Source organism: Choloepus didactylus, chromosome 3 (genome assembly GCF_015220235.1).
Source record: "Choloepus didactylus isolate mChoDid1 chromosome 3, mChoDid1.pri, whole genome shotgun sequence".
NCBI lineage: Eukaryota > Metazoa > Chordata > Mammalia > Pilosa > Megalonychidae > Choloepus > Choloepus didactylus.
In genome coordinates this window covers 81,759,174-82,047,531 of record NC_051309.1, presented here as the reverse complement: position 1 = coordinate 82,047,531, position 288,358 = coordinate 81,759,174, and the positions used below count along the sequence as shown (strand labels likewise).

Here is a 288,358-nt window from a genome sequence, read left to right as displayed (position 1 = left end):
GTAATCTGCTCACTTAAATTTACAAAGCCCTACCGGAACCTGAAGCAATAAGCTAAAGGGCAGCCAGACCTAGATGGGCCTAGTCATTTTCTTTTCTGTTTATTTAGCATAGATGCCTCTTGCTAAAGCCTGGGCACACCAAATATGGGAAGCCCATGCTGCTGTCCATTTAACAGGCCTGCCACCTCTCCACACTTCACCTGAGACAGCCAGTGTGGCTTGCTCCCTCTTTGTAGCTGGACCGGATTAGCAGAACTGCGCAGAGTACCCTTCCAAGAACACAGTTAGGAAGGGGGCACACAGGGGCAGCCCCTGCTCCCCTGCTCCCCTGCTCCCCTGCTAGGTGGGCAAGCCAGGAACCCCAGTCTCAAACTCCCGGTCTATGCGCTCAGAGCAATCACCCCTCAAAACTGGGCTATGCCTTCTTTGTACCCTGGTGTTCTGCCTGGTGATAGGCTGATGACACTTAGTTTAGGGTAGGTGAGTTCAGGCTTCAGGTGGCAAAATACAGTATGTGAGCCTATGAGCCATTTCTTTAACTGAGCTGGCTTCCCTCAGCCTGGGATGCCCGTTGTCTTCCTTCCCTTATCGTGCCCTGCTCTGTTTCATTTTGTTCTCAATTTTCAGTTCCTTTGGAATAGAAATGCGATTCCCATTTCTCCTGTGTGACTTCTAGCACAGTGATGACTTTTTTCTGCCCTCTTCCTGGCTTTTCTTACATGACCTTTGGAATTTCATGGCTCACTGCCAGAAACCCTCCTTCTTCCCAGCATCTGTTTAAACAAGGTGCTTCCAGTGGCACTGCCCTTTGCCTTTCTAATCTTTTTGGTATCTGGCTCCAAGTTCCAAAGGGGATTTTTACTGCCTGCCAGGTCAGTGACAGGGCCTTGGGGCTAGAAGAAGCCTTCATAATAAATTTTATTTCTTTATGGAGTCGCCAAAATTTTAAAAATTGTCACTTGGGAAGAATTTCAAGGCTTCTCTGTACATATTGAGAAAAAACACAGTCCTTAGCACAGCATTCGAAGCCCTCTGCTCTGTGGCCAGCCTGCCTTTCCAACTTTTCCTTCCACCACAGATCCTCAACTCCAACCTCTGCTCACACTTCTTCTAGTACATTTGCCTCCTGGACCTTACTTAAGTGTTACCTCCTCCTGGATCACCTTCTCATACCCCCTTTCCTATTTCTGCAAAAGTCCTAGCCATCTTCTCAGCCTCAATGACCATTCTAAGCTTTCCTAGCTCCTTCCCAACCAGACTTAATCTCTCCCCCAACCCCTATACTCCCATTATGCTATTAATGTATTTTCTCAATTCTAAAAGGCAAATTTTAGAAAACATTTTAACATCTCTGAAATAAGGATGCATGTTTCAGATAGATGACATGCATAGTTTAATTAACAGCAATTTTTCTTTCTTGTAATACTTAAAATAATGATGCGTCTTCCAATTGATGACATCAAATTTGGTGAAACGCTATGTTTATTTCTCCATATTACCTTTTATCACAATCTGCTTTGTAGCCAAGTTGTTTGTTTATGTGTCTATCTTGTCTCTTAGACTGTAGGCTCCAGAAGGATAGGAGTTATGTCTCATTTATTTTTGTATCCTTTAAAGGACTTAGCATAGTATTTGACTCTTAGGAACTCTTTAGTAAACATGAAGAAGGAGCTATGATTAAGTTTGGGGACATAGTTTCCAATGATAACATGGAAGAACAGGAGAAAGATGCAAAATCTTCATGTACTGTTACACACACAGTTGATGATCATGCAGTGTGTTTATGATTGGTAAGTTTTGGGTGATTAATATAATTAATCAACTAAACTTTTATGGAGTACCTACTTGTGCCAGGCCTTGTGTTCTAAGCAGAGGATGTTACTGAGATGCTCAAAATATAGTCCTTCTCCTCAAGGAGCTCATATTTTGGAAAGGTGCTCAGACATTGATATAAGTGATTATACAGTAAGGAGAATAGATAAGTGTGATGTAGGAGCTACCAAATCTATAGGGGAGAAAGTTGAAAGAAGCTACAGGATGATCAGCCTGTAAAGCCCTTGTTCTTAATATCTACATATCAACTACATATAGCTCACACTACTTGCCTTTTTTTTTTTAGGAAAAAAAATACAGCTTTATTTTTATTAATCTCGAAATTTAAATTTAACATAGGCAACAATCTATGGTAGTATTAGCATATGTGACTTTGTCAGTAACAGAATTCAGAAATATTTTCATATAACATTAAGCTGTCAAAAAATCTTTCTTGAAATACTGTTAGTGCTCATCTGTCTTGAAATTAGATCTTGTTATTTAATAGATAATAATAGACAATAAATAAAATCACACATTTGTTTAGTAATTCTTTATTTCAATATAATTGATTTCCTTTGTAGTTTTGTATATGCACTTAAAATTATCTTGAGGATGGTTTCATATGCTTAATCAGAGTGCCAATGGAGTTCATGCCTAACAAAGGCTAACAAGCTTTGCTCTAATTACTCTTTCTTAATTTCTCAGTGTTAGGCATTTTAGATCTTCTCTACTACATAGGAGAGGATTTAGTTACTTATACCATTCTATTCTCTCTCTTTCTCCCATCCTTTGATATAGTTACATTATTTCTCTATTGGTTATCTTTTTTTAAAAATATGTTTTATTTTGAAATGATTTCAAACTTCCAGGATAGAGGCAAAAATAATACAAACCCTATACAGAGAACCCCAACAGATCTCCCCACCGATATACAAACCCAACAATTTTAATATTTTGCATCATTTGCCATATCAGTCTATCTATTGATCATCTATCTACCTATCTACCTATCTATTCATCCATCCATCATCTATTTTCTGAACATTTGAGAGCAGGTTGCATACATCATACTTCTTGAACCCAATGCTTTCATGTACATTTCTTACAAACAAGGATATCATTCATGTAATCACCTTAAGTATAGTTACCAAGTTCAAGAAATTTAAAGTTGATATAACACTGACATTCTATATTCCAATATTTTCTTATGTCCTAATAATAGCCTTTTGAGCCTTTTCTCCTCCATTCTTAGATCCCATCTAATATTATGTATTGCATTTAATTGTCATTATCTCTTTATATTCTCATTATTTTTTTCCAATTGTGGAAACATATATACAACATAAATCTTCCTAGCCCATCCCCTCCCAAGCATATCATTGAGTGGGATTAATCTCATTCACAATGTTATGGTACCTTCACTACCATCATCACTAGAACTTGCCCTGTTTCCCTGAAATTTGCACTGATTTTGTTTTAACTCCCCATTGCTCCTTCCCCTGACCCCTGGTTAATCTATACTCTACTTTCTGTCTCTATGAGTTTCACATTCTCTGATATTTTCTTTGTGGTTATCATGGGGCTTAAATTTAACATCCTAAATCTATTATAATCTCATGTGCTTTGAAACCAATGTAACAACTTCAATAGCAAAAATAAACTATGTTCCTATACCCCTTTATGTAGTTCTTGTCACAAATTACATATTTATACCTTAGGAGTCCAAATCCATTGATTTATCATTACATTTTATGCATTTGCCTTTTAGGTACTGTCAGAAGTAAAAAGTAGGGTGTGATGGTTTGAAGCTGTATGTACCCCAGAAAAACATGTTCTTAAATCTAATCCACGGCTGTGGGCATAAACCCATCATAAGCAGGACCTTTTGATGAGGCTACTTCAGTTAAGGTGTGACCTGTCTCATTCAGGATGGTCTTAATCCTATTACTGGAGTCCTTTATAAACAGAATGAATACAGAGAGAAGGAGAGAGAGAAAGCCATAGAAGCAAGAAACTTATCAACAAAACCCGGAAGAGAAGGGAGAGACCAGCAGATGCCGACATGTGCCTTGCCATGTGGCAGAGGAGCTTGTGGCAGATGGTTTCCTGGAAGTTGCACAAAACCCTTTAACTGATACTCATTGACTAGCACAAAATCATGGTGACACCTAGCCACGAAGGAGCTGGGAAATGTGTTCTTTATTCTAGATAGTCACAAGCCCAGATAAAGACCACAGCTCAATCCCTGAGAAGGAAGGGAAGATGAATCTAGAGGAGGCATCTAGCAGTCTCTGTCACATGGGTGTATGGTCCCATACCTGTCCCTGAGGGTTAGGGTGGGTGTAGATCAGAGAGGGTCCCTGTCTGTGCCCCAACACCCTCCCACCAGCTCTGTCATGTTACAGACTCGTGGGTAGTGTTGTCCTGGGACTTAGTGCTCTCCCTTCCCAAAAGAATTTTCATCAAGGCTTTGTCTCCTCCCCTTGAAAGCTCTCCCACCCTCACCCAAGGATCTCCCCGGAATGCAGATGGGATGTTTTATCACTTTAGTTCATACCTTGCCAATTTTTCTGGATTTGAAACTAGGCTCAGGCACTTGCAAAACATGTGACCTTGGGAAAGTCGTTGGATATCTTTTTACCTCAGTTTTCATACCTCTGGAATCTGAATAATCTATAATAATAATAATACATAATGATAGCAATCAGGCTAGGCACAAATAGATGCTTTAAAAGTGTTAATATTCTTTTCCAAGCAGATGAGCTGTGTGAAAGGGCCCCCCAGCACAATAGGTACTTCCTTCAGATATTCCAGAATGAACCCATACTCTAAGTCTAATCTTATCCAATTCCAATTTTATTAATAATGCTAGCATTTTATAATGACACTGCATACTATGTGTCAGGCACTATTCTAAGTATTTTCATGTACCAACTCATTTAATCCTCACTATAATCCTATGAGCTAAATACCATTACTATCCCATTATCATTACTTTACAGAGAAGTTAAGAATTGTGCCTGTGGTGTAAAAACTAGGAAGTGATATAGCTAGGTCTGACTCCAAGTAGTCTGGCTCCAGAGCCTGTGAGTTTAACCTCTGAACAATAATGTCCTCTTTTGGATCATTACATCACTCTTTAATCAGTTTATGATCCTAATCAATGCTTTATAAATTTAACCTTTGGAGGGCCCCAAACCTCTCCTACCCTCTGCATCCTTTATCTTAACTTTCAGTCTCTTACAAAATTCTTTATATGGGCAGGAGGGTAATGATTTGTATCAAGACAGGCTTTGTCTCTTGAAGAGTTCACAGTCCAGCTGGGAAGACGAGAAGTTCAGGGACAATTAGAGTGCAGAAAGGAAGTGCTGAGGTGCAGCAGAGAGAGGCACGTGACCAGGGCAACTTTTGCCTTCTCATCTCTTGGGTCATTGATTCAACCTTTGGCCATCTCCTCAGCATTCCCTTCTTTTGGCCATTGGCACTGGTCTGTGTGGGATCTAAGGGCTCAGGATAAGTTGGGGAGAATAGTTTATTGCTGCTGAGAGCTGTAGAAATCCTGGAGGTGCTGTGGGGTTGCTGGGGCCTAGGCTGAGGCAGAATCTTATCAGTTGGGAGTTCAGGCCTTTATGGTTATTAGCAATCCAGCTGAGCAAAGATGGTGACCTGAACTAGGTGGGGGCAAGAAGAGGGGGAAAGCTTAGGATGCAGACTTGCTAGAATTTAGTGACCAGCGGGAAGAGCATACACTCTTAGTGCAAGGAGCACCCAAGGAGAACACCCAGGTTTCTGGTTTGGGCAACTGATTGGATGAGAGTGCTACTCCTGAGATGGGGGATACAGAAGGGAGAATGCATTCATTAGGGAAAATGATGAGTTCTATTTTGGACATGCTGAGTTTAAGGTACTTGCAATATATCCAAGCATCCAGCTACCCTAAAGGAAATAACAGATTTAATTTTATATAAAGCAGAATCTGAAGGATCCACTAGGAGAACAGATTGAGTTGGTAAAAGTATTGCTTAGAAAAATTCCAAAGAGAATACAGGACCAGATGTGCAGCTTGTATAATTCTGGTATCTTCCTGTGCAAGTCTGATTTCTGATTTATGTTTATTTTCAGCAAGTAATCCACACTTAGTATGCTTCTCTTGGTTTTTATTAGCAAAATTGGTTAGGATCCAAAACCAGTTATGTGGTCTTCCTGGTTGAAATTGAAGCCATCATTTCCAGTGCTTGAAAGGAAAGAAGACCCTTTAGCGCTTTGGGATTCTAAAATGCAGTCCCCTAATTTTATGTTGTCAGGAATGGGTTTTTTTTTTTTTATTATTTCAACTTGCGTTCAAATGGATTTTCATAGGGGGGATATTTCCATTATTTAATTTGCTTCTTTTTAAGATTATGTATGTTTACCTCCCAGTTTAAATCTATTATCACTACAACTGTAGTCTTCCAACAGATTACTTTTGGGGATGCTGAATTGACTTTACCCTTTCCAGCCTTTCCCCTCCTCACAGCCCTCTTGCTAGGGGATATAGCCACATAATAATCAAGCTCATCCCTTAGATGTTTTTCCATCTGCTTAAACGTTTGACTGTCTCTTTTCACATTCTAGCTTAGTTTTTCTTCCTCTTTTGAGGTCCAGTAGAGAAAACACTGAAGAGTTAGGACATTTGAATTTTGTGCACGGCCCCACTGCTTATCAGCTTGAGTGACAACAACAATCTTGTTTCTGTGCTCTATGTTGAAATGTACAAACTACTTTTGCATTCGTTAACTTATTATCACCTCCTGGGCCTCAATTTCTTATCTGTAAAATGGGATAAACATATCTACTCATCTTTCATAATTCACACACTAGTAAAGAACATGACTGATTAGAGAGACATGATAGCTATTGGGAAGCTACTGAATCTGATTAAAAAGAAATACTTAGATTTTGTGTTTCTGAAGCTCCTCAAGGCTACTCAATTTTTCTCTCCCTTCAAATGTTACTTGCCAACTCCTATTACAAAGCTCTGCTTACATAAATTAATTATAATAAAGTTACCATTTATCAGGCACTTAGTGTAAGTAATAATTACATACAGAACCCCTTTTAGTTCTCAACTTTGGAAGGAGGTTCAAATATACCCATTTTACAGTTGAGGAACTAGAGTCACAGAGAGGTTACAATAACCAACTCTAAATCACACAGCAAGTAAGTGTCAGGGACAGGATTGGAAACCAAGTTTTATTTGAATTTAGGGTCCCTGACCTCAATCACTACACTTTACCCACTCACTCTTCCACTCTTCAAGGCAGCTTCTTTCTTCCCTCCTCCTCTTTTCCTTCCCTATCCCTTTCTTTAGAGTATCTTCACCCCCAAGTCTTGAAAATGTCTATCTTGCAAACCTCAAATTAAATCAAAGAAATCTGATTGGATGATCTCCACAGGCTTGGGGCAAGTCATTCGTGCAGGGAGGGGAGGTGGAAGTTGAAGGGGCCCCCGGAAGGGATGGGGAGTTGAAGGCGGGGGGCAACTGGTAGAAGGAAAACACATTTGACTATGTTTGCTGTACCCATCATAGTTCCCCAGATAGGAACTGGCAGATCAGTGGAGCAAGTCTTCTGAAGAATAAAGGTTCTCAGCTCTGCCTTTCAGCTTTCCCACTCCCTGGATTCCTCTCTTTTGGCAGTGATGTTTTGCACTCGAAATCTTGTCTGACTTGGGGGTTGGCAGGAAGAGGGAGGGAGAGGGGCCCAACCGGAAAAGGAGGGGGAAAGGGGGGAGAGGAGGAGTATTAAGAGAAGAAAAGCAGCTGGAACTCATCTCCTGGGGACAGGCCAAGAAGGAGGCCCAGGTCCTGGGAAATCTGCTTGCCTCCTATTGTGCACCCCCCTCTCCCAGCTTCCTTTACAGTCTTTGTGGTTCCAAAGGCTTAGACCTCTTGGGGCAGCTCCCAACAGCAGGAGTGGCAGATGTTCTGGCATAGATGGAGGTCCCCACTGAGAGAGAAGACGTGCTTCCAAGCTGCAAGGAGCCAGTTGCCAAAACTTAAGCGTTGTCCTTCCAAGTGTTGACATTGCAAATTAGAAAAAAATTCCCTGGGTGTGCATGACTCCAGTCAACAGGGCAGAGCTGGAGAGCAGTTTGGCCAGTGAATGTGTGCATACTTAGTGATAGAAGAATAACCAAAGTAACTCGATTTAATAAGAGAAGGAAAATCAAAATACTTCAGTATTTCTGCAAGACTCTGATCTCCGGAGGCAGCTTGCAAGAAAACAGGGAAGGGAAGGGAACCAGGAAGTGAGTTTGATTGAATGAATGTAGGGGAGAGGGAGAAAATCCTCTGTGGAGGATCTTAAAGTCATTCCAGGCTTGTTTTAAATTTAGAGAAAATTAGGTCATTCTGGAATCATCCTTGCACCATGCATGAGGTCAGAAGAAACTATTTCAGAAAATAGATCACATTTTTGTGTTATTCTCCTGCTTAAAACCATCGAGATCTTCCACTGGAATAAGAATAAAACCCAAACTTTCTGCTGTGGCCTGCAGACCAGACCTTGGTGACAGTTCCCTGCCTACTGTCCCCATCTCATCTCCCACCCAATAGGCTCCAGCCAAGCTGGACTTCATGTTCCTTGAGCCCAAACTCAGGGCTTTTGCACCTATTGTTCCCTTTGTCCAGGAATATGGTGTTCCTGGCCTCAGCTTAGGGCAGTACTTTTCAAACTACAGGTAATGGCCTATTAGTGGATGGTGAAATTAATTTAGTTGAATATGACCAGATTTTTTAAAATATTAATTTAAATGCAGTATTAGAATGCATTATATATAGTAAAGATAGGTATTTTATGAAACATGTATTTGTGCATGGGTATGTGTGTGTATTCTGGATTGTGATATAAAATAAATTTCTTACTAGTGGATTTCAGTCCATAAACTTTGACTCTGGCTTAGGAGTTTGTGATACATAATTGAAGTGTTCTTTTCCTCCTAATGTGGAGCCTCTTTTGATTTACAAGTAGTTTTATGATCTCTTCGTACAGGCACCATTACAAATGTTCAATGCAAGTGAATAGAGCCTGGCCTCAAAAATAATTAACCACCTGTGCCAGTTTGAATACACTGTGTCCCCCAAACATCATTATCTTTGATGTAACCTTGCGTGGGCAGACGTTATCAGTGTTGATTAGGTTGCAATTCTTTGAGTGTTTCTGTGGAGATGCGCCCCACCCAGCTGTGGGTGATGACTCTGATTGGATAATTTCCATAGAGGTGTTGCTCCGCCCATTTTGGGTGGGTTTAAGTTGAGTCACTGGAGCCATATAAATGAGCCGGCAAACAAAAGGAACTCAGTGCAGCTGTGAGTGACATTTTGAAGAGGAGCCAAGAGGGACACTTTGAAAAAAGCACAGGAGCTGCAGATGAGAGACAGTTTGAAGATGGCTGTTGAAAGCAGACTCATGCTTCGGAGAAGCTAAGAGAGGACAAATACCCCAAGTGCAACTAAGAGTGACGTTTTTGAGGAACTGCTGCCTAGAGAGGACTATCCTGGGAGAAAGCCATTTTGAAACCAGAACTTTGGAGCAGATGCCAGCCATGGGCCTTCCCAGCTAACAGAGGTTTTCTGGACATCATTGACCATCCTCCAGTGAAGGTACCCAATTGTTGATGTGTTACTTGGACACTTTACGGTCTTAAGACTGTAATTGTGTAACCAAATAAACCCCCTTTTATAACAGCCAATCCATCTCTGGTGTTTTGCATTCCAGCAGCATTAGCAAACTAGAACACTGCCTTTACAAAATTTGATGCATCATGTAGGGGAAAAATAGGAGTATGGTAGTTTGCAAAAATGGCTGCAAATTCTTCCTTTCCCTACTTTCTTGCCCTTGCAGTGTGATTTTTCAGTTCCTCCCATTGTGAGATGGACTCTATTTCTCCATCTATTGAATCTGGCCTGGCCTTGTGACTTGTTTTGACTAATGGAAGAAGTCATGAATGTGACAAACCAGAGACTTGAGAAGTGCTTGCACATTGGGGCTTGCCCTCTCTTGCTGTTGGGAACCCTGCAACCACCACCCATCCTGGGGTAAGCTACTGGATAATGAATGACACAGCCCAGTTACCCCATTGCTCCAGGTGACTGCCAGCACCAAGTACCAGACATGTAAGTGAGGATCTCCCAGACCAACCTTCCCTGACTGACCCACCTGCTGATTACAGACACAAGGGCAAGCCCAGCTGAGATCAGCCAGGTCTGGCCCAGATCGGAAGAACCAGCCATTCAATCTACAGACTTATGAGCAATAATACATGGTAGTTGTTTGTAGCCACTAATTTTTTTGGGTGGTTAGTTATTGTTTTGGTTTGCTAAAACTAATGAAATGCAATATACCAGAAATGGATTGGCTTTTAACAATGGGGATTTATTAGCTTACAAATTTACAGTCTAAAGCTGTGAAAGTGTCCAAATTAAGGCATCAATAGGATAATACCTTCTCTGAAGACTGGTTGCCAGTGAGCTTGGGTTCCTCTGTCAGATAGCAAGGCACATGGTGATGTCTGTTGGTCCTTCTCTCCTGGGTTTCATTGCTTCAGCTTCTGGCTTCTCCATCAGTGGCTTTTTCTCTAAACTTCTCTGGGTGTTTCTCTCTATTTTATCTCTTAGCTTCTGCATGTGTTTTATCCTCTTATAAAGGACTCCAGCATGAGGATTAAGACCCACCTTGAATGGGCTGGGTCACATCTCAATTGAAACAACCTAATCAAAAGGTCCCACCCGCAATAGGTCTGCATCCACAGGAATGGATTAAAAGAACATGGCCTTTTCTGGTGTACACAACAGCTTCAAACTACCACAGTTAAGCAGCAAAAACTAATCAATACAAGATGGAGAATGGGAATAGAAGAAGAGTTAGATGGAAATGGAAGTTAAAATAAAATTGTAGATTGTGACATCTTCATCCCTTCTCCCTAGGCTGGATTCCTGGGCCTCTAGGGCAGCAGGTAAGTTCCTACCTCTTGGGATTATATTTCAGGGCCCAGTTCAGTTCCTGACTCATAGAAGGTTATCCATAAATATTTGTTGAATAAATTACTGTCTTGGAAATAATCTCTGCCGAGTGAATTATGAGGTAAGGATTGGAAATTGATTAGCAGCTCACAGTCTCCACAAGGTGTGCCTTTGCTATATAAATAGGAGAATGGTTGCATATGGGATCCAGGATTAACAGCCTTTCCACAGACATTGCTATTTAGCTGACCCAACAGCCTGTCCCAAGCTCCTTCTCCCTTGCCATGTTTTACTACAGAGGCTGGAAAAGCTAAATATGCCCCTGCAGCTAGAGATGGCCATGTGTCATGGCCCAAGAGGGGTTTTGTATCCAAAGGACTAAAGAAAGTATCGGACACATTCTGAGACATGAGCTTTTATTATGGGGCTTACCCACAATGTGGGGAAGTTGAGTCATGTTGCCCTGAAATCAGGAGCTTCTCTGAACGCACTCAGGAGCTGCTCTGAATGGTGGCCAGTTCAGAGCACAACGTAGAAATAGTCTGCACTTTATGGGGCTGAATAAGCTGGTTATACGTGCTCCACATTCCAATGTGTATGAGAGCATAAGGCAGGGAGCTGGGTCGTGCAACGTAGGGAGGGGTTGATTGTAATCAACAGGGAGGAGGGGAGGATTTATAGAGATAACAGTATCTCAGGGAGTCTCAGGGAGAAGGTAGTTTTGGGTATAGATTACAGTTAGCATCTGATATTACAAGAAGAATAGGTCAAACCTTAACTGTCCTAGGTCAAGCAAACTGCTGTGTGCAGTCTTCAAGACACTTGGGGGACCAGGGGCTCCCACACCATGTGACACAGATCTGGGCAATGAGATAAACGTGAAGTTGCTAGAAGGTTGATAGAAAAGTTTTTGCTTTTCTAATAAAAGAAGCTCTCGTTGGCATTGCCTATACTTCTCCTTTTCTTCCTGCTTTAAATGCAGATGCAGTGTATCTGCATTAGCCATCTTTTGACAACGAGGGAAAGTTCAAGAAAATCACAGAGACCCTGGCTCTGATAATTTGGAGTTCTGCAGCGTGTTTGTGTTACATTTGATGATGTTCCAAGGGCTCAAGTCAGCTCAGAGTCAGTATGGCAGAGGAGATGAATACAAGGAAGCAGAATTCATTGGCAACATTAATATAACAATCTACCACTCCCTTCCTCAAGACACTTTATTTCCGTCTGTTGGAAAATTGTTGTAGTATACTTATTTTATTAGAACAAGACACTTGACTGTCATCTCTTTGGAAATTATGGTATTAATAATTAATAATTATCATATTAATAATTATAATATACAAATTTATTATACCTAAAATGTGAATGATACCTCCTTAGAAATGGCATCCTTGTGCAGTATACAACCTGCACAACCATACGTAGTGGCCCTAGTAAGTCTTATCAGCCCATTTAAAAAAAAATTTTTTTTTTAATTTGAAATAATTTCAAATTTATAGAACAGTTGCAAAAATAATATAAACCACATACAGAGAACTCCAGCATACCCACCACACTCCCTCAGATACCCAGATCCAACAATTTTAGCATTTTGCCGTATTTGCGTATCAGTCTATCAATCAACCATCCATCTATCTTTCTATACATTGATCTTCTGAACATTTGAGAGCAGGTTGTATACTTCATACTCCTTGAACACATAATACTTCCATTTAAATTTCCTGTGAATGAGGATATTCACTTATATATTCACCTTATGTGCGGTTATCCAGTTCAAGAAATTTAATATTGAAATAAAGTTGATATTCTATATTTCAATATTTTCTTACGTCCCAGTAATGTCCTGTTGAGCCTTTTCTCCTCTATTCTTAGATCCCATCTAGTGTCACATGTTGCAGTTAATTGTCATTATCTCTTCATATTCTTTATTTCTTTTTTTTTTAATTTGGAAACATATATACTACATAAATCTTCTTCCTAGCCCATCCCCTCCAAAGCATACCACTCAGTGGGATTAATCTCATTCACAATGTTGTGGTACCCTCACATCCATCCATTACTAGAACTTTCTATTCACCCCAAATAGAAACCCTATCCCTATATCCACCCCTGGTAACCTGTACTCTGTGAGTTTGCATATTTTCTGATATATTCTTTGTGGCAACCAGAGGGCTTAAATTTAATATCTTAACTCTATAACAATCTCATTTGCTTTGATAGCAACTTAACTTCAGTGGTTTCTAATGCTTCTCCTATGCCCAGGCCTTTGCTTCTATTTCCTTGTATGTTTTGTTGTCTTTTGTTGAAACCTGTACATTTTGATATTGTAGTGTGCTATCACTGGAATTTAGTTTCTGAGGTGTCTGTTCCTTAGGATTGTATCCAGCTACTGTTATGACAAAGCAGAAGGACAAGGAGGAGGACGAGAAGGAGAAAAAGAAAACATTTTCCCAGTCATTGCAGACTGTGAGAGTTTTCTTTCAGAGCTTATCCATATAATTACTTTACAGAATAGCTCCAGCCAAAGCATAGGGATCTCCCTAGTCCTCTCTGCTAATGCATCTTGTCTTGGGCATGCAGGTAGTCCCTAGGAATTCTCTCATTTATGTGGATAGGAATTTCCCTCTTCCCTAGGAAACAGTTTCCTCATGGTCCTGGGCACTGCACTGTGTGTGTTGCAGGCAAGGGACAGGCAACTTGATGGCTCTCCCGCAGTGTTCTGAAGATCTCTGTGTGCTGCCTTCTATATGCAGGGCAAGTTCTGGGACACTGATGCCCTCAGGCCAACACCAGACAGATTGGACCAGACACATATGCTCCCAGTATATGCATGAAGGTTTACTCTGTTTCCTCTGGAACAGGGCCCAGGGATCCACACTGGGAGCTCTGGCTGGCTCTGCACCAAGCTGTGAGGGGATTAAGGAGGGGCCAGCCAGGAGGCAGGAGATTCTACCACTTTTAAGTAGCCTGTTTCTTGATTTGACACTCTCACTGTTACTGAAGTCCTTTATTTTATTTTAGATATGAAACAGAAGAAATTTACTTTAAGGATGTTACATGTGTATAAAAGAAAGACAATACATATGATTGTTTCTTTACAGTTACATATATATGTATATGTATAATTATATAGTCAAATAAGAATGAAAATTTAAAAATGATGAACCAGTTAAGAAACCTTGTTTCTCTTGCTGACTAAGCTCAGAGATAGTGCAAAGACTACCCTTGCTATGAAGAAAGGACCCTGGGGTGAGGAATCCTTTCCCATCAGGTTTTGCTGGTCTCTGACATGTGTGGAGGAGTGCTCAATGGCCCTTACTGCAGTCCTTTAAGTGTTTTCTGGAGCTTTGAAAAAGATGCTTCTGCCAGTCGTGCTGGTTGTTCAAAGCTTCTGTGGGGGGACAGAGCCCTGAAGCTTCTCACTCTGCTACCTTAACTGGGGTAGAGTCTTAGCCCATTTTGATTATGTGTAGAAGGTTCAAGATTCATGTTTCTTTGGTGTGCAACACCACCTGATACTTGACAGTTTATAAATACTTGCTCCTGTCTTCCTCCAAATTCCATTTAGCTACTACAGAGTTGCTAGGGTTAACTTCCCAGGCAAAATAACAATTGCAACCAATATATTTTGAGTCCTTCCAATGTTCCAGGTACTATTAAATATCTCATTTAATCCCTACAATAACCTGAGGGGGCAAGTATCTTTATTAGATGAGGAAACAGATTTAGATACATTGTATAACCTGGCCAAAATAACAGCTAGTACAAGGCAGAGCTGAGACTGACACTGTTTAACTCCAAAGAAAATTTTTGGCCGCCTCTTAGCGGTGTTTCTTGCAGAGAGATCTCTGGACCACCTGCATAAAAAAATCACCTAAAAAACTTGTAAAAATGCTGATTCCTGAGCCCCACCCCAGACTTACTGCTCCAGAGGATAAAGTGTGAATTTCTTAACTTGGCTTATAAAGTTCCTAATTTGGCCCTTGCCTTTCTATCTAGCTTCATCTTGGATTGCTCCTCCCAACCCTCCTTATTCTCCCCCACCCCAGCCTCTTCCCCTCTACACAAATACACATACTAATGACACACACAGAAAAACTCAACATATTTGAATATGTTGGATGTTTATCTTGGAACCGGAACTCACACAATTCCTTCTTGGAATAACTCCACCTCCTCCAACTTGCCCGGTCTAGTGAAATTCCTTTTATCCTTCAAGGCTCAGCTTAAATAAACCAGCTTCTCTGAGAAAACTTTCATTTTGCTCCCTGCCCCCATTAGACGCTGCTGCTTCTGTTCTTGGAACTTCAAGTTTTGCCACTCCCAACTTACCAATATGTCTGTAATTATTTTTTTCACATCTCACTTGCTATGACCACAGTGGGACATTTAGTAGGTCTTAATATTTTTCAATAAAGTCAAATTCTTCAAAATAGTGATAATATTTTTAATATAAGTGATCATAATTTATTAATGGCCTATGTCATGTCTCAGATGGTACTAAAAATGCTAACAAACCTCAAACACACACAGCAAAACAAAATTTTTTAAAACAACAGGAAATAGGAAGGGGTCAAAGGTTATTTTCTTAACTTATCCCAGGAAATTCAGAATCTTTTATTCTTAATTCTGGTATTTAGAGAAAATAAAGATTCAAGAATGTTTTGCTTGTTTTTATTTTCTTTTTATTACAGAAAATTCAAACATACACAAAAGCAGAAAGACACTAGCACAGTGACTACTTATCAACATTCTGTTTTTTCAAATGATGTTTGTTCTAAAAATAACATTTATTAGTTAAAAAACAGCTGAAAAGCAATTAAGATTTTTTTTTTCCCTGCAAAAAGCTTTATTGGTTACACTTGGTTCACGCTTGTTAGAGGGATGCAAGGTGGCTGGTTAAAAAGATGCCACCTGGCTAGAGGGAGGAGTCGAGACGGAAATCTGGACGCCAGGGCAGGGCCCCGGGCTCCGCCCCCCACAAAGTCCTCTGGGCTCACAAGGCTTCTAGTTCTGCTTGAGGGTGACTTTCCAAGAGATACTCGCCCAGCCCAGACTGCAGGTCTGCCAGCCTGTGGAGGATGGTCAGGTGGTCGCCCATCGTCCCGAGGAGTTTCAATTCCTCATGGAGACAGAACCCAGGGCATGTAGATGCAAGCCTGCTTCAGGCTCTTCTCCAGAACTGTGGCGGCTCCCATGGCGTCCAGGGTTTTACCCCACTCATCTTGGTTTCTGCACATCCTGGAAGAGACGCTGGGAGCCCTCACCCTTCTCCTTTGCCAACTCTCGGAAGAAGTGGTCCACGCCCTCAGGGCCACATCGTCGTGGCCGGAATAGAAGCTCATAGAGAGGTAGGTGCAGGAGGCCAGCAGGTGCAGGTTGGCCAGGCAGTTGACAGAGGCCTCTGCTTTGGTGAAATAATTCTCACTGATCTGAGAGCTCATGGTTGGTGGACAATGAGGAGCTAACCACAAAATACATGTTAGCTCGTCCTGGTCATTGCAACTGGAGAGGCAGTTGAGGGGTGGGAGAGGCTGAAGTGATGGGGGGATAGTCCCCTGGTCTGTTCTATTCAAACGCGGTTGAAGTGAGACCAGTTTCCTGGACCGCTGGGGCGGGGGCGGGGGTGGGGGTTGGGGCAGAGCGCTGGGGCTAATTTTAATTTTAAAACACCATTGTGTGTTGAAAAATCAGCCATGGTTTTAAAAGAATGACAGGAACAACGGCCATCAGTGGACACCTAAAGGCAGGGATGGCTAACAGCTCTCAAGGATGAGTGCCCTGCTGGGGAGGCAGTAAAGGGGAGTCTCAGGTGATTTGGGCAGAGCAGGGAGGCTGACAGGAGGAGGAGTCAACTACTTCTGGACTTCTGCGCCCAAATTCCTTGGCAGCTGGTTGAAAGCAGGATAAGAAGTGTGATGTGTGGTTTAGGCAGTTCCTCAAAGGGGAAGTGAATGTCAGGTTTTGACTGGGGCCCCACGTTCAGAATCAGCCTCATATTTGGACTTTAGATGATGTCTTCAGTGAATAGTCTAATTGTATCATTTTGCAAGTGTGATGGACTAATTTGTCTAAATATTCAAATATTTTACATTTTTTGTGACTTTTTTGGTGTTTATGGTTTTTTGTTTTTTTTTTAAAAAGGTAGTCTTAGAGCTGTAGCAAATTAAAGTGGCTTCTGAAAGACTCAGGTAGAGGTTAGAGGATGAAAAAGAAAAAAAAAATGCTTCAGTTTTGTCCAAAGCTGTCTTCACTTGAGGCTCCTGCTTGAAGCTAATGGAAATAGTGCCAAGATTAGAATTGGGTTCAGCAGTGGCAAATAAAGGATAAAAGTCTTGAGAAGTCATTAGGTTAGATGGCAGCAGAAATTTGGTTGGCGAGGCAATAATGGAAGCAAGTAAGAAAAATAAGAGGATAGATGGGACGGACATCCTGAGAATGACATGTGAAAAAGGGAGAAGCACCACTCTCTTGGGGTTCACAAAAGGAAATTTGGATTAGATTTTATTTAACACAATATTTTTTTCTTCTTTTTTAGAAAGGAAGAAACCAAAGCACAAAAAGTTAGAATCTCAATAATTAAAAAAGAAAAAAAACTGGAAAGCAAATCCCAGGATGCCTGCCCTTAAGGGAAAAAAACAAAAACCCCGAGCACCCCCACTTCCGGGGCAGCAGCTTTAACAGAGCCTTCTCATATTGAGCTGAAGGAGGGCTTTCCCACCATCTGGGGCCACCCAGCTTCACTGAAGAGGAAAAACCCTGAGAGGAATTCAGGATTTCCTACCAGGCTTACATCCGCCCCTGAGGGGATAGCAGCCCCTTGGCAAAGGAAGGAATAAGAATTGCTGACCAGGTCCACCCTCCCTCCCTAGGACCAGGCAGGGAGGGCATTGCCATTCCTCCCGGATGGGGAGAGCTGGTGGTGTCCTGGAGAAAGGGCAGCCTTTGTGAAAGTGCAGTTTCAGCTGGATGCTTGGGATGACTGCTCCCATGGCCTTTCTGGGTTCTCCTCCAGGAAGGGGAAGGAGAGCATAATGAGAGGGCCATGAGGACTTGCTTCACCAGACAAGAAAGGTCTGTTAACCCATGGCTGCTGGGTGGAGAAAGAGAACCGGGAGAGCAGCCAATAGAAAAGGCCCCTGGTGACTGGATAATCAGCTCATCCTTCCAGCAGGTTAAATGACAGGCAGCTGCATTGCCCAAGAAGCAGCTCACACAGCTGAAGGTTTGAGAGCTAAAGAATACGCAATCATGATGATTTCGTCTGTGTGTGATTCATTGTGGAGGGTGTGCGGGAGACATCGAGAAGATAGCCTGAGAAAGAGATGCCTTTTTTCTTTTCTAGTAGCAAAGTGTCTAGAACATGAGCAATGACAATAAGTCAGGAATGTGTTACTCAGAAATCTAAAAATAGAGTGGTTTTGTCATAGATATAATATTTAATAACATCTCAAAACTATTTTTGACTTGCACTGCCAAATTACTTTGATTTTTAAATTGTGCTGGACTCTTTGTAATGTATAAACACAAGCTCTTTGGTGTTTCCCCCAGTACAGGGGGAAAACAGAATGTTGGGTTTTTGCAGTCTAACAAGCTTATGTGATTGGTTAGGTCTTTTTGATGGTTTACTTATAAAGGGAAGCCACGTGGAAACGTGGATAAGTCATGGAATTCCAAGATTTTAATAAATACCAAATACAAGAGAAAACTAAACTCAACTTTTTTGGGATAAATGATATTCTTTGCCAACTGTCCATTAAAGCATTTTGATTCCAAGGCAGGCAAGAAGGAAGAAAACATTTTTAGTGTGCCTTTAGTAATTAATGCATCTCTCCTTCCCACATTCACAGCCTCTTTCTTATTTAAGACTCTATTTTTATCTTTGTTCTCCTATAGCATCTTTCAACATCCCTCAACTTACAGATGGGTAATGAGGCATGGAAAAGCTGAGGCTTCCAAATTGAACCCTGGTTCCCAAGTAGACTTTTCTTTAGACCTCACTACTTCTAGTGCAGGCTTAATTCTCCCTACACCTTAAAGGCCATTTCCTCTCCCATCTGTGGGCATTTGTAGGCACAGAGCCTATCACAGGAGTGGGAAAAGGAGCAGAAGTGCCATTTGTTTCTGGTCTCCTATTCATCAAGGGCCTCATTATCCCCAAATGAACCTGTTCACGTAGTCATTACATTGTGTGTGCCTGGAAGTACTGACTTATTAGTCGCTACTTAGTCTTATGTTGTTTCCCTTATATGTGGTGAATTGCTTCTCTCGATGCTTTCAGAATTTTCCCCTTCTCTTCAGCATTTGATAATCTAATTGGTATATGTCTCAGAGTAGGTTTATTTGGATTTATTCTATTTGGAGTTCACTGGGTATCTTTAATTTGCATATTTATGTCATTTAGAAGGGTTGGGGAATTTTCCCCAACCAAGTCTTCAAACACTCTTCCTAGCCCTTTACCTTTCACTTCTATGTATATATGTTATATTCTACAATACAAATATGATTAATATATATATATATGTGTATATATATATATATATACATATATATATATGCACCACGATTAAACATTTGTGCAACTGTTTTGGCCTGTCTTCATTTTTAGATACATTCGGCACTTCCAAATGAAGTGGCCCAGGCCCTTTCTGCCTCCTGAGAAGGCTTGAGTGCACTGTTATCAAACTCAGGCAGGTGGAGAGGAATCTTTCTCTCATAAAGGTACTCCTTGATGAATTGGTGGGAAGTTCTCTGCACGAAGTGGTCCCCTCAAGAAGCAGTCAAGGGGGAAGACGGCAGAATCTCTCTTGCAGGGCACCTTTGGTCTTCAGGAAGAATATTTATTTCTGGTTTCACACCTTTCTCTTCAGCTTTCAGTGGAGTTTGTGGGTCCTGTGTGGAGGTGGGGCTGCTCCTGCAACCCGTGAAGTAGTACACTTTCTTTCCCTCTGGGAGGGGCTGAGGACAATGCTCCATCTTGACAGCTCTGAGCATCCCAGGGGTGTTGGGTTTCCTGACTCTCCACTCCTCAAAAAAGTGACATTTGGCTGATGCTTTTTTTTTTTTTAACTTTTTATTATGGCAACATATATATAACTCAAAATTTCCCATTTTAACCACCGTCACGTGTACAATTCAGTGGTATTAATCACGCTAATGATATTGTGATGCCATAACCAACAACCATTACCCCAATTTTTCCATCATCTCAAACAGAAACTGCACCCATTAAGCAATAATGCCCTGTTCCCCTACCTCCCATTTTTGCCCCCAGGAACCTTGGTAACCTGTAATCTATTCTCTGTCTCTATAAATTTATTTATACTAGGTATTTCATAAAAGCAAGATCATACACTATTTTTCTCTTTGTGACAGGCCTATTGCACTCAACAAGATGACAGATGCTTATTTTTAAAAGGAAAAGTAATTTAAAACGAATGTTTCCCTTTTGAGACAATGCACCCTGGGGAGCTGCCAAACCCGGTGGAAGAATCACAGCTTGAGGAGTTTAAAGGGAGTCAGCATTAACAGCCGAGACCACTCGGGCCTGAAATTTTATGTAAATGTTGGCAATAGAGGGGAAATAAGGGCAAATTGATTAAAAAAAAAAAAAAAAGTTTCGAGATCTAGATTGGGGTTTTCTCTTACTTGAGGGTAAACCTAGAGGAGAGGGGAAAAGATCAAGGCCAGAGCAGATGATTGGTTGCTGAGTGTGGGAGGTGGGCCTGGGGAGGAGACAGGAGTCAGCCTCTGTCCTGGCTGTCAGGTCCAGCCACCCCCTCTTAACCTGTTGGTGCTGCCAACACCATCCTCCAACCTGTCATCAACAACAACACAGGCACCCGGGGCCTGCCAATCGCCAGGCACAGTACTTGGGGCTAGGAATACAAAGAGAAGGAACATAGTTGGTTTCTTTGCCCAGAAACTTATAGACCTGTAAGGAGGTGGGCATTGTAAAGGGATTTACAAAACAGTGCAGTGTGTGCTCATTTGGGGTATTTACAAAGGGCAGTGAGAGCCCAGGGGAATTTACCTTAAAGTTGTTATGATTATTTATTTGCTGTGTATTTTTTTTTGGGGGGGGGAGGCTGTAAGCACCTTGGAGAACAGGGGCTGTTCCAGTTTGCTAAGCTGCCAAAACGCAATATACCAGAAATGGATTGGCTTTTGTAAAGCGGATATATTAGGTTGCAAATTTACAGTTCTAAGGCCATGAAAATGTCCAAATTAAGGCATCAACAGGTAGATACCTTCTCTGAGGAAAGGCAGATGGCATCTGGGGTTCCTCTGTCACATGGGAAGGCACATGGCAATGTCTGCTAGTCCTCTTTCACCTAGAATAGTCCCTAGGAGATAGTAACAAGAAATGCTATCGCATCACCCTACGAGATATTATCCCCATTTTACAGATGATCAATCTAGGGCATATGACAATTAAGTAACTCATGTAAAGTCACATAAGTAAGTGGAGGAGAGGCAGTCTGGCTACAGAACCTGTTTTAAATCATAGTACTGTAAATAGGTAAGCAATATATTTTGAAATGAGACAGACATTGACTTACCAGAGGGAGTCTAAAGCCTTTGGACATTGAAAAGCATTTGGCTCGGGACTTGAAGAATGACTAGGAGCCCCAGGAGGATTTTTGGGGAGTAGTGGGAGGGGGTGAGGAAGAATCTTTGCTTTTATTTTTACATTTATGCTTTTAAGGCACTTGCAAGAAAAGCATCATAAAAGTCTTGCTCACTTTTTGTATTTACTACAGTTCAACAGGATTTTGGGTCAATGGCCTGACTGTCTAAATTCTGGAGCAGGAGTCATGGGCACTTTTGCTCATGGCACAGTGAGCAAGTAAACAAAGTTCTAATAGTTTTGCACAAAATAATATTCAGTGTGAAAGTGAAAAGGTGGGGCCATACAGAGGTGAGCAAATGTGAAGAAAGAGTGAAGTTTATTTTTGCAGGCCTTTCTAATCTGCTTTCTTCTCATCTAGACCTGCACTCAGAAAAAGAACTGTGACTCATTCACACTAAGCAAATTATTAGCAAATGGCTAATAATGGCTCATATCTTCAACAGGCATTTAATGAGACTTCCCTGAAGGGCTTGGTTCCTGAATGGGTAAAAGGGGTGGGGTGGGTGGGGTGGCATAGATAATTAAAAAAAAAAAAATACGACAAATCTTTGCCATTAAAGAGTTCTAGTCACTAGAGGAGATAAATCATATATACAAATAACTGGATCCTAAATCTGGGATAATTATTTCAAATCATGCTGTCAGGTCTTTTTCCTCTCTCTGTGTGTTCTTTTCCTTCTCCCACCTAAGTAGGTGGCCAGCTCTTGGCTCAATGCCTCAGCAAGGGGTGTGGCTGAGTGGGGAAACCAGAAGGAGGCTGCAACCCTTTTAGGCTTTTATGTCAAAAAGTCAAAACTCAGGAAAAGAAAATTCCCTGGGACAGACAACCCCTCTTAGAAGAGCAGAGGAGAAGAATAGTGATTCCTGACCCTCCTTCCATCCTTCCCTCCTTCCCACTGATTAGAAAGAGATTCTGGAAACAGAAACAGAGGGGCCCTGCTTGGCCTGCTGGTTTATGTCAAGAAGCAGTAAGTGCATGATTAGAGATGACTGTGGGTGGTTTAGGCTAGGGTGGCCACAGGATTTATTGATCAAATCAGATACATTTGACAGTGAAAGAGGAGCTATTGATAATTACACTGGGACAATAGCATAAACCAGGACTTTCCCAGGCAAACTTGGATGTATAGCAGATGGGAACAGAGGAATCTCACAAAAAAGTCTAATTCCCTTAACAGGGAGCAGAATATTAAGCCACTGAATTGAAGGGACCAGCAAAGAGGAATGTTGGATAGGTATCCTCGTGGTAACTTGGGTAACAATTAATTGAAGGCCCCGGGCACCTCCTCCCCCTGACTGTCCCTCCCCCTCCCTCCCAGGCTTTAGCACTGCCTGAGCCCCCTGGAACCCTGGCACAAGCTCAGGGTTGGTGCTGGGGGAGGGGAGTGGGCCTGGGAACATCAAGGCAGAGTGAATATTACTCATCTACTCATGAAAGGTGGAAAGGTGAAAAAGAGAGAAGGAACAACTGGATGGTAATAAACTATAAGCCTGAAAGAACAAGAACAGGGATCATGTCTGTTCAACACTTCATAGCGAAGGTATTTCAAAGTAAAACTCAATAACTATTTGCTAATGAACGGATGAGTGAATGAGTGAATCGGTGGCCCTGGAAGCATGGTGGTGCTAATGCTAGAAATAGAGACAGGGAGTGAAATGGGTTCAGGAGGGAAGTTTGTTTTGGTTTAGAAAATATTGGCTTTGAGGTGGCAGTGGTATAATTGGAGGTAAGTATATGAGAATCTGATGGACAGGCGCAAGTGGAGATTTAAGATAGAGGTCGGCACGGGGTTTGGGAGCCATGTGAATGTTAGTGGCGATTGCCTTGGAAGGAATGCAATTACTTAAGGAGAGAACAGAATAACACTGAAAGCAAAAAAAGAAGCCAAAGGAGGCAGTAAAGAATTATCCAACTATCTGAATTTCAACAAGGTTTAAGGTTTAAGTTGAAGGAATGACTCTCAAAGGATGTAATCTAACTCACAGGGAGGATGTGATTTCGGGGAATGAGCCAGCTCCACCACAAAGTAAGCATTTCCCATTGAGTCAGGTTGTTAGTTTCCCCCAAACTACTTTTTTCTTCTTCCATTTAGTAATAGAGCCCCTATCCCCAACTGAACTTTTTTCCTAACAGTTATTTTGAAAATGTTGAAACATATAATAAAAATAAGAGAATTTTACAGAGAAAACACATATATCTACCAATAATATTGTACCATTCTTGTTTTATCACTAATCTATCCATCTCTCTGTCCATTTTAACTTTTAATAAATTTAAAATAAAATTAAAGGCAACCATAAATATTTCAGCATGCCTGTCATTACAGAGTTCAATATTTAAGATTTTTTTCTTTTGATATAAAATTTAAATACATTAAATGCACAAATCCTAAGGGTATATGTACTAAATTTCCCTCCATCATTTAATTACAAAAGTTTTCCAAATACAGAGCAAAGTTAAAATAATTTTTATGATCCCCTTTATACACATCACTTAGATTTTACCATTAATATTTTGTTATACTTGCTTTATCATAACCTGCTATTGCTCCGTTCCTCTGTCTACCCATTAATCCACCTAATTTTTGAAGCATTAAAAATAGTTTCTTAGAAGTAAATTTTAATTAGTAACATTTCTTACCAAGACGCTTTATGGCTTACAAGTAATGCTGATGCAGAAAGGGTATGTTAACTTTCTTAAATTAAGTAACACTTACTTTGTTTATATGCTTCAGTATATTGTGGGGTAACTTGGGGCAGACCCTTTTCATGAGTCTAGGACCTGTGCTCTGGTACGTGTTGCAATCGTGCTGTTCTCCTGTATCAAGGATCAGTGAAAGTGTTTATCTTTTTTATGTAGTTTGTATTGACTGGATTTTATAACTAAGAAAACAGAAAGAGTGTTGCATTTTGATCTGAAATTTCTGTATGGTGAAGTAATTGTTTTATGTATTGGAAGTTCATTTAAAACTTGAAATATTTTCTAGAAGGGAACCAAACAGCATGAACCATCTTTAAGCTGTCTGATTAACCTAATAAAACAAATTCAATGGGAAGGCAAAAAAAATTCTTTCTGTCAGATACTTACTCATGCATGTCATTAACCAGACATAGATATTTGTTTAGTTTTCTTTCTTTTGATATAAATGTCATAAATAGAAAATGCGCAAAGCTTGAGAGTACATTTGCTGAAGTTTTATGAAATGCATATGTCTGTGTAACCCAAACCCCTATCAAGATATAGAACATCACCAGCACCCAGGAAGTTTCCTCGTGCTCCTCCCTGGTCAGTCCACACCCTCACGTACTCTAGAGGCAACCAGCATTCTGATTTTTTTTCCACCATAGATTTGATTTTTCGTTTCTAGAACAGATAGAATGATACAGTTTGTACTCTTTTAAGAAAGTCTTCTTTCACCCAGCATAATATTTTTGAGATTCACTCTTTGTTGCTTGTCTCTGTCCTTCAACTTTTATTAGTGTTCCATTGTGTGAATATATTAATTTATTCTCCTATTGATGGATACTGGGATGTTTTTAGTTTGGGGGGTATTAGTGGTAAAGCTGCTAGGAAGATTCTTATACAAGTTTTTTGTGTGTGTGTGCGTGTATGTTTTCATTTCTCATGGGTAAATGCTTAGGATTGGAATTACTGGATCATAGGATGGGTATATGTCTAGTTTCATAAAAAAAGGCCAGATATTTTTCCCAGAGTGGTTGTATACTCCCATCAACAATGTGTTAGAGTTCTGGTTGCTCCATATCCTTGCTGGCTTTTGGAATTGTCAGTCTTTTCTGTTTTAGCCATTCTAGTGTATGTGTAGTGGCATCTCATTATGATTTTAATTTGCATTTCCCTAATATTTATGATATTGAGCACTTTTTCATGTAATGATTGCCATCTGTACACCTTCTTTTGTGAAGTATTTGTTCAAATCTTTTGCCCACTTTATTTGTTTGATCATGGGCATTTATCATATTATTCCAGTTCATCATTACAATTATAAAAATTGAACACCTTAAGTATACCCTAAATGTGCTCAAGGAGCATTTGTTCAGCTGAAGAGACAATGCATGGAGTGGTTAAATGTATAATCAAATGCATAATGTGATTCAAACATTAAACAACTCAAGAAACAGTAGATGACTGTATCCAGTTGCCATCAAGTTAAAGTAGACTTTAAGGGCAATATGCATAAGTTCATAGGAGAGAGAGATCACAATTGCCAAAAGTCATTGTATCCTTCATTCATTGACACAAATACTTTAATTCAAAAGGAGGGAAATGTGGGAATTATTCAAATTTCTAATATATTTACTATGTTCTAGGCTTTTTACTACTATGCTTTTTAATACTTGATCTCATTTCCTTCTCACAATGACTGTATCAACTCAGTGCAATTATGGCCATTTTAGAGTTGAGGAAATGGAAGCAGGATTTAGATATTTACCTATAGAGAAAGGACTCAAAGCAAGTGGAGGAGCTGGACTTCAAATACAGGTCTGTCTCAAAGCCCTGCCCTTTATACTATACCTCGCTATTACCTGAAAATGTTTGCTGAGCCATAGGAGGAGTTACCAAACATGTTCTCTTTTTTTTTTCTATGTTGATACAACACTTTAATCTACTGTCCATGTTGCAATTTTGCCAGTTGATCTAATAATAACTTTTATAGCATTTCCCCTTCCAGTACAGGATCCAATCTAAGGTCAGATATTGCATTTAATTGTCATATCCTGGCCTTATGATAATGACATTTTTAAAGAATACAGTTCCCACCCCACCCCCTGCCTTTTTTGTTATTTTATACCTTGCATTAGTGTGGTACATTTGTTATAAATGATGATAGCACATTTTAATAATTGTACTATTAAATATAGTACAAAGTTCACCTTGGGGTTCACTGTGTTGTACTTGTCCCATGAATTTTTTTAAAAATTTATTCTAGTAACATATATACAATCTAAAATTTACCCTTTTCCACATTTAAATATATAAGTCAGTGCTGTTAATTATGTTCACACTGTTGTTCTACCTTCACCACCATCCATTACTAAAACTTTTCCATCATCCTAAAGGGAAACTCTGTATAATTTAAGTATTAACTCCCTATTCAGTACCCCACCCCTGTCCTCTGTATTCTAGATTCTGCTCTGAGTTTGTTTATTCTAATAACTTCATACCAGTGAGGTCATACAATATTTGTCCTTTTTGTCTGGCTTATTTCACTTAACATGATGCCTTCAAGGTTCCTCCGTGTTTTTGCTTATATCAGAATTTCATTCCTTTTTACTGCTGAAAAATATTCCATTGTGGATATATGCCACATCTTGTTTATTCATTCATCTGTTGATGGACACTTGGGTTGCTTCCATGTTTTGGCAATTTAAAATAATGCTGCTATGAACATCATTGTGCAAATATCTGTTCAAGCCCCTGCTTTCAATTCTTCTGGGTAAGTATCTAGAAGTGGGATTGCTGGGTCGTATGGTAATTCTATACTTAACTTTCTGAGGAATCGCCAAACTGTTTTCCAACAGTGGTTGCACCATTTTACATTCCCACCAACAGTGAATGTTTCTATTTCTCCATATCCTTTCCAACACTTGTATTTTTCTGTTGTTTTTTTTAATAGTAGCTATTCAAGTGGATTTGAAATGATAGCTCATTGTGGCTTTAATTTGCACTTCTCTAATGGTTAATGATGTTGAGCATTTCTTCATATGCTTTTTGACCACCTGAATATCTTCTTTGGAGAAATGTCTATTTAAGTCTTTTGGCCATATATATTTTTTAAACAGTTCTTAATTGTGAAATATAACATATATACAGACAGTGATTGCTTTCAAAGTACAATTTAACAAGTAGTTAGCACATTTCAAAGAATGTTATGGATCACAGTTCCACAATTTCAGTTATTTCAGTTATTGTGAAATATAATGTATATATAGAAAAGTGATAACTTTCAAAGTATGATTTAACGAGTAGTTACAGAGCAATTTTCAAAGAATGTTATGGGTTACAGTTCTACCGTTTCAGTTAATTTCTTCTAGCTGTTCTAATACCCTAGAGCCTAAAAAAATTACACGATTCAGTTTTCATAATCTTTTGTTAAATCCTATCTTGTCTGTTGCTACTTCTCCCTCTTGTTTGATCCCTGTCTCCATCTTCAGGGATATCTGAGCAGTGACTACCTGAACTTGTTCATATTGAAAAGGAGTGTTGACATTTTGGGGAAGGGGGATGCAGCTGGTTGATGTTCTTGAAGAGGCTGTTGCCTCTGGGTTTTGGGACTTATCTGGTATAGGAAAACTCTGGAAGATTTAAGTTTCTGAGAAATAAACTTAGTGAGTTGAACTTTTATAGAGGTTCTGATAGGGGACCTGGGTATTCTTCAGGACTTTTGAGACTATTGTTCATTAGGGCCTGGCATACTATGGCCATTTGGAATATCTATCTGAAGCTTACATAAGAGTAACTTCCAGGATAGCCTCTCATTGAAATATCTTATCCATTGAAACCTAATTTTGTTACCTTTCTTTCCCCCTTTTGGTCAAAAAGGCACTCTCAGTCCCTTGATGCCAGGGTCAGGTTCATTCCTGGGAGTTGTGTCCCATGTCGCCAAGGAGACTCACTCCCCTGGCAGTCATGTCCCACTTAGGGAGGAGGGTAAACAATTTAATTGCACAGTTGGGCTTAGAGAGAGAGAGGCCACATCTGAGCAACAAAAGAGGTTCTCTGGAAGTGTCTCTTAGGCATAATTATAGTAGGCTTAGCCTCCTCTTTACAGCCCTAAGTTTCACAAGAGCAAGCCTCAAGATTGAGGGCCTGTCTTATTAAGTAGGGGGTTCCTAATTTCACATAGCATATATTCTGTCCAAGACAAACAATCAATGTCTCACACCATCTTTGCTTAGTGGTACAATCATCATCACTCTCAATTTTAAACAATTGTCATAACCCAAAACACCCTAAAGCTCTTATCACCTGCTAATTATTTATTCCTCATATTAGTGTGGTACTAGTGATGTATTCCTATTAAACACAGTTCATAGTATGCAAAAGATAGTTTTTCCATATACCACTCTGTTGTTAACGCTTTGTACCAAGGTCATACCTTAGAAGTAGGTCATGTAAGCACTTATTTATATTTGTAGTGCTAATCTGTGGGATACATGACTTTAAACAACCCCCTTCAATCATGTTCACCTTCAATACACCACTGATACTTAACAATTCCATTAATAAACCATCATCACCCCTGTCCATTCCCATACCCTTAAGTTCAACCTTATTAACAAGTCTGTACATATTAAGTAATCATTCCCCCTTCTCTAGCTTCTGCCTATCTCTAGGTCCCCTATATTCTACATTTTAAGGCACTAATTTAGCATTACTCAGGGAGTTCATATTAGTGATAACATATAATATCTCTCCTTTTGTGTCTGACTTTTTCACTCAGCATTATGTCCTCAAGGCTCATCAATGTTGTCACATTTCAGACCTCATTCCTTCTTACTGCTGCATTGTATTCTATGTATATACCACATTTTGTTTATCCACCCATCTATTGAAGGACACTTGGATTATTTCCATCTTTGGCAATTGTGAATAATGCCACTGTGAACATTGGTGTACAAATGTCTGTTCAAGTCACTGCTTTCAGATCGTCTAGGAATATACTGAATAGTGGAATTGCCAGATTGTAGGGAAACTCTATATCTAGTTTTCTGAGGAACCACCAAACTGTCTTCCACAGTATCTGTACCATTATATATTCCCACCAGCAGTGGATAAGACTTCCAATTTCTCCACATCCTCTCCAGCAATTGTAGCTTCCTATTTGTTTAATGGCAGCCATTCTTACTGGTATGAGATGATATCTCATTGGGGTTTTGATTTCTATTTCCCTAATAGCTAGTGAAGGGGAACATTTTTTCATGTGTTTTTCGACCATTTGTATTTCCCCTTCAGAAAAATGTCTTTTCATATCTTTTGCCCATTTTATAATTGGGCTGTTTGTACTATTGTCCTTGAGTTTTAGGATTTCTTTATATATGCTGACTCTCAGTCTCTTATCAGATACATGGTTTCTAAATTTCTTTCTCCCATTGAGTTGGCTTCCTCTTCACCTTTTTGACAAAGTCCTTTGAGGCACAGAAGCCTCTGATTTTGATAAGTTTCCTTTTATCTATTTTGTCTTTCATTGCTTGTGCTTTGGGTTTAAGGTCCAAGAAGCTACCTCCTATTACTGGGTCTTGAAAATGTTCTTCTGTATTATCTTCTGGGAGTTTTATGGTTCTGGTTCTTATATTTAGGTCTTTGATCCACTTTGAGTTAATTTTTGTATAGAGTATGAGGTAGGGGTCCTCTTTCTTTCTTTTGGATATGGATATCCAGTTCTCCCAGCCCCATTTGTTGAAGAGATTATTCTGTCCCAGTTCAGTGGATTTGGGGGCCTTATCAAAAATCAGTTGACCATAGATCTGAGTGGTCTGTTTCCAAACTCTTTTTGATTTGACATCATTGATCAGTATGTCTGTCTTTGTGCTAGTGCCATGCTGTTGTGACCACTATGGCTTTATAGTAGGCTTTAAAGTCAGGAAGTATAAATCCTCCCACTGTATTCTTCTTTGTTAGAATATTTTTGGCATTCTGAGGCCCCTTTCCCTTTCAAATAAATTTGGTAACTAACATTTCCAAGTCTGCAAAGTGGGTTGTTGGAATTTTTATTGGAATTTCATTGAAACTGTGGATCAGTTTGGGTAGAATTGACAGCTTTACAGTGTTTACCCTTCCTATCCATGAACATGGAATATATTTCCACCTATTTAGGTCCTCTTTGATTTCTTTTAGTAAAATTTTGTAATTTTCAGTATAGAGGTCTTATACATCCTTGGTTAAGTTTATTCCTAGATACTTGGTACTTTTAATTGCTATTGTGAATGGAATTTGTTTTTCTTCATTTTCTTTTCATTTAGGTCATGACTGGTGTATAGGAACATTACTGACTTTTGTGGATTAACCTTATATCCTACCATGCCACACTGCTGAATTTAGTTGTTACCTCAAGTAGCTTCACCATCAATTTCTCAGTATTTTCCAAATATAGGATCATATCATCTGCAAATAATGACAGTTTTACTTCTTTCTCTCCAATTTAGATGCCTTTTGTTTCTTTTTCTTGCCTAATTGCTCTGGCTAGAACTTCTGGCACAATGTTGAATAATAGTGGTGACAGTGGGCATCCTTGTCTCATTCCCAATCTTAGGGGGAAGGTTTTAGTCTCTCACCATTAAGTTCTATGCTGGCTGTGGGTTTTTAATATATGCCCTTTATCATACTGAGGAAGTTTCCAAACAATTCCTACCTTTTGAAGTGTTTTCATCAAAAAAGGATGTTGAATTTTGTCAGATGCTTTTTCAGCATCTATTGAGATGGTCATTTGATTTTTTTTTCCCTTTCAATTTGTTAATGTGTGTATTACATTGATTTTCTTATGTTTAACTATGCTTGCATACCTGGAATGAACTCAACTTGGTTGTGGTGTATAATTCTTTTAATGTGCCTTTGGATTCAATTTTTAAGTATTTTGTTTGAGAATTTTTGCATCTATAATCATTAGGGAGATTGGTCTATAGTTTTCCTTTCTTGTAGTATCTTTTTCTGGTTTTCATATTAGAGTGATGTTTCTTTCATACAATTAGCTAAGTAGTGTTCCTTTCTCTTCAATTTTTTGAAAGAGTTTAAGCAGGAATGGTGTCATTTCTTTTTGGAATGTTTGGTGAAATTTCCCTGTGAACCTGTCTGGCAGTGGGCTTTTCTTTTTAGAAAGATTTTTAATGACTGATTAAAAATTACTTGTGATTATTTTTTTGAGGTCTTCTATTTCTTCTCCATTCGAAGTTGTTCATGTGTTTCCAGGAAATTGTCCATTTCCTCTAAGTTGTCTAGTTTGTTAGCATACAGTTATTCATAGTATCCTCTTATAATTTTTTTTTAATTTCTTCAGGATCCATAGTAATGACCCCCCCTCTCATTTCTGATTTTGTTTATTTGGATCTTCTCTTTTTTTTTACTTTGTCAGTCTAGCTAAGGGCTTGTCCAACTTGTTGATCTTTCCAAAGAACCAACTTTTGGTTTTGTTTTATTCTATTTTTTTGTTGTTGTTGTTCTCCAGATCATTTATTTCTGCTTTATTCTTTGTTTAATCTTTGTTATTTCATTTCTTATGCTTGCTTTAGTGTTAGTTTGCTGTTCATTCTCTAGCTTATTCAGTTGTTCATTTAGGTTTTTGCTTTTAGCTCTTTCTTCCTTTTTAATGTATGCATTTAGAGCTATAAATTTCCCTCTCAGCACCACCTTTGCTTCATCCTATGGGTTTTGATATGTCATTTTCATTCATCTCTAGATATTTACTGATTTCTCTAGCAATTTCTTCTTTGACCCACTGATTTTTCAGGAGTGTGTTGCTTAACCTCCATATATTTGTGAAAGTTCTGGTTCTTTGGTGGTTCTTGATTTCCAACTGAATTCTATTGTGGTCAGAGAATGTGATTTGAATAATTTCAAACTGTTTAAATTTGGTGAGACTGTTTTGTACCCTAGCATATGATCTATCCTGGAGAATGTTCCATGAGCACCAGAGAAGAATGTATATCCTGGTAATTTGGGATGCAATGATCTATATATGTCTGTTATCACCTTGTTTAGGTTCTCAGTTTCCTTATTGGTTCTCTGACTAGTTGTTCTATCCATGGAAGAGGGTGGTGCATTGAAGTCTCCCATTATTATTGTAGAAACATCTATCACTTCCTTCAGTTTTGCCAGTGTTTTTCTCATGTACTTTGGAGCTTCTTGATTGTATGCATAGACATTTATGGTTGTTATTTCTTCTTGGTGCATTGTTCCTTTTATTAATATATGGTGGCCTTCTTTGTCTCTTTTGACATCTTTTCATTTAAAGTCTATTTTGTCTGATATTAGTATAGCTACCCCTGCTTTATTTTGACTGTAATTTGCATGGAATATTTTTTCCATCCTTTCACTTTCAGTCTCTTTGTGCTACTGGTTCTAAGATGAGTCTCTTGTAAACAGCATATTGATGGATCATACTTTTAAATCCATTCTCCCAATCTGCATCTCTTAATTGGGGAGTTTAATCCATTCACATTGAGAGTTATTGCTGTGAAGACAATTCTTCAACCAACTATATTATCCTTTGGCTTTTATTTGTCAGATCTATTTTCCCCCCTCCTTTTTTGTTCAAGTTACCCTAATCCTCTTCAGTTCTGTACCCTTCTCCAGAACTCTCTCTCCTTTTTTTTTTCCAGCTCACAGAACTTCCTTTAGTATTTCTTACAGGGCAGGTCTCTTCTTAAATTCTCTCAGCATTTGTTTGTGAAAATTTAAAACTTGCCCTTACTTTTGAAGGAGAAGTTTGCTGGATAAAGAATTCTTGGCTGGCAATTTTTCTCTTTCAGGATCTTAAATATGTCATACCACAGCCTTCTCACCATTACAGTGCCCATTGAATAGTCAGTACTTAGTCTTATGTGGTTTCCCTTGTATGTGGTGAATTGCTTCTCTCTTGCTGGTTTCAGGACTTTCTCCTTCTCTTCAGCATTTGCCAATCTCATTAGTATGTCTGTGAATGTATCTCTTTGGATTTATTCTGTTTAGAGTTTGTTGGGCTTCTTTGATTTGCATATTTATGTCCTTTATAAGGGTTGGGAAGTTTTCCTGAACTATTTCCTCAAATACTCTTCCTAGCGCTTTACTCTTCTTTTCTCCTTCTGGGACACAAATGATTATTATATTTGTGTGCTTACTGTTGTCCATCATTTCCCTGAGACCCGTCTCAAATTTCTCAATTTTTTTCTCCATTTGTTCTTTTATGCATTTGCATTTGATTGCTTTGTCTTCTAGTTCACTTATTCTTTCTTCTGCATCCTCAAATCTGCTGTTGTGTTTCTAGTATATTTTTTTAAATTCAGTTTTATTGAGATATATTCACATACCATACAGTCATCTATGGTGTACAATCAACTGTTCACAGAACCATCATATAGTTATGCATTCATCACCCCAATCTATTTTTGAACATTTTCCTTACACCAGAAAGAATCAGAGTAAGAATAAAAAAAATAAAAGTAAAAAAGAACACCCAAATAATCCCCCCATCCCACCCTATTTTTTGTTTAGTTTTTGTCCCCATTTTTCTACTCATCCATCCATACACTATATAAAGAGAGTGCAATCCACAAGGTTTTCACAATCACACTGTCACCCCTTGTAAGCTACATTGTTATACAATCATCTTCAAGAGTCAAGGCTACTGGGTTAGAGTTTGATAGTTTCAGGTGTTTACTTCTAGCTATTCTAAAACATTAAAGCCTAAAAAGTGTTATCTATATAGTAGGTAAGAATGTCCATCAGAGTGACCTCTTGACTCCATTTGAAATCTCTCAGCCACTGAAGCTTTGTTTCATTTCATTTCTCATCCCCCTTTTGGTCAAGAAGATGTTCTCAATCCCATGATGCCAGGTCCAGATTCATCCCCAGTAGTCTTATCCTGTGTTGCCAGTGAGATTTACCCTCCCCACTTAGGGGGGAGGGCAGTGAGATCACCTGTAGAGGTGGCTTAGCTAGAGAGAGTGAGCCACATCTGAATGACAAGGAGGCAGTCAAGGGAAGACGCTTAGGCACAATTATAAGCAGGTTTAGCCTCTCCTTTGCAGTAACAAGCCTCATAAGGGCAAGCCCCAAGACAGAGGGCTCAGCACACCAAGCTGTCAGTCCTCAATGTGTGTGAGAACATCAGCAACAATCCAGGTGAGGAAGTTGAACACTTCTGCATTTTCCCCCAGCTCTTCAGGGGGGCCCTGCATATATATTTTTATTCTCCACCCAAATTACTTTGGGATGTGTTGCTATTTCCCTCTAAGCTATACAAACCTTCCATATCTCACTTTCTATTCAAAGTTCCATATAATTGTGGTGTTTGAACAAGCTGACTGTAGAAGTAATATTATTCAGAAAATATAGATCTGTACCAAATAAACATCTCTTCCTTTGGTCTCACATGGAAATTGAAGTTTTAACGCACAGTCAGTTTCAACCTTTACCCTTTGGACTGATTTGCCCTGGTCTTAACCAGATCTGCTTCATTCATATCTCTAATTAAAGTCTAGGCTCTTTTTCAGAATTTTTTTTAACAGTTGCTGTATGCATTAATACTCATATTCATATCTTCCAAGCTCTAGCTCTGAGTTGCAGGTGTCACACATATACCCAGTATTCCAGAGACCAATCAGCTTATATACAAAGGGATCAGCATCTCAGAGTTTGGAGCTACCCATTACAATTCAGGAATAGATTTGACTGCTGTGCTGGTTTGGATGTATTATCTCCACCCAATCTTGTGTGGGCAGGAAACTTATTGGTGTTGATTGGGTTGGAGACTTTTGATTGCATGTTTCCTTGGGGATGTGATCACTCAATTGATGGTGAGATCTTTCATTGGATAGTTTCCATAGAGGTGTGGCCCCACCCATTCAGCATGGGCCTTGATTAGTTTATCGGAGCACTATATAAGCTCAGACAGAAGGATCAAGCTTGCTACAGTCAAGAGGGACACTTTGAAGAATGCACAGGAGCTGAGAGAGGAATTGCAGTTTACAGAGACATTTTGGAGATGACCTTTGAAAGCAGACTTTTGTTCCAGAGAAGCTAAGAGGACAAATGCCCCAAGAGCAACTGAGAGTTGCGAGGATTTTATTGAGGATTTTTACATCTATAGTCATTAAAGAGATTGGTCTATAATTTTCTTTTTTGGTAGTATCTTTGTCTGATTTTGGTATTAGGGTGATGTTGACTTCATAGAATGAGTTAGGTAGCTTTCCCTCCTCTTAAATTTTTTTGAAGAGTTTGAGCAGGATTGGTATTAATTTTTTTTTATTTTGAAATAAATTCAAACTTACAGGAACAGTTGCAAAAACAATACAAACCCCATACACAGAACTCCAGCATACCTCAACCCTTCTCCCCTGATACCCTGATCCACCAACTTTAACATCCTGTCACACAACCATTTCTTTCTTTCCTTCCCTCCCTCCCTATCATCCATCATCTATTCCTCTGTCTTCTGAACATATGAGAGCAAGCTGCACACATCCTTGAACAAACAATATAATTCACATATACATTTCCCATGAACAAGAACATTCTTTTATGCAATCCCATTAAGCACAGCTAAGAAGTTCAAGAAATTCAACATTGATACAAAGCTTACATTCTATACTTCCTTTTTTTTTTTTTTTCTTATGTCCCATCTGTGCCTTTGAGCCTCTTCTCCTCCATCCTCAGATCCCATCCAGGTTCATCCTTGGCATTTAATTGTCATCTATGTAGACTGTCTTTTTTTTTTTTTTCCAATTGTGGAAACATATATATATAGCCTAAATCTTCCCATTCCACCCCCTCCCTAGCATTCCATTAGTGGGATTAATCATATTTAGAATGTTGCAATGCTGTCACCTTCCCACCATCCATTACTAGAAATTTCCCTTCACCCCAAACACTCTACACTCATTTCTTAACTCCCCATTGCCCCTTCCCCCATTTCTCGTAACCCATACTCTACTTTTCATCTCTGATGCTTTCTTTGTGTTTACCATGGGTCTTAAATTTAACCTCTTAAATCAATAACAATCTTGTTTTCTTTGGTACCAACTTAACTTCAATAGGACACATAAACTATGTTCCTATATTCCTCCATTCCCCCACCTTTATGTAGTTCTTGTCAAAAATTACCTATTTTACATTGGGTCCAAAACCACTGATTTATCATTACAGTTTATGTATTTTAGATCCTGTAGGAAGTAAATAGTGGAGTTACAAATCAAAAATACAGTAGTATTGGTATTTATATTTACCATGTGATCTTTAGTGGTACCCTTTATTTCTTCATGTAGTTTCAGTCAATTGTTTAGTGTCCCTTCCTTTCAGCCTGCTCAGCTCCCTTTAGCATTTCTTATAGGGCTGCTCTACTGGTGATGAAGTCCCTCAGCTTTTGATTATCCAGGAATGTTTTCATCTCCTCCTCATTTTTATCCTCCAGATGTTTGTGAATTCCCCAAGTCTCTGATGGTTATTGACTTCTATTTGTATTCCATTGTGGTCATAGAATGTGCTTTGAACAAATTAATTTTTTTTTAATTTATTGAGGCTTGTTTTTTGTCCCAGCATACGGTCCATTCTGGAGGAAGATCTGTGACCACTAGAGAAGAATGTGTGTCCAGTGACCTGAGATGTAATGTTCTATATATGTCTGTTAAATTTCGCTATATCTCTCTCTCCTTTCTTTGTTTCTCTGTCAGTAGGGCACCCTTTAGTATCTGAAGTAGGGCAGGTCTTTTATTGGCAAAATCTCTCAGCATTTGTTTGTCTGTGAAAAATTTAAGCTCTCCCTCAAATTTGCAGGAGAGCTTTGCTGGATAAAGTATTCTTGGTTGGAAATTTTTCTCTCTCAGAATTTTAAGTAGGTCATGCCACTGCCTTCTCACCTCCATGGTGGCCACTGAGTAGTCACAACTTAGTCTTATGTTGTTTCCTTTGTATGTGGTGAATTGCTTTTGTCTTACTGCTTTCAGAACTTGCTCCTTTTCTTCAGTGTTTGACAGTCTGATCAGAATATGTCTTGGAGTGGGTTTATTTGGATTTATTCTATTTGGAGTTTGCTGGCATTTATGCTTTGTGTATTTATAATGTGTAGAAGGTTTGAGAAGTTTTCCCCAACAATTTCTTTGAATACTCTTTCTAGACCTTTACCCTTCTCTTCCCCTTCTGGGACACCAATGAGTCTTAAATTTGGATGTTTCATTTTATCTATCATATCCCTGAGATCCATTTCGAATTTGTTTATTTTCCCCCTTCTTTCTTTTGTTCTTTCATTTTCCTTTCTGTGGTCCTTGAGGACGCTGAGTCATTGTTCAACTTCCTCTAATCTTGTATTATGAGCATCCAGAGTCTTTTTAATTTGGCCAACAGTTTCTTTTATTTCCATAAGATCTTCTATTTTTTTATTTACTCTGGCAATTTCTTCTTTATGCTCTTCTAAGGTCTTATTTATATCCTTTATATCCTGTGCCATGCTCTCACTGTTTGTCTTTAGTTCTTTGATTAATTGCACCAAGTACTGTGTCTCTTCTGATCTTTTGATTTGGGTGTTTGGATTTGGGTTCTCCATATCATCTGGTTTTATCATATGCTGTAAAATTTTCTGTTGTTTTTGGCCTCTTGGCATTTGCTTTACTTGATAGGGTTCTTTCAGGTAATAAAAAAATACCAATCTCTAATTTGTCAGACTACAGCTTGGTGGCATACACTTTCTCTAACTAACCAGCAGATGGCGTCCACGAGTCAGCTATTCCCAAGTCAGTTCTCCCCAACTTGGTCTTTGTGGTGTGTGGGGATCTGATTTTTGTGGGGTTTAATTGGTGCACTAAGTTTGGGTGTGTTGTTGGTGCTGTCCACCCTGAATGTGGAGTGTGTGTCTGGGTGTTTAGGGAAGCAGGGCAGCTTTAATAATCAAACCTCCCAGGTGTTCCCAGAGATTTAAGGCTGTTGCAAGAGTCTAAGCCTTCATTTCAGTCTTGCCACAGATGGTCTCTGCTGCTGACCCACAAGTCCTTGGTATGGTGTAGGGTCCCTGTGATTTCTGAGAGGGTCCCCCTTCTCAGCCATGCTTTTCCAGGACCTCTGCTGAGGGAAGGTTATGCCATGTCACAAATGTGCACCAACCCTCCAGGGAAGCCCTGGACCACCAGGCCATGCAGGGGCGTTCCCAGCCTGATGTCAATATGGTTGAATGGGGTGTGTTAATTTCCTCCTTTTCACCCAGCTCCACCTTCCCAGCTCTGGAACAATTAGCTGTGGGTGCACTAAAGGCCACTGTCCATGGCCAATATTGTGGTGTGTGCACGGTGCTGCAGGAAACACTCCCCGTCACCCTGCGTTTCTTGGCGCAGCTCTGGGCTGTGGGTCCAGCCCCAGGCAGCAGAGTCCACAGCCCACCAGGGAGCTGGCTGCAGGGGGCATGGTTTCTTTCTCCTTTTGGCTCCCCTCTGCTCCCCTGGCCCTGAGACAATCAGCAGCAGGTGTGGAAGGTCTGTCCTCCATGCCAGACACTGAGGCATTGGTACAACCCGCTCCTGCCATGCTTCATTGTGTGGTTCTCCCCGTTATATCCGCAGCTGCTCCTGGGTTTTGTTTTTGTTTTTTTGTTTTTTTGTTTTTTTTTTTTAACTAGTCCATCTCCAGACACCAACCCACAGTTTCCCCACACTGCTGCATGGCCGCTGGACTTTCAGCTGGCTTACTCACTTGTTTCAGAATGCAGACTCCTGGTTTCACAAATGCATGGTCCCTGTGGATTTAGCTGACCTTGTCTGGCTTGAACTGGTGTTCTGGGTCACTTTCTGGTTTTTATCTAGTATTTTTCATGGAGATGTTTCTTTGCCCTGTCTCACTTAGCCACCATCTTAGTTCCTCTGCTAATTCTTTCTTGAATGCTTGTAGAACTCACATGTGAAGCCATCTGGCCCTTGGCTTTTCTTTCTTGGAAGATTTTTGATCACTGACCCAATCTCTTTACTTGTGATTGGTTTATCAAGGTCTTCTGTTTCTTCTCAGGTCAGTGTTGGTTGTTTATGCTTTCCTAGGAAGTTGTCCATTTTCTGTAGGTTTTCTAGTTTATTAGCATATAGTTGCTCATAGTATCTTTTCATTATCTCCTTTATTTCTGCAGGGTCAGTAGGTGTGTTTCCTTTCCCATTTCTGATTGCATTTATGTGCATCTGCGCCCTCTCCCTCTCCCTCTCCCTCTCCCTCTCTCTATCCCTATCCCTATCTCTATCTCTATCTCTATCTCATTAACCTAGCTAGGGGTCCATCAATTTTGTCAGTTTTCTCAAAGAACCAGCTTCTGGTTTTGTTGATTCTCTCTATTGTTTTTTTGTTCTAAGTTTTATTTATTTCTGCTCTAATCTTTATTATTTCTTTCCCTCTTTTTGCTTTGGGGTTAGTTTGCTGTTCTTTCTCTAGTTCCTCCAGGTGGACACTTAATTCCTCAATTTTTGCTCTCTCTTGTCTTTTAATATAGGTGTTTGGGGCAATAAATTTCCCTCTCAGCACCGCCTTTGCTGCATCCCATAAGTTTTGATATGTTATGTTTTCATTGTCATTTGCCTCAAGGTATTTACTAATTTCTTGTAATTTCTTCCTTTACCCACTAGTTTTCTAAGAGTGTGTTGTTTAGTTTCCATATATTTGTGAATTTTACAATCTTCTGCCTGTTATTTGTTTCCAACTTCATTCCAGTATGATCTGATTCATAATATCAATATTTTTAAATTTGTTGAGACTTGCTTTGTGACCCAGCGTGTGGTCTATCCTAGAGAATGTACCATGAGCACTTAAGAAAAACATGTATCCTGTTGTTGTGTGGTGTAGTGTTCTATAAATGTCTAAGTCTAGTTCATTTATCATACAATTCAACATCTCTGTTTCCTTATTGATCCTCCCTAGTATATATACATATATATATATTTTTACAACCAGTCTGTGGTATATTTTTAATTTGATCTACAGTATCTTTTATTTCCAGAAGATCTTCTGTTTTTTGTTTACTCTTTCAAATTCTTCTTTATGCTCTTCTAGAGTCTTCTTGATGTTCTTTATGTCTTTAGCCATCCCACTGAACTTGTTTTGGAGATTTGTATGTACTTCTTTGATTAATTGCTCCAAGATCTGTCTCATCAAGCTTTTAATTTGGTCATTTGGCTTGTCCATATCTTCTTGGATCTTCATATGCTTTGTGATTTTCTGTTGACTTTGGGGCATTTGCTAATCTTGATAATTTATTTTGAGAAATGCAGGATTGTTTGGACATTTATGTAAAACTTAGCAGAACCACAGCTTGCTAGAGTGCACTTTCCCTGTCTTTCCAGCAGATGGCACTCTTGAGCCACCTCTTCCCTCAAGCCCACTTTTTCCTGTGCAGTTCAGCAGAGAGTCTGCTTAAGGGCACAGGGATCTCATGATTCCCCCTGCATCACAGGGCCTTGGGTCCCTCCCTTCCCAGCCCCTAGCCAGTTCAAAAGTTTCCCACCTCAGTCAGCCCCCAAGTTCCCTGCCCACCATGAGCCTCTGGGGTGCAGTAGGGGCTCCTTATGCTTCCATGTGGCACCCTCACTTATCCCCACCTCTCACCCATGTACACTTCAGGCTTCCATGGAGGCAGAGTAAATGCACTAAGTTTTCTGTGTGTGGTCCAAACAGGTATGCTTGTTCCCAGGTTCCCTCACTGGAGCTCCTGGCCATGGGGCTGAGAAGGGTTATTACCCCAGCTAATTGGTGAGATCGGTGTGCAGAAGTGGAGAGCTCCCCTCTCCCCTGCTTCACCAGCCAGTTCAAAGCTGCCAGCCCCAGTGGTAGTCCCAGTTGAATAAACTCACCACATCCTGTCAGATGTAATTTCTCTGCTCTTTCAACCAAGTCCCCACTATGTGTGGTGGAAGTCCTTCTCTGGCTGCTTGTACCCTGGAACCACTGTCCCAGTAATTTTCTGCCATTTCTCTCATTATTCCATGGGGGAGAAGTTTGCTCTGCCTCTCCTGTTCTGCTATCTTCCTGGAAGTCTCCCCACCTCCTGAAAAATTGAATGCCAAATCTTGAGATTCAGGTTTCCTTTGTGGGGTACATCCTGAGTGCACTTGTTTTTCTTGCAGTTTCTCTTTACTTTTCAGTGTCCTCTGAAAAGTCAGTGTCTTCAGGTAGTTTGCTAGCAGACTTTTTGTATTCAGGTAGTATGCTAGCAGAAAGATTCCAAAAGAGCAGGAGAAGAAGTCCCATCACAGTTGGTCTCCTGGGGTGGTCAAAACTGCTTGGGTCAGGGTCAGTGGATGGTAGCTCTGTTCACCCAACTTCATGTAGGAGAAGAGAAACCAATCTACACTGTTTGACTGTGTTTTTTATCCACCTTGGGAAGAGGAAGCCCTGCCATCTTGGCCATATTTAAATTTTTTTTTTTTTTTTTGCCATTTTGTTGTTGAATTCAAGGATTTTTTTAATATATTCTGGATATTAAACCCTTATCAGATATGTGGTTTCCAAGTATTTTCTCCCATTGCATAGGTTGTTGTTTTATTTTCATGATAAAGTCCTTTGTGCAAAAGTTTTTTTCATTTTAATAAGGACCAATTTATCTATTTTTTCTTTTGTTGCTTGCAATTTGGGTGTAAAGTCTAAGGGACCTCAAGGTCCTCAAGATGCTTCCCTGTTTTCTTCTAGGAATTTTAAAGTTCTGGCTCTTATATTTAGGTCTTTGGTCTATTTTGCGTTGATTTTTATATATGGTGTGACATAGAGGTCCATTTTCATTCTCTTGCTTATGGAGATCCTGTTTTCCCATCACCACTTGTTGAAAAGACTATCCTTTCCCAATTGTGTGGTCTTTGCCCCCTTGTCAAAAATCAGTTGGCCATATTAAATTGTACTTTGATAATCATGACCTTTTTGTATGTATGTTATGTTTTACAATAAGGAAATAACTGAAATTGTGGAACAGTAACCCATAACATTCTTTGAAATTTGCTCTCTAACTACTTGCTAAATTATACTTTAAAATTTATCACTGTTGTGTATATATGTTAAATTTCACAATAAAATGTATTTTAAAAAATAAAACCAATAAAAAAAAAGGGACATAAAAATCCTCTTCACCAAGAGCAGGCATGGACACAGCCAATCACTGATAGCAGCTTTTGATTAGTGACTCGATTGCTGGGTGCCCAGCTGTGAGGGTGGCCATTGTCTCAACTTGCTCCAGAAAAAAGTCACAGAGGAGGACACTTAGAAGTTTGCTTCCTCAGGGCTGCAGGGGGCAGTTAGTTGAAGGGCTATGTTTTCTGGGGATGCCAAGAAAGCTGAGTTTTGGGAAGCCATGGAAGAAGTTCTTGGTGCCCTTCCTGATCCCTCCCCAGGATACTTTGGAGTGGTCCATGCCCTCTTTGTGGGCCCCTGGCACTGTTTCAGCTGGGAAAGATTGATCTGGGAAAGTCCTCTCTGGCATACCCCTCCTCCCAAAATTTGTCTTCTAGGCCAAAGCAGCTTGAGACAATGAAAGGAGTGTAAAAAAACTATACAGGCATACAGTCTGGGGAAGAGGCTTCCAGATTCAGACACCCAGGAGAGGGAGGTCTGTCTCCTGGGAAACAGAAGGGACAACCAAATTCCTGAAAACAAGGGAACCTCAAAACAACTAGCAAGCGAAAGCCCAGGACAAGACATATACTCAGAAAGATAGGGAAAACCCTGCACACTGCATTTGCCTTGGGCAGAGCTTCCTGATAGGAGGCCTGAAGAACAAGAAAATTTGTTTTATCACCAGTTCTTGTAACAAAATCAAGAACAGACAATTCAGGGAATAAACCCCAGAGGTAACATTTTGAAATATTAAAATGTACAGTGTGCAATAAAAGACTACAAGATGAAAAGGAAGAGGATAAGCACTCAGAAAATACTAATGGTGAAGACTAGGATGTGGACATACTAAAGTCTTTAATAAAATGATCTTAAAAATGATCAAGGAAATTAAGGAAAACACAGAAAGAACTAAAGGAAACAATGAATGAGCAATATGAGATCTTAGTAAAGAGACAGAAATTTTAAAAAGGTACCAAACAGAACTACTGGAGTTTTAGAACATAGTAGCTGAAATTAAAAATTCTCAGGAGGATTTCAAGAGCAGATTGGAGTTGGCAGAAAAAAGAATCAGTGAACTCAAAGACAAGACACTTGAAATAAGTGAGGCTGAGTAACAGAAAGAAAAAAAGTTTAAAAAACAAAAATAGCCTAAGATACCTTTGGGACACCATCAAGTGTACCAATATAAACATTATGGGAGTCCCAGAAGGAGAAAAAAGAGATAAAAGGACTGAAGAAATATTTTTTAAAATAGTGACAAGAAACTTCCCAAAACTTAACAAATATGTGAATATGCACATCCAAGAATCCCAGGGAATAACAAAGAGGATAAACATGAAAATACACCCAGTGATATATTGATTACACTATCAAATGCAAAGGACAAGGAGAGAGTTCTGAAATTTTCAAGAGAAATGCAATATGTAAAAGGGAGTCCCAATTAGTCTAATATCTGATTTCTCATGGAGGCAAGAAGGAAGGCATTGAGTTGAAATATTTCAAGTGCTAAAAGAAAACAACTGCCAACCAAAAATTTTATATGTGGCAAAAATTTCTTTCAAAAATGAGGGAGAGATTAAGCCATTCTTGGATAAACAAAAGCTGAGGGAGTTCATCAGCACTTAGACACACCCTACAAGCAATGATCTAATTAAGACCCACCCTGAATGGGCAGGGGTCACATCTCCATGGAAATAATCCAATAAAAAGACCCCACCCACATTGGTTCTGCCCCACAATATTGGATTAAAAGAACATGGCTTTTCTGGGGTCCATAACAGATTCAAACCAGCACAATGTTCTATCCATTCTTGAAAGTGGTGTAAAGTCTCCTACCATTAATGTAGAACAGTCTATTTCTCCTTTCCAAGCTGTCAGTATTTGTTCCATATATTTTGGGGCTCTATGATAAGGTGCAGATATATTTATAATTGTTATGTGCTCTCGTTGAATTGACCCTGTTATCAGTATACGGTGACCCTCTTTGTCCCTCATAACAGCTTTTGACTTAATGTATGTGCTGGTTTGAAACTGTTATGTACCCCAGAGAAGCCATGCTCTTTTAAACCAATTTTGTGGGTACAGACTTATTGTGGGTGTGATCTTTTGATTAGGTTCTTTCTACGGAGATGTGACCCTACCCTTTCAAGTGGGTCTTAATTAGTTTACTGGAGTCCTTAAGGGAGCTCAGGCAGAGAGAGAGTTCAGAACTGACACAGACCCAGATGCTTGGAGATGCAGACAGAAAGACATTTGGAGATGCTAAACCAAGAGATGAAGACCAGAGTTTGCCCTAGAGAAGGTAAATGAGAACCCACAGATGCCTTAAAAAGAAGCTGAGAGAGACAGTTTGGAGAGAAGCTAAGATACATAATCCAGAGTTTGCCCCTGGGAGAAGCAAGCAAGGACCCACAGGAGCTGAAACAGAAGCCCAGAGACATTTTGGAGAAAGCCACTGAAACCAGAAGCTAAACCCAGGAGAGAAAGTTCAGCAGAGCCGGCCATGTGCCTTCCCATGTGACAGAGGAACCCCAGATGTCATCGGCCTTTCCTCAGAGAAGGTTGATGCCTCTTGATGCCTTAATGGGGACAGTTTCATGGCCTTAGAACTGTAACTTTGTGGACTAATAAACCCTCATTGTAAAATCCTTTTCTGGTATATTGTATTTCCAGCAGATTTAGCAAACCAGAACAAAGTCTGTTTATCTGATATTAGAATAGCTACCCCATAACTCTTTTGGTCACTAGATGTATGGTATATTTTTTCCATACTTTTACTTTCAACTTACTTGTGTCTTTGAATTTAAGATGAGTCTCTTGTAAAGAGTATATAGTCAGGTCATGCTTTTTCACCATTCTGCCAATCTCTGCCTTTTGACTGGAGAGTTTAATCCATTTACTTTTTTTAATGCAATTTGATCGAGATTTATTCACATACCATATAATCCATCCAAAGTATGCAATCAAGGGCTCATAGTATCATCATATAGTTGTGCATTCACTGCTACAATCAATTTTAGAATATTTTCATTACTCCAAAATAAAGAAAAAACATCCAAACATCCCATACTCCTTACCTTCGCCTATTATTTACATAACTTTTGTCTTTATTTTATTACTCATCTGCCCATACACTGGATAAAGAGAGTGTCAGTCATAAGGCTTTCACAATCACATGGTCACATGATAAAAGCTATATTATACACACACACACACACATACAAAGTCATCATCAAGAATCAAGTCTACTGGATTACAGTTCAACAGATTCAGGTATTTCCTTCTAGCTATTCTAATACACTGGAAACTAAAAGGAATATCTATATAATGCAAAAGAATAACCTCCAGAAAAAATTCTCAACTCTATTAGAAATCTTGTAGCCATTGAAACTGTATTTTGTTTTTTTTTTTTCTTTTCCCCTTTTTGGTCAAGAAGGCATTCTCAATCCATGATGCCAGGGCTGGGCTCATCCCTGGGAGTCATGGCCCACATTGCCAGGGAGACTTACAACCCCAGGAATTATGTCCCACATGGGGGAAAGGTAGTGAGTTTATTTGGAGAGTTGGCTGAGAGAGGCCACATCTGAACAACAAAAGAGGTTCTCCAGTGGTGAATCTTAGGCATAATTATAAGTAGGCTTTGATTCTCCTCTGAAGAGAGCAAGCCCCAAGATTGAGGACTTGACTTATTAAATTTGCTTGTGAGAATATCAGGAATTCTCCAGCTGGTGAAGTTTAATAGTTCCACATTTTCCCCCAGTCATTCAAAGGGACTGTGCTTGTTTGAATCTATTATGTACCCCAGGAAAGCTATGTTCTTTTAATCCAATCTTGTGGGTGCAGACCTGTTGTGCATGGGATCTTTTGATTAGGTTGTTTCCTTGGAGATGTGGCCACCTCAGTTGTGGGTGGGACCTTTTGGTTAGATTATTTCCATGGTAATGTAATCCTGCCCTTTCAAGGTGGGTCTTAATTAGTTTAAAGAGTCCTTAAGAGATCTGACTCAGACCCAGATGCTTGGAGAAGCAGAAAGAGACAGTTTGCAGAGAAGCTAAGATATGTAATCCAGCATTTGTCCCTTGGAAAAGCTGACAGAGACACTTGGAGAGAAAATGTCCAGAGACATTTTGGAGACAGCCTTTGAAACCAGAACTAGAAGAGAAGCTAAGGGATGAAATCTAGATTTTGACCTGGAAAAGTTAAGAGCAGACCCCTAGATGCCTAGAGAGAAATGCCCTAGGAGAAACAAGCAAGGATGCACAGGAGCTGAGAGAGAGAAGCTAAGACAGAAGCTGAGACACATTTTTTAATAAAGCAATGGAAACCAGAAGCTAACCCAGGGCAGAGGCCCCATAGACTCCAGCCATGTGCCTTTCCATGTGACACAGGAACCCTAGATGCCACTGACCCTTCTTCAGAGAAGGTATTATCTTGTTGATGCCTTAACTGGGGCATTTTCATGGCCTTAGAACTGTAAGCTTGTAAACTAATAAACCCCCATTGTAAAAGCCAGTCCATTTCTGGTATTTTGCATTTTGGCAGCCTTAGCAAACTGGAACATGGACTTTGCAAATACTTTTTTTATTTTCTGCCCAAAATACTCTGGGATGTATTAAAGAATTATATTAACCTATACAGAATAACAAGATCTCATTCCCTATTCTAGGTTCCATGTAATTATGTTGTTTAAATAAACTGACCATATAGGTTAAATTAGATAGTGGGCTACATAGAATATAAATTTGGTACCAAATAAACATCTCTTAAATAACAGTTAAAACTCAGGAAGAGAGGTGACTGCTGTAAGAACTTAGAACCTAGGAATCTTTACAGTAAGCCTTGTTGAACATTCTGTACTCCTGTATCATTGATTGCTCAAGCTCAGCCCACATTCTATCCCCTGATAACCTATGCTCTCTGTTCTGGTTTGCTGATGCTGCCATTTTGCAAAACACCAGAAATGGATTGGCTTTTATAGAGGGGGTTTATTTGGCCGTAAATAAATATGGTCTTAAGGTCATGAAATGTCCAAGGTAAGGCATCATTAATTGGGTACCTTCACTGAAGGATGGCCATTGGCATCCGGAAAACCTCTGTTATCTGGGAAGGCACATGGCTGGCATCTGCTTGCTCCCAAGTTGCATTTCAAAATGGTGTTCTCCAAAATATCACTGTTGGGGCATTTTGCCCTCTTTTAGATTCAGCTCCTCTTCAAAATGTCACTCTCAGTTGCTCTGAGGTCCTTCTGTCTGTGAACTCCTTTATATGACTGCAGTGATCCAATTAACACCCACCCTGAATGGGTGGGGTAACACCTCCATGGAAATTATCCAATCAAATGTTTCACTCACAGTTGATTGAGTCACACCTCCATGGAAACAATCCAAGGATTCCAATCTAATCAACACTAATACGTCTACCCCAAAAGATTGCATCAAATATAATGGTGTTTTGGCGGACATAATACATCCACACTGGCACACTCTCAAATTCAGTACTCAGCATTTGCTCATTATAATTAGTTTATATTAGTGAAGCATTGCAGTATTTGTCCTTTTATTTCTGGCTTATTTCACTCAACATAATGTCCTCCATGTTCATTCTCCTAGTTGCATGCTCATGATTTCATTCTTTTTGCAGCTGCTTAATATTCCAATGAATGTATACACCAGAGTTCACCCTTCCATTCACCCATCGATCTACACTTGGGCCACCTCCATCTATTGCAAATCGTAAATATTGTCACCATAAACACCAGTGTGCAAATGCCTACTCTTATCCCTGCTTTCAGCTTTTCCAAGTATATACCAAATAATAGAGTTGCAGGATCATATAGCAACCCTATATTTAGCCTCCTGTAGAACCACCACACTGCCCTCCAGAGGGGCTACATCATTCTCCTTCCCTACTGTTCTAGTTTGCTAATGCTGCGGAATACCAAACACCAAAATGGCTTGGCTTTTATAAAAAGGGGGTTTATTTGGCTACACAGTTACAGTCTTAAGGCCATAAAGTGTCCAAGGTAACAATCAGTAATCGGGTACCTTCACTGGAGGATGGCCAATGGCGTCCGGAAAACCTCTGTTAGCTGGGAAGGCACGTGGCTGGCGTCTGCTCCAAAGTTCTGGTTTCAAAATGGCTTTCTCCCAGGACATTCCTCTCTAGCAAGCTTGCTCCTCTTCAAAATGTCACTCATAGCTGCACTGAGTTCCTTCTCTTTGAGTCAGCACATTTATATGGCTCCACTGATCAAGGCCCACCCTGAATGGGTGGGGCCACGCCTCCATGGAAATATCCCATCAGTTATCATCTACAGTTGGGAGTGGCGCATCTCCATGCAAACAACCTAATCCAAACATTCCAACTTAATCCCCACTATTATGTCTGCCCCACAAGTTTGCATCAAAGAATATGGCTTTTTCTGGGGGACATAATACATTCAAACCAGCACACCTACCAACAGTGAAGAGATATTATCTCTCTCCACACCTTCTCCAGCACTTGTATCTTTCTGTTTATTTTTTAAATGGTTTTATTCACACGCCATACAATACATCCTAAGTGAACAATCAGTAGCACCAGGTATAATCAAATAGTTATGCATTGACCACCACAATCTATATGAGAGATGAGAACATTTCCATTTCTTCTGCAAAGAAAGAAGAGTTAAAAAATAAAAGAATGAAGAGTTAAAAAAAATTAAAGGGAGGAACGACAACAGCAACAAGTATCCCATATCCCTCCCTTATATCCCTCTCTATTGACATTTAGCTTTGGTATGTTGCCTTTGTTACAATTAAAGGAAGAATATTACAGTGTTACTGTTAACTATGGACCCTAGTTTGCATTGATTGTATTTTTTCCCATATATTGTCCCATTTTCAACATGTTTCAATGCTGACATTCACTTGCTCTCCCTCGTGTAAAAACTTTCTTATATTTTTACATTTAATCACCATCATTGTCCATTTCAGGTTTCGCTAAGTAATACAGTCCCACTTTTTATCCTCTGTCTTTCCTTCTGGTGTCATACATTCCCCTAGCCACCTTCTTTCAACCATACTCACACTCGGCTATATTCATTATACTTACAATATTGTGCTACCATCAGATAGTATTGTGCTATCCATTTCTGGATCTTTACAATCAATCCTGTTGAACATTCTGTATTGCTTCAGCATCAAATGCCCAATCTCTACTCTCTTTCTACCTCCTGATAACCTGTGTTCTTAACTTGAATTCTCAGAGTTTGCCCATTATGGTTAGTTCATATTAGTGAGACCACACAGTTTTTGTTCTTTTGTTTCTGGCTAATTTTGTTCAACATAATATCCTCAAAGTTCATCCATGTTGTTGGATGTGTCATGACTTTATTCTGTCTTACATCTGTGTAATATTCCATCATATACATATGCCACAGTTGGTTTATCCACTAATCCTTTAATGGACATTTGGACTGTTTCCATCTCTTGACAATCGTGAATAATGCTGCTATAAACATCGGTGTACAAATATCCATTCTTGTCCTTGCCTTCAGCTCCTAGTAATGGGATTGCTGGATCATATGGCAATTCTATATTTAGCTTCCTGAGGAACCACCAAACTGCCTTACAGAGCAATCGCACCATTGTATATTCCTACCACTTCTTTTTCCATATCCTTTCCAATACTTGTAGTTTTCTGTTTTTTTTTTTTTTTTTTCCTCCAAATGGCCATTTTAGTAGGTGTTTCCATTGTCATTTGCCTCAAGATAGTTACTGATTTCTCTTGTAATTTCTTCCTTTACCCTCTGGTTGCTTAAGAGTGTATTGTTTAGCCTCCATATATTTGTGAATTTTCTGGCCTTCTGCCTATTATTTGATTTCCAACTTCATTCAGTTATGGTCTGAGAAAGTGTTTTGTATAATTTCAGTCTTTTAAAACTTATTGAGACTTGCCTTGTGACCCTACATGTGATATGTCTTGGAGAATGATCCATGAGCACTTCAGAAAAATGTGTATCCTGCTATTTGGGGGTATAATGTTCTATAAATGTCTGGTCATAGGAGTCCCCCAAACAATTGTTCCAGACAGTTCCTTGCTATTTACTAGCTGCCCTAGAGGATGAACAAAATTCCACACTTCCCTATGCCACCATCTTGCCCCACCTCCCATTTACATTTAAAGTAACTAATGACAATGCAGGACTTTCTTCTGCCATTTTGCTATTTTGTCTTTGTAAATCTTGTATCTTCTTTGTCCATCAATTCTTCTATTAGTACCTAATTTCATATTCATTCGATTTTTTGCTTTGTACCATGTTGAGTCCCTTCTTATTTATTCCTGGATATATTTTTCATTTATTTCTTTGTAGTTACTTTGGGATAAAATTTAACATACTAAATATAAAGCAGTTATATTTGATTAGATACCAACTTGACTTCAGTAGCCTACACATACTGTTTCTATACTTATTCATCCCCCCACCTTTTTTGTACTTATTACCACTTGTATCTTTGTAACTGTATATCTGAACCCATACATTTTTCACTACTCTTTATGCATTTGAATTTTAGCACCTTTAAAAAGTAAAAAGAGGAGTTACCTACCAAAATTATATATAGTAATGGCATTCATAATTACCCACATCATTTCCTTTACTGGAGGTCTTTAGTTGTTTGTGTCACTTTGAACCATGTCTAGTGTTCTTTCCTTTCAGTCTGAGGAACTCTTTTTAGTATTGCTTGTGACTAACTCTCTGTTTTTGTTTATCTGGAAATATCTTAGTCTTTCCCTCAATTTTGAAAGAAATTCTCACTGGATATACAATTCTTGGTTGGCAATTGTTTTCTCTCAGTAGTTTAATTATTTCATCCCACTGCCTTCTTGCCTCCCTGGTTTCTGGTGAGAAGTTGGAACTTTACTTGGTACTCCCCTGTACCTAACTGGGTGCTGTTCTCTTGCAGCTTTCAAAACTCTCTCCTTGTCCTTTGCATTTAACATTCTGACAGTTTGTGGTGGGGCATGTTTCTCCTCAATTTTATCTTGTTTAGTGTTCTCTGGGATTCTTGACTGTGCATACGCATGTCTTTTGCTAAGTTTCAGAAGTTTTGCGTCTTTATTTCTTTGAATACTCCTTTCGACTCCTTCTCTCTTTCTTCTCCTTCTGGGGTTCCCATAATGCATATATTGGTATGCTTAGTAGTGTCCCAGTGGTATCTTAGGTATTTTTCCTTTTTATGATTCTTTTATCTTTCTGCTCCTCAGCATGACTCTTTTCAGTTGCCTTGTCTTTGAGTTCACTGATTCTTTCTTCTCCCAGCACCATTCTGTTGAAACCCTCCCAGGAGTTTTTCATTTCAGTTATTGTGGTCTTTAACTCCTGCACTTCTGTTTGGTTCCATTTTAAAAATTTCTATCTCTTTATTGAGATTCTCTTGTGCATTCATTGTTTCCTGGCATCCTTTGTTTTTTTCTATATATTTTTCAGCTCCTTGAGCAAATAGATCATTTTTTTAAAATGTCTTTGGTATGTCCACTCTCTGGTCTTCTTGATTTATATTTTCTGGATTTTTATCCTCTTCATTTGGATTGACCATTATTTTCATTTCCTAGGCTGCTTAAAGCAAATATCATGAAATGGATTGGCTTAAACAATGGGAACTTACTAGCTTATAGTTTGAGTCTGAGAAAATGTCCCAAATCAAGGCATCATCAGGCCAATGCTTTCTTCGTATTTAATTCATAGGAATGGATTAAATCCAAGAACTTGTTTTTTTGGGTTACACACAACTGAAAACCACCACAATCCACCCTCTGGACCCTGAAAAGACATGTTCTTTCTACATCCAAAATATATTCATTCCATGATGACATTTCAAAAGCCTTAAGTTATTTCAGTAACAAAGCTAAGTTCAAAGTGTCATCAAAATCATTTATAGGTGTGGTCTGTCCTGGGGCACAATTCCCCTCATCTGTGGACCTGTGACCCCCAGAGAACAAGTTCCCTGCTTCCAATATTCAGCCCAAAGCAAATGCAAAGTACTGGGTCCTCCTTGTCTTTTCTTGCCCTGCATCTTCTCCTGGGCTTATGCTAGGTAGTGGTTTTAGGAGTTCCCTGTTTACAGGAGTTTGAATGATCCCCCCTCTTCCTCCACCCACTTCACATGAAATTGAACTTCTCCCTCTCCTGGAGTGTTCCTCTGCAGGATTTGAAGTGGATAAGCCTTGGCCCCAGGCCACCAATTGCATTTTTTCTTACTCTGATTTCACTGTCTCAAGCTGCTTTTGCCTGGAGGGCAAATTCTGGGAGGGGTAGCATGCTGGAGAAGTTTTCCTTGTTTCTCTCTCAGCTGAAACAAGGCCAGGGGCCCACAAAGGGAGCCCTAGCTAGTTCAAAATTGCAGGATCTTCCAAAGCTGTGCTTTCTTGTCTCAGCACCTGCCTAGCAAATGGGGCCCTTCAACTGTCCTCTGCTGTTCTGATTAAGCAAATTGTCTTTTAAGTGTCCTCCATTGCCTTTATTTGGGGTGAGTTGGACCAATGCCTGTCCTTAGAGCTGGGTCCCAGTGATCTGAGGTAAATAATCACAAGCAGTGATCAGTGTTCTGATCATATAACCCCAGATCTTGGGGAACTGGGTTTTTATGTCCTGCACTGGCACCAGCAAGTTAAACCAGTACTTCATTGCTGCCTCCTGTGAGGTTGGGGAATGTGTGATGACTGCTGTTGCATGAAGAGTGAAATTCAGTGGTATTTACTGCAATTTACCAGCTTCTTCCTCCTTCCTCCTCCTCCTCTTCAGAGGTTCTGATGGACTGGAGTTTCAAAATAGTTGATTCAGATAGTTCCTGCCTGTTTAATAGTTGTTCTGATGGAGGCCCTGATTCCTGGAGCTTCCTATGCTGCCATCTTCCCCTAATCCTCTGTGCTCATTTTAAAAATTGCATATTTGTCTTTTTTTTAAAATGTTGTATGTGTTTTTTGTATATTCAGGATACCAGCTGTTTGTCAGATACATGATTTATGAATATTTTCTCCCAATCTGTGGCTTACCTGTTGTCATGGCCCAAGAGGGTTTTTGTAGCCAAAGGACTAAAGAAAGCACCAGACACATTCTGAGACATGAGCTTTTATTATAGAGCTTATCTACAGTGGGGGGGGGGGGGGGTTGAGTCATGTTGCCCTGAAATCAGGAGCTGCTCTGAATGGCGGTGTGTTCAGAGCACAACATGGGAATAGTCTGCACTTTGGGGGGGCTGAATAAACTAGTTATAAGGGCTGGACATTCCAATGGGTATGAGGGCATAAGGCAGGGAGTGGGGGTCATGCAATGTAGGGAGGGGTTGATTGTAATCAACAGGGAGGAGGGGAGGATTATAGATTATCTTGTAGATAACAGTATCTCAGGGAGTCTCAGGGAGGAGGTAGTTTCAGGTATAGATTACATTTAGCACCTGATATTACAAGAATAGGTCAAACCTTAACTGACCTAGGTCACGCAAGCTTCTGTGTGCAATCTTCAAGGCCCTTGGTGAATGCACTGTGCCTGGGGTTCCCACGCCTGTACATTGTCTTAATGATATCTTTTGCTGAGCAATTTTGCATTTTGATGAAATATCATTTGTTTATTGCTTTCTGTGACTGGTTTTAGAAAATGTTGCCTACCCCCAAGTCACAAATATATTCTCTTATGAGTTCCTCTAAACGCTTTATTATTTTAGCTTTTATGTTTAAAGCTATGATTCATTTAAAATTAATTTTTGTGTATAGTTTTAAGAAGGAGTCAAGGTTCACTTTTTTCCCACATGGATATTGTTGGAAAGAACACTGTATCTAAAAGAGAATAAATGCTCACATGATTGTGGAGGAGAAAAGAATTTATTCACAATCTTGCAAGAACAGCCACACAACCAAAATGTGGCAGGCACACCAAACAATAGAACACAGCAATATTTATTCCCTAAGCCTAACACACAGGTCCCTCCCCTGTTTCTCCATTGGTTGGGTAACTCCAGAGGTTATAGCCTATCTGAGAGAGCTAACTAGCCTGCCTTTGGGATTTTAAATTGTACAGCCTATCCTAGAGAGCTAACTAGTTTAAATTTCCTGCTGAGAGTTCCCACCTTTGATTATAGCTCACATTCCTTTACATTCCAGTGACCCCGGTTATTGCTTGTTTTCACCCATATAAGGAGTTGGCACCAACTCTAGGCTTACTTCAGGGGCCCTTTCCTTCCCTTTAACCATGGAGCCAGTTTGAGCCAGTCTTGTCTAGTTTCCATTTTCCCTATTCCACATTACCTTTATGTGAAAGCTAAACTTAACCCTTTCTTACAGATATCCAGTTATTACAGCACCATTTGTTGAAAGATTGCTCCCTGTATTTAATTGCTTTGGAATCTTTTTTAACATCAACCAACCATATAAATGGGGGCTATTACTTAGCTCTCTTCTCTTCCATAGATCTATTTGTTGATCTTTTTGCCAAAACCACACTTTCTTGATTAATCTAGCTTTATAAGTCTTGATTTCAGTTTTCCAACCCAGCTTAGCCCTAAAACTGAAGAACACACCAGGCACAGAAGTGGACATGGCTTTTTGGGACTTATAGGAGTTGATGGTCTAATGGTTGTGGCCAGCCATGGGAAGTGAACCATGCAAATAAAAAAAGAGAGGAGTGCCAAGGGGGCAGCTTGTAAGGGTTTCTGACAGTGGAGTTTCTCGCAAGATTTGGTTACAACAAAGTCTTGCACTATTTGGTTACTGAAAATGATTAGGGGAGGGAGGTTTTAATGCCCCCCCCCCCGGGGGGACAGGACCTGTTGTCTGGTTACATAGGCGGTTGCATGGATCTCATAATGGAGGAGGGGCATGGCCCTGGGTCCCCCCAGTCAGATAATGTAAGTACTCCAAATTTATTATTTTTCAAAATGCTTTAGATATCTTAAGTTCTTTAAATTTCCATTAATTTATAGAACAAAGCTTGTCAATTTCAACAAAAATGTCCCCTGGGGTTATGACTGGACTGCACTGAAGCTATGTTCAGTTGGGGGAGAATTGACATCTCTATTATTTAGTCATATTTAATTTCTCCTAACAGTGGTTTATACCTTTCAGTACAGAGTTCTTTCATGTCCTTGGTTAAATTTATTCCTAAATATTTTATGTTTTTACACAATTAAAAATTAAATTTATAAAACAATTTTCAATTGTTTGCTGCTAGTATATAAAAACATAATTGTTTTTATATGTTTACCTTATATCCTGAAAGCCCCCTAAATTCACTTATTAGTTCCAAAGCTTTTTGTAGATTGCTTAAGATTTGGGTAGAGAGGGTAAACAATTATGTTAAATGCATATACAGATAGATTTATTTCTTCCTTTGCAAAATTTCGCCTTTTATTTCTTTTTCTGCCTTATGTCAATGGCTAGGATCTCTCACACAATGTAAAATAGAGGTGATTAGAGTGTGTATCCTTGCCTTGATACTAATCTTAGAGGGAGAACATTCAATATTTGTCACTAAGTCTGTTAGCTGTAGTTTTTTTAAGTACATGTTCTTTATCAGTTTGTGGAACTTCCCTTTGATTTTTTATTTTTAATCATAGATGGGTGTTGTTTTTTTTTAATGCTTTTCCTGTGTCTGTTGAAATGACCAAGTGTTTTCTTCTTCATTCTCTTATTATGGCTTATTATGGTATATTACATTGATTGATTGTTGAATGGTAAACCAGCCTTAATTTCTGAGATAAATCGTACTTGACCACAATGTAATATCCTTTTTTTTTTAGAATAACAAATATTTTACTAAAACATAAGAGTATAAGATTTACAGAAGTTTCCAGGCAAGCCACACAACATGGTCACAAGCCTTTTTTTGCTTCTTTTTTTTTTTTTTTTTTGCTTTGCTTTTCTTGATTTTTTTTTTTTTTGTTTTTTTTTCTGAAGGGAGGAGTCTACACTTGACAGCAAAGTAATAATATTATAGTGAGGGCTGTGATGTTTTTGATGTTCCCATCAAACAATCAAGTTTGTCCATCTAAAGCATCTAAATAAAGTCAGACTTGTCTAGAGGTTATATTCTAAAGAACAACTGGCTAGCTGATTTTATCCAATGCATTTAATTAGATCACCATAAAAGGGGGGAAAGGCTCATAAGATTTAAATAATACTACCTCCCTTCTCAAAAATAAAAATAAAATAAAAACACCCACAACACTCTAGCTAACCCTGACAACCACCTTAATTCACAGTACTTTACATTTAAACTATGATGGGGGAAATGAATAAGAGCAGAAAAGGGGCCACTGCTTTTAAATGTTTTGTAACAAGCCAGATGATATTTCTAGCCTCTGCTCATGCTTTACAACAGTGAATCAGGACAAGACATAGATTTGCTAATGTGCATTTTATCACCAAAGGACTAAAGCTGTCTGGGCTTTTCTTCTGTAATGTTTCTAAGACTGTGCCCATTAAATGAAAACAAAAAAGGAAGAAGTCTTGGCAGAATAGGAGAAGTGATGCACACATAACCATCAGATCGATTTAAATGTTACTTATGGCATATAGCCTGGTTCATGCTCTAGCGGTTTCTATGGCTTGGCCTTCGTTGGTTGTCCACTGCTCAGGTACACCAGTTGCTAATGGATCATCTGGATTGGGAGCACTTATCAAAGCCTGGATTGATAGCAGCACTGTGCTGATCTGCCATGCTGGGGACCACTTTCAGAATATTGAAACATACTCTTCCCAACTTGTCTACATTAGGATGATAAGTTTTGGTCATGAAACATACTTTAGGGGCTGCCATTGTTCTGGAAGGAATAGTTCATGTTAAAAGTTCCTCCCTCAAAGGTGGAATCTTGGGGGCCAGCAATGGCCACATGAAAATAATGGGCATTGCTCGCATCTGATTCTGCTTTAAGAGTGGGAACTGGTTCTGCCAGCAAAAGTTGGGATTCCTTGATAATCCTGTGAGGTACCCAGCCATCCTGTTAGGTCCTGAATTTGCCTCTGGTCTCATTTCTGGCTTCGCTCGCCTCATGCCATGAAGTAGCCTTTTCATACATTGCTGGACTTGATTTGTTATGATTTGTTAACAACCTTTGTGTTTATATTCATGAGGGATATTCTGTATTTTCTTTTTTAAAAAACGTTATTGTCAGGTTTTGATATTAGGGTTATCCTGGCCTCATAAAATGAGTTGAGAAGTGGTTTTTCTCTCCTTAATTTTCCTAAAAAATTTGTAAAAGGTTGGTGTTATTCCTTCCTTAAGGGTTGGATAAAGTTCACCAGTGAAACCATCTGGGCCTAGAGTTTTCTTGAAGGGATGTTTTAGATAACAAATTCAATTTCTTAAATAGATAAAGAACTACTCTCATTATCTTTTTCATCTTGTATCTCTTTGGGTAAGTTGCATTTTTCAAGTAATTTTCCATTTCATCTGAGCTGTTGAATTTTTTTCGTCAAAAAGTTGTCCATAATATTCTCTTACTATCTTAATATCTATGGTATCTGTAGATCCTTCCTAGTTCTTCCTGATATTGTAATTTGTATTCTCACTTTTTTTTTTCCTGGAGCAGATTAATGAGAGATTTGTCAATTTTGTTGTCTTTTGTCTTTGTTAATTTTCTCAATTGTTTGTCTGTTTTCTATTTTGTTGATTTCTGCTCTTGCCTTTATAGCTCCTCCTTTCTCCTTATTTTTGATTTAGGTTGCTCTTCTTTAGCTTTTTAAGGTGGAATTTAGGTATTGATTTTTAGACCAATTTTTCTTTTATAATGTAAGCACTTAAATCTATAAATTTTCCTCTGTGTACTTCTTTAGCTATATGTTATGTTTCATTGTCATTCAGTTCAAAATATTTTCTAATTTTCCTTATGATTCCTTATTTGAAAGCAATATAAGTGTTTTTAAATTTCTGAATATTTTGAGTTTTCTTAAGTATCTTACTGTTATTAATTCTGACTTATTTTCATTGTCATAGAACATAACATGTATGGCTATAATCCTTTTAATTTTATTGTAACTTGTTTTATGACCATGCATTCAGTGTATCTGAGTCTATATACCAGGTGTAATTGAAAGAATTACATTCTTCAGATATTATGTGTAAAGTTCAGTGAACGTTACTCAGATAAACATGGTTGATAGTTTGTTATTCAAATCATCTTTTTTTTTGGCAACTCAAAGATTTGTCAATGAATAATTATATACCTTATGTATACAAGATATTCTGCTGGGTAGTGGGGATCAGACATAATCTACTTATAGTTCTTGTTATCATGGAGTCAATCTGTTTTTATTGTGATTTTTTTAATCTAGTTTTTCTGTCAGTTGATGAGAGAAATTAAAATTGTGGATTTGTGTTGTTCTCCCTTTAATTCTGTCAATATTTGCTCTATGTATTATGAAGCTGTTTTAACAGGTGCATACACATTTATGATTATTATGTCTTTCTGGTGAATTGACACTTTTCATTATGAAATGGCCCTTTTTATCTATGGTGATGCTATTAATCTTGAAATCTATTTTAGCTGATATTAACACAACCACTCCAGTCTACTGAGGATTATGGTTTGCATGGTATATTTTATTTCATCAAATTACTTTAAACCTATAGGTCTCTTTATATATTTTTAAGTGTGTCTTAGAAAACAAATATCTGGGTATTGCTTTATCTAATCAATCCAGTTTGCTTCTGTCTTTAAATTTGAGTGTATAGGTCATTAAAATGCAATGTAATTAATGAAAAGGTTGGGTTTAAGGCTACCATTTTATTATTTGTCTTCTGTTTGTCTCCTCTGTTTTTCATTTTACTGTTCTTCCTTTCCTGCGTTCTTTTGGATTGTTTATTTTAAAAAATTCCACTTTAACTTATTAATTGGCTTTTTAGGTTTAAGTTTTTGGATTTTTAATTGATAGTCTAGAAAATACAAGTTTAGGTACCTGATGCTCTGTACTTTATTAAAACCCTTATTCTTTCTGTTCTTCACATTGGATAATTTCTATTGATCTATTTTCAGGTTCATTGACTCTTTCCTTAATTGTCTGTATTTTGCTTTTAAATTCATTCAGTATACTTTCATTTCAGATTTTTTCAGTTTTATAATTTTCATTTATTTCTTTTTTATTGTTTTGATTTATTTGCTGAGATTTCCTATCTTCTCATTCATTATGAGCTTTCATTATAAGCATTTCCCTTTACCTCCTTGAGAATTGTTATAACAGCTGATTTAAAATCTTTGTGTGCTAATTCCAACCTCTGAGTCATCTCAGGGTTGGTCTTTGTTGATTGTCTTCTTTCTTTAGATTGGGTCACTGTTCCAGTTTGCTAAAGCTGCCAGGAAGCAAAATACCAGAAATGGATTGGCTTTTATAATGGGGATTAGGTTACAAATTTACAGTTCTAAGGCCATAAAAGTGTCCAAACTAAGGCATCACCAATAGGATACCTTCACTGAAGAAAGGCTGATGGTGTCCGGAACACCTCTGTCAGCTGGGAAGGCACGTGGCTGTCTTCTGCTGGTCATTTGTTCCCAGGTTGTATTGCTTTCAGCTTCTTATTCCAGTGGTTTACTGCTTAAGCATCTGTGGGTTCTCACTTAGTTTCTCTGGGGCAACCTCGGGGCTTAATCTCTTAGCTTAGCATCTCCAAACATTTGGGTCTGTGTTGACTCTGAGCTCTCCTAAGGACTCCAATAAACTAATTAAGACCAACCTTGAATGGGCAAGGTCACATCTCCATAGAAAAATATAATCAAAAGTTCCTATCCTCAATTGGGTGGGTCACATCTACATGGAAACAACATAATCAAAAGATCTCACCCACAATAAGTCTGCACCCACAAGATTGGATTAAAATAGCATGGCTTCTCTGGGGTACATAATAGGTTCAAACCAGCAGTCACATATTCCTGTTTTTCCCTATGCCAAGTTATTTTGGACTGCAACCTAGATGATGTGAATTTTATATCCTGGAAACTCTGTATTCTGTTACATATTTCTCTGAAGAGTGTTAATATTTTTTATTCTAATAGGCAATTAATATGGCTAGAATCAAACTTCAACTTCTGTCTTTTGGGTGGTAGCTCCAGTTTCAGTTGTTATTTCAGATTGGCTCCTCGCAGTCTGCCCTACACAAGCATGGCTCAGGGCTCAGCCAGAGATCTGGGTAGAGTTAAAACACAGAGTTTGGGGCTCTCTCCTCTGGCTCTCTCTTTCCCTTGTGCCTTACTATTCAGCAACTGTCGTTTTTTTCTGAATTTCTGTCCATTGTCCTCTGCCAGAAAACCCGTGCGTTCTTAAATCAGATTTCTAGCTGGCCTGCAAGTTGCTGACTGCAGCCTGTCTTTAGGATACAGCTTTAAAAATGGGAAACATATCATGCTTAGTCCCTTCTTCAAAATTTTGACTACCTTTCAAACTATGCCTACTTTTGTTCACTCTCCACAGGCTTCAGGTAGAGCTACCTTTTGCATTTTGTTTGGAGCTTATAATTGTTAACTGCAAAAGTCTTGGTCTGTTGGGATATTACTTCACCATATGTGAAGTGGAACTCCCCAGAGAATTTTAACTGAACACACAGTCATCTACCTAGAGTTGACATTTTTCAGGTATATCCAGCCATGTGTCTAAGTTCTTGCCAATGGAAGTGCTAGAGGAAGTGATGCATGTATCCTGGGGACTCATCCTAAAAAGGAATTTGCTTGCTTTCTGCTGTTTCTCTCTTGTGGTCTTTGACCATATATAGACACCAAAATCTTAGGGGAAGGCAGAGTGAACCCCATCTCCTGAAACAGAGCCGCCTATCTACCCCAGAATGCCCACCTACCTCTTGACTTATGTGGAAGACAAACAGCTAACATGTTTCAGCCAATGTATTTTTTTTCCATCTATTTGTGACTGCAGCTTACACTACACTGTAAATATGACAAAAATCTCTGGGAGTTTCTAGACCCAGGATCTCCAACATTTGGATGAAGGATGAAAACCAGTTACATAGTTATTTAATCAACGTCATATAACTAGTTTGCTCCATTCACGCTTCCTCTCACTTTTTTTTTTTTTTTTTTTCGCTCCTTCCCAGCATTCAAAGTCATTTTAGTAACACGGCAGGAGCTGGGGTTAGTTTTTGTAGTCGTGGCTTGCAGGTCGGCCTCTGGCGTGCTGGAACTTCCGGGCCTTGGAGTAGGGTTTGCTATGGCTGTGCAAGTTTCCCGGGCCTTGCCGAAATGCCTGTACACCTCCCGGTCCTTGCGGGGACCAGGGAGCCGGACAGGGCCATAGCCCTTGGGGGCGTCCAGGACCAGCTGGTCGGAGGTGAGGATCTTTTCGCAGGCCTGGCGGATGCGGCTGCTCACAAGCAGGCATCTTCTGAGTCCGCACGTCATCAGTTATGGTCCCCACAACCACGGTGGTTTTGTCTTCCGGGTCAGGGAAGCTTCATCTTCCGGACTATCCGGGAAAGGGGCAGGGGCCGCCGTTTGGTGTGACTCATGAACAGCCTCCAGGGCACAACTTTGTTGGAGGTAGAGTTGGCTTGTCTGTCCAAAAACCTGTACAGCTTGACCAACAGTCTCAGGAAGATGCTGTGACTCTTATTCCTTGCGCCGAACCTTTTGGAGCTTGTGGTGGCAGATGTTGACTCCCATCCTGTTGCCACCTGTTTGGCCAGTCCCGGCCCTCCCACTATTTTTTAAATTGCGGTATAGTTAATAATCAATGTAATTCACGGATCTTAAATGTTCAGTTTAATGAATTTTGACAGTTCCATTCACCCTTGTAAGCACCACCCAAAACAGGATATAGAATATTTTCATCATCCCAGAAAGTTCCCTTTTGAACCATTTCAGTAACCCCAGGCAACGTCTTTCTGATTTCATGGCAGATTAGTTTTGCCTCTTCTAGAACTTCGTATAAATGGAATCATACAGTATGCATGCTTTCCTGTGTGGCTTCTGTTAAGTGGCATAATGTTTCTAAAATTCATCTATATTGTTCCATGTATCAATAGTTCATGCTGCTTTATCTAATAATAGTATTCTATTGTCTTAATATGCTAAATTTGATTTATTGGTTTACCTATTGATGGACATTTGAATGTTTTCAGGTTTTTTTACTTGTTTGTTTTTTGCTATTCAAACTTGTGTATCTTTGTACAAATCTTTTTGTTCATGAAGTTACTAGATCATAGGGTAAAAATATGTTTAATTTGATAAAAAACTGCAAAACAGTTCTCCACAGTGGCTTACACTCTCTCTAGCAATGCATACAAATTCCATTTGTTCCACATATTTACCAACACGTGATTTTAGTCATTCTAGTGTGTAATAGAATCTCATTGGGGTTTAAATTTGCATTCCCCAACAATCTAATGATGTTGATCACTTTTTCATGTGCTTATTGGCTATTTACATATCTTCCTTTGTGAAATATCTATTGAATTATTTTTGCCAGCTTTTAAAATAGGGTTACTTGTCTCTGTTGTCAATTTGGATTTACATGTAATGTATAGATACATTTGTATTTATGCCTGGTAGAAGATAGAAGTCCTTTGTTAAATACCTGCCACTGATCTGATCAATTTTCTCTGAAGAACTGCAGTTCTACTTTTGTTGGCAGGCCTATCACATTTCTTTTCAATTAGGCATGCCAATGAACATGTTAATTATCCAGAGTAATGATGAACATGGACATATCCTGCTGTACCTCCCCACATATGCTATTTTTTCCCTGAACTATGGAGGCACATTATTTAACATTATCATGAGTTGATTTCCTCTGCATATTATTTCTAGTTGGTTTTTAACTGATATTTGCAAGAAGGCTTATACAATTTAATTTTAGACTGTTACAAACTCTTCAAAATTTATTATGCAAAAACAAGAAGTCTTCTATAAGATTTGTAGAAAAGGACATGGCATGGATTTTTAAAAGAAGCAAAAAAAAAAGTGGAAGAAAAGGATCTGAGGATTTACATTCTTAATGTGAGAATATATGTCTATTTAGGATTTTGAATTTAGATTAAAGCAATTGTTCTTTGATTAGGGCAAAGTTTCCTTAGATTTTAAAATAATAACATCAAAACATATCCATTGATACATTATTAAACCAAGGGTTGATACATTAAACAGGTTTGAACTTCTTTTTCTTAGGTCCATTTTCTGTCTATCTACTTGCACAGAACCCCAGTTCTGGAGGAGGTATTAGTCTGTCTTCTAGCCTTTTAGTAGCTCTGCTTTCACACCACCCACTGCCAGCTAGATATGTATTCTATTTCTTTTTCTTTTAATCTTCAGGAAGGAAGATAGTCTTTTTAGATTCTCATTCCAATATTTCTGAGCTCCTGTTCATCAACACAATTCCTAGTATTGCAAAACAAAGCTAATTCTTAAATTCTTATATTCTGTATTAATTAGAGAAGGGGAAAAACTCTCCTTCATTCCTATACATATTTAAACAATATTGAATATTGTTGAAATTTTTTTTTAGCTTGAATGAAGTGGAATTCTTAATATTTTTTCCAAATAAAAAAAATTTCTTTCCCACTTTATCCCTTCTGAGTCACCCAAAAAAGAAAATGTGTAATTGGAATCATTTTGGGAAGGAAAGAACAAGAAGATAACAGCTATAGAGGTTGAGATAGAGACAAAGAAACACACACACAGAAACATGGAAGTATACACATGGAGACACACCAAGAAACACACAGGGAGTCACATACAGAACTATAAAGAGGCAGAGATAGGCAGAGATGTAGAAATTGACATACAAATAGGCACTTTCTCCTTCAAGAGATATAAATTGTTGTCCATTTGATACACAGGTTTTTCTTTATCGTCAGGGAAATGGTTCTTACAGAATTAACAACTACAAAATTCTACATTATACCAGAAGATAATGCTAGGGTAATAATTTAGAAGAATAAACCTGTGCCAGCTATAGGGTTATTGCCTTTTGGCTTCAAATTCACCCTTTCATTAAATGCCCTGCAATAGTGGACATAATCTCTTTAAGCATCTCCCCTTTACAGTGAGCACAATGTTAAACTTCCTCAGTAGAGGGCGCTGGAGGGACAGGAGGAAAGGACTCTTGCTGTTCTGGCTGCAGCTTGGTGTATGAGTGGAGTGGGGGTGAGGGCATAGATGGAGTTCTGCCCTAACTACTGCCCAGAACACACCATGCCTTTGCAACCTTGCAGCCTCAGCCTGGTGATAACATTCTCTCAGCCCTCTGGACATGGAAACCGGAGCCCCATTCCCACTGGCATTGGTGCCCTGAGGGCCTTCTGCCCACATCAGCTTCCAGACTCTCTTGCAGACCAGGTTTGGCTCACCTACGGCCAGAAGGGTTCCCACTAACTTCTTCAGTCCCCAATTACCTGTACTCAACTATGCCTTTGGTTGCTGATTGCTGCACCCCACCCTACTCTGGAGGGTTGCTTCCTGCTTGTCAGGTGACTGTAGACCACCTCTGGCCTGGGCAAACCATCAGACTTTTCTGCTCTCAGTGTCTGAACCACATCTTCTCCATGGAGGTCTATACTCCAGCATCAGGGAGGAGGCTCCTTTCCAAGTTTGTCCTTCTTTGGGTACTCTCCCTTAGCTTTAGAGCATCATTAAGAATGTCCTTATATCTTATAGTATCTTATTTAGTAATTCTTTATATTAAACATCCTCTATTTAACCCATAGTGTGCTTTCTATCTCCTCATTGGACCCAGACTGATACAAAATCCCTAAGAAACTGGCAAACAAAGCAAGAAATAAATTATAAATGATTATCTCAAGGGGCTATAATCTCAGGGTCTAACAAGCAGGAATTTGTAAATTGCAATTAAAAGGTTGTCCGAAATGATGAAAATTTGACAAATGTCCTCAGTGAGACACACTGTAGCAATTGTGCGCTGTCCAAGGGGGGAGGGATTGCCCCTAAGCATCTAATCACAATGGAACAAGATTTTCAATTTAAGCAAAAAGAAATTTCCAGGAGAAATCTAGGGTGTATTTAGTCCCTGGTTTCTCATGGTTCAGAAGAATGCCATTTTGCTAAGATCAGATAAAAGAATGTCAGAAGAGGAAGTATGTTTTTCTTGTGGGATTTTGAGAATAAAAATATGTAAAGTACAATGGCAACATAGCTGGTCTGAAGGACTAGTGCAAAATCTGCTGGGTGGGGGAGGGTAACAGGAAAGGTCTTGTGCTCCATGTGTATGCACTGTTCATCCCTTGCTTCTCTATACCCACTAAGACAGTTTTTACGTTTAACAATACAGGCTAGGCAGCTGGAGTGAAAAGGGGAGTCAGGAATCAGTATCCTAGTCCTAGTCCCATTACTGTGCTAGCTTGGCCAAGTCATCTCCTCTCCCTCAGCCTCAGTATCCTCATTTGCAAAATGTGGTATTAGGTGTGGTATTAGGTTAGACTTTGAGCTCTAAGGTATCTATTTTAAAAGAATTTATGCTTCTAAGAAACATACTCCAGTTGTGCAGGTGTTCTAAGGATGTGTGCAATGTAGATGCCATAATGACCTAATGACCTCATGGTATTATTTGCAACTTCTTTGGAGAAAAATCGACTTTGGAGCATATGTAGTTAGCAAAAAATGTTTTTTTCTAAAAAAATTGTCAGTTAACTCAGAGATACAATACAAAGAAACAGATGTTAACATGAGAATCAACTTGAGGATTTTGCTGAGAAGAATTTGGCAGGCTGGGTGGAGAATAGAACCATAATTCCCCTAAACAGAGCACCATCATCATCTGATGGAGGAGGTGTGTTACTCTCGGGTGTGTCAGAGGGGGAACAGTTATTGCAAAATGAGTACTGTGGGGCAAATGTGACAGGGAAGGGCACTAACATGGTTGAGCACATAGCAAGTGATGAACATCCTTTTACATTATGTCACAACTAAACACAACAGTATAATGGTACGGTATGTATTCTCATTGTACAAATGAAACAACTGAAACTTGAAGAGATTGGTATGTTTCCTGAGTCATGTGGTGGGGTGGAGCTATGATTTCACTCTAGTCTAAGAGCAGTTCTTGAGTTCTTTTTACTGTCTGACCTACTTCCAGGAAAGCAAACCGAAACCAAAGGCATGGTGCCGAAGAAAACATGGGTGGATTCCATTTGAGACCTGTTCTTTTAAAATAAGTACCTTAGAGTGCAAAGTCTAACCCAATACCCACATTTTGCAGATGAGGACACTGAGGCCCAGGGAAAGGAGATGACTTGGCCAAGTTCACATTGTAATGGGACTAGGGCTAGGATACCGATTCCTGACTCCCCTTTTCACTTCAGCTGTCTAGTCTGTATTGTTAAATGTAAAATTTTTTAGTGGGTGTGGAGAAGCAAGGAATGAACAATGCAGTACACATGGAGCACAAGATCTTTCCTGTTTTCATTTCAGAAATGAAAATGGATAGATCCAATTCCTGTATTCCCTTTAATACCCTGAATTTAAGTTGCAGCTAAGATTATACCTTTCTAATTTTTATGTTTTTGAAGATAGATCAGCAGAAGTGTGTTGCGGGATGCCTTCCAACCAGGACTGTCAGTGGCCCAAGTCTGTTTTTTAGTGGGCAGATCTGTCAGAGGAAGCAAAATAAGAATAACTGGGATAGCTAGGGCCCTTTTAGAATTTCCTTTGAAAACCTTCTGGGTCAAAATTTATTAAACTAAATTATTTTGAGTTGCCGAGTAGGGTAAGTCATTAATTTCTATTATGACCCCACCTTTTCTGATGAGCATGTCTCCAGTGAGCTTCTCTGAAAGGCAAGAAGTCAAAAAAAAAAAAAAAAAAAAAATTGTAGCTTTAAGAACAAGTCCTTCTTTTCTGGTGGGATTGAATCTGATGGTGTAGAAAGCAATAACAGTACTGACGCTTTAGCAAGAAATGCAGCTGCCTTCACTTTTAGAATGAAGTAGGAATAAATGAGTCAGTTTCTTCATTTGCAACTCTCTTGTCTAATCTTGATTTTAGAGAGTTGAAAAGTGGGTGACAGCTTCTTTCACTTCTCAGAGGAAATCAACGTACTTGTTTCATTAGCTAGACTGCTAAATCCAAGTCTCATATATCATATAACTTGGGATTTGTGATGAAGGAAGAGAAATGTGAATAAGGTCCATGCTGGAAAGGTCAGTTGTGATTAATTGCAAATACATTGGCAGAACTTCAAGTTACTAGCATTAAGTGATAAGCTGATTCCTTTTCAGTAAATAGATTTAGTGCAATTGAGCCCGAATAAGTGGTTAGCTTGTTTAAATTTAAAACAGGTCTAAGGGAAGAGTGAACGGGGAAAAATAGCCATGTCACAACCTTGGAAACTATAAAAAAGTAGTGGGGAGAATATTAACTGATAATAGTGCAGCTAATGACAGTAAACATGTCAGGGCCTTGAACTTCTAAGATTGTTGTATAAATTCATGCTAGTCTTGTTATTGTGAATGAACAATAAAGACTGTACAAATGAGTGTCAGTGTTCTCAAATCTTAAAGTGCATCAGAATAACCTGGAGAATTTGTTAAAAATGCCAATTGCTGGTCCACAACCAGGTAGGCCCAGGAATTGGCATTTTTAACAAGCATTCCAAGAAATTCTGATGCAGATGGTCTCTAACACACTTTGAGAAACCATTAGTAGTGTCTGAAAGAGCTCCCATAAGGAGAGTAAGTTTTTATCTCCTTGGCATTTTTACAATGGCCAGAACAGTTCTGTGTACACAGTAAGGACTTGATGAATGCCTTGGAGGCAGATCTCATGAATAAGAAAAAATAGGAAAAAGTGTCCCTTTCTGAAATTAAAATAGCCTTTTATCATTTTATCCCATGTTTCAACCAAAAGAGTTAAGGAAGCATTAAAACTTTGGTCATAATAATCTATTTCTGGGTAGAATGACTACATATTTATATGCCTTGCCACCTTATACCTCACTGGAGATAAGGAAGTTATTTCTAGCTGAAGGTCTTCCTTTTTCTTTTCAGTACTAGGTTAGACTCGTGTTGTTTTAAGAAAGAGAAAAAAATTTCCAACTTAACAGAATACAGCCAGCAATATCATGGAAAATTAAAGATATAAATTTGGAACCATATAAAAATAGTCAACATTTTCCTAAATATGCAGAAAAAAATCTTAAGAGATGGTTGAATAAAATACAAACTTAAAGGTAGAGCTCAAAGAATACTAAGAACAAACTGTGATCAAACTTTTAAACTCAGAAGTCATCTTAGACCCAATATTAACCGAATGATAGGAAAACTGGGATGTCCTAGGCTGGTTTCTTCTTGATAACCACTGCTCCCAAAGGCCCTCATTTGAGCCCCCACTCCTCGCCTAAACAACCGATTCTTGACCAAAACTTGCTAATCTTCAAATTTAGAAACAAATTCTAAAATGTTCCCCTGGAGCAGAGGAGAAAATGTTTGGTTTTGAGTTCTTTTAGAAAAACATAGGCACTTTCACTATGAGATCCTCCTCGCATTCCTTGGGGGGGGGGGGGGGGTAGGTGGAAGCAGCCACAAAAAAAAAAACAAAACAAAAAGCTGGGTCAACCAACATGTAGCAACATGCCCAGGACCTTCTCAAGTGATCCAGGAAGTGGAGGCCTAATTTGTCATGGGACATTGCCCTTTTCAGGAACTTCATGGGTTTGCTCAGTACCAGCATTTGGGTTATTGCAAAACTATCTTACCTGCCTTCTGATATTAAGTGTGTCTCTGAAATGACCACATCCCCAGGGACAATTATTGACTGAACAATCATTCTCAGTGGTATCACATGTGTTCCAAAAATCCTAAACAACAGCATGCTCAATCACAACTGCTGTTCTCGTGATCTCAGGTGAGGGTATTGGTGGGAGGAAGAAAGATGGCTTTCTAGCTTTTGTTCCTACATTAATTTTTTTTATTTTAATAGTGAGAGAAGAATGCAAAATGGGTAAGGGATTAAATACATAGGCTTCTTTTCTAGTTAAAGGCATTTAAAAGTAAACTTTGAAAACTGGGTTAGTGATTTCTTCTCTTCAAGGCACAGATATCACATCTGCCTAAGAATTAGATTTCAAAGTTGCACCTGGCATCTCACTCATTTTGCATAATAATAGAACAACACTTCAGTCCAACAAGAGAATGGACACAACTCTAGGAGCATCATAAGTTTACAGTGCTTGTGGCATTCCAAGAAGCATCACCAGTTACTCTACTGTTAACAGTCACCTACTTTTTACATGTATAAATTTGAAAAGTTACTGAAGAAGATTGAACGTGCAAAATGTTCCCCAGTGAAACCTTTACAAAGAATAATTTTGAAGAGTGTTGGGAACTGGGGGCCCCATAATTCCTCTGAGGTACTTCACTAAGAACAGCTGTAAGCATTTGCTGGTTGGCTTCAACTTGGTCTAACTGCAAAAACGCACTTGATTATCAGCAAGACAAGCAGTTAATTACTAATTGGACTTGATTTCAGGCTCCTATGTTGGTCTAAATTTGGTGAAATTTCAGTTAGAAGCACTATTTTTCTTCACTCCCAAATCACTGTGCTCCACGGCTATCACAGGCTCCACCAATTCCCTGGGAGCTAGGATCTCCAAGGGTCAATCAAAGCTTTTGAAAACATTGGGAAACCACGGTGCTGTATTATTTGTATCAATGGAATCACAGTAATATTACCTTCCAAGAACAAAGCAACAGCTTTGGTTGATTGCTCACAAGAAATTACTGGGTAGTCTGTTGGCTCTAAGTTAATTAAAATTTGCCTGTACCTGGGACCAGAGACCAAAACTACAGTTCTGAAGTTCTTAAGGAGAACATAAAGTCTCAATTAAAATGTACTAAGGAAAAAAACGGCGATGGGTACCCTTGCCATTTTTCCTCTACAAACTTTACCTTCCTAATTTTCTACAACTGGCTGCTGTAACACTTGCAAGTCCAAATTGACAGAAGTGGCCATCAGCCATGCTGATCAAGCACAAGTGAAAAAGGTGAAGCACAGTCTGGGATGTACCACTTGCTCAAAGTATTAGGCTACTGCCATCTCTAATGGCTGTCAACATAGGCTGGCCACTGATCCATGGTCTCCTTGTCATCTTTCCATCCCCCCACCCCCACCCCCTGCAAAGAACAATCATTTATTTTGTTCTTGTATTCCTGTTTGTTCTAATAGGTTTACAGTTTTGGCTATGGAACACCCATGAATATATTATTACTGAAATATGATAGTGCAAAATCAATGTTTTCAGATGTTAGGAAGGAGTTTCTCGTGTGTTTTTTAATAAGCATCATCAAAACAGCCTGATAACATCACTCGAAATCATAGGTGTTTAGCCCAAATCATACAGGAGGGCAGAATGAGTTCCATTCTGAATTGGCTTGAATTCTGGCCTTCCTCTTGCCATATGGTTTGAGAGTTGCCACCCTTGCTAATAAAATTTAGCTTTATCTCCCCACCCCTGTGATAATGACATGAAGCACTAAGAAATGATGAGATATTGCATATAGTCTTCTTCCCAGGGAAGGTGTGTATATTTCTATTTGATATGGGAGTAAAATGGTGAGAATTGTCAGCAGTGGAAACTGGGACTCTCCCTATTCTCAGTTTAACACATATAAGGGTAGAATGTTGTGCCGGTTTGTATATTTATGTCCCCCAGAAAAAGCCATATTCTTTAATGTATTCTTGTGGGGGCAGATGTATTAGTGTGGATTGGGTTGGAACCTATTGGTTCAGTGTCCATGGAGATGTGACCCACCCAACTGTAGGTGATAACTCTGATTGGATAATTTCCATGGAGGTGTGGTCCCATCCATTCGGCATGGGCCTTGTTTAGTTTACTGGAGCACTAATTAAGCTCAGACAGAAGGAGCTCAGAGCAGCTGGACCTGAGACAGACATTTTGAAGATGGCCGTTGGAAGCTGATGCAGACATTTTGGAGAACTCTGTTTTGAAGCAACCTAGGAGCAAGCAGACGCCAGCCATGTGCCTTCCCAGCTAACAGAGGTTTTCTGGATGCCAATGGCCTTTTTCCAGTGAAGGTACCCTTTGTTGATGGACACTTTATGGCCTTAAGACTGTAACTTCATAACCAAATAAACCAACTGTTATAAAAGCCAGTCCATTTCTGGTGTTTTGCATTCCAGCAGCAATTAGCAAACTAGAACAAATGTCTTCTCATTTTTGTACAAATAAAACAGACAAATCAAGAATGTAGGGAAAAAAAAGAGTTTCACACTCAATGTGACTATCTTTGGAATTCTTCATTTCATTAAGGTTTTCACAAAATATAAAGCCCAAACATAACTGTCTACGTCCATCACAAAATAGAATCAGGTAAGTGGTTAGCACACAAACAAAATGATCATTTTCATTTTTAAAAATATAAATAACAATGTTCAAGGTTTTACAATTTCTTTCTCTCAGTGTGGATGTCTCTTTAAGGGTTTATGCTGCAGACCCTTCATTGATGAGTACTTGTAACCTGCCATCAGCACACTTTGCCTACAAGAAAGGAAGGCCACTGTGGAGACATTCCTGAAGGTGACACACACTGATTTATGTTGCCTCAGATTGTTAAACTAAATGACCAAACACCCTCCAACCAGTTCTCACAGTTTCATTAATTTTTTTTCTACTACAAGGTAATAGAAAGGGCCAAGTTTCCAGCAGCATTCAAGTTCTCAAAAGATCAATCATGAAGGATGAGAAGGGAAAAAAACAGGCCTTTTTACTGGATAAAATTTCTTTCCTTTTATCCAGAAAAACCCCAATAACCCATACAGTTTACATGGTGTTTGTATTGAAACATTTTTCAGATTAAATAGTGTTGAAAGAAAAGGTGATCTTTCGGTTGGATATTTTAGAAGAGGTTAAAGTGGAGAGGCTAATGTTGGAAAACCACTACTGAAAGTACATCTCCCACCAGGAGTCATTTCTCTTGTAAGGTCTGGGGGCAAAGCCAGGGACCCTGCCTTGGGAATGAAATCTGGGGGAAGACTCTCCAGCAGACATTTGACCTGTTCCTGGCCCAGTTTGATCTTGTCATCCAGCTTTCGCTGCTCAATGAGGAGTGTTGACTTCATTTTCACAAAATGCTGGTAATCCTGGAGTTGCTCCTCTGAAAGGTAATTGGCCAGGATGTCCAACACCACCCGTTCCCGTCGATCAAGGTTCTCCTTGAGTTCCCGGGCGTCCTCGTGCTGCCCAGCCAGGATCTTCTTCTTCTCATTGAGAGAGCTCTGCCAAGACAAAACAAGCGCATCAGCCAGGGGCAGGGGAAAAGAAGAAAAGAGCCAAACTGCTTGCAAGGAAACTTCTACAGCAGCATCTGGGAACTTTTCAGAAGTGCAAATCTCAGGCCCTCCCCCACCTACTGAATCAAAAACTCTGGAGGTGGGGCCCAGAGAACTTTGTTTTACGAAGCTCTCCAGGTGCTTCATTTGCACACTCAAGTTTTGAGAACCTCTGCTCTAATCCATAAAAACAATGGAAACCTCATATTTCCCATTTCTAAAGAAATCAGTTTCCATTTTTCCAAGTCTCTTTTCAGGCCCCTGACTCCAACATGAGAGAAATTCTATCTAAACATGATGGCAATTTCACATTCTCTCAGTTTCTTAGATAAATCCAAATGGTAAAGTAGCATATATCATCTTTAGAGCTAGTTTACTTTATAAAAATCTTTAATATGGTTTTCTATCCAACATGCTGACATATAATAAATATCATTTAAAATTTTTAAAAAATTACACCTAGCCATTCAGAACTTACAGGCCAAAACAATTCAGAAACCAATCAAGAAATAAGATTATTTAAATATACCTCAATACAAACTGCGCTCCTGTCATATAATCAAAGGCTCATGTATCTGTCCTAAATCTCCCTAAACGTAAGCCTGATCTTATATAATGCATCGGAGAAACGGTGCAAAGTTACAGGTTTATCTTATAAATGTTTCCATCTTTGGAGGCTTCCTTCTTCTAATCAGGAAAACACAACTAAAAAAAAAAACAAAAAACACTAGGGAATGAAGATCAATAAAGGCACTTTTCAAAATAATGTAAAGATATAGGTTAAAAACAAAAGAGTGCCTCTTTCTTCATCTTTAAAAAATTATGAAGTATTTCAAACGTCAGAAATACATAGATTGGTATAGTACCTGGTTACCCATCAACTATGACAAATTTCAATATGAACAGTTTTTCATATTTGCTTCAGATTAAAAAAAAGAAAGGGAGACTCAGTTGAGGAGTTTATATAAGGCTTCAGTTCCAAACTCTGTACCTCTCCCTCTCCACTGGTAATTTTTACTCTGAATTTAACATTTATTGAGCCACTTATTCTTCATTTCCTCATTTCTATTTATACTTTGTTTCTTAACAAAGACCAATCATAATAAAAACTAATATTGACATAGCACTTTGCAGGTGAAAAAGCACTTGTTTGTATTTAAGAATGTATGTGTGGATTTAAGTGTTGAATTTAATTCAGTTCTGGAAAAACTAATCTTTCCCTAACTAGAAATTACTCCAGTATTCCTTGGATATCTGCAACATCCAACCAAGTAGCCAAACCAGGAAACTTGGAATTACCTTCCATTCAACCCTGCCCTCATCTAACAAGCCAACAAGCTCTGTTAAATCAAACTCCTTATATTTCAAATTAATTACCTATCCTCTATCTCCATGACTATTGCCTAAATTAACAACCTAAACCCTTTTTGTCTGGACTATTACAGTAAGTCTCCTAACTGCTATCCTAGCATCATTCTCACCCTTTCCCAGGCTGATTATGTCAGGCCTCTACTTGAAATTAGTTCCTGGCACTTCCCTGCCTTTGGCTAAAGTCCAAAGTCTAGATATATAAGGTCTCTGGCTAAAGTCCAAAGTCACGAATATGCTATATAAGGTCTTTATGACTTTTTGTGTTGGATACTCTGTTTGCCCCTCCAGATCGGCACTCCACTTTTCTCTGCCCCATAGTATGTTACAATTGCTTCTTACATCTTGGTCTTCCCCATTATCTTGTGAGTTCCTTGAGGGCGAGGCCTATGTTTTAGTCAGTGTTGCATCCCCAGCACAAAGTACCTTATATCTGACAGCTTCTCATTAGTTGTTTGTTGAATGGAAGGAAGGAGGAAAGGAAAACACTTTTGAGGTAGGTATTATTAGACAGTTTCTAGATGAAGAAGCCAAGGCTCAGAAAACTTAAATACTTGCTGGGAGTGGAGTTGCAGAGTTCCTGGATACAAGCCACATTTCTAAATGCTTACAATCTAGACTTTTTCTAATCCTTTTAAAAATCTATTTGAAAAGCATCTTTCTTTTTAATATGTTATATTAGGAGAAATAACTGAGAACTCCATGGCAGCACTGAAAAGGATATGGGTAGCTGTAGCTAGGGAAAGGAGCCAGAGAGCAAAGGACCCTCTTGATGGCTGTAGCACTTACCACCTTAGCATATGTATAAAATAGTTATATCCACCATTTATTATAATTCCTTTGATAAATAAGTTCCATGAGGGCAGGGATCTGTTTGCTTTGTTCATGGATGTATCCCAAATGCCTAGGCTAGTAAGTTGCACATAGTAGACACCCAGTATATATTTACTGTACAAAATAAGGAGATGAAGAGTGTTTTGTAACTATGGAATTAAGTTCAAGATAGTGATTAAAGCTTGGGGCCTGCAGTGGAACTCTGGTCTGTTGTGAGGACTCAACGAGACTGCATATAAAGTACTTAAGCACATGGTGCCAGATAGTAAGAAAAATTTAACCTGGCCCAAAGAGAGGTCTGGCCTTTGCCTTTGGCTTCTGGCAGGTACTCTCTAAGCCCATAGAATGTCATGCCTGGTAAGAGTGCCTTTGTTTAGGGTAGGGGCTGGTCATGTAGTATCAGCTTGGCCTCCACAAGGGTTGGAGACGGAGATTAGGACTGGGCAGTTGGCTGTGTCTCCATGATGGGGCCCTTATAGAAACTCAGGGAACCCAGGCTCAGGTAAGTTTCCCTGGTTGGCAATACTCCGTACTTGCTATCACATATTGAAAGTAACGCTGTCCTGACTCCACAGGGAGAGGACAACAGGAGCTCCACATTTGGTACTTTCTTGGACTCTGCCCTTTGAGCTTTGTCCCACGGCTGGTTTTAATCTGTATCTGTATCTTTTCCCTGTAATAACAATAACTGGGTGTGTAACACCTTCCAGTGAGTTCTAGCAAATTACTGAACCTCTCTAAACTTGCAGAAGTGATGGTGTTCTTGTGGCCTGTGCTCCCTCTAACTTTTACACTGACACAGAGGAAGTGCTTGGTGAATTTTATGCATAATTTTCACCGCATTTGTTACCTGTGTTCTTCCTTCCAGTTAAAGGGTGCAGTGGAGACAGCCTCCCTGTGTCTGACTGAGTGCCTGTGGTCCTCTCACATGCAGCGACTCTGGAGCCTTGAGCTCATGCTCCTGACCCACTGCCTCATCTTCCCCAACAGTTTCTCTCTCTCTCTCTTTTAAAATGCCAATACCCATTGTGCTTTCTTTTTCTCTCTCCTGGGATGGAAAGGAAGGAAAAGGGATGGGAAGGAATTCTGCCACCTGTGTCTTCACTTTCCCAAGTATTCTCTAAACCTGAAGGGTCAGAATTACATCTTGGCATGGAAGAGGCCTCTCTGTTTCCTAGTTGTATTCTCACCCTGTCCCCAAAGAGATCGTAATCTTTTTGAGAGAACAGATTGTGTCCAACTACACCTCTTTGTGCATATGGGTTTGGAAGGAAAACCTTTTGAGTTGAATTGCTACGCCACCTACCCTTTCTTCATTACTGGCATCTTCACCAAGGCCGCTAAGGACATTCTCAACACGGGCCAGGCGCCCCGAGAGGGAGAGCAGCAGGTTAACCACCTTGTCCAAATCTCCTATGAACATCTTGTACTTGTCAAACTCATTTGGCTTGCAGAGCTCTCTGATCAAAGCCTCCACCTCTTCTCCCAAGGCATTATTGAGTTTGATGTCCATCAGCAAACTCCCCTTTGCTTCCTGGAGCATCTCAAGCTTGTGTGTGAGACTTCCAATGAGCTCAGCCTGTAACAACAGAGGAGACACTCAGTCATCATTAGCCAGCAGCTGTTGCCAATGTAAGGCTTCACTTCTCCCAACCACATCCTGCCTTTTCTTTGAGGCTCAGCTGGAGGCCCCCAACTCCAAATGGCCTAAACCCCCCAACATCAGGTCACAGAATTCTTTTCACTGAATGTATACAGCTGCCTTTCTCTGAACCTATTTAATCCTCACAGCCCAACACTTGACTACACATTGCCTTGTAATGTTTTCCAACTGTGCCATGCTGTGTACGTTTCTGCCTTCCCAACTGGTTTATTATTAAACATTCAGTTTTTAAAGTCCTTTCAAAATATGATCTCATATGATTCTTGTGGGTAAGTGGGCAGATAGGGTAAATAATTATCTTGTTTTACAAATAGAGGTGCCAAGACTCAGAAGAATCGAGGGACTTGCCCAAGGTCAAAGAGCTAAGTTGAACATTAATCACAGCTACCATTTGTAAGGCAGCCAGATGCTGTGCAAGAAACTACATGGATTATTTCATTTACTCTTCCTGACAATCTGGTGGTAGGTACTATTTTATCCACATAAAATAGTTGAGGAAACTGAGACTTAGTGAGGTGAAACTTGGAAAAAGAAAGGTCACAATTTCTAGCCTAGTATATCATCATTTTAAAAGAAGGAAAATAAATGGGAAAAATATACAAACTTTTTTTTTTTTTTTTTTTTTTTTACAGAATTGAAGGTTACTGATGACTTTTTATATTATTTCTTCAACATCCACATCAGAAAGGGTCCATTAACAAAAGCACAATGATAGAGGGAAATATTTTTCCCCCATAATCTTCCCATCCTAAAGCTGGACCATCAGAGCTATTTCAATGTTAATGAGGTTCATGATGTCCTTGAAATGTCCAGGCTCTGGCTTTAATGCTGACAGCTTGTTGTCTTCTCATCCCTCCTAATCCCAGAGGCTGCAGGGTGGCTACAAAAATTCCCATCTGCTGCATCCTATCATCATGGGTTATAATCGTTGACTTTCCTCAAACAGTTTAGTTAATACAAAGTCAATGCAAAAGACAGTTTTATTAGTGGGGAAAAACATGTGTTGTATAAGCACATTACTCTTCAACTAATGAGTCTGAACCCCAAAAAATACAGGTGGGAGAAAATATTGTTTAATATTAAATTTTTCTTATCTTCTCCAGGAAAACCCCACCATTTTCCAGAAAGCAATTCTGGCTGGCAGCTATGGTATTTGGCTGCAAGATAACATGCTAGCTACCTCCAGCAAAATGCTCAGCAGAGTATGATGATCTTTTATTGGAATATCAGTTAATATGAAGAGACTAGCAAGGAAACTGGAATGGCAAGCAGAAGGAAAAATAAACACTGCATGCTGTTACATCTCCCAGCATTCTTCCTGGACAGGGCTAAAAGAAGTCAAATGTCATTATCCCTGTTTTTCAGGAGGATGAGAGAGACTGATATGAAATCAGCCTAGGAGTTTTTAACCTTGTAGGGCATTTCCTAGGCTTGCCACTCCAAATGGTAGTGGTTGATACCAAATCCAAATCTGGTACAGGATATTCCAAATCCAAGGAGGTATTTAACTGAGCAACAACATTCTTATCATGCCAACCTCAGGAAAAGGCTTTCTGTTTATTCAAATGTTTGGGATCCATTTCAAACTCTTGTCTTCTGAAGTACAATTTCTAGAAAATGCGTTTTAAAAACTAATAGTGAAAGAAACGAAGGTAACGGCTTCATGTTTTTCATTTTTCCTATAAATATGACTTCTTTTGAAACTAATATTGTTGGTAGTAATTTCTGAAAGAACTCAAAAGCATTTTATTAATTTAATTAATATCATTAAAAAAATCCTCAGAGGCTGGTATTTTAAGGGACAGGTGTGATGATTCTCAATTTGCAAATCAGGAAGCAAAACCCAGTAAGGATGAGTAGTTTGTATGCCATCATAAGTGACGTGAGGGAGAACTCATCCTTCTGATTGCTGCCTGAAATGCGGTTCACCAACTTTCTCAGTCTCCTAAGCAGGTGATAGTCCTAAAAGGGCAGCCACGAAATCAGGGGTCAGTATCTTATGGCCGGCCCGTAATCTTCGGGATTCTTGGCTTTTCCATTACATGGCAATGCACATGGTGGTGTCTTTTCCTTTCTCCTCTGGCTTCCATTGACTTCCAGCTTCTGGCTGCTCCAGTGGCTTCCTTCTTCTATGTCCAATTTCCCTTGCATATGGACTTTAGCCATACTGGATTGAGGTCTGCCTTCATTCAGTTTGGCCATACCTTAACTAAATAAAATTGTCAAAGGTTCTATTTACGAATGGGTTCACACCCACAGGACTGGGGGTTGGGAGACCTGACATGCTTTTTGCGGGTGACATGATTCATTCTTCAACAACAGGTCAAAAGAATTTGACACAGCTGAATAGTCTCTCTCAGTAGTTTTGCCTCTCCTGTTTGGTTTTAAAAGACCTTAGCGCTGGAAAGAGCATCTGTCCCAGGAACCTGACGTGTACTCCAGACTTCCTGATATAACGAAGAACAAAATGAGATGAAAATTGTCTAGGAGTGATAACTGGGAAGCTTCTGTAGGAAGAACCAATACACTTTTTGTGGCATTTTGATTTCTGAAAGTGACTTGTGGGCTATAAGGTGATACATCACAGCCCAGCCATATATACTAACACGAGCTTTACTGAGCTGTCACTTCAGTCATCCTGGCCCAAATGTTGCATATTTGGATAGTATTTGAATTTTGTTACTCCTCCAAGTGCTTAAAATACGGAAATTTGGATTAAAAAATGCAGTTTAAAGGGATTTGAGTAACTGAAGGCAACAAGGGAAAGTTGGCTGTATTAAATAGCCATTTCTTTGCCAGGCAGATCTCTTTGAAACTACCAAATTCTATCCACAGAATTCACAGGAGGAGTGAGATGGGGTGTTTTTTTGTTGACTCTTGTTTTTTAAATAACAACTAGTCTTACCAGGAGTTAATTTGTAAAATCATTGACACTAATGTGCTTAACTTCTCATCTGGCATAAACTGTTAACTCACCCTAGGCAAGATGTTATATTTATAAGGGTTCTTTCTCTAAACATAGTTTAACAGAACCCCCTTCCTATACCTGATGCAGAAATATCCTGCTGGGCCATTTCTGACTTCCTTATTGCTCCATGGTGAGTACTGGACCAGGAATCAGGAAACCAAACACTTCCATAAAATTTACAGGCTAGTCACTTGGCCTTTTGTGTCTCATCTGTAACATGGGGATAGTAATACCTGCCTGTAATAATGGCTAATTATGGAGCTCTTTCTCTGTGCCAGGCACTATTCTAAGTGTTTACCACTCACAATAACCCTATGAGATGTGTACTATTATTACCCTTGTTTTACTGATGGGGACAATGAGTTCATACAGTCAGAGAGTGGCAGAGGCTTTAACCCAGGTTGTCTGGCTTCAGAGTTCAAGCTTTTAGTTAATGTATTAAAATAGCTCCTAGAAATGTTATAAGGTTGAAATGAAGTAAAGCTTGTGCAGCAGGCACTTTGGAAAATATAAAAGTATTTTACACATCACAGTTGTCCTTTTTTGTGTTATCATTAAGATTAGGCAACAATTTGAAGAACATACACCACTCATTTTAGGTGGATGCCTCGAGGGGAATACCCAGCTTCTCCCCCACATAACACTGCTTTACCTTCTGTTCAGAGGACTTGCGCTGACAGGGCAGCCACTACAAACACACAGTTGGCCTCTGCTGATTGTCTTTATCTCAAACCAGTAATTCAGGACTACTAGCCAAGTGGCTGGGGTTTAGGAACAGAGTGGAATTCAGGCTTCTGCCAGTAAAAACCAGGACTAGATAAGGATATTTCCAATGCACAAGTCGTCGCTTCTTCTGTTTTTAAATGGGAGGAACTAGGCAGCAGCACATTACTGTTCTTTTTAGCTGAATTTCACTCAAAAGAAAGGTCAGGGGCAGTTTCTGTCCTGATGACAGCAACTGGATCAAACCTCCATCCCAGGTTGTATGATCTGCCCAAACAGAAATATCATGGGAGCTGGAAATGTCATTTCAAATATTCTCTGTCCAGAATGGTTCTTTACCACTTCCTCTTGAGAAAGTAGTCCTATCTACTTAGTATAGTCTCTTGGTTCTGTGTATCAGTAATCTATGACAACATGCTAGAAAGAGTAACTCTTTAAATCATCCACCCTCCCCAAAATGATCTCCCTATTTTTCCTGTTTCAGTTTGACAGTCACCTAGGCCAGAAACACCCTTGACTCTTTTCCTCTCTTCTATCCTCAACATCTAATCTGTCACCAGATTCTGCCCTTTGACTGACTTCCTTTTTTTTGTTGTTAATTCTTTGTTCCTCACTGCTCCTACTGCATGTCCTTAGACCTGTATCACTGCTTTCCTGGACAGCTGCAATAGCCTCCCAACTGGCCTCTCTTCTTCCTGTCACACGCCACACACAGCTGCCAGTGTGACTTTTCTAAAATGCAAATCTGCTGAGTCTCTCTGCCTACTTAAAAACCCTGTGACAGGGACTTTTGGTGTTGGCCAAGATGGTTCAAGCTCACCATAGCCTCCATCTCTCACTACAACTAAAATCCCTGGACAAAATACAAAACACAATTACTTGAGGATTCTGAAAAGTTAATAAGTGGATTGGGGAGGGGAGCCAAAACTAAAAGCAGGACGCACAATGGGGGTGAGGCCTTCTCCCCTTTAATCTCCCACTTTTGACCTGAGGACAGCCTTACTACAGAACTACACAGCAAAGCTCCAAAAGAAACTAGGCCAGAGGACTAGAAAAGGAGCCTCTGCGAGCTAGTGAGTGTGGGGAAAATCTACAGGTATTGTTTTCCCCTCTCTCTCTTTTTTTCTGTCTTTTTTCTCTCCCAGCCCTGCCCTCCACTTGCAGAACTGCACTGTAGTAGCATGAGCACCTGAAACCCCTAGAAAAAAATGCTTCTTTCTGGCCAGAGGAGCTGGAAAAAGGGGCCTGTGCAGTACAAGGAATATGATGGAATCCTGTTATTTTTTTTCTCCCTCTTTCAATGAGGGTGGTTCCAGTTATGCAGAACTGCACATCAACTCAGTTTCTTGAAACACCACAGGAATTAGTTTTTCTTGCTTAAGGACCGGGAAAAAGGGCCTTGGGAGCCAGAAAGTGTGGGGAAAATATTGGAAGAGAGATCTGAAAAAGAAGCAACCCTGATCTGGATATGAACTGATGTAAGTCTGAAGCTTGCCCTAAAGTTCTGCATGTGAGACCCAAAATCAGCATAGCAAAGGCTTGGAAAACTGAACTGATATTGAAACCACCAGTTAAAGGTGAGATAGAATTTGTAATTCTCAACCTAATCAGGTTGCTTGCATTTTAATCAAAACAAAAGAACCATCATTCTCAAAAGGATTTTAACAGGACCCAGCATCTTATAATATTCAAACTTTCCAGAATGCAATCCAAAATTACCCAACTATAAAGAAACAGTAAAATGTGACCAATGTTCAAGGGAAAAGACAATCAACAGATCCCAGTCCTGAGATAACCAAGCTGTTGGGATTATTGGACAAAGATTTTAAAGCAGTCATTATAACTGTGCTCCATGAGGAAAAAGCATATGCTCTTGATAGCAGTTCTCAGCAAAGAAACAAACTATAAAAAGAACCAAATGGAAATTTTTGAACTGAAAACTGTAACGTTGAAAATTAAAAAAAAAAAAATCACTGGCAGAATGGAGGTGAGAAGTCAGTGAACTTAAACATAGACTAACAGAATTTATCTAATCTGAAGAACAGACAGAAAACAGATTAAAAAAAAAAAATCAATGGAACCTCAGGGACTTGTGGGACAATAACAAAAGGTCAAACATCTGTATCATTGGAGTCCCAAAAGGAGAAGGAGAGTGGTGCTGAAAAAAACACTTGAAGACATAATGGCTGAAAACTGCCCAGATTTGAGGAAAAACATATGTTTACAGAATCAAGAAACTTAGCAAACCCCAAGGAGCAAAAACTCAAAGAAAACTGGGACCCATCCAGATCATAATAAAACATGAAAATCAAAGGGAAAAAATCCTAATAGCAACCAAAGAACAACCACACATCGCACATAGGGGAAGAAGTATTTAAATGACTATGCATTTCTCCCCAGAAAACATGCGGGCAAGACAGCGGAACATCTTAAAGCACTGAAAGAAAGGAAGAGTCAACCCAGAAATCCATTATCAATGAAGATATCCTTCAGGAATGACAGAATATAAACAGTCTCACATGAAGGAAGACTAGGAGAATTTGTCACCAGCAGACGACTCTAAAAGAAATGTTAAAGGAAGATTTTTCAGGCTGAAAGGAAGCAACACCAGAGCAAAATCTGAAACTTCAGGAATGAAGAAGAGCAACAGAAATGGGCAGCTGAGAACCAGCTGGGTTGAGTTTGATCTCTTGGGGAAAGCCAGCTCTGAGGAACAACAGATTCTTTTTGCCTTTTGAAATATTTCTCTATGTTTCAAAGCTAAAGCCTTTGGGCCTCCCACATAGGGGATCATGTAATCTGTTTAAATAGATTTTGCCTAATATATATGGCAGGGTTTATCTAAAAGAACTGAAAGCTTTAAATATTAAACTGTCTTTAGTTTTTATGTATGTCGGAAGTACAGACAATGAAAGCATATTTTCTTAAGTAATTCTTATATTTATTTGGAATATTATTATCCATCATTTAGGATATTTAAATAAAAATATACTTTTTATTTAAATACTGATTTAATCACTACTTAGTCTTATATTGTTTGCCTTGTATGTGGTGAACTGCTTCTCTCTTGTTGCTTTCAGAACTTGCTCCTCTTCAGCATTTGACAATCTGATCAGAGTATGTCTTGGAGTAGGTTTATTTGGATTTATTCTGTTTGAAGTTTGTTGGGCATCTATGATTTGTGTATTTATGTCATTTAGAAGGGTGGGGAAGTTTTCCCCAGCAATTTCTTTGAATACTCTTCCTAGACCTTTACACCCTTCTCTTCCCCTTCTGGAACACCAATTAGTCTTATATTTGTGCACTTCATGTTGTCCATCAAATCCCTGAGATCCATTTCAAATTTTCCGATTTTTTTCCCCATTTGTTCTTTTGTACTTTCACTCTCCAGAACATTTTCTTCAAATTTGCTTCCTCATTCTTTGAGTTCATCTAATCTGCTGCTATGTGTTTTCAGGATCTTTTTAATTTGATCAACAGTTTCTTTTATTTCCATACGCTCAGCTATTTTTTTTTTTTTTTTAATTTACTCTTGCAAATTCTTCTTTATGCTCTTCTAGGGTCTTCTTGATGTCCTTTATATCCTGAGCCATGACATTGATGTTTCTGATTACCTCTATGATTAATTGCTCCAAGTTCTGTATCTCCTCTGGTTTTTTGATTTGGGCATTTGGGTTATCCATAGCTTCTGTTTTTTTCATATGCTTTAGAATTTTCTGTTGTTTTTGGCCTCTTGGCATTTGCTTATCTTGATAGGGTTCTTTTAGGATATTCAGGCTTATTTGAACAATTATCTATAATTTGACAGAGCTACAGCTTGATGGAGTGCACTTTCCCTGACCTACCAGCAGATGGCACCCCCAAGCTACCTATTACCCTCAAGCCAGCTCTCCCCAACTTCGTTTATGCGAGTGGGGGTCCAAACCTTGTGGAGGTCCAATCAGTGCACCAATTTTCTGTGTGCAGTTGCTACCACCAGCCCTAAGGATGGGGATGTGTGCCCTGTGCCCATTAGGCAGGGAAGACGGCTTTAAGACCCAGAAGTCCCAGCCATTCCTGGGGCTGCAACTGGAATTCCCTGGGGCTGTTGCACAAGTCCAACCCTTCAGCTGATTCCCCTCAGTCTCTCTCTGCTGCGGGCCCACAAGTCCCTGGGATTGGTGCAGGACTCCTGACACTTCCTTGCGGGATCCCACCTCTAAGCTGTGTACTCCGCAGGCCTCAAAGGCGAGGGGAATCTCCAAAGGAAGCTCTCCGCCCCGGCACTGCGAAGGGGCATCTCCCAGCCTGCTGAAAAGATGGCTATACAGGGTGTGGAATGTTCAATTGCCTGCTACAGCAGCCCATTCCTGGTTCCAGGACAATTAGCTGCAGGTGTGCAAAAGGCTGTCACCCACAGCAGATACTGAGGCAGGTGCCTGGAGCATGGAAGGCACTCCCCACCAAGCTCAACTATGAGGCTCTCTGGGCCAGATCTGCAGCTGCTTTCCAGGTTTTTAAACCCACCTCCAATGCTGATTCTAGGTTTCTCCCCACCAAGCATGGCTTGGCTGCCATTTCCCCAGTAGCCTCAAACACTCACTCAATTCCAAATGCAGACTTTCGGTTTCACCAAGTGCACAGTCACTGTGGATATAGCGGATGCTGTCCAGCCAGTAGAACCCTGGAACTGCTGTTCTGGAGCACTTTCTGTCTTTTATCTAGTGTTTTTCATGGAGAAGTATCTCTGTCTCTCCTAATCTGCCATCTTGGAATTCCCCCTAAATACTGATTTAAAATGCTACTTTCAATTTTTAAATATTTATTAATGAACCAGCACTCTAGTTTCCATTGGCTCAAGTGAGTTTCACACCTAGAAATTCATCTTAGCTTATTCATAACTTTATTTTTTTAATTCATTTTTATTGAGCTATATTCACATACCATGCAGTCATACAAAGCGTACATTAAATTGTTCACAAGACCATTATATAGTTGTGCATTCATAACCAAAATTAATTATTGAACATTTTCATTACCATACACAAATAATAAAAATTAAAGTTATTCATAACTTTAAATATTAGATAACAAATTATTACTTTTCAAAAATTGGTGTAAGGACACACGGTGTCTTGGAACAATCTTGGGTTACAAATACTGACCAAGCATCCTATTTTTACCAACAACAGAAAAGCTTGTACATCAAAAAGAGAATTTCATTTACAACTTCATGCTGAACATATAATAAATGTTTTCAACAATATCACTATTTAAAGGTAATGTGTTTTAAATGTTTTCAAATCAAATATGTAAATGTGAGAAACACTAATGAAAATTCTATTATACATTATAGATGATGGATTATGCACTTCCTAGATGATGGATAGTAATATTCCAGATAAATATAAGAATTATTTAAGAAAATATGAAATGCTTTCATTGTACTTTCATTGTCTGTACTTCAAACTTGCAGTTGATTGAAAACAACAAAACAAACTCTCAAAGGGTTTTCCACTGCCATATGATAAAATCCAAACTCTTAAGCACTTCTTACAAAGCTCAATGTGACTTCTATGACCTTCTAGCCCCTGTGGACCCTTCCAGCCTCATCTCCTACCATTCATGGCCTTCCTTTGTTACTTTTAAAATTTGGCAATCTCTTATTTAGTTACGAGCCTTTTTGTTGTACATTCCAAAATATCAAACTACTTGAAGTATCTTTCTTCAATACATAGACACTTCCATGCTTTTTCCTATCTCTGAGTCTTTTCCCATGCTGTTCCCTTTGTTTCCAATGTCCCTTCTTCCCTTCTTGACCTTCCTGACTCTCACACCTTCTTCAATACTGAGCTCAGGTTTTACCTCCTCCAGGAAGTCTCCCCTGACTCCACCTTCTTGGGTTAGGTGCTGCTCCTTTGGACTCCTTACCACAGTGCATGTGTCTATCAGAAGATTCATAATGTTGTACTAAAAATAATCCATCTCCCTCACCAGTCCTTAAGCTCCAGTGAGGAGGAGTCTGTCTTATTCATGTTTGTACTCCCAGGGCCAAGCAGTGAGTAGGCATGTTCTCAATAAGTGTCTAAGGAACAGAGCTAATCCTTTGCCTAATGGTCCTTCTCATAATTATAATATAAATTAGCTTGATTTATTCACCCATCTCTTAGAAGAGTTTCCTCCTTTATGTGTTAATATCATTATATCTTCATCCCATACCTTTGTTTTTCAGAGATTTTTCGTTGGCATAAGATCTTATATACTTATTTGTCAACCCCCAGGTCACTTGCAGCCCCAGAAAAAGGAACTGAAGGAAGAAGGAACCAAAGGAAACTCCAGCCTTTGTTGAGATCCACATTAACTAAATATCTTATTCTCATCTTTCTACTTTGCTGAAGAGCCAGATAAACACAATGGGCAAACGGGTATTATTTTGGTGCTGTGGGCAATGTTTTCCAGGGTGAAACCTGGCATTGCTTTCCCTAGTAGGTGGCTGGTTTAGGAAAACGAAGAGTCATTTAGACTTGTTAGCAGCAAAGTGACTTCTTACTAAACATCTTAGGGGATGCCAGATGCCACAAACTTTTGCATAGTTATGTGACATCATCTTAAGCATCTCGCTATTAAGGACAGGATATGATAGCTATGCTATCTTGGACCATAGAGCATTTTAAAAATATATACATTAGCTAATTTTACCCAACAACCATCATGTGAGGGATCCCCTCATCACTTCCATTTGATAGATAAAGAAAACTGAGGGTCAAGAAAGGCCATACTGGCTTGTTAAGCTTTTTTGACATCCAGATGTTTCTTCTGATTTCTGATCCCATCGTTTTTCCAGCGGTACCTGATATTTTTCTTCAGTTAAATGGTGAAATCCAACTTGGGAGTTTTGACTTTTGTAATCTAATTCAACACACATTTATAGAGCACATGCTATGTGTCAGGTCCACTAGCTTCCTCTATGCCTCGGTATTTTTTCTCTTTTCTGACCTTTCTCGCCCTGAGTGTGCTTTCACCTTCTGAAGCCTGTTACTACATGTAAAAGCATTACAAATCAGGCCCCAAATCACTGATACTGCCATCCTAACATTTTTTGGTTTGGAATTGGGGGTTTTAATTTCAAACTCTGGCTCTGGTTAGTTATACCCAGAGAACCTCAATTTTAGTTCCCAGGGCAGCAAGGAAGCAAGCTTCGGAGTCAGATGGACTTCAGTTTAAACACTCACTTTACCATCTATTACTTGTATAATCCCAGGCACATTACTTAAGTTCTCTTAGGCCTGATTACTTCCGCTATAAAATGGCATGACAATACAGGTCTCAGAGGGGTTTTGTGTGAAATAAAGAAGATAACACAATCTTATTAAAAACATAGCCCACACTTGGAACCTGATAAGTGCTTAATATATGGCATTTAATGTTATTTCCAGTGAGGACTAAGTAATCCTGTTTTCCTTCATATTTTCAGTGAAGGTGATAATGAAGTGATGGAGTTAAAATAAAATTAAGTTGAGGATGAAAAAGTGACAAACAAACAGACAAACTCTGAGTAAAGTGTTCAGTTAAAAATGTCATGGCAACCCTCTTTAGGATAAACACGGACAGACCAGGAGCCAAGTGGTCTTATTTCTGATCAGAGCATGCATTAAAGGGGGGCTCTCAGGAGTGCCAAGGTTGGGATATGCCACGAGGTTCGCTAAGGGGCAGGTGTTAAGTGGGACGACCTTGGACTGGGAGGGAGTGTGTCACCACAATGGCTGCACCAGCAGGAGGAAGAAGTGCTTCTCAAATCCTGCTTGCAGGTCCTACATCCTCTGGTTTTATTCTAATGGATAAGTAAAAAAGCTTGGAACATATGTTGTGGAATAAATGAAATAGAATCACATGAGTAAGTTTCTCCTGGAATCGGTACCAATGAAAACCACTTACATTCCAGGCTCAGCAAGAGCCAAGATTTAACAAAGAGTCCTTTTTCAGCATGCACGCCTGAGTTGTATGAAGAGCTGTAAGCACAGTGGAAGGCAGCCCCTCCAGGACTGTACAGGAAGTGGCATGGCAAGAACTTTCTCCCCTGCAGACACGGCTGGGCTTACATCTCCATGGCATGTGGGGAGACAGCAGTAGCATTGTGGTCCTTTTCTAAATGTTTAACATTTAAAATTTCTGAAGGAGTATCAAATGCTAAAAACTAAATTCTAATATGTGCTTTTAAGCGATGCATCAGGTATTGCAAAGAGAGTTTGAGAATCTCAAAGTTAACATCGTCATCTCCCAGAAATGTTTTGATAATCGGTCTCTCTTTCCCTCAACAAAGTTTCTAGAGTTTTTAGTTTTCTTTTTGATTGTGAAACATTATGTTGGCTGGCCAGCTGCTGAGAATGAGAACAGCATCGAAGCCCAGGGCTGGATAGAAGGCAGGGGACCTGGGTTCTAGTCCCAGCATTGAGACTTTTATGACATAACATAATCCCTCTCAGTTCCACTTTTGTCATTTGTAAAAGTGAGAATGACATTAGCTTTACTGCCTTGTCTACTCAGAGGAGAGCTGTGAGGAAATTGTTCAAAATGCCATGCCAGTCCAAAGCATAATGATGGCTTTGGCTAGGTCTGGTGATGTGGCAGGCCCTTCCTTCTCCTGCCTTAAGGGGCCAGAATCCTTCTAGTTACAAGGACCTGGTCTGTGTTTCTGGGGAAAGCAGAACAAAGGGATCCCCATTCTTAATTTACCTTCTTTTCATTGACATCTGTTTGCTCCTCTTCTTCATTCACCTCTTCTGGCATATCTTTGATTTTGTTCAGAAGTTCAGCCTTGGGAGCAGACACACTGTAGTAGGCAGGACAGTTGACCAACACACCTAGTGCTTCCTTTTCTTCACTCCTGGACCATAAAGAACAAAAAGTACAGCCACACACAGCCCATACCAGAAGCTTCATTTCACATAGATATCTGTCCATTCAGAAATGCATTAAAAATTCTATTAAACATCTTTCCCAGAAATATTTATTAGTATTAATACTAATAAATATTTACTAATGAATGATTTCTATGTGTAGCACTCTTGAATTCAGGCAAACTTGGGATGGAAAACCACCAAATGCAGTATAAAAATTTAGTGGGACTGAGGAGTGGACTTCCCAGTTAACTCTGGGAAGTCATTTCTCCTTTTGTGATACATATAAGAATAATATAGGCTGCCTGTTCCATAGACAGACAATGGAGAGCTATGACTCAAACAATTTTAAAGCCGAATTTTCATGGTACTGCACAAATTTCAAGTTTTACATTCATTATTTCCCATTCTTCCATGGTTACCCATAATCTTTCTGATGCTTCAGTACTATTGCTTGAACACATATTTTCCTTCTTGAGTAAGTCTGATATCCCATATAAGCCTGGGAAGCCTGAAGCTTGCTGCTCAACACTGAACTAATAATACAAGGCATAAAATCTACTCACTGATTATACAGCACAGGGATTTCAAGGCTGGAAAACAAACTAGGAAGTAAGAAACCTGGTATCTAGCGTTCTCTGTTTTATTATTTAATCAAGCTGCCTTGCAGACTGTAATTCAGATCTTATCTACTGAGTAAATGACACTATGGTAGTAAGTTAGGTATTATTATTCACTATTGTGATGTTATTCAATATCCTGCCGTCGTTTAACTATGGTATAAACAAAGTCACCTTTACTAGTTTTCTGTTCAGTGGGGCTATCCCTAAGCAACAAAAATACAAAATTTTTCTTTTAATCCAGTTGACAGAAAATTTGGAAAAAAAAAAAAAAGCTCTTTTGATATATTTTCTTTTAGGATATATCCACTACATTAAAAATGGGCTTCTTGGGCATTTGTTTCACAATAGGACTAATGATTATTTTCACCAGTAGATGGCGCATGTTATCCTTTTGGAAATTCCTCAGAAAGGTCTCAAAAACCACTGCAAAGCCACTCAAAAGCCACTGCAAAAGCAACAGTACTCCTTTACTTCTAAATTGACTGACACAACATACGCTTATAATGATGTTAGGAAATATTTTTCTAGGATGCATTTGTAAATTACGTCTTTCTCTAGCAAGTGGGCAAAGAACAGAATGGAGTGAACAGAATCCACTAAATTTGAGCCGTGGTGAAATGACTGGCACACCCATAAAAACTCACGTATGGGTCACATGTGGCACCTGGTGGACTGATTTGCACATAGTAGGTGCTCAGTAAATGTCTGCTAAGTACATGACCCTGAATAAGTCACTTCAACTCAACTGGCCTCTTTCCTTATCTGAAAGATGTGGGGATGGACGAAGTGACTGTTGGGACCTGTCACCTCTAGAGAGCCTGGGATTGTAGGTACCATATAGCTCTTCTTTCTCTTCTCCCTCCCCCAAAACAAAACATGGTGTTCCTGTTAGTAAGTTAATTAGGACCAGTTGGAAGTTTCTAAACAGAAAGCCCAAATATGGATGAAATGTTCTGTTTTATTTAGTCCAGAAGCCACCAACTGCTGAATTGCAGTCTGTTGATTCACATAGTTTTCATCAAAAATTAAAACTACTCTAAATCTTTCCTAGAGTAGTCTTTAAAGGAAATCAAACCTTTAGGAAAATATTGCAGAAACCTTGGAGAAATCAAAATAATGAAGAAATCACAATTCTTTCTCCTGAGGTGGGCACTACAACCTGTTAAATGATAATAAACACACACAGGGAGCTCAGGAGCAGATGCTTATGGGATGAGCAAAACCAGAAGTGTGTGCCCCCATTCAGATGTTTCTTGATTTTAAGGATTCAAGCAAACTTCTATCTTAACTCCTCAAATCTGAAAGTCAGTGTAGTAAATCAATCTCTCTCTCTAGGCTCTCATCCTTTTTACAGAATGAGTGTTAACCTCAGCATGGGGAAGCTTCTGTCATGCTCACCACTTCTGCTTGCTCCTTTCTGAGCATTCACTCCTGTGGGACTCTGTAAGAACTCTTGGATCAGGAATGGGCAGTTACATGCTTGCTGAGGCAGGGAAGATAAGGGAGGCAGCACTGTGTAGGTGTTAAGAGAGCAGGCACATGAGCCCTCTGTTGTGGGATTTGCCCTTGTAGGGCTTGTTACTGCAAAGGAGAGGCTAAACTTGCATATAACTGTGCCTAAGAATCTCCCCGAGTACCTCTTTGTTGCTCAGATGTGGCCCTCTCTCTCTCTCTAACTGAGCCACCTCAGCAGGTGAACTTCCTGCCCTCCCCACTACATGGGACCCGACTCCCAGGGGTGTAAATCTCGCTGGCAACACAGGATATGACTCCCGGGGATAAATCTGGACCCGGCATCATGGGATTGAGAATATCTTCTTGACCAAAAGGGGGATGCAAAATGAGATGAAATACTTTCAGTGGCTGAGAGATTTCAAGTGGAGTCGAGAGGTCACTCTGGTGGACATTCTTATGCACTATATAGATAATACCTCTTAGGTTTTAATGTACTGGAATAGCTAGAAGTAAATACCCGAAACTACCAAACTCCAACCCAGTAGTCTGGACTCCTGAAGATGATTGTATAATAATGTAGATTACAAGGGGTGACAGTGTGATTGTGAAGGCCTTGTGGATCACACTCCCTTTGTCTAGTGTGTGGATGGATGGGTAGAAAAGTTGGGACAAAAACTAAATGACAAATAGGCTGGGATGGGGGGATGGTTTGGGTGTTCTTTTTTTACTTTTATTTTTTATTCTTATTCTGATTCTTTCCGATGTAAGAAAAATGTTCAGAAATAGATTGTGGTGATGAATGCATAACTATATGATTGTACTGTGAACAGTTGATTGTATACCATGATGACTGTATGGTGTGTGAATATATTTCAATAAAACTGAATTAAAAAAAAAAAAAAGAGCAGGCACAGAGTTGCGGTAGCTGAGTTCAAATCCAGGCACAACACTCACACATTATATGACCTTGGTTGGACATGGCCTTTAATTTCTCTGTGCTTCAGTGTCCTCAATTGCAAAACGGACATAAAACTGGTAGCTACCTCAGCAGGTTCTTGTGAAGAGTAAATGAAATAGTGTTTATATAAAGAAATCAATACAATGCTTGACACAGAACATGAAAAGTAGGTATTAATGGCAATTATCATCACTGTTATTTTTGTCATTGGGCAAATGCCTGGTAACTCAGAGGATCAGTCTGTCCCACATCCTACTCTCCCACTTAGGGTCATTTCCCTAAAACTGTGGATGTAGGAAAACATTAGCTAAGTAGTCTTAGGTGTATCATCACCCCCCAGAGGAAGCCCAATTGTAAATCTCTTTAGGGACATTATCAGGGACTTACCTCTTGCTTTCACATGCTGGGACAGCTTTCTGCACAGACTTCCTCTTTATGCTGTTTTCCTTCAGCAAGTCAACACCTCGGGAAAACAAACCTTCCATCAGGTCCATAGTTGTCTTCATTCTGGAGTCTGGATCCAAAATGTCTGCTAGAGATTTGTCTTGGTGGACAATTTCTTTGGCCAGAACCTCTGTTCTGATGTCTTCCGATGTCTTCTGAGGACCAGAATTGACTTTCTTTTCTAAATCCTGAGTTCCACTAACTGGTTCATGGATAAGTCTTTGGTTCTGGATGAGAGGTGGCTGTCCTAGGCTTGACTGCTTCCCCAAAGATCCAGCAAATTGGGGCTGTGTACCCATGCTGGAGGTAGGGTTGATCTCATTGGCCTCTGAAGCCTTGAGAGAAGTCTGGGGTCTGGAAGCCAGTATCTGACTACCCACCAAATGGGCTGCACCAAGCACTGGCCTTTCCCTTGCAGTTGCCACATTGGAAATTTTGCCGGAGCTGCTAGGGATGTAAAAAAAAAATATGTGAGTGGTAAGAGGAGTCAGCAGAAAGGTGAATATGAGAGGGTGGAGAAAAACTGATGGAAAGGCTTTCCACATCATGGTTGCAGCCTCCCACATCAGGAACAGGGTGAGGCAGTCACATTTCCCCAAGAACTGCGATGCCCTCTACGGCCTTTTCTTGAGCCCATTGGACAGGAAGTTTGTGTGATTTCTTTAGGGGGCTAGATCCAGTAGGAGTTCAGTTTTGGTGAATGTTTCTGTTAGATACTGGAACTTTCTGAAATCTCAATGTAAACAGAAAGCAGTGGTGGAAAATCATTTGTGGTGTTTACAGGAAGCTACCACCCCGGTGATGTTATCAGGTAATGCTTATTTTGATGGTGTCTTGTTTTAGGGAGTATGCATTGGAAAGGCTTTTTTTCCCATTCTTCTGGCTTCCAAAAAGAGGTCATCCCTAAACATTACTAACCTTTAGCCCTACTCTTTATTCCTTCCTATGAACTTGGAATGACTTTGGAAAGAGAAGCTGACTATCCATAGCTCAGCCTTTTCTTTCCTTTCTTTATAGTGAGGCCGCCTCCAGGCTGCATATTTCCCAGGAGCAGCTTTGGTTAGTGTGGCCTGTGACTAGGTGGGTAAACCTTTTAATTTAGGGGATCAGTATTAGGGGGACCATTTACACTCAGATATAAGTAAGCCACATTCTCTAATATCAGCTCTATCAGTAATGAAAGTGTATTTGTGTCTTCTATATGCCTTCCTCTTTTATCTTATTTCTCAACTGACTGAGAACTTGGGCAGTGAAGAGTAATGCTACTTATTTGATCCCCTAGAACCTACCATGTCCATAAAAGTGAAATATGCCTCTTTGGTTTTTGGCTTTCATTTTCACTACCCTCATTTCTTGGTACTCAAAGACTGCTAATATGAGTACCACACCACACCACCTCACCCTACCCCCCAAAAAAGTGAAATAATACTGCCAGTTTCATGAACTAGGCTTGCAAAGAAAATGCTCTACACCAGAGATCTCACGTGGTCAACAGCAGGAGGATCTAAGAAGCCTACAGCTTGAAGATTTTATATTATGTGTGTGAGGAAAACCCTTTTCCTCCTCAGTTGAAGGTGTGCCTTATACCCCGAATCCTCACTCACCTGGTATGGGGCTCCTCATAAGCCTCACTGTCCAGCTGTGCCTTGTACATGGCTTGGGGAGGAGGTGGAGGAAAGTCATCCAAGCTATTCACTGGTGTTTCCAGGCTTGGTGGAGGAGGTGGGGGTGGGGGAAGAGCTTCAAATACGGAGCTGAAAGAGGCACTGTGTTGCAAATCCTTCACAAACACTTCATCATCATAATCCTCCCGAGGTGGTGGGGAGGTCTGCAGGACCGACTCAGATATTCGGAGGGAGATCCTCCCTGGAGTGCTTGGGACCCCGAGAGGTGTGTCTGGGTCAGAAGTGCTGCTTGAACTTGGAAGACTCTGCTGTATTTTATAGTGCTTCAGGTCTGCAAACTCAGGTGACAAGGGTTCCTCAGCAAGACTGTCCTCTCCGACTGTGTGGGCCCATTTCCCTTGAGGGGCAAGAGGCCTCTGGGGCAGTGAGACTCTCTTCCTTATTCCCTCTTCTATCCCATTCTCTGGGCTGTTGGACTCATAGCCTCTTGGACTTGGAGGCTGGGTCAAACTGTGACCGTTCCTACTGTGAGTCACTGTAGGGGTAGAGTGTGGAAGAGACTGACGCCCCACCTGACCATCCCTTCTAGTCTGCTGGTCAGTGGCAGGCTGTGAGCAGTAGGTGGATGGAACAGTTGAAGGCAAAGCTGATCCAAGAGGGGTCAGTGGTCCAGCCCTGGTGTCTGTGAGATGCCCCTGCACTCCTGCTGGCAGTGGCCTGGGGCAAGGTGTTCTGCTGGCTTGCTTCTGACGGTCCAGGGTTCCAGGACATTCACTGGGAACTGAGGAGCCACTGATTGCTTTGCAACCTGAACCACCCCAATGGGGGCTGGGATGATGTAGGTGCAATGGCATCTCTTCACGGCCTCTTTCTGAATAACTGAGTGACCTAGAGCAGGATAGACATACGAGTGTTATGGCGCTGAAGAAAGGGGGGGCAAATGATGAACCCAAGGTTCATTATACAGATGAGAAAAGCATCCCAAGAGAAGCTGCACACTGTCTTCCTCTGGCTGTTCACACAAAGAGTGAAGTCTAAAAAAAATACTAGACAGGCATGATCTCCTACAGAAAAATATCAATGGAAAGCATAGGTTCACAAGGCATTTCCTTTTATCAATCTTCTCTTGCTGTTCCCACCTCTCACATACTCCACCCACATAAGGCAGCTTTTGAGGAGGGGCTTCAGGGTATAAAAGGAAACAAGTAGGTACATTTCTTGAGTTCCTCTTAGGACTACTTTGGGTAACAGCTTTTAGCTCTGGGTAAAAAGAATGTTGCCTCATTCCTTTCCCACTGTGATCTTCCAGGGAGATGTCTGTTTGGAAAAGCATTTGTGTAGACTGCTGAATTTGAAGGTTTTATTTACAACGTTCTCTTAGCCTCCCAGTGTTTTCATATTTTAAAATGAAAAGTAAAAGGAGGGGGGAGTCTCACCTAAGGAGCTAATAAACAGTTACCTATGGAGAAAGTGATTGACAGTAATGAGCAAGTATGGTGCCTGGTGATTTAAACTGTCCTCCAGGCTCCAGGGGAAAATCCAACAATTTCTAATATTTGTGTTACTGTGCTTCAAAGATGATAAAAGGAGAATAAAACAAAACAGAGGTCTGCAAGACTGCCTGCCTGCTATGCAAGAGTTAATGTGAGGATAAAAATATTTCCAGCAAATCCACTATAATTTGTAAATTCCACATTTGTAGTTCCCTGACTACATGCAAGTCAATACGGAGAGCAGATGACACTTTTCATTTTGCAGATCTGACTCCCATGAGGGAGCTGTGACTCAGTGCCAAATCAGAGCAACGGTACGGAGCCTGCCACAAAATCATCGAAGTGCCAGGCAAGGATAACACAGCATAAGGCAAGAAAAAGACCGCAAAGAACCAAATTAGCTCTCAGATCTTTATTTTTTCTTTATAATCAATGCAGATGGTTGGATAAAAGCCCATCTCTCTCTCAGATGCAATGCCTCTCCTTTCATCACAGACCCTTTTCATTTAGAGATGGTTTTATTACCAGGACCCTCTTCAATATCTGAGGTTGGCTACTCTGCTCTTCTTGGTGGCTTTCCAAATGTGTCTGTCAGAGACTGAGAGGCAGGAAGTTCTCTGGAGATGCTCTTTGCTTCCATGTCTTATTCCTATTGGTGTCCACAGAACTTAGTACAGTGTATCCATTTGGTAAACAAATGGTGTCTCTTCTGCCCTAGTGTTCTTCAGACTGTAGGATAGGAACTATTTTTAAGCTTACCATCCCTTAATAGCACGTGAAGTAAACTGGAATCTGATGCTTTAATGACTAATTTTGGAATATTCATTTTATTTATTATACTTACATCTTGAGGCTTTTTACAAAGGGGAGACATCATTAAAACATGCAGTAAAGTAACACATGCTTTAGAGATTCAGCCCAATAAACTTTGTGGCAATGTTTTTAGCTTACATTTGATCTTCTTAGTTTATAGGAACCATACTAAAATTGTCTATTTTTGAAGGTAATATTTGAGTTAAATGCTTAATTTGGTTGCAATTGCATCTCCTTGGTGATTGTTTTGTGTTTTTTCTGGTCCATTTTATAATAGGGTCTGAGAGGCTCTTACAGAGTTTGTTTATATATAACCAGGAATCCTAATATTCAAGAAATGGATTTTAGAGAGCAAGTTGTCTCGTTTTTTTTTGTTTGTTTTTTTTTTCCAGCAGTGCTCTAGTTCATTGTTAATTTTCCCCTTGCTCTAGCTTTTAATTAATGTACCCAATCTAACCTCAGCCTCGCCTTGAATACCTTCTTCACATTAGAATCAGCTGCAGGAGCAACAGCACAAGGATTAAATTAATCACAGTCAATGCATCAAGAATAACGTGGAAGACTGCTCTTGGCAGTGAAGTAGGCTACTTCCTGATCACGTTGGCCACTTCTAAGTAACAATGTTAGGTTGAATTATTGAGAAGGTGAATATATATATAAATATATAAAGAGAAACAATGATTGGATGAAGTATAATAAAAATTAAGGAAACGATTTGAAAAAACATGGAAGGTAGTAAGGAGGGTTTACATGTAGTATCATCATTGATAAAAGAGATTATAGCAGATAGCTCTATGATGCTGCACTCAAACTACATACAGGCCTGTGGTTCAGCGGAAATTCTCTTTGGAAATTTCTACTTATTAAGCTCCATGTGAACAGTTCAAAAATTCATATTCTAGACAATTGCCTATTATATTTTTCCAAGTAGGACAAATGATTTTGATGACAAACCATTTAAAAAAAATGACTTTCCTGCTACTTTCTAGCCATAAGTGTCTATAATTTATGATTTTGAGTTTCATTCTTTACTTTGGGTGCTTCCTGTATGTTTTGTTCTGTGAAGCAGTTCATGAAATGCTCATTCTTTCCCTGACACTTCAGTCAACAGTCTAGATTCTCTGAACACAGAACTGGTATAAATCAACCCCACATACGAGAGGAAGCATGTGTGAGAGTCATAGATTGTGTTTGAGAAAAGCATCTCCATTAATTATTCTTATGCCAGAACTTTTTAGATGTCAACCCATTTCCTCAATAGCACACATCCAAAACCTATTTTGTTTGAAATGCCATTCTTAGAGAAACTCATTTAAAAATAGGAAATAACAAGTTCCCCCATGGCCTAGACAAATTGAAAGAACAGCATGTTTCAATTTCTTATGGAGAGGAACAGAAACAGTACAACTCCGGCAGCATTCCTAAGACAGAGGCCATCACATTTACGCTACATACCTAGGTCCAGGGCCAGCCAAATAGCATGGATCCTTCACAAGAAGACCAAAGCCATTGTTTTCCCCCAAAAGCATATCCTTGAAACACAAGAAAGACACAGCATTACTATCAATAAATAGGCATTTAAATTTACCAAGGGGTGGAGGTAGAAAGGAGGAGGAGCATTTACTGGGGACCCAGATCGGCAGGTACCATGGCGACACTCATATATAACTTCTCATTTAATCCTCAAAGCCCCAGGAAGTATTACTAGCCCCACTACATCAATGAGGAGTCGAGCCCAAACAGGTTAACTTTTCCAATGTCACAAACAGCAGAGCCAGGATTTGAGCCTCTGGTCAGCCTTACAGGTGCCTTCCCTAACAAGGATATTTCGTAAGTGAGAGATGTCTGATAACATCCAGGATTCAAAACAACCATAGTACTTGAAATAAGATGAAGAAAATGAATTCAAAGCACCTATCTTTTGAAATGGCAATAGGGAAATCTGGGAGATGACAGGAAAAGGACAGTTTATTGATTTTTGCAAAAATCTCAAATGTTCTAAGTTATTATTACAGAAGATCTGGATCTGGTTTGAAATCAGGTTGCAATAAATTCCCTCTGAAATATCATACCCACATGTGATATCAGTAACTCTGGGGACTTTTCAGGGATAATTTTTAACTGCTTGTTTTTGTTTTAAATATGGGTATACACTGATATAATGAAAGGACCAAAGGTCAGTTTTAGATAGTGTAAAATCTGGCTCATGTGAGCAGGTCCATGATGAAAATAATGGATGTTGCTATTGGTGATAATACATTCAACTCTCAATTATTTATGATAATAGTAGACAGGTAGAAAACATAAAAATTAAATCCATATATAATCCTTAAATTTAATTTCAGTATCTTATTTCACCATGTACCTTGTCCAAAGAGACTATATTGTTTTTCATCCCCTTTCTTATTTTTTTTGCCCAGTCAGTGGCAGAGTTAATAAGCAATAAAAAGAGCCAAAGTTGGTAGTAGACTGAAGAATAAAACACCTGGTTATCTGTAATTGCAGCTATCCCTTACTGGGTGTATATTGTGTACCAGATACTCTGCTAAGTAGTACAATCTTACAATCAACAAATTATGTGCCTGGAATTGTCTTAGGCACTAGATGTTTCTTTCGTAATTTAATCTTTATAACAATACGGATGGCGGTGGTCACTGCACCTCAGACAGGTTACGTATCTTGCCTACAATAAATTAAGTGGAGGAGCCCAAGATCTTCATATGGAATCTTAACAGGCTGAAGTGATGGCTGAGTTGGATGCAATCAGATATGAATGCTTTGAGAAAAAATGAATTCCATGTGTATCTGGTTTGCTCAAATAACTTGTAGAGAACAGGAATTCTTGTTCTCCACAAAGTCCTAAGATCCTTTTGAGGTTTTTCCTTGGCCTGCCACTCTCTGTTAACATGAATGTGCTGCTCTGCCAATAATTACTTGGGAAAGCCTCCAGGGCCCATTTGAGCTCCTAACCCAGTAAAGTTTAAATATATTTTTCCCATTCTATTACATTCTTTGCATTTCAGTCCGAGAATGAATTTAACTTCTGTTTTCACATGATTTGGCCCCTGGTATATCAAGCTTAAATTGCTATTTTTGTGAGTATGCATATATAAAAGAAGTTAGACCTGGTAAATAGGCTATTGAGCGAAGTCTCTAAATCTCCTGTCAATCAAAATACCATTTGGACAGAAGATTTTCCTTCTGTGATAATGCCTTTCTAATCCTACAGAAGCTGAAGGAGGATAAACCCCAGTTGCATTTACTTGCTTTGATTTGGGCAAATATTCATTATCAAAGATGCCTTGATTTTTTTATAAACATGTTGAGAAGTATAAAGTACTTATAATGGCAATTTAGGAAAAAGGAGTAGCTATAGGAGAAGTACCAGGTATATAATTATGCCAACAGATACTTGTTAAGTCTAATTTATTTTTATTAATTATCTCAAAACCCACTTAAAAATACCCCAGTTCTTATTCTTCATTAAGCATAGCATGCTTATAGTGTAACCTAAAAGATATTGAACCCTAATATTCACTCTTAGATTAAGTTCTGAGTTAGATATTTGAATATCTCTGTGACCAATGAAACATGAAGACAATATTCATCTACTATGGAATATCAGTTTTGAGTATCTACTAAAATGAATTAGAAATCCAATTATAAAAAGTTATTTAAATGTAATAATCAAAAAATATTAAAATGACATCAATTCATTGGCTGATGATGTTTTCAGATGTAAGATGTTTAACTCTTGCTTCTCTTCCAAACCCTCTCCTCACCAGCCTTTTTTTATTCAAGGAGGCGGCATGGTATATGGATTTATGGACTCTAGAATCAGATGGTATGGGTCAAAACCTCACTCCCCACTACTTTCGGCAAATTTCTTGCCCTCAATTCTCTCATCTTTAATATAAAGATAATAGTATCTACCTCTTTGCATACATGTAAGGATTAATTTTATACTTATGAAACACTTAGCACAATAATTGGCATATAGTAAAAGTTTGATTATTGTTAGCTATTTGTCACTTCACACTTTGTGGAAAGTGATTCTGTTACTTATGCTTAATTGGGTGTTTGTTGAGAGGTGCTAAAAAGGATTTACACACTGCATCCTACAGAATCAGGCCTACTTCCAACATTGTGGTTCCATGCACTGAACAATTTCCTCAGCAATTAAATAACATTTACCACACCATCAGATGATGAACATGTTACACATCAGAAATGAAGGTCTCTGACAATAAACAGAACCAGACAGGCCTCCAACTCAGCTTCTGAAAAAAAAATTTCCCACCAGGAATCATATCATCAAAGAGTTTCTTTTTATAGCCTCTGCTACATTTTAGACTTATGCAGTGAATGAGTATAAATTTCCATTTCCAAGGAAAAACAGGATATTTTTCTGCAGATATGGAGAGGCCCACACTTGAAAAAAGGTTAAGCTTTCCAAGGTCTCATAGAAGTGGGAAACTGGCAAGAGTCTGATGTACCCTTAGGTTCCACCACTAATATTCATTTGCTCTACAATTAAACCTTCCGAAAGTAAAGGAATTAAGGGGAGGGGATGGGAGGCAGCATGTTTCAGAGAACACAGGCTGGGTAAGGAGAGGCCCAGTCCTGCTGAGAATTTGAGGAGCTCTGAGGCTGTAAGTGGCTTCAGAATGGCAGCCTTCCACAGTCATTATAACAGGCCCATGAATGAGCAATTTTCTTACAAAGAGGAATTGGTTTCCATGATGATCTTGTTTTAGAGGCAGAAACTAAAGGACTTTTGAAAAGTCCTCACTAATGGACTTTTGAAAAGGAGCTGAATCCTTGTCCAAAGCTTGTAAAATCCTGTTCTATTAGCATCTGGCTGGCAGGAGCATGTAGCATTTCTTGGGGATGTCATGAACTAAACCAGCACATATACACTCCACATTTTCGTTTTAACTCAGATACATGGTCTCTATGTCAATAAACTTCTCAGCGTTCTCTAAAGCTAGGATGAGAAAAATTCTTTTTTAATATGTTCCCCAAAACTTAATGATAACAGTCAAGTTCTTGGAATTTATTCAAATAAAAAAATGCAATTTCTTAAAATAATAACCACAATAGTCACATGGTGAGGCTACTTTTGTTTTGTTTTGAACTATTTCTACAGATAAAGTAGTTGATGGATCTATAAGGAGAACGCAAGGAGCAGACCTTAGCAGGGGCCAGGTCTGCAGTCAGGCAAGGTCTAGTTGCTGGGTAGGAGAATGGGAGAGTGAAGCTCAGGAACACAGCACAATTACAATCTTGGGGATGAGAGCCTATTTTCAGAATTTGCCGGAGCAAAGTGGTATGGAAAAAGTATTTCATTTTGAAATATATCCCCCCTCTGGATTCATATTCCCCAAATTAAACAATATCTAAATTTGGTACTCCCTTTATTGAAGAGGGTGCCTAAATACTGTTCTGTATTCATCTGTGTTTCTAAAAGGTCTTTCAAATAACATGAAGTGTCTAATTGGGATCCAAAGGAATCTCTTCACTTCTCTACCATACCTTTATGTTAGCTCTGTTTCCCAATTTAGCAGGCTTAAGAAATATCTTGGGGTGACAGCAAAATAACATTCATAGCCATCCAACCAATTCCCCACCAGAGAATAATAGCATCTAGTGGGGAATAAACAACAGAAGATGATTGAGTTTTTACCCAAATGTTTCTATTTTCTCTAGAAATGCAGCAAATGTTTGGATAACTATGTAGTAGGCCCTCGAAGTCCATCAAGCTAGCTGAAATTGCATGTTACATATACGGATTTTAAAAGTGTTTCAGTGGTAGGTTAAAGAGTGGGAATTAGTTCTGTTCTTCATTCTGTGGGGAGCAAAATGGCTATTGAGGATTGCTTGAATACATTTTTGTAGGTTTATACTGGGGATAAAAAATTTCTGGAGAATCCTAAGCAGAAAAATTCTCAGAGGGTACAGATCCCCTCAGTTAGAATTAATCACTTGTCCCACCCCCACCAATAGCATATTATTTGCTGCCTGCTTTTTTATATATAAATTCATATTTCCTGCTCAACTGTGGACCCCAGAAAGACATGAGCTTCATTTTCTTCCTCTGTGTTTCCTTAGACCCTTTAACATAGTGCTTTTCATACAATATATGCTCTATAAACGCTTCTTGAATGGTTGAATTCTGTTCTGAGAAATAGCAGAATTTGAGAAGGGGGCTATCGAGGAATATTCTCCCCTGTGCCAATACATGTGGATTCCTACTACCTTCTTAGGTGGGAAAGGCACCATCAGGTAGGCCTTTGATCTGCAATGGAAGTGGAGTCTAAGGATGGGTATAAGAATTAAGTAGGAAAATTAATGCTCAGATTCTATTCCTACCTCTGCCTGAAATTTCCACTTAATCTTTGCATTGTTTAGAGACTTTATTAGAAAATCCCAATACGTGAGAATTTGGAAGTCTGATATTCTTACCTCACCAGGACAGTACATGGAAGAGCTCAGATGGGAGTCAGAGAAAAATGGGTTTGATATGGATAATACACTCTACTGAATAGGATTATTGTGAGGATTAAATTAGATAATAAATGTAGAGGATACTTAGCTGAGAGTCTGATTATAGTCGGAACCTGATAATCAGTAACTATCAACTAATAAATCTAGCTATATTGACAAAGTGAAAAAGTCAAACAAAACTGAAGAGTACAAGATGAAATCTTTAAAATACTGGAGTCTCGATTCCATGAATAAAAAAAAACCAAAAAGGCAAAAAATAAACAAAAAAGATAATCTGTAATTTTTTCCTTGCATTGAGAGGTGAGTCTTCCTAAAATGAGTCTCTCTCTCTCAATCTCTCTCTCTCTCTCTCTCTCTCTCTCTCTCTCTCTCTCACACACACACACACACACACACACACACACACGCACGCACCTGTAAAGATACTAAGTAGGGGCACTGAGAAAGAAACTGCCTCATAAAAAACAAATGCTACTTTTCTGATTCTAAAAGGAAAACTGAGCAACCAGGGTAGAAGGGGCAGTCCTGGGTCAGGGCTCTGTGGCCACGCTTACCTGGCGCTTTTTGTCTGCCGTGGGGGATGACCTGGACCTCACGTGGACAGGGACTGCCAGGACATCTGAGCGCTCCAGCAGGTCCTCGGCTGACTTGGACTTCCCGGCACTCCCGGCAGCCGCCCCCAAGGCGGCGGTCTCCCCAGGAGTCCTATCCATCCTCGGGGCGCCCCGAGGTCCGCAGTTCGCGCCACTGAGCAGCGCGGCGCCAGCCGGCTCCCTCTGAGTCTGCTGCTCCCCGCGCCGACGTTCCCCGACCAGGCGGCCGCCGGCGAAGGAGCTGCTGCGATCTCGGGGGCCCCGCGGGGTCTCCCCCTCGCTCCCCGCGGCGGGCAGGAGGGCGGCCTCCCTGCGGGGCTGCAGGCTCGGCTCCCGCAGCGAGCTCAGGCTGGAGGCCGAGACAAGACCCGAGGCTTCGCGCGCCGCGGGGCCGGGCTGGAGATACACGCTCTGGGCGCGCTCCTGCAGCAGCCCGGGCTCCTGGACGCCGCAACCCGAGGAGGAGGGTCGCTTGCCGGTCTTGCGCTGAATGTAGTCGGCCAGGGCGCTCTGCTGGAACTGCTTCAGCTCCGGCCCTGACAGGCTGAGCGTCGAGCAGGCCTTTCCGTCGCGCTCAAACATCCGGCGCCTGTCGGCCACGGTGCTCTCCGGGAAACGCACACCCTTCCTCTGCGGGCCCAAAGGCGCGGGCTCGGGCTCCTCCAAGACCCCCACCTCGTTCATCTTCTCGGGCTCCGAGTAGGAGCGCTTCTTCTGCTCGGTGGTCAGGCGCCGACGTGCCCCTCTCCGGGCGGCGGGAGTCGTAAGCCGGGCTGGGTCGCCCTCGGCCGGGGTCACGCTGTGCCGCTCGCGCGGCGTGTGCGGGGAGGTGGAGACCGGCGTCTCGGGGCTCCGCAGCCCCACGTGGGCCGAGGCGGGCCGGGGCCGCCAGCGGCTAGAGACCGCGGGCGCACCCAGTTCGAGGTCCCGGCGTCGAAAGGAGGTGGCCCCCAGAACACGGGACTGAGCGTCCTTGATGCTGTTCCGGTAGGCACGGCTTAAAGGGGCGTCCAAAAGGGGCGACTCAGGTGTGTCGGGCCTGTTGTCCGTCTCCTTCTCGGCTTCACTGAACAGCTGAAAGGTGCTCTGGCTGCGGAGGAGGCGAGCGTCCCGCCTCGGGGGCTCACTGTCTCGGAGTGGGGGGCCCCGGCCGCCGGCCACACTCCTCTGCTGCTGACCCCTCGGCTGCCAGAGAACCTCTTCCAACTTGGCCTTCCCGATTTTGAATTTCTGCTCCCCGTTGCTTAGGAGTTCAGCAGATTCGGGAAAACAGGTATCAGCTCTTGTCTCCTCAAGATCATTCGCAGACGTACTGGAAGTGGAAAGCGTCTTGTTGGGCCTATAGTTGTAGACATAAGTAGGGCTGCCCACACTCGGGGGTCTCTGGCTTCCTTGCTCTCGTTGCTCAATCTTGGAAACCTTCTCCAGCACCGAGCAGTGGGGCTTCCCGTACTGAAAGCACGGCAGAGCTGAGGCACCGCTTGAGCTGAGCCTCCTCAGGCCCAGACTGGATGTCTGCTGGTGTCCTGGGGAGGACGGCTCTTCATAGCTTGGGTCTGAGCTATGGAAAGAAGCTGAGCCACTGGTTCTCCCCTCAGGCCTTGGATAGGAAACAGGCCTGTCCAAATGGCTCCTGTGTTCAGGAAGAGCTTTCCTTCCAGGGTCCTCAGCCTGAGTGCTAACAGCAGAGGCAAGCCTGCCATCCACGTTGCCTTCCTGGGCTCTGTCTCCTAGCTCCAGGCAGCTGTGCCTTCGTAGACTCTCAGGAATGTTCTGGAGAGATGAGAAAGCTGACTTGGTCTTGCCAAAGTTGCTTGGCAGGCTCTGGCCCAGGCCTTCTCTCTCTAGCGTCCTCCAGAGGTTGGCATTGTGGTCTTCCCGAAAACCAGCTTCCCGGAGCTCCAGGGGCCTGGAAGTTCTCTTGTCTTCACCTGCCTGCCAGGCTTGAGTCTGAGGGGATTTGAGGCCATGGTTATTTGAATATGGTTTGTTGCTATGGATGCTCTTTCTCTCACTGGGATGTGGGCTGTTGCCTTGGGGAGATGTGAGATGGCTCTTCAGAGAGGTATCTACCTCGTTTTCAGGCACTGCTGGGAAATGGACTTTGTAGGGCACAAACTTGGTTGTAGTTTCTGGTTTCCTCTCCACTAGGGAAAGTAAGTCGTGTTCTTGGGTCTGGGGGAGGGCAAACCCAGGCCTGCTAGATCCATTTTGGTTCCCATTCTCATCAAACGTAGCAGTCTTGTCACGAGCTCCGTGAGAGGCTGTATATCCACTCTCCTTGACCAGTGCAGGGTAGAGCATACCATTACTGCTCACAGAAGGCTGGGGCACCTGGGCAAAGTGGGGTTCCAGGGAAGGTACAGGATAGATACCAGTTGGGAGCAGAGGTTGGCCAGGTTGAGCCTTCTGGGTGTAATTATGCTTGGGCTTCACTGGAGGGCTATTCTCTGGACTCTTCTCTAGTACAGTCTGCAGCTGTTCCTCTATGAATGGAGATTTCAGGGAGCCTGAAGAATTTGCCTGAGTCCGACAAAACCGTTTCTGATCAAGGCTAGACCAGGAGCTGGGCCGCTCATGGTGCCGGATGGCTACGTAACTGTCACTTCGAGCCGGGGGCAGGGGTGCACCCACTTTAGGAGGCAGGTTGTCAGCGGCACTCTCCAAGGAACTAAGACACTGCTGGCTCCAGGATGGGGGTGTCATTCCCTTGCCTCGAGGAACATTATGCCATTTATCATAGCCCTGGCCATCTGCTGATGCTCGGGCCTCCCGACCTGGGAGATGCAAGGCTGAAGAGTTCACCTCATATTCTGCTGAGACTCCCCTCCGGGTATCATATACTGTCTTGACATAGCGAATATCTGCCTGCCTCATCCCTTCTAGGAGGCCACCTCGAGCAGAAGCAGTGTCCATGGAGCTTGAACGCTCCCGACCAGAGATGCCAGGGGGTGGATACTCTAGGACGCTAGAACTGGTGGAGAAGGAGCTGTAAGCCGAGTCTCTCTTGTTATGGAGGTGGCTGAGCTGGTCAATGCTGCTGGTGGACTTGACAGGAGAAAGAAGATGGCAGGGTGGGTACCCCCCACTGGGCTCCAGGCTCTCCATGCTCCCCTGGGAGCTGCACTGGTCAGGGCTCCGCCTCAGATAGGTATGGTCATAGTTAGAGAGGTCACTTGTAGAGGAGCTGGAAGAAAGTGAGACAAAGCAGTCAGCACCACCAAGATGTTATCATTTTAGTAGGCTTACAGGCACAGGACCTGCTTATAAATGTACTCTTGTGTGAGATGTTTAGTTCTTTCAAGGGTGGGTAAAAAGGGCCATATTTGGGCCTTGCTTGGCCACCCTGTGTGTCATCACTTGGAGTAACTGTCCAACACTGTAACCTTTGTATCACTTATTAATCACCCAGGCTTGCAAGAAGAACAAGGAGCACAGAGGAAGTCATGGGGTCTTTGGCTACAGGCAGTGTATTGATGTGCTTTGCTATGTGCTGGAAATGACATTCTGCATGTGCCAAGAAATGGCAGGGATTTGGGGGGGGTGGGGGGCAAAGATAAAAGAGGAGGGGGAAAGGAGGAAGAGTGTTTGAGACTGAAATTTTGTGTCTGTCGGGGCTGTGTGTGGGAAGAAAGGGAAAAGCTTGGTAAGACAATAGGCACGTGACCCGGTAAGGGAGACTTTGTGTGCACATGTATATGTGTTTTAGTTACTATCTTTCCTTTTTATGGAATTGAAGGCTACATGTTGGCAATCTTCCTGGAATCTCAAGTGTATTAGAGACAATTTGTTTGTAGTAAGAAAGCTAAACACAAAGCTGAATAAGAGAGATATATATAGAGAGAAATTAGAGGCAGAAAAAGCTGAAGGGAGAGAGAGAGAAAGGGAAGGGATGGGAAGCTGTATAAGAACTCCTAATCTCGGGAGGCTCTTGGGTGCCAGGATTCCATCACCTATGGATGACTTCTCAGAGCCTGAGCAAAACCTCCTCACATACATTTCGGAGGGGAAAAAAACCTCATTTACAAGCTCCCCCAGGGGGCTTTCAGAGCGGGGTGAGGGCATGACTCTCAGTCCTGGCACTACCCACCCCAGAAGTTTTCTCAAAATCAGTTATAATTAGCTTTAATTGTAAATTCAAAATATACATCACCCAGCATATGTTGGGGGAGGGCAGATAGGAAGGAATAAATGCTTTGAAAATCAAACAGCAGTCTCCATATTCCAAAAGTTTGTGACTCACTCTTTTCTCAGGAGTAAATCACTAAGAGGTCTTGCCTAAGCATCTTCATTCTTAAACAAATAGGCATTTAAGGACAATTAAAATTCATGGAGCTATTATTACCTTATTTCTAGAGCCCATATATGTAAATATTGTATCTTATTGGCTGAGTATATGATAATGCTTTATGGCCAGAATATCTCCAGAGAATATGGCAAGAGAAGGACCATATTCTGAGTTAAAACTGGTGCTGGAATTCAAGGAAAAGAAAACTACATTTTCAGCAGTTCACCTCAAGAAAGTAATTTTTCTCTACCAAATAAAGTCAACTTATTGAATTGAGCATCCTGCTTTGGGAGGGACAGGTAAGTAAAAATGTATAAATCAAGGGAGAAAGGAAGGGAATAGCTGCTGAGCCAGCCAGACTAGGTAATTCTGTCTTGGCACTCAATGACATGATGTATGTTACAACCAGATTTATACCCCCCTCCCCCCAATTCCCCTCTAAATGAAGAGGGAGTGGTAAAAATGCACATGAGATAGTCCAATTGGGGATAATCCCATATGATTCACTTATGCTTCCTTTTATCTCTTCTAACAGAAGATGCAGAGATAACATTTTGAGGAGAAATGGAGCTGTAGATCCTGTAAAGGCTGATTTCCTCACCAATCCCATACAGGTAGCAAATACCACTTACTCTTCTTCCCAACTGCTGAGAATTCCCTTCAGTGGAAATTAATTCCTTCAATGGAAAGATAATCTAAATCCAACTTAGGAACATGCAAAAAAAAAAAAAAAATCAAAGTGAATAAACTGACAGGTTAACTGAAACTCACTACTGAGTAGGGGAAATGATATTACTAACATGTCTCTCAAAATATAAATGGTGTCTAGAAATACGAGATCATTGGTATATCTGTCTGTAGCTGGGCGAGAGCAAGGGATTCCTTCCTGTAGCTAAAGAAAATTCACCCTTCCCAACCTCAGGTGGAAGGTATCATTTAGGTCTTTATGAGGTGCTCTCCCCTCTAACCCAGGGAGGATTTTGTCCCTTTGGAATTTCCTTCCCAAACTGACTGGGGAATATGGGCTCTGATATCATCCTCTAGGAACAAGTTCTGCCATTTTCTGGAACTAGGCATTTTTATTAGCTTTGCCTCTCCTGCTTCCAAGATGGCACTTTTCTGGTGGGTGAGAAGAACTTGCACGGGAGGTCTATAATTCCCGCAACCACTCTAATCCACACAAAGATCCCCTATTGTCCAGATGAGTATACTTGAAGTGTGTCAAAGTTCTTACCATGGTCTGGCTACTTCTCCAACTTCATTTTTTACTGCTCTTCTTCTTGCTCACTACACTGTAGTATGATGGCCTCCTTACTGGAATTCAAACGTGTATTAACTATGTTCCCTCCTGAGGGTCTCAGAACCTTTGTACTTGTACACCTGACAAGCTCTTCACCTGGCTCAGTCCTCTTCTCTGCTTACTCCCTCTTATTCTGCTTTATTTTCTTCATAGTATGTACCACTACTTGGTATTATGTCATATCCCTTTGATTATATAACAGACTTCAATTGGATCTATAACATTTATTAATAAAATATAAACAAGATCATAGGTAAATATGACAAAATGTGAATTCTGTGATACTTATATATGTGTAATATTACTCTATTTTTATTTTGTGTATATAAAAGTATTTTAAAATAATAATTAAAACAAAGTAAGGAGCACAAAAAACGTGTATGGAAACATTTCCTAAAGTGTACTCCACAAAACACTAATTCCTTAGATGATCAAATAGGTTTGGAAAATACTAGGCTAAATAATTTAGACAGTTTTATTCACTGCAAGACTTCTGAGTCTTTAATAAACTATCATTTATGTGATGTTCTAAATGGGAAATATTGATAAGCAGTGTCTTCTAAGCTTGTTTGACCCTAGAAACATTTTTCCAAGAAGTATATAATAGATTATCATTATTATTATGGCCTTTTCTGTCTTGCTCACCATTTTATTCTCAATACCTAGAAATCATCTGGCACACAGTGGGTACTCAATATATATTTGTGGAATGAATGAATCAGTTAATAAGTACAAGTGCTTTAGTATTTTGATATTGTTGTTCCAGTCTCTTGTTTGGGGGCTGGACTACATGACTCTTCAAGATCTCTTCTGAAGTTCTTTAATATTTGAGGATCATTGTGTGAGATTACTGCAGGGCAAAAAGACAGTGATAAGTGTCTGATGGAAAGCAGCTGAAATAAAATTTCAGTGAAATTCCAAATCTAACCCAGTTTGTAGACCATTAAAATGATGTCATGAGAGTTACTGCTTAAAGGGTACAAAGTTTCTGCTTGGGGTGATGAAAATGTGTTGGTAATGGATGGTGGTGATGGTTGCACGACACTGTGAATGTAATTAATCCCACAAGATTGTATACTTATTAAAAATTATTAAAATGGCAAATCTCATGTTACCAAAAAAATTTTTTTTAATTATATGTTTTCAGAATTTGTATTTTTGTCTTCTGTTCCTTTTACTCCTGTCCTTCCCCATCCTCTGGCTGTTCAGTGAGAAACAGATCCATAAATTTAGAACTGACATTAGGTTTTGTAAACTAAACTAAGGCCAACCAATTGATTTGGCACACTAGACCACTAGATGCCACTGTGCGCCTCAGAAATGCACCTGCAGTGCTTCACCATCTACAGTTAAGGAAATCAGGCCCGAGAAGCAGGGCTCACCCCAGGGTGAAGCCCTCTGCCAGAGCTGTAAGCTTGAGCCCTGGAATGAATGCATCACAGGAGGATTTGTGCTGGGGTAGAAGAGAATACACACTTCTGTAACATTCTGGTTAATCTGACCTTTCTTTTCTCCTTTTGTACCTCACACAGTACTTTTGTGCTGAGAGTTGTGTCAGGAAGAGATGTTTTGAAGCTTGAGTTAGAGGGGCAGAGATAGTAGATACAGTACAAGGGCAGATCCACCTGCCCAAACCCTTCTGAAGCTTAGGATGGAAGGAAGAAATAGGGGGTGGAGAAGCACAGCCTTCAATATATTGCACTTCTGATGCCAACTCCACCATTACCCTGAGACCTCTCGGGGCTCACCATAGTTACAGTAAGTAGCTATTCTAAGCACTGATTGCAGTAGTCTTATTTCTGCCTTAGGGCCAGTTTGCTTTTTAGGTCACAGCATGACTTCAGACTCAGGACCTCCTAAGAAGGTTAGGGGTTAGGAGGCTCCAAAGTATCCACTTTTCAGGGGCACCCTGTAGATACACACTTGCATTTATGCATGTGGTGGTTTGCATGTGGTGGTTTATGTTGTTAATCTTGAAGCTCATTCCCAGGTTTCACTGTGCCTCTAAGTCTTCAGCCTGATTATTATAATTAGTTGTCATTTATTGAGTACTTAGTATGTACCAAGAACTGCACTATTTTACATTCATTATCTTATTTAATCCTTAGAATGATCCAATGAGATATATTTAATTCCAGTTTACAGATGAGAAAACCAAGACCAAAAAGGTTAAATGATTTGCTTATGCTCAGAATAGGTGGTAGAGTTGAGACTTAAATCTAGGTCTGACTTAAAGCCTAAGTACTTTACCATTATGCTGTTCTTCCTTGAAACTGTTAGGTTTCCCATCTTACCTTCTAAATGTCCTCACTACATTCATGCCCATAAGAGCAAAAGTATTCTGCCTGCATGTGGGGGTAGCACAGGGCTCGAGGACCTGCTCTCTGAGGACAGATGGCTCAGATAGTGAGAATGAATTCTTTCAGGGTTTTTAGGAGGGATATGGGCAAAGGAGAGCAGTGGTTGTAGGAAGGAAGGTAACCAGGAAATCATCTCTTCCTGTGGCCTGAAGCCTTAGCTAATGTGTTTCTCTTCAATTCTGTGAGCCCTTGTCTGCCAGTAAGTCATCAAGGATCTGGCCCTTGGCTTGACCAGACATGAGTAGTAAGGGCTCTGAGTGAGTTCTGACCTTGCTGAATGCATCGTCACCATCTATTAGCTGAGTGATCCTTCCAGAAGCCCCCACCCTGAACCCCCTCACATCAGTACCTGCATCTTCATTTGTTTGTGGGGGCTTGAACTGATCTACATTCTCTTGACCGTTCCACCTCCCTACCATTATCCTTATCCAAGCATTTCAAAAAAGGGATAAGCAGTGGAGCCTGGCACCCTGGGATCAGAAGAGGGATTCCAATATGTATGGGTTCCAAGTCTTTAGTCAGTCAGAGGAGACCTGACTTGGTTCTCTCTTTACTACTTCTGGGGATCAGGTTTGGCCCTAATCGGGTTGGTGAATAGATTTTTATGAGATGGGGATTGGTATTTAGATGTAAGGGGGTCCAGAGTAGAATACTGACTAAATTCTTTCTCCAATTAAGAAAACAACTTTCAACCTTTAGAAATCCCCTATTGTACTCCCTGGCCAAGGGCTGCTAAGAAGCAATAAAAGGCTTTAGGTCATTAAAGCCATGCAGTTCTCTGTAGAACCAGGTCTTCCTGCTGCTCCAGCCTTGTTCTCGCAATTTTCCTTGGGAAGTGGCTAACTGCAATGGAAGTGACAGTGGTAAAGCATGCTGATACTGGAAAAGAAGTTTGGCCTGATTCTGGTGCCATGTCTATGTTGTGTCTGTCCCCCACCTCCCAAACAAGCTTACGGTCTTTTTCTTAACCATTTCAGCATTGTGTCTGGCTAGGAGTCTGAAACTGCCAAAGAAGGGGAACAGCATGGCTTCATAGCCAGTACCCTAGTGATGAGAGAACCCCAGACTGAGCCAATGAGTTGCTCTGTGTAATTAATTGAGCCTTGCCTGCCAAGCCTTTGACTCAGTGGGGAAGTAATATTTCCCAGCAGTGAGGAAAAAGTGGAGTCCTTATCTGGGTGATAGTAGTGACTTGGTCATTATTTACTTAATCTTAATTTTGATTCAGTTTTTCCATTTGAGTGCAGTGAGGTTGCTGGAAGAAAAGATTAAAGCAGGGTAGGCAAATCCAGCACATTACCTGTTTTTGTAAATAAAGCTTTATTGGAACATGGCCACACTCATTTAGTTATATATTGTCTAGAGTTGCTTTCAAACGATAACAGAGTCTGTATTACCCACAAAGCCTAAAGTATCTACTATTTGGCCCTTTGCAGAAAACCTTGCAAACCCTGGCTTAGAGTACTGATTTTTTAAAATCTTTCCTCTTTTTAAATATAAGCATATAATGCTACAAATTTCTCTCTCAGCACTGCTTTAGCTATATTCCACAAATTTTGATATGCTCTTTATCCTTATAATTTGGTTCACACTATTTTCTAAGTTCCCTTGTGATTTACTCTGACCCATGGATTATTCAGAAGTTTCCAAATCTTTAGGGATTTTCCAGAAATCTTTTTGTTAATGATTTTTAATATGATTCCACTGTAGTCAAATAACATACTCTGTATTGCTTCAGTCCTTTTAAATTTATTGAGCTTTGTTTTATGGCTCATCTTGGTGAATGTTCCCTGTGCAAGAATGGGTATTCTAGGTTACTGGAATAGTGTTCTATAAATGTCAATTAGATAAAGATACTTGACAGTGTTGTTCAAATCTTCTAAATGCTTACTCATATGCTATCTAATCATTCTAACAATTTCTGTTTTTATCCATATAAAAAAATAGCTCCATTCTTGGGTATATACCCCAAAGAATTGAAAGCAGGAATTCAAACAGAAACTTGTACACCAATGTTCATAGGAGCATTATTCACAATAGCCAAAAAATAGAAGCAACTCTAGTATCCATTTGGATAAACAAAATGTACACACACACACACACACACAATGGAATACTGAGATCACCAATTATTAATTGTGTAGTTGTCTATTTTTTGTTCTGTCGGCATTTGCTTCCTGTGTTTTGAAGCTCTATTATTAGGTGCATGCATATTTAGGACTGCAGGTCTTCTTATGGACAGATGCAGTGATGGACAGATTTAGAGATACCTGTTGAGGCTCTAGGTTTTCCTTCCCTCCTTCTTTTGCTGTGTCTCTACCTTTTCTTCCTGATAGCTGACCCTGCTGACCAACCGTGGCTCCAGTCCCATCACCAGATACTTGGTGGCAGACCCACAGAGGCTGAAACTACCCTTGAATTTTTCTGAGAGCTCTTCCTTCACCATCCCACTTCAGCAGCTCAACTAGCTTTTCAGATTCCCCTGCAAGCTCTTCTTGGTCCAATGGCTGCAAAACTTCAGCAGGACTGGGGAGTGACTTTTTCTCATTTTCCAACTCCCCTTTTTCCCCCAAAGGGAAAATTGTGTGAGGTCTGATTCCTATAATAAATCCCTTCTCTCATAACACTCATGGTGACTCTGCTTTTTTCTGACTGAAACCTGACCGACAGGACAGTGACTGGAAATGCAGAGGAAGTATATCCTAGTGGTTACATGCAAAGGCTCTGAAGCCCGGTTTAGATTAGAATCTTGACTCAGGTATTGATCAGCTATTTGACCTTGGACAAATTAAATTTTCCAAGCTTCAATTTCTTGTTCTGTAAAATAGGGTTAATAATACTATATCTGTTTTGAAGAACTATATTGAAGATTACATAAGATAGATAACATACACATTGAGCAGTCCTCTGTGTGTTAATTGTTGCTGTTGTTGGAACTTAGCTGGATAACCAGAGAGTTACAAATGGAGAGTTCAAATACATGAATGAATGAAATAATTCAGATTAAAAAACAGATACATTTTTGACTAAAGAAGAAAGGGCAAGAAGAAGTTTGTCAATTTTTCTAATATAGTTTTATAATGTGTAACTGAGAAAATGTCTGAGAATCGATAAGCCCCATAAATATTTTAAATGAGCGGCCAGTGCTAGGAAGAGTTCTGACCTTCCATAATGCTGAGCTGGCCCAGGACCTACAGATGATCTGAAGACGACTCATACACACATTAGGAGTTTTAAGAGGATGATGAAAGTGGCGTCTAGAGAGATTTACTATTACTCCAGGTAAGTGTTAAAAACATTCTCAAAACAGAGAAGAAAGCATTATTTTCTGGGAGCACACTTGAAACAAACCTCTGAGTCTCAGCTGCAGCGCCTTACCTGGAATGGTAGCTTTGGTGCCAAGGAGTGCCAATTGTGCCCTGAGATATTTGCATCATGCTGGCATCGGGTTGGTTCTCCCCAAATTTGGTTGAATGCCAAGAGTGAGGTCGGCCTGCAGGGTCACTGCGCCTTTGGAGACACAAGAGAGGGAAACCCCTGACATTAGCAGCATCACACCTGAGTGTCTACACTAATATGATCTGTGGATTTCGACACAGAGACTGGTGCATCCTCCGAGATCAAAAAGCAACCAAGTAAATACTGGAAAGTAGATTTTACTGGTTATTTCTCTTATTAACCATTGCTATTCTCTGTTTTATTAATATTTGCATTTCACCTCTTATTTTAGATTAACTGCAGACTTACATTTTAAGAAGTTGTAAAATCACTATAAAGAATTTTCATATAGCCTTCACTCAGATTTCCTAAATGTTAATGCTTTATGCTTTATAATCATAAAGCACATGAGTTGCCTTGGTCTTCTTGGCCTCTGTTTATCCATACATAAAAATGGTTCCACTTTTGGGTATATACCCCAAAGAATTGAAAGCAGGGATTCAAATAGATACTTGTAAACCAATGTTCATAGCATTATTCACAATAGCCAAAAAGTGGAACCAACTCTAGTGTCCATTGACAGATGAATGGACAAACAAAATGTGTTACATATACACAATGGAAAACTATTCAATCATAAAAAGGAAGTTCTGATACATATGACAACATGGATGAACTTTGAACACATTATGCTAAGTGAAATAAGCCACACACAAAAGGACAAATATTGTATGATTCCACTTATATGAAATATCTAGAATAAGCAAATTCAGAGATAAATGTTATGTTTTATATATACATTATCACAATTTAAAAATACTTAAAAAAAAAAAAAAAGGAACACTAATTCCTTACCACCTCCCAAAGGACTTTGTGTAGATATATGGTAAAAGTTTTCCGGGGCAACTGCCAACTGTTTAAAAAAAAAAAAGCTGAAAAAGAGCCTAGACTTTAATTAGAGATATGAATGAAGCAGATCTGGTTAAGACTAGGGCAAATCAGGACAAAGAGTAAAGGCTGAAACCGACTGTGTTAAAACTTCAATTTCCATGTGAGACCAAGGGAAGAGATGTCTATTTGGTGAAGGATCTATATTTTCTAAACAATATAACATCTACAGTCAGTTTGTTTGAACACTACAATTACATGGAACTTTGAATAGGAAGTGCGATATGGTAGGTTTGTATAGGTTAGAGTGAAATAGTGACACATCCCAAAGTAATTTGGGTGGAGAATAAAAATATATATGCAGGACCCCCCTGAGGAGCTTGGGGGAAATGCAGAAGTGCTGGACTTCCTCACCTGGATTGTTGCTGATGTTCTCACAAACATTGAGGACTGACAGCTTGGTATGCCAAGCCCTGTCTTGGGGCTGGCCCTTATGAAGCTTGTTACTGCAAAGGAGAGGCTAAACCTGCTTATAACTGTGCCTAAGAGTCTCCCCCTGAGTGCCTCTTTGTTGCTCAGATGTGGCCCTCCCTCTCTAACTAAGCCACCTTGGCAGGTGATCTCACTGCCCTCCCCATACAGGGGACCTGACTCCAAGGGCTGTAAATCTCCCTGACAACGCAGGATATGACTTCCGGCAATGAATCTGCACCCGGCATCGTGGGATTGAGAACATTTTCTTGACCAAAAGGGGGATGTAAAATGAAATGAAATAAAACTTCAGTGGCTGAGAGCTTTTGAAATGGCGTCAAGAGGTCACTCTGGTGGACATTCTTATGCACTACATAGATAAGTCTTTTTAGGTTTTAATGTATTGGAATAGCTAGAAGTAAATACCTGAAACTATCAAACTCTAACCCAGTAGCCTTGACTCTTGAAGACAATTGTATAACAATGTAACTTACAAGGGGTGACAGTGTGATTGTGAAAACCTTGTGGATCACACTCCCTTTATCCAGTGTATGGATGGATGAGAAGAAAAATGGGGACAAAAACTAAATGAAAAATAGGGTGGGATGGGAGGGATGATTTAGATGTTCTTTTTTACTTTTATTTCTTATTCTGATTCTGATTCTTTTGGTGAAAGGAAAATGTTCAAAAATAGAAGATTGGGGTGATGGATGCATAACTATATGATGGTACTGTGAACAGTTGATTGTATACCATTGATGATTGTATGGTACGCGAATATATCTCAATAAAACTGAATTTAATTAAAAAAATAGATTGGGGTGATGAATATATAACTATATGATGGTACTGTGAACAATTGATTGTACACCATGGATGATTATATGGTATGTGAATATATCTCAATAAAACTGAATTTAAAAAGCTTTCTGGGGACTCTGAAGTCCTCTGTCTTACCCTGATGCTAGATAAATAATATTATTTTAATTTCTTGGTAAGAACTGCATCAAAATTAGCAGCCACCTCCATGTTGGCACTGCTCTAAGCTACTAGTCTGGTCAACAAAATGTTCCCCAAAATAGTTTCTCATTTTGCAAGTAAACGACTTCAACTGGTAAACATCCTGCCCTTATAACACAAAGAACTGACAAAGCCAAGGGAAAAAGTGGATGTGCTTGCAGAATGCAATAACAAAGAATGAATATGGTAAGGAGGATTTTACTACTATAGAAGGTCATAGGCAGGAGATATTTGCTGTGCTTTATTTTTGGCAAAAGAGTAAAATAAGCTAGCAAGCATTTTATGCTGAAAATTCTTTGAACTGGAAGACTGTAGGGGAATATTTCTGCAGTTCAGAAACACTTTTATGGAATCCAGGAATCCAGTTTGGTATGGTGAAGATAAAACCTGTAAGTCATTCCAACTCATTGTACTTGGCCCTGTGGCTAAACTCCCACCTATTCTATCTCTATAGAAAAATAAATGAGCTTTTGTACCATACATGAAAAATTATTCCCCTGATGCTAATAAGAATATCAGAATAAAACAGCCAGGTAACAGGAGACTTTGGTTCTTGCCTGGCTTTGTTATTAACTTGCTGTATGACCCTATAAAAGTCACTTCCCTTCCCTAAGCCTTTGTCTGGTCATCTAAAAAATGAAGCAATTAATAGAAGAGGCTGGCTTAACCTCATTTTAATCTGAAGAAACTATGAAAATGTAGAGAGAGACACTGAAGGGCTTCCCAGGACAGATGATGATTTCCAACAAATACATAAATTTTGATTCTCTGAAGAGAGGTTACAATGATAGGAAAATGGTCTTGTAAAGCAAGAAGGACATGTGAACAAAGATTTTTAGTAGTCAGTCAATAAATATTTTTTGGATTGAAGTCAGGTGACTTTTGGCTGGGATGCTAGACAGGCGGGGAAAGTGAGAAAAACTGAACTCTCTTTTTCAAAACTCGGGGCGAGCGAGGCTGGAATGTGACTAAAGAGGTCAGCTCCGAGGTCAGACAAATCTGGATTCTAATCCCGATACCACCGGTTTTTAACTTTGGGATTTTTTGGTAAATTTGTTAACCACTCTGAGCCTCCTCATCTGTAAAAGGCAGATATTTATAATCTATTACAAACTATTTATAGTGTTTTTGTTTGATTAAAAATGTGATAATGTACCTGGCACACAGTAAGAGTTGAATAAATGTTAAATATCATTTTCACCATTCACTTACTCATTATGAGAGAGGTTAGCAAGACAAGCCAATTGAGGAGATCTAAAAGCAAGGGCAGAAAAGGGGAGAAAGAAGCTGAGGATGAATGGCAGAAGAGAGGGGACTGGGCGGGAACTATTTATGGGTGGTGATGAGTTGTCCAGCTCTGAGCTCTCCAGAAAGGTATTGAGAATCAATAATTACAGGAGAGGCTGGTCTGAGACTTACTCTAACCATAGCCTGGAGGACCCTGATGAGGCAGGGAGCTGCCAGGGCAGGTGCTGTGAGCTGAGGCCAGGGGGTATACACAGGGCCAAGAAGACTGAATAGACCTCACCCACCTGGAAACGAAGAAAAAACTGAAGAAAGAAGTAACACAGCCTCGGGCTAGAGAGAGGAAGGAGGATGCAAAAGCAAGAGACCAACAACAGCATATTCATATACATTATTTGTTTCAAGCTTTTAAATTTACAAAGCACATTCATATACATTATTTCTTTATTCTGTTTTTTTTTTTTTAATTTGGGTCTTTGTCCCATGGAGTTTCCCATACTCTAGATTTTGCAATTACGTCCCCATGATGTTCATCTATGCACTGTGTTTCATGTAAAATGATAATTAGATCTAGAAGCTTGAGCAATTAAGTTGATTTTTTTGGCAAGAATACTTCATAGGTGGTTTTTGTACTTCTATCATTCTTCTTATTTTAACCTAGCAGTCTTTTTTTTTTTTTAAATTTCCTTTATTCTTGATGACCAAGCTCTAAATCTCATGATTAGGGACCACAAGAGGTATTATGACTTGCTTGGCTCCTTACCACCATAGTTCTCTAACCCTCATAACAGGTTCCATATAACCCCCACCTTTGGATTCAGCACTACCCCAAAACTGAACCACCCCTTTAACCAGAGGAGGCAGTCAAGGAGCCCTAGGATAATGGCATCTTGGCAGTTTGGACTCTTGCCGCTGGTCCCACTCTGAATTTGGACACTGAGCTCCTCAAAAACTAGGTCACTGTCTCTTCACCCAGTTTCTTGAAGCCAGGCTACTTCCCTTGCACCTCAGTTCCTCACTGCCTTAGATTCCGGTTCCATCCATTGATTAGAAACCCTTCCTGGTGCCCACAGCCCCCAGTGGGAGTAAGGGGTCAAACCCAGTTACATATGACTTCAGGTATCCAACACATGCTACTGGATAATCACACTGAAAAAGCCTCAGGCCTTAATGAAAAAATAAAATATCTTTTGTAGGAGGCACCTGGAGACATTTCACATATATATATCATTTTAGACTCCAAAGGGCCCAAAATACAAAAGGAGAAAGAACAAACTGCCTATCCCCTGCCCCCACCTATAGGCCACCAAGTGAGGGGAGTTAGCAGGACCCCTTTCAGTAGGAGGATGTTAGCCATGGGACTGGCCACTGGCTGTGAGGACCTGATAGACCCAGTGAAGAGCGAACTTGGCCTAGCACCACTGGAATGTATTTTTGGGAGCTTCATGCCCCAACAGTATCTGTCCACACCTAACTAAAAAGACTGGTGCTGAGCTTTTTTTCATCCAAGGAAAATGGGCAGGCCCTGGTGAATTCCACAGGCTGTAGAGAAAGAGATCCCGTTTCCTGTCCAGGAGATGAGGTGTGATAACTGCAGGGGCTCCAGAGAAGCCTTCTTGTCTGCAATTCCAAAGGAAATAAGAGGTGTCCTGAAGTACAATAAAACTACCAGGACTTACTTAATTAATATCAATAAGCACACTTCCTTCATGAATGATCAGATACCTCACTGAAAATTCTGAATCAGACACTGAAGTTAAAAAGGAGGCTGTGCATAGAACAATGAATAGAAAGCAAATGGGGTAGTTTCACCCAACTTAAGTAAAGAAAATTCCTTTTTGTGCTTTGAAGACAATGGCAAGACTTCATTTTAAATGTAAGACTATCCAGACCTCTGCTCTGTTTCCTTCCCATTCATTCTGGGGATATTTATAGAGACTTTTTATATCCCAGCCACTATATAGCACTGGGGATTCAGAGAGGAATAAGATGAGATAACCAGCACCCAAAATTCACAGAAGAGTAGAAGAGATGGCCATGTAAACCACTGTAATACAATATGATGGGTTCCAAATAGAGACAAGGTGCTTGGTGAACACAGAGGAGGGAGTCATTAGCACTGCCAGGTTAGGTCAAGAAGTCTTCACTTTTAACTAAATCATGAAATATTTCTCCAGATGGAGAAAAGGGAAAAGGAAGAGAAGCCCACCCAGGCAGAAGGAATAGCATGACGAAGAAGGCATGGAAATGTCAAGAACATGGTATGAGCAACTCAAAGTAGCTGGAGAGATGATGAAAATGGAGAATAGCAGTAGATGAAAGGCTAGCTCTCAATAGGAGGGGCCAGATTGCAGAAGACCTCACTGTGTGCCACCCCAAAGAGCTTGGACAGTATCCTGTGGAATTGGAAGAACCTTAGCCAGGGAGTGACATGTTCAAAGTTAAGTTTTAGGAAGATATTGCCAATTACTGTAGGGAGAATAAATTCGAGAGAGAGAAGATTGGAGGCTATTGTACTGGCCAGGATAAGAGATGATGAAGGCTGGCACTAAGGTGGTGGCAATGAAGCTGAAGAGATGGCAGGTCTTAGAGCCACCGAGAAGGCAGAATCCTTAGCTTAGTGACCATTTAGATGAAGGTATGGAGTGTAGAAGAGGGAAGAGTTAAAGAGAAAGGGTGGTCTTAATGCTTCTAACTTGAACTAGAATGGTAATCTCATAATCTGTATTAAGAACTATTAGATGGAGTGAGGAGTGGAGGGAAAGAGGAGGGAAACAGAGCAAGCAAGTTGGTGGCTCACTCTGGGGCATGCTGCTCAAGGTGAGGTGTCTATGGATTTTCCATGGAAATGAATGGTAGGCAGTAGAGTCTGAAGGATTTGAAGTCTGGGCTGGAGGTTATTTAGAAGCCATGAAACATACAGCCTTTCAGAGAAGACAAGTTGCTCAGAGAGGGTGGCTCTCTGAGAAATATCACAATATAGGAGGTGAGCAAAGGAGGAGGATTGTGGGGAAAGCCTAAGAAGATATTTCCAGAGACACAGGAGGAAAACTACAATAGAATGGTAGTTTCACAGTATTCTAGGGAGGTGTGCCCGTTTGGATGTATTATGTCCCCGAAAACGCCATGTTCTTTGATGCAATCTTGTGGAGACAGATGTATTAGTGATTGGGTTGGAATCCTCTGATTGAATGTTTCCATGGAGATGTGACCCACCCAACTGTGAATGACACCTTTGATTAGGGTGTGACTTCTTGATTTAATGTTTCCACAGAAATGTGCCCCCCCCCTTCAGCATGGGCCTTGATTTAATCATTTGAGTCCTATATAAGAGTTCAGACAGAAGAAGCTCCCAGCTGCAGCTTACAGAGACATTTTGGAGAACACCATTTTGATACACAACCTAAGAGCAAGCAGACGCCAGCCACGTGCCTTCCCAGCTAACAGAGGTTTTCTGGACACCATTGGCCATCCTTCAGTAAAGGTACCCCTGTGTTGATGCCTTAATTTGTACATTTTCATGGCCTTCAGACTGTAAATTTGTAACCAAATAAACCCCCTTTATAAAAGCCAATCCATTTCTGGTAGTTTGCATAACGGCAGCATTAGCAAACCAGAACAGGAGGATAACAGGAAGAGGTTAGCTCCATGTCCGCTACATTTGGCAACTAGAAAGTCTTTGTAATGGAATAAGGTGGGGCAGAAGTCTGATTATTGTGGGGTAATGAGAGATCAAATGAATAGAGCAAGGACAGCTAATTCTTTCAAATATTTGGTTCTAAAGGGAAGAAAAGGGGTGATAAGCTAGATGACTGGAGGGAGCCAGGGAGTGGAATACTTTTTGTTCTTACTGTTTTAAACAATGAGAAATTTGAGCAAGTTTATATGAGAGACAGTACACAGGCACAGCTATAGATACAGGCTAAAGAAAGGATGACACTCCTTAAGACTCATAAGGAACATGGAATTCCTCATGAGATCCTAGAGCTCAGGTGGCAGGTATAAACCTTAGGCATGAGTAAAGGCAGTGCCACGGAGAAGAGAAGAGAGGAGCTAAGATGTTGTGTTCGTAAGTGGGAAAGAGGGTGGGTGGGGTGAAGGTTGAGGGACTCCACATACAATGCCCCCTTTTTTCATTATAAAGCCTATAAGAGGTGGTAAAAGTGAGAGAGTTGATGTAGGAGGTTAGGGGCTCAAGGGAAATGATACAAGAGGACCAGAAGTGTTGAAACTTATCAGAGATATTTAAAAGAATTAATGATCAAGATATGGTCTCTGCCCTCAAGGAGGGGAATCAAATGAAATAATCCCTAAAGGAAATATAACATAAATGCTTTGGAAAGTAAGCCCCAGACTTGCAGTGCCAGGACAAGAAACCCAGCTTAGGGAAATTTTTCTTTGGAGGAGATTGGAGAGGAAACTATTTATTTGCCCTGGGTGGGGTATCAGGTTTGTCAAAAGTCTAATAACTTAAGAACAGGGTGATTTTGAAACAAACAAATCAAAAGCTCTTAAAAAAAAGAAAACAAAACAAAAAAACCTTTCTTTTGGTCACAGAACATATGAAGATTTCAGAGATAAATCTTTGTTTTTGTAAGATTTTTCCATATTGTCTCTATATAGGAGTAAAGCAATGAAATAAGGATAAAGAAAAATGAAAAAGGCTACCAAAAACTGCCCACAATATCTAGCAAAAAAACCTCCTTTAAATAACATACCAAAGATTGAAAAACAACCTAAATGTCCACCGGTAGCAAACTAGTTAAGTCCATAGTGGTGCATCCATATAAAGGAACAGTATTCAGCTATTAAAAAGAATGAGGCAGGGAGAACCTAAGACGGCGGCTAGGAGAGACAGGGCAAAAAACACCTCCATGAAAAATACTAGATAAAAGCCAAAAAGTCACCCAGAACACCAGTTCCAGCGACGCACCAGCTGGACAAGATCTGCTATATCCACGGGGACTGTGCACTTGGTGAAACCAGGAGTCTGCATTCTGAAACGAGTGAGTAAGCCGCTGAATATCCAGCAGCCACACTGCAGTGTGGGGAAACCAAGGGTTGGCGTTTGGAGGTGGACTAGCTCTTTCTTAAAAATACTCAAAAGCGGCTGCAGATAAGGCAGCGAGAACCGCACAGTGAAGCGTGGCAGGAACGGGCTGTGCTAACGTGTCAATATCTGGTGTGGAAGATAGCGTTTCACGCACCCACTGCTAACTGTCTCGGAGCGAGGCAGGCAGAGGTGAGCCAAAATGGGAAAAAAACCACGACCCTTGCAGCCATCTTCCCAGCGGGCTGAGAACGCTCCTGCCCGGCGCCGGAGTCACAGCCCAGAGCCACGCCAAAAAACCCAGTGTGACAGGAAGTGTTTCCAGCATCATGTGCACACACCACAGTATTGGGCATGGACAATAGCCTTTCGCGCACCCACAGCTAATTGTCCCAGAGCTGTTCAAAAAGGGGGAAATTAACGCGCCCCATACAGCCATCCTTACAGCTGGCTGGGAACGCACCTACACGGCCTGGCGTCTCAGAATTTCCCTTGAGGGATGGTGCACACTTGTGACATGGCACAACCTTCCCTCAGCAGAGGCCCTAGAAGGGCACAGCTTAGAAGAGGGACCCACTCAGAAATCCCAGGGACCGTACGCCAATACCAAAGACTTGTGGGTCAGCAGCAGAGACAATCTGTGGTGAGACTGAAATGAAGGTTTAGACTCTTGCAGCAGCCTTAAATCTCCAGGAACACCTGGGAGGTTTGATTATTAAAGCTGCCCTCCCTCCCTAACAGCTCAGACACACGCCCCACATTCAGGGAGGACAGCACCAACAACACACCCAAACTTGGTACACCAATTGGACCCCACAAGAATCAGACCCCACACACCACAAAGACAAAGATGGGGAGAACTGCCTTCAGGGGAATAGGTGACTCACAGACGCCATCTGCTGGTTAGTTAGAGAAAGTGTACTCCACCAAGCTGTAGATCTGACAAATTAGACATTCATCTTTGAATAATCCTACATATCCTAAAAGAACCCTATAAAGTAAAGCAAATGCCAAGAGGCCAAAAACAACAGAAAATTTTACAGCATATGATAAAACTAGATGATATGGAGAACCCAAACCCAAACATCCAAATCAAAACATCAGAGAACACACAGTACTTGGAGCAATTAATCAAAGAACTAAAGACAAACAATGAGAGCATGGCACAGGATATAAAGGACATGAAGAAGAGCATGGCACAGGATATAAAGGACGTTAAGAAGATCCTAGAATAGCATAAAGAAGAAATTGCAAGAGTAAATTAAAAAATAGATGATCTTATGGAAATAAAAGAAACTGTTCACCAAATTAAAAAGATTCGGGATACTCATAGTACAAGACTAGTGGAAGCTGAACAACGAATCAGTAACCTCAAGGACCATGGAACTGAAAATGAAAGAACAAAAGAAAGAATGGAGAAAAAAATCAAAAAAATTGAAATAGAGCTCAGGGATATGATAGAGAAAATAAAACATCCAAATATAAGACTCATTAGTGTCCCAGAAGGGGAAGAGAAGGGTAAAGGTCTAGAAAGTGTATTCAAAGAAATTGTTGGGGAAAACTTCCCAAACCTTCTACACAATATAAATACACAAAACATAAATGCCCAGCGAACTCCAAATAGAACAAATCCAAATAAACCGACTCCAAGACATATTCTGATCAGACTCTCAAATACTGAAGAGAAGGAGCAAGTTCTGAAAGCAGCAAGTGAAAAGCAATTGACCACATACAAAGGAAACAACATAAGACTAAGCAGTGACTACTCAGCCGCCAACATGGAGGCGAGAAGGCAGTGGCATGACATATTTAAAATTCTGAGAGAGAAAAATTTCCAACCAAGAATGCTTTATCCAGCAAAGCTCTCCTGCAAATTTGAGGGAGAGCTTAAATTTTTCACAAACAAATGCTGAGAGGTTTTGCTAATAAAAGTCCTGCCCTACTTCAGATACTAAAGGGAGCCCTACCAACAGAGAAACAAAGAAAGGAGAGAGAGATATGGAGAAAGGTTCAGTACTAAAGAGATTCAATATTGGTTCATTAAAGGACATTAAGAGAGAGAGGGAAAAATATATCTGACAAACATAAACCAAAGGATAGGATGGCTGATTCAACAAATGCCCTCACAGTAATAACATTGAATGTAAATGGATTAAACTCCCCAATTAAAAGATATAGCTTGGCAGAATGGATCAAAAAGCATGAACCATCAATATGTTGCATACAAGAGACTCGTCTTAGACACAGGGACACAAAGAAACTGAAAGTGAAAGGATGGAAAAAATATTTCACTCAAGCTACAGCCAAAAGAAAGCAGGAGTAGCAATATCAATCTCAGATAAAATAGACTTTAAATGCAAGGATGTCAGGAGAGACAAAGAAGGCCACTAAATACTAATAAAAGGGGCAATTCAACAAGAAGAAATAACAATCATAAATGTTTATGCACCCAAGCATGGTGCCACAAAATACATGAGACAGACACTGGCAAAACTAAAGGATGCAGTGGATGTTTCCACAATAACTATGGGAGACTTCAACACATCACTCTCTCCTATACATAGATCAACCAGACAGAAGACCAATAAGGAAATTGAAAACCTAAACAATCGGATAAATGAATTTGATTTAACAGACATATATATAGAACATCACATCCCAAATCACCAGGATACACATTCTTCTCTAGTGATCACAGAACTTTCTCTAGAATAAACCATATGCTGGGTCATAAAACAAGCCTCAATAAATTTTAAAAAATTGAAATTATTCAAAGCACATTCTCTGACCACAGTGGAATACAATTAGGAGTCAATAACCATCAGAGACTTAGAAAATTCGCAAACACATGGAGGTTAAACAACACACTCCTAAAATAAACGGTTTATAATGTAGAATGTAGGGGAACTAGCAATAGAGAGCAATTAATGAAGGAGGAACGATAACCCAGTAAGAACAGATAAGCTATTGTGGGTAAATTTAACATTCTGGGAATGCCCAGAAATGACTATGGTTTGTTAATCTCTAACGGGTATTGTAGGAACAAGTTCACAGAAATGTTGCTACATTAGGTTGTTTTCTTGGGGTAGAGTAGGAACACGTTGGAAGTAAAGTAGTTATTTTAGGTTAGTTGTCTTTTTCTTACTCCCTTGTTATGGTTTGTTTGAAATTTTTTTTATTGTATATCTTTAAAAAAAATTTTTTTTATATAGTTAATTAAAAAAAGTTAATTAAGAGTTAATGACAATCAATGCAATATATGATACTGGAGTGGATCTAAGAATGGAGGAGAAAAGCTCAAAGGGGTCATAAGGAAAAATTGGAATATAGAATTTAAGCTTTATATCCATATTAATTTTCTTGAATTAACTGCAGTTAAGTTAATGACATAAGTGAATATCCTTGTTCATAGGAAATGTACATGGAAGTGTTATGAGTTCAAGGAGTATGATAGATGCAACCTGCTCTCAAATGTTCAGATGATGATAAATGGGTAGGCAGATAATTGATAGAAAGATAATAGATAAAGCTGAAAGAAAGAGAGGGGGGAGGGGGAGGAAGGAAGGAAGGAAGGAGAAAGAAAGGTACTGCAAAGGTAGCAAAATGTAAAATTGGTATATACGGATATCTGGGGGTGGGGGGGTGTTGGAGTTCTCTGTATGGGGTTTGTATTGTATTTGCAACTGTCCTATATGTTTGAAATTATTTAAACAAAAAAAAAAAGAATGAGGCAGCTCTACACAAATTGATATGGAAATATCTTCAAAATATATTAAGTAGCAATAGTAAGATGGAGACCTGTGAGTATGGTATGCTACAGTATGTGAGGAAAAACATATAATCACATATATGTTTATTCATGTAAAGAGTATTTCTGGAAGGATACATAAGAAATGAGAAACAGTAACTGCCTCTGGAGAGAACTTATTTTTCACTGTATTTCCTTTAACAACTTTCTAATTTTGTACCATGTGCATGTATGACCTATTAAAACACAAATTATTTTAAAAATAGTCTCCCATTTTAGATATGTATTTCATTGTGAATATCTTGAGATAACCAAAAAAGTCAAACAGCTGCTTACTGAATTTTTCAATGATGCAAATAATTTAATAAGCATTCCTAAAGAGCACAGCATGTTTTTACATTTTGGGATCACTTTGATCTTTAAGAAGATAAAGAAATATTTTCCTAAAGTACATTATATCACGAACATATCAATAAAAGTCAGAAGGCAATTTAAAATGAGCAAACTAAGTTTTGTGCGTGGGTGTAACTCAAACAATGCCCTTTTGTTGCATTCCTAACCACAAACAAGGAAGTTTAACTGTGTGGGATGGGTAGGCTGATGAAACTGGAATTAGCAAGACACAATGTCCTTCTGCAATGATTTTGCCCTAACACAGAGATTCAGGAATGTAAAGCATGTTTTTGAGGAATCTACAATAAGCAGTTCAGGTATTTTAAGCAGCATTTGCCGACCACCTACTATGTGCCTTCCACCTTGCTAAACTACAGTTGGAGCTGGGGGAGGTCACAGATGGCCTCTAGTTTATAATCATATAAAGGGAGGCTTAGATGCAAGACAAAGTATTGAACAGAATTAGAGTTCTATTTTCATTCATCCAAAAAAAACATTTGACTATTCTATGCACCAGATGTGTATTTTCTCAACATTTTTACTATCTTTCTGCATCAGGACTATTAATGAGGAAAATAACATAAATAAGGATATTAAGCAACTTATCCACAGTCACAAAGCTAGTGAGCTTTTGTTAAAATTCAGGCATGTCTCTAGAGCCTTACTCTTCATTTCTAAGCTGGGAGAGGTGTCCAGTGAGGGTGGGAAGGGTAGAGTAGGAACACAGAAATAAACAAACAAGACACTTTCATATATAATTATAAAGGCTCTGCAGGAAATAAAACAGGGTAATGTGGAAGTGTGATGAGGACCCTGCTTTAGGTAAAGTGGTCAGGGACAGCCTTTTTGAGAGCGTGATACTAGATCTGAGACCTAAATGATGAGAATCAACCATGCCAAGAGCTAGGGGAAGAGTAGCTGGCACAGAAGGAACAACAAATGTGGAGACCTGGAGGAGAAAATGAGTTCAGAGTTTTCAAGGAACTGAACAGAGAGTGTGGCAGGAGCCTAGCGAATGAAGAGCAGATGGTATAAAAAGTGTCAGATCATATTGGGCCTCATAGGCTTGGGAGGGATTTGGGATATAAGCACCAAAAAAGCTCACATGCTACTACTGGTGAGATGAAGAATGGAGCCTGAAGTTAGCCAAAAGATTTGGTAGTAGAGTTGGGACTTCAGGTGACCTTGAAGGATTGGAAGGCTTTGAATAGATGAAGGCAATAACCACAACTTGGAAAATGAAAACATCTAAGAGCCAAGAATTCATTTTCTTGTTGATGCTGTTCTTTGGTATTTAGGGTGCACTAACATAAAACCATGCCAGTTATCAGCTATACATGAGTCATATGTATAAGAATAGAAGATATACTCAAACTGCCAGCACTAACAAATAAGAATTATAATAAAATGTAAGTGGAATTTAGTAATATTCAGCAAATATCTTCTTTAAAATGCCTTAGGTAGGCTCCAAAACACAAGGACTAGGTTAAATAGAAGTTAATGTAGATTTTGTAAACTAACATGTAATCATTCATCAGTTTATTTCCTAACCCAGCTACCCACCCATCCCTCATCTGTTAAGAGCACACAGTATAACAGAAGACAAAGTCCATCATTACAAGGTTCTAATCAATACTATGGTCATGAAACTAAATAGAAAGAAAGACAGAAAATACAATGTATCAATATATGAGTACATTAGGCCTATTTGAATGAACATTTTGAGGATTTGGGCTGCTGGTCGTCATATATTTACTGAATATTATGTGCTCAGCAAGGGATAGAGCATTGTTTCTAGAGATTCTTTTTGGGTACCATTGCTATTTTCCTCCCTATTTTTCCTCATCTATTTTTAAATTTATGAAATACTTCAAGCATATATAAAAGTACTCAGATTAATAAAAAGAAAACTGTTGTACCTTCAGTATCTTTAGACCTTACTCATACTTTTTATTTTCTTTTAGCTGCCTGGTAATCCATTGTGTGTATATAATATTTATTTAACCAGATCCTTTTTATAAACACTTTTTGGTTTCCAGCTTTTCAAAATTTTTATTAGAGAAAGTATAAGTTTCCAGAAAAATCTGGCATAAAATACAGGATTCTCATAAACCACCTTGTAATTAACACCTTGCATTAATACAGTACATTTGTTACCACTGATGAGAGCACATTTCAATAATTGTACTATTAACTATAGTTTATGGTTTACATTCAGGTTCACTGTGTTGTACAGTTGTATGTTTTTTGTTTTTTGTTTTTATTTTTATTCTAGTAACATATATAGAACCTAAAATTTCCCCTTTTAATCACATTCAAATATATAATTCAGTGCTGTTAATTATGTTCACAATGTTGTGCTACCATTACCACTATCCATTACCAAATGGTTTCCAGTCTTTTGCTATTACAAATAATGCTGCAATGAATAACCATGTCCATACACTGCTGTCTATATATGTGCATATATTCACAGAAATTAGCAGAACTGGCTCAAAGGGTAAACGCACTTGTAATTTTGATAGTTATTACTAAATTGCTCCTTTCACACTTTAATGAGGAAACAAACTCAATATGAACAATCGAATGTTATTGTACAAGTAATTTGGGGGAGGATTATAATTATACCTTCTTTCATTATAGAAGAATGGACAATTCATATCTGAACACCTTTTTATACATTTTCTTTTTACAGGAAAATTATAGGCCCCTTAATACTGATCATAAAAATTTATGATTGACAGTAATGAATCTCAATTAACAGTAATTTATAATTTAAAAGGCAGAATAGCAGCAATTGAAAACTATAACCAAGTCAAGCTACACTGTGCCAAACTCATAACATTGTTCATTCACAGATCCAGGTAGAACTTTCTGCAATTTTGCTCTATGCTGAGATACAAAGAAAAAAAAATTACTCTATGTTGAGATACAGTTTTCAAATGTTCACAGAGATAGAAAAGTTCAAGAATTTCATCTTTTGAGATATAAAATTTAAAAATGCTTACAGGAGACAAAAAGCTCTTAAGAAATTTTTAAAAGAGTAGAAAAATCCCATCATTTTTCAAAATACAAACAACAACATAAACAACAACAAAAACAAACAAAAAACGTGATAATTGTCCCTTGACACAGCTTTGGCAAAGACTCTGATTTTAAGAAAATCTTTAGCTGTTTACAGCATCTCTAAACTTCTAGTTCGTAAGACTACTTCTGGGCTCCTCAAGTCTATCCGTCAGATTTTTTTGGCTTCACAAAAATATCTAAAGATCAAATTTTTCCAAGGCTTTTATAATTGCCTCACTAATATGTGTCTTTCAAAAGTTGTTCAGTGGGCCCTCCCCCCTACGTGGGATCAGACACCCAGGGGAGTGAATCTCCCTGGCAACGTGGAATATGACTCCCGGGGAGGAATGTAGACCTGGCATCGTGGGACGGAGAACATCTTCTTGACCAAAAGGGGGATGTGAAAGGAAATGAAATAAGCTTCAGTGGCAGAGAGAATCCAAAAGGAGCCGAGAGGTCACTCTGGTGGGCACTCTTACGCACACTTTAGACAACCCTTTTTAGGTTCTAAAGAATTGGGGTAGCTGGTGGTGGATACCTGAAACTATCAAACTACAACCCAGAACCCATGAATCTTGAAGACAGTTGTATAAAAATGTAGCTTATGAGGGGTGACAAGGGGATTGGGAAAGCCATAAGGACCACAGTCCACTTTGTCTAGTTTATGGATGGATGAGTAGAAAAATAGGGGAAGGAAACAAACAGACAAAGGTACCCAGTGTTCTTTTTTACTTCAATTGCTCTTTTTCACTCTAATTATTATTCTTGTTATTCTTGTGTGTGTGCTAATGAAGGTGTCAGGGATTGATTTGGGTGATGAATGTACAACTATGTAATGGTACTGTGAACAATCAAAAGTACGATTTGTTTTGTATGACTGCGTGGTATATGAATATATCTCAATAAAATGAAGATTTAAAAAAAAAAAAAAAAGACATAATGCTGAGCAAAATAAGCCAGGCACAAAAAGAGAGATATTGTATGTTACCACTAATGTGAATTCTGTGAAAAATGTACAATGTTTTATACTGTAGAATGTAGGGGACCTAGAGATACCAATTAGTGGAGGGGGAATGATAATCTAATAAGAACAGATAAACTATGGAGGGTAATCTCAATGTTATGGGAATGCTCAGGAATGATTATGGTTTGTAAACTTTCTTGGATATAGTAAGATCATGTTGGAAGCAATAGAGTTATTTTAGGTTTTTTTTTTCTCTTATTCCTTTGTTTTCTTAGGGGTTGTTAATTTTCTTGGGGTATGGTAGGACCATGTTGGAAGCAATGTAGTTATTTTAGATTATTTGTTTTTCTTACTCCTCTGTTTGGACATGGTTTATTAATTTTCTTGGGGTATGGTAGGAACATATTGGAAGCAAAGTAGTTATTTTAGGTTATTTGTTTTCCTTAATCCATTGCTTTGTTTGAAATGTTGTGGGGTTTTTTTGGTTGTTGTTTGCCTGTTTGTTTTTAATTTTTTGATAAACAAAGTTAAAAAATTGAAAAAAAAAAAAAAAAAAAAAGTTGTTAAGTGGGTAGAAAGGTATGCATGGGGTAATATAACCCCACAGTGACACACTGTCCTTTCTGGAAAGAGAAGCTCTTTTTAAATGTCATGTCCTGATAATATGCCCTGGGGACTTTGGGCTTTGACAACTGAATCATAAGGAAAAGTGAAGTCTGCTAACATACAGACATAAGACTCTAACACCTAAAATATGCATAAAAGATAAAAAAAACTTTTTCTTGTCCTGACATCCCTTTTGCTACTAGATTCATCTCCTTCTCACCCTCCATTCAGAAACATTATTTAAAGATTAGATTTTATTGAGTACCACACAAAAATATTGCAGTTTGGGATGGGGGTAGGTGTTTTTCACTTCGTCACCAAAGGGTGAAGACACTGAAATGTTCTTTTTCCCAATATTCTCTTCTTTCTCCCTTCTGCGTCCCTGCCCAACTCTGCCACATAGAAAGGAATCAGAGTATTCAACTCTTCTTCCCACACTCAACAGCCAAACTCAAATTTGACTCAGACACTCTGAAATTTATGGTCTATAACAGCATTTGACTTTGTCTTTCATTGACTTCAAACTCAATTACAACATAATAGCATAGAATAAATAGAATAACATAAACTCTACTTATCTCTGCTTCTTAACTCTCAGTTTGGATGCAGACATTTTATTTGGAGGAAGGAAGGAGGGACTTGTTCCTACAGACTTCTTCAGATATCAGATATGATGATTTTAGAATTTTCTTGTCTACAGCTTCTCTGTGCTGTAGAATGTTCCTGGAGTCTAGATAGAAGAAACCACTTCCATGCTGGTTTGTGGTTTTCTTCTACATACAGATCCCTGCAGATACCTACAAGTACACTCACATGGATCTTAGGAGGCTCAGATAGTTGCAGAGAACTAAAATTCTGTGTGTGCCCCTGAATTACTGCTGCTTTTTTGGGAGAAGATACCTGGGGACTCTCCCAGAGGACTCCTGTTGGTGGAAGTCAGGAGGAGCTAAGAGTGCAGTAAGAAGTGTATGATTCCTTCCCCTCCACTCCTATAGACGGCAGGGCTGGGAGAGGAAGGGTGCCCCACCACTACTGCAGGAAACACTTCACTGTAATGCATAAACCCATAGAAGACTGTCCTTCAAGGGTTTTAAAGGAATCCAAATACCAACGGAAGTATTTCAAAAATCAAGTCAATTATTTTTTATAAATTGCCAAAGAATAAATTAAATTACTTTTCTCAGAACAAATGAAGAAAGGTTTTATTTCTTTGCAAGAAGCCTTATCTTTCTTAACGCTTTTTTAAAAACATCACTCTATTAAGCGAAAACAAATATCCCTACTGACTCACTATATAGATACTTCTTTTTAGTTTCTAGAGTTATTAGAGTAGCCAGAAGGAAATACCTGAAAATGTTGAACTGTAATCCAGTAGCCTTGATCTTTGATAATGATTGCATAACTATACAGCTTTTATCTTGTGACTGTGTGATTATAAAAAAGTTGAGACTGACACCCCCTTTATCCAGTTTATGGGTAGATGAGTAATAAAGACATGCATAAAAAAATAATAATAGGTTGGGAATACGGGAAAGAATACCCCTACATAAACTATGGACAATAGTTAATAGTACTACTTTAATAATTGTTTATCAATTATAACAAATGTAACTACTGTTAAAAAAAATAGTAGAATTACAAAAAAGTGCTATCATCAATTGTAACAAATTTTCCTCACCAATGCAAGTGTTGGTGGTGGGATGGTATACAGAAATTCTGTATTTTATGCATTATTGTTCCATAAACCCACAATTTCTCTAATTAAAAAAATATACATATATACCCCCATCCCACCCCCACCAAATCTAAAGAAACTGACTTCTCTTTGGAATAAGTCTGATGCACTGTCTGTTGTTTTACTCTCTATTTCACTATCTTTCTCCTCAACTTCGAGAAGAAGCTGCAAATAAGAAATTAAAGGCAACAAGAAAACAAAGAAAAGGATGGAAAGCATAAATTTTAGTAAAAAACATAAACATTCTGGAAAAGAATTATGCATTAAAATAAAGTTTTCAAATATCATTGGAACCTGAATGAAAAGAATAATGAAGGTTTTAAGGCAGAGAAGCTGAAAATGTAGAAAACTTTAAGAACAATTGCTCTGCCTCCTCAGTTACTACTTATAATATTTCCATAATAAATTTTTCAAAAGGAGTTTAACCACCACCACCCACACATAACCTGACACAGTTGGGGAGAATATAATAAAACTCAGAAGAATGCTCTCTCTTAATCACTTTCAAGTGAAAGAATGCCAAATAAAACTTGAAAAACCAGCCCCATGATCTCTTGTCTCCATAAATGAGTGTATTTTATAATATAAGCATTCATATTCTTTCCCTTTTACATAGTATAATAATAATAAGTGCCTATAATAATAAAAGAAATATTTGAGTCAGCTTGAGCTCTAGAACATCACCAGACTGTTGCATCCATCTGTTCTTTTCTACATCAAACCTTCTTTTAAGAAGTGAAAGCATCCCTAGAAGCAAGAATTGGCATTAAGCAATGCCAATTTTCTTAATCCACTAAGAAAAGGATAAAAACTGAATTCAAATTATTATGAATAAGGGAAAAGATGACAAACATTTAAACCTTCCGTTGTGATGGAGTTAAATAATGTACAATTGGCAATCTCATAATCAATGCTTCTTTTCCTGAATTACTATAATCTCAAAGTTGATTGGAGAAGACAGTACCTTTACTTGACACAAATGTTAACAATGCAAATAGAGAGTGATTTGGCTACCAGTAAGTAAGGTATGTACCCATTCATGGTGAGAAACAAAAACAGAAACAGTTACCCCGAAATCCCCCAGGGAAATGGGGAAGCAAAACCACAAAGTACACAACACAAAGCATTTGCCAATGTGAATGGAAGAAAAAGTCACTCTATTCACATACCCTGTAAGAAATATGTTGAATGTATAAATGAGAGAGCATGATGGTCACTCCCAGATAGCGATATTAATAGTATATTGAGTCATGTAAGGTGCTCAAGTAATGAAAATGTTCATGACAATTTAGAGAAACAGGCTTAAACTTAATATGTGGTTATTTATTTTTCTTTATAAACAGATATGGCACAACATGAGTTAAAGGCTCATCAGTTGAGAATCTTGCAGTAAACAAGCTTCTGAATCTCATTCACAAAGTACTAGACTTACCGGGCAGCAAACAGAAACATCCTAGATGGAAACCCTCTGGCCGCTTAGAGATTATAGTCACAAGTGGGGTAAAAAGCCATTTCACCCTGCGTCTGCTCTTTCTGCTCTTTCCTGGGTTGTGAAGGCTTCTCAATAATTTCACATGCTTAGTTAGACAGACTGAGCTGCCCCGAACTCACTAAGCTCAGTCCGTGCAAGTGGGAGGGACTCTTATTCCCAGTCACCCTGCAAATGGGCCAATTAAAATTCAATTTCTGTTTGAGAAAGGAGAAGAAGAGAAGGTGACTCTCAGTAGCTTTTCCTGAACAAAACCAGTATCTTGGACAATACTTGAGGCTTAGAAATACCAGACTTCTCTATTTTTGTGGGCAGGAGGAAGGAACCAAGGAAAAAGATCTATTAGAATGTATCAAACTGAAATCTAGACATTTCCTTAAATAATCCTCTCTGCCACTCTGCCATGCTCCTCCACATGCAGAAATATCACTGACTGCAAAACTGTGTGTTAATTGTTTTAAGCTTTCATAGTTTGAGAGGCATATTTCTAGCCCCAAATGAAGAATAAAACAATCAGTCTGGTTCTATCTTGTTTGCTTTACTTGTAAAGGGTGATGATTTTTGTTTCAGTTAAGTAGGAACCAGTGGATTATTGAGGCAGCAGTTCTAGTTTAATAACTAACTATGGCTGTTAAGATGCTTTCCAAGGTACACGATCCTGAAAACATGAAGTCAAAAGCACAGGACAGGACCCATTGCCAAGGGAAGTGCAGAGTGTCCACTGAACTAGCCTTGCTGCTCATCTGAGGATGGGTTAGGAGTTAAACCATGCACTTCGATTATTCATCTACTTTACAGAGCACATATCACCATGTTTGGGTGAATGCTTAATAATTAGATCAGATAGTTATAATGATGGCAGTGCTTGGAGGTAGAAGGTGAGGAAGGAATGATAAGTTTAAGGTGGGAAACACTAACTTAGAAAATCTTGAGTTTTAAGCTAGAACATTTTGTCTCCTTTACCAGCTCATTAAACTACTGTAGCCCACGGCTTGATAGATTTTAGGGAGAAGTTTCTGCCAGATGAGTTAATTTCTATTGACAAGTTAGATAAGCGAGAACACAGGAATCTAAGCAGGAAGAGAAGGATGGGATTGGATTTGTGAAAATATTGAGCTTGAAAGAGCTCTCAATGGCCAAAGCTGGAAGCTTTGGTACTGGATTATAACTAATAGAATACAATAAATATCAAGGAGCCCTTACTGAAACAAATAAATAAATGGAGGCAGAGGACAGCTCTTCCTTATAGAAGAATTCCAATTGTTAAATGTAGAAGGAATTAAAGAAATACAAAATCATCTTTAGACCATCAAGTAATAATTGTTACAGGCAATATGCACCAACAGATGCTAAAATTGGTGGGAGTAAATTTCAGGAGAAACAGGATATTTGGATAGCCTCAAAGTTGTCTCCCCCAAGATATTTATTAATTACAAAGGGAAAAATAGTAACTTTATAGTAGAGACCTGGCAGACTTCACCTTAACCAAGTATTAAAGGTTAACATTACCAGTAATAAGACATATCAACATCATATAATTCCTGACATGAAATACTGAGGACACATCACTTCTGTTGCACTCTTGCCCAAAATGGTAACCTCAATCCAATCATGAGAAAACATCAGAAAAATTCAAATCAAAAGACATTCTACAAAATCACTGACAGGAGTTTTCAGTGTGTCAAGGTCATATGACTGCATATGACTGCATGGTATGCGAATATATCTCAATAAAATTGAATTAAAAAAAAGATAAGGAAAGACTGAGGAACTGTCATAGATTGGAGAAGATTAAGGATACATGACAAATGCAATGTAGGATCCTTGATTAGATACTGGAACAGAAAAAGGACATAAGTGGAAAAAGAGGTGAAATCTGAAAAAGGTCTATAGTTTATAAAGTTCTTAAAGTCTATAGTTACATATCAATACAGTAGTGTACCAACAGTATTATACCAATGCTAATTTCCTAGTTTTGATATTTGTACTATGGTTATTTAAAAAATGTTAACATTAGAGGAACGTGGGAGAAGGGTAAATGGGAAATTTCTGTACTATATTTGCAACTTTCCTATGAGTCTAAAATTATATCAAAATAAATAAAAACAAAACAAAAAAACAGGCTTAGGATCTTAATATAATTGGAATAGAAACACTCCAGTTTCCAAGTTCAGTCCTACATCAGTTACACTGGGGTTGCAGAGAGACCTCTGGGGGACAGAAAAGAAGACAAGATACATCCACGTACAATTCTTAGAGTATAAAGAGAATAAAAATTCTGGCCAATAGGATATGAGGAGGAGTGATGTACATAACATCTAGGTCATGACTTTTCATGAAAGAAATTGTTTTTTCCCTTCTTGCAGACACAGTGCTGCTGGCAGCTCTGACCATGTAGATGAGGACAACTGCCCCAGGAGTTTTAAAGCTATTTTCTTTGTGGGTTGACATCAACTGGATATACCAATAGGTTCATTTGCATCATTCAATTTGTAGAATTGTTTTGTAAAATATTTGAATTGTTTCCAGCTCAAACCCAGGTCTATGTGATTCCAGTGCCCATGCTCTAAAATCCCACTCAATCTCTGCTCCTCTTGTTGCCCCTTGTCATGACTGATGGCCCCACAAATACACCCAAGTACCCCACAAAGAAACTGAGCAGTCATCCTTTAATTTTTCTTTTCTCTTACTTTACCCTATACCTTTTACTCTACTCTCTCCTCATCTGCTATTGATTCTGCCTCCCAAATTCATTTCAAGTCTGTCTCATTTCTTGACCTGTTACCATTGATTGCCTTAGTTCAGGACTTGATCATTTTTCTCCCAGGCTAGTGCAGTAACTTCCTAACTGACTTTCTGACCCTGAGTATTTAGGCACTGACTCTAGATTAGTCCATACAGCTGAGTGGACCCTTGTTCAACAGAAGGGTCTGATTCTCTATGTTTTTAAGATCCTAGAAGACCAAAGAAAATAGGGAAACCTCGGAGCTCCTGCTTCTTCAGGCTGTCCCTGGAAGCAACCTTTTGCTATTTGGTTCTCTTGTAGTTCCTGCTACTCAGAGCTCTCTACAAATCTCACCCCACCCCTGGTCTGAACCTCAGTCACTTGGCTTCTCTGGACCTTTATTTTCCTTATTCAGTTTGTTCCAACTTCTTCTGAATCTTGTTTTCCCCCCAAATGAAATCTTACAAAGAGCTTTAATGTAGACATCAGATATAAGTGTTTTATTATATTAAATATAACAAACACTTTAATGTATATTAGCATATCCATACATGGATAATTGCATAAATTCACATTTCTAATATTTACTTACTTATAATGGAAATCAACAGGTCTATATGAATGAACTTCCAAAACTGAAATCAGGATTATTGATGACAATGATAACCAATATTTGTTGAGCACTTACTATGTGCCAGGCATGGTCCTAAGTGTCAAGCTCTTTTAATCCTTTCAGCAACCCTATGAGATGGATTGGTTATTAATTTTATAGATCAGCAATCAAAAGAGGCTAAATAATGTAAGTGACAGAGTTGAGATGTGAATTCGAGATCTTCTGACTCCACAGTCCTCATCTCAGCCACTACATTATACTGTAATTTCAGGCTGGTACACAGACTGATGTGACAGTAATGAAAACAATAACAAAACCACAACATCATCATTACCACACCACTTGGTTTTTACTTGTGTTTACTATTACTACGTGTCTGGGCTCTATGCGAAGTGCTTTGAATACCTTATCTCATAGAATTACCAGTTGTCCTGTGCAGTAGGTTCTGTTACGCTGTTTGAGGCAAGTAAGTGTAGTGGCTATGAGCTGGGTCTCGCCAGCCTGAATTTGAATTCACCACCTCCTAATTGAATGTCCTTCAGCAAGTTCCCTTATAACAGATCTTAATTGTGAGAATTAAATGAGAAGATGCATCCAAAGCCCTAGCACACAGCCTAGCTATCCGTAGGAAGCGCTCATGTTATATTCACTCAGGTGTTCTCACTCCCCCAGATGAGCAGCTGCAAATTTTTGTTAAGCTAATGTTGCCCTCTCAGAACATTTCTTCAATTCGAGATGACAAGAGAAGTTTTAAATGAAGATCAGTTCAAGGATGAATGGACTTTGTTTTACAATTTAATACATTGGTTGTTTCCAAAGTATAAAACACTGGCTTGTAGCTTTGAGTGTTTTTCATTACAGTTTTAAAAACAGTTAAGAATGTGTTTTTAAAAAGATATTTGTATCAAATGATTTGAGGAACCCCAAGGAACTTTAAGGTTCTTGAGAACCTAATTTGAAAACTGCCATTAAGATCACTGTCCTCCTGAGGTCTGAGCTTCTACCTCATCTCCCAGTTCTTCCCCTCCTCATCTCTCTCTCACTGGCCTGTATCTTGGCCACCCTCACCTCCAACTCCCTCTTCTAGCAGCCCGGTCCTTTTCTGAATGGCTCAGGACTGACCTCTGTGCCTCTTACCTGTGCTTCAGCCGAAGTTTAACTCCTCCCGACCATGCTGCTTTCCTGTGCTGGGGATCAGAGGTGACGCGCGCTGGGCTGACGGAGTTAGAGGCGGCAGTATCTGCATGGCCCTGGTCTGCACACGCATCTCTGACAAAAATAGGAAAATAAGAAGCTGAGCATGATGGTGTTTGTGGGCACAAAAAAAGGAATATAAAATAAAAATGCCTTAAAATTCACCCTGGAGCTAGAGCAAAGTAGCAGAGCTAAGTGCAGAGTTCAAAGCCTGCTGGGGTTCTCTGCTCTGAGGAAGGAATGCCCACTACCGAGGGACCCCATCCTTCCCTAGCTATGTTCCTGTGAAGCAATAAAGTGTATTTCCCAATCATATAAAACCCAGATGTTTCCAACCAAGGAGGAAAAGAGATACATGAGCTATTATGAAAGTAAATCCCCTACAATTCTGAATTCTTCTCTAAATAAGTGAAACACTGGACTCACTATCAAACGATGTGGCCACCTCGAAACCAAGTCAGTGCTGCCTCACTGATCAATTCCCTATCATCCAAATTTCACTGAAGGAGAGTGATCTCCGAGTCTAACAACCCTTGTTCTATTCGGTGGGTGGCAGCCCAGAGCAGATGCCAACTTGTGAGCCAGAGCTTTTTCAGATTGTTTAGATTCCACTGTGCTGGAGGCAAGCCTTTTGTGTATCCATTTAATTCACCACCAACACCACCTCCCGCAGTCCCTAGCACCATTCCCAGAACTCTTTTCCTCCATACTCCCAGGGAGTCAGAGAAAAATGTCAAGCCCCACATCGCCAATACGTTCCGCCATGGGAACAGGCATTATTTCTTCTTAGGAGAGTCTTAGGTCCCGAATTTCCAGACTCCCCAACTGCACTCATGACTCCTCCTCTTCATCAGAATGTCCCCTGCATCACGCTTTGAAGCAGGCTTTGTCATCGTTCCTTGCTGGGCACCTTGCTGGGTACCAGTGGTGAGTTTTAATTTCTGGCATGGAGGATCATGCTAAGCCTCTGAGAGCCGCTGGTGGGCCCCTTTAAACAGGAATCTGAAGAAGGCGCAAATGAGTGCAGTTCCTGCCCTGCACAGAGCTTGGCTGCGAAGGGACAGGATTACTGAGAGGTGGTTAAGAATAAGCCCTGGCCATCTGGCCTTATATTTCCTGGAACACAGAATGGAAGTGAGAGAGCATTCTTTCTTAAATCCTAAGGCAAATATAAAACATTTCTTTTTTGTTTCAGTGGTTGGCAGGGAGATGACCAAAGAGTTTCCATCTCTAAGCTAAAGTTTTCATCTGTACCTTAGTTGTACGCTGAACACCCCTCTTCCCCATTTCTATACATTACCATTTTTACCAAACTTAGGATTACTGGCTTGGAATATATTCAACATAACCCTAGACTTGAAATCTGAAGACCTGGGCTGAAGTTCTGTCACTTATGAACTGAATGACATGGGGAGCAGGAAATTCTGAGCCTCAGGCTCCTCATCTGTAAAAAAGAGGCAGTGCATGCAGCAGTTAGGGGCAAGGCTCTGGAATTAGCCTCCAAATTTGAGACCTGGCTCTATGCACTGACCAGCTCTATGACTTTAACCTCTTTGTACCTTGGTTCTCTGATCTGTGAAATAGGTGCAAGAGAACAACTTCTTTTATAGGGTTGTTGAGAAACAAACAAAATTCAGGGAGAGCACTTAGAGCCTAGCACATCTTCAACACTCAGCCAATTAGCTGCCTTCATTATACCTATCTTGCAGAACTGCTATAATGTTTCTAGATAATATATGTTATTTGTCTAGCACACTGCCTACATATAGTATGTGCTTAATAAACTTTTTAAATTATTTTCTTGCTATATTTCCTTCATTTTAAAGCTCCTTTCAGCTAAGATGTTAACCAAAATGGCTGCAACTAAAAAGAATAATTTATACCGGGAAGAATGGAAAGAAGAGCCTTAGCCAGAGAATTAACATGACAAAGCCTTTTGCAGAATCCATTGGGTAGTCCCCAATGAGGGTTTCTTACATAACCCTCAGAGGCACCAACTCCCAATGGCCATCTAGCTTCAGTGTAAGCAGAAAGTAGATTTAAAGTGATCTCATGATCAATACACAAATATAAAGATTACATGAATGTAAACAGCATACCCCAAGACCATCCTTTTCGGACATCGGGGGAGAGGCTTTTCCTTTCCAGATGAATATTAAAAGACAATCTTCTCACGACCCTAATATTGCCTGCTGAGGAAAAAAAAATAAAGACCAGGGCTGAACTTTCTTAAAACTTTGGTGGCATTTTAATAACTTCCTCATTTTTTTGCCTAAACCACAATTGTTGGTTCTGTCCTTTCTGCACAATGGCTTAAACTCTGGAAACTAAGCTTGTTTGTCTTTCCTCTCTGATTCTCCCTTCCTGGGAGGCACAGAGTGCTGGAATCTCCAGCGGCAGGGGCTGTCTCAGTGAAGGGCTGGCAGGAAGAGGAGGCATATGGGAAAGAAATGGAAGCATGAGGAACAGAAGATCTTCTCATCCCTTTAAGTATTGTCAATGCATGATTCCATCTTAGGAGCACAAAGACCAGCACCCAACACTGCCCTCTGTAGCTTTGGGTCATCTTGCCACCTGCCTCCTCCAGATGACAAGCTGAGGTCAGCAGTGGTATGAGGGTTCGTGAGACCCACGTTGACTGCAACCTCCGCCCCCGGGGAAGTCACGGTGCCGCCTCCCTGTGAATCCCCACCTGCTACCAGCCTTGGAGGGCTGTCTTGAGAGGCCAGACAGAGGCCTGGAGACCTAGTGGACTGTCTGGCAGGTACTAGATGAACCAGGAAACAGGCTGGAGGGACTGTTGGAAGAAGCACCAGCACCCAGAGAATACTTTTTCTGCCTTAAACTCTTTCTAGAATAATCCGGACAATACATTTTCAAATTCATATGTTCTAACAAAAAGGAATCCCATAGTGAGTCTAGGCAGAAAAAAATCCTGGAATGAGTGCTGGGAGGCTAATCATCACAAAGACCCACACCCTGGAATGGTCACTTTGCCCTCGTCTCCCCCTGCCAGTTACCTTATCTGGATATTTAACTCGTGCTGCCTCCGGAATGCACATTTTCCTACCCACCTCATGTTACTGTAATCAATAAAGTCTGCAATGTGCTTTGATCTCATTGGGGACTGGGCAGTACCACTAGGCAGATCATTCAAGTCTTTCCTATAAAAGGATACATGTGCTTTCTCATACATCAGGAGTTAACTTCACTATGAAGGAAAGAATTCATGGTTTTTTTAAGCCCCATTTCCTAGCTGGGCAAACTAAGATACAGACAGGTTGTGTATCTTGGCTCAAACACATGACATCATACTCGAAAGGGACTAAAATCACTGACAAGCACTCACTGTTCTCCCTTGCAGTTTTAACAGTTTCAAAAATTTCCAATGTATGCCACAAATTCTGTAGGCCTTGGAATTACTAACCCTGATTTGATCACGGGGTAGATAATGGTGATGATGCAGCCGTTAATTAAACATGTTACTAAATGGGCGTTTTTGTGTTTTTTAAAAGACACTCAAAGGTACATTGTTTCACTTAAAGATACCCAAAGATACACTACAGAATCCTTCAAATCAATGAAACAGCTTCAAGTAAAAAATATTGGAATAGACTATGGCTTTCCAGCTCTACTGTGCTATGTCCAGATCCCTAAAGGAATGGCCCTCTCCTATCCATACTCACCCAGCTTTCAGTGTGGACATTGCTTTCTCTGGTGGTCTTTCCTAACTATTCAAGTTGGGGTGAGATGGGCCCCTGTATCTGCAGAGCGGCCCACTCATGGGGGTGTGCATTTCAAAGTGCAATTCACCCTGTCTTCCAATTGCCCGTTTGCTGGTCCCACTCCTCCGACAGGCTCTGCAAAGGTAAGCAGCCCCATCTGGGAGCCTGGCACAGAAGAATTGCTCCATAAATATCTGCTGAATGAATGAAGTACTGCTGAATGTTCAACAGACCTGTAATTTTTAATGTTCAACAGAACCATAACTTTTCCTCTCTGCTATATCCTTTTAATTTACAAGTTAACTTCCCAGCAAAACTAATGGGACAGTTTTTGGGGGCTGTTTCATATTTTTGTTTCTTGCTGTTCTCCAGTCTCCATATCACAATTTCCAAAGAATAATGAAATACGAATGAAAGCTAACCTGAGAAAGTTTAACAGGGACTAAACAAAAATTGTGATCCACAACCCCAGTATCATCTTTCTTCCCAAAATAGTTAAGAAACAAGAAAGCTAGGTCAACCACCTATATATTTTTAAATCCTATGAAGAGTGTATTCATATTTTCTCTATCTTCCCCACCCTGCAAATATTCAAAACTCCTGAATATATACTGACTGCTTGACTATGTGGTATTTTAATATAGTCATCAACTGCCTTCTGAATTGAGTTTCAGCCATTACAAGAAGAAAAAGCACCAGATCATTCTGTTCCTTGTGGCTGTTTTGAACTCCAAAGAAAACAGAGGAAGGGCTGGAGAAGATGGAGCAAAAGATATAAAGAACTGAGCCTATTAAAATGGTCTCTCTAGATCCCTTTAGTTCCTGACTTCTATTGAGTTTCTACTTTGTCCTTAAAGGGGGCATGGTAGGGGTAAGAAGGAGTCATGTCTGCCTGGCATGGACTGTTACAACTTAGAAAAGTGCTAGGTTTTATTTGTTAGAATCAGTAGTTTCTTCCTTTTTGTTGTTTCTCCCATTAGGGAATAACTTCCTCCCTGGTCTCCCCACTTTTAGTCCTGTCTACTCCCAATCTACCCAGCAGCCTACAGAATTAAAAAACATAAAAGGATCATGTCATTCCTTAAAAAGACCCTTCTATAGCTTGCCACTGTACTCTGGATAAAATCCGAATTTCCTAACTTGGCCTATAAGGCCTCCTGTGTCCTGCCTCCTACTCAATCTTGAACTTCACCCCTTATCATGCTCCTCTCAATGCTCTCTTTCCTTAAGTCCCCCAAACCCACCAAGCTCTTTGCTTTCACACCTGCTGCTCCCTCCACCTGGAATATTCTTCCTCCCCATCCTTCACTTGGCTGGTTACTCCTCAACTTTGTCTGACCTTCACTTCCTCAGAGACCCCTAATGCAAATATTCTCTTTGCTGCACCTGATCTTTTCCTTTCACTTATCACAGCATGTGATTGTTGACTTGCATATCGTATGCTACTTCTACCTACAGTAAGCTCGGTGAGGTCAGAGTCCACGTCTGGTTTTTCTTCGTGTTTTTCGAAACCACTCTCCACCCAGCACTAGCACAGTGAGTATGCTCCTTGGAGGCACACAATACACATTTGTTGACTAAAGCAAAGGAGATTGGAAAAGGAATTGTGTCATGCACCCAAAATGGAGTTCTATGACTTTAAACTCCTGATCACTTCCTCGATAAGGATGTGAGGCAATTTCTCTGGTCCATCTCGTTAGCAGCAGGCTATCGCAGGGTGGAACCAACCAGTGTCATGGGACTGGGGCCAAGCCCTTGGACAAATGGCTGGCATGGCTCAGTGTGGTTTTGCTGCCTTATGTTTTGAAGTAGCCAGATGCTTGCAGTGATGAAGCAAACAGAAGTACATTTATACAGGGCCAAGTCGGTCCTCAGAGCCCTTTGGAGAAATCCTTTGGGATTTATACTGGCTGCACGTGTGTGCTCATTTTCATACAACAAGTATATTAAAAACTGCACTCTTGGTTTTCCATGTTTCTTTCCTCTTTTTTACTCCACTCTGTGTCCTTCATGCACAGATCTGGCCTTACTGTCACCTCTCTATCCTGTGATCTAGTGTTTAAGCCAACAGCCTCCCTAGCACTCTCTTGCTCTCTTTTTTTCCTCTTTGCTTCTTTTTCATTGCTGACAGTCTAGGAAGCTCACTCTGCATTCCTACAGGGTTGTATCCTGTCTGGTGCTTTCCATCGCAGGCGTGTCAATACTTGCACTTAAAGACCTCTTCTTTCTGCTCACCATCCTTGGTCCAGCAGCTTGGTTTATTACACGAGGGCCCTACATAACCCTTCAGTCATTCATAGATATGCTTTGTATGCCTCCGACCAATGTTCATTTGCACCTCCTGCTCCTGCTGCTGAATTTTCTTAATTTCCCCCCAAAACTCCCAAATGAATCTCTGTGTACAATTCATCCTATTGGCATTCAACATTTTTCAGCAACTGCTGGAAACACTCAAAGGACAAAGCAGGATTTCTGGGCAACTAATATCAGATAGAAAGAGACAAATGCTTCCTGAGAAGATTCAGCTTCTGCCTTTCTTCCCCCCCCCCTCCCTCTGGAGATATTAATAGGCTAGTGCTCCTGAAGAGCCCTGTAAACCTCTGCAGCAAACCACCATGATTTCTTACCTTAATATCACACATTATAGTTTGTAAACCACTTGCCCAGACATTATTGTATTTGACCCTCATAATAATCCTAAAGGCTAGGTAGAGCAGGTATTATTTATCCCCATTTAACAGATGTACTAACAGCCTCATGGAGGGACAGTAACTTGCTCAAAGTCACATCTTGTAAGCTATACAACTGGCACTTGAACCCAGGGTCTCTACCTCTCTCATACTTTCTCCCTTACATCATGCTGCCTAAAAGTCCATTGACACAAGGGGGAAATATTTATTACCAAAACCTCTTTAAAGGGAAAACTTCAGAGAAAAGTGGAAAGTTCTTGGAATTCAGAAGGGGCTCCTCTATCCCAAGCCCAGCTGTCCTTATGAGCAGAAATAATGAGGCCAGATTTTGATGGTTCCCCACCCCACCCCCACCACATCCAGACTAACACTAGTCACACAAGCCAAGATGGGATTTAGATGCAGGACATATCAAGGTTGCTGCTTCATGCTGAGGCCCAGAGCCTGGCCACTTCAATACTCAACTCGTTCATTCATTCATTCAACATTTAATGAGGGCAAACCATGGACCACATATTATATTAGGCACTGGGGCTCCAAAGGAGAAAAACAGAAATGCTCCCTCTCTCTGTGGAATGTACAGATCAGTGGGCTGACAGGCAATCAACCATAAAAATATAAAATTACGACTGATGATAAAGTGCTAAATAGATAAAGTGCATGAGACCATGAGACACTGGTCCACACTCAGCACTTCTCCCTCTCTTTTTCATTCACTCTCTTATATTCTCAGTATATATGCCCCCCCCCCCACCAATCATATATATATGTCTCTTTGAGGGCAGGCATCAAAGCAGGAGTCCCAGAATCCATAACTACCTTTATGGAGTACTCTGAGCCAGGCCCAGTGCTAAACTGTTACCTGTACAGCTTACTGTCATCTTCAAACCCAATCTGTAAGGCAGGTGCTTCCATGCTATCATTATCTTTTATTTTACAGAAGAGGAAACTTTGACCCAGAGAGGCAAAGGAAGTTGCCCAAGCTCTAACTGATTGAATAAGGAATAAACCCAGATCTGGCAGTTGACAAAGCCTTTGCTCTTAACCCTTATGCTATAGTCTTAATTTCATTTGGGTTTCTCTTTCCTTCCTTCCTTGGACCTGGTATGGTACTCTTCCTAGAGATGATGCTGATAAATATTCGTTTAACAAAAATACACACCGACTGGATATTAGGTCAGCTTTCTGGCAGGGGCCCTGCAATACTTGCCTCTCCTATCTCGTCTGGATGGGAATCACTGTCTCCCCAGAGTTATGTTCTGTGTTGATGCTCTGCCTGAACCAATCAGTGTGTGGTATCAGTGTGCTGGGGCAGGTGGATAGGGGTGCACAGAACAGAACCCAAACAATGTCCTCACCCTCAACACGTGAAACATTCCTGACATCCTGCATCATGGGATTCTTATGGAAGGGTAAGGCTGGGGACAAATGGAAACATGCCTTCCAATTGAAACTCCTCTGACAAGCCTCTCCTAGACAATGCATGGTGGGTACCACTGATGATCTCTAGGAAAGCATTTTGGGAAAGGACCTACCTGTGATGAGAGAAGCAAGAGAGGACAGAGTGAAACAAGCAGCAAAATGGTGCAAATAATACAGGAAAAATAGATTCAGTAATAATTTCTCCCTTATTTCCAGAAAACCACATTAGGAAAAAGGGAGTTTGGATGGTTTCAGAAAAAGCAGTTTTGGACACCAAAAATGGCTATATATATATATGTATCTATATGTGTGTGTGTATATACATATCTATATATATGCACTACTACACAGTGGAAATACTAGACCAGTAGCCAGGAAACCTAGGCTTCTCTGTATAGCACTTGAAATATTCTGGGCTTCTGTTTTCTCATTTATAAATGAGGAGCTTGGTACAGATTAGCTTTAGGGTTCCTTTTATCTTTTACCTTTTTAATGGTCCATGCAAGGTGAAAAAAAAGGCATAAGTGACAAATCCTGGACGAGAAAACAGAATCGGTAAGTACCTGCATCAACGAGTGGTAAGCAGTTTCTACCCTACAGGCTCCAAGTTGGCATCCCTGTGGAATAATGACAGTTTCTGACCTCTAGTTCACTGGAGAGATGTACACAGAGACCAACCAACCCGGGTTCCAATCTGAGCTTTCTGGTTACTGGCCACTATTCCTGAGCCTCTGGACCTCACCTGTGCAAAGGGGACAGAATACACCTGCCTCGCAGCACTGATACGAGGATTCAATGAGCCTGGCATATGGAAACCACTGCACGATGGAAGCTATTACCATTCAACCACAATGGTCTGTGTGAGAGACATGAATGTGAAAAGTTGCTCAAGGAGTGTGATACACAATGACGGCTTCTTTAATTCCTTAAAAGGGGAAACTGCAAACGTCCAAAGCAATTTTGGGAAGTATATAAATATTTAACTCCAAAGTGGGGTTTGTTTTGCATGTAAGAACAGAAAATAAGAGGCATTAGTGACCCAGGGACTGATGTGAAGGAAATGGGTCCTCAGGTGTAAGGGAAGACAGATTTAGTTATGCTAGAGGCTGCCTTTAGCTAGATGGAGCCTCAAGCACTAAGCAAGGGATGGCATGTTAATGAATATATTTTCATGGTGTTTTAAAAACAATGAGTTTGGACCATTATTTGAGCCCCTAAGTCCCTCCTACCTCAGGTTCTAGGATGAGAGACCCCTCTCCTCCTGTAGGCAGGAGGTGGAGGGACTCTGGCTCTGGAAGGACCCTGGGGTTCCAAAGCAGACTGGGGCACAGAGTTTCTCTCCCCATATACATGCAAACAAGTTGCTCCCATCCTAGCCCTGCCTAGAGAAGTGGGGTGGCCATTAAAAAGGTAAATGGAAGTTGTCCTTCATTTGGGGAGAAACAGGTACCTTGCTAAATTTGGCATCAGCTGAGGAATCTTAGGAAAAATAAACTCACTCCCTTGTTTGTGAGGGAGGCCAAATCCTCACTTTGCCCAAGAGGATTACTGGAATTAGAAAGAAGCTCACACACCTTTCTTTTTTTAAGCTTGTGCCAACTGCATCTGTGTCCACAATGTCCAAGATCCGTTAACACTTTCTAGGGTAAGATAATAGACATTCCATGCTATTTAAATGCCTCCAAATCTAAATCTAAACGTTTCTGACCTCTGCTATCACCCAAAGCAGGACTCTCTCTCTCCCCCAAGCTTTTCCCTCAGCTGTTGCTTTACATTCTTTGGAACAGTTTATATGGAAGGCTAAGTACCAAAATGCAGCCAATTTGTGGAAAAAGGAATAGTCTGCAGTTTACAGTACACCTTTCAAGGTGTTTGTAACTACGATGTATGGTTCCATAGGCCAAGTTTCTACTTATTCCCATCGTTTGCCTTTCCTCTGGTTACTATAGGGTTAGTGTAATACAGGCTAGTGTTTTGTTTTTCTTTTTTGGTGGTTGTTTTTTGCTAAATACTGTCAGTCCCTCTCACCCCAGTACTAGCCTATCCTCCCCAAGGGAGATTCTGAACCCACTGACATGTATAATACAAAGTGGGACTGATAAAATCTCTGTCTTTAGTTTAGCATGGCCTTCTCAAAACATCATTTAAAAATATTACAGTTGGCACCTGTGTTGGGCTATATAGTTTGCAAAGGATTTTACATAACCAATTTAATCCTCATAACAACCACATGGAAGTGTTGTCCCTATTTACAGACAAGGAAACTGAGGGACGGATCGTTTAAATTATTTGCCCAAGATCATAAAGGAAGTGGTAAAGCCAGGATCCAACCCATTAAGGAGCTCCTAAGCAATCCCTTAACTACTTCTACAACCCTCGCTTTACCTCAGGGTTTAGGGAGATATCTGTAGGGCTGAAAGATAACTAGAAAACACAGCTGCCTTATCCCAGAAGTGTATAACAATTCTTCCACTGCAGTCTTCCTCAGGAATGATGAATTTTGGTGCTTTCAATCCATAATTACTTCTCTTGCCTTTACCACTGGGGCTGCCATTAGTTACAAGTCCCAACTTAACTCTGGGACCAATCCAACTCCATGTAAGAAGGAATTTAAGAAGCCTCCAAACAGTATTTCAGGAAGTAGCTTCAAAACGAACTCTTAGTTTTTGCTGTCATGTTGAACCTCAGTTTCAGGAATGGGCTTGACTTACTTGATCGAGTCCCATGCTATCCCCCAGTTTACAGTTCCTGCCTGGTCTTCCATCCTGGATGGAGACCCAGCCTTGAAAACCCACCTTGATCCCAATTCCTTAAAGACCGGAGTCTGGCCTTGTTAATGTCCACTGACTCACAAACAGATGGTACTGGAACAAAAGCCAAGGGAAAGCAGGTGAGTGGTTCATTTTCATCTGACTGGCAGAGCTGGGCACTAACACAGGAGACGGCATAGGGCAGGAGTTGGCAGGTCCTAGAACAGCCAGGTCAGGAAAGCCTAGGGCAGGAAATACTCTGTGAGTGTACATCACCCCACATCTCCCCTCCCACAGAAGCCCCAACACGTCAAGCCTGGGAAAGGTACAGAACCGCCAACAAAGAGAAGGCACTGGACTGTGACCCCATTTCACAAATCCAGCTGTGGATCAATGGCCTCCACCCCAGCCAGACCTGGCTCAGTAGGGAGGCAGCGTCCTTTCACTGTCTCATTCCAGCTGCTGGTGGTGAAGAGGTAACCATGGGAACCAACACAAAGAGCTTAATGTAGGAGGGAAAGAGGTTGGAGGTGATGCTAAAGAGGCGAAAGAACTTCAAGTGACACTCCTGCAATAACGCGAACTGTAGCCATGCACGACTAGTGTGAGTCAGACTAAAAGACAAGTGGAGCTTGTGCACAGCAAAGCAGCCTCAACAAGGCCTCCAGGGGGTGTCAGGGACAGCCAGGAAACTAAGATCCTTGCAAGTTCTTCCAGATTTTTCTTCGATCCTTCAGAAAGCCGAGACCTAACAGTATTTCATATGTCAGTAATTTTGCTGTTAATGTGGCTCACTGGATGGAGAGAAATGGCACACAGTGCCATTCCTTCAATAAAGGGCTCAAGCAACACTTTGCAAAGGGGCTCCTCCTAGCACCATTTGGTTTTAGCCCAATGCCTCCCCTAGCCACCTCCTCTGCATACTGAAAAGGACTTCTCTTTGGTGGGTCTGTAAATAGATCTGGGCACCACTTGAGTGGTTGAAGGAAACAGTCCCTGATATCCTAGCCATCTAGCGAACGGTGCACTGCAAAGGAGAGGCTTGCATATTGAGGCCATAATCCAGAGCATCTTGTACAGGAACTGGGAGGACTGGGGTGGGGGATAAGAGAAAAGGCTTATATCTAATAGATAACAGTATCCATATATTTATGTAACTACACTTTCCCCTGGGCTCTACATATTATTATTATTTTAAGCCAGTGTGACCTTTTTAATTTTTATTACATAGGTAGGGTTTTCTGCCTACCACTTGAGATTTATTTTTATTTAAAGTTCTGGCTCAGGGTTCTTCAGAATCTGGAAGCTCAGAAAATGCTGAGGGAAATAGAGAACAGAAAATATCTTGGGTTGGTAGTTTATTTCCTATTACCATAATAGTGCTCTGGAGCATGTTCTCACCTTGCCTTCCTTTTGGAGACCAAGGAATATCCATCTCTATGTTAACCCTTACATGGCCTTCACAAAGTGTAGGTCAAATCCCAATAAGCAGCCTTGGTTCTCATTTGTTTCACGAATTAATCGATTTACCTCTTAGTTGGAGTTGTTGGGGTACGTGGTGAAGAATGGGTCAGAGAGGGACCTTTGAGGGGTTGGGAAAGAGTCCCCATATGTTCATTAGCACCTTCCTAGGCAGAAGGCCCCATCAATCATTTAAGAGCACACTTGGTGACTGTCATTGCATGCAGCCCCTGGAGGTGGCAACTAGCGCTACTTATAGGTTATTTACTAATTGGTGTCACTTTCTCCAAGAACCTCAGGGATACTAAGCAAGGGGTTCCTTTACTTCTGATAGCTACTGCTAACTTTTTCCCCCCTCTGCAACAATTAAATCTTAAAAATCATTTTATCTAAAAAGGAAGGGCAATTTAACATCTATTATGCACCTCAGCAGTTGAGAGGCAGGATAGTATTGGCTTCCAATCCTAGCTACTCCATGCAAGTTACTTAATCTTTCTGTGCTTTGGTTTCCTCACCTTTAAAAGGAGGTAATAACAGTGACTATCTCACAGGAGAGTGAGGAAGATTAATCAGTCAACCACAAGAAGAGTTTCAGATAGGGCTTGACTCTTAGTCTTGATAAACATTAGAAGCTTATTGCCACTCTAGGTATTTATACTGCATTTTGTCATTTAATCCTTATAACAGCTTATGAGAGGTATTAACACCATTTTATAGATGAGGAAACTGGGGCTTGAAGGATTTAAGGACTTGCCCTAAATTACCTCATGGGCAGCAGAACTCAGATTCAAACTGAGGTCTGTTTTACTCCACAGTTATGGACCTTTCCAGTACACTGCACTGACTCTGTTTGAGGCCATTCTGTTGTGGTGATTCTTAAGTAAGGATAACAAGAGAAAACCTTAGCAAGAAACTGGGCGTTAAGAAAACTGCATCAATGGAAAAAGAGTCAGGATTTTAAACTTCCACCTTAAACAAGAACCTTAAAAAACAAAACAAAAACCAAAACAGCAAAAAAAAAAAACACTTAGCCTAAGCCAGAGCCCCCCTTCTCTGAAAAAAAATTCCTTCAGTAATATCTACACATTCATACTCATAGTCTGAGAGTCTATGAACCCTTGAGAGTACATCCATTTGTCACTGAATTCCCAGAGTCTAATAAATTCTCAGTAAATGTTTTAAAGATGTTTACTAAATGAGTTAAACCAACATAACAAAATACCTCTGGAGTTGACAAAGTATATAACATCTTTCCCAAACATTTTGTTGAACTTAAATAAATAATTGGAGCTACTAAATAATGTCTTTCTTGGTCGTATTTACCATTCTGTCCAAAGTACTACACTGAAAATTCAAGTTATAAGATTCATCCTTTTAAAAGGCATATTAACTTGAGGCAGACATCAGAGGTTTTTTTTTGTTCCACCTACACCTTCGGAAGAGGATGTAATATGGAAACCTTTCATGTGAATTCCCAGAGGGATCTGTGAGCCTGTTCTGGGGGTTCGGCTTCTATCATTAAATCAGTCCTCAAAGAAAAGAGGGGTTTGCCTAGTGGGTATTTCCTTTCTTGGGGGTGGGGTTTACCTCTTCTGGCAAAGAAAAGCCCCAGTAGTATTTTGATCAAATGGGCAAGAACTTTAAATTTAAATCCTCTACAGCCTCAAAGAATCATTACAACGAAGACACAGTTAATGCTAAGGACAACCAGTTAAAAATGTTACAAGATCTTTGATAACCTCAAATAAAATGAGAACGGTCTTCACAAAAAGTGAATATAAATACTTTTATCAACACCAAAAATGATATAAAAGTGTTTTATCCACACTGCATGGAATAATAGCTGACATTTATTGAATTCTTGCTAAGCTAAATACTTTAAATGATCTAATTTACCCTCACAACAGCCCTATGAAGGTGATTTATTTATTACTGTCCAATATTTTGAGGTTTAGAGGCATTTAATAACTTGCCCATGGTAATACACATCTAAAGCAGAGATGGGATGTATACTCTGATCCAACTCTAGAATGTAAGTTCTTCTAATTAAGGAGTTGCTTTACATACAATAAAATATGTATTAATTCACAAATTAATCTATTTACTTCTTTACATACAACAAAATATATATTGTGGCAATTAATCCAGAGCATCTTGTACCAGGAATTGGGGGGGGGGGGGATAAGAGAAAAGTCTCATATCTAATAAATAACAGTATCCATATATCATACATTTATGTAACTACGTTTTCCCCTGGGCACCTACACATTATTATCATTTTAAGCCGGTGTGACTAAAATGAACAGGTCTTAAGCTTTCAGTGTGATGGATACACAATACACAACTGACAACTGTGTATACCTATGTATATATCATCCAAAATAAGACATAGAACATTTCCATGGCCCCAGAAAATCCCATTGTACCTCTTTCCAGTCAATTCCTCCAACCCCGGAGACAACCACCCTGACTTCTGTCATAGATTAGTTTGGCTTTTTCTGGTACTTCATAAATAGAATTGCTAATATATTTTTGTGTGTCTGGTTTCTTTCAGTTAACATAATGCTTTTGAGATTCATCCAGACTTGCAGTGTTTATCAGGTTATTATATTTATCATTCATTCCATTTGATTGCTCACTAGTTTTCCATTGCGTAGATGTACCACAGTTTGTTTATTCATTTTCCTGTTGGTTGATGCTATAAGCATTCTTGTACAAGTCTTTTTTTGTGAACATTTGTTTTCATTTATTTTGGGTAAATACCTAAGTGTGGCAATGTGGGGACACAGAGTTGGTGTACACTTAACTTTACAACAAATCATCCACTCCCACAGAATGGCATTAGCTTATCAAGATGTTTTATTTTTCCTTTTATATGATAACTTCCTGAGGGTAGAGAAACCATCTCCACTTCCTGGGATGCCCTCACTTAGTAAACATTTGTGAATAAATGAATGACCATTGTTTGTATTCCTGTTCCTCTTCATTACTATAGTTATAAGAAAACCAGTTTTGTGCGTGCATGGAGAACTAGGACAAGCTAAAGGGTCTAGATCTGTGGAGGTACTGTTCATTCAGGTAAGATGGAAACCCACCCAGCTAGGAGCTCCGACTTCCCAATTTTCTTTTTGACATGATCTTTCCTAGAAAGCGAACTCCTCTCAGTGACCCTGCAGGGAGAAAAAGGGGTGGTAGCTCCTCCAAGTGACACCATGGAATGAGAGGAAAGCATCACTTCAATTGAGCTCACACAGTGGTTAGAATTACAGGAGATCTTGCCCAACAGGAGGGCAGAGGAAGCACCAACCCATGAAATCCTGACATTCTGAAGGTAACCAGCAAAACTGCAGCACTGCTGGAATCCAGGGGAATTTACTCCAGTGGAAGTTACAGGATCACTTGGTTTTGGTAAGAACGCTGTATGGTTTCTACATGAAAATGGAAAGTCGAGAATGAATTTAGAGGAGAAAGTAAACGGGTGATGTAAAAATGTAACCAGATTTAACATGCAAGATAGGACACTGAGAAGAGTATTGAGTCAAAAGTGGAGAAAGCACTTAAGCTCACCATCCTTATCTCAGAAGTATATTACACATACCCTCTCTCAGCCCCTGAAACAGAATTTTTTATTCTCATGATTCCATTTATCTACTTTAAATCATATAATTTACACTGTATTCAACCTGTAACTTCCTAGAAAGCAATTAAATCATTGTTGACTTTCTGCCCTTAATAGAAGAGGATTGGCAATTCCCAAGGAAAGTTTAAAATCTTTCTTCATTTTACACAAATTAAAACAGGCCTTCATCTCAATTTGGTGAGCAAATGTCCATACTGGGCTCAGGTGCTTTTTGCAATCTTTATTTCCTTTGGACCCAGTTTGAGGACAGGAATTTGTTTAGAATCCCTCAATTTTGAGGTTCTGAGAGGTGAACTAGCTTTCCTTTATCCAGACAGTACTGTACCGAAACCATCCTATTCAGATGGATGTTTATCCTATTCTTAAAATCTCCAGGGAAGTAAATTCTCTACAACATCCCTTGGTAACCTTCTCCAGGGTTTTATCAAGCATTTGGTGAGGAAGTTCTGATGTAAAACCAATAAAAATAATAACTCTATGAGCCTAGCTGCAAGCCCTGGAATGGGGTAAGTGTTTGAGCACTTTGCCTTAAGGGGAGAGAGATGTATTTACAAAACAGACTATGCAAACAGAAACCATTTGCCAGAAGCAAATGTGGAAAGTTGATCCAAGAGGAATTGCCATAATAAATTCTTGCTTCAACTCATGAACAATGTGAACAATTGTTAAAAAAATTATTGGTTATGACATGTTTTTAAGTACATATTTATTTTCTTGTCAATTCCTAGTTTTAATTCCAGGTTTGTTAGCAATGATAAAAAAAAAAAAAAAATGTCCATAGCTGCAAAGTTTCCAAATGACTAGGTTTCTACGAACTAGCCTTCATAAACAGAACATAACACTTTACTTCTTTCTGTTCTGTACAGTCTACCTTTCTACAATGACCATGTAATATTTTTATACTTAGAAAAAATATATTATCTTAAAAAACAAATGCAGCCATCAAAATTAATGAAAGCCTAAACCAACTTCTGGTGAAATTATTTGGGAGAAGATTTAGCCATATATCTGACCAAGAAGCTTTGAATTGGAAATGATAATTTAGGCTGTAAATGTCAACTAATTAGAAAACGAATAGAACTGTCTTTTAGAAGTCTGTATGCTAAGATTTCCCATTGCATCCTGACATCTTACAGCAATTTCCCCATGACGATTACAGGCATATAAGCAGCTGTCACACCCGGTCCAAAAGCTTCCGTGTCCACACGGTTTAAAAAAAATAAGTAATGCCAAAAAACATGGTTTGGAGGTGTATCCCATCCAAAGGATACTCGATGTGGAATTTTCTAAACAACCCCCCTCCCCAAGGCAGTTTTATCCCTCTTGCAACTCACAGTAAAGCATGTGTCTGGTATAATTTCATTGGCCTGATTTAATTTTTGCTACATGACACTGGAACACGCTTTAAAAAATGTGCCTTAAGATCTGTAGCAAGTGTGGGGGACAGGCGTGGCCCTCACAAACCCGTCTGGGGCCTTTCCTAAAGAAACAAATCCAGTAAAATTAAGAAAGGCAAGTAACTCTAAACTCAGTGGGTGCCCTCGTGGAAAGCAACTTATCAAAATTAAAATATTTCACAGATCATTTCTTCTCAAAAGTCTTCATGCTGTCAATAATCAACAATTATTTTCCTGTTGGAGTGGCAGCTTCTGCCTCCTTAGTAAGGCCTAGGAGTGTCAGCAGACCCTCGGAGCACGCCACCTTCTCCACATCAGGTTGGCTGCCGGCTGTGAAAACCTAGTTCTGGGAAACCATCCTCAGAGACCGGGTTTTAAAGCCGTAGCAGCAGAGACCGTATTAGACAAACCTTTAGAACATGGACCGCGATGCACCCGTTCTCCCTCCAAGCAAGCCTCGCGCCCCTGGCCGCGCTTAGCGATGGGAAGGGGGAATCAGACCCGAGCCCCTCACTCACCATTGCAGCTCGGCCGGCCGCCGTCACCCCCAGGCCTTACCGGGCTCCAGGCCTGCGCAGACGCCAAGTTCAAACCTCGCCGCCGCGGCGAGGAGGCGGCGCCGGGCATAGCCCCAGGCGGGGGCCAAGCCGCACTCAACAATGGGCTACTCTGCCGCGCCCTGCACCGCCGCGCCCCGGGCTACAGCGGCTGCGGCCGGGCCCGCCCAAGTACCCCGGCACCCGGGATCTAAATCGGGGCGTGACGGTGCGGGTCGCCGGACAACCACGCCTCCCGGGCCGCGGGGGCCGCGCATCACCGCCCGCGCACTCCCGCCTGCCGCGCCGCAGAGACCGCGCTTGCTCTGCGCTCGCCACCAGGTAATCCCATAGGAAGCCTCCCGGATTGGCCCAGGCGCTCAGGACGGGATTTGCATCTCAATGACAAAGAAGGCTCCCTGAGGTTTAAAAACGGATTCTGGGATGAAGAGTCGGGTCGCACTCTTCGGTCCACAATATCCTCTTGCATTCGCGGTTAAAACTTAAAAAAAAAAAAAAAGTTGGGGGTGGTGGTGGTGGGTACTTCTATTCCCAGTCTCTCCTCTGTCAGTTCACAGTCAGAAAGGTGTTTTAACTTTTTTTTCTTTCCATTTCGAAATGAAATGGAAACCCATAAAGCAAAATATCAATTTTAAGAAGCCCGCGCTCACTTTTCGGGGGCTATACACTTAGGAATTGACCAAATGAAGCATGAATGAAGCAAGGTAAAAAGTTCACAGCTTAAAAAAAAAAAAAAAAAAAAAAAAAAAAGCTCACATTACAAGGAAAATAACCATCTTTTTTCTCAGCATGTCCTCTTTTCAGTATAAATCAACCAGAGAGATTCAGGTTGTTGTTGATCAGCTAATGCTGCTGAAGCCTCCCTCCTCACCCCCTTTTTGTTTCCGTGGGAATCAATTCTTATCAGAGGAGGGGCAGGTGATTATTTCAGTGGTTATGATTCCAGAGATTTTTGATTCAGCTTTGCAAACATTTGGGTCTTAGACAATATATACACTTGCACATGATTTGCATTTATGATATACATGCCAGTTTACATTCTTAAGAAAAGTTTGGTGCTATTTTCAATTTCATCTTTCTTCAAAGGGCTCTACCAGCTCCTTTCAATGGAGGTAAGATTTATTTCCTCAGAGGATACCATTTTAAATTGCTTTCACATGTCCTCTCCAGAGATTAAAATAACAGTAAGGTTTGAAGTTGGCTTCTTCTCTCTCAAGCTGAATCACTGTTGTTTAATCTTCTGATTCTATATTTAAGGCAAAGAATATACTTATGGGCACAAAGTAGAGAAAACCCAATCAGGTAAGCACTAGAGGCCTCGGTTACCGTGCAGTTGACACCACTTGCCATTACTTTGCTGTGATTTTTCTTATATCCTGTTGAATGCAGAATTAACAGCCAAGCAACCACCGAGTCAGCCTGTTTACTGAAATCACAGAAAAGCTTTTTTTTCCCCCCAATAAGATATTATCCACCTCAAAGTTGTATTTTGTTTTTAAAATGGCGTGACAAGCATGTACAAGCCTGTCACAAAATCAAGGGGGTACCCGCAAACATTGTTGCTAGGTGTTGGAAGCAGGGAGACAACATTAGCGAGTGATCTGTCCTGTGGGAATCTAGGGAATCTACTTTGTGGGGGAGAGAAGTGATGTCCAGGACTCAGGCTTTAAAGAAGTACTTAGCCCCTATTGCCACCATGTTGAGGAAATAAGTACTAGCTGGAAACCTCAGCCAGGAACTAGGCAGAACAGATAAGGCCTCCTTCCCTGCTGCTGCTTTATCTTGTTTTCTAAGTGCTCAGGGTCAGGTGAAATCTCATAGGGGTGGAACAGATCCCTCTATTCCTATGTGAAACATCTCTTCAAATTGGTGATTGAAAACACATTTTAGGTTCAAATCTTCCGCCCACACAGCCTGTATCATACCAGTGAAATCAATCACTCTGACGGGTAGTCCCTGGGCTTCCGTTGTACCATAGAATACGGAGAAAATACTTTTCCGTGTATCTGCAATTTAGAGGCATTGTCAGATATTTGTAGAGGAAAGAAAAATAACCTGTCTCATGGGATCAAAGATGAGGCACGCAATGAAGAAATCTCAGCAGCAATACAAAATTATACTAATGTTTCTCTGCATGAGCTGGGGGAGGTTCCCTCACCTGGTGCCTCAGTTCTTTTGCAAAATGATCCTGTTTTCCACGAAATGTAACTAACAAGTGAATCTGAAATAGTTCAAAATACCAAGTGTGTATATGTATCAATTCCAAGCCACTTATAAAAGATGTTCTCAGTAAAGTCACCTTTACTTCCTGTATAAGGTTGCTCTCAGCCATGATCCATAGCATTAGAATCTAAAGTGTTTAATTTTTAAAAATGAAAATATATTGATCAAAAAATAAAGCTTTTTAAAAAGTTGAAATCTTTTGTAAGGAGGTAACAAAATAGGAAAAAGTATACAGCATGCTCTGAGAGACAAGGGCTTGTGTGGCCAGTCTGGGCCCTCCTGTTTGGCTTTCTTTCTTTCTTTCTTTCAAATGTCTTTATTGAGATATAATTTACATATCATAAAGTTCACACTCTTAAAGAAGCACATTTTTGCACATTTTCGCACATCTTTTTTTTAAAATGTCTACTGAGATATAATTTACATATTATAAAATTCACACTTTTAAAGAAGCACATTCTTTTTTTTTTTTAATGTTTTTATGAGATACAATTTACATGCCATAAACCTCACACTTTTAAAGAAGCACATTTTTGCCCTCCCAAATGTTTCCTTTGATGCTGGGGTGGGGGGTGGGAGGAAAAGACATGAGAGACTGGAGTAAGTCTCTGACCAAGTGGGGGCGCTACATGCTCACCTACAGAGGCACCTGCCAAGGGAGGTGTGGAAGGTCTGAGGAGGAAGCGATGGGGGAGGAGTCAAAAGTCAAAAACCGGAGTGGTGACTGGACAGGTAGCCACAGCAGCTGCGACAGGCATTGGTGCATTCATGTCCCTAGTTGCTTTTCTCCTAATATTCTTAAATATTTCAACCTACAAAGCTGAATTTCAATTTGAGATAAATACAGCTTACACAGACATTTGAAATCACATCAAATAGGAATATGCTAACTGAGAATCTAGTATAATTCAGAATACATAGTTCATCCACTATAATTATCAGGTCTTATCAAGTAAGGAGAAACCTGTGAGCAAATATTTTTTTCAAGTAAAAAGCTCAAGACATTTAAGATAATTTCCACATATCTATAAAATCTAGAATCAGCAATTCCTTTTTTTTTTTCCTACAACAGCACCCAAAAGAATAAATTATCTATATATAATTTTAACTAGGAAGGTGAAAAACTTGTACACTGGAAACTACAAAAAATTGCTGAAAGAAAATAAAGACCTAAAAAAAAGGAAAAACACCCCATGTTCATAGATTGCTGAGATGTCAGTACATCTGGACTGTGTCCAGTTTTTGATGATTGTGATTTAGTTTCCATGAACATTATTTATATACAGGTATCGACTTCTATTAGGTCAAAGGTAAGTTTCCCATAGTGGTTTACCATTTCACACTCCTGCAGAATATGAGACTTTCAGCTGCTCCACATCCTAGCCAGCACTTGGTAAACAATTATTTTTTTAATTATTTAATTAAAATTAGTCTAATACATTAATTATATACTTAAAGAAACTCCCATATGGAAATCATAAACACAATATGGGCTCTGAATTGACTTTTTCATTAATTTAGCTTCTTTTATAATTATAGGAGTATAGTTTTATAATATGTTTTATTCTTCAAAATACTACAATAAATTTTACTTAGAAAAAGTCTACCATTCCTTCTTATCAATTCATTTTGGCATTCTTTCTATTATTTCAAATAAAATTTTGGTGTGAAAAATATAACCATGTGAAACCTGAGTCTTTGCTTAAAAAAATGAAATAACTCTTCTTCTTGCCACAATCATACAATAAATTTTCTTGTTCATCTAGACTCTTCTTTGGAATGTTGACACCTTAGAAAAACAATGTCATATATATTGAATATTGAAAATAAGTTCTAGGAACTGTTTAATGACCAATCTAAATAGCAAACAACCAAGAAGGAATACACTTGAAACATGGCTTGTTTGCTTCAGAGAGAAAATATTAAGAACATATGGTGTATTTCCTCCTCAAATGGTTGCTTTGATTTAGTGTGATTATATAGTTACCAACATAATATTCACTTTATTTTTTTTTTTTTTAATTTTCTTCTGGTCTTTATTGTTGTTGTTGTTTTTAACTTAAATTGACATTCTTTATTTTATCTGTCAAGTCCTTAGAAAATATAATTTGCCTTTATTTGATACACATCTATAGGTGCTTTTCAATAACACCACAGAATCATGAAGACTTGCAGTTATTAGTGTTTTGTAGTGATTAAAATGATGTTCAAATAATTAACAACTTACTTCATCGAAATACTTAAAAGACTATTCTGGGGAGTATTTGAAAGCTCTGTTTATAAATAATGATTGATATATTTAGAATGTTTTTGGTGCTGAAGATAAATATTTCTTATATAAAACATTGTTTTAATACATTGCTCTGCTAACAAGGCTAGTTAGATATATTTCTAAGACTAAAGAATAAAGCTTTATCTTCATACTTATTTTATTCCTAGAAGTTTTATCAATGAAGAACTCTGTACCCAACAAGAAGAAACAAGCATATTGTGAGTGACATTCTGTAGGAAAAGCAAAAAAGAGCTTCAATAAAAGAAACTAGATAACTGCATTATAAATTCTTTATACAAATAGCCCATTCTAAACAGTAGAATTAAATGCAGACCAATGCTTTTAAAAGTCTGTGTGCCTAGATGGCTATCCCCACACACTAAAAAGAAAAGGAACAATAATAGAGAACACAGTATTTTAAACAATTTTAACACATTTAACACTTTCAGACATCCACTGGGTTCTCAGATCAGATTGGCAATTGAAATTTCACATCCACCTGGGCTTGCTTGGCTAAGGTCACTATTTCAGAGTTTTACAACCATTTTTAGCAGCTTCATCCAAGTCTCAACAAACAAGAATTTTAAGTCCAGTGTCCATTATCAGGGACTTAGCATCATCAACTTGTGTACCTTGGAACTGCACCACAATAGGTATTTTAATTTCCAGGTCCTTTACTGCCATGACTATGCCCTGTGCAATGACATCACATTGCATGATTCCTTCAAAAATGTTGACCAGAATAGCCTTTACCTTTTTATCTGAAGTGATAAACTTAAATGCCTCAGTCACTTGCTCAACTGTGGCACCATCACCAACATCAAGAAAGTTGGCTGGAGTCCCTCCATGAAGTTTTTTTTTTTTTGTTTTGTTTTGTTTTTTTTAAATCTTCATTTTATTGAGATATATTCATATACCACGCAGTCATACAAAACAAATCGTACTTTCGATTGTTCACAGTACCATTATATAGTTGTACATTCAACACCCAAATCAATCCCTGACACCTTCATTAGCACACACACAAGAATAACAAGAATAATAATTAGAGTGAAAAAGAGCAATTGAAGTAAAAAAGAACACTGGGTACCTTTGTCTGTTTGTTTCCTTCCCCTATTTTTCTACTCATCCATCCATAAACTAGACAAAGTGGAGTGTGGTCCTTATGGCTTTCCCAATCCCCTTGTCACCCCTCATAAGCTACATTTTTATACAACTGTCTTCGAGATTCATGGGTTCTGGGTTGTAGTTTGATAGTTTCAGGTATCCACCACCAGCTACCCCAATTCTTTAGAACCTAAAAAGGGTTGTCTAAAGTGTGCGTAAGAGTGCCCACCAGAGTGACCTCTCGGCTCGTTTTGGAATCTCTCTGCCACTGAAGCTTATTTCATTTCCTTTCACATCCCCCTTTTGGTCAAGAACATGTTCTCCGTCCCACGATGCCGGGTCTACATTCCTCCCCGGGAGTCATATTCCATGTTGCCAGGGAGATTCACTCCCCTGGGTGTCTGATCCCACGTACGGGGGAGGGCAGTGTGAAATCTTTATTTCTTTATGCCACTTTAATACATGTTTTGATTTTTTGAAACAAAATGTGAAAAACAAGTGAACAACCATCTTTGTGAATAGATGTTAAAATGGAAATCTGAGGTAAGGAAATGCATTTAAGACTATGCCAAATGTTACAAATAATTTATTTCCATGAAGTGGTGATTATAACACGAAGAGGGAAACCTATAGTGTTTGTCAGCTTGTCAGTTAATCTTTTCCACTTCAGTGTTTTCTGTTGTTCTTTGTTTCCCCAAGACTAGTGTCCCAAGTAAAGGACTTTATGCAACCTGTTACTCAGAAAGCTACCTAGACTCTTCTTAAACTTTTTATTTTTAAATAATTTCAAACTTACAAGAGGGTTGCAAAAAAATAATAATAATACAAAACCTACACAGAGAACTCCAACATACCCCCTTATCCAGATGCCCAGGTCCACCAACTTTTAACATTTTGCACATTTGCCCTTCCTTCCTTCCATCCATGAATCTATCTACCTATCTTTTTCTAAAATTTAAGAGGAGGTGGTATACATCTTGCTCCTTGAACTCTTAATATTTCCATGTATATTTCCTAAGAATAAAGATACTGTGCTGGTTTGGATGTGTTATGTCCCCCAAAATGCCATGTTCTTTGATGCCATCTTGTAGGGACAGACATATTAGTGTTGATTAAGTTGGAACCTTCTGACTGTTTCCATAGAGATGTGACCCACCCAACTGTGAGTGACACCTTTGATTAGGGTATGACCTCTTGATTGAATGTTTCCATGGAAATGTGCCCCCACCCATCCAGGGTGGGTCTTGATTAGTTCACTGGAGTCCAATAAAAAGAGCTCACGGCGAGGCGGGGCAAGATGGCAGACTGGTGAGCTGTAAGTTTTAGTTACTCCTCCAGGAAAGTAGGTAAAAAGCCAGGAACTGCGTGGACTGGACACCACAGAGCAATCTGTCTTTGGGCATACTTCATACAACACTCATGAAAACGTGGAACTGCTGAGATCAGCGAAATCTGTAAGTTTTTGCGGCCAGGGGACCCATGCCCCTCCCTGCCAGGCTCAGTCCCGGGGGAGGAGGGGCTGTCAGCTCCGGGAAGGAGAAGGGAGAACTGCAGTGGCTGCTCTTATCGGAAACTCATTCTACTGATTCAAACTCCAACCATAGATAGACTGAGACCAGACACCAGAGAATCTGAGAGCAGCCAGCCCAGCAGAGAGGAGACGGGCATAGAAAAAACAACACGAAAAACTCCAAAATAAAATAAAAGCAGAGGATTTTTGGAGTTCTGGTGAACACAGAAAGGGGAAGGGCGGAGCTCAGGCCTTGAGGTGCATATGCAAATCCCGAAGCAAAGCTGATCTCTCTGCCCTGTGGACCTTTCCTTAATGGCCCTGGTTGCTTTGTCTATTAGCATTTCAATAACCCATTAGATCTCTGAGGAGGGCCGTTTTTTTTTTTGTTTGTTTGTTTGTTTGTTTGTTTTTTGTTTTTTTTTTGTTTGTTTTTTTTTTTAATCCTTTTTTCTTTTTCTAAAACAATTACTCTAAGAAGCCCAATACAGAAAGCTTCAAAGAATTGCAATTTGGGCACGTCAAGTCAAGAGCACAACTAAGAGAGCTCTGAGACAAAAGGCAATAATCCAGTGGCTGAGAAAATTCACTAAACAACACAACTTCCCAAGAAAAGGGGGGTGTCCGCTCACAGCCACCATCCTGGTGGACAGGAAACACTCCTGCCCATCGCCAGCCCCATAGCCCAGAACTGCCCCAGACAACCCAGTGTGACGGAAATGCTTCAAATAACAGGCACACACCACAAAACTGGGCGTGGACATTAGCCTTCCCTGCAACCTCAGCTGAATGTCCCAGAGCTGGGAAGGTGGAGCAGTGTGAATTAACAAAGCCCCATTCAGCCATCATTTCAGCAGACTGGGAGCCTCCCTACACAGCCCAGCAGCCCAGAACTGCCCTGGGGGGACGGCACTCACCTGTGACATAGCACAGTCATCCCTCAACAGAGGACCCGGGGTGCACAGCCTGGAAGAGGGGCCCACTTGCAAGTCTCAGGAGCCATACGCCAATACCAAAGACTTGTGGGTCAGTGGCAGAGAAAAAACTGTGGCAGGACTGAACTGAAGGATTAGACTATTGCAGCAGCTTTAAAACTCTAGGATCATCAGGGAGATTTGATTGTTAGGGCCACCCCCCCCTCCCCGACTGCCCAGAAACATGCCCCACATACAGGGCAGGCAACACCAACTACACACGCAAGCTTGGTACACCAATTGGGCCCCACAAGACTCACTCCCCCACTCACCAAAAAGGCTAAGCAGGGGAGAACTGGCTTGTGGAGAACAGGTGGCTCGTGGACGCCACCTGCTGGTTAGTTAGAGAAAGTGTACTCCACGAAGCTGTAGATCTGATAAATTAGAGGTAAGGACTTCAATAGGTCTACAAACCCTAAAAGAACCCTATCAAGTTCAGCAAATGCCACGAGGCCAAAAACAACAGAAAATTATAAAGCATATGAAAAAGACATTGCAAGACTAAATAAAAAAATGGATGATCTTATGGAAATTAAAGAAACTGTTGACCAAATTAAAAAGATTCTGGACACTCATAGTACAAGACTAGAGGAAGTTGAACAACGAATCAGTGACCTCGAAGATGACAGAATGGAAAATGAAAGCATAAAAGAAAGAATGGGGAAAAAAATTGAAAAACTCGAAATGGACCTCAGGGATATGATAGATAATATGAAACGTCCACATATAAGACTCATTGGTGTCCCAGAAGGGGAAGAAAAGGGTAAAGGTCTAGGAAGAGTGTTCAAAGAAATTGTTGGGGAAAACTTCCCAAATCTTCTAAACAACATAAATACACAAATCATAAATGCTCAGCGAACTCCAAATAGAATAAATCCAAAAAAACCCACTCCGAGACATATACTGATCACACTGTCAAACACAGAAGAGAAGGAGCAAGTTCTGAAAGCAGCAAGAGAAAAGCAATTCACCACATACAAAGGAAACAGCATAAGACTAAGTAGTGACTACTCAGCAGCCACCATGGAGGCGAGAAGGCAGTGGCACGATATATTTAAAATTCTGAGTGAGAGGAATTTCCACCCAAGAATACTTTATCCAGCAAAGCTCTCCTTCAAATTTGAGGGAGAGCTTAAATTGTTCACAGACAAACAAATGCTGAGAGAATTTGCTAACAAGAGACCTGCCCTACTGGAGATACTAAAGGGAGCCCTACAGACAGAGAAACAAAGACAGGACAGAGAGACTTGGAGAAAGGTTCAGTACTAAAGAGATTCGGTATGGGTACAATAAAGGATATTAATAGAGAGAGGGAAAAATATGGCAAACATAAACCAAAGGATAAGATGGCCGACTCAAGAAATGCCTTCACGGTTTTAACGTTGAATGTAAATGGATTAAACTCCCCAATTAAAAGATATAGATTCGCAGAATGGATCAAAAAAAAATGAACCATCAATATGTTGCATACAAGAGACTCATCTTAGACACAGGGACACAAAGAAACTGAAAGTGAAAGGATGGAAAAAAATATTTCATGCAAGCTACAGCCAAAAGAAAGCAGGTGTAGCAATATTAATCTCAGATAAAATAGACTTCAAATGCAGGGATGTTTTGAGAGACAAAGCAGGCCACTACATACTAATAAAAGGGGCAATTCAGCAAGAAGAAATAACAATCGTAAATGTCTATGCGCCCAATCAAGGTGCCACAAAATACATGAGAGAAACACTGGCGAAACTAAAGGAAGCAATTGATGTTTCCACAATAATTGTGGGAGACTTCAACACATCACTCTCTCCTATAGATAGATCAACCAGACAGAAAACCAATAAGGAAATTGAAAACCTAAACAATCTGTTAAATGAATTAGATTTAACAGACATCTACAGGACATTACATCCCAAATCACCAGGATACACATACTTTTCTAGTGCTCACGGAACTTTCTCCAGAATAGATCATATGCTGGGACATAAAACAAGCCTCAATAAATTTAAAAAGATTGAAATTATTCAAAGCACATTCTCTGACCACAATGGAATACAATTAGAAGTCAATAACCATCAGAGACTTAGAAAATTCACAAATACCTGGAGGTTAAACAACACACTCCTAAACAATCAGTGGGTTAAAGAAGAAATAGCAAGAGAAATTGCTAAATATATAGAGACGAATGAAAATGAGAACACAACATACCAAAACCTATGGGATGCAGCAAAAGCAGTGCTAAGGGGGAAATTTATAGCACTAAACGCATATATTAAAAAGGAAGAAAGAGCCAAAATCAAAGAACTAATGGATCAACTGAAGAAGCTAGAAAATGAACAGCAAACCAATCCTAAACCAAGTACAAGAAAAGAAATAACAAGGATTAAAGCAGAAATAAATGACATAGAGAACAAAAAAACAATAGAAAGGATAAATATCACCAAAAGTTGGTTCTTTGAGAAGATCAACAAGATTGACAAGCCCCTAGCTAGACTGACAAAATCAAAAAGAGAGAAGACCCATATAAACAAAACAATGAATGAAAAAGGTGACATAACTGCAGATCCTGAAGAAATTAAAAAAATTATAAGAGGATATTATGAACAACTGTATGGCAACAAACTGGATAATGTAGAAGAAATGGACAATTTCCTGGAAACATATGAACAACCTAGACTGGCCAGAGAAGAAATAGAAGACCTCAACCAACCCATCACAAGCAAAGAGATCCAATCAGTCATCAAAAATCTTCCCACAAATAAATGCCCAGGGCCAGATGGCTTCACAGGGGAATTCTACCAAACTTTCCAGAAAGAACTGACACCAATCTTACTCAAACTCTTTCAAAACATTGAAAAAAATGGAACACTACCTAACTCATTTTATGAAGCTAACATCAATCTAATACCAAAACCAGGCAAAGATGCTACAAAAAAGGAAAACTACCGGCCAATCTCCCTAATGAATATAGATGCAAAAATCCTCAACAAAATACTTGCAAATCGAATCCAAAGACACATTAAAAAAATCATACACCATGACCAAGTGGGGTTCATTCCAGGCATGCAAGGATGGTTCAACATAAGAAAAACAATCAATGTATTACAACACATTAAAAACTCGAAAGGGAAAAATCAATTGATCATCTCAATAGATGCTGAAAAAGCATTTGACAAAATCCAACATCCGTTTTTGATAAAAACACTTAAAAAGGTAGGAATTGAAGGAAACTTCCTCAACATGATAAAGAGCATATATGAAAAACCCACAGCCAGCATAGTACTCAATGGTAAGAGACTGAAAGCCTTCCCTCTAAGATCAGGAACAAGACAAGGATGCCCGCTGTCACCACTGTTATTCAACATTGTGCTGGAAGTGCTAGCCAGGCCAATCCGGCAAGACAAAGAAATAAAAGGCATCCAAATTGGAAAAGAAGAAGTAAAGCTGTCACTGTTTGCAGACGATATGATCTTATATCTAGAAAACCCTGAGAAATCGACGATACAGCTACTAGAGCTAATAAACAAATTTAGCAAAGTAGCGGGATACAAGATTAATGCACATAAGTCAGTAATGTTTCTATATGCTAGAAATGAACAAACTGAAGAGACACTCAAGAAAAAGATACCATTTTCAATAGCAACTAAAAAAATCAAGTACCTAGGAATCAACTTAACCAAAGATGTAAAAGACCTATACAAAGAAAACTACATAACTCTACTAAAAGAAATAGAAGGGGACCTTAAAAGATGGAAAAATATTCCATGCTCAAGGATAGGAAGGCTAAATGTCATTAAGATGTCAATTCTACCCAAACTCATCTACAGATTCAATGCAATCCCAATCAAAATTCCAACAACCTACTTTGCAGACTTGGAAAAGCTAGTTATCAAATTTATTTGGAAAGGGAAGATGCCTCGAATTGCTAAAGACACTCTAAAAAAGAAAAACGAAGTGGGAGGACTTACACTCCCTGACTTTGAAGCTTATTATAAAGCCACAGTTGCCAAAACAGCATGGTACTGGCACAAAGATAGACATATAGATCAATGGAATCGAATTGAGAATTCAGAGATAGACCCTCAGATCTATGGCCGACTGATCTTTGATAAGGCCCCCAAAGTCACCAAACTGAGTCATAATGGTCTTTTCAACAAATGGGGCTGGGAGAGTTGGATATCCATATCCAAAAGAATGAAAGAGGACCCCTACCTCACCCCCTACACAAAAATTAACTCAAAATGGACCAAAGATCTCAATATAAAAGAAAGTACCATAAAACTCCTAGAAGATAATGTAGGAAAACATCTTCAAGACCTTGTATTAGGCGGCCACTTCCTAGACTTTACACCCAAAGCACAAGCAACAAAAGAGAAAATAGATAAATGGGAACTCCTCAAGCTTAGAAGTTTCTGCACCTCAAAGGAATTTCTCAAAAAGGTAAAGAGGCAGCCAACTCAATGGGAAAAAATTTTTGGAAACCATGTATCTGACAAAAGACTGATATCTTGCATATACAAAGAAATCCTACAACTCAATGACAATAGTACAGACAGCCCAATTATAAAATGGGCAAAAGATATGAAAAGACAGTTCTCTGAAGAGGAAATACAAATGGCCAAGAAACACATGAAAAAATGTTCAGCTTCACTAGCTATTAGAGAGATGCAAATTAAGACCACAATGAGATACCATCTAACACCGATTAGAATGGCTGCCATTAAACAAACAGGAAACTACAAATGCTGCAGGGGATGTGGAGAAATTGGAACTCTTATTCATTGTTGGTGGGACTGTATAATGGTTCAGCCACTCTGGAAGTCAGTCTGGCAGTTCCTTAGAAAACTAGATATAGAGCTACCATTCGATCCAGCGATTGCACTTCTCGGTATATACCCGGAAGATCGGAAAGCAGTGACACGAACAGATATCTGCACGCCAATGTTCATAGCAGCATTATTCACAATTGCCAAGAGATGGAAACAACCCAAATGTCCTTCAACAGATGAGTGGATAAATAAAATGTGGTATATACACACGATGGAATACTACGCGGCAGTAAGAAGGAACGATCTCGTGAAACATATGACAACATGGATGAACCTTGAAGACATAATGCTAAGCGAAATAAGCCAGGCACAAAAAGAGAAATATTATATGCCACCACTAATGTGAACTTTGAAAAATGTAAAACAAATGGTGTATAATGTAGGATGTAGGGGAACTAGCAGTAGAGAGCAATTAAGGAAGGGGGAACAATAATCCAAGAAGAACAGATAAGCTATTTAACGTTCTGGGGATGCCCAGAAATGACTATGGTCTGTTAATTTCTGATGGATGTAGTAGGAACAAGTTCACTGAAATGTTGCTATATTATGTAACTTTCTTGGGGTAAAGTAGGAACATGTTGGAAGTTAAGCAGTTATCTTAGGTTAGTTGTCTTTTTCTTACTCCCTTGTTATGGTCTCTTTGAAATGTTCTTTTATTGTATGTTTGTTTTCTTTTTAACTTTTTTTTTCATACAGTTGATTTAAAAAAGAAGGGAAAGTTAAAAAAAAAAAAAAAGAAAAAAGACAAACAAGGAAAAAAAAAAAAAGATGTAGTGCCCCCTTGAGGAGCCTGTGGAGAATGCAGGGGTATTCGCCTACCCCACCTCCATGGTTGCTAACATGACCACAGACATAGGGGACTGGTGGTTTGATGGGTTGAGCCCTCTACCATAAGTTTTACCCTTGGGAAGACGGTTGCTGCAAAGGAAAGGCTAGGCCTCCCTGTATTTGTGCCTAAGAGTCTCCTCCTGAATGCCTCTTTGTTGCTCAGATGTGGCCCTCTCTCTCTGGCTAAGCCAACTTGAAAGGTGAAATCACTGCCCTCCCCCCTACGTGGGATCAGACACCCAGGGAAGTGAATCTCCCTGTCAACGTGGAATATGACTCCCGGGGAGGAATGTAGACCCGGCATCGTGGGATGGAGAACATCTTCTTGACCAAAAGGGGGATGTGAAAGGAAATGAAATAAGTTTCAGTGGCAGAGAGATTCCAAAACGAGCCGAGAGATCACTCTGGTGGGCACTCTTACGCACACTTTAGACAACCTTTTTTAGGTTCTAAAGAATTGGGGTAGCTGGTGGTGGATACCTGAAACTTTTAAACTACAACCCAGAACCCATGAATCTCGAAGACAGTTGTATAAAAATGTAGCTTATGAGGGGTGACAGTGGGATTGGGAATGCCATAAGGACCAAACTCCACTTTGTCTAGTTTATGGATGGATGTGTAGAAAAGTAGGGGAAGCAAACAAACAGATAAAGGTACCCAGTGTTCTTTTTTACTTCAATTGCTCTTTTTCACTCTAATTATTATTCTTGTTATTTTTGTGTGTGTGCTAATGAAGGTGTCAGGGATTGATTTAGGTGATGAATGTACAACTATGTAATGGTACTGTAAACAATCGAAAGTACAATTTGTTTTGTATGACTGCGTGGTATGTGAAGATATCTCAATAAAATGATGATTAAAAAAAAAAAAAAAGAGGATATTATGAACAACTGTATGGCAACAAACTGGATAATGTAGAAGAAATGGACAATTTCCTGGAAACATATGAACAACCTAGACTGACCAGAGAAGAAATAGAAGACCTCAACCAACCCATCACAAGCAAAGAGATCCAATCAGTCATCAAAAATCTTCCCACAAATAAATGCCCAGGGCCAGATGGCTTCACAGGGGAATTCTACCAAACTTTCCAGAAAGAACTGACACCAATCTTACTCAAACTCTTTCAAAACATTGAAAAAAATGGAACACTACCTAACTCATTTTATGAAGCTAACATCAATCTAATACCAAAACCAGGCAAAGATGCTACAAAAAAGGAAAACTACCGGCCAATCTCCCTAATGAATATAGATGCAAAAATCCTCAACAAAATACTTGCAAATCGAATCCAAAGACACATTAAAAAAATCATACACCATGACCAAGTGGGGTTCATTCCAGGCATGCAAGGATGGTTCAACATAAGAAAAACAATCAATGTATTACAACACATTAAAAACTCGAAAGGGAAAAATCAATTGATCATCTCAATAGATGCTGAAAAAGCATTTGACAAAATCCAACATCCGTTTTTGATAAAAACACTTAAAAAGGTAGGAATTGAAGGAAACTTCCTCAACATGATAAAGAGCATATATGAAAAACCCACAGCCAGCATAGTACTCAATGGTAAGAGACTGAAAGCCTTCCCTCTAAGATCAGGAACAAGACAAGGATGCCCGCTGTCACCACTGTTATTCAACATTGTGCTGGAAGTGCTAGCCAGGGCAATCCGGCAAGACAAAGAAATAAAAGGCATCCAAATTGGAAAAGATGAAGTAAAACTGTCACTGTTTGCAGACGATATGATCTTATATCTAGAAAACCCTGAGAAATCAACGATACAGCTACTAGAGCTAATAAACAAATTTAGCAAAGTAGCGGGATACAAGATTAATGCACATAAGTCAGTAATGTTTCTATATGCTAGAAATGAACAAACTGAAGAGACACTCAAGAAAAAGATACCATTTTCAATAGCAACTAAAAAAATCAAGTACCTAGGAATCAACTTAACCAAAGATGTAAAAGACCTATACAAAGAAAACTACATAACTCTACTAAAAGAAATAGAAGGGGACCTTAAAAGATGGAAAAATATTCCATGCTCAAGGATAGGAAGGCTAAATGTCATTAAGATGTCAATTCTACCCAAACTTATCTACAGATTCAATGCAATCCCAATCAAAATTCCAACAACCTACTTTGCAGACTTGGAAAAGCTAGTTATCAAATTTATTTGGAAAGGGAAGATGCCTCGAATTGCTAAAGACACTCTAAAAAAGAAAAACGAAGTGGGAGGACTTACACTCCCTGACTTTGAAGCTTATTATAAAGCCACAGTTGCCAAAACAGCATGGTACTGGCACAAAGATAGACATATAGATCAATGGAATCGAATTGAGAATTCAGAGATAGACCCTCAGATCTATGGCCGACTGATCTTTGATAAGGCCCCCAAAGTCACCGAACTGAGCCATAATGGTCTTTTCAACAAATGGGGCTGGGAGAGTTGGATATCCATATCCAAAAGAATGAAAGAGGACCCCTACCTCACCCCCTACACAAAAATTAACTCAAAATGGACCAAAGATCTCAATATAAAAGAAAGTACCATAAAACTCCTAGAAGATAATGTAGGAAAACATCTTCAAGACCTTGTATTAGGCGGCCACTTCCTAGACTTTACACCCAAAGCACAAGCAACAAAAGAGAAAATAGATAAATGGGAACTCCTCAAGCTTAGAAGTTTCTGCACCTCAAAGGAATTTCTCAAAAAGGTAAAGAGGCAGCCAACTCAATGGGAAAAAATTTTTGGAAACCATGTATCTGACAAAAGACTGATATCTTGCATATACAAAGAAATCCTACAACTCAATGACAATAGTACAGACAGCCCAATTATAAAATGGGCAAAAGATATGAAAAGACAGTTCTCTGAAGAGGAAATACAAATGGCCAAGAAACACATGAAAAAATGTTCAGCTTCACTAGCTATTAGAGAGATGCAAATTAAGACCACAATGAGATACCATCTAACACCGGTTAGAATGGCTGCCATTAAACAAACAGGAAACTACAAATGCTGGAGGGGATGTGGAGAAATTGGAACTCTTATTCATTGTTGGTGGGACTGTATAATGGTTCAGCCACTCTGGAAGTCAGTCTGGCAGTTCCTTAGAAAACTAGATATAGAGCTACCATTCGATCCAGCGATTGCACTTCTCGGTATATACCCGGAAGATCGGAAAGCAGTGACACGAACAGATATCTGCACGCCAATGTTCATAGCAGCATTATTCACAATTGCCAAGAGATGGAAACAACCCAAATGTCCTTCAACAGATGAGTGGATAAATAAAATGTGGTATATACACACGATGGAATACTACGCGGCAGTAAGAAGGAACGATCTGGTGAAACATATGACAACATGGATGAACCTTGAAGACATAATGCTGAGCGAAATAAGCCAGGCACAAAAAGAGAAATATTATATGCTACCACTAATGTGAACTTTGAAAAATGTAAAACAAATGGTTTATAATGTAGAATGTAGGGGAACTAGCAGTAGAGAGCAATTAAGGAAGGGGGAACAATAATCCAAGAAGAACAGATAAGCTATTTAACGTTCTGGGGATGCCCAGAAATGACTATGGTCTGTTAATTTCTGATGGATGTAGTAGGAACAAGTTCACTGAAATGTTGCTATATTATGTAACTTTCTTGGGGTAAAGTAGGAACATGTTGGAAGTTAAGCAGTTATCTTAGGTTAGTTGTCTTTTTCTTACTCCCTTGTTATGGTCTCTTTGAAATGTTCTTTTATTGTATGTTTGTTTTCTTTTTAACTTTTTTTTTCATACAGTTGATTTAAAAAAGAAGGGAAAGTTAAAAAAAAAAAAAAAAAGAAAAAGAAAAAAGAGAAACAGGGAAAAAAAAAAAAAAGATGTAGTGCCCCCTTGAGGAGCCTGTGAAGAATGCAGGGGTGTTCGCCTACCCCACCTCCATGGTTGCTAACATGACCACAGACATAGGGGACTGGTGGTTTGATGGGTTGAGCCCTCTACCATAAGTTTTACCCTTGGGAAGACGGTTGCTGCAAAGGAGAGGCTAGGCCTCCCTGTATTTGTGCCTAAGAGTCTCCTCCTGAATGCCTCTTTGTTGCTCAGATGTGGCCCTCTCTCTCTGGCTAAGCCAACTTGAAAGGTGAAATCACTGCCCTCCCCCCTACGTGGGATCAGACACCCAGGGAAGTGAATCTCCCTGGCAACGTGGAATATGACTCCCGGGGAGGAATGTAGACCCGGCATCGTGGGATGGAGAACATCTTCTTGACCAAAAGGGGGATGTGAAAGGAAATGAAATAAGCTTCAGTGGCAGAGAGATTCCAAAACGAGCCGAGAGATCACTCTGGTGGGCACTCTTACGCACACTTTAGACAACCTTTTTTAGGTTCTAAAGAATTGGGGTAGCTGGTGGTGGATACCTGAAACTATTAAACTACAACCCAGAACCCATGAATCTCGAAGACAGTTGTATAAAAATGTAGCTTATGAGGGGTGACAGTGGGATTGGGAATGCCATAAGGACCACACTCCACTTTGTCTAGTTTATGGATGGATGTGTAGAAAAGTAGGGGAAGGAAACAAACAGACAAAGGTACCCAGTGTTCTTTTTTACTTCAATTGCTCTTTTTCACTCTAATTATTATTCTTGTTATTTTTGTGTGTGTGCTAATGAAGGTGTCAGGGATTGATTTAGGTGATGAATGTACAACTATGTAATGGTACTGTAAACAATCGAAAGTACAATTTGTTTTGTATGACTGCGTGGTATGTGAAGATATCTCAATAAAATGATGATTAAAAAAAAAAAAAAAAAAAAAAGAGCTCACAAACAGAGAGACCTCAGAGCAACTGAGTGGCATTTTGAAAAAGAGCTGCAGCTAAGAGGACAAAATGCCCCAAGAGCAACATTTTGGAAAATGCCATTTTGAAATGCAACCTGGGAGCAAGCAGATACCAGCCACGTGCCTTCAGAGCTAATAGAGGTTTTTCAGACGTCAACGGCCATCCTTCAGTGAAGGTACCCTATTGTTGATGCTTTACCTTGGATACTTGATGGCCTTAAGTCTGTAACTGTGTAACCAAATAAACCCCCTTTATAAAAACCAATCTATTTCTGGTGTTTTGCAAAACGGCAGCATTAGCAAACTGGAACAGATACTTACTTATGTAACCACCTTAAATACAGTTATCAAGTTCAAGCAATTTAACATTGATATAAAGTTTACAATTTATATTCTAACTTTTTCGTGTGCCCCAATAAATATCCTCCCTCCCCTCCATTATTGGATCCAGTCCAGGATCACTATCTCTTTAGTCTCTTTACTTAAAATAGTACCTACTTATGTAACTACCTTAGGTAAAGTTATCAAGTTCAAGCAATTTAACATTGATATAAAGTTTACAATTTATATTCTTTTTCATATGCCCCAATAAATATCCTCCCTCCCCTGCATTACTGGATCCAGTTCAGGATCACTATCTCTTTAGTGTCTTTACTTAAGACTCTTGCAGATGTTGAACCCAAAGAAAACAGAGAGGAGGACTAGGCAGGTGAAAGTTCATTCTCTAATTATGCCACTACAATGTATGCTAAGAGAGCATTCAGCTGATGGCTTAATGGGTCAGATTTGGGACCCTGCATTAAATCTGTAGAAGTTTAAATAGAAGCAAAAAGATTAGGGAAGAAATTAGTATAGAACAACAACAACAAAAACAAAAATGAGCTGAATAAGACTTCAAGGGATAGCCTCAGAAGGTGCAGGTAGTCAACAAGTTTCTGTCCTCTTGCCCATGTGGGGGACAAAGGACATTGTCAGTGTTGTAGGGGTCATTGGTTAAAGCAACAGTCACCCAGGTCAGCAGCCTCAAGTCATTAAGGAGATAAGAACTGACAGCATTCTTTCTGGGAAGTCTTGGTTGAAAGACTAGAGTTGCATCCTGGAAACTGGAAGCAGCCTAAATGTCAATGTAGAAAACAGTTAAATTAACTGTGAAGCATATCATGCAGCATTTAAAAAGAATGAGGCGGATCTACCTGTACTGACATGCAGAAATGTCTACATTATATTGGTATGTGAAAAAGCTTCTGATTTGCTGTCTACATAAACATTATATATAATATTTGTTATGTAGGTTTTAAAAGTGTCCAGAAAAACATCTGGAAGGAAATACTAAAATATTCCTGTGGAGTGAGATTGCAGGTATAGGAATGCCAGGGGATAGATTAAAATTTACCTTTGATTTAAACACTTTTACATGGTTTGAGGATTTTTCTTTTTAAACAATAAGTATGATTTACTTTTTGAATCAAATGTATACTATAAAGATTTTAATAATTAGAAAAGCACCCTGGTGGGACTTATTGCCTAAATGTTTTCTATTTTGGTGATAAAAAGTTTTAGCAATGAAAGATGGTGATGCTAGCACAACATTGTAAAAGTAAATAATGACATTGAATTGTACACTTAAAAATAGTTAAAATGGTGAATTTTATGTTATATATATGTTACTACAATAAAAAACAGTACCCTGGGTTCTGAAATACTTCAGCCATATAAGTTAATTTTGATTAACTGAATATTTTAATTGATGCTCACCCTTTCTTCTCACTGTCTCACATGAAACTTAGTAAGAAAATAGGGCAATCCAAAAAATAAAACTCATACTCCAAATTTATACAGAGCTGTCACATCTTGAGGGTGAATTCAATTTCCTGGGAGCCTGGGTACTCCAAGGCTAATATTAAAAGAAAGAGGAAAAGGTGGAAAGGTAAAAATAGAGAAGGGGAGAGAAGGAGGGTAAAAGACAAGAGGGAGGTAGAAGAGAGAATGTAAAAAGAAAACAAATCAATAAATTCCTATATATGTGAATATATGTTTGAACACATACGTTGATTGAACTAGGAATAAAATACACCAGACTAACATAAATTACTTGAGAGAAGTGGGTGGGGAAATGATTAGCTATATCATTTTACTTTTATTGTGTTGTGTGGCATTTTTTACATCAAACATCAAATAAAGAATATTTAAAAAATAAAACACATGTAGATAGACAATTACAAAGAAGAAGGAAAAAAACCTATTCAGCAAACCTATCTTTGATTATAACTTGGGCGTATCATAGCCTAAAACCTTTACCCTTTGCATAGATGAATAATCCAATAAATGTGGTATTTTTTTTTATTGGAAATGTTTATATAATGTGGCATAACAAGACTTTCAAGCAAAAAAAAATTAACAGAAAGGTGTGAAATTCCAGAGGTTATCAGATTTATATAACACCAGCATCTTGGATGACAATCTCTAGAAAATAAATAAAAATCAACCAGTACTGCATTGGTTAATACCACCTGTCAACAGTTCTGGTCACACTCAGTTGTGCACATGATTCCTACTTATTGTTGCGTTACCAAAGAGATTCTGCCCAGCTTATCACTTTTTCTTTTCTGGACACAAGGAAGTGATTTCTATACCTAGAACAATCTGAGAGTATAATATACCGAAAATCCAGTTCTAGACATGATTTAGAGAATACCATTAGACTTTCAATTCCACTTATTTTGTATTTACAGAATATAAATCAGTAAAATTGGAAATGTTATGTTGTATCTATGTTACCACAATAAAAATTAAAAACAAAACAAAACAGTCCTTGACCTCAAGTGGCTTTCAGTCTAATAGGGGGAGAGGAGTTTATAGTTTTCTCTAGCCAAAAATCCTTTTTGGAATTAACCATCTGTGTCTTTGTGACATCTATTATTTCAATTGTTCCAACAGAGACATGGCTGTTGTTTTGGATTTTGCTGTAAAAATAAGATCCTTGACTCCCCCTACAAAACTGTGTGTGTTTCAAGGACAGAATCTGTCTTATACCTGTTGGTATAAGGTCATCAGCAAAGAAGCTTGCTCATAAATATTTGTTATTTTCATTTGCTGATGCATCTATCACTGCTCTCACCCCATGATTCTGTAATCATCTCTACATAATTGTCTCCTCCACAAGATACTGAATCCCTTGAGGGCAGGGACTGTGTATATTGGTCATTGCAGAATCTTCTGGGCCAGCTGGGTACCTGCTGCCCAGTTGGTAAACTATCAGCCTTGGTTGAAAGAGTGAAAATACCAGGCTCTCCTCAAAATCTATCTATCTATGGACCTATCTATCTGTCTATTTATCTATCTATCTATTTAATTAAGGAAGTTTCATAATAGCTTAAGATAAGCTACTCAACATTTTTTTTTTCCTTCTTATCTTCCTTTCTCTTGTCTTGACCTAGTTTAATTCAAATACTACCTCACCGAGCACATCGCTGTGTGCCAGGCATTGAGATACCAAGATGGATGAGGTCCTAGCCCTGACTTCAAGGAGGTTAGTGGGAAACTCAGACATCAGTTCTGCATGACAGGATAGTAGTGTGGTGGTGAAGACAGGGTTCAAGAGCCCACCCCAATGCCTGCTAGCTGTATGCAGGTTACTTGATCTCACTAAGCCTCACTAAAGTTTTCCTCTGTAAAATAAGAATAATTATACCTTCTGCAGAAGGTTTTTGTGAAGATTATATGAGATAATCATTGAGTGTGTGTATTTGGTGGGGAAGAGTAATTGTGAGATATTAACTGCTCCTAAACACTACCCCCTTGTCCGATCCCCCTGAATTTCCCAGTAGCCCTTGTCTTTCCTCCCAGTCAGTGCCAGTCACTGACGAAGGGAAGGGATGATTCAGCAGAACTTATATAACAAAGGAATCCAGGCATAAGACTTAAGATTTGGAACAATATTCAATTAGTCAGAACCAGTTTTTCTCCTCGAGAGACGTTAAAGCTTTCTTTGACTAAAGAAAGGAAGTTGGAAGGGAAGGGAGGAGGATTTAGAAGCTGGAACAAACCTGAACCCTGACTCCATAAACTGAGTCCTAGATGGGGCAAGACAGAAACTTCAGATAGACTTAGGGACTTGCAAGCAGAAAGGATTTGGGCCCTGACCCCAACTGAGAGTCCAAAGTGCTGGCTCCCTCCAAGAGCTGCTGGGAACCCACCTTGGAGTGGGAGCCAAAGAAATGTCTGTGTGGTTTTCCACCAATCCTCCCAACCCAGAGTGGTTCAGGAGAGGCAGAATGTTTCTGGTAAAGCCAAGAGGGCACAGATGCCTGACTGATCTGACTAGGCTGCAGACAGTGGCTTGGGGAGATAATGACATAGGAACCAAAGGTACAACCAAACCTGCCCCTGCCCTTGATAACACACACACACACACACACACACACAGACCTTGACTCTGCCTAAGCCCCTCACAATTTGGTTGCAACTCCAGGAGTTAGAAAAGACCCTGGGAAGGTCCGCCTCCCAGCTGAATGAGCTCTCAAAACAGACATTAAGGTCAGTTCTGTGAAAAGAGTTACTTACATTTCTTCCATATCTGCATATGTGGTTCAAGATTGTACCCAACAAATACATAAATTCTCAACACTGTGCCTAGCATAAGAGCCTCAAAAATGATACCTATTATTATTTTGATTAAAAGTTCTACATATTTGTGCTGGTTTGAATCTGTTATGTACTATGTACCCCAGAAAATGCCATGTTCTTTTAATCCATTCTTGAGTGTGCAGCCCTGTTGTGGGTGGGACCTTTTATTTCCATGGAGCTGTGACCCACCCAGTTCAAGGTGGGTCTTAAACCTTTACTTGAATCTTTTCAGAGAGCTCACAGAGAGACCGAGCTTAGAAAGAAAATACCCTGGGTGAAGCAAGAAGGACCCACAGAAACTGAGAGAGCCATTTTGTAACCAGGGCCCAGGAGAGAAGGACTAGCAGACTTCGCCATGTGCTTTCCCATGTGACAGAGGAATCCCGGATGCCAGCAGCCTTTCTTCACAGAACGTATCTTCCTCTTGATGCCTTAATTTGCACATTTTCCTGGCCTTAGAATGGTAAATTTATAAACTAATAAATCCCTATTGAAAAAGCCAACCCATTTATGGTATATTGCATTCCTGCAGCTTTAGGAAACCGAGACAGTACTGGTAGCCAAGGGTCAAAGAAAAGAAGCTATGCATGTCAGGGAAGGGTTCCATAAAGGAGATGTTTGAGAGAGGTCTGGCAAGATGTTCAGAAGCTTACCCAATCGGCTGGAGTGAGGGAGAGGAGAAAAAGATCAGGGACAGAGAATTTGAAGGTTCCGGAGCATCAAATAGCATATCACTGGGGCATGGGCAGGTGGCAAAAGATGTAGATGTAGAGGTAGATGATGGAAAGGAAGACTTTTAGGCCATCTTGAGGATTTAGACTTTACCTTGTAGGCAATGAGAAATCACTACAAATTTTATACCAGTGTCATGACTTTTAAGAAGTCGCACTGATCACCTGTGGAGGATGGATTGATTTGGAGGCGCTCGTTGAATTTTTACCATAATGCCCTTGTCACTAAGATGTAGTCTCACTTCCATGGGGCCAGAATTATTGCATCATGGTTAAGAGCTCAGGCTGGGTGAGGAGAAAACTTAGATTTTAATTCCGGCTTTAGCACTTACTCTTTGACCTTGGGCTGGCCACTTATTGCTCCATGAAGCAGCTTTCCTCATGTGTAAAATGGGAGCTAAAAGTTAAATGTGAATTAAAGGGTTGCTGGAGTTTTAGACATAATGCTTCATATGAAGTACTTAAAACAGTGTCTGGCATAAAGTATTAGATTTTAGCTTTTATTAATTAGGTTGCACTTAAAATCATGATTAACTTCCTATGGGAAAGCATGATGATTCCATAGGAAAATTATGGCAAAGTCCTGCACTCACGATATTATTTTAAATTTTGTTTACCTAGCAAAATTTCAGAGAGAAAAAAAATTCACTTTGTTTATTATAAAAGATAGGTCAAACTGCAATTCAAACAACTGAACTCCACAGGCTTAAAAGTAATTGTTTATGCTGGAGAAAGTGTTTTTTCTTTTCAGCCTTGAAACTCTGAACAGGGGTGACATGAACCAACAGCTGTCACCTCCCATTAGAGGCAGCAAGCTTCTGGAAGAAGGTAAAGTTTGCTTGGTAAGTGAAGGGCTTTTGACTCTTTGAAAAAGACATGTGATCTAGGTGACAGTGAGTACTGAGGGCCCAGAATCCTGAAAGGTAAAACTCCACAAGTGACAAGTCCTTAACAGCACGGGTTCAACTGGAGTGCACTCAAATACTGGTGTGTCCTTGTCACTGGGGAGAATATACACAGGAAAAGTTGGGGAGGTGGTGTGGGCAAGGGCAGGCAGGGCTGAGCCAGACAGCATTTTCTACGTAACCTGTGCCTGGGCAGAAGTGTGAAAATTATCTTCCATCCAGGCAAGTATTTTAATGGATGGTGTCCTGAGACATGAGAACTGGGGACTGAAATCTTTTCTGGGACATAATCCTATATATTCTCATGAAAGCTGTAAACCCTTTTCTTTTAAACAGAAAAACATTCATATATTTCTGAAAATATAGATGAAGACAAATAAGGATTCGGGGGAAGTGTGAGGAAAAGGAAGTATATTTATTTAAAGATGAAATTCAATGCAACTCCTATCATTGACTTGCAAAATTTGTATTTTAACAAACACTGTTTCCCTGTCCAAGAACCTGCAAGATGACTGGGTGGGGATAAGAGCCAGAGAGACAGTGCAGAAGAGAAAGATGAAAAGGAAAAGAGAAAGGCTGAGCAAAAAGTAGATCCAGATGGCACACACTGGCATTCCTGGAGGGCAGTGTGTGGAAGGTTTTAAAGCCAGGTTGAGGGATTTGAATCTAACCTTATGTGATAAATAAGGAGAGAGCAGAATTGAAGAGGGACACAGGTGACACTGTTATAAATTGGCCTGCAAACTGAAAACATGACTTATTGAGTTTAAGGAGTTGATGGTACTCAACTCCTTAAGAACCTATAACTTATTGATTACAAAGAGCTGTTTCCCTGACCAAGAAAATGTACCAAAGACACCAACAATGATTTCTTCATAACAATAAAAAACATCAACAACAAAACCAAAATTACTTTTTAAAATTGCCCATTGATTTTGGCTCTTCATGGTTTTGCTTTGCATTAGGATGTTAGGCTTTTAAAAAGGACATGTTATTACTTTTATTTACAGCCTCAAGACTCCTTTCCACACTAGGTTTTCTTCCTGAGACTTTTATATATGAAATCTTGACTTTAGATAAATATTTTAACATCATCAACATTTCTATATTCTGCCTTAAGAAGCCAAGGTGCTACAAAAGTGTAACTTTAAGAGATAAAAGTAACAATAGTTGTTGGAGTAAAATCAATTGGGATCTTTGAAATACAGATGACTTTGGATGATTTACTGCTACTGTGGATCAGACAATATGGTATTGAACGTATTTTTTCAAAAGGGATTAAATCTTCAATTGGTGCTCTAGATTTTTAAAAAATCACTTTAACTTCATTTGTAAACCTTAGTATTTATGTTTGAAATTTTTTTAAATTTTCCACTAGCTAGTTGGCAGCATCATTGGCTGTGAAGGTTGCTAGCTTCTCTGGTTCGCAAAAGAAAAATAGAGAAATTAAAGTTAGCTCCTGTTTTCAGTTTTGGCAATCTCACTTTACTGACTTAAAGAAGACAGTTTGCTGCCTCTTATTCTCTAAAAACAACCTAATTGTAAAAAGGATTCCAGCCACCAAGCACCATGAAAACTCTTCTCAGAGTAGATTATTTTCTCATATCTTCCATTTGCCTCAAGCCACAGCATTTATTTCAAACTTTGATAGGTAGATTCAAGCAAGAGGATTTCTTTTTCTTTTTTTAACTTTCCAGCTTGCTTTTAAGCACAACTTTCCCCCAGTAGGCGTTCAGGAAACTGTTCTACTTGAAGCCAGATGTCAATGTTATTCCACATGCTTTAGTGCTCTTGCCTAGGAACCAGAGGATAAAACCAGAGAGAAAATCTATTTTTAAAGTTCTTATAAGCAGCACATTTGGGAAGTGTCCAAAGTGTGACTGTATTGGCCAAAGGCAGGAAGATAACATGGCCCTGGGCAGCTCTTAGCAGTCTCTTGGCTCCCATTTCTAGTGGAGGACCAGAAGTCATGACTATACAAAGACATGGCTGCTCAGAAACTGCTGAGTCATAGCCTACCAGTAATAGCAGCAGCTACCATTTCTTTTGTGCCTGGTATTAGTCACACACCATACTTCAGGCTTTATATACATTATTTCTGATTTTTACAGTAATACTCCGAGATAGGTGTTATCAGTCCTGTTTTATATAACAGAAAACGCAGCTCAGATTTCAAGTAATTTGCCAAGGTCCAACAGTGAAGAAGGAGCAGACAAGGAATCCAACTAGTTCTGCCTGGCACCAAAGCCTATTTTTTCTTAAATCACCCTGGATGACTGAGATAATGCTGTAGGCTAAAGCACTTTAATAAGAACACAAGGTTCTGTTCTCCCCTTGAAGGTGAAGGAAAGTCAACACATCCATTCTGGACTTGTTTTTCAGGATGCCAAGAAAAAGATAGCCATTTAAAACCCTTCTTGCCTCTTATGTGTAAGGGAGGATGACCAAAGCCTGAATTTCTCCAGAATGATCTTTTTCTTTAGTACATAGAAAACTACATATAATTTTCCCTTAAAAATTTTGCCTTTTCCCAAATGAGAGACATCTAATTTTGCCTGATTCCATCCTTATTTGTTCAGCTATAAGGAACAGATTTTTAAATACCTTTAATGAGTCCAATAATTAGCATTTTGCAAACATGCCCTGGGTTTCCCTTCTCCACATTCTGTGCACATTTACCTTTGGCTGGGTTGCTGTCCCTTCTTCCATCCCAATGTCTACCACAGAAATTCTAGGAACTACAAAATACATTTTCTGTCTCAATGAAGCTTCTCTGATTCTCTTGTCCTAAAGCAATTTCTCCCCACTCTGAATGTTCAAAATACACCATTCAATCCTCTATTATGGCTTTTTACCATAAATAAAGCTATTGGTGCCACTAAAATAAAAATCCTCCCACCCTCTTAGACCAAAACTGCCTTAAGAGCAGGGATTATGCTCATTCATCTCTGACCCCCCATAGTGCTCAACCCACTTGGGTGTTGGTTGAATGACTGTTCCCAACCTGTTATGTACATGCCCAGCATCCCAAGTTTGAGGCCAGGTTGTCTTCCTTGCCCTTCTTTTTTATCTAAGTCTCATCCTTTGCAGAAGTTTCCTCATCTGCTCTAGCCATATTCTCCCTGAACTTATTGACTATAATTTTTTGGTGCTTATCCTATACTGCCTTGAAGCATTATGTGTTTAATTATGTCTATTACTGGCTTCCCAATCAGAACTACTTGGGCTCTTATCTGTTCGGGAAATATTATTGTTTTTGTTATTAACAATAACTTTCATTTATTGAACTATGTCTCAGGCACTCTCCTGAGTGCTTCTTTTACTTTATCTGTTTAATCTCTTAGAGAGCTTTAAGGTCTCCTGACTATGTTACTCAGCCTGTATCAGCCCTCAGCTTTCTCTAATGTTATATCCTCCTGGGTTTTGACAAATGGACATAAGATCCTTGAAGATAGGGATCTCATCTTTCTTATTTATCTGGGAACATACAGTGTCTAGTATAGTACATGGTAGATAACAGATCCCCAATAAATGTTCCATTAGAGTTGTGAAACTACCAAGTTCACAAAACAATGCTTTAAAACCTGCTTTTAGAAATACATGTGGTAGTCCCTTATCTCTTATTAAGTGAGAACATTCCTCCTGTCAGTACGGAAGCCACCACATTAAGAATTCTAGTTTTTTTTTTTTTAATCCAGCATGAGATCCCAACTCTTCATAAGATGGATGTTTGAGCCAAAAGAATGAAAGCCTGTGGTAAGTGTCTGGACTTTGAGCTTTCCTCCCATTCCCTGCCCCCTCTCCACCTTGTTTATCTCAGGTCTATATTAGTATTTGTGTCTGAAGGGAGAACTGGTCTCCTGCTCATGCACAGGAATGAAAAGATCTGATGGGAACTTGAAAGCTTCCCCAGAGGAAACTGTCTGAGCCTGTGATTTACATCCCTGGTTTTCTTATTAACTAAGTGCCAGACTTCAGAAAACTGGAGCCAACCCAAGTGGGGACCCAGGCAGCTGGTGTGAAACATGAGACCAGAGACCAGTGTGTCACCAGTGGTGAGTGAGGGGCCAGGGAGGCTGGGTGAGTAAAAGGGAGGAAATGGCTTCCGGAAACTTGATGTGCGCTCCCGGTAAGGAGGACAGTTTTACACGATTGGAGGGCATCTTACCCTCCATCCCTATGTTTCAGGAAGAGTCAGAGGAGTTGCTAACAAGTTCAAGGACAGGAACTGATTCCTCCCTCAGCCATCTTAGAATGTATGGGACAAAGGGAAAGAGACTAACCTGGATGAAATGTAAACAAGTAAGCACTGTTCATGGAAAACTGGTATCTTTCACCTACATAAAAACACTTTAAAAATTTGACTTCCTGACATATGAGGTGAGAAAAACATTTGCAGAATCATGAGTCCATCCTTTTAATGCAAATTAAAAAACAACAGTAAAGAACAAGAAAAAGAAGAAAATAACCAATTTTGAAAATACATTCTGAAGGCAGAAATACATTACTGTTCCTTTGATGCTATTTCATCCCTCCCTCCCTCCTTTTTCTTTCAGTAAGCAGCTGAGTAAATGGCAGTTACACAAAAATCTCCTTTCTCTTTATGTGGACAAAAAAGTAGAGAAAAGGAGAGATATGAGTTTGCTAAAACAGAGAAGAATGCGGATCTTCCTCTCTGGAGGATTGTTTCTTTCTTAATCACTGGTCAATAGGATATTTTAAAATTACACATGTATAAATGGATAATGGCAAAAGAAGCTTTTGAAGTCCCAAATAACAGACTACATTAAGTATTTACTGCTTGATTCCAATGCAAAAGTCTGATGGAGATTCATAGAGCCAAAAGACAGTTGAAGACAGCCATGCCAAAAGATACAGTAAGAAGCTTAAGAAGTCCAACTCTATTTCCTTCCTAATTCTTCTCCCTACCTCCCACCCCACCTTACTTTTTCTCTTATCCAGTTTGGGAGGCTAAGCTGTTTATATTGACTAACTTAATTTGGGGAAGGGCATCTTTTGAATCTGGCCTAGTTTGGAGTTTTTTCTTTTGGAGACAGTTGTTTGTTGCTAAAAGTGACAAACAGCAAATGTTGTTTTAATTTATGCTTCCTTTAGTCCTGCAAATTTGGGGTGGGGGGAAGCTTTTACATAAGAGGTAATGAGGCAGAATCCTCTTAATGGCAAGGATATTTTCTCACCAAATTAAAACCCATGTGTGCTTAACGAAATAAATAATGAAAGAAAAGTGGCTTTTCTTTGGGAGAGTAAATAAATTTTAAAGCAGGAAATTTCCCACACAGTTTGAGCTTATTGTCCCCATCAGTTCAGGCTTGGGGGGTGGGGGTGGGGGTGTAAAAAGGGTCTTCTTTTTCTTTTTCTTTTTTTTTTTGCTTGTCCCTATCAAAGTAATAGAAAACTCTATAGTAAGGAGAATTTGATCAAAACATTTAAGACATATGCCCACAATAATCTTCAATGCCAACAGTACAGATAGAACTTTTTGTTTTCTTTTATTTCTCTCTGAAAATATATTACTTGTTCCTGTTAGCCAAATGAACTTTGTGCTTTGTATGAATATCACTTTATTCATATTACCCCCGTTTATGGAATTAGCCCAGAAAATCTTGCTTTGTTCATTTTTTTAAAGAGAAAAACCATCTTGATTTTCTCCCTGTGTCCTTAATGGGAATAGTATACAAAGCTCCTATTTCCTAGATCAGAACTCTGGAAATCATTCTTTTCCTTAGGTGTGGAGACCAGAGAATCATGTAAGAAAAAACTGATACCAGCTAATTTGTTTCTTTCTGGATATTTCTTTCCGGCTGTTTATTCATCCAAAACATACCTTTTACTGAGCACCTACTATGCCACAGGTGCTATGTGATGGAATCTGTCTGGCAGGCCGGGGTATACAGAAGGGCATCCTAAACCAGAATAGAGGGATTTCGAAAGGATTCTAAACTGGGATCTAAAGAGTGAGTGGAAGTTACTTTGGCAAAGAGAATGGAGGAAAGAGAGCCCAGCAAGACCCAGGAATGGGAAGAAGCCAGTATGGCTGGATGTGGGCAAATATGGCCTGAACATGCAGGCAGGCCCTGGTTAGAGTGTCTGAATTTTATCCAAAAGGCAATGGAGGTTTTTAAGCAGAGGGAGAGGATCAGATTTGTGTTTTAGAAGAATCACTCTGGCTGCAGTGTGGACACCGATGGGAGGGGAGCAAGGCCAGAGGTAGGGAGACCAGGTAGGACACAGCCGCAGAAGAGCAGCCTGGCATGATGCTGGTGGTCCTCCACCCCCAGAATGGAAGCTCCACAAGGGCAGGGATTTTCATTTGATTTGTCTGCCAGATCTCTAACACCCAGGACAGTGTGTGGCACACTGTAGGTGCTAATACTTGTTGAATAAACAAATAGGCTGAACTAGGATAATGCCAGAGGGGATTAAAGGAGAGGAGCCAACACAGAGAAAACGAGGAAGTGGAGTGGATAGGCCTTGTTAATTTTTTTAAAAAACCTTCTTTAAAATGTCTTTATTGATTTAAACAGTCATGCTCCTTTTCATGCTTCTCCATAATAAATCTACGTAATTCGATGTAAAATATCTGTTGCTTTCCAAATAAAATGCCAACCTTTTATTTTAGTGTGCAAGTCAATGATTTTTAGTAAATGTATAGAGTGCTACCATCACTATAATCCAGTTTTAGGACATTTCCCTCTCTCCAAAATTTCCCTCCTGCCTGCTCCCTGCTCCCATTCCCAGCCCTAAACAAACACTGATCTGCTTTTTGTCTCTAAAGACTTGCCTTTTCTTGATATTTCAAATAAATGGAATGATCTTTTGTGCCTCTTTTTTCACCGCGCAAAATGTTTTTGAAATCCATCCATGTTATAGCATGTTTCAGTAGTTCATTCCTTTTTTATTGTTGAATAGTATTCCACTATATAGATATACCACATTGTGTTTGTCCATTCACCAGAAGAGGAACAGCTTTGGTGGGAAAGATGCCCTCCATTTTGGACGAGTGACTGTGAGACATGGAGTGGGTATGTCCATTAGGCAGGTGGACAATTGGGTCTGGAGCCTTAGGCTAGCTTCCTCAAAATGTCTAACAAAGGCCCATTTTTCAGCATCCTGGTTCATGTCTAAGAGGCATTTCTCAGGCATAATAAGAGCAATTCTCTGTGACATAGGCTCTTCTTTATATAAATCTGGTCAGTGAAGACCACATCAGATACTCATTTTGGTTTGCATGACAATTATAACAGCACCTTCTATTTGCTCAGCATTTCCTTTTGAGAAATTAAAAGACAGCGGTCGAAAGCTCTTTCTCATCCTTCAGCTCAAGCAAGCTGTAATATGGGATGCAGCTGAATAACGGGATCATTTGACCAGTCTAAATGCATAACTGCAAATCTCCAGCTGCACTGACTGAGATCAGAACTTTCTCCAGCTCTAAGAGACTATGAACCAAGCTGGGGACCATTGGAACTTTTCTTAAGCTTCCTGGAGTTCTCCTTTTAAGGACTTCGGAGATACCACCTTAAATCAACCTATACTTTAGCCCAAGAACCCCTTGATAAAATTCTTTCTTCTCCCAGTAATCCCTAGGGTTCTGAAAGTGACTGAATTCTATTTGGTTTTGTGATAAAAGTGTTCAGCTGGAACTTCCTAATGTACTTAAATGTTTTCTGCAATATGCCAGGTCAGGCAGGTCAGCACTGATAGAGATGAACTTACCAGAGTTGCACTTAGCAGGGAATGAAGTTATGACATGGGGTCAGGATGTTGTATCTGATGGCAGAGCAAAGTATCAGACACCCACCAGCATGTAAAGGGACAGGTTTTGAATTAAACAGCAAAATCGAAATAGGAGGTTGAATACAACACCATAGTTATTGTTAAAAGCTGGAGCTACAAAGGAAGGGCACAAACGTTCTAGCTCCCTTAAACTTATGTAGGTTTCTCAAAAAACTGTTACTCTCCACACATGGGCAGGGCAAGCAGCACATGGAAAATACCAGAACAGGACAATATTTTCATAACATTAAACAGGATATCAATGGCAAAAGATACAAGATCAAAAAAACCCATGGATCCCAGCCAGGCACACTGTATGAGTGAGTGCCTCATAGGCAGAACTGTAGCCAAGCAGGCTTGAGGTGGCTCCATTATATGAAGTACAAGTGCAGAGGCTAATTTTAACTCAAGGCTGTCAGTGGTCCTGGTGCCATTATGTAGGCAGTAAACCCAACCCACCTATTCTTGGTTTTGAGCAGCTGTGGAAACTAGGTGAGCACTGTAAAAGCATTAGAAATCCTTTGGAAAGGGGTTCTAAATCAATTGTGCTCAACCTTGGCTGGATCACCTGGAAAGCCTTTAAAACCTAGATGTCCAGGATGAACCCCAAATGAATTGACTCAGAATTTCTGGGGATGGATGCCAGACATCATTATTTTGATAATTCTCAGCTGCAGCCAAGGTTGAGAATCACAGCTATCAGTCAACCAGGGATTGTGGCTGCATAAAATAAAAAATAGTTAACAACTTACTTCATACATTTCATAAGGCTACAGGGAAGTTCCCTTAAAGAAATAAGGTTTAGTAAACTCTTTAGACAAAAAGGTAGCTTTCCTAAGTAAACTCTTTGACTTCCAAAATGCCAAATGTTTTATTTACTGGAAGGCAGAAGTTCCTGAAGAGTATACTAGCCTGCAAGAAAAAGTGTACTTTTTGAAGTTATATGACTGCTGAGAGCCACAAGGAAGCCAGGTAGTAACTGCCTATGGGCATACAGAGAAAATGCCTCTTTCAACATGGCCAGACTGAGCCCCAGGAAGTAGCTCACCCATTTTGAAAGCCTAGGCTCATTATCTTCAACACTTAGGAAACAAGAGCCAAGCATACTCGGTATTCATAAGCCAGAGAAGAAACTGTTTGAACAGTTGAAATTATATGCATGATTTTCAAGAGGGAGGAACAAGATGGTGGCATAGAGAGGCATGGAATTTAGTTAATCCCCTGAAGCAACTAATAAACAACCAGGAACAAGTAGTAAATAATCAGGAACAACTGCCGGGGGACAACTGTGACTGTCCACACATCGTACACCAACCTGGAATGGGTGGAATGGCTGAGATCGCGGCATAAAAGCTGTAAGTAAAAACTATGGAAACATGTGGGAAGCCCCTTCCCCCCATGGCAGGCTGAGCTGCAAAACCTCACTATTGGAGAAAGCAGCATTCCCAGAGCAAGCGAATATAGCTCAACCTAGCACCAACTGGGGTTTTAACTAACAACTGTGGACTGCTGAATACAACCTACAAACATAGACAAACCCCTAAAAAACAGCAAAGTACCCTGAAGTTGCTCCCAGTGGAGAGAGGTAGGGCTGATGGAAAAAAAAAAAAAAATTACAGAGGCTTTTAGAGATGGCAACCTTAGAGAGTCAGAAAACACCTGTGTTCTGGGAAAAGGAGCCCAGAATACTGGGTGCTATCTCTGGCTGACGGGCAAAACAGAGGGGCCGTGGACTGGCTCTGAAAAGGGGCTTTCTTTCCCTTTTTTGCTCTCTCAACCTGAGTGGCTCAGTGGAGAAAGCCCCAGCCACTTTCAGTTTGCAGAGCCCTGACCCAGACAGGGGTGGAGTTAACAGAGTCAGAGAGACAAAGGAGTAATTCAAGCACAAAAGATAACTCCCTAGGGTGTGTATCTTCCCTAAGAGGAAGGAGGTGGGGCTGAGTTCTAGTGCCACCTTCCCTTCAGAACTCAGACCCCAGGGCCTGGGGGAAAACAATCAAAACAGAAACGACTTAAGCTGAGAATTAAAGGGACCAGACCTCCTTATAACAGTGGGGAGGAACAGGCTGACAGGTACCACCTACTGGGCAGGTTACGAAAAGCATAGTGGCTAGAGGCCTCATAGGAGTTTGTCAGTCTTCTAAGACACACCCTCAAGGAAACCTGACACTGAATATAGCCCCATTATGATACCTGAACCATTCTGGTCTGGGAAAATCTGATTGGGGTAACCAAGGGAACCAGATGCCTAGACAACAGAAAACTACAAATCACACTAGGAAAAATGAAGATAAATCCCAGTCAAAGGAACAAACTTATACCTCAGCTGAGATACAGTTGAGATACTGTTTCACTTTAATGAAACAATCAACTAAAGGTTTTCAAATAAATATGCTAAATCAATTCAAAAACCAAGTCAATGAGTTTGGGAAGATACGGCAAAAGAGATGAAGGCTATAAAGAAAACACTGGGTGAACATACGGTAGAAATCTAAAGTTTGAAAAGCCCACTGGCAGAATCTATGGAAATGAAAGGCACAACATAAGAGATGAAAAATACAATGGAGACATACAACAGCAGATCTCAAGAGGCAGAAGAAAACATTCAGGAACTGGAGAACAAGACACCTGAAATCCTAAACACAAAAGAAGAGATAGGGAAAAGAATGGAAAAATAAGAGCAACATCTCAGGGAACTGAATGACAACATGAAGCACATGAATGTACGTGTCATGGGTTTCCCAGAAGGAGAAGAGAAGGGAAAAGGGGCAGAAGCAATAACAGAGGAAATAATCAATGAAAATTTCCCATATCTTATGAAAGACATAAAATTACAGCTCCAAGAAGCACAGCATACCCCAAACAGAATAGATCTGAATAGACCTACACCAAGACACTTAATAATCAGATTATCAAATGTCAGAGATAAAAAGAGTATCCTGAAAGCAGCAAAATAAAAGCAATCCATCACATACAAGGGAAGCTTGACAAGACTATGTGCAGATTTCTCAGTAGAAACCATGGAGGCAAGAAGGAAGTGGTGTGGTATATTTAAGATATTGAAAGAGAAAAACTGCCAACCAAGAATCCTATATCTGGCAAAACTGTCCTTCAAATATGAGGGAGAGTTTAAAATATTCTCTGACAAACAGACAATGAGAGTTTGTGAACAAGATACCTGCTGTACAGGAAATACTAAAGGGAGCACTACAGATGGAGAGGAAAAGACAGGAGTGAGAGGTTTAGAAAACAATTTTGGGTGATGGTAGCACAGCAATGTTAGTACACTGAACAAAGATGACTGTGAGTATGGGTGAAAGAGGAAGGTTAGGAGCATGTGGGACACCAGAAGGAAAGAGGAAAGATAAAGACTGGGACTGTATAACTCAGTGAAACCTAGAGTGCTCAGCAATTGTGATAAAATTTACAAAAATATTTTTACATGAGGGAGCACAAATGAATGTCTACCTTGCAAGGTGTTAAAAATGGGGTGGTATTGGGGAAAAAAAAATACAATCATGCCAACTAGAGAATACAGTTAACAGAAACATTGTATTATGCTTCCTTTAATGTAACAAAGGCAATATACCAAAGCTAAATGCCTATAAGAGGGGGATATAAGGTAGGGGTATAGGACTTGGCATTGGTGATGTTGGCTAACTCTTTTATTATACTTTATTTTAATTCTATCTTTCCTTTTGTCGCTTTTGAGCTGTCATCTTTTTTTACCATTTGTCTCTCTACCTTCTTTGACTCTTCCTCTTTCTTTGTGGAAAATATGGAAATGTCCTTACATAGACAGTAGTGAATGCATAAATACATGACTATAAAGGGAAACACTGATTGTGTACTTAGGACGAAATGTATGGTATGTGACCAAAACTCTTTAAAAAATAAAAAATGGGTTGACGAAGAAAACTTGAGGGCATTATATTGAGTGAAATAAGCCAGACACCAAAGGGCAAATATTGTATGGTCTCACTGATAGGAACTAATTATAATATGTAAACTCATAGACATGAAACATAGGTTAACAGGGTATAGCACAAGGCTAAAGAATGGGGAGCAGTTGCTTATTATGAGCAGAATGTTTAAATAGGTTGAACTTATGTGTTTGGAAATGAACAGAGGTGATGGTAGCACATTATTGTGAGAATAACAGTGCTGAATGGTATGTGAATGTGGTGGAAAGGGTAAGCTTAGAGTCACGTACATCACCAGAAGGAAAGTTGGAGGTTAAAAGATGGGAATGTATTAAACAGTGAATCCTGTGGTGGACAATGTCCATGATTAACTGTACAAATATTAGAAATCTCTTTCATGAACTAGAACAAATGTATGTCACTATAGCTAGAAGTAAATAATAGAGGAGTATATAGGGAAAAAAATACCTATTGCAAACTATGTACTACAGTTAGCAGTATTTTAACATTCTTTTATCAACAGTAACAAATGTACTATACCAATACTATGAGTCAATAATGGAGGGGGGTGGTTAGGGTATGGGAGGATTTGAGTTTTTTGTTTGTTTGTTTTAATTTCTTTTCTGGAGTAATGAAAATGTTCTAAAAATTGAAAAAAAATTAATTGTGGTGAAGAATGCTCAATTATATAATGGTACCATGAACAATTGATTGTACACTTAGGACGACTGTATGGTATGTGAACACTCTCAATAAAATTGAATTTTTAAAAAAATCATATGCATGATTTTCAATAAATTGTTTTAAAATAACCAGAGATTTATATGGTGACCTAAGTCAACCAATCTAAAAAAGTCCCCCACACCCTCTTATAGGATCAGGCATCTCTCTAGAAGCAAGGCAGCATTAGAGTGAAGTACACCCAGCATTGGACCAGAAGTCTAGAGAAACAGGCTCTGGACTCATTTCCTACTTTAACCAGCTCTGAATTAATTTACCTACTCTTCAGTTGGACAATAAAGATCTTGGGACTTCCCAACCTTAAATTCTATTATTCTAGTTACCAGATTAAAATACTAGTTTTCAACCCTGCAACCAGTTATAAGAGGTACCAGGAAATGTCAAAAATCAACTTGATCAAATCACCTTAACCTGAGTCTAAGTTTCCCTGTCTTAATATTGCTATTAAATTGACCTGATTATTTTGGATGGAGCTCTCAAAACTCAGTGTTGGTGAAGCACTCGGATATCTTCAAGCACAGTGTGCCTGTTTGCAACTGTTATGGACCCCAGAAGAGCCATGATCTTTTAATCCAACCTGTTGGGTGGAACCTTTTAATTGAGTGTTTCCATAGAGATGTAACTCACCCAACTGTGGGCCAGATCTTTGATTAAATTATTTACTTGGAGGTGTGACCCCTCCCACTCAGGTTGGGTCTTGATCAGTTCTCTGGAACACTTAAGAGAGTTCAAGTGCCAACACAGACGCTGACAATTAGAGACGCCTGGAGATGCAGACAGAAAGACATCTGCAGATGCTAAACTAAGAGATGAAGCTGAGTTTGCCCCGGAGAAGCTAAGAGAGGACCCCCAGACGTTTAGAGAGAAATGATCTGGGAGAACAAGGAAAGATGCACAGGAGCTAAGAGACAAGCTAAGACAGAACCCCAGAGATATTTTGTAGAAAGCTGTTTGAAATGCAACCTGGGAGCAAATGACCAGCAGACACCAGCCACGTGCCTTCCCAGCTGACAGAGGTATTCCAGATACCATCGGCCTTTCTTCAGTGAAGGTATCCTCTTGTTGATGCCTTAGTTTGGACACTTTTATGGCCTTAGAACTATGAAATTTTAACCTAATAAATCCCTTTTATAAAAGCCAATCCATTTCTGGTATTTTGCATGATGGCAGCTTTAGTAAACCAGAACATGCACTGAGTTACATAACTGCAAAGGACACAACTGCTAAGGAATAATTATTGAAGCCACAGTAGGTACGATTCTTTAGGAGGAAAATGTATTTGAATTCTCAAGCTTTGAAAACAACTGGATACCAGAAAGTGATGATGGTTGTAAGGCTTCACCATGAATTGCTGTGGTAGGCAGAATTTTAAAGAAAGACCCAAGATTCCTGTCCCCTGGGCATTCAATCAAACATTAATTTAGGTACTGCTGTGAAGGAAGTATGCAGATGTAATTAAAGTTCCAAGTCCATTGACCTTAAGATACAAAGATTATTCAGGTAGGCCTGACTCAACCAAGGGAGCCTTTTTAAAAGAAGAGAATTTTTCCACCATCTGGCAGGTGAAGAGAAAGAGAGATTCAAAGCATGAGGGGGATTCAAGGTGCAGTTGCTTGAAGATGGAGGCGGCGATGTAAGAAGAAATGCAGGCTACCTCTAGAAGCAGAAAGCAGCCCCAGCTGACAGCTGGCATGGAAAGGGGGACCACAACTTATAACCATAAGCAATTGAATTCAACCAACAATCCTGAATGAGTTTGGAAGTGGATTTTTCCCCAGACCCTCCAGATAAGAGTCCAGCCTGGCCTGTACCTCAATTTTGGTCTTGTGAGACCCTAAAAACTGAGAACCCAACTGAGTCATGCAGGACTTCTGACTGACAGAACTGTGAGATAATGTCTTTATGCCGCTTTAGCGCTCCACCTGTAGCAATTTGTTACACAACAATAGAAAACTAACATAACTGCTAACATGACATGTTGGAGAGGTTGTAGAGCAACTAGAACTGGATTGTAAATGGTATAACTACTTTGGAAAATTGTGTGGAAGTTTCTATAAAGTCAAACATACTTTCACCCTGTGATGCAGTATTTTACTCCTACATTATTTGCCCAAGAGAAATGAAAACAAATTCCCACAATAAGACTTGTAGACTAATATGCATAGCAGCTTTATTCATAACAGCTGCAAATGGGACAGAACCCAAATGTCTATCAACAGGAGAGTGGATAAACAATGAACCATTAATACATGCAACAACATGGATGAAGTTCAAAAACATTATGTTGAGTGATAAAAAGAGTAACACAGAAGAGTACATACTACCTGCTTTCATTTATAAGAAGTTCTAGAATAGGCAAAACTAACCTATGATGAAATAAATAAGAACAGCGATGCCTGAGGCCAAGGTATTGACTGGGAAGGGGCATAAAAGAACTTTTGGGGATGATGGGAATGGTTTATATCTTGGTAGGGGTATGGGTCACACCGGTACATACATTTGTGAGGACTCATAGAAATGTACTTAAGATCCATGCATATCACTGTGTAAATTATCTCTATAAAAATATATTAAAAAGCAAATAAAAAAATAACCCTATGTGACAGACTAGTCATCACTAAGATCTTAATGACTCTCTCCTAGCCTAGGGGTATCCATTTAAAAAGTAAGCCAGACAAGAGTTAACCCAAAAGGACAAGTCCCTAATACAGGGGCAGGGGCCACTAAGAACCTGGGTGAAAGAGTTTTGGATACTGAGGCCTACCCAGAGCTCCTCAGAGCATCTTACATATTTGTCAGTTGGCCCTGCAAAGGACTACTATGAGTTCATTTTATGCCCAAGTCCAAAATGCTAAAAGGTGGATGGTAAAGATGCTGATGGTGCTGGAGCTACCAAGAAGATATAGCTCTGGAAGGGACCTGGGATGCAGAGTCAAGTACTCCTTTGAGAGTCAAGTACTCCTTTGTGAGAGAGGTGGGGTAGGAAGGTGCATCCTTCTGCTAGAGCTTTGTGTCCTCACATCCGATGGCTGAAGGACAGCCAACAATTCTTCTCCCCGTGATACACAGCATCTTGAGCACTAAAAACCACTGGGAATATTCCTGTGCATCTTCGTTCTTGGTTTCTTTCACATTAACACATTGGGAAATACACATAGTTTGAATGAACTGCTTCAGTTAAAATGAACTCATCATTCCTTACTTTGTAGAGACGTCTCAAACCCTTAGCAACATCACTGGATTTCTCAGATTTACATCTTGGTGCTTGCGGAGGTACTCTCCACAGAGCCAACAACTGTAGGTTCAAATCCTCTGTTTGTCTAACATATGGTCCTAAACCAAAACGCCCAATATGAGAAGTGATGTTTTAAAATGTGGTCTCCACTTTTCTAAAGGAGGCCCTAATGGGTTATACAGTGGAAGGAGTAAAAACCTCAGAATCTGGGGTCTGCTGTTGGCCTCTGTTCTCAGAAAGTTCTACCTCTAAAGAACGAAGTGACACACTTGACTCTCTCCATAGAGGAAGAATCAGTAAGTTCACACTGGGAAACTCTGTTGCTAGGCAAAGGAGAGGTGGGCTGAAGGAGGAGCCTTGGGTATTTACAACAAGAATTAAAATTAGGTAATTTAGGAACACTGGAACCCAGCTTTCTTTTTAGGTAGCCAACCCTAGAAGGAGGAATGGAATCTGAATAAGACTCTTGTTTAGATGAGCCATTTTTGTTTGTTTAATCATAACAATGATTTCAAAAGCTTTACCAGTGACTCAGCAATGGGTTTGGTTACGTACACCACAAATTAGTTACAAATTCCCTAATTGTATCCAAACAAAAATTTACTAGTAAAAGATACAAAATGCAATTGAATCCATGAGTTGTTGTTGTTTGTTTGTTTGTTTTTTAGATAAGTGTTATATATTTGACGTGTCAGTTTTGCAATGTGGTTGGTTTTGATACTAAATGGTGTTTTCATACACATACTGACATATATTTGGGGAACGGTTGGAGGGGTGCTCCCATAGCATCTGGTAGGAATGCCTGGCATATCACTTACCACACCTTTATAATTCCTTGTTCCTGGTCTGTACCCCTCACTTGACAACGAGGTCTTTGAGGGTATAGAACACGTCTGTCTTGTGTATCACTGACTCTTAATACTTAACAGAGTACCTGACACATAGTAGGTGAAAATAAATGTTTTTATTTTTGCTATTTCCTGTTATGTTCTTTACGGAGATGAAAACCAGCACTGCATATCTTTCTTCACTTGAAGACATTCATTCATTGCTCAATCTCTTATCCAGCTACAAAACCTCTCCTCTGATTCCATCTTTAGAACCTCTCACCACAGTTCTTTCAGTAATGAAGCAAGAGTTTCTGTAACAACTCAGTTAATTCTAACTCTGATGGCTAATATGAGTCACCAAGGCTTGAGGTTTGAAAAGTTGTAACTGGCTGCTCAGCTTTCCATTCTGACAGTCTGATGGATGCTAAGCAGATCTGATTTTTCCTTTCCTGACTTGAACAACAATTATTGTGGGATTGTAGGAATTTTAAAATTCCTGGTAAGTACAAAACAGGTTTTGTATCAGCTTTACTTTATCAGTGAGGAAAAGGTTGAGAGGTTAAGTCATTTGCCCTGGCTTACACATTCAACAGTAGATCTGGTCCCTACTTGAATCTACTGAACTTCATGAAGAAAGGACAAGCTCCAGGACTACCCCACATGACAAGGGAAGACAAAGGTGGCACTGATCACAGAACACATATCCCTGGAGAGGGTCCTTAAGTCAGCCCAGTCTGCAGAAGAGCAGGTGATTTCTATCAGCTTTTACTTGTTGGGCCAGGAGACATCTTGTCCTCTTGTATCTCAATAGTCACAGAGCTGAGAAACAGGTTTCTTCTATAATTAGCACAGCAGGCCAATGGATGTCACTGTTGCACCATAGAAACTGGATCTAAATCACAAGGGGACTTTGAACAGCAGCACACTCACTGGTTATTCTAACAGAACAGAACACACCTTGAACCAAAAGGAAATTCTTCTAAGTGGGATGGTCATTGATATTCCATTTTCAATTTTCTGAGCCAGTAATGAGCATGCACATTCAGAGACAAGTTAAAGCAAAGAGTTCTGAACAGAGTGGTTTGCTATAAATGAATGTGTATGTCATGTATTAGGAGAAAAGATCACAAAATGTCTCAAACCAGGTTCTCTGACTTCAAATATTGTGTTTCTTCCATTCTATCTGACTGCCTCTCATGATCAGATAATGGGCAAAATTAAAATATATACATATACATGCTGATACTTAAGTACATATGGTAATACAGATGGTGAGATACATATGGTGAGACCTCCCACCATATCAATAGTCTAGAGTAAACCTCTTTGAAGACACTTCTAAGCCTCAACCTAAAATAATGATCAAATGAATAAATATGTGTATTAAGCACCCATGATGTGCCAGAAACTATATTAGACTTTTCACAACAACTCTTTAAGGCCAAGTACTAATATTTACATTTTTTATGTGAAATTGAGGCTCAGCAAGAGTAAGTGATGGCTCCAGCTATACAGCTGGTAAATGGCAGAACATGGATTCAAGTCTACATCTACTTGTTTGCAAGCCCTTGAACTTTCTGAGGAGCTCCAATTCAGTTTGAGTATTCCTTGACAGTCTACTGTGTGCCCATCACTGGAGAAACTATGATGAATAAGAAGCAGTCGCTGCCCTCAAAGAAACTCTAAAGTCTTTGACAGCCATTACAATACTGAATGAGAAGGGCTATGGTCAGATGAGATATTACCAAGGACATGAGAGTTTAGGAAGGGCCTAGAGGAAGTAATTTCCAAATTGAGATTTGAAGGATGAGTAGAGTATGGCAGGCAAAAGGGGATATTGGTCAAGGGTGTTTTATCTGAAAGAATATCCAGTGTCTAGGTTTTAAAGGGAGAAATATTTATGATTGTCAGTAATTTAAACATAGAGAAGATTTTTTTAAAGGAATAATCTGTTTCTTTTAAATTGTACTGAGTATGAACTGTAATATTAATATCCTATTGCCCAGTAATAGTTTCTAAGGAGAACCAGAGTACAAGGCCCTACTTTGGGAACAGTGAGGGAGTTTTGGTACCACAAATGCTCAAGAAATACTTCCACAAGCTCCCTTGTAGTTGGAACTCAAGCAAGAGCAGAGGAATGAAGAATGAGGAACTCCTGGCCAGCCATCCTGATAGATTTATTTTGTCTGAAGCTATGACTCCAGACCAAGGAATCCCCGATTCTGCAGGGTAAGAATGGGGCCAATGCAGAGGGCCTGGTCTAACTAACTCTCTATACTATGTTTCCACAAGTATGAAATTGCAAATGTCTCTACCATTCTCAGCTCTGGTACAAAAACTCAAATGCAGAAATAACAGCTGTAAGCAGCTAGAGGTAACTGGAACTTTCTTTCCCTGGCCATGAGAAGGGAGGTAATCCTGAAAGATAAACCTCAGTAACATTCTCTGGCAATTCTTACAGACCTTTAGAGCTGTTACAGGTCACAGGTTATAATCAATCTTGAATTTTCTGACGATGAATCCTGTCACTGCTGTCAGACAGGATTAACTAGTCTTTTTGGACACTTTCTAAAAGTATAAGTAAATTGTGCAAACTAATCCTGCACTTTTGCATCTTGGTTTTTCTAGGGACTTTAAAGTCCAGATTTGGAGAAGGAAAGGTTAAGGGAGAAAGAAGTAACACAGGAATTTCTTTGTGTTTATCTTAATGACATCATAAGATTCAACCTTTTAGCCCCATGACTGTTTTCCCTTTTTCGTGTCCTACAGAAATTCATGGTCTTGGTCACATTTAATATTTTTATTGGCCTGGAATTTAATGTTAACATATGTTACCAAATTATTTAACAAGTATTTATTATGCCTATATCCCTGACTCTGTGTCTGAAGACCCATGGTGAACATTTACACAAAGAGACAAAATAATGAACTTTGGGGCCTTAAAACTTCACTTGTAGATGTCAGGTACCTGAGACAAGACTAAAGTTGCAGTTCAGGTGAGTGATTTTTGCATGCAATATATGGTCAGATGTTTCTTTTTCCCCCTTAACAATTTGGAATACATAAAAATGATAGGTATGTATGTTGGTATAATTTTCATTAAAATCCTACCTCCACTCAATAAATACCAAACACCTACCAAGCAGAAAAGCCAATGGCAAACAAGTCCACTTCTTCATGGGTGAATTCATTTTCACCAGTTTAATCCATACTTACCCAAAGCCACTGAATATGATTGGGTGGAAGACAGTCAAGCAGAGCTCAAATCCTGGCTTCTTCCCCCACTAGCTGTGTGACTTTGGACTAACCCCTTTTCACCAAGTTTCAAATTTCTCATTTACAAAATGGAGATAATAAGAAATTAAAATCATAGCATAACACAGTGATTACCACTCAATGAATACTTCCTGTGTGTTAGACACCAGGAGAAGGACCTTATAACAACAGAAACAGGGAATCATCCTTGAACTCTCCCTCTTCCTCTTCTCCCACATCCAAACAATCACCACATCACGCTGATTTATCTGTGAAATATTTCTCAAATCTCTCCCCTACTTCCACTGGCCTGGCTCAGACCCTCATTATCTTTTGGCCTCCTGAGTGGCCTCCCTGCTTTCACTCTTGTGCCCCTTAAATATGTCCCCTGTATACCTACCAGAGCAATCGGTTTAAGCAAAAACATGTCACTACCTTGCTTAAACCGTGCAATAGGCCCCCATCTTCTAGGATAAAGGACAAGTTCTTAGAATGGCAAACAAGGTCATCCTATCTACTCCCAGATTTTTTACATTCCCTGCCCAGCCCTCAACACATGTTCTAGGTTTGTTTTTACCTCCTTGTCTTCTAACACTGCTCCCTTTGCGTCAATATTTTCACCTCCTCCACCTGGCTAGCACCTACTTACCCTTTAAGACACAGCTCAGTCTAGGCAACTCAAGACAGCCTTCCTTGATGCCCACAGCTTCTACTCCCAAGCTGGGTCAGGAGCTTTCTATTCCCACTTCCCCAGCCATTATCATTTGCTACTAACTCTGTGTAAGTCTATTTCTTTGCATCTACCATACTGGTAATTTATGTATGAGTTTTTCTCCCTTATTAGACTGTTCTCCTTATGGCAAAAACCATGTCTTCCACATCTTTGTACCCCTATCACCTAACACAGTTCCTGGCACATAGCTGGGACTCAATAAATAAAGTGAATGAAAGAATAAAGAAAGGAATTTGACTCCCCTTCTCATGAGAAAAAATGTGTCATGTGTCTAGAACAGTGGTTCTTAACCAGGGGCAATTTTGCTCCCCAAATTTTGAGTTGTCACAATTGGTGGTGTCGGGTGGGGAGTGCTTTTATATCTAGTCGGTAGAGACCAGGGTTGCTGCCAAACATCCCACAATGCCCAGAACAGTTCCCCACGACAAAGACTTATCCAGTCCAAAATGTTAATAGTACTGCTGTTGTGAGAAATCCGGGTCTTCAACCAGGCCCGGAACATGGCAAACCTCAGTATAAGATTCCTAACCCTAGCAGCTTAGTGACACCAGTGACAAAAATGACCATCAAATTTGATAAAAATCAGAGAGTTGTACAGTGTATTGTTTGAAGTTTACAGAGTAACTCTACCTAATTTTAGCTTATTTCATAGCATTGTGCCTAAGGAAGTTCAGTTCTACTTTTATAGGCATACTTTAAATAAAGCAAAAATTCTACTCAGGCTGGATGGAGCAAGATATGTGGTCTTGTCTTATGACCCCCTTCCCTCCGTACCTGCTGCCCCTACCCTTCTGCCACATAATACTGGCTGTTCCAGGCCTCCAACCCTGAGCAAACTTCTAGAAAACCTGAACCATATGGATAAACTTACATCAGCTTATCACCTATTATTGCCATATATATATTTTCAAATGCATTTCTTACCCTGCATGAACTTATAGCCTGGAACTCTCCAAGAGTGTCTGGCTTCCTTTGGCTCATAAGGGAAATGTAAAGATTGAAACTTTAAAGCTGTTCAAGTCAATTTTATTGCCCATTTGACAGAGCACAGCTAAGGTAGGAGACTATGCTATGGGACAAGTTTGACCTACTTCTCAGGGACCTCACAGTGCCATCAACTATGTGTAACCCATAATACATGTTTTACTGGACAATTCTTTCCATTTATGCATATTCAGCCACCCGATGCTTGGAGATGGGGGTGCATGTAAAGGAGGCTGCCTGGAGGTATCAAAATCATGACACAAGTTCTAAAGCCACCACAATGACCCCTGCCTATAATTCAGCTGCATGACCCCCTGCCTGAACCTTGAGGCAAATTTATGATCAGTTTCTCAGGGTTATCTTCAGCGCCTCTTTCAGTTGCCTTCTTATCAGACCAGATGTCTTTTGCTTTTGAGACAAGCCATCTTTCTTTTCTCAGCAACCCCCCTTTCTCTTTCTCTCTAGCTCAAATTATTAAACCACCGAAACCAACTGCCAACACTGGATAAGTATTGCCTCTGCATAATACATACTGGCACAGAACAACTGTGTTTTCTTTTTCTTTTTTTTTTTTAATTGAAGAATGTAAGAATCGAACACTTAATTCATCGTAGAATTTCCAAGCTGAGGTGGGGCATTCTGAGCTCACTGAGGTATATTCAACTCCCAGCACAAGTAGGAGTGATCTGCTTTATTCTAGAAAACCTTTTCAATTCTAAAATAATAGTTTTAGCCACCATTAAAACCATGGCCAGATCAAAGTTCAGGGGCAGTGAAGTTGCATACTGTGAAGCTTTCTTTGTCACCGTCCTGTTTTGCTGGAGAGATAACCAGTGTCCAAAACTGAAGGCTTATGATAGAAAATTTCCCATTGGCTACATTGACATTAAATATATCTTGAGGGAGTTCAAGCAAATTTGTAACAAAGAGGCTTCTGCTAGTTGTGCCAAGGGTGTGGTGCTCTTTGGCTTGGGCAATTAGTTCATTTATAATTTAAACAAACAGAAAACTCAGCACTAGCCTGTTCTTAGGTTTCATGACTGCTTACCACCCACATACCCACCTGAGTAAGGGCTAAGTGGTAAAGGCATTCATTACCCACTGATACGCATTGGGGCAGGAAGCCCAGCCCCTTTCAAATCCAAGAGTTCCCTGACTTCTTCCTTATTGTTGGATGGCTATAATAAACTATATTAACGAGTAAACAACCTACCAAAGTTATAATAACTGCAGTCACAGAAATCACCTAGCGATTGTTACCATAAGCATTTCAGGTCATCAAAATGCTAGATTTTAACCCAGGAATTACTTTATACCAAATGGGACTCGGTTATAACTCCATCCTGTGCACACTATTTTTTTCTTACGACCCTTTCAATATTTTTCTGGATTGTATCTAATTTGGGAGAAAAGGAAGTTTTATCTTTTGTGACTTTATCCCAAATTTATGTTGCATGTTTCTCCCAAGAAGTTCAAAGGATTTCTCTCAAAACTTCTCACTGGTTTTGACTAAAGCCCTATGATCTAGGCAGAAGGCTGATTCCATTGCCCCATTTTTTCATTAAAGAATGATATACGCTTCATTTTCCTTTCTCCTGTTATTTGATGAAAGCAGCAGCTCTTTAATTTGGGGCATCTTTTTAAAATTGACTTTGTTCTTTTTTAATCCCAATCGCTCGAGGCATCATTAGCTCTTTTTAATAGGGATTTCAATTTCCTTTTATCCCTTTGAGCATGGATTCCAATATCCTCAAAGCAGCACCTTTTAATTGGCCTGGAAAAGGTCACCCTTCTAACAAGAGGAAACCATATCATGCGTTTTACAAAGTCAATGTGGGTCTCTGAGATCAGAAGAGGATGCTTGCAGGGGTTGGCTTCATTCCCCAGCAAAATGTTTGGGTAGCTAGCTGGTGGCATGTGATTACATTTTCAACATAATTACTACATAATTACATATACCCACCTTATCCAACACATTTCCTGCTATTATTAGTCGGCCTTTATTTGAAAATTCACTTGTCTTTAAGATTTTGTCCTCTCTTTTTTATTTAGCCAGTGGCTGAGGGGCAGTGTTAATTTTGACAGTGGTTTCCTTATATGTATTAATTTTCTGTGATACTCTCCTACACAGACCCCCAAACATATGCCGTTTAGGAAAACAAGGGCATCTAATGTATTCTCCCATCTTCACATACCCATGTTGCCATATATATTTTAGCAGTAATTTCTCCAGAGAAGTCTAAGGGTATAATCGAATCCTACATGTACACAGCCACAGTTTCTTATCAAAGAAAGCTTTCTGAGGTAAACCTCTCTTACTGTTCTTTCTTCTAATGTTACAAAAACTAATTTGGATTGGAGTGGGCACCTAAATCCTGGGGTGGAGGAGGGAAATAGTAAGCTCTTCAAGGTGACCTAAGAATTCAGAAACACAACTCTACCAAAGCAGGAGGAAAGAAAGGGAGTTGCTAAAAACTCCCTACTCATTAAGGGGCTAGCCATCCATTCCAAAGAGTCACCAGTATAAAAGAACACTCTACAATATTTCATCTCTTTTAACTTCTAGGCAAATTTTTAGATTTATTTTTTATTGCAATAACATATATACAACATAAAAGTTGCCATTTTAATCATTTTAAAGTGTACAACTGAATGGCATTAATTACTTTTAAATGTTGTACTACCATTACCATCATCCATTACCAAAATTTTTTCATTATCCAAAATAGAAACTCTGTACCCATTAAGCAGTAACTCCCCATTTGCCCAACCTGCTCCCCAGTCCCTGAGAACCTCTAACCTACTTTCTGTCTCTCTGAATTTACTTATTCTACAATATGTGTCCTTTTATGTCTGGCTTATTTCACTTACAATGTTTTCAAGGTACATCCAGGGTGTAGTGTACATTGGAACTTCTTTCCTTTTTATGGCTGAATAATATTCCATGTGTGTCCAGACCACATTTTGTTTTTCTATTCACCTATCTATGAATACTTGGTTACTTCTACCTTTTGACTATTGGGAATAATGCTGCAATGAACATTGGTGTACAAGTATGTTTGAGTTTAAGATACTTTTAAGAAGCCCTGATATTTGTTGCCCCAGGGGTCATTCCTTGGCTACTTGTGAAAAGTTAAGCATTGTTATTTTCACACGATTCCTATCTCATAATGGGATCATGGGTAAATATTATTACTGAAATATAGCATATCAGAAAGATGCTACAATTATACCAAATTAAAAAATCTAGGCCTTCAGTTTTTTTCCTGTAATATTACTTTAAGAAAAATAAATTGACTAGTTGATTTCTTGACAAAATTTCCTGAATAAAGTTCCACGGCTTTTTTTCTTTTGAAGTCTTGGGCAAAATCCTAAGTTCAGCACACCTAACAGAAGATCATCAAGAATAATGTAGGTGATTGTCCTCCTCAAGGCTTCCCTGGAGCCCTGTGTTCTGTGTTAGACGTTACAGTCTACAAGCAACATGGCCAATTTGAACACAGTCAAGGATGAGGGACCTTAATGGCCAAGAACTCAAGATCAAGACATAGGAAAACCAGGTGAAGGAACTAAGGCCCTTAACCTGGAAAGGGGAAGACTTGACAAGGAAATGAGACCTCTTCTCCAAAGACTGGAAGTGGTAAAGTAGAAAAACCATTTGATATTTTCTGTTTGGCCAAGAAAGATGAAAGAACTGAAATTATGGGACAACAGATGTCAGGATTAATTGAAAAAAAAGTAGTAATTTGAACTACATTCTGAAAATGAAATCATCTGCTTTTGGACTCTGTTCATTTTCACTGATGGTGCTCAAATGGGGCCTAGTTGGCCACTCTGGGAGACTGCTGTAAAATGTATCACATGAGAAACTCAACTGGTTGAATTTTCAGTTCCCTTTTAACCCTGAACTTCTATGAAAACGCCTACTTTGGGGAGAAATAATTTGATGCAACAAAATTTAGTACGAACCAAATAATTCAAATATGAATGGTTTATGATCTAGGACTGTGGGGTTTATCCTATATGTCTATGTGTAGGCTTTCCTAGAATTAAGCTAGGGAGAGGGTTACTTTATTCCATTTAGAAGAGAGTGCATGTTAACAAGTCTAGTTCATTTAGAAAAAAAGAAAAATAAACAAAACCAAAAAATACCAACAAAGTCCTTTTAAGGATGCCCCACCAGGATTGTTTATCCACATTCATCTAGTTAAATAGGCTCTTTTGAAACATCTGCATGGGATGTGGTGGGTGGATAGATACGCCTTTCTGCAGCCATCATTTTGCCCCATTGGAATGTGGAGAATGCCACTTCACCGAAGGAACCCTCAGTAACTCTCCATTTATGTCCTCAGCAGCAGCAGAGACATTAAATGAGGTTTGAGTCCCAGGAGCCAACCTCTGGGGATGTTGAGTGGCAGTGGGTCAAACTCCAGGCTAAATAGTGATTTGTGAGGGAGAAGGTAGAGAGAGAAGCAGCAGAAGGGAAGATGTTCCTGCAAACAACTCCTCCTTTTCAGCTGCTGGTGTTTGTGAAGAGTGACATTAAAAAAACTGATAGAGCTCATCTTTAATGGTTAACTTTTATTCTACAGTTGACCTCAACATGATGCTATGGAAACCACTTCATTTTAATAAGGTAAAAGACTTGTAAAAGACAGGAGAAAGAGTGGTACTAAATATATAGACTTTGGAGTTAAACAGTCAGGGTTCAAGTTCTGACTTTCCAGTTACTAACAGTATGGCCTTGTGCAAGTAAGTTATTTAACCTGTTGAAGTCTCAGTTTTCTTATCTGTAAAATAGGGCTAGGAATAGTTGCTGGCTCATAGTGAGTACTAGATAAATGCTAGCTTCTATTATTTTCATGGAAACAGAAAACTGAGTCTCATTTGAGCTTTCTTCTCCTGTCCAAGACACAAAAGGAACAAAAGTGGCATTGAGGTAAGAATCTATGTCACATCAAACCTGTTGTTCTGCTGATTGGAAAAACAGAAATCCAGACTGGGTCATACTGAAAGTGAAACTGAATCTTAAGCAAATTTTAAAAGAAATAAAAGAAGATTATATGTTCTGTGTGGAAAAGTGTCCAATATTTACCTAATGAGAAAGCCTATTACAAAACTATATGATGATCTTTGGGAAAAAGGATTATTATTAATGTAAATGATGATGCTATGTCAGCATATGTAGAAGAAAAGAGCTAGAAGAATTTCCACCACATGATAGAGAATGATTTGGGGAGAGACTAGGGTTGCAAGGACATTCACTCTCCCTGTGTTGTCTGTACTATTTGAATTTTTATAATAATTATGATTAATTTTTAAATTGGGAAAATCAATGTTTAAAAGGCAAAAAAAAAAAAAAAAGCATAGTATCCCATTATAGATTTAAAATTTTACTGTTTACTCAACTCTTAAAATGGAGTAGGCAATTGATAGTGTTGACAGATGAGATGATGCAGGAAATGTTTCTCTATTCTCCTTTAAGATGATGGTAATACATATCACTTTTTAGATCATCTTTCTCAGACTGGCATAACATAGCATAACATTTCCCAACAACATGTTGAAGTGGGTATTTGTGGTTAAGATTTTGAGCTGTGGTTTGAATCCTGGCTTCACTTCTTACTGTTTTACCTTGGGCAAATCACTTAACCTCTTGGTATCTCAGTTGACTTATCTGTCAAATGGGGCTAATACTGGTACTTCAAAGGGTTGCTGTGAGATGCAATATACAAAATGCTGAGAACAGTGGCTGGCATGTAATAAGCATTCAATAAAAATTTGAGCTGTCATTATTTTTATCCTCATCTAAAGAGAAAATTATGGACATAAATGATAAATTTATCTCAAATCAAACAAAATAACCCAGAGTCTTGAAATTCATTCCCACTGCCATCTCTCTAGACCAGAACTTTACCATTTTATTCATACATTGTGTCTTTACATTCTTACACAGGGTCCTTGCCTCTAGCACCTCATATTCTAACCTATCTTGCCTGGCACTGCTGCATTCAAGACTCTCGTTTTCTTTCTTTCTTTCTTTCTTTTCTTTCTTTCTCTTTCTTTCTCTTTTCTTTTCATTATTAGTTTTTGTTGTGGATTCAGCTCTTTTGAGTTTTCCTTTTATCTCATTATAGCTTGGCTTAAATGGCTTCAGTGGCTTCCCATTGCCAAAAGTTTAAATTTCAAACATCCTCATTTGTTCCTTCACACCCTGGCCTCATCCTTCCTTTCTTATAGGTTACCCAGTATTCCACAGGGGAACCCTCTGTTTCAGCCACGCTGGTCCACTCACTATTCCCTGTGAACCACAAGAGCACTCCCAATTCTGAACCTTTGCATCATGGAACTGCCTACCCCCAACCTTAATCCCATCTACTCAAGATTCCAGACAAGTTCAAGAAAGCTGTATGACCACTTCAATTCACAAAATTCTCTATTTTGAATTCCTAGCTTGTCATCTGAGACTCAATTATAGTCATCCCTACCCTGTTTGGTAGCTTTAGGAGGAGTGGTCAAATAAATTCAATAAGCATTTATTAACTGGGTTTTGGGAATTCAGAGATGAAGAAGACAAAGTCCCTGTCCTCACTGAGCTAGTGGTCTATTAGAGGAGGTGGACAGTAAGCAAATACTCTCTTGGACATGGCTGGCTGTGTTCTGCGTCACAGGCATGTAGGAGCCCAAGGACAGAAACAGTCACAAAGTTATGAAGCAATGTTAAGGGCATAAAGTGAGTGCTCTTCTCTTCCACTCCCAACCAAGTCTGCCCTTCCTCCCACTGATCAAAAACATGCAGCTGGGCAAGGAGAGGCTAAACCTGCTTATAATTGTGCCTAAGAGTCTCCCCCTGAGTGCCTCTCTGTTGCTCAGATGTGGTCCTCTCTCTCTAGCTAAACCACCTTGGCAGGTGAACTCACTGCCCTCCCCTCTACGTGGTACCTGTCTTCCAGGGGTATAAATCTCCCTGGCAACGCAGGGTATGACTCGCAGGGATGAATCTGGACCTGGCATTGTGGGATTGAGAACATCTTCTTGACCAAAAGGGGGATGTGAAATGAAACGAAACAAAGCTTCAGTGGCTGAGAGATTTCAAATGGAATCGAGAGGTCACTCTGGTGGACATTCTTACGCACTATATAGATAACACCTTTTAAGTTTTAATGTATTGGAATAGCTAGAAGTAAATACCTGAAACTACCAAACTCCAACCCAGTAGCCTTGACTCTTGAAGACGATTGTATAACAATGTAGCTTACAAGGGATGACAATATGATTGTGAAAACCTTGTGGATCACACTCCCTTTTATTCAGTGTATGAATGGATGAGTAGAAAAATGGGGACAAAACTTAAATGAAAAATAGGATGGGATGGGGGTGTGATTTGGGTGTTCTTTTTTATTTTTATTTTTTATTCTTTTTCTGATTCTTTCTGGTGTAAGGGAAATGTTCAAAAATAGATTGGGGTGATGAATGCACAGATATATGATGGTACTGTGAACAGCTGATTGTACACTATGGATGACTGTATGGTGTGTGAATATATCTCAATAAAACTGAATTAAAAAAACAAAACAAAACAAAACATGCAGCTGGGAGAAATTCCAGCAACGATGGCAGTGTAGGGAGCTCCAGGACTCATTCCTCCTCCAAAACAGCTAGCGGACAGGCAAGAATTGTCTTAAACAAACAACTGTTCTGGAGCTCCAGAGGCCAGGGGAGCACTGTACAGCATCCAGGGAAAAGCAGGAAGAAGAGGCTGAGAAACGGCAGTAAACAACTATGAGGAGCCCACTCAGCGGTGGCTGCTGGCGCCCATCCCCGACTCTAGAAGTGGGCCACTTGGGGTCCAGCCCCTGGCTGGCTGCTGCAGACAGAGGCGGACATGGAAGGCCTCTTCCCCAAGAATGGGAGTGGGGTGGGGGCACAGTCCAGTAATGATCATGACTTTTGATTGGCAAATTTGGACCCCTAGGTCTCAGCTCTGAGCTGTTGTTTCAGCCTGTCCCAGATAGAGATAGCCATAGACATTATTTCAACCCTGCCCCCAACACGGGTGGAGGCAGTGGAGATTTAAAGCCGCAGGGCCCCCAAAGAGCTGTGGGGAACTATCTGCTGAAGGGTGCCATCTGCTGAGCAGGCCAAGAAAGCCCAGCTTTGGGGAGTCATCAAAAAGACTTTCTGGAGTCATTCCTGACCCTCCCCAGGGGTCTTTGAAGCTGTTCTGTGCCCCCTTTGTGGGTCCTGGCCCTGTTTGTGCTGGGAAATACTAACTTGGGGAAGTCTTCTCTGGGATGACCCTCCTTCCAGAATTTGTCCACCAGGCAAAAAAGGCTAGAGGCAAGGAAAGGAATATTAAAAAAAACTATAGAGGCAAAAGAAAAACAAACAGAACAGATGAAGAGCCAGGAACATAAAACTCCTAGAAGATAATGTAGGGAAGCATCTTCAGGATCATCTGTTAGGCAATGGTTACTTAGACTTTACACCCAAAGTATAAGCATTGACAGAAAAAATACATAAATGAGACCTCCTCAAAACTAAAAACTTTTGTGCTTCAAAGAGCATTGTTAGGAAAGTGAAAAGACAATCTACTCAGTGGAAGTAAATATTTGGAAACCACATAACCAATAAGGGTTATATATATAACCAATAAGGGTTGTGTATATATATATATATTCTGAATATATAAAGAAATCCTACAGCTCAACAATAAAAAGACAAACAACCCAATTTAAAAATGGGCAAAAGACTTGAATAGACATTTTTCCAAAGAGGATATACAAATGGCTAAAAAAGCACATGAAAAGATGTTCAAAATCACCAGCTATTAGGGAAATACAAATCCAAACCACAATGAGATATCATTTCACACTTACTAGAAAGGCCATTATTCAAAAAACAGAAAACTACAAGCATTGGAGAAGATGTGGAAAAATAGGAACACTCATTCACTACTGCTGGGAATGCAAATGGTGCTGCCCCTGTGGAAGAGTTTGGCGGTTCCTCAGAAAGCTAAGTATAGACTTTGCCACAGGATCCTGCAATCCTACTACTAGGTATATAGAAGGAAGAACTGAAAGCAGGGAAAAGCAGGGATTCACACAGGCATTTGCACACTGATGTTCATAGCCACATTATTCACAATTGCCAAAAGATGCAGGCACCCAAGTGTCTGTCCATCAACCGATGAATGCATAAACAAAATGTGGCCTATGCATATAATGGAAATTATTCAGCTGTAAGAAAGAATGAAGTCCTGATGCATGCAACAACATGGATGAACCCTGAGGGTATTATGTTGAGTGGAATAAGCCAGAAACAAAAGGATGAATATTTTATGATCTCACAGATATGAACTAATTGTAATAAGCAAAGTCATAGAGTTAGAATCTAGAATACAGGTTACCAGGGGATAGAATGGGGGTAGAGAATGGGGAGGTGATGTTTAATTTGTATAGAATTTCTATTTAAGTTGACTGTCTGGAAATGGTTAAATATCTGGAAATGGATAGTGGTGAGGGTAGCACTTTATTGTGACTGTTATTAACAGCACTAAATGTTTATGAATGTGGTTGAAAGAGAAAGTTTTAGATCATGTATGTAACTAGAAGGAAAGTTAGAAGATCAAACATGGGACTGTATAACACAGTGAACTTGCTGTGGATGATGGACTGTGGTCAATAGTACAAATATAAGAGTGTTCTTTCATGAATTATAACAAATGTACGACAGTTTTATAAGGTGTTAATAGGGTGGTATATGGGAAAAATACACCTAACATAAACTATGGATTATGGTTAATAGTAATATTTTAATATTCTTTCATCAATTGTAACAAGGGACCACACCAATGCAAAGTGTCAACCGTAGCAGCAAATATGGGAATGTCGCATTTTTTACATGATTTTTCTGTAAACCTACAACTTCTCTAATTAAAAAAATAACAATTAAAAATTATGCTAAAAATCAAACTCAAAGTACTACATATTGTATGATTCCATTTATATCAATTGTAAATATAAATAAATTTATAGAGACAGAATTAGATTAGTGGTTATGTGTGGCTAGGGAAGGATAAGAGGAATTGAGAAGTGACTGCTAAGGGGTGTGAGGTTTTTCTTTTTGGAGTAATGAAAATGTTCTAAAATCTTTTGTGGTGATGAACATACAATTCTGTGATTATACTAAAAGCCATTGATTGTACACTTTGGATGGATTGTATGATATGTGACTAAATCTTAACAAAATTGCTTAAAAAAAAAACCATGCAGCTAGAGCGGAAATATTTTAAGGTCCTGTCTTATTTATACTCTCAAAATGACAGACTCTGACCAGTTTTCCCTCCGTGGCACTGTCCTCTACCTGGAGTGTATTTATACCTTCCCTTCTAGTTAGTTCACCTATGTCTGCCTATTTATTTGTTTAAAATGTGAACCAACTGGTCAGGTACAGTAACTTAATTCTGCATTTGGTTTGAGGCCAATGCATTGAGGGCATTTAATAGATTGTGGTGTTTGGTGTGCCTTTGCTAGATCCTGGCTGCCTATGTCTGAGATGAAGCACGGATCTTAGGAGGCAAGCTCAAGAGATAGTGGATGAAGGGTCATGGAGCTCTAGAGGCAAACTTGTTCTGGTTGCCTGGCCCGGAGAGTACACACCTGTGCGTTGTTTTGCTGCTGTGGAGCCTGTGACATGCAAATATTACTCCTGTGAGTCGGTTAAGGTGTGATCTTCCTCCCTACTTGGTTCTCCGTGATTCATCCTGGGTAAAAGTATCTAAAGGCTTCCTCCCTGGAGGTATACAGGCCCATGTTTACTTGCCTTAATTAAGGAAATTCGTTCTGTGAGTGGGTGATTCTGGGAGGGGTGAGAGCGATGTCTACTGGATTACATGAGCTGTCCCAAGGGAGAAACAGCAGGGAGATGACAGGGAATCCTTAAGATAAAATCTCAAGGACAACATGTGTCTGTCCATCCATCCATCCATCCATCTGATCCATCTACCATGTGATAGGCAGAAAGGATACAAAGATAAATACTATATATGTGGCCCATGGGAGATACTCAACAAATATTTACTGACTTAACGACTTAAATTTATGCACAGGTTTTATGTTGATTATCATCTCCTACTGGAGGACATTTGGAACTTTCTGCACACCAGATAATACATAGCATATTTCAGCCCATACTTAAAAGATGGATTAAGGCCTGCATAAAAAGGATATTCTGGTATATACCGTACATTCTTAGACTTAGAACCCAGCTTCTTTCTCTAACCTTTTTCCCTGCTGTTTTCTAGCAATCTCCATCTATGTATCCAGTTAGCCTTTCTGGTTTGACCTGATATTTAGTTCTTCTGACTTCTGAATGGTAATTCAAATACAGATTGCTTTCAGGCAACACTGGGAAGTTTGACCTAGCCTCATTTAAGCCATGTTGTCTTGGGTAGCAAGCAGATGGAGAGGAGTCCGGGGAGTTGGCTCCCAGTTCTATCCAGATCACCAGGCTTTGGGGCAATTTGGCTTGCCCAGCTGCATCTCCCATTCTTCATTTGTAGAATGGCAATGATGCCAACTGGCCCAGAAATAGAGCAAGAGTTTGTGAGCTCATAGCTGGAAAGGATGATGTACCTAAGAACAAAGCAATATTATAAAGAGAAATTCTGATTTTATGGTCCATCAGTGCTAAGCCTCATACTGTTTCTGGCTTTTCTGCTTCTGTGAGATTGGCACGTTACTTCCAAGGCGAAGGTCTGAATAATTAGCATGACTTGTCTTCTCAAGCACAGTCTCCCATGTTTAGAATGGATTTGGCACAAATAAGAACACTCAGTTGTAGCTGGCTACTAATCAAACACTGCCAGCAGGTGAGCATGAAAAACACCTGGTTTGGGGAAGCACTTATGCAGGAGAGCATTTTTTAAAGTGTCACCCAAAACTGAATTCAATTAAACCACAAGTTTGAAAACCAATCATGTTACAAAACGAGAAACAAATCTTTATCCTTAAAGATGCAGAAATCTTTGCAGATTACAGCTACAAATAAAATCAAAGACACCAATGAACTATTTTTTTCCCTACAGATTTCCCAAAACAAATTCTTTGAACATAAACTATAAAGGTCTCTCTAAAAGAAAACTCTTTATATCTGCTTATAATAATCTGCAGCTGATCAAAATGTTTGCAATGTACACAAGAAAGCAGCTAAAATTCAAAACAAACACTGTTCTCATAAGCAAAATGGAAAATGGCAAAATTGACGTCCAGCAAAGCATGGTTAACCATTATTAAGCCATTAGTTGTAATTTTCAAACATAAGACTGATCAAGCACATTACTTCTTTTAAAAAGGAAGGGAGGAGGGAGAGAGGGAGGGAAGGAAGGAAGGAAGAAAGGAAGGAAGAAAGGAAGGAAGGAAGGGAGGCAGGAAGGGAGGGAAGGAGGAAGGAAGGAAGGAAGGAATTCTTGCCAGAAATAAAATTCTCTTAGAGAGAAAGCTTTCTAACCTAAAACCAGCCCCAAGGCAGCTGGAAGATGCATTAAACATCCCTTTTACTGATGAGAGGTGAATTGCAAACACTTTCAATTTACCTAATGGAAGAAGTAAGAGTAATGAATGCTGTATTGTCTCCTTCACAATTACTACATCTCCCCAGAAACCCACACACAGGAATATGGGCTAATGGGACACACAGCTCAAAGCAGCCTTCACTTACAGATTCTGCTGTCTTCTTGTGTTTTGGGTCCCAAGTCTGGGGAGCAACAGTGCCAGGCAACCACCTTTGCTTAGCACCATATCTGAAACCAGCCAGCAAGAAGATTGGTGTAGGAGAGGAGTGCAGCTCAGAGGGAAGAGAAATAGGCTCTTACTCACCATCCACTCTGAGCTGGCACTGGTTGTAAAAACAACAGGACTCCCCCACATAGAAGCACCTCCCAGCTACTTTGCCTCATCACTAATTTGCAGTAATAGGCTCTGCTCTGGGCATGAAAGGGAAGAGAGCTTCGACGGGGAATGGCCAAAAAGCAGAAAGCAAACAAGGGCCCCCAAGTCCTCTCCAGAGGAACTTTCATTTCAGAATGGGCTTTGTAACACTGGGGGCTGGTCAACAAGAAGGCACGTTCGTCAAAAGCGGGGACCACGGTGGTACACATGGATTTATTATGTACTCAGAAAATGGCTATGAATTGTTCTGTTTGGGATTCTTTCGAATGTCTCCTGTACCCCAAATCAGCTGCCTGTTTAGGGGCACCAGCCAAAGGTGTCAGCACTGCTTTGGAGCCCAAGTTAGGGTAGTTTCTGATTTTCTCTCTTTCACCCAAAGTTCAGTTTGGTTTCTATACAGGCAAGGGATTATGGGTCCCTGGAAGTTTGGGGCTGGTTTTTGTCATTCTTCACCTCCTGCCTCTCTCTCCCCTGGAGGTTAGGACACTTTTAGGATTGGCAAAAGCTTTAGAGTCTTCAGAAATAGTAAATAAACCGTCTCTCTCGATCTGATCCATGGAGGGCCCATTCCCCTAGGGACAGACTACAGTGGAGGTGAGAATTAGAAGGGATTAGAAGGGATCATTTGCGTTTCTGACTTGTTCTTGAATTTGCTTTATTTAAAAAAAAAAATCAGCTACTTTGCCTTATTTCTGAAGCTTTAGAGTTTCACAGATGAAGACCCAAAAGAAAATGAGACAGGATGTCTTCATGGATGAATCATGCCGTTGCAAGTCTTGACCTTACTTGGCCTGGGCCTACTTCATGTTAGAAAACCGACCTTTCCCTTGGTCCTTTTGAAAGAAGATTTTAGCTAAAAATATTTTGATTTGTTTAACACTTATTTAACCTCTGGAGCATAAAGTAACCTGTGCATTGAAAAGAACTAACAACCACTCAATCAACCATCTAATATATCTTTTTAGGGGTAAAGGTAAATATACAATATCAAACAATTCATTTCTGAATTTTCTACACACTTAGTACTATTAAAATAAAATTTCAGGTAGACAAAAGTGGAGCAAAAGTCTCTTGTGTACTCACCCAACAGGCTTAGCAAAAGCTTTCTTTTACCTCCCTGAGAAGACAAACTTTTGGGCACCCAGCTCACAGTTACTCACTTAAGGCTCAAACCTCCAGTGACAGTGCTGGTTGGGTGGTGGTGCCTATTTTTCCTGCACTATCCAGATACCACTCATTGTAGACATTCAGAGTCATTAAATCCTGCCAGACCTGACCTTGTGACTTGGGAGGGGAAAGGCGTTTTAGAAGAGGCATTAAACTCACTTCCTTGCATACTCCCTCTCAAGGAACAACACAGGCAGTCTCAACAAGGCTGGAGCCCTTGGCTTTGACTCAGTCTCAGGCCTAGTGAAGAGGGTGCTTCCCTCATGCTAAGTGATTCAAACAGTGTTGTCTCACTTCTGACTGAGGACATTCCACAACTTCTAAAGCTTAGACTTATCCTCAGAGCACACAGATTTGTTACTCTGGGCAGTTTTTCTACCTTCAGAGTTCATTTCTCCTCTAGCAAAGTCTCTCATTGCCCAGAGAAGTCAATTGATAGTGAAGGCACCATTAAGCATCCATCTTCTAGAATAACATCACCATCTGTAGAGGCTAAAAGGAGAATTGTAAAGGAGACACTGAATTTCATATCAGAAAAAGAGAAAAGGAGCTTGAATTATTTAAAGTAACCTCTCTTTTTCTAGACCTTTCCTTCCCCTAAACATAATGATTTTTCTACTGTCTTCATTGTTGCTACCATGGTTCCATTCCTGATTATTTTACCACAGTGAGGTAAAGCCCTCATGTTTTCACTAGACAGAAAAACAATGGTGGGGGGTGGGGGTGGGGTGGCGGTGTTAAAGAAATGCTTCGCTTATTGCATCTGCAAGTAGTTTGGGTCAACCTATACAAGCCCATCTTTTCATATCCTCTGGACAGTATAACTGTTCAGAGCACTGCATTTTTTTTTTTTTTTAACCTCCTTGTTACTTAAATAGAAATGTATAGTACAGAAGTATCTTTTCTCCCATCCAGGAATGAACTCAAAGACTATAATTCTTGGGGAATTATAGGCAAATGAGATTGCTAGGCACATCAGGAAAAGTGATTTTAAATCATTGATAGTCATAATTTCAAGGATGAAAGAAAAGCCTACATCTGAGTTCCTGGCTATACTTTACATGAAAGCCACCTCACAGAATGTACATTAAATAATTATCAACTTGTTTCCACTTACGTATCTAATGGTTGGGGTATTTATTAAACAGATAGGTATGTGTGTCTGCTTTTGCGTCACAAAGTCTGCCAAACGATTTAAAAATAGCCGGGTATTCCTTCAAGTATTTGTCACATGGCATTTAAAACAAATAATGACAAACATCTTGAAATTTCTATATAAGAAAACAAGCGTCCAATAAAATAGATACAAATCACATATTCTGTTGCCTGTTAATCAAATATGCTTAGAGCAAGGTGCTCACATTTTAAGAAGAATTTCCAGGAGCCATTTTGGAGAATTGGATTTAGTAGCCTGAGAATTGGGTAATTCCAATTCTTGTTTATGAGCAGTCTACAACAAAGAGAATTGGTTGTGATACCAGAAACCTAACTTCCACATAAGGCACAGGGCCAGTGTGCACAGATTCTTTGTAGGAGAACGGTAGGTTTTTCTGATGCTGAAATCCCAGAATTGGTTTGGTATAGCACAAAGCAAATGCCAGAAGCCTCCCTATGTGTCTGCTTTGCATTTTTCCCAACCCTCATATCCAGAGGATCCTGAATTGCACCTATGGAGAAGCCATGGAGTTTCTTCAAACATGTGAGGTTACTCTGCTCCAAAGAAATCATGAGAATACGGAGGGAAAAGTTCTTTGAGGGATTTCTCAGGAGTAGCTCTGATGAACATGTATGGCTGGGACCCTTAAAGGAATATTTTTCCATTCCTCTGGAGGTCTTTTAGACCTGGCATAGGCTGGGTAGAAGTCTTTTGGAACAGTCATGGTTCCCTGTGTTCTACATTTCTAGAAGTCCAGAACCTGGATTACATATAGGTCTGGCTGTCCCTGTATCAAGCTGTAGAAATGACTGTTGTCATCAGGGATTAGAAGCCACTGTTTCCTGTATGACCAGCTCAGGTCGGGTTCCCCAAATGAACAGGAAAGCAAGGCAAGAGAGTCTACTTTTTCTCACTAAAGAGAAAATTATATTCTCAAAAGTATGGTTGGCTCAGTGAGTGATCCTTGAATTAGCAGAAGCTGGGGCATCTATATTACGTATCATTCAGAAGCAAAGTGACCAAGATGATATAACGAGGGTCTCCTTCTAACTTCAGCTTGACTGCTTTGAACATATTTAATTTGTAGACTTCAAGGTAGTTGTGAAGGTACAAATGCTAAAATAAGAATATCAGCTCAATAAGGATAGAAGTTTTTGTCTTTTACTTCCCATTTCTATATCCCCAGCACTTAAAACAATGACTGACAGATAATAGGTGCTCAATAAATATTTATGACATGAACATAAAGATGCTATTGCTGGAATTAATGGATAGTCAAGCCTGCTATTGGGAAAGGGTATGGAATTGTTACAAAAAGATTCTTAAAGAAAACATGGTCTTCTTTTGTTTTAGAGTGTATGTGCATGTGTTTTAACATAGTCCAATACATCTCTATCTCAAAGTCACATAAACAGTTTTTCCTGCTTCTGTAATAACATACAGTTAAAATATTAGAAAATAACATAGGTGGTCTTTGAAGATCAAGTTAACATTCACATGTATGAATCATGGTTAACGATAGCCTATAATCATTTTGGAATTTGAGGATGCTTTCTCTTTTTGCAACACTGCAGATGAAGAGTTTAGTATTTGAAAAATTATAAACATAATGAAGCTTCTAACTTCTCAAGCCAGTTATTATCTGCCAGGAAATGATCGTTGTTACTTAATTATAAGATGAAACTAAACATTAAGAAATGTTGAAAATGATCTGATTGGCCAATATACCAAGGACTAATTCCACAGGCATGCTCTCTACATACCAATTAACACTGCATCACCCATAATAAAATGCTGCATGCTGTTGGTTGTGTTCTATTTTGTCATTTGCAGATTAGAACAATAAAAACAAGTCCAGTCTAGGGCACTTTCTGGGTACCAATGACTGCTAGGCCTTTCTTACTTAGAGGATAAGGACTCCTCCTATGCACTTACTAGTCCTCAGGAAATGTCCCTATTTTCACTTTGACCACACCCCAAAATAGAAGTCAGTCTTAAAGACAATAAAGCAGTCACATAATCAATCATCTGTTTTACCAGCTGTCAGGCAGTAAAACACTAAAAAGCTTTCCAAAAGGTAAGTATATATGAATGACATTTTAATTTTGATTTTGAGGAAAAATTCATTGGCAGGGTGAAAATAAGTGATATGGGAGAAAGCTGAGTAACGCACAGGACAACCATTTTATCAGTGCAGACTCTATTGGTTGAAGCTTAAAAAAATGCTACTAAGGGGTTTCAGAATAAATTTTTGAATTCTAGCTCAATGCACTATGACTTTTATGTAATTCTGTACCCACATTGGTTCTACCAAATGTCATCTGCTTTCCTTTCTGGAGGCTTCTTTCAACTTTGCTAGAGGTAAAGGACACCATGACGATTGAGAGCAGGGGTCTGGAGCACCCAGACTGCTTGGGCTCCAATCTCGACACTGCCATTAAGCATGGTATTTGGCGTTTGGTGAAAAGAAGAGATAAAATAAGTAATTTTGCTGGAACACAGGTACTCCTTGTACAAGCTAGGTAGCAAGGTTTCAGTTATAAATTGCTCCCTCAAATTCAGAGGATGCTTTGTGACCTTAACAGAAAAAGATAATGACAGCTTCTATCTCTTGAGATATTATGAGGATTTAATGAGATACTACCCCTCTAAACAGCATGCTAAGTGCTCTATAAATGCTGCAGAAAACAGATCCAAGAAACTAGTATCAAAGAATAGTTAAGAGTGGCATGGCTAAACATCAAGGTGATTCCATGCAAAGTTAATCCCCCCAAAGTAGAGACAGCAGGTCAAACTTCCTAGCAATGTGCATTAGTATTAATTTATAATTTTAGAACCTAAGACTTACGAGTCTTTCTGGCAATACTGGTTGTGGTCCTACCTCATAGCTAAATCCCTAGTTAAAATGGTGATAGAAACCACAAATATGAATATGTTGTTTGCACTTGCTGCCTCCATTTTGTCATCTCCCATTCACTCTTCTACCCATTGAAGTCCAGCTTTAAAACCCAACATTTCCCCTGCAATTGCACTTATCAAAGTCACTATCATTCTCTGTCTTGCCAAGGTCAATGATTTGTGTTCATCTCATTGGACCCCTCAGCAGCAGCATTCATCACAGTGGACTATTCCCTCCTTCCTGAAACACTTTAGTTTTTTGACTTCTACGTTTTGCTCCCTTCCCCTAACTCACTGATCGTTGTCAATAGCCTTTGCTGGGTCTGCCACCTCTCAGGGTTGATGTGCCCCAGGGTTTGGAATTCATATCTTTTCTCTTATCTACCTAAATTCCCTTCTCAGATGACTGAATCAGTCTTATGGTCTTAAATACTATTTATATGTTGATGACGCTCAACTTCATCTCTCTAATTCTAATCTCTCCCTTGAATTCCAAACTCTTATATACAACTACCTACTCAGATATCTGATTTGTATATCAAACATAATATATCTAAAATAGAACTCTTGCTCCTGCTGCCTCCACCACTCCCTCCCACCCACTCTTCAAGTTTGCTGCTCTCCCTTTCCCCATCCTATTTAATGGCACCTTTACCATCCCAATTATACAAAACCCAGTATCATCCTTCATTAACCTTTCCTTTAATCCTTTAATTCAACCATTACCAAGTCAGTTGACTCTACCCCAGAAATATGTCCTTAATCTCACCACTTCAGCCATATCCAGTACTGCCATCCTAGAGCAAACAACCATCATCTCCTAGGATGAGGATACCAGCTTCTGTGGGGAACCAGGGCCCAAGCTCCCCTCCCTAATAGGAAACAAAGCCCCAGAGCACATAGCAACCTGTGTGACCAGGACAGAAGGTGAAGGTCATCACATCTCCTCAGAGAAGAAAGTATACACAAATGGTATTGTAAGCAATGAATTAAAACTCCCCTCCCTTGATCATTGTTGATAACAGACTTCCAGACCCTTGTGTCATGAGACTTTGCTGAAACTCTGCTCTCATACCCCATGGAATGTCTTTGTCCTAACCCTTATAAACTGTCCTCTGTACTCCCCACTCTTGAGGAGCACTGACTTCCGTTTTCTGGCTGTCCACCACTGAGATTAATCTTCTCCTGTTCCTAAGTCCTAATAAATCCATGTCTCACTCTATGCCTAGTATGTTCTTTGGACTTAGGGCTGCACTGAACAAGCCCTCCAAGAGCTGGATTGGAAAAATTGGCAAGCCAGGCAGGAGACCAAAGAGCCACCGGCCATAGTGGGCATGAATCCTGGCAAGGGAAAATCCGCGGGGGAAATCCCAAATCCCATGTGGGGATGGGTGGCTGACCTCTTGGATGAATGAGGATTTGCACGTGAGTATGGGGAATCCCGGAAAATTCTGGCAGGGTTGCTAACTTTTTGCAACAGACAGCAGGACAAGTAAATTTAAGTAAGAAGAGACCACCAAATAGTGGCATCCATAACATGGCCCCTATAAGGAGACTTGTGGATGGCTGCCGAGGCAGAACAAGTGGTGAAAGCTACTGTATGCTATTTACAGGAGAAAGTAAAACTAGAAAGACATATGCACCTTGCCCAGGTGGAAATGAGGACTCTTTGACTGATCATCTGCTCCGAGTGGACAATCAGTTAGAGACTCTGGCATGCAGATATGCCCGAGTCAAAGGCCATAAGTTGCCTCAGGCTTGAGTCTGGAGGAATTTAGGTACTCTGGCATGGGACCCCACAGACTTCTCCTTGGAAGAGGAAGGAGGAATAGTGGGAGGTAGAGGAAGATGAAAAGCCCCAACAGGTGGGCACCATAATACAACAGAAATGGAAGGTGTCACAAGATCAACCCGTGGGGTTCAGCAATTCCAATCTCCTGAACAGAAATTACTTGTTACTATGAGAGACAATAGCACTGCTGAATTGGATGATTTAGGACAGCAGTATAGACAAAAAACTAGGGAGTCCCTGTCCAATTAGCATCTGATGTTATGGGACACTGGAGCAGAGGGGGCAGTGTTATCTGCAGTGGAGATGAGTAGACTGGTATCTATTACAACCCCACTCTTCACTATGACAATGCTTGTATGCTACCTCAACTAATACAAAAACTGCCTCCTTATTGCTATGTTTGGTTGATGGGTGTAGGGCTGCATGGCCTAATGAACAAGTATTACACACAATACCCCACTGGGAAACAATGGAGGAGCTACAAGATGTTTTAAGGGGCTAGGAACGAAGCATGCCATTTATGTCACGGCTTTAGTACGTCCTAACAGTGGAGATTTTACTGCAGGAATAAAAGACATGGTATTACATACTGCTCCCAGCCATTACTATGGGCTTCTTGTGCCTATTCTAAGTTTGCTAGTAGGACAGCTCATTTCCCTTGCTGCTCAGGCTATAGACAACCTTGGAGAGTCAGAGAGGCCACAGAAAAAGGAGGCAGGGGTAAGAGGAATGGGAAAGGCTCCCCAGGGGCATGATGGCCCTAATCGGACATCCCACAAGCATATGTGGGCAGATATCATCGCTGCAGGAACAGAAACAGAAGTTATAGATAGGCAACATAATGCAGCCCTGGTAAAACTATGGAGCAAACTGCAAAGGACCAAAAATTTACTAAAGAGAACTACCAAGCCTCTGAGTAAGAGAGGAAGTCAGGAAAGTAACCACAGTTCAGAGCCTGAGCCTGGGAGCCCCTGCACCCCCAGAAGAGGTATAGCAAGTCCCTTTCCCTCTTCTGTAGGGGGGAGGTCGAGATCCCCAGGTGCTAACGATAGGTGGGGACCCTTGGGATCAGAGGCCACATGTAGAATTAACTACTTACTGGTCCCCTAGTAACCAGCAGCAAGTGTTAGCACTGGTAGATACTGGTGCCAAATGTGCCTTAATCTATGGGAATGTAGCCCAATTCCACAGGCCAGTACTGGCTATAGATGGCTCTGGGGGGAAAACAATCCAGGAAAAGCCACACAGTCTAACTTTACAAATTGAGAGATTCCCCACCTCCCCCTGGGCTAACTGTATATGGTATATATTTCCCCTATACTGGAATACATTTTAGGAATTGGTCTTCTACACAATGCTACATTGCAGACCACAATAGGGGAATTCTGCCTCCAGTGCAGAGTGAACAAAGCAGTCTTAAAGGGCAGAAAAAAATGGTCCCCTGTAAAAGTACTCCTGCCTTGGAGGGTCATTGCTACAAAACAATATAAACTTCCCGGAGGTCATCAAGAAATCTCAGCCACTATCAAAGAATTGGAGCAGGTGGGGATAATAATACCTACCCATAGCCCTTTCAATAGTCCTGTATGGCCAGTATGAAAGCCTAATGGAATGTGGTACAGGACAGTGTATCAGGAGTTTAACAAAGTAACACCACTGTTGTATGCCACAGTCCTGAACCTTGCCAGTATACTAAGACAGATTAGTACCCAAATGTGTTAATATCATTTTGTATTGGATCTTGCTAAAGCTTTCTTTAGTATCTCCCTAGAATCAAGCCAGCCTGCATTTGCCTTCTTTTGGGGAGAACCACAATGGATTTTTACTGTGCTTCCCCAAGGCTATGGAAAAGATAGCCTTGGGACAGATAGCCCAACTATCTGCCATGGTCTCCTGGCAAAGGATTTGGCTAAATGGAAAAGTCTCACAACTGTGACTCTATTTCACTATACTGATGATGCCATGTTAACCAGTAACTCTCTTTCAGAATTAAAAGAAACCTCAAGCTCATTGCTATCTAACTGTGAGAGTCGGGGATGGGCAGTCAATCATGACAAACTGCAAGGTTCTGGCTACTCTGTCAAATTCTTGGGTGTTGTATGGTCAGGTAAGACAAAAACTATACCTTCTGCTGTAATTGATAAGGAGCAATGTTTCCTCATGCCTCAAATGCCAAAACAACTAATGGCTTTCTTGGGGTTGTCAGGGTATTGGAGACCTTTTGTTCCTCACTTAGCCCAAATGTTAAAACCTTTGTTATGTTTTAATTGGGAACTGGGACACATGGAACACCTCTAACTAGCACAGGCACAAGCACTGGGGGGGGGTGGGGAGGTGCGGGGGGCAGGGTGTAGATCCAGATCTGTCCTGTGAATTGGATGCAGCCAGCACTGATATTGGCTTTGGGTGGGGTCTGTGGCAGAGGCAACATTCTAAATTTGGCCACAATTATGGAAATGGGCAGAACTGAGATATAGCCCCCTGGAAAATCAATTGTGTGTTGCATATAATGCCCTATTGCAAGTGGAGGGACTGACACAAAGATGCCCAGTCACCTTGAAAATGGCCATCCCTGTTCAGGGGTGGATAACTGAAGTGGCTTCTAAGACATGATCTGGCAGTGCCCGTCTAAGCACAATGACCAAATGGAAAGCCTACCTCTTACCGTGCAGCACTTTCAATACTAGCCCTCTGAGTGCAGAAATGCATGAGCTTCTTGGACCAGTGTCCTATATAGAAGATTCAAAAGCTAAAGTTGCTGCACCTGAAATAGTTGTTGAAATGCCCACTATAAAAGGCATGGGTACCATTCCCAAGTCTACTTGGTACATCAGTGTCTGCTATCATGCAGCCTCCCACATGGACAGCTGTGGCAGTGCAACCCAGTAGTGACACTATATGATGGGAGACTGTCGCTATGCAAAGCAGTCAAAAGGCTGAGTTAAGAGCAGTGTGTATGGTAATAATTCATGAACCAGGAGACATGCTGTCTATACTGATTGTTGGGCTGTTTACAAAGGCCTATGACCTATGACCTGGATGGCAACCTGGAAGCAGGAACAATGGACAGTCATAGGTCACCGCCTCTTGGGACAAGAATTCTGGAAAGATATCTGGGATGCCTGCCAATGATGAAAGGTAACTATCATGTCCCTGCCCACATTCCCAACATGTTACCTGGGAATGTGGAAGCAGATGCACTTGCACAGGTTCAGAGCAGCACAGCTGAAACCAAGGAAGCAGCAGAATGGCTTCATCAGAAAAGTGGACACTGAAAGTATCAAATCCTGTGGCATATGGCCCAGCAGTTCCAGTGGCCAATCACGTGCCAGCACCTAGTGGACATCACTAGAGAGTGCCCTTCATGCTCCCTGTGTTGACCATAGGGTCATAGGCTACCACACCTAATGGGATACATCAGCAAGTCACAAATCCCAATGACCAGTGGATCCCCTTCCACTCTTGGAGGGGGCAAGGTACGCTTTTACTGCCCTGGAAACTACTACAAGACTTTTGTTAGCTTTCCCGGTGGTGAAGGCGAACCAGCGGGCCACCATACACTGTCTAGAAAGGATATGTGCTCTCGATGGAATGCCTACAGAAATAGACAGTGATCAGGGGACCCCTTTCACTGGACAAATGACTCAAGCATGGGCTATGGACCATGATGAAATGTGGACTTCCATCTACCTCATAACTTCACAGGAGCAGGCCTTACAGAAAGAATGAATGGCCTCTTAAAGGAACAGTTGAAAGATGATAAGAAATCTCTAAAACAATGGACCAAAAAGCTTTATCAGGCCCTAACCCACATAAACTCCACACCATAAGCAGCAGCCCCAGCTCCTACTGAAATGCTAACAGCAGGACGGATGAAGGCTCTGAGAATACAAATTAAATGGCCAGCTACTTTACAACCTAAAAGGAGGAATAACAATAATTTATTGTTGCCTGTGCCACAGACCATACAAAATGGGGAAAATGAAGTCAATTGGCCTTGGTGCCTGTCTATGCAGCCATATTGGATAGGAATTCTGGGTCCCTGGGGAATAGGAATTACCCGAAAGATTGTAATAAGACCTCAGTTTATTCAGAAAATGTCTGTTAAAATCTTTATCACCAATCCGGGGCCTCCTTTTCCCATGGGAACTTTATGAATGACTATGTGGACCCTTCTTATGCTCAGATTAACAATTGATGTAATGGTAGAGGACTCTCAAGATTTGCAGGGGAAGAATATTTGGTATTTAAAACCTCTCCATAATTTCTTCTGCCTGGTACCTTGTTATCAACCAATAGAACACTAGCATGTATGTTGTTAGATCAGCAAGAATTATGCCTTATTGTTCCCCATAAACATCTTTCTTTTCACCCATAGTGCCCCAGAAAACACCTCCCTACAGGGGGCTTCAGTGGTAATTTATGCCCACAACTGAACCCAATTTTGGGTTTGTATGGTCTTGCCATCTTTGGGTGCTACTAACCTTCCTTGGACTCTGACCCCTGCTAATTGGACTGTGAAGAATACTCTGCTGACCTGGCAAAATTCAGCACATCAGAAAATCCAGAAAAAAATATTCTCATTTAAGACTGAAATCCAACTACCATCCTATAAAGAGATTGGGGCTTATATCTCCTTCCTTGTAAAGGAACAGGTAAACAAGCCCCAACCTGTAATGGGGCATGCTGTATATGATAGTTTAGGGTGGCTGACCTCAGTAGTTCTAACAGTAGACCATGTTGACCCTGTCTGTATGGAATGACTCAACGGAATTCATGAATTCATGTGGATACCCCCCCAAATTGTGTAATTTTACTGTTAAGCTACAAAACAATAGTATTTTCCACTGGCAAAATATCTCCAACCAACATGGGGCATTCCTTCCCCTAAGGGATGGCTATGGACCTATGGCCCTATTTACCCTATAAATGGACAGAACATTGTATGTATGGACAGAATAAAATGCACCCCTGGTGGTACTATCATTTAGCTATTCTTGCACCAGGTGGAGCTGCAATAGTTACTGAAAAACATGTGGCAGCTTTAGCCAATCATACTGCCCAAGCACTTAATGATTCCAAAGTAACTATATCCTTGCTAACTGAAGAAACCACACAGCTTAGAAAAGTTGTTTTACAAAATAGAATGGGCTTAGATATCCTCACTGCAGCATAGGGCAACACCTGTGCCTTAATTAACATGCAGTGCTGCATATATATTCCTGATCATTTGCACAATGTTTCATAAGTTTTCAATCATATGCAACAGCACATACATCATATTGATCAATTATCAGTAGACCTCTTGTCTAAATGGTTTATTTCTCTTTCTTAGACATGGCGGCATCTCTTTGTAGGGTTGTTATCTCTGTTGGGGTCTCCTAGGGTTCTGTTGTCTCATAAACTGTTGTTGTGGAATATGGATGCAATATCTGTCCTATGGTCAACGTAGTCTGTTGTGTGGGGGTGGATTGTGGGGACCAGGGCCCAGGCTCCCTTCTCTAATGTGGAATAAGGTCCCATGGCATGTAGCAGCCTGCGTGATCAAGACAAAAGTCGAAGGTCATCAGACCTCCTCAGGGAAGAAAATATGTACAGATGATACTGTAAACAAAGTGCTAAAACTTCCCTCCCTTGATCACCATTGATAACAAACCTCCAAACCCCTGTGTCATGAGACTTTGCTGAAATTCTGTTCTCATACCCTATGGAATGTCCTTGTGCTAATTCTTATAAACTGCCATTTGCTCTCCTCACCCTTGAGGAGCATTGACGTCCATTTTCCGGCCAGCTGCCACCAGGAAGAATCTTCACCTGTTCGTAAGTCCTAATAAACCCATGTCTCACTCTATGCCCAGCGTATTATTTGGTCTTAGGGCTGTGATGACCCAAGCCCTCGAAAACATGGGTTGGACCAGCTTCCTAACTTATCCCCCAGCTTCTACTCTTGCCCTCATACAATCTATTCCCCCAAAATGAATCACAGTGATATTTCAAAGAAATAAATTTGCTACTGTTGTTCCTTTGCTCAAAACCCTCCAATGGCCCTACCTGATCTGGCTCCAGCCCACTTTGTCCAATATACTTCAGTTATACTGGCTTCCTTGCATTTCCTTCAACCTCACACAAGGCCCTTGCTCCTGAATTTTCCTTCTGCTTGGAATGCTCTGCCCCACACCTCCACATGGCTGGCTCCTCTTTACTATTGAGATTTTTGTTCAAAAGTCTCCTGACCTTCTCTGGCTCTCCTACCTAAAGTAGCCTATCCAATCTCTCTATCCCATGACCCTGTTCTGTTTTCTTCATAGCACTTCTTACCATCTGAAATTATCTTCTTCATTTACTTGTTTACTTGTCTGTTGTCTGTGTGCTCCTATTAGAATGTAAGTTCTTCTATCTTATACACCACTTGTTCAACAAGTGAGTTATCAGTAAATGTAACAGCAGCTTGCAAATTACATACTGTGGCACATTGGAACAACATAGGCAACCCAAAGAATTCACCAACAGCTAAGAAAGGGCTGGAACCAGGGGAAAAATAAAGTGACGTGTACATCTGACTACAATCCACAGTCAAATATAAAGTATGCTTTAGTCATCTTCAGGCTTTGAGAAGAACAGTTCATCATCAAGAATCATCAAAAGCTAACAGTAGAGTTGCCCATACTCTTTCTCCTCCTTCCTCCTCTTGCCTCCAAATAAAACAGAAAAATAATCATTCTATTGTGACTGACTAGATGAAAGAAATGATTCCATCCATACCCTAGCTTCCTATAACCCACAGGTCACTTCCTGATTTATCCAAAACATGGCCTGAGCAACTCAATGTGTTTTCCAACTCCCTCTTTAAGAGTAGGGCTGCTGAACTTCACTCTGCTGCATTTTACAATAAGAGACGCAAGTGTTTCCCAAGTTAATGTAGGAGAAAGCTCCACCACCCATAATTTTGATTTGAAGAAAACAACTGATGGCAGAAATGATCTTCAACTTTACTTCTCCATAACCACTTGTTCTATTTTGCTAATGCTGCTGGAAAGCAAAACACCAGAAATGGATTGGCTTTTATAAAAGGTGGTTTATTTGGTTACACAGTTACAGTCTTAAGGCCATAAAGCATCCAAGGTAATGCATCAACAATCGGGTACCTTCACTGGAGGATGGCCAATGGTGTCTGGAAAACCTCTCTTAGCTGTGAAGGCACGTGGCTGGCATCTGCTCTGGAGTTCTGGTTTCAAACTGGCTTTCACCCAGGACGTTCCTCTCTAGGCTGCAGTTCCTCAAAAATGTCACTCTTAGTTGCTCTTGGGGCATTTTTCCTCTCTTAGCTTCTCTGGAGCAAAAGTCTGCTTTCAAAGGTCATCTCCAAAATGTCTCTATAAGCTAAAGCTCCTCTCTCAGTTCCAGTGCGTTCTTCCAAGTGTCCCTCTTGGCTGTAGCAAGCTTGCTCCTTCTGTCTGAGCTTACATAGTGCTCCAATAATTTAATTCAGACCCACCCTGAATGGGTGGGGCAACACCTCCATGGAAATTATCCAACCAAAGGTCTTGTCCACAACTGATTGAATCATATCTCCCTGGAAACACCCAAAGGATTCCAAAATCTAATCAACACTAATATGTCTGCCCACAAAAGATTGCATCAAAGATAATGGCCTTTTGGGGGTCATAATAAATCGAACTGGCACATCACCTTTCATATTCCAGTTAATTAAATTGTAAGTGCTCTAGATAGTGTAAAAAAAAAAAAAAAAAAAGCTAGCTATAACCGTGGCTTTGCTATAAATATTTACTGCAACTTTGGACAAGTCATTTAATCTCTTTGAACCTAGTTTATTTACTTGTAAAATGATTAGACTTCTCTAATTGTGCATGGTATAGGGGTGGAAGCCATTTCTTAAAACATTTTTTTAATTAGAGAAATTGTAGGTTTATAGAAAAATCATGCAGAAAATACAGAGTTCCCTAATTTTTTAAATTTTTTGGTGTGGAAGCATTTATATACAGTAAACATAAAACAAAGTAATTGGGGAAATTCGTCATGATTGGCACTGTCCTATTGTAGTCAAAGGACAATAGAACACAGGGTCAAATCAGCCCGGAGGACTGAACTTAGTCATTGTCACTGGCTGCAGCTTCCAGAAACGGGACTTCCAGGGATTGGTGACTTCCCATAGTGTATTCCAGGGTTTTAAACGCCAAATCTCCAGTTCAATTCCCAGTCCTGAAAACCAGATTTATATACCTGTGATGGTTAGGTTCATGTGTCAACTTGACCAGGTGATGGTATCCAGCTGTCTGGTCAAGCAAGCACTGGTCTAACAATTGCTGCAAGGACATTTGTGGCTGGTTAATAAACCAACAGGCTGGCTTATTAAATTACCAGTCAATTGGCTGCAGCTGTGACTGATAACTCACCGAAGGGCGTGTCTTCCACAATGAGAAAATGCAGTTGGCTGGATTTAATCCAAATAATCAGTTGAAGACTCATAAGTGAGACAGATAGAGGACCTTCACTTCTTCTTTGGCTGCCCAGCGAAGAGTTTCCTGAGGAGTTCGTCGAACACGTTTGTCGAAGATCCCAGTTCATTTCCTGAGGAGTTCGTCAAAGTTGCTGGTTCGTTTCCTGAGGAGTTTATCGAACATATTCCTTGGAGTTGACAGTTTGCTGACTGCCCTACAGAATTTGGACTCATGCATACCCACAGTTTCGTGAGTCACTTTTATATTCATAGATACCTCTCATTGATTCTGTTTCCCTAGAGAACCCTAACTAATACAATACCCAACAGCTTATTCAACATCTTCACTTGGTGGTAAGTTATATCCTATTTAAAACGTCTAAAACCTCTCCCCAAAGCCTGTTCCACTTGTCGTCTTCTCCATCTCAGTTAATGGCAATTCCATCCTCCTTGCCCTCAAGCCTAAAACTTTGACTTGTCTCTTTCTCTCACCTCCACAGCAAATCTTCCAGCAAACCCTGTTGTCCCAACCTTCAAAATAAATCAGAATCTAGCAACTTCTCATCATCTCCACTGCTATTATCCTGGTCCAAGCCATATCATCTCTCACCTGGATTACTGCCATAATTTCCTACCTGAAATTCCTGCTTTCACCCTTGTCTCCCACTTCTAGTCTTTTCATAGTACAGCTGCCACAGCTGTCACAGTGATTCTTTCAAGCCATAAGTCAAATCATGTCAATCCTCTACTGATTTCACTCAATGTAAAAGCTTAAATCTTTATAATGGCCTTCAAGTCCCTAAACGATCCACTCCTCCCCACCCACCCATTACCTCCATGACCTTACCTGTTACTATTTTAAAACTCCCTCTCTCTGCTCCAGTCAGTGGCCTCCTTACTATTTTTCAAACATACTAACAGGCTTCTGCCTTAGGGCCTTTACAAAGGAAATTTCTATGCCCAGTATCCCTCCATCACCTCCTTCAAATGTGACTTCCTCGTTGATACTTACCCTGACCTCCCTATTTAAAATTACAACCTATCCCCCTCACTGCACACCAGAGCTCCTGATCCCTTGCTCCATTTTCCCCTATATACTTATTTTCTAATATTACTTATGAAATAGTTATTTATTATTATAATTGTTTACTCTCTACCTCCTACCCCAAATGTAATCTCAACAAAGGCAGGAGTTTTTATATTTTGTTCCCAGTACAAATAGACACTCAATAAACATTTGTTGAGTGAAGTAAAGAATGAATATCACTGTGGTTTAGGAGTATCCCAATGTCTGCCCCAAATCCCTTCCCCTATATCACAGAAAAACATTAATTTGCCTAAGGTTCACTGAGCATTGTCCTAATTCTCTTTTGGCTGATCCCATCCTAGTATCAAAAATCTCATTAGAGATCCAACCTGCTCACTGAACCACAATGGCACATAATTATGAGTCTTGCTTTCCTTCATGTTAAGGCTATTTCCCCTAATGAACCATGAACCTCAGAAATAGGATAAAACTCAGAGATTCATAATCAATTAATTTGCTATTAGTGAAAGAAGTAACCAAGTATCATTCTAAGGTAAGATATAGCATCCCTTCCTGGACTACTTTCCTAATACCAACTTTAATGCTAAAATTTTTTAATAGCCCTTTCTACATTTCTTTGGGGCAGTCATGCTACATTTTTAATGTCCTTTCATATAGATCTGTTAGTCTGCTCAACAATCATGAAGCAGGATTTCCAAAAGACCTGTATGGTAATCCAATACAGAGTAAGGAAGTGAAATCATTTGAAAAGAGATTCCCATCAAAGGGGGGGGTTGTCAGTGTGAAATTATAGCAATTCACTTGGTTCTAACATTTACAGCTTCTCTAAGTTGGAGTCCATACCCCATCTTTTGAATTACCTTTGCCAATGAAAAGCAGCAGCAAGACTTTTGTGATAGAGGACTCTATATGTCCTTAAACCTATTATAACCATAGCCTTTGTGGCTAATCTTAGGAGACTGCAGATTTGCTTGGCAACTGATTTTCAGGGAACCTAATACAGGCATTTCCTCTAAATCTTTGTCACCTCCAAGATGGAATCACACTCAGTAGGCATCTCATTGGCATAAATGCAAAGCTTAACTTAGGTTTCTTAAAACATTAGAACAAATTCAGTCACAAGTCCCTAAAGACATGGCTGTTGGGTTGTATCTTATTCTGAGAAATAAAAACCACATTTATTGAGGGTCTGATTCAGGCCCCAGGATTTATATTTTTTCTTACACTTGACATGAATGTTTGGATTTCCCCTGTAGGCTGCTCTCTAGAAGCTCCTGACTTACTGCCTGTGACTTGAAAGCTGGAAGATAGTATGAGAAAAACTTTAGAGGAAAAAATCCATACTATAACAATGTAGCTTACAATGGGTAACAGTGTGATTGTGAAAACCTTGTGGATCACACTCCCTTTATCCAGTGTATGGATGGATGAGCACAAAAATGGGGACAAAAAGTAAACAAAAAATAGGGTGGGATGGGGGGAATGATTCGGGTGTTCTTTTTTACTTTTATTTTTTATTCTTATTCTTTCTGGTGTAAAGAAAATGTTCAAAAATAGATTGGGGTAATGAATGCATAACTGTATGTTGGTATTATGATTGTACACAATGGATGACTGTAGGGTATGTGAATACATCTCAATAAAACTGAATTTAATTTAGAAAAAAGAAACATACTAGTATCTCCCAAAGTGCTGTGACCCTAACAGTAGCCAATAAAATAACCTGACTGAACATGGCTGATATACTATAACATGGCTAAGAACTCCGGGAAACACAATCATAGACTCATTAGCCTGGCAATTTACGAATCATTTGAGCTTTGGGAGCAGAATCCCAAAAGCTTGAAATAAAATCTCAAAGTTCTGCAAACAATGTCTGTAGTCCTGACTTCAAAGATTGAGAAAATGCTGCTGTTGGTGGCCCACTGGCTACTTGTGTCATCGGACCATACAAAGAACAGTGTGCTACAATGATACATGCAAACGTCCAATGCCTGAGGAAACCATAGCAGCTTTTATCACAAAGGAAACAGGGGCTTTGGAGAAGACAGATCAGGTTTCAAATCCTAGATCTGTCCCTTTCTTTGTGACCCTGGGCAAGGCTTCATACCTCTCTGAGCCTCAACTCCCCCATCTGTAAAAAGGGACACTGCTATCCAACTATTAGAGCTGTTGAGATGATCAGAGATGCTGCACACAAAATGCCTGGCATAGGTTCTAAATAAATGGCAGTTACTTTAGGCATTCTACCCACGCCAGCTAAGAACATATTTCTTAATTCCAACAGTGGGAGACCAGTAGTGTGGCTGGAGCGATGACCTTAAATTTTACAGTGATACGTGTGTATTTCCCAGCACAATGAACATTTGTTGAATGAATAAATAATTGAGCATTGGTTTGATATTAAAATAAGCCTGTCTTTATAAATAGGGACTTGTGCAGACACACAGATATGGTATGTATATATACTGTGTGGAGGTTTTATACATAACTAGTGTGACTTTTAGCTGAATTTTTTTAAGGAATTCCTTTTTAAGAAAAAATCTTTCTTTTCCAAAAATTTGCATAACATTTCTCTATTGCAAACACCTGTCTGAAATTTTTATTATTAGTGCAACTTGGAGATGAATGGTAAATAACATTAATTTTAGACAGTGAGTATGCGTATTTAGGAAGGAACAGTTTAAGGAAGAAGTTTTAAGTCACCTTTTTAGTAGAAAGGCAGGAGCATTTATGAAACTCAACTTGTCTTATTTAAATACCAACAATTAATGTTCAGGCAAGAAGGATTACTTTGAATGCAGCAAACAATTCTCTCTTAATCTCACTAAAGATAAGGGGCTCATTTTTCAAACAACCTCAACCTAGAGATGGAAAATCCTGCAATCATTTTAACCGCATGTATTAGAAATGCTGTTCCCTTGGAGGGAGTGGTTTTTCTTTCTTTTTATATCTTAGCATTGTGTGTTACATGTTACTCATGAAACAGAGCAATGTGCTTCAGGCTTCCTTGCCACAACTCTTTTTGCTTCAGTTTGAAATCTTTATAACGACATCCTGATCCTGAAGCCAAAAACATCTGACTGCTACAGCATTACGAAACAGCCCAGGGTACATTCTTTCTCTGTTCTACTCCCTACATTAATAAACTGAAAGGTCAAGGGATATCTCCAAATGTAAAGCAGAATGAATGACAATCAAGTTTAATTATTGTTGAAAGTGGAAAAATTTGTCTTATTTCCCCTCACGAAGGAGAACATCCTCTTGTATTTCATTTTGGCATAGATGTATAATTAAGAAACTAACTGTCCGGTGTTAGGGAAAAATTTTGAAGACAAAGAATATAAATTCTGTAGTGTTTCATCAGGACATTTCAAACCATACATTTAATAGCACCTATCAATTTATTTTGGGTTCTGATGACGCTGAAATCAAACCATTGTAGTTTGGAAATTGTTTTGAACACCTGGGGAGGCAAAGATTTGGCTGATCATGTCATAAAATAAGGGAACTGCATCCCAAAAGCATGTATAAGCTAGAAGTCTGACATTAAAATATTTCTGCTCTCCTTAAACAATTCAAGTTACCCAAATACCAAGCATGGCTCAGATATTACTCTGTGCACTGTAATATCATTGTACTGAGGTAATGAGAGGACAGTAGGTCATAAAGATAAATAGTATAAATTATAAATGCTGTCAAGGGCAAGGAATATTATTAGTGCAACTTGGAGATGAAAGGTAAGTAACATTAATTTTAGACAGAAAAAATATTAAAATCCATTACAGGGCACATCAAAAAGTTTTGCAAATATGGCAAGTCTAATCTGGTTTCAATTCATCCAATCTTTCCAATATTATTAAATCCAAAAAGGATTTGAGGCAGTTCTGAAATATCCAACATACACACTTACTCCATTATTAGTTCACATGCACATTACACACACTGATATAGTTCAGACATTTCTTTCTATTTTCTGTTTGGCTTCAACAAATATGGCCTACCTCTAAAAGCACCACAGAAACCACTCTAAAAATCTGACAGAAGAGAGGTACATTGGCACCAATTATTGACACGTAGTGGTAATTGCCCCTGCTGGGAATTCTCATGCTCCATGTCCACCCTTGGAAACCTGCATAAGAAAACAGGGCTCAAGGCCTTCAGAGAGATATAACTCAGGCTGGAGCAAATGTTGGTCATGCTTCATCTCCCAGGAAACCCAGAAACTTCCCAAGAATGAAGTTATGGGAGCAAAGCAGGCAGCAGAGTGAACCCGGGAGCTGTGATGTACTGTCTTTTGCAGACAACAGTGCTTCCAGTGTCAAAGCCACAGGACCAAGGGCAGGCACAGAATCCAGAAGAAAACCTCCATCAGCAAACACAAAACAGTGATTATAGACAGGTGGCCGCAGACAAGAGACCGACAGAAGTGCAGCACGCTGAAATGCCTGAGTGCTGAGAAGCCTGTGATCGTTTTTCACTCTGGCATTTTAATGAGAAATAAAGGGGAAATGTGAAAGTTTCATGATAATATTATTCATGTGATAAAAATACTGGGTAACTCTTTTAGAAGGTCCATTTCTCTCCAATATAAATGGATTTTTGAATAACATTTGGTTAGAAAAATTTTAATAACCCAAATTTAAAATCTGTGGATATGAACTATGGGTAGGACAAGCTTGGGGTTAAAATCAAAACAGCTAAACAAGAGCTTCTGTCAGAATTGGGCCTGAACTTTTCACTGAATGCTTCAGAAAGAAAATGCAGACTTTTCAGTCATGATACATCCACTGCTTGGGGAAGACTTTTACTTCTTTTTCCCCTCTAAAATCTCTTTTTCCAAATTCCAAGGGTGTTCTTACAGTTCTACACTCTCAGCTCACACTGTTGGAAAACATGTTGGGTTTTCTGACGAGCAAATCCAAAGCTAAACAGAAAAGGAGCAGAAAAAGATTTTGAGGCACAATAATCTTGAAAGAAGATAGTCCTGTATTGTGTTTGTCAGTTATCAGAAAAACAAAAACCAATGCTTTATTAAGAAATAGCCACTCGAATAAATATTTCAAATACATTGTCTGCTTTATAAAAAGATATTTGTGTAAATAAGATGAGGAAAATCACGAATGCTCTTGTTAACTCCTTATTAAAGGCCCCCAGGGCCATCATCCAGGCTATAGATTAAATGAAGGATTACAAGTGGGTAGCACAGTGCTTTCCTTGGGCCCCCTCTGGCAATTAGCTTTCTAGCTAAGAATTCAAGGTTTTATGAATTGCTAAGTGACCAAGCAGACAGACCAGCTCTACAAGGTAATGTTTCCAATTGACTCTATGCTTATGTTCTTTGACCTTAAAAGTCATTGTGTTCCAAGTGGCATTAGAATTCATAAAGGTGGTATACTGAGTAATCAACTTAGACATTCAGACAATCTTGCCTCACTGTCAAAGAGTTGTGTCCATGTGAGATAGATGTTATAGGGAAGAAAGAAGGAAGGAAATAAGAAAAGACCAAAATTATGTTTCTGGAGGCAAATTATGCTAAACTTAAAAACAAGAGTCACATGCATGGTATGTAAATGTATCTCAATAAATGCATATAAAGTGCAAAAACAAAAATAGACTGGGTGCGAATGCACAACTGTATGATGGTACTGTGAACAGTTGATTATACACCATGGATAATTGTATGATATGTGAATACATGTCAATAAAACTGAATTTAAAAAAAAAAAAAACTGGGTAGAGTGCAATACTAGTGGTCAATAAGAGGGGAGGGGTAAGGGATATGGGATGTGTGGGGTTTTCTTATTTCTTTTTATTTCTTTTGTGGAGTAATGCAAATGTTCTAAAAATGATCATGGTGATGAATGCACAACTATGTGATGATACTGTGACCCACTGATTGTATACTTTGGATGGATTCTATGGTGTGCAAATATATCTCAATAAAATTACATTTAAAAATTTAAAAAACTATAAATAGCATCAAAAAAACACAAAAAACCAAGAGTCACAAAAGAAGTCAAAAGCATAAAATATGTCTTATAAGGAGCTCTTTCCTCCACAATAAACAAATATATCACTAAAAAAGTAAACAGAAATGAGCTGTAAATCAAAATCTTCTGCCTAATGCATTCCTAGAGTTTTCTTCCTGAGAGCGAATGCCAGTGAAAAACAGAAGTCAGGAACCCAGACCACTCAGAGGTTAGTGGTACACAGACTGGAGTCAATTTTCATTAAAGAGATAAGATCAACTGGCCCTCTTCAGTAGCTTTAACCAGCTAATACCCCTTCCACCTGACTCTCAAAACCAAAAAGAAAGCCTGACTCTGAAAGCCAGAGCACAAACCCCTTTGCTTCTAACCATCACCACCAGCAATTTAATCAAAGACAGCATAGGGAACAATAAAATTTCTCATAGCCCATCAATACAGTTTTTCCATTATACCCATTTTTCTCTGCTGGTGGATTTAGTTCCCTGAAGCCTCCTCTCCTCAATCGAGGGAAAAGTGTGCCCTTCCCTTTTGTTCTTCGTCAACCCAAATTCCTCCAATATAATCTACATTTGCTTAAAAGGATCTGGAAAGTAAGAGAAACTCTGTCTACCTTTGGGAAATGGAATTAACTGAAAATCTAATGGTTTTCCTAACGGAAAGTTTGGTAGGAATACTGCAGTGAATGGTTAAATATTTACAAGGTAAGAACTAGTTTTATCTGAAAACAAATTTAGAAGTGCCTGGCTTCCTTCCCTGCCTTAGGAATTAAGAATGTTCTCTTGCTGAGAGTTGCCATTTTATGGACATTCAAATGAAATATTTGGCTCATGGAAAAGACCGTAGTACAAGCAAGCATGGGAAGTACATTTCTGCAAATTGGTACTGTACAGGATGAGCTATTCTGATGTAGCCATCCTTTAAACTACACATCCAAAGAGAAGAAATATCTAGGGAAAAAAGCATAATTTTGACATTAAGTACAGCAGTACCCCTTTGAAAATTCAACAGATTACACATCCAGTTGCCCCAGACTAAATAGAACATAAGGAATAGAGGAAAATTAAATTTAATTATAACTAAAGAAAACTCTGGAACTATATTCTTTAGCAACAGGGACCTGCATTCCACCTAAGGAGGAACAAAAAGAAAGAATGGAAGGTTTTCTGGGTGACAAAGACAGCAGCATAAAGATGCTCCAGGGTGCCATTCCCCAAAGAATCTTGATACAATCGGCAAAACTGGCAGAGCCATCTTCTTACAGAACTCCAGAAAATAGTTAAAGGGTTGCAGTAACTGGGCAAGGGGCTGAATCAAGAATCACAGGCTTTGAAAAACAGTAGGAGAACCTTCCTGGCACCCTTACTGGCCGCTCACCCCTGCTGCAGCATGGTGTGGCACATGTGGGTCCCTGGCCCTGTTCCAAAGGGAGCAGAGTAACCCTATACGCATATTGTGATGCCTGTACGTCGGCGCCAGTTTATGGGGTGGCAACAGAAAGACGAACAGGAAATTCTTCTCTGGATCACCCTCCCAGAACTTGCCCTGCAGGCAGCGGCAGCTTGTAGACAGCTAAAGCAGAGTAAAAAACAATTAATTCAAAGTCACTTGGAGAAAAAAGATACCACCTCTAAGTCACAAAACAGGGCACCCCAGATGGGAAGAAAGTCTATTTTATAGGGAATAGAGGGAGCATTCTAATTCCTGTACAGAGGAATTCTGAGGACCATGAGGAAGCACAAGCCCAGTTCAAGACACTGCTCAGGAAAGGTGGAGAGGACCATGAAGTTCACGTTCCCCTCAGGCAGATCTTCTTGATAGGAGGGCTAAACTCTGAAGGAGGCACAAACCTATTGCAGAATTTGCAAAGACTTTGAAAGGCATGTTTTCCATTGATGTCATTGTTTTTGTCAGCTCCTGGCTCGCACTCAAGGAAATCTCTGTTACATACTAGCTGTATACAAACTTAGGGAACTGAATTCCAGAGTTAATGTTTTAAAATATTAAAAATACAGTGTGCAACAAAAGGTTACATGACAAAAAACAGGAAATGATGGCCCATCCAAAAGAGCTACATAAAAATCCAGAAACCATCAATGAAAAAGACCAAACTTTGGGCATACCAGACAAAGACTTTTAAAAAATGATCCTCAATATGCTCAAGGAGATAAAGGAAAACACAGAGAAAGGACTAAGGGATATCAGGAAAACAACGAATGAAGAAAATGAGAATCTCAAAAAAGAGATAGAAATTTCAAAAAGGAACCAAATGAAAACACTGGAGTTGAAGACCACAATAAATGAAATGTAAACAATGCCCTAGATGGTTTCAAAAGCAGATTGGAGAAGAAGTGTGAGTGGACTTCCGGGGAAGATGGCAGATTAGGGAACTCCAGGACTCACTTCTCCTCCAAAAACAGCTAGTAGACTGGCAGGAACTTTTTTGGAGGCTCTGGAGGCCAGGGAAGCTCTGTACAGCATCCAAGGAAGAGCAGATGAAAAGGCTAAGAAACTGCAGTAAAGCACGGCGAGTAACTTACCCCGTGGCAGCTGCTGGTGCCCATCCCCCACTCTTGAGGTGGGTGGCTTCGGGGACAGCTCCCTGGCTGATGACTGTGAATGGAGAGGGATATGAAAGTCCTCATCCCCAAGAACAGGGCTGGGGGCACAGCCAAGAACAGATCATGACTTTTGATCGGTGAATCTGGATTGCTGGGTGACGACTCTGAGCTGCTGTTTTATCGCACCGGGGACAGGGACTGCTGCGGGCAACTGTTTCAACTCTGCCTCCAGCAAGGCAGAGCCGGGGGAGGTTCAAAGACACAGGGCCTCCATAGGGCTGTAGATAACAGTATCCTGAAGAGTGCCACCTGCTGGGCAGACCAGGAAAGCACAGTTTCAGGGAACTGTCAAAAAGTCTTTCTGGCATCTTTCCTGACCCTCTCCCAGGGCTCTTTGGAACTGGTCTGCACCCTTTCATGGGTCCCTGGCCCTGTTCTGGAAGGAAAGTACTGACTTGGGAAAGTACTCTTTGGGGTAAACCTTCTCCCAGAATGTGCCCTCCAGGCAAAAGCAGCTAGAGGCAAGGAGCTATAGAGGCAAAACAAAAACAAACAAAACCGATCAAGATTCTCTGAGAAGGAACAGAGGAAAGGAAGCTTTCTCCTGGCAGTGAAACAATTGCAGAAACAGTGTAATCTTAAACACTGCACTGTATAACCAGGGTAAGAAACAGAAGAAGAATAACTGAAAACATCTGATCAAACACAGGTAATTCTAAAGGTTTACAATAGGTTGAACCAAGTGTCTATGAAGAGCCTTAACACAAAGTCAACCAACAATAAAACCCTAAGCATAGAGAGAAACTGACCTTCAGAGTAAACTCATCAAGATAATCCAAAGCCTAGACTTCAGCAAGAAATTACAGACCATAATAAGAAATGGAAAGATATGGCTCAGTCAAAGGAAAAAATACTTCAGAGGTGACATAGAATTTGGAACAACTAATTAAAGATGCTAAAACAAATCTCCTAAATCTATTCAAGGAGAAAAAGGAAAATATGGCTAAAGAAATAAAGGATATTAAGAAGATACTGGGTGAGCATAAAGAAGAATTTGAAAGCATACAAAACAAAACAAAACAAAACAAAACAGAACTTAAGGCACAATAGAAGAGATTAAAAAAAATACACTAGATTCAGATAGATTGCATAGTGTGTGCACATATCTCAATAAAATTGCATTAAAAATAACAGTTCAATAAGAAAGTTAAAAAAATGTTAGTGGGAGAATCTAGATGTTGGGTATATGGGTATTCACTTCTGAAGTCTTTCAACTTTGCTGTATGTTTGAAAATTTTTGTAATAAAATAAGGAAAATGCCAAAAGAAAGTTCTTTCATGAATTGTAACAAATGTACCACACTAATGCAAAGTGTTAATAATATAGTGGTATATAGGAAATCTGTATTTTATGCATGATTTTTCTATAAATCTACAATTTCTCTAATTAAAAAAATCTAAAAAGTGAGTATTTTAAAAATAGTCTGAAAATAGTGGTGAAAGGTACACAGTTCTGTTAATGTACTTAATGTTAAAGAATTGTCCACTTAAAATGGTTAAAATGATTTTTATGTTACATATGTTTTAACACAATTAACAACAAAAAATACACTAGAGGCATACAACAGCAGATTTGAACAGGCAGAAGAAAAGAGCAGCAAACTAGAGGATAGGACATCCAAAATCTTAGTCAGAAGAACAGATAGAGAAAAGAATGGAAAAAATGGAGTGGGGTCTCAGGGAATTGAATGACAGCATGAAGCACACAAATGCCCATGTCATGGGTATCCCAGAAGGAGAAAAGAGGGGAAAGGGGACAGAAAAAAATATTTGAGAAAATAACAGCAGAAAATTTCCCAACTCTTTGAAAGACTTAAAGGTACATGTCCAAGAAGTCTAGCATACTCCAAATAGAATAAATTCTAATAGACCTACTCCAACACACATATTAATCAGATTGTCAAATGCCAAAGACAAAGAAAGAATTCTGAAAGCAGCAAGAGAAAAGTGATTCACTACATAAAAGGGATGCTCAAAGTTCCAATTTCTCATCAGAAACCATGGAGGCAAGAAGACAGTGTATGGTATATTTAAGGCACTGAAAGAGAAAAACCGCCAGCTGAGAGTTCTTTATTTGGCAAAACTGTCCCTCAAAAATGAGGGAGAGTTTAAAATATTCAAAGATAAACAGAAACTGAGAGAGTACATTAACCAGAGACCTGCCCTAAATGAAATACTAAAGAGAGTGCTACAGGCTGAAAGGAAAAGACAGGAAAGAGAGGCTTAGTATAGAGTATAGAAATGAAGATTTTCATTAAGGGTAACTAAAGGGATAAAAAGAGAGACAAAATTAAAACATGACATATACAAATCAAAGGATAAAATGGTTGATGTAAGTTCTGCTTTTACAGTATTAAAATTGAATGTGAATGGATTAAACTCCCCAATCAAAAGATGCAGATTGACAAAACAGATAAAAATGTAAGATCCATCTATATGCTGTCTCCCAGAGACTTCCCTTAGATCCAGAACACAAATAGGTTGAAAGTGAATGGCTGGAAAAAGATATTCCACACAAACAGTAACCAAAAAAGAGCTAGAGTAGCTACACTAATATCAGACAATAGACTTTAAAGGCAAAACCGTTCAAAGAGACAAAGAAGGACATTATGTATTAATAAAAGGGGCAATTCAGCAAGAAGATATAACAATCATAAATATTTATGCACCTAATCAGGGTGCCCCAAAATACATGAGGCAAACACTGGCAAAACTGAAGGGAGAAATAGACATCTCTACAATAATAGCTGGTAACTTCAATAAACAACTCGCATCAATAGAAAGAACATCCAGACAGAGGATCAATAAAGAAACAGAGAACTTGAATAATATGATAACTGAACTAGATTTACCAGACATATACAGTGCATTGCACCCCCCAAACACAATTTTGTTAATGTACTTAATGTTAAAGAATTGTCCACTTAAAATGGTTAAAATGATTTTTATGTTATGTATGTTTTAACACAATTAATAACAAAAAATACATTCTTGGATATACATTCTTCTCAAGTGCTCATGGATCATTCTTCAGGATAGGCCACCTGTTGGGTCACAAAACCAATCCCAATAAATATAAAAATATCAGAATCATACAATATATCATCTCTGACCATAATAGAATGAAGATAGAAACCAATAACAGAGGGAAAAATGGGAAATTCACAAATATGTGGAAATTAAATAAAGTACTTTTTTTATTAGAGAAGTTGTAGGTTTACAGAACAGTCATGCATAAAATACATTTTTATAACTGTACTATTAACTAGAAGCCATGGTTAAACTTGGGGTTCATTGTGTAGTCTGGTTCCACAATTTTTTTTTTAAAAAATTATATTCTATTACCATATATATAACCTAACATTTCACCTTGTAAACAATTCAAATATATATTTCAGTACTGTTAATTATGTTCACAATGTTGTGCTACCATCACCACTACTCATTACCAAAACATTTCCATTGTTCCAAATAGGAACTCTGTGTATCTTAAGCCTTAAATTCCCATTCCTATCTCCATCTCATCTCCTGGTAACCTATATTCTAGATTCTGACTCTAAGCAATGCATTCTTAAACAGTCCATGGGTCAAGGAAGAAATCACAAAGGAAATTAGGAAGTATCTTGAGGTGAATGAAAATGAAAATACAACATAGCCAAACTATGGAATGCAGCAAAGGCAGTGCTGAGAGGCAACTTGATAGCTCTAATGCTTTACATTAATAAAGAAGAAAGATATCAAATCAGAGACCTAACCTCACTATTGGAAAATCTAGAAAAAGAACAGCAAACTAAACCCAAAGAAATGTAAAAGCCAATAATCAAATTTATATAGAAGGGTAAATGGCTCTGAATCACCAAAGCTATCTTCAAAAAGAAGAATGACATTGGAAGACTCACAATTCCTGATCTGAAAACTTTTTTCAAAGCCACAGTAACCAAAAGAGCATGGTACTGGTACAAGGACAGAAATATAAACCAAAAGAATAGAATTCAGAGTTCAGAAATAAATTCTCACATGCATGGTCAATTGATTTTTGACAAGGTTTCCTAGTCCATTCAATTGGGAAAGAATAGTCTCTTCAACAAAGGGTACTGGGAAAACTGGATGTCCACATGCAAAAGGATAAAGGTGGACCCCTACCTCACACCATAGACAAAAATCAACTCAACATGGATTGAATATCTAAATATAAGAAACAGAACTATAAAACTCCTAGAAGAAAATATAAGGAAGCATGTTCAGGACCTTATTTAGGCAATGGTTTCTTAGAATTTACACCAAAAGCACAAGCAACAAAAGAAAAAATAGATAAATTGAATCTCCAGAAAATTAAAAACTTTTGTGCCTCAAAGGACTTCATCATGAAAGTAAAAAGACAACCTACACAATAGGAGAAAATATTTGGAACCATGTATCCGATAAAGATTTAGTATCCAGAATATATAAAGAAATCCTACAACTCAACAACAAAAAGACAACCCAATTGAAAAATGGGCAAAAGACTTGAATAGGCATTTCTCCAAAGAAGATACACAAATGGCCAATAAACACATGCAAAGATGCACAATATCATTAGCCATTAGGGAAATGCACATCAAAACCACAATGAGATACCATTTCACACTCAATAGAATTGCTACTATCAAAAATTGGAAAATAAGTATTGGAGAGAATATAGAGACATGGGGACACTTGCTCATTGTTGGTAGGAATATAAAATGATGTAGCCACTGTGGAAAAGAGTTTGGCAGTTCCTCAGAATGTTACTTAGAGAATTGCCTTATGTTCCTTCCTGTAAGTATATAACCAAAAGAATTGAAAGCAGGGACTTGAACAGATATTTGCACACTGATGTTCATAGCAGCATTCTTCAAAATTGCCACAAGATGGAGCAACCCAAGTGCCCATCAGCAGATAAATTGATAAACAAAAATATTATACGTACATATGATGGAATATTATTCAGCTGTAAAAAGGAACATTCTGATACATGTGACAACATTAAAGAACCTTGAGGACACCACGTTGAGTGAAATAAGCCAGACACAAAAGGACAAATATTGTATTATCTTACTGTTATGAAATAATTAGAATAAGCAAATTCATACAGGCAGAAAGTAGAATATAGGTTTCCAGGGGCTAATGGAAAGTGTAAATAATAGGCAAAACTGCGAACACATGTGTATATGTGTGTGTATGTGTAGGGGGGAGTATTGGAACTCTATTTTCTACATGATTTTTCTGTAAACCAGCAAATGCTCTAACTAAAAACATTTTTTTAATTAAAAATACAAAATATAAGAAATAATGGGGGAAAGAAAATAAAGTTTCACCTCAAACTACTGTATAGTAAATAACTTCTAAGACCTCAAATCTGAGAATTTGGTGCAAAGATGGTGGTTTGGGAATAAAAATAACCCTTATTAGATATCCTTCTTTGTACTGTTTATGTCTTCTCTGAATCCAGTGTATTTCAGTTAAACATCTCTGAAGTGACCCTTTGGGAGAGTCAGCCTTACGTCATCAGACAAGTCTGCAACTCTGGTCAGGGTTGTGTAACAGTCAACTATCCTGGGCAGGCACTTGTGGTCTGGTAATTAATTACCTGGTGACTGGTGCTGGCTGTATGTGAGGCTTTCTGCAGTCCTGAGACTCTGCCCTTGACTGATAAGAGGCATTTTTTTGTTTGTTTAAACACTTGGCAAAAAGAGGCTCTTGGAGATGGAAAAGGAAAAACACAACAGAAAAACCACAAAAATCTCACTGAAGTCAGCTTCACTTTTCTGGATTCTTTCCATTATTAAGGGGCTACTTTGTGTTTTCACATTCCTTTTTGAGGGCTGAATGTTTGAGGATCTTAATTTGGGTCACCCTAGTCCCTTCAGATCACATAATGGCGTCAATAGGGTTCTTTTCCCCAGCAGAACCTCAGCTATGAGGCCAGAGGGCTGACCCAGGGAAAACTGCTTTTTTATTCTTTCATCTGCTTCTGGGATAGAAGTGACTGTTGAATGATTCAAAAGGTCAATTAAAAAGTGACAAAATGTCTCTGGGCCAAGAGGAAAGACGAAGAATTATCCAGGAAGACAGTTGTTTCTCAGCCTAGTGATCCTCCACCCCCCAATAATCTCACTTCTTGGGATCCTACCCATCCATCAAAACCCATCCCTAACACCACCTCTTTCATAAAAACTTTTCTGATTGCTTGCCATCTCCACTGAACTTCTTTAGCATCTCTATTAATGGTCATACCCTGCCTTTTATTGCAATTTTAATATGTTTGTATATCTCTTTACCCCTTTAGGGCAGAATCTGAATTTGAGTATGGTTTGTATTTGATGAATATTTTCTGAATTGAAATGAACATTATTTTTAAAAGACACTTGAAATTGTTTACATATATATTTAAATTTTTCCCTCTGGTATGATGTATTTTATCACATGCAGAAAAACTGAACATGAACTTTCTCTTCATTCTGCAGATTACATAATCAAAACAGATTATTTTTCAAATTTTGAAGAAATCAGAATTTAAATGCAAAATCTAACAGTCTTCAATTTAACACCATTTTGAGGGTGAGTAGGATAAAGGATATCTTATGAGGCTCTATGTGACCTGAACTGCTCTTGCGGTAAATCCACTTTTCTGGTGCTAAAAAAGAGAGCAGAATCTACTCCCTCCTACCCACTTTTTCCTGAAGCCAAATTTTTTATTTGAATATCAATAAAATGACCACTCTCAGCAAGGGAACATTCAGGTCAATAACATGGTGAATGTGGAGGGGTAAATGGGGACTAAGAAGCACAACCATCATTCCATGCTGCTTCCCATGGAGGCTAACAACTCACAATGGCCTCAGATGGCTTCACAGCCACAAGCTGCCCGAGGTCCCACCCAGGGTCAGAGTTGGAGCCTCACCCTCTGCAGGGACCCAGGGCCTCCTCCTCTCCATAGTGAAAGTGAGTTATTTCCTGAGCTGCCTACTTGACCGGGATAGACTTTAAAAGTCATGAAGCCTCCCCAGGGAGGAAAGAATGTACAAATGGTATTGTGAACAAAGCACTGAAGCTCCCCTCCCCTGATCACTGTTGATAACAAATCTCTATACCCCTGTGTCACAAGACCCTGCTGAAACTTTGTTCTAAGACCCTATGGAATAGCTTTGTCCTAATCCTTATAAACCACACCCTGGCGCCCTTCGCTCTTTGTGGAGCACAACTTCCATCTTTCCCAGCCGGCCGCCACCACGGAACCATCTCTCCTGTCCGTAAGTCCCATTAAACTCGTGTCTAACTCCATGTTTGGGGTAGTCTTTGGTCTTGGGGCTGAGCTGGGTTGGAACACACTCTCACTGCCATTCTTCAGTAGTATGACTCCCCAGGTTTCCACTGAACTTCTGTTTATGGTTCTCATGTCTTTCACCACTTGCTTTCACACTGGTATGATAAAAAAAAGAAAAAAGAAAAAAAAGAAAAGAGAAAAAGAAAACCCAAAACTGTGGGATTATTTACAGATTTGAAAATTTTAAAAATAGGCAAATGTTTGTATGTTTACAAATTTCACCAAGAGGTGAGGTCATTTGGTTGATGGCTTCATTCAACCTCTGAGATGGTGATTTTTAAGGGCAGGCTGCTGTCCTTAACCAGTACACTCCATATAGAAAACTCAGATACCAGGTTCAAGTACCTTGACACAGTGATTCAATGCCTCGATGGGCAGGGCTCAGCCTTGAAAGTTCAAGAAAGAAAATCATCTTTCATTCAAACACAATGTACGTCCAAGGGTCAAATTCTGCCAATTAAGAGACAATAGTAAAAATTAACTCCTTAGTGTTCTATTGGAAATAAACAGTAACAATATTCTTCAAAAATGGCAATGTTGTTAAAGACAAAGGAAGACTATGAACATGTTGTTGATCAAAGGATGCTAAGAAGACCTGGGCCTGGAACTATATCAAGTACTGGAAGGAAAAATATACTATAAAGGATATTCTTTTGTCAATTTATAAAATGAAATATACACAGTAGATTAAAGTATTGTATCAATGTTAAAACTACACAATTGTTAATCGTGCTGAGCTATGAAGGAGAACCTCTTTATTCTTAGGAAATAAACACTGAAGTCTTTAGAAGTAAAATGGTCATACTGTACCTTACCTCAAATGGTTCAAAAAATATTATAGACAGATAGGACAAATGATAGCAAATAGGGTAAAACATAAACAACAGGTGAATGTGACTAATGGGTATATGGGTATTCTGTAAACTATTTTTATCCCGAAACTTTTTATAAATTTGAAGTATTTCCAAATAAAACATTTAATTTTTTAAAAATGTCTTCCTATTGATTAGCAGGGTAGCCCTGCACATACAGATATCAAAACAATATTTGAGGAATGACCATCCATTGCATAGCCTTTTTAAATTTATCAACTTCTTATGTAACATGTTCATGATATTCAACTTTTCATGCTCTCCAATATCTTGTTCCTAATCTCAGCTCAATTTATTCTACTGTGGAGATCAATTTGAGAATTATGTGTACATACGATATATAGGTATACAAACACATACGTGTTTATTAGTTTCAAATTAGTGCTAAAAAATTAGCTTTGTACAGGACTACCCTAAATTTAGCTCTCATATTTTAATTAAGATTCTATGTATTAATTCTTAGTTAAAATAAATAAGTGTGGGCCAATTCCTATAATTCAGAACACACCATTAGGCTGGGACTATATCTTAGATAATTAAAATCTTTGATAATTAACAAACTGAAAGCCTTTAAATGGTTCTATTAAACTTCAGTAATGCTATGAAGTAATCACATATATTAGTATAAGTCTACAAGGCTGAAGCCTAAAAACTTATCCGACTGTGGTCAATGGTAAATTTCCTTATGTCACTGAAGCTCCATTTTATCAAAAGCATCATCATTCTTACAGTCTTCATAATTCACCAGCATGGACAGGAAAACATTCCATTAAATATTTACACACCAACATAGGCTATTATTTAAATTGATTACATTCTTTAGGGAAAAAAAGCAAAACTTAGTTCATGAGGTCAGCTCTATAAACATAGCCTATCATCCCACCATAAAATAATAATAACAACAAAAATGATGATGATGTCATTGTCTTCATTTCCCAGGGCTGCTGTAACAAAGTACCATAAGCTGTGTGGCTTACAACAACAGACATTGATTGTTTCACAGTTCTGCAGGCTAGAAGTACAAAATCAAGGTGTCAAGCAGGTTCATGCTTTCTTTGAAGTCTATAGGAAAGAATCTGTCCCATGGCCCTCTCTTGGCTTCTGGCAGTGGCTTGCCAGCAATCCATGGTGTTCTCTGCTTTAGACATCACGTGGTATTTTCCCCTCTTCTGCCTGCCTGTGTCTAATTCTTCTTTTCTTATAGGGATTCCTGTCATATTGGATTAGGGCCAACCCTAATGCAGTCTGGCCTCATCTTAACTAATAACATCTTCAAAGACCCTATTTCCAAATAAGGTCACATTCACAGAACTGGGTATTAGGACGTAAACATATTTTTTGAGGTGGTGGGGAACAATTCATTCTGTAACTAATAATGACCACAACAACTAGTATACCGATCTTATACTATTTGACATACTCAGCTCTAAATGTTTTACACACCCTCACCCTTCTTACTCTTCCCACCAAGTCTAGGAGGTAGGAACTATCATTAACACCATTTTACAGATTAAATTGAGGCACTGAGAGGCTAAGTAATTTGTCCAAGGCCTAATCTAAGACACAGCCAGAAGTTGAACCCAGGCAATCTGGCTCCAGAGCCTGTGCTGTTAAACACTACTGGTAACACTAGTTTTGAGAAATAGAAACCACTGTGAATCAGTTTTTGAAGGTAAACTATGTAGATTTTTAAGTAAATGTCCACTTAACTTTGACTTCTGAGATTTCTTTACTTTTCATTTTACTTATATCACCTGTTTAACTTCACTACCGGTTGTTTTTTACTTTTGCCTTAGAGAAACCCAATTGGCAGGGAAAAAAGCTGAACTACTGTTTTTAAAACATTATTTATGATCAGGAAGCAACAAGAAAGAAATGCAGCAGGATTGGTCCTTTCTAGATTCCAAGCCTGATCATTCAAATCATAGAATCTCAAGGTTAGATAAGAACAAGAACTTAATCTTATCTAGCCCCTAAATGATGCTTGAATCTCTTAGAACATCTGCCACCAGGCTGTTCATCCCTGATCTAAAGCCTTTTTATTTTGAGGAAACTCTAATTGCCAGAAAATTCTTCTAACTGCCAACCTGATTTCTGCCTCCCTTTACCTCCCACCCTTAAGTCTTACTCTGCCGTCTGGGGTCTATTCCCGTTTTTCACACAGTGATCTTTTCAAGTATTGAAAGGCAGATCCAACCCCTCTGAGACATCTCTATTCCATGATAAATATCCCAGATTTGATGACCAAGAAGCTTGACGGGTAGTTTAACATGAGGTTCCATGAGGTGAAATGCTTTTCTCCGTCACTTGATGTCCCTCTCACATTTTAAATATATATCTGAAGCTGATGACAAAACTGTTCTTTGAGTCTATCACCTGATCAAACAAATCCCAGCTAATTATGAAATGCCTTTCAACTGATCAATAATTATCCAAAGGAAAAAAGCTTCCCTTTTACAGGATTTGGCCATTAGCACATCTCCTAGATTAAGTACTCTACATGCCATGGGCCTGGTCCATTTCCCTTCACTCCCTAAGGTGACTCACCCATGATGGGCTTGAGCTAAATCACCTCAAAATTCTTAGCTGTAAAACAGCCGCTGAACAGCAGGATGATGATTTACTTTCAACTTCAAGCAGGATTGGTAAACACCATGATAAATGGGGAGAGGCACAAGGTGCATTCCTCTAGCAGCTCTTCTTAAATAGACACATCCTGAATTTTAGCATCAGTTGGCATAGATCATTCCTTTCAAATCAAGACTGAACTTCCCCAGTGCTCCAGTCAGGCACCTTTCTCATCTGATTCCCTGAAGAGCATGAGTCAGTCAAAATTACTTATCAGTCATCATATCACATAAGACTTGAGAGTATTGATTTCAAATCCATAAGCTACCCTTTCAGTTGAAAGTGGTACTTACATACGCACTAAGGAAAGGAACTTTTTTAGGAAAGAGAAAAATTCAAAAAGTTCCAAACATCAAAGGTTTAGGCATGTCTCCAAATGTGCTTGACCTTTCTGTGGTCTCCTGAGTTCCTGGCCTTTTCTTTCTTATTCTGCCTATATCCCCACACTCCCATGCTCAGCTAGCTTCCACCTTTGCATCCAGATGAGGTCAGTTGATCTCAGACAGCAACCACACATTTCTCCGCGGGTGGTACAGACTTTAACTGAATCTTTTCTGGAAAAAGGGGAAGGGATGTGGCAAAGGCTGATTGTGGAAAACCATCTGGACCCACTCACTCTTTAATGAGTCTCACTCTTTAATGCCCTTTCTCAAGACACAACCCCTCCATGAGTTTCCCTAATCCTAGACCGCATCTGCAAACAGAATTTGGCTCACAGGCTTGTTTTGGTAGGCCTGCACTGTGTTAGCCCACACGGTATTTTCAATTTGAACATCCTATCTTTTGGGGTCTTTCACATAAAAATCCAGATTTCTGGCATCACTGGGTCTGCATTCCTTCAGAATGATAACCTACTGGAGTTGAGAAGCAGCTGCCCCCTTTAGATGAAACATGAGCCCTCCAGTTTGCCCCCATCCCCACCACTCCCAACTGTATTCTTGGAAAGGAGGTTGTTTATATATTGTACCTGGCCCACTTCATTCATTTGTGTTTACTTCTTGGTTCTGTAGCCATTTAAGTTTGCAAGCCTGGTAAACATTCTATCAATGACCATTTAATCTGTTTACCTACTTATAAAATATTAGAATTGGCCTTCCAGCCCCATGATGAGTGGCTTGCTGAACAAAAGTGATATTGTGCTAGTCTTGATCCCATTTCCTCAGTAGTAGAGTTGAGAACACAACTTGGCCAATAAAAGCTGTGACTGAATGAATGACTACTTCTCAGCCCTCGTCTTGGCTATACCCTTTACTTGAACCTAGACATGCTCCTCTTCCTTGCTATCACAGTATAACAAGAGGAACCAAATAGAAGTTCAGGTTTGAATGGGTGATGACTTCCATCAAAGTACTACCTGATTTTTGCAAGTTTTATGCCAAACTACCCATTTGTATTATGTTTCCAGACCACCTAAGGGCTTTTTTTATCAAAGCAAAGGAAGGAGAAAATGCTAGTACAAAGCACAAAAACATTTCTCATGTAGTGTTCATATTTGACTCCTTGCAATATAGCAATTCTACTAAAATACCAATAGTCCATGGTAAATACTTCGTGATCTATGTTCATCTGTTCATAAAACCTGACAGCATAAAACAGCTTGCCTTAGCAAAGAGTATAGTCAGTGGTTACTGAAGGTAGACAATTCACGACTTATAGTTTCAATTGTCTAACAATTAGAGCCTTGGGGAAAAAAAAAAGCTGCCTTGTCAATTAATGAGCTCCTTGACCCTGAAACTACTTAAAGAGAGGCTGAGTGAGCATCTGTCATATATATTGCAGAGGGATTTCCTGCACTGGACAGAGTTGTAGCGTGGGGATAGGAGAGTTTGGGGAAGAATGTTAGACTACCTTGCCTACAACATCCCCTCCAATTTCATGTGTTGGGAGTTCTCTCTTCTCCCTCTTTTTTTTTGTAAAACTTAGAAGTCCATTGATTTGGCATACACCCACATCACAAGATATTAGTTTGATTGATATTCATGGACCAGGTTTTAACTTAGTTGGTTATTCAATGACGTTTGCTTTTAAGAACTTAAAACTTCGTCCTTTTCAGAGTATCAGTGACACTTGACTAAATCCTGCCTGAAATAAATGCCATTATTATGCTAAATTATTTTTTCAATAAAGTTTAATAATAATTGCAACTGGTATAAAATAGGAAGACCACTAAAGCTGTGGCCAAAAGAAAATACTTTTAAGCCTGACTATAAGCTCTGTAGAGGCTACTTATCATCATACAGTTTTGCACCTTGGGATTCATTAGCAATAGTTATAAAGGCAATTAAAATTCACTGGCCACAGATCACTAGGTTTTAAGTTTGTCTCCACAAAGTTTTAAGACTCCTAAAAATGCTTCCATTTATATTTTCTTGTTTGGCTAAACAAACTAGTTCTATACCTAATATTATCTTAAGTAACCAGAGATTTAACTAGAAAATCCTGCTTTAAGAGAAGCAAGATGTGCAAGTAGCTGCATATAGATTAAAATTTTGCTCCTTGCTTCTGAGGTAACATGATTTGTGAGCACTGCTAAATCTGGATGGAAAATATACCTCCAAAACAAAATGCAGAACTCCCCTGGAGAGGGTTTTAGAGCAGAGGAACAGAAACATGTAAGCTTTACAAGAATGAAGGGTGGAAGGGAAGAGAGAAAGGCAAGGTGTTTGGATCAGAAAGAAATGGGTCCAAGCAAGTTTCTCTTTTAGGTAAATGCATACATCACTCCAAGAATATTCCAAGGACAAAAGTGTGCCTTACTTAATGCAGGACTGATTGAGCCTGGGTTGTACAAATGCACTTCCATAGCTGATAATCTAGACACTGGGTGAAAAAGGTTATCATCCCTTCCCAGGATTATCCTCCAGAAACTCCAAAAGTTGGAACCAGCAAAGGGAGTGCTTATGTGGAAGTTTCTCTCTATCAGGCCAAGCTAGAGGCTGGGCATATTTCGTGTGATCTTTTGTAGAGTTCCTGGTTTGCTGTGCACACTCAGTAAATATTGAAGAACCTCCCTCTACTCAGCCTAGTGGGAACCCAAGGGCATTATGACCTTAGGAACGTCTTATCAAATGAGAGCAAATATAAAAACACTAAGGAAGTTGTCCTAAAGTAGAGCCAGGTTTATGAGGTAAAAACTGGAGTCTCAGTTATTTCAAAGAGGCAACTTTGAATATATTTCCAGTAATGATTTAATATCACCTTACAATTTCCTCTCTTTTGCTAAATTGATTCACAAAAGAGGTGCCTCCCTTTTGCCCCTTCACCTCTGCCATCACTCTTAGAAAAAAAATTAGCATTCCTGATAAGAAATAACCAAAACAACAAGATAGTTTGAATTCCACTGAAACCGATTAATCATGCAGTGTAAAAAAAAATCCTTCCCACTCTCCAAGTTAAATAATCAGAACAGGAACATAGACTCTGAGACAGAGAGAAAGCACAAAGTCAATTGGGATTTGGGAGATAAAGCAAGAAATGATTTTTAAAAATCATTTTATAACTCTTCAAGCAAGTGGTCACCATCACCACTACTACCTATGCTGGAGGACAAACAGGTTGAGATGGTTAAACCTCTTAACAGTTTCACATTTGAAGAAGGGCTACTGAACTTGCAGGCAAACACCTCACATTACCAGTGCCAGAATCTCAGCCCTGTGTAGGGTCTGGGTAGGGCTCATTCATTAGTGAGGAGTTGCAGCTGGGCAGGCAGCACACGCAGAATTCCCAACTCACCTCTGACTCTGGACCTCTCAGTTAACAGAAGAGGGAGATATATTTGAGATTTGGCTTGGAGAAGAGTATCATCCCTCCACAAGGATGCCAATAGCATTTAAAAATAAAACCCCAGATGACAAAAGAAAATGTAGAAAAGTTAGGGATGGATTTCCAGGGGTACATCTCACTGGGAAAAAAAAAATACACCTACAAACAAGAATCACTACTGGAGTACATGAAGATACGTGGCTATTGGGAAGTTCATAAAATGGATGGCATAAAACAAGAGGAGGCAGTTATTTCTACACTACAAGAGATTTAATCTCCTAATTTCACATTAATACATAAAATAAAACTCTAACCACTCCACTCTTTCTGTGTGTGTGCATCAATGTCCTCTTCTTGAAATCAGAAAACTCCCCAAACTGCCCATGAAAAAGTACTGAAAATGACATTCAGAACCTACTGTCACCTTTACAGAAAGGTAGCAAAAATGAACAGCTGTGGTTTTTTTAAATGCAATTTTATTGAGATATAATCATATACCAAACTATCTGAAGTATACAATCACTGACTCACAGTATCATCACATAGTTGTGCATATATCACCATGATCAAATTTAGAATATTTTCATTACTCCAGAAAAGAAAGAAGAAGAAAAAAGGAAACCCAAATCCTCCCATACACCTTATTCTCCTGTAATAGCTGTGGTTTTGCCGAACAAATAAAACACCTTTCCACAAAATGCCATAGTATAACTCATACTCTGATGGCACATCATTTAACAAGAGCAAAAAGTAAACATTTTCTGAAGTGATGGTGACTTTCTTTGGCTAGACAACAACCACATAATATTTATCCTCTGTCCTAATTTTACAGTAAGGAAGGATTGGCACGAGCTTATTTGCTTTGGTTTCACAGATGATAGTCAAAGGTAGCATTGAGATTATATCCTCTTTGCTCTGTAAAAAGGAAAACATACTGAAATTCAATTTCCTTTGCAGAAAATGTTTTTTCTTGCCCGCCTGGGGAATTCTTCAAAGCCCCTCACCCTTCACCTGTTATAAAGCAAAATGGGTACCAGGTGGGAAGAGCTGCCTAGAGACAAGTTTCAGAATCAAAAAACTCAAGGCTAACAAGATGTTTACAATTCAGTGGCACCTACCAAAAAATGTAAATTCAGGCTGTCTCTTCTATTATTAACCCCAATCAAAATCAATAATGGGGTGGTTATATTATAATTCTATACATTGTCTATTTAGTTAAGTGTTAGGAAGTAGTGGAGATTTGCTGTAGGCAGAGATTTACTGCCTACTAACACTGCTCTTAACATTTGTTCTAATTCTGATAGGCAATTGGGGAAGAAGAGTGTTCTGGTTAACTGTAAATCCCAATTCACTCAGCAAGAATTTCCTACATATGACTCACTAATTTTTAAAAATTAGAATATCAGGAAATAGTCTAAGAATATCAGGAAATATTCTAGAATATCAGGAAATATTCAGTGAAGTCAAACTTTACTGAATATTGCTTATAGTTTACTGATGAATATGTAACAATAATTTTATTATAGAAGCCACCATTTATTGAATGCTTATTCTACATTAGTGGTTTGCAAATTTGAATGAGTATCAGAACCATTCGGAAGGCTCGCTAAAACTCAGATGACTGGATCCCATCCCTGAGTTTTTTTTATTTGGGGCCCAAGAATTTGTATTTCTAAGAAGTTCCCAGGTGAAGCTGATGGTGCTGGACCAGGGCCCATATTTTGAGAACAAGTGCAGTACCTGGCAATGGTGTTAAGCACTTTACATGTATTATTTTACGTAATCCTCACATTATTTTCCTTGTTTTACAGAGGAGGAAGTGGATACTCAAAGAAGTGAAGTAACTCCCTCAAGATTATTCCACCAATAAGTGTAGAGCAGGGGCTTTCACCCAGTCATTCTAACCTGACACTGTGCTAGGTCATCTCTGCCACAGTAGGTCAAACAAGGTTCACAGAGGATATAATCTAATGATCAGGTCAATGAATTTAGAGAATAAAGAGGTGGTGCTTTGCAAGCTCTCCCTCTCTTTCTTTTAATCAAAACTACAATTCCAGGCTTCTATCTTTGGATGTTATGTTCATTTTTCATTAAGATGAGTTGACAAAGCAAAAGGGACCTGTTTTAAGGGAATAGGAAAAGTGGTGGTGGTGGGGAGAGGTGGAATGGTGGAATACTCCACCAAAGTAAAGCTGGACCAGACTGACCTAATGAGTGATCTCTCTCAAGAGCTAAATGTTTAGCTTTGGTGGATCAGACAAGCACTCTGCACTCCTCCCAAGACTGTATATGTTTGGACCGTCCCTGATAGCAGCTAGCCCATTTAGGGCCTTTGAGTGCATGAGGAAAAGGCACTCCTCGGGACCTATGTGGCCAGGCAAGTAAGGGTGGGCTGGATTTCAGCTCCTGTGTGCTTCTTAACTGGGCACTGTCCGCAGTGAAGGGCCTACAGAGCTATAGATTAAAGCGTGATAAGAACCCTCATATCTATGGCCAACTGATTTTTGACAAGAGTGCCAAGTCCACAAAACTGGGAAAAAACAATCTTTTCAACAAATGGTTCTGGGAAAACTTGGTGGCTATATGCAAAAGAATGAATGTGGATCCCTACCTCACACCACAGAAAAAAATCAGCTCAAAATGGATCAAAAACCTAAATATAAAACTCCTAGAAGAAAATGTAGTGAAGCATCTTCAGGACCTCGGATTAGGCAGTGGTTTCTTAGAATTTACACCCAAAGCACAAGCAACAACAGAAAAAAATAGATAAATGGGACCTCATCAAAATTAAAAACTTATGTGCCTCAAAGGATTTATCATGAAGGTAAAAAGACAACCTACATAATGGGGAAAAATATTTGGAAACCACATATCCAATAAGGGTTTCATTTCCAGAATATATAAAGAAATCTCACAACTCAACAGCAAGTCAAACAATACAAAAAATGAGCCAAAGACTTGAGATATTTCTCCAAAAAAGATATACAAAAAGCACATGAAAAGATGCTCAACAGCATTAGCCATCAGGGAAATGCAAATCAAAACCACAATAAGATTCCATTTCATACCCACTAGAATGGCTACTATTAAAAAAACAGAAAATTACAAGTATTGGAGAGGCTTTGGAGAAATAGAAACATTCATTCACTGTTGGTGGGAATGTAAAATGATGCAGCCGCTGTAGAAGACAGTTTGGTGGTTCCGCAAAAAGTTAAGGATAGAGTTACCATATGACCTGGCAATCCCACTTCTAGGTATATACCCCAAAGAACTGAAAGCAGGGAATCAAACAGATATTTGCATCCTAGCGGCATTATTCACAATTGGCAAAAGATGGAAACAACCCAAGTGTCCATCAAAAGACGATGAATAAGCAAAATGTGGTATAAACATACAATGGAATATTATTCAGCTATAAAAAGGAATGAAGTTCTGATACACACAACAAAATGGTTGAACCTTGAAGACATAACATTGAGTGAAATAAGCAGACATAAAATGACAAATATTGTATGATCTCACTGATATGAAATAATCAGAATAAGCACATTCACGGCATCAGAAACTAGAATATAGGTTACCAGGTAAGAAATGGGAAGTTAATGCTTAAATTATACAGAGTTTCTATTTGGTATGATGGAAAAGTTTTGGTAATAAATGGTGGTGATGGTAGCACAACACTGTGACTATAGTTAACAGCACTGAATTATACATTTGAATGTGGTTTAAAGGGGAAATTTTAGGTTGTATATCTGTCACTAGGATGAAAATAAAACGAACAAACAAACATACACAGGATCATATAACACAAACAGGGAATGCTAATGAAAACTATGGACTACAGTTTATATTACAATTATAACAATATTGTTTCATAAATTGAAGCAAATGAACCGTTTTAATGCAAGGTGTTAATAATAGAAGGGTATATGGAATATATACCATATATTCTGTATTTATTTTCTGCCTGATTTTTCTATAAACCTACAACTTCTCTGATTAAAAAAAAAATTGAATATGGTGTTACAGAAAGGGGGAGGGGTAAAAAAAAAAAAAAACAACCCTTGAAGATAATAAAATCTGTAAACTCCATCCCAATTAAAAAAAAAGAAAAGAGCATGAAAAGGTCATCACCCACCAGTGTCACTGTATTTTCACACCGTTGATAAAGGTTAGTGTTACTACTGGTTAAAATGGTTTGGGAGTATATGTGGCCTTCTGATTACTCATTTCCATGAATAACCAAGGGCTGGAAGTAACCTAATATTCATGACGGTTTTAAGTACAGGGGGTGAAAACAATTCATAGTTTGGGGAATTCATCAGCTTGGGTCATGGATGCCCAAATCAGTGACTTACTCTGATAGAAAGCTAGTTATTTAAGGCCCACCCATCTTGAAATTCTATCCCTTATTAGGCCTGAGGGAAAGAAAAAAAAACCACTCTTCATAGAAATCAGGCCCAATAGTATTCTAGCAGAACCTGGTGCTTTGTGTTGGACATCACAGCTGCAAACCAAAAGAGTGGTTGTCGGTTGGAAGCCAGCTATAAATAGAAAATGTGAAGGTCCCTGGATGAAGACATGGCCTTTATTCATCTTTAGATGTTGACATTCCCCATGCCACCTCCACAAAAACAGAATTAAGATGTAAAATGAATTCAGGACCTTCCTTTGGTAGCCCAAGCCTGGGAATCCTTTCAAATTTAAATGAATATCTGTCAAACTAATTAAGAGAAGATGCAATGCTCTCATTCTGTGCTCATTAGAGAACAACTTACTGGTCATAAATTCCTCAGGGAGTGGGAGTGAATAGGTCTCTACACTCTTGCTTAAGATTCCTGGCTTTGTTTATTTCCAGTTCAGCCTGTTCATCTCCTATACCCAGAAAGACCACAAAACATGCAATGAATCAATAAGAGATTCAATAAAACAGAAATGGACAAGATTATGATGCGACATCACAACTGATGCTTTCATTCAACAAAACTGGGGGATATAACAAATAAACATTTGTATTTGAGTGGCATCTTTTTTCCAAGATGTTTTATATTCATGAGCACACTGACAGTCTCAAATGTTCCATATATATATTTGACAATTACCCATCATTTCTGCAGATTTTGAAATTAAGTTTCAGTAAGTTGATCTGTTCAAAGATAGGCAAAGTATGGCAGAGACTGGGTAGTTTTGGTTTCCCAGCTGCTAAAACAAATACCATACAACGGATTGGCCTAAACAATCCGACAGGAATTTATTGGTTCATGGTTTTGAGACTATTAGCCCAAAGTTGAGGCATAGACAATGCTTTCTTCTTGAAGACTGTGTGGCATTCTGGGGCTGGCTGCTGGTGATTCTTGATCCTTGGCTTTTCTGTCACCTGGCAATGCACATGGCAGTCTTCTTCTTTCTCTTCCCAGTTCCACTGGCTTCCAGCTTCTTGCTTCTCCCTGTGGCTTCCTCTTTATATGTCCAACTTCCTTTACTCACAAGGACCTCAGCCATATTGGATTAAGGCCCACCCTCATTCAGTTTGGACACACCTTAATTAATAACATCTTCTAAGGTACTATTTACAAATGGGTTCACACCCACAGAACCAGGGCTGGGACCTGAACATGCCTGTGTGGGGGACATACCAAGACCACTATCTGCATGCCCCTAAACCATTTATTGGACCCCTACTGGCTACACAGTACAATATTATATATGTAATTTAATGTACATGTATGTAATGAACACTCCCAGTAACCCTTCAAGGAAGAGATTTTTACTCCCATTTTACAGATAAGAAAACTGAGATTCAGAACAGTTAAATAACTTGCACCACATTGGTAAGGAGCAAAGTCAACAGTAAGCAAAATACTTAAGCATATTTGTTTGTTTAAAATATATAGTATTGTACCTTTAACAAATTTTTGGAAATCTGAAATTATAAAGAATGATTCTATATCTAAAATTTTATTATTGATTAGAATTTAACTGTAGCTATTAAAATTCCCGTCAAAGGTCTTTACAGGTTCATTTTAGAAAATAAGGAATTTTCCATCTATTTAAAAATCTACATCTTTTCCTTATTCGTTTTCTTTGCTCTATGATTTTGCCCTGGAAATACATTTCCCCCTCTTTAGCAAGTCTATTAGTTTTCTCTCATTGCTGTCATTAGCTGAGTCGCATTGTTCTCTCAAAGACTTAGGCAATTCTATTGACTATTTTTTTTATTGCTCCCTCCTTTTGTTATTTACATCTTAATTAGGATTATTGTAATTTCTGATTACCCACCTTAGCAGAATGGATTACACTTGCTTACTCTCTGATATCACACTGATAGTTCAAAGGAATACAGAATGGGACGTTTTTGAGCTTACAATGCTTGTCAAATTCAAATCTACTTTACAGCAGTCATTATTTTTCTAACTTTTCTTAAAATTTCAATCATCCTCTCCCACTCACATGCAATAAAATGGTGTTTCAAAATATCTTTTCTGGGATGAATGCTACTTAGTTGTTTCCTGGGTAAATCTAGGATCTTGGTTTCTCCACTCATGTTTTCAATTAAAGTTCACTCTGATGGTGTTGCCAAAGACACTAACTCCACCGCTGCTCCCACCTCATTGAAGTCATAGTAAAATAGTGCCGAGTGATCTTCCTGCAACAAATCTTTCCACACATACCCTCACACTGATGTTTTTATCACTACAGGGCTATTATTTTTAGAGCACACGTCTGAGACAATATTTAAATCCAAACCACTTTCAAGTTTACTAGTAAGACTTTGTTCAGCACTGCATCAAATGTGCATCTATTCTGCCCCTCAGAGAAGACCATCCAAAAAACACATTAAATTGATTTTGACATTTTAGAGACAAAACGTTCCTTAGAGATCAACTAGTTCACATCTTTGGTTTTATAGATGAGTAGATCTTTAGCCTTATGTATCCAATTAATTAGCTTTTCCTTATTTGTTTTATTTGTTATAAATTAAATCCAGACGGAATAGAATATAATTCCCAGGATATCTTACTTTGAAGACAGTATTGTTTTTATATTATAAAACTAACACTTTGGTGTTTCTACATCCTTATTCTTCCCCCTCCCCACATTACATTAGGTGGTTATAATTTCAAAGGTTTCAATGTCTAATTATATTAACATCAGTGCTTAAAAAACAAAGATTTCTAATATTTTCAAGACATTCTTTAGACAGATGGTTCTCATTTTAACATTTTAACAAGGAAATTCATATTCTCAAGAGACTAGTTTGAGAAATTCATATTTTCAGACCAGTTTGATCAAGCACCTTTGTTCACTGAAGTAATACATAGGCAATTTAGATCAAGCTAAATAGCAGGTTCATACATAAATGACGTTGTTAAGCTCAAAACCAATCATGTGTCTTTACTTAGGACAGCAAGTGCGATATGCTTCTAGGAAATAATTGAAAAACTAAAGCTATAAAACCATCTCCACCTATTTGTGTAAAGCATTTTGATCCTATCCTGCTTTAGGGACAATAAATACACATGCCAGCAACTTGGCATAAATACAGCCAGAATATATTTGAAATCAACACCTTATATAGCATATTCATCCATATCCCCAAGTGTTATACAGACTAAAAGAGTTTAAAACATCCACTTCCAAGGCAACCAGACGCTTGAATTCTAAGATAAAATCGAATCCAAGTTGCTGATCTTATTCCAGTATTTCTTGTGGTCATGAACCAGGGGATTTGATTATAAATCAATAAAGCTCTGTCCTGTTAGCACCAAAGTTTTGTTTTCATTTTGTTTTTAAACACCTGTCTCAAAGAACATGAGGTGATTAAAGTTAGGCTTATGTGCACCACACTGGACTTGTGCAAGATACAATGGCCCCATCCATCATTCCCTTGCTCGGTCTGATACAGAATGATAAAATGCAATGCAACCAACCGGTACAGAGTTTTTGTTTGGGGTGATGGAGAAGTTTTGGTCATGAATGGTGGTGACGGCAGCACAACATTGTGAATGTTAACACCACTGAATTGCATACTTGAAAGTGGTTAAAATGATTAATTTTACATTGTGTATGTTACAAGAACTGTACAACACAAAGAGTGAACCCTAATGTAAACTGTGGACTACAGTTAATAATATAAATGTAATAGTGTCTCATCAATTGTAAGAAAGGTACCACACTAATGCAAAATGTTAATAAGATGGAAAACTGTGAGGGGTGTGTGTGTGCAGTGTATGGGAACTCTATTTTCTGCATGATCTTTCCGTAAACCTACAACTGCTCAATAAAAAAAACAAATTAATTAAAAAACTCATCACAAAAACAATGCAATGCAACAAAAATAAAAATGACTAGCGTGTATTCAGCACTTGTGCTAGTCACATTATTAGCCTATTTAATGTTCACAATCATCCTCTAAGGAAAATACTATTATCCTCATTTTGAAGATAAGGAAAGAAACACTGAGAGAGAAGTGGTCTGCCCAAAGTTCCACAATCACAGCAAGAGGCAGAGCCAGGATTTGAATCTAGGCAGTCTGGCTCTCCAGTCTGCCCTCCTAACTCTCATGCCGATCGCCTCATACTACATTGGACGATGAATTCCACTCAAGTATTTGAAGATATACTGACACTTATCATAGTGGAAAAAAATTTGCATTCCCACAGGCTGACCAATAGTGACTCAACTAAAACACCATTTCATAGAATTGTTTTTTAATTTTAATTAAATTTAATTATCTACCATGTTCCAATACAACTCCACTAGTAAGCCCCAAACCTGGATAATCTTTCAAAGATAAAGCAAAAGCCTTCTACAGAGAACAAAATCAAGAAAATTGATATATGGTTGCAGTAGTTATTTATCATGAATTTTGTATATTTTTAACAGTTTTCAATAAGACAGAGTTAAATGCATAGCAAAATGTGGATTATTGTATAACTTATAAAATCTGGGGAGAAATGCTTTGTCCGACTGACTTTTTGTTTTTTGAGACAGCATGACTGCCTATAGGACTCTGTAATTTTCTTCTAGTTATTCTTAGAATAATTTGAGTTTTTGTGTGTCGTGAGCATTATCTACCACAGCACAGGAACTGGCATGGTAAGTACCCAGAAAATAGTTTTTGAAATAAAGATAACGAAAGGAAAAAGAGAAGAAAGAACAAAAGAAAGGTTCAGAGGTTGCTCCTGGCTGGCTTCACACTTGGCATATATTTGAAAAGCCAACTTGCCCTTTCCTTAAAGAGGAGTGTTGAAATGTGAAGGCATTTCCCCACCCAACCCCTCTCTTCTACTTCCTTTCTCATCACAAAAGGCTGTCTGTCCACAGAGTGCTAAACCAACCAGTTGAAAAGTTAACACCTTCGTCAGTCTGGTTGGGGTTTTGTTTTCCTCACAATCGCACAAGCAACCAGTGTGATGATTTTTTTTTTTACTGAACTGCTTGATAATTTGGGAGGTACGGGAGAAAGAATACAGCCAAAACTAAACCTACAAAATGGTGTAGCTGTTTTTTTTTCCTCTATATGGCCTGAGGAAAAGAATTTCAATATTCAGAAAGCAATGGGAAGGCTAATTTCTTGCTGAAAGAGACAGTCCAGCCCTGGATAATAACTACCTGTAGCTCCCAACAGTCATTATTTAACTCAAGATTACTCGATGTTGGCACCATTGACTTTTTGAGCCAGATAGTTTTGTTGTGGGCAGCTGTCATGTGCATTGTAGGATGTTTAGCAGCATCCCTGACGTCTACCTACTAGATGACAGTAGCAACACACCCCTAGGTGTGACAACCAAAAATATCTCCAGACATTGCGAAATGTCCCCTGAGGGGAAGCGGTCAAAATCACCTCCAGTTGAGAACCACTGATTTAAATTAACCTTCAATGAATTTTCTTCTTTCTCTTTCATAGCAAACAAATTATAAGTGGCTAATTTTAAGCATTTTGAGAGCTTCTCTCCCTGCCCGCCCCCCACCTTTTCAAAGTCAAAACAGATTTTAGAGTTGTATGAAAAACAGACTTTCCACTTTTCCTAGTTTCTGATTCCATTTGATTCTTATTGTTGCTTATTCAATGGCAATTGAGAAGAAAAACACATAACGCTTAAACTAGTACTAATTATTCCGACACTTTAACATTATTAACTCCTCAATTTTCACCACCCTTCTCTTCACAGGTGAGATAGAAGCACACAGGTTGTTTGTGTTCTGTTACAGTATAGCATAAAAACATTTTTAATTTGTGAAAGCATAATGGGGCAGTTAGACAAATTTCCGTATCACACCTATGGGGTAATGAAAGCTGGCATGACTATCACCGACATTCCAAAGCAATGACCAGTGTTAGAGTCACCAAGTATCTTATCAAGACCATTTCGATAAGTTGAAATACATTTTCTGTAGGTGCTATTTGCTGCCAAAGCACACAGTGGTAGTCAACAATAAATATCCGTTTTTGAATTATTAAATGTAATATCAAGTGTAGCCTCCGTGCCCTACTCTATTCTAGGAAAACATCTTTGGACATGTGAAAACCAGGAGTCTCATGGTTCTCTGCCTTCTTTCCAGAGGTTCCTATGGCCGAATGGTACACTTTCTCCATCCAGTGTTATCAGCCCAAATCTGAAGGCATGGGTAGGAGTGTAGTCTGCCCTCTGACTCACAGGGCATGGAACTCTCTCTCCTTGGGACTATCCATAAAGAAGACAGCATGATTTACAATCACCATTTAACAGATGCAGGCCTAAGCCTGCAAAAGCCAATCATATCTTTCCTTGATTTCTGGAAACCGGCAATAATGACAATATCAACAGCAACGACAATGACCATTTCTACCTAGGTCCAGCACTTCACTTTCTTTTCCCTTACCCTCGCAACAGCTCAGTGCAAAGGTCATGTTGCTTCCCTTTCACAGATGAAGTTCATAGAGATAGATATGCTGTCCAAAGTGACAGAAGACTCTGCACCTGGAATACAAACCCAGGACCAACCAATTCCAAAGCCTGTGCTACTACACCATCATGCCACGGATCAGGAGACAAAAGACAGAAAGACCACTGCGGGTACATCCACTACCAGAAACAAAACAAAACAAAACGAACAAAAAACTCTTTTCCCCAAAAGAATGGGAAAATGGATTTAGAATACTCACATAATGTTACTCTTGAAAGAAAGAATAACAATGATGCCTTATGTTATGGATTGAATTTTGTCCCACCAAAAAGACATGTTCGAGTCCTAACCCCTGGTCCCATGAATGTGATCGTATTTGGAAAGAGGATCTTTGAAGATGTTATTAGTTGAGGGTGGTGTCTTTATAAGGAGAGGAAATGTGGACACAGTCAGTAAGAGACCAAGGTATGACAGACGTAGAGACAGTGATGCCACGGATTGCCGTCAAGTCACCCCCAGAATCCCACAAAGGAAGCACGGCCCTGCTGGCACCTTGATTCAGACTTCTAGCCTCTTGAACAGTGAGATAAAAATTGCTGTTCTTTTAAGTTTGTGACACCTTGTTACAACAGGCCCAGCAAACTAAGACAAACTAGTTGTCTAGGCCCAGGCATTACTCTACGTCCTTCTAGAATAGACTGATTATCCATTGCAGGAAGTTTTCCTGTACTTGAAAGGGTCAGTAATCAAAAAGACAGTTACAATCTCCTTTAATATCAATTGATTAGCCTCCAAAGGGACATAACTTACAATCAAAGTGTTTTTCCTCTGTCTATAAAGCTACTAGTGATGCCTTCCTATTAATCTTTAACCATGATCCTTCTTTAAAGAAAATTTTTTATTGTTTATTATTCAACAGTTAACACCTTATCACTCACTGCTGAGAGGCTATAATCTTCCACTGAGCTGCCAAAATTAAAAACCTGGGAGTCATCCTCATCTCCCCTCTCCCCCTCATCCAAGCAGTCAGCTTGTCATGAAGGCTACCTATTCTACCTCCTTCTCATCCCTCCACCAATACCCTGAGCTCAAGCTCTCATTATTTCTCACCTGCACCACTGCCGGTCCTCTCTCACTAGTTTCTTTGCCTTCAGATTTGCCATCCTCAAATCCACCTTCCAAAATACAGTCAGAATGATCTTTCTCAAACACAGATCTGCACTCGTCACTGTTCTGGTTTCCAAATTCTTCGTTAGCTCCTCATCACTTACAGGGTCCAGTTCAAAGGCATGAGCATCTTCACACACACTCTTCACTCAAACAATACCAAATACCTTCAGACAGGGCTACCCCCAGCCCACGTGGCACCTGGTGCAAATTAGAAAAAGGCACTGCCTTCCTACAGCGCTTGCAGCTGCACCAGGGAGCGTGGGTTGGCTGGCAAAGCCCAGGCTGGATTTCAGCCTCTGCTCCCTACTTCCTGGCCAGCCCCACCCCATCTCCACCCAATCTTTTAGCAGGTCACAAGTGTACAATCTAACATGCTGCCCTGACTTAAGGTCAACCCCTCTCTACCTTGGCACAGCTGTTTCCTTTGTCTAGAATGCCTTTACCACTAAATCCATCTACCTAACTCCCATTCATCCTTCCAAAAATTAAGACATGCATCCTCCCACACGAGGCTTTCACCTTTTCTATGCTACCAGAAAAATTCTGTCATAGCATGCTTGCTATAATCATAGATTTTCTTATCTATTTCTCCCACTAGATGCTACATTCTCTAAAAACAATGATCTGTGTGCCTGCAAAGCATAGCACAGTGCCTGGGACACAGAAGATAAATGGTTGCTGAATGTCAAATGAAAGTTGCCTCTTGCTTTCTTAGCCTTGTCACCACGTAAGATGTGGGCATTTCAGTCTCCCTCCTCTCACCACACCCCCCCCCATCCTGAGCAATTTGGAGATTAGGCCACAGGGTCTGCTTCCTCAAATTACATAATCCCTACTCAAATAGCTAGAAGCCAGATCTCATTTAGCAATTATTTCATTAACCTGTGATTAAGAACAAGCATCTTGGATTTCACTTCCTGTCCCCCACTGACAAGTTCACTAATACATCTGTCATTGAATATTTTGTCCTTCACTGGATCCTGCTCCCTTCTTTCACCTTCTCCCCCTCCCTGTCCTATTCTACTTAACAAAAGTCACCCAGCTGCATGGTGGGTACATGGGAATTTATAGTACTATTTTCATTACTGTTTGGGTATTTTCATTTAAAAAAGTCAAAATAAATATTAAAAAGTAATTATCCAGACATCCTGAAACACAGACTCAACTTCCACCTTCCATGGGATTTTCCCATCAGTCCTATTTGGCTCTTCCAATTGTCCTGTCATGACCACACTGATTTCGTTTATGACCCCAATTAGCTTTGTGGGCACACCTCTTCCTCAAATCCTTCACTAATTCCCTGTTGATAAGAATCCAGAATTCTCTAATCCTAGTCAAAACTGGCCAAAGGTAGTAGAGGCATCAGATATTAACACCCTGTCAAATGCCCGTGTATAACTGAAATCTAGTCATTTTACTTATGAAAAATACACTTTTCAATTGTGAGGCATCTGAGGAATAGGTAGAGCCGGAAATATATTGCACATTTCTATCAGAGAGAGCAGTTATTGTTTCTTTACTCACAACTATTCTAGGAGAGGATGGCCCCCACCCAGCCCTAACTGAAGGGCTAAGACAGCACTAGCTCTTCCCAATATCCCTAGGCCCTGGCTACAGCAGAGCCATTCAGATTCTTGCCCAGAATCTGGAACTGGGACCAGAGACAGAGTTAATCAGATGATGTAGGCTCTAGAACTGTGAAGACACAGAGAGGGGCCCAATGACGGTTAGGTGGTAAACCAGAGCCCCATGCAAACTGGTGTGCAAGGGCAGAAACCCAGAATCTTGGGAAAATGCAGCAGACAGGATTTTGTTGCTGCAGGTGGCACTGATCCACAAAGAAACTTAAGCAAAACAGGGAATTTCTTGGGAAAACCAGGGATGGAAATGGCTTCAAGAACAGAACCATCTCATCAGTACCCCCTCCACCCTACTCCATCCTATCAGGCATCATCTCTTTTGCGCATCCCTCTATATATACATATGCCTCACTTTTTCCCACAACAAATAGGAGTCCCCTTCAGTGTGTGTGTATGTGTGTGTGTGCATGTGCGTGTGCGTGTTGGGGGAGTATGCAGAAAAATGACTACAGAGGAGAGAACTTCAGATCCAGATTAACTACTTCAAAAGGAAAAGAGCTTTGTTTTCTCTTAGATTTTCTATCTAAAATCCCAGGAAAGGACTAACTTGCCTGACTTTGATACATGCCCATCTAAAATAGGCCCTTATGATTGTTTACTCAACGGTCACTGTCCCCTTCTTTCTCACAAACATAACTCTACTTCTATTGTAGTATCAGAAGACTATGTGCTTAGGAAGGCAGATTTTTCCATAGCCCAAGGGGATGAATCATCTTGATCCATATCAATCATGGCAATTCCACTGCCCTGCCAGTTACAGGTTTAGGCATGGATGTAGGACACAACCTTAGCTAATGAGATCTGACCCAAGGGAAAGTCTACTGGGTCTCCAGAAAAGCTTTCCTCATTCTTGATAAAATACAAAAACTTGACTCCTTCCTGTCTTCCTACCTTTGGTCAAGGCTGTGTGAGGACATGATGCATGGAGCTGCAACAGCCAACTTGTAATCATGAGGGGCAAACCTGAGGATGAAAATACAGAAAACCTGGGGCCTTGATGACCTCACCATGCTATTAAATTAACTAACCTTGGAACAATGTCTTCCATAGAGAGGAAGCCCGTCTGCAAGGAAGGTAATGGAAACAATGTTCAGAGCTAAGAGATGAGAGACTATGCAGTACAAAGAGAAAGTAAATAGCTGCTAATTTTCTAATTAATAATAAAGGCTAATGGTTGTTGAGCTCTTACCACATGTTAGGCAGTATTCCAAGTGCTTTCCATACACTATCTCAATTAATTTACACAACAGCCCAATGAGGGAGGTAGTTTCAATAGTCCCCACTTTTCAGATGGGTACACGAGGCCCAGAGAAGTTAAGCAATTTATCCAAGGTCACAAACTCAGCAATGACAAAACTGGGACTCAAATCAAAACTTCTGACTTCCAGAGCTCTTAACTATTAAGTGTTCAAGGTTTCCTGCAGTTGCTGACTCCACAAACTTCCCCTGTATCTTTTCAAAGAAACCTCTTTTGATTTGGGCTGGTCTGAGTGGGTTTGTGTTCACAGCACACAAATGTTACTCAAAGACATTGGCCAGACTCAGGTTCTCCTTTTCCACCCCATAACAAATCTGTGAGTTGCAATGTCCATTTGTTAAAGCACTGAGCCCAAATCATTAAAACCCTGAGTTAGTGTAAATTCACGGTATTCCAATGATTGTCTGTTTTGGTCTTTTCCCAACTATCACGTGGTGGGTGTTAGTTCAACATTAGGATCTTCTAGGGGCACTCTTTCCAAAGTGATATTATTTAATTAAAATATCAATAAGCACCTAAGAAGGGATGAAATTTTTGACACTTCTCAAATAATGATTCTATTATATCCTCACTTCTAATTCTATCTGTCTTTTAACTTTGCAAAGTTAAAGTTTTTCAGTAACAGGCATCCTGCAGTTACACATGCTCTCTGAGGCTCTGTGAGAGGAGAAAGGCATTTATGGCCTTACTACTGTTTATTTATGCCACACCCTCACTCCCTCACTCATTCAACAAATATTTGAGTATCTGCCATGTACCAGACACCAAGGTAGGCACTGAGCACTGACAGGTTATGTTCCCTGCCCTCACAAAGGGCAAAGTGTAATGATATACCGTATCACTCAACTGAGGCCACTCTTTTCTCTAAACAACAGGAGAGCCACAGCAAAGAAAAAGGGTGTAGAGGACTAGATAAAGCATTTTGTGGGCAAATCCAGTGTAGCAGATCCTGCCAGCACACTGGGTTCAAACCCCAACTCTGTCAATGTGTGACCTTGGGTAAGTTACCTAACCTGTGTCTCAATTACTTAATCTCTTAAAATGGGACTAAAGATTGTAGCTATGTCATAGGACTATGAGAGCATTTTTGTAAAGCATTTAGAGCACAATGAGCACTGTATAAATGTTTGTTCCAGAAAAAAAGAAAAAAAAAAAAGAGCCAGTCTACTTGCCACTGATCATAGCCAAGCAAATTTGCAACAAGCAGTAGTGGTGTGACAAAATGCTAGCCTTGGAGTCTGCAAATGGGAGCACATCATTGTCAGGGTTGGGGAGTACTGGGGCTCTAGGAACCAGACAAGGACCACCACTGCCATTGATTAATATGTGTTCCATACATTCTTGTTCTCAGAATCTCCAAACTAAGGTGTTGATTAAAAAGAATTTAAAGTGACTTTTTCTGGAGAATTTGGCTTTCAATAGACAGTCATCTTGGAAGAAAGCAGAATCACAAATTTGGAAGGGATCTTAGAAATCAAGCTCTCATCCAGATGTGTGATAACCCCTCTGACCGGTTACCCAGCCTCTCCTGGAACATTTCCAATGACGGAGTGTACATTTTTAGACAGCCTTTTTCATTTATCAAAATCTCTAATTATCATCAAGTACCTCCTTTTATCACTGCCTCCAAACCACTTATCCTGGTTCTGGAGCAAAGATAAACTCAATCATGAGTACATCGTGTTATCATGTGAATTCAGTGGAATTCAAGAGGACTTTTATAGTCAAAATTCGAACAAAACGTCTCAAAATACACCTGTCCCTAGAGAGTATGGATTTAGTACTTTCATAATAAAAAGAACAGTTTAGCCTAAACAAGGTCAGTTTTTTAAAAAGTAAGTTTCTCCCTGCACATGTGTGAAGATAGAGTTGGGACCTTCTTAGCTGATAGAACTGACTGTTTAGGAGGCCAAGGTTGGGAGTTTAATTCTCATAAGGAGCAATTAGCTTTGATCCCTGTTCTGCATCCTCACATTGTTCTCTCCTGAAATCCTAGGTAGTGGTAATAATATATGGGCAATAGGTAACAATTACGGAAGCTTTTCTATGTGCTACGCATTGTGCTGGAGGTTTTAAGCAAATTATTTCATTCAAACCTCACAATAGCTCTGTGACTTACGTTCTCACAGGACTCAATCAGAGGAAAAGCCAAATTCATTCCACTGCCCAGAGGCCCCGTAAGATCTGCCCAATCTGACCTCTTCCCCTCCTGCCACTGTGCTCATCCATATAGGCCTCCTAGCTCTTCCTCAAACACATCATTTACATTTTCTCCTGGGGGCCTTTGCACTTGCTGTTCCCTCTGCCAACAATGCTCTTCCCCAGCTAACCCCAAGGCTCATTCCCTCATCTCCTCCAGGTTTTCCTTCAAATACTGCTTCTTAGTGAGACCTTCTCAGACTACCCTTTATCACACTGCAACACCCCCTCCACCAGCACACACCACACACCGTGCTTCCCTGCTTTACGATCTTCTTCACAGTGGATATCATTTTTCTAACCTACCATACAATTGACTTATTTTTTTGGTTTGTTATTTGTTTCCTCTGTCTAGAAGGTATGTAAGCATTTTAGTCTATTTTTGTTCAGGGCCCTAACCCTGCACCTAGAAACAAGTCTGGTGCATCGCAGGCACTCAGAAAATAAATATTTGCTGGTTAAATTTCATACATGAGGTAATATGTACAGATGGGGTAAGTGGTGGTGCCCTTTATAGAAAACTTTAGTAGGAGCCCACATTCCAGAAACCAAACTCTGAGTACAAATCCTTTTCCTGTGGGTTGGTGGCAATACCTTTGACCATCAGGGGCAATGCCTTATATCTGATTAATACTTCATGTACAGCAATACACACTAGCAAGTCAAGAAGATAAAGAAGTATTCCAAGTGTGTACTATATTCAAGAATTAAGTATGTTGAAGCAAAATTGCTTCTCAGGATATTTGGTGACTCTGTTGGGAAATTTTATTTCATCAGACTTGTGCAAAACATGTTAAACTAAAAAATGAAAGCGATAGAAAAGCTCCAAGGAAAATATTTTCCAAGGTTTGTAAAAAGCTAAGAATGACTGCATATAATATGCCTTTATAGACACCATTCAGATTCAAGGATCATTTCCCACATTCCTTTTATGTGACTATATTTAACCTTCATAGCAATGCAGACACCAATTTGCTGATGAGGAACTCTGCTCAGAGAGGTTGGGCACCTTCCTAAAATAGCACAGCAGGGGTAGAATTTGGAATGGAATAGAATTCTTTGTCTCTGCCCAGAGTGCCTGTTGCTGTACACACAGCTGCCCGTTAAGCTTGCAGAGTGTATCATTTTACAGTGTCCTATCCAAGGAAGAAACTAACTTTCCTTATTTTTAAAATAAATGGCTAATGCAATAGCTCATCAATTAAAAAGTAAAACACTACAAATATTACTTCCCCTTCCTTTTTGTAAAGAGGTCTACTGTTGCATAGATTCAAGAGATTCATATTGGAGTGTATACATTGTCACAGTATAAGTAGTGTCTTTGTCTGAAGTTCATTTCACTAACTAAATAGCCAGGCTTATAAAGCTCACTATTACAGAAGGAAAAAAAAAAAATGCAGCTGCCGACAGGATAGCCAGAGCAACAAATACCAGGAAAATTTCAAAACTCAGACCATTTTTCCTTAACCATATTTTTGCCAATTGTTTTTTTAACAGCTTTAGAAACTTGTTTTTACCTTCGCTCTTTTCCAAAAAGAATTCTTCCCCAGGGAAAAAAAATTAAGACCTCAAAACCAAGTACAAATTGCTCATTTAAAGAACAGGAGTTAAAGATGTGGGGGGTTTTCTTCCTTAAAAGCTCATCGCCCTGTAGAAAGAATCCAAATCCTGTCCTGATTCTTCTTGAGCAGTGGAGCAGTTTTGGTTTTTGTGTTAGTTAATTTTAATTAAAAAAAAAAAAAAAATCCTTGAGAAGCTGTTGCTATGAAACTTCTTGGGCCACAACAGATGGCTACAAGAAGAGTTCTCAGCCTGGAGCTCTGAAGCCCTCCACTCAGGCATACTATTAACATTCCTGAAATACCTTCGGATGCCATGCAGCCACCTTCGGACTAGCTCAGCTGCAGCAACTCTGCAGGCCTCCCCCATCGAGGGGCTCTGAGCCTGGGCTGAAATCTGTTGCAAAAGGAATGACCAGGTCTCTCTAGGAAAGGCCATAGGGGAGAGCCTGCTGTCCTTCTCAGTTTCAGATTCGGACAAACTTTACCAACAATACTGGGGTTTTGTTCAGATGTGCGCAGGCGCGTTCGCGCGCGCACACAGTCCTCACTTAATTCACTTAATCTTTTTAAACCTCCATCCCCGTCCCAGTCAGAACGATCCACTTAAGACAGCCAACATATTTTTGGACTGAAGCATTTTTAGTGTCCAGTCAGAATTGCTGGGGGAGAGCTTTAAGGATTTCTGATTTCTTTTTAAACAGGAGGAACGGAAAGAGGAAGAGATTAACTGCAACGTTTTCAAGTTTCTAATTCTCTTAACTTCCTGGTGCTGTTGGACAAAAGCATTTCATCACTCTTCTCTTTTCTGACCTGGGATAATGATACTGACCTATGTCGTATCACATGGAGGAATTAATGAGCCACTATTAATAAACTATCAAGAAATCACTGCATAAAAGTCAGGTCAGTATGGCTGGACATCCACTGCTACAAAGGGAAAAGATAAGGGAAGAACTTGGAGACCCACATCTATCTGCTTGGATCACTGCCCCTGGAGGGCCAGCCCAGAATGTTGATCACAATTTTTTGTGGATAAGGTTTACTGGTAGCTTTTTAGTCATTAAGGAGCTTTGGTACTTGCAAAATCACAAGTGATTATAAATAGCCATAGCTTTTCAGGGTGGGGCCCATTTAAATTCCATCCCTAGAGTTTTCTCTTTAAAACAGGCCCTGAGTGTGGAAGCAAAGTCCTACTTAACCAAGTGTCTGATGGCCAGTGTTCACTTGACATCAGAGCAATTCTGCAAGTTTCAGTTTACAGAAGTTCATTAAGATTTTTTCAATGAGATCATATTATATGCCACAAATATCCCATCATTACCATCATTTGACTTTCATTTTTGAATTCAACTAAAAAGCAAAATGACTTATGACCGCTTAGTTTCCTCCCTTCCAAAATCAACCATTTGTCTTGAGATAAGAGTTTCCCCCTTGTTTCCAAAATGTGACTATTAGAATTATTAGTGGAGTTTTTGTTTTGTTTTGTTTATTTAAATGTCTTTTAGAGGTTTGGCCTAACAAGGAGTGTAAACTTTTTCCTATTAACCAGTGACATTTTAATAAAGCTCTCCATGGCAGGTTGGAGGTAAGAAAGCTGCTCCTTTCTCCATGGGTCAAGAGCTACAAACCCACAGCTTGCTGGTCCAGTCCCAATGGCCATAGCACCCTCAGCATAGTACCCAGCTGTTCAGCTTCTGAACTCACAGGCTTCCCCTGCTCAGAAAAGTCAGGAGCAAAGACTGAAGCCCTGTGCTGTTCTGAGATACAGAAAGAGTGACAGAGAAAGAGAGGCGTCTGACGTGAGCAGCTGTCCATTTGCATAGCCAAACCTTTCAGGCAGAGCCCAGTCGCCTGGGCGCAGGCAGTGCATGTCTGGGGAGGGGGAGGCGGGGCACAATCTATTGTGCCCCATTCTGTGCATGGACCAGAAACCAGAAGGGACCCTCACGATGAAGCTGCTGAGGGAGTCTGGCAGGCATCCCACAGCTCTAGAAAGGAGACTTTTAAAAATGGTCACTGGGAAAAAAATAAATTTAAGTTGCTTAATCCTACCCCAACCCCCCCACCATCTAACTCTTTAATGAAATTATAAAAACATATACACACACATATAAATATATATATATATAATCTCAGTTATTAATAATTATGTGAAATTATACATTTGGGGGTTCCCTGGTATTCCACAGATATGTACAAGGGTTTTCTATACTCTTAAAACAAAATGTGGGAGTTTTGTGAATTTACTTTTAACAGGAGATAAAGAGACTTTTAACTAGCTTTCTCTCCCTTTCTGTACCTTTTTAGGGCTCTGCATATTTTATCATATTCTTAACGTTACTTTTTGGTTAGTGATCAGGGCTAAGATGATAGTTATCCCTCCCCATATAAAGGTGACTTATTCTTAACCCAGGAAATCAACTTTGATTTTACACTCTCCAGACTGGAATTCATCAGTGAACATAAAATTTTGAAATTTAAATCAATACAAAATACTCTAGCTTTCCAAAGGTCATTTCTCTTTCTAACTCCTTTAACATTTATCATTCACTTAGTATCTACTTACCTACCTACTGATCTGTATTTTTAAATCATCACCAACCATCTCCCCTATTTGTACACACATTATATTTTAAATCATTGCTGTAGACCAGTGAGATGACCACATTTCACCTGAATGGTAAAGGACTTTCTGGTGCTTTTATTCATCAAAGCAGTTATTTTTAGTATTTGTATTTAGTATTACTAATATGTTGACCTTATTACAGGAAACTGTTTTTATAAACACCCTTTAAGCTAACAGCTGAAAGATGGAAAATTCCAAATGACTATGAACACTGGAAGAAAAAGTCCTATCTCAGGGTGATTACCATAGATTGTGATGAATGGTTTATTGCCTACACCACTCCCATCTGTTCCCTCTATTTCTACATACTACTTGAACAGAATCAATTGGAATTGTTGAACGCCTGTGTTTCATGAAGGTGTTGTATAGTCTTGAAAATGAATAAGGTGGGGAAAGGAAGCTTAGAACCTTTTAGGACTTACAAAGGGATCTTTACCCTTTACAGAATGATTTCATTAAAAAAGAAAAAATCCAAGGGCAAAATTACTTCCTATCATGACAAAGCAGGCAGGTATATAAGCACTAGTCCCAAATCACTAGTCTTTTTATACCAAGCTTCCATTAATGAATACTCAAATTACAAGCATACAGACAGCAACCCCAAGAGATAAGACTGGATGGTCCTTTAAGTATTTTTCAATCAATTTACAAGTAAAATGAAATCAGAGTAGAGCTTAAGCTTAATCAGAAAAACACCGTTTAATATTCCTAAGTATCTCAACTGTTGCTCAAATTTAGGTGCTTCCATTTAAGATCTGAACTTCTCTCCAACATAAGGATAAGCAAAGGAACCAACCAATACAATCAAACTGCCCTACTGAAGTGAAATTAACTAATTCACTTTTATTGAACAAATATATTTTTAAAAGCTGCTTTTGTATCAGGAGAAAACGTAAAAGTAGTTTTAACAATAAATGGTAACTGAAAGTCGACTGTAACTCCTGGGGCTGCATGATTGGAGGGAGCCAAGATTCTCAGCCTGATTATATATTATTGTACTAGTCAGGATATTGGTTAGCCTTAATGAAAAGTAGGATTTCACTTTCCCCTCATCCAATAGGACTGCACAATGAGGTGCTGGTGGCCTGCAAGGGTTACAGTAATTTGTCCTGTTTCCCCCTCCCCAATTACATCTTTCTTTATTCCTTGTACAATTTTGCCAGCACATCTGACAGGAGAATAACTTAGTGATTTAATCATAAAGGCCAAATAGGACAAATTCTCTGCTTTTTTGTAGTTCACCTTTCCAGTACTGGCATTTCTTCAAGATAAATGTAGAAATAATGTCATTGAGAAATATCTGGTTAAAAATGGACTTACCTCAGGGAAGTCTAAGCCCAGGCATTTCCGTTGTCCTGGTATCTGTTGGACATCTCTGTTCAGCATGGCACTGGGCCAAACTGACCCATCGAGGGGGCTCAGTGATTGGGGCAAGTTGTTAAAAAAGCACGATTCCGGCCCAGAAGCAAGCCACGGGAGCCAGCCCCGAGACGGTGAGAGCTGAGCCACAGGTGTCTGACACCACCGAGGCACCTCGCTCTGAACCTGCAGCCAGACGCCAGCCCTGATTAGCCAAGTACAAAAGGCAGTTCAAATTACTGCCCTCCTCCCCACCAATCGCCAGCAGGCCTGCCTGACAGGAGCAGGAACCCTGATGTAAGGGGAAGCAGCTCAGCGAGAACCCGAGAACGGGTTTCTGCTGCGGCTGTTGGCACGCTGGACTCGGGCATGCGCCCCTGCCCTGCACTCTGAGAAGCTGCTTCTCAGTCGGTTGTAAGTAAAGCCTATGGTATCGGTGAAGCCGTCTCCCGCCCTTCCCCAACGCGTATTGCTCTAGGGTAGTTTGATTCTTATAAACAACACGATGTGCTGTGATAATTAAAGGACAAGGAAGAATAGCACTGGCGGCTTTAACCGTTGAGTGCTTCTCTGAGTTCCTCCTTCCTTCTCCACTCCCTCTTGCCAATCTCGACTCAGACTTCTTTGCAGTTGAATAAATTCAATTTTTAATTAGCTAAGATTTTTGCAAGCAACAATTTCATTCAGAAACCAGGGGAAGGGGAGGAAGAATCAAATAAAAAGAAAAATCTTTCTACAATCATTGTTTCCAACGACGGAATTCAATATTGTAAAAATCGCTTCAGAAATAAAAATTTACAAAGGTGGTGACTGTAAAAAAAAAAGGAAAAGAAGAAACAACAAAACAATGCAATTTTGAAATTCAGTACAATGGAGTGCAGCGTAGTCCACTTTTGTGGATGTAATCATAACATGTTACCTAAACTGCAATCTGTTAAAGGAATTTTAAATTTATTATCTGAGTTCCTGAACCTGCAAACCTCTGCAGCTGCATGAATAAGTCGTGCTTGATTCAAGTTTCGGTATTTGCCCTAGACTGCAGGGGTCAGCTTAACAGTAAGCACAGACAAAAAGAGAGGGAAAGAAAAGGAATAACAGAGAAAGAGAATGGCACTGTAAGGGTGTCTGAGTTCGTGGGTCTATAAGTGCATTTTCATTAGTTTCTGGCTGCTGTGGTGGGAAAAACCAAATCATAGAATCTACTACAAATAATTTGTAAACCTCCTTGCAAAGGAATCTTAAAAAGACCTTCAGGGGTATTTTGTTGTTGTTGTTGGTTTTTTAAGGCATGGAAATAAATAAGAGGAAAAGGGAGGGAGCATGCCCCAGATACACACACTTACACAGTCTCACCCACACTCACATTCACTGTTGGCACAGAATTCTGAAATCACAGGAGGCCTCAGGTTCTAAATACGGTAGTAATCTCCACTGCAGGCACCAAGAAATTCTAAAGCATCTTTAAAGATGTCATTGCATTTAAAGGTGAGCAATTTTATTTAAAGGCAGTCCCTGTATCACTAGACAGTCTGTCTCTCCAGAATGTTCCATTTGAATTCCAGGACTATTTATATTCCTATGATGTGAAATCTAAGGAAAGGGAGTCAAGGCAAATGTGGGATGGGAACAGTGGTTGGGGTGGGGCAGAGTTATCTTTCAGAAGAGAAGCCTCCCACTAGACCTTGCAACTTAGGTGCATTCTTTCAAAAGTAGCCTTCTCTCCTTTGGAGAATGCAAAATTCTTATGCCCATTTTATGTTTTTCTTCTCCAGCTCCCCAACCATTACAACCAAATTGCATTTCCTTTAATCAAAGGCCAGAGTTCAAGAGCAGCCAGGCCATGCAATTCATTTTGAATGTGACAAATTTATGACAAATGGTTATGTTTGACATTTGTTTATCACAACCAACCTTCTAGTATGGGAATGTTATTCTCTCAAGCAGCAGAACATGCACAGTGGTTTAAGGAGCCAAGAGTCAAAAATATTCTCTCTTCAATTCACCAGTAATTCCCAATAGTCCAGCTCTGTCCAACCTACCCTCACTTCAAATCTACCATTCTCCAAGAACGCCTGTGACAACAGCCTCAACAGGTTGTAAGTTCCAGAAACAGTGTCTATGTCCTCATGTGTGCTGAGTTTACATTAGAAGAAAAGAAATGTCTATGCATTTGATTATTAGACAATGGCCAGAAGATGGTTCTTCTCAATCTTTAGGGAAGCTGAAACAAGCTGGCATGTTAAAAAAAAAAAAAAAAAAGTGTATTGAAGCAATTAAATCACCAGTCCTTTCAAAATTATAATGAAATGAATAAGGGAACCATTGTGATAGAATTGATGCCTATATAATATTAGATCAAAATATTAATGACCTATATTTGACAATTTTTTGCACATTACAATAGCAATTTCATGTGGTTCAACCTAGAGTTAAACTACAGTTAACTACCGTAAGAGTGGTACTCACTACATGTCAGTATTTACCATGGTCTTTCTCTAATTTAATCATCAAAATTCTATAAGGTAAACACTAATTACCATTCCAACTTTACAGGTAAGGAAACTGCGGCTTGGAGAAGCTAAGAACATTGTGGAACATTACACAGGTAGCAAGCAGCAGAGCTGGGATTCATACCACGCCCTACATTAGAAGCTTTGAATTCTGACTTGATTCATTAGCTTTGTGACTCTGGACAAATTATTAAACTTCTCCAAGCCTCAGTTTTCTCTGCTCTAAAGTGGGCCTGATAATAGTACCTACCTTATGTGAGGACTGAACGTGATGCTACGAGTCGAGTACTTAGCACAACACCTGGCCCACAGGAAGGGCTCCAAAGTCACCTAGCATTTGTCAGAATGATGGCCCTGCCTGCCACCAAGACCACCAGTGAGACCACACAGAGTGTGTCCATACCACCCCCTGGTGGTCGGGCGGCCGCTGACAGAGGAAGTTCGGCTACGTCAGGAAGAGCACACTACTTCCGCGCACAGAACTTCCCACTGAGTCTGCGCCAGCTGTCCCTCATTTAGAAAACAGACCATCCACACCATGTTGCTGCCCACCCTGCCCCCACCCCAGGGAAAACCATGCCCTTAGTCCCTTCTTCTTGTTCCTGCTTTCTCTACTTCAGATAAACATCTTATACTTCTCATTTATTGCCTGTCTGCCTAGCTTCTTTAGCAATCAGCTGCAGGGGGTGAGGTGATCCACCTTTGAAAAGCAACATTGACCTAATCCGAAAGCAGTGCTGTGGACCCCCCAGTGCACCGATCCACAAGGGAGGGGACCTTGGCTTTCCCTTCCAGTTCTACCACTGATTAGCTAAGCGGCCTTGAAAAAGTCACTTATCTCTGGGTTCTGTTCCTCATTCTTGAATGAGGATTCTGGTCCAGAACATCATTAAGTTTCTTCCCAGTCCTAATATTCATGGTAAAGAAGAAAAAGGGAATAGACCAGGCATGTTTTTGGAGAAATATGGTGCTTTTATTTTTCCTTTTTCCTAAAAGCTAGTGACTCCTAGAAGGAAAGCTAGAGGATAAAGTGCAGACTGTAAAACATAGTGAACCCTGTTGTGGATGATGACTGTGGTTAATATACAAATAGAAGAATGTTCTTCCATGAACTAGAACAAATGTACACCACTATTACAAGGTGTTAATAATAGTGTGGTATGCGGGATACTGATTACGTGCTTCAACCTGGCGGGCCTGGGCCGGGGGACCGGATCCACCCCTGGGGAGGGTAGTGGGTACGGGTGACAGCGCCCTCCACAGCCCCCCGGGCCTGAGAAGGTGAGGCCGGAGGCAGGCCCCAATTCCTCACCCAAAACCAACCGTTGGAGGAAGCTTGCCGGGTAAGACCGCCTCCCTCGTCTAACCACTCAACCCCTCCGTTACAATGCAACGTCCCCTACTGCCAGTGCGCATGCACCAATCATTGTGCAACACCCAACAACCAACCTCCGCGCCCTCTCAGAACCAATCCAAGCCTTTAACCTCTACAGCTACCCCGCCCTCTAGACCGCCCGTTATAAGCTTGTACTCTCCCCTAATAAACTCTCTTGTTTTCTTCACCCTAAAAAGAAACGTGTCCCGCCTGTTCCTTTCTCGCCGCCCTCCATACTTTGCACGCCTCCACCGGGGACCTGGCCAAGTCCCCCGCCTCGCCCTCGCCTCCGGGAAAGAGCCCCCGCCGCCGGTACCCTCCGAGCAATCCTGAGAGCCTAGGATTTAGCGACCAGCCGCCACCCCCCCCCCCAGACGAATCAACTGCGACCGCAGTGGTATATCAGAAAAAGACACCTAATGCAAACTATGGAGTATAGTTAACAATACTGTAATATTCTTTCATCAATGGTAACAAAGGTGCTATTCAGTAATAGGGGTGTATATGGGGTAGAGGATTTTTCATTTTTGAGCAACGAGAATGTTCTCAAATTGATTGTGGTGATGAATAAACAACTCTGTGATTATACTGAGAGCCACTGATTGTACACTTTGGATGGATTGTATGGTATGTGAATAAAACAGTTTAAAAAAAAAAAAAAAAAAAACTAGTGACATCTTCTCAGTCATGTCCTGTTGTTTTCTGATTATCTTTTTAAAAATAAGCCCACGGGCAGGAGAGATTTATGTTACTCTGTTGATGAACAGCAGACCAAGATGGATAGCCTTGATTTCAGAACACCAGATTTCTACTGGTATTTTTCCTTAATGACTTGCACATGTCCTATCAGTGTGCTTTTTGAGGGGTTAGAGACTGAGGTGTCTGGAGGGAGGGGTTGCACAGAGTAATGAACTAAATGTGATTTATTTACTCATTTTTAATTCCTTTATATCTGTGTCTATCCATAATTTGGGAGTTGTAAGATAGATTATTCTACCATGTAATGTAGAAATGGGTGCCTTTAAGGCACTTACCTGCCAGGCCTGGAATTTTTATGACATGCTCCAGAAGCTCAAGGTACTTTCACAGAGTATGTTTTCAAAATTCAAAGTTTGTCCTTAATGCCCCCAAGAGGAATTTAAAGAAATTTATGAATGGAGGAGATAGAAACTCTGCTCAGCTTCTGGACTGCCTTATTTTTCCTATAGTGCTCACCACCTTCTAACATGCTGTATAATTAACATATTATGTTTGTTATTCATCATCTCTGCCCATTACAATGTCAGCTCCATGAGGACACAGATACTTGTTTTTGATCACTTCTGAATCCCAAGCACCTAGAGCAATGATTGGCATCTATTAGATGCTCAATACATGAATTAAACTCTACATAATCATGTAAAAATTTTGGGTGGGTCTGGTACCCTGTGTGCCTCACTTTTAGAAAACACTCATCTTCAGAAGGAAGTGGAATTAAAGACTAGATCACAATGGTAGGGACGGTGACAAGGTGACAATGATATGTAAGATGAGAGAAGGCTTCAGAAAATAAACTTTGGTAGGGTTCCGAATTCGTTTAGCCCACCTTGAGTAATTCCCACTGTTCTAGTTTGCTAATGCTGCCAGAATGCAAAACACCAGAGATGGACTGGCTTTTATAAAAGGGGTTTTACTTGGTTACACAGTTACATTCTTAAGGCCATAAAGTGTCCAAGGTAACACATCAGCAATTGGGTACCTTCACTGGATGATGGCCAATGGTGTCCGGAAAACCTCTGTTAGCTGGGAAGGCACGTGACTGGCATCTGCTCCAAAGTTCTGGTTTCAACATGGCTTTCTCCCAGGACGTTCCTCTGTAGGCTGCAGTTCCTCAGAAATGTCACTCTTAGTTGCACTTGGAATATTTGTCCTCTCTTAGCTTCTCCGGAGCAAGTCTGCTTTCAACAGCCATCTTCAAATGTCTCTCATCTGCAGCTCCTGTGCTTTCTTCAAAGTGTCCCTCTTGGCTGTGGCTCCTCTTCAAAATGTCACTCACAGCTGCACTGAGTTCCCTTTGCCCGTCAGCTCATTTATATGGCTCCACTGATCAAGCCCCACCCAATGGAAAGGCCAACACTCCATGGAAATTATCCAGAGTCATCACCCACAGTTGGGTGGGGTGCATCTCCACAGAAACACTCAAAGAATTACAATCTAATCAACAATGATAATGTCTGCCCACACAAGATTACATCAAAGATAATGGCGTTTGGGGGACACAATATATTCAAACTGGCACACCCACATACAGGTTCCTGGCTGAAAGAAAACTGGTCAGTTAGCCTAGAGAGAAATTGATTAAGCTTAGTTTTTCTTTTCTAGTAGATTTTCAATCAATTTCATGGGAGAACTCCGAGTCAGATCCTCGAGTCTACTCTAAGGAAGCAGACACAGCAGCTGAGCCAATGCCAGTTTTGCACTCAGATGAACATTTTTATCCCATTGATGTTGAGAAGGTTGATGAGATATGCCTATATATCTCTTTGCTTCGTAAAAAGTCCAAAGTCTTATTACGCAACACCTTTCCTGTATAAGAACTGCGAAACATAAACCTCTTATGATACAGAAATCACAAGCCATGATATATTTTCATCATTGACGTTACTGGTGAGAGTCATCACATTTTCAATTTAAATTCTTCTTCTATTCTGCTACCTATGACCTCAGAGATTAGCAGGTCTAAAGTAATCCTATCACCCTTCCTTTTTCTGTCTCTCTTCAGCATTCTCTAATTCTTTGGGGAAACCAAGGTGTTTCTTCACAAGAATGTTAGTGTCCAGAAGGTAACAAATAAAGGAATTAAACTCAGTGTCACCCCTTCAAAGTCTCAAAGTCACAGATGGGGAATCCCAAATTACCATTTAGTCTTCAACTGCCAAGAACAACAGGTAGATGAATCACATGGTTTCACATTTTAGCCCTTATTGACCAATAAAGAAAACTTTGGAGAAAGAGCACTGCAGACCACAAATTAGAGCATTGTTAATGACCCAGTCTCCAAGAAAATTATACTGCTAATATGAAAAAAAGGAATAAGGTATAATGGTAATATCAACATGGTAACATTTATATACTTACTTAAATATATACTTAGTGACTTAGCAGGGTGTGTACTATGTATCCAGCAGGACACTAAGTACTTTACCTATCTTGTTTTAACTCTTCCAACAACCCTACTAGAGAGATACTATTAATATATCCACTTTACAGCTGAAGAACCACAGGCACAGAGAAATTAGATCCTTGCCCACGTTTACACAGCTAGTAAGTGGTAGTAATAGGATTTGAACCCAGGCAGCCTGATCTCAAAGTATATGCTCCTAAACACTACCATACATGTTAGATTTGTTATGACTTAGAAATGGGACATGTATAGCATGTGCAATATTTAGGAGCTTTGGGTATTTTTCTTGTTAGCAGATTTCTCCTTAGTGAGACTCTGCCACACCTTAACTGGCCGGCTATCAGCAGAGGGGATCAGTTGAATGGCGCCAGCCAGCAGTAACGAGAGAGGCTGTTGAGCAATTAGCCTCATGATAATTTAGTATAATAAAAACTGCTTCAGATCATAATTTAAATGGACAGTGCAGAGAACATTTTTTCCTTTTGCTCTCCTAACACCCCTCTTGATTTATGGCAGAAAAAGGCAGTTTGAATCACAGCAGGGCTAGCACATCCACATGTCATGAAAATAAATGTGACAGGAGATAATGCACAAGCCAGCAGTCAGCACATATGTGGGGGTTTTCACTCACTCAACAATAACAGGAACTGGAGAGACCAAATAGAGTAAGAAATAGTGATTCCCGCCCTAATTTAGTATTAGAAATTGTCAGTCAGCCCTCAAGTTGAAAAGAAGACTCAGCCTGGACAACTGGCTGAAGATGAAAACGATAACTGGCCAACCAGCTGTTTGGGTTACCAGGGATGGCAAACTCAAACACCTGCTGGGCCAGTGAGTTAGAGTAAATGGGTCAGTGGCAGGTGTGAGATCATAGGAAGCAGTGGGAACCCAAGACAAACTGGAGAGGGTGCCTCTCCAGACATGGGTACACACAGTGCCAAGCAACTGTGAGAATACAGGCCAATGTTGCCAGTTGTGTGCTTTTTCCAGGAGAAGCCAGAAATCCTGATTTTTATGTAAAATTTCCAGATTTTTAATGTGGATTAAACAAACATCCGTAGGCCATATACTTCTGGATCAAACAAACACCTGCAGGCTAACTACTTCTGTAAGATGTAGTTTTCACATTCTGCCAAAAGCCTTTTAATGAAATTGGCTAACTTTAATAGTGGATTGGATATGTATGGACCTGATCCTTATGTATGATCTAATTCAAATCATTTTAAAATTTTTATTAAGGTGTAGCATTGACAAGAGTGTGTAAAGTGCACTAATCTTATGTGAACAGCTGAATGATGTAAAACACTTATAGCCCCCAAATAAGGTACCTTCAAGACCTTTCCAGCCCATTCCAGACCCCCCACCTCCACTTTTGACTTCTGTTTTCATCGATAACTTTTGCCTGTTCTTGCCTGGTTCAAACCTTAATCAAAAGAAATTGATAACAGATTTAGTTGCTTCAGGTCTGAAAAAAAATAAAACTCAGTTTAACTAATGAAGGTACAAATCATAAAGAGCCACAGTGAACCCCAAAACACAAGCTTAGCCAAGTACTTCTTCAGGTTCTGATGCTTGTTATTCTCACATACCCATTCTTTCCCATTTTCTGTGTGGTTGCCGCATGCCAAGTATGTATTTGTCATTCTGCATAGAGTATCTTATTTAAGTGTCACGGAAACCCTCTGCGGTACAAATTTAGTTAAAATTTATTCCAACTGCACAGCTAAAGGTAAACAGGTCTGTGATAGGTCATGCAGCTAAAGCCACACAGCCAACAAGTCGACAGGGTCTAGATTCAGAGGCAGGGCTATGATTCCAAAGTCTTGTTACTTTCCACTGGACTACATGGCCTCACCATAAAAATTAGTAAATGGTGTGTTTTCTCAGCTCTTCTGCAAGAACATGGTAAAC

At 39.7% G+C, this 288,358-nt stretch overlaps 1 protein-coding gene and 1 pseudogene across 4 annotated transcripts; both read right to left on the bottom strand.

Annotated features, from left to right (window-relative positions):
- Positions 1–61,323: 61,323 nt before the first annotated feature.
- On the bottom strand, positions 61,324–61,850 carry LOC119528677 (annotated as a pseudogene).
- Positions 61,851–71,794: 9,944 nt separating this feature from the next.
- Positions 71,795–279,769, bottom strand: SHROOM3 (shroom family member 3). 4 transcript variants are annotated; one of them, XM_037830033.1, is made up of 10 exons: positions 279,361–279,769; positions 139,965–140,096; positions 114,755–114,886; positions 103,390–106,615; positions 97,784–97,860; positions 94,002–94,910; positions 92,341–92,844; positions 88,754–88,904; positions 75,994–76,266; positions 71,795–72,431 (listed from the first exon to the last, which is right to left on the bottom strand). In XM_037830033.1, exons 3-10 carry the CDS (start codon positions 114,811–114,813, stop codon positions 72,063–72,065), a joined length of 5,568 nt encoding a protein of 1,855 aa, XP_037685961.1. In that variant the 5' UTR covers positions 114,814–114,886; positions 139,965–140,096; positions 279,361–279,769; the 3' UTR covers positions 71,795–72,062. The 4 variants fall into 4 exon arrangements, with proteins under 4 accessions (XP_037685961.1, XP_037685962.1, XP_037685963.1 ...); XM_037830034.1 differs by lacking the exon at positions 279,361–279,769 and adding an exon at positions 157,625–157,651; XM_037830035.1 differs by lacking the exons at positions 139,965–140,096; positions 279,361–279,769 and adding an exon at positions 108,349–108,421 and having other exon boundaries at positions 114,755–114,812.
- Between the last annotated feature and the right edge of the window lie 8,589 nt (positions 279,770–288,358).

Bases quoted from the DNA above. Each gene is read 5' to 3' on its own strand.
- SHROOM3 (XM_037830033.1), bottom strand. From the start codon at position 114,813: ATGATGCAAATATCTCAGGGCACAATTGGCACTCCTTGGCACCAAAGC. The intron at 76,267-88,753 runs GTAAATTAAGAA...CTGTTGTTACAG, and splicing joins CAGATGTCAATGAAAAGAAG to GCTGAGCTCATTGGAAGTCT. The intron at 72,432-75,993 runs GTAGGTGGCGTA...TTGTCTTGGCAG, and splicing joins ATGCCAGTAATGAAGAAAGG to AGCTCTCTCAATGAGAAGAA.